The sequence below is a fragment of the Mustela lutreola genome, chromosome 5, assembly GCF_030435805.1.
Source record: "Mustela lutreola isolate mMusLut2 chromosome 5, mMusLut2.pri, whole genome shotgun sequence".
Taxonomy (NCBI): Eukaryota; Metazoa; Chordata; class Mammalia; order Carnivora; family Mustelidae; genus Mustela; species Mustela lutreola.
In genome coordinates, this window is record NC_081294.1 from 105947225 (window position 1) to 106235582 (window position 288358).

A 288358-nucleotide genomic window follows, 5' to 3' on the forward strand; every position below is an offset into this window, starting at 1 on the left:
CTGCCTGCATCTCTGCCTACTTGAGATCTCTCTCGCTGTGTCAAACAAATAAAAAAAATTAATTAAAAAAAAAAGAATTTATTTATTTATTTGAGAGAGAAAGAGAGAGCACCAGCAGAGTGAGGGCCAGAGGAAGAGGGAGGGGCCGAGGGGGAGGGAGGGGCAGAGGGAGAGGGAGAAGTGGGCTCAGGGCTCAAGGGAGCCCGAGGTGGAACTCCAACCCAGGACCCTGGGATCATGACCTGACCCGAAGGCAGATGCTTAACCGACTTCACTAGGCATCCCACAAAACCCAAGATTTTTAAATTGGGTATTTCAATAAAATATCCCTGCTAATATTGCCCAGGGAGTGCCATGCTAAAAGCAGTGACTTCCTTTTCTTAGAAAAGGGAATCTGTGTCACTGAGTGGTTCTTGGGGCTCCTTTGTAGGAAGAAATTCACTTGTAAAGGCTCAGAAAAGAGGACTTTCAATTTTCTCCAGACTGGTGGAACAGGACTAATTCGGAGACATTATAGCAGATGTGCGTGGAAACACACGTGGGCAGAAGCAGGAAGGCCAAGGAATGCTACTGCTGCTCTCATGACTGGCATTAAATTTTTCAACATTTATTTCTCCAAAGCTAATCATCCCAGAGTCAAAAACAAAAGCTGAAGGATTAAGTTCTGTTCCAAGAACAGTTGTGATAATATTAATTATGTTGATAAACAAACTCAGAAACAATCACAATAAATCAGGCTACACTCAGCTCCAGTGTTTGCCAAAAACACCCCAATAACAAGAGAAAAATTACTTTCAAGCTTCTAAAAGAAGTCTAGCCATGAAGACTGAAAGAGAAAAACTAAAAGCTCTAGAAAGGGGCAGGGGAGGCATTTTGCTATTTCCATAACTTTTGTAGTCATTTTAAAATAAAGAAACACTTTAATGACTAATACCTACAAGTGGTTCTCTGGAATTATGTGACTAAGTTATCTGACAAGGATTTGCCTCACACTTAATTAGTCGTTTGTGCCATCATCAAGCAAAGAATGCCAAGACTTTTGCATAACCTGACGTGTTCAGAAGCAAAGACCAGTCAGACAAGTTTCCAGATAGAAGTAAAAATAAATGCAAAAAAACGTAGAGACCAAGATTACATGGAAGAGAGAGAGCTTGTCAACAAAGAAGACATATAATTCTTGGTCCCATGTGCATTAAAAACTCACAGTCCAATTAAAAACCCAAATTAATTAAAAAATTCAACAAATCAATCAAATAAATTAAAAACTTAACATAAACTCTCCAATATCATTTAGCTATCCAAATATACTACTTCATCAGATCATTATGGATTATAAACATGACAATGATAGCTTATATATTTGAGTTTCTTCTGCATCCAGATGTAGAATGGTTATGTCATTAATCTCATACCACTGTGAGGAAAATTGAAAAAGTAATGACAGCCCATCAGTAAGTACATATAATCTAGACCATCGCTTCCTAAACTGGGTTATGGGCATAAATACAGAGAACAAACTGCTGGTTAACAAAGGGGAAGCAGGGGCAGGGGAGTGGGCCAAATAGGTGAAGGGGAGTGGGAGATCTAGGCTTCCAGTTAGGGAATGAAGAAGTTATGCTGATAAAGGTACAGCTTAGGGGATGTAACCAGAGATATTCCAACAGAAGTTAGGTACACTTGTGGTGAACATAGCAAAATATACAGACTTGTTGAAATCACTATGTTGTACACTTAAAGTAGTGTAACATTGTGTGCAGACTATACTTCAGTAATAAAATAAAAGAAGATGAAGATAAAATAAACCAGGCTACAGGTGATGGGTGGGTTAAAAAGAAAATAACAGGCCCCAAATGCTGTCATTTAGGCCAAGTCCATAAACCAGGGCTTAATATCTAATTGAATTGCAGTTTCAGCCTCCCCCAGAAATTTGGTCTTAACGAATCAGTCAGGAATTTACTGTTCACCAAAGAGTGTGCCACCGGGGCCCTCTCCATCCTCCAAGGGTAGGTGAAGTAATCTTCATGATAAGACCCCTGCTTTTCCCACAACGGAAAATTGACTTTGCCTGGAACAATGTTTTCTTGCGTTAATAACTTTCTTGCCTCCACCTTCCTATAAAAACCTTCTCAGAGCCTCCCTCTACTTTTAGATAGGATGCTGCCTGACTCATGAATTTTTTTAAAAAACTATTTATTTAAGAGAGAGAGATTTAACAGGGGTGAGGGGCAGAGGGAGAAGGAGAAGCAGACTCTCTGCTGAGCAGGGAGCCCAACTCAGGGCCCGATCCCAGAACCCCAAGATCATGACCTGAGCCAAAGGCATATGCTTAACTGATTGAGCCACCCACGTGCCCCTGATTCATGTATGAATCTTTTTTTTTAAATTAATGAATCTTTTAATAAAGATTAGATCTTTAGAATTTAGATCTTCAAATTTACTTAGTTGAATTTTGCCTTTAACAGGCCAAAGGCTGTATTCAAGTTGTTTGTCTTTCCGCAAGGGCACTGACTGCATCTCTTGTATAATTATTATAATGCAGACTTCCCCAGGTTAGGGGTGTCAGCAGATAAAGAAGATATATTAATGCCCAATCTACATCAGATTAGTCCATCTCAAGTCCCATTTTGAGATTCCTCCTCCATTGCTTGGAGATTGTATCCCAGTGGTGGTGTCTACGGAGACAGAGCTCTAGCCCTGCTATCTTCTTTTACACCTTTATTCACATATTCATACATTCACATATTCACTCTTTGGTGATTTCAAGGGCTGGCATCAGGGGACATTATCCACATCTCTCTCTCTCTCCCTCTTTTCTTTTCTTTTTTTTTTTTTTTTGAAGATGTTATTTATTTATTTATTGAGAGAGAGTGTGAAAGCAGGGTAAGGGGCAGAGGAAGAGATAGAGAGACTCTCCAGTACACTACCAGCTGAGCAGGAGCCCAGCCACAGCTCTTTGATCACCATCATTTCCAATTTTTTTTTTTTTTACGATTTTATTTATTTGTAAAGAGACAGAGAGAGAGAGAGCAACCGAGTGTGAGAGCAAGTGCATGATCAGTGGGGAGAGACAGAGGGAAAGCAGACGTCCAGATGAGCAGAAAGCCAGATGCAGGGCTCAAACTCAGGACTCTAGGATCATGACCTGAGCTGAAGGCAGATGTTTAACCAACTGAGCCACCCAGGAGCCCCAATCACCATCACTTCCTATAGCAAATGCAATCTCAATCCAAGCTCTCTAATCTTCAGTCAATCAGAGGATCACCTCTAAATCATTTACATATCAAAATTCTAGAGATACCACTGCATTCATCTTTCACCAAGACTTCTTTTTCAGGCCTTGGGCTGGACACTGGGGATATGGCTTAAGTCGAGTTCTACCCATCTCAGTCCTCAGGATTATTGAATTGGGAGAGTGTCTACTTGGGCGATGGTGGGGTTAGGAAGAGAATTCTGATTTCTCAAGATTTTTCAAATAGGAAAGATCAGAAAAGGATTCCGGATATAGACAGCCCTAAACATTCTCAATGTTGCAAGGCTAGAAACTGTAACTGTACTAGATAGATACTCAAGGTAGACCTTTCAGAAATAATATTTAACAATAATTAAGCACTTAATCACAGAACTGTTTCCTGATTTACATGCATCTAATACTGATTCTGTCCCTAATATAGAGCAAAACACTTTACAAACACACTGAAACATTTGCAATCAGATTAACTGTGACTGCACAGAGAGGTTGTTCTCAACTTCACAGTATCTAATTGTGCCTTCGCAGAGAACTTTGTCCAAGATCCCGCTGCTAATAATTGGGGAAGACAGGATCCTGACCCTGCTATTATGGCTCCAGGCCCTGTACTCTTTTTTTTTTTTTTTTTTTTTAATTTTTTATTTTTTTTTATAAACATATATTTTTATCCCCAGGGGTACAGGTCTGTGAATCACCAGGTTTACACACTTCACAGCACTCACCAAATCACATACCCTCCCCAATGTCCATAATCCCACCCCCTTCTCCCAAACCCCCTCCCCCCAGCAACCCTCAGTTTGTTTTGTGAGATTAAGAGTCACTTATGGTTTGTCTCCCTCCCAATCCCATCTTGTTTCATTTATTCTTCTACCCACTTAAGCCTCCATGTTGCATCACCACTTCCTCATATCAGGGAGATCATATGATAGTTGTCTTTCTCTGCTTGACTTATTTCGCTAAGCATGATACGCTCTAGTTCCATCCAGGCCCTGTACTCTTAACCACCATTCTGCATGAGCTGTTGGTGATACTAGTTTCACTCATCCTTCCATTCTAGAACTCTCTGCAATGCAATAACAATAATTATTTTGGAGGAGGAGTCCTCTGTGACATAAGGGAAAAAAATTCTTGACTGAGTAGTCTGTTCTTCTCCCAGCTCTGTTGATTCACCCTGTGTACAAGGACAAGGGTCTTCCCCTCATTACCTCTCTGTTCCCGCATCTAAAAAATGTTGACATGGAAATGAAGGGTCTCAAAACTTCCTTTCATTCCTAAAATTCAAAGTTTTAGGAAAAAAATTTATATACCAAATTATGGAGCATCTATTTTAAAGTAAAGAGTACGTCATAGTTTAAATTATAAGTCTTAGTCTATAATGACATGTTTGAGCTTGAGTATACCTTAAAGAAAACCCCCATAGGATTTGTGTTTGTTCTTCACAGAGGGCTTTAAAACATCGGATTTTGGTAAAATCTCAACTTTAAAATGATCCCATTTTATTCACCCTTTTCAAGAGGATGAGTCCAGCTCTGGCAATGCTTGGAATCATGAAACTCCTCTCCTGAGCCTGAGCAGACAGAGGCGTTTTTCTGCCCTGGCATGTGGACACCTCCCTTGACATTATGATGTGTAGGTAGTGGTGATGGGAAACGGAGAATAACAGAATGCAGACACATAGGAGTAAGACGGGTGGTGGCAGAGGAGAGAGTGGGATCCACCTGACAGAGTGACAACTCCAGCTGCCCAAGCTCATGATCAGTGTTGACTCTGCATAAGGAAATCGAGCTTCACACACATTAGCATGTAAGCGGTTTCCAACTTAGACACAACTTGTACTAACACCCTTCATCTGGCCTTAATGCTACTTCTTCCTTCTTCTCTCTCTTTTTTTAAGATTTTAGTTATTTATTTGACCAAGAGAGAGAGCACAAGGTGCGGGAGCAGTAGGAGGAGGGAGAGGAAGAAGCAGGTCTCCCGCTGAGCAAGGAGCCCAGTGCAGGGCCCAATCCCAGAACCCTGGGACCATGACCTGAACTGAAAGCAGACGCTCAACCAACTGAGCCACCCAGGCATCTCTTTTCCTTCTTCTCTTGCTCCAATTCTCACCTCCATGTGTTTGAATTACTGCCCAGACAATAGCTTAGAGTAGGAAGGATCCCTGCTCAGACAGGAGTGGGGACAGAAAGGCTTGCAAAATGGAGTCTGATTTCTTGAGCCTCTTAAGCTAGGAAAGACCAAGAAAAAGAACCCAAGATGATAACATCTCTAAATAATCTCAGTGATATGAAGCTGGACCCTGACACTGTATTAGATACTCATAGTGTTGATAGCTAACATTTACTGAGAGCTTACTAAATACCGCGCTTATGTGTGTTTATCCCATCAACCCTATGAGATAGAAACTGATATCCCTGTTTTTTAAGAGAACAGTCTAGGCCGAGAAAAGCTACGTAAGAGCTGTGTTACAAAGTCAGGCTGTCTGGTTCCAGAGTCAATGCCCCTAACTACTACCCCATGTTGCCTTGCTGCAGAAACTTTCCTGGAAACCCAGAATGCATCTTACATATAAAGAAACTGAGGGCAGTGATGTTAAGATGCTTGTCTACATCCATGGAGCCTAAAGGAGTTGTCAAGAAAACCCAAGAAGACCCAGGGCTCAGTCGTTTAAGTGGCCAACTCTTGATTTCCGCTCGGGTCATGGTCTCAGGGTCTTGCAATCAGGTTCCTCACTGGGCACAGAGTCTTCTTGAGACTCTCTCCCTCTCCTTCTGCCCCTCGCCCCAGCTCTCTCTTGCTCTCTCTCAAATAAATAAATCTTAGTAGGAAAAAAGAAAGAAAGAAGGGCACTTGGGTGGCTCAGTTGGTTAAGCATCTGCCTTTGGCTCAGGTCATGACCTCAGGGACAGGGATCCAGTCCCACATTGGGCTCCCTGCTCAGTGGGGAGTATGCTTCTTCTCTGTCTGCCTCACCCCCCGCTTGTGCTCTCTCTGAAATAAATAAAATCTGAAAGCAGGAAAGAAAAAGAGAGAAAGAAATAAATAAAGAAAGGAAGAAAGAAAGAAAGAAAGAAGAAAGAAGGAAAGAAAGAAACGTAAAACTCCCAGCTTCTACAACAGTAATTCTTCTATCTTTTGCTGACTCTGACTGGATTGAGCACTGGAGACGGGAAGGGGAAGTGTCCTGAGCTTCATGTAGCAGCTGTTCAATGTCCTTGCTAGTTCATTGCCCAGCTCTGGGAGGTTCTGGCTTTCCTGAGAAGTGGCACCCAAATCATAGTCAGGCTAAATATCTCTATCAGCAGGGCCCAGGTAAAGCCCCACTGTCCTTCCTAAGACAGTTTACCCACTTTCAAAAACAACCAAAAAGCCACTCCTCCTCAAAGATAAAAAACATCTGCTACCCTGAGTGGAACTTGCTCCAACTCTGATGAGCTTTTCTTTTTTCAATGTTTCTCTCTCTCACACACACACACATACAACACACACACACACCCTACAGTATGTAGGCTCTTGAACCAGATTGAGAAAGGCCTAATCCCAGCCCTACCCCTTGGTACTGGGGCGACAAAGGAAATTGACTAAGCCTTTCTGTGCTTCGGCTTCTTCCTCTGATAAATGAAAATCAACTTCACAGGGTAGTTGTAAGGACCTATAGTGAATTAATACTTACCAAGCATTTAATGTTAGCTGTTATCACAGGCAACATTAGTTCTGCCAAATTAACTCACCCTGAGAGATGGCTTATAAACGTTTTGCTAAGAAAACTTTAAAAATGTCCTGAGTCAAATCAGCATCCGTGGGAGTTATATGTCTGAAATAGTCCAAGATAGTCCAGCGTGAACGTTAGTATTCCAAGATCTGGACTTTTCAGTCTTTCTCTCAGTATAACCTGAGGATACAGTTTTCATTCTTCTTGAGCATCCTAGAGGTGAGTATTAAAATGAAACACACATAAAAAATAAAATATGAAAGAAAAGAAAAATACACACATACTAACTTCTTGATAGGAGAAAAATAATTTTCAAAGGTACTATACTTATAGGGAAGTATATTAAAAGAACAAAATAGCCCTCTTTATATATGAGGATCAGTAAAGAGACCAAGTGCACAGTGGAGATGGCTTGGCACATTACTGTTGAAGTAGACCCAAGCTTCTAAGCTTATGAAGTTCATTATCTTATATGCATAACAGGCCCAAACTCTGAAGCTGCAGCCTTTTCTCCTTCTTTTTCCTTAAGCAAGGTTAAATTCTGCCACTAAATATCCCTCATCCCCTATGTTAATTTCTGTGAAGGAGTGATTGCCAAGTATGGGTTTGCGTAACTCCCTATACTGTACCCAGTGCTCAAGAAGTCGGGGGATGAGGGTAAAAGATTTGTTCTCCAGGTCATGTGAATCTCAACAGTTCTGTGTCTTTAAAAAAATTTCTGCATGTTTTGTTTTAATCAGATGAAACATTTATGTACATGTACGCTGTTCTTTGTTTTGTTTTGTTTTTAAAGATTTTTATTTTTATTATTTACTTGAGAGTGAGAAAAAGAGAGAGAGAGAGAGAGCATGAGTGGGGGAAGATTAGAGGGAGAAGCAGACTCCCTGCTGAGCAGAGAGCCCAGATGGGGACTCAGTCCTGGGACTCCAGGATCATGACCTGAGCTGAAAGCAGTCTCTTAGCCAGCTGAGCCACCCAGGTACCCCTGTTCTTTGTTTTGGTTGATATGTTAGCATATGGTAAAATACACCAAACAAAATCATGATAAACCATGATAAACCTGATAAACCTAAATAACTCAGAGGTATTTAGCCTTCTCAATTAATTCACATAGATATATTTCGAATGCTTCATTTTCCTGATTAGATGGCAAAAATAGTTTGAGAAAGTATCAGAATCAATCATCACTTGAAATGTGTAGTGCAGGCCTTCTAAAAATGAAGCTATACCTATTGATGAGTTGAGAACCACATTATGGTTAAATCAGATAACAGATAGGAAGCTGCAGTCTAACTTATTACATTCCATCTTCCTGGATAGTAATTTAAATTTAAATAAATTTTATTTAAATCAATTCCATCCCAAAGTATGTGCATCATTACAATCATTATGAATTGTAGATGGAGCAGATTTAGGTAAATAATACTCAGAGATTAGAAGGATAAATTTAAAAAAAAAAAAAACACCTGTCATCTTGTTCTGATTACTCAAAGAAAACATCACATAAAAATTACCATTTGGAGAAGTCTGTGGTACAAAAAATGACTCTGTGACCTCACAGAAGGGTTATTCTAGGAAGAAAGTTTTCAAACTAATTTTGTCAAATCAACTTACTAGATTTTCTAGACATTATATTGATTCATTTACTTAGTCCTAATAAACTTTTGGTTTTTTAAATAAGGGCAGTAAGAAGAAATCCAAATATAAATTTCCAAGAAGTTAAATCAATTATTAATTAGCACTGTGAAATTTCACCTTGCTTCCTTGTCATCAACCTACATTTAAAATTTACTTTTATTTTATACTATGCTTCAGGTTTTTATTCTAAGGAGCCATATCATCAAAATCAATAATGAATCCACATAAAATAGTTACATGAAGTTCTGACTCACAGAAAAAATTCAGAGAAAAATTATTTGGACATAAAGAAGCCACTTTTTTAAGACAACAAAATTTCTGATTTCTACTCTGCCCCAGTTACAGACTGAATATAGACATTTATAAAATTAAATTAATATAATGGCATTTTTCTTTATCATCAGCACCAGAATCTTTTTTTTTTTAACTTTTTAAAGATTTTATTTATTTATTTCACAGACAGAGATCACAAGTAGGCAGAGAGTGGAGGAAGCAGGCTCCCCAAGGAGCAGAGAGTCCGATGTGGGGCTCGATTCCAGAACCCTGGGATCATGACCTGAGCTGAAGGCAGAGGCTTTAACCCACTAAGCCACAGAGGCGCCCCCAGAATCTTTTTTTGTTGAACTTACTTCCATTCTCTCTTGCCTGCCTCTGACCTTACCATCTCGGATAGCAGAGACAGACAGACAGTATTTGCTTTGTTCTGGGTGTGGTCTTATCTACACTGGGGAGAACAGCAGAGGAAAGCAGGATGCATGTGTATGATCAAAACAGAGGAACGCTAGCAATTTTATGGGTTTTATACTCAGTGGTGCTTCATTTTTATTTCCTGTGATTTATGTCTTAATCCTTAATTGCTCCATTTTGCAATCAGCCACCAGCTGCAGATAACATGGGTCACGGTCACCAGGTTAGTCAGCCTCATATTCCTGACACCGTTCTGCTCATTTGCCAATAGTGTTCAGACAGAAGCCTCTAAAGGGTCCCAATAAGCAGAGAGCTGGGTAAGAAAAGCTGGTTTTAAAGCCGTGGTTCTGACTGTGATCCCTGAGCCAGCCATTCCAGCATCACAGGAGAACTAGACTAGTCAGAAATGCAAATTCAAGGGGCGCCTGGGTGGTTCAGTGGGTTAAAGCCTCTGCCCTTCAGCTTGGGTCATGATCTCAGGGTCCTGGGATCTAGCCCCGCATCGGGCTGTCTTCTCCGCAGGGAGCCTGCTTCCTCTTTTTTCTCTGCCTGCCTCTCTGCCTACTTGTGATCTCTGTCAAATAAATAAATAAAATCTTTAAAAAAAAATGCAAATTCAAGAGTGCCACCCCAGACCTAGCAAATCAGAAACTCTGCAAGTGGGGTCCAGCGACCTAAGTTTTTAACAAGCCCTGCAGGTGATTTTTTTTTTTTTTTTTTTTAGATTTTATTTATTTGATGGAGAGAGAAAGATCACAAATAGGCGAAGAGGCAGGCAGAAAGGATAGGGGGATGCAGGCTCCTTGCTGAGCCTAGCACCCGATGTGGGGCCCGATTCCAGGACCTTGAGACTAGGACCTGAGCTGAAGGCAGAGGCTTAATCCATTGAGCCACCCAGACACCCCAGGTGATTGTGATACACACTGAAATTTTTTTTTCCCTCCAAGATTTTTTTAATTTATTTATTTGACAGACAGAGATCACAAGTAGGCAGAGAGGCAGGCAGAGAGAGAGAGAAAGGGAAGCAGGCTCCCTGTGGAGCAGAGAGCCCGATGCGGGGCTCTATCCCAGGACGCTGAGATCATGACCTGAGCCAAAGGCAGCGGCTTAACCCACTGAGCCACCCAGGCGCCCCTACACACTGAAATTTGAAAGTCACTAAATTAGACTGATTCTCTAATGTCCTGATGCTTTTTATTTTTTTTTATTTTTATTTTTTAAAGATTTATTTATTTATTTATTTATTTGACAAGTAGGCAGAGAGGCAGGCAAAGAAAGAGAGAGGAGGAAGCAGGCTCCCTGCTGAGCAGAAAGCCTGATGCGGGGTTCGATCCCAGGATACTGGGATCATGACCTGAGCTGAAGGCAGAGGCTTAACCCACTGAGCCACCCATTTGCCCCCTGATGCTTTTTAAATGGATGATGTGTTGTTTTTATCATAAAGTTCCAAAGGACCCAAGGTATTGTTCACAAGACATTATCTTGCATAGCTATGAAAAATTAGGGGAAGGTATTCGGGCAATTGTGGGTATTTTTAAAGAGCATAATATTTTAAAATACAACCAACTTTGTATTTATAAGCATAGAGTCTGGGTAGAGAAAAGATGTGAATCCCTTTTCTAAGACCTACAACCTACTGAGGCAAAGACTCTCTGGGAAAGTTTCCAAACACTTGGCTTACCATCATCACAGTGAGGTACACTCATTCATTCATTCACTCATTCTTTCTTTCATTCATTCAATGGAAAAGCTGAGCTCATTTGTGCCTGGTAAAAATCCTTGCCCTCACAGAGTTTATATCATTGCTTAGCCAGGTCAGGAAGAGTTAGGGCTGACCCCCCAGGGCAGCTTAAATTGAGCAGCTGCATGTTTAGTGACCACAGGACAACCACGCCCTCCCTACTTCCATCCTTTTCCCGACGCTTTTCCTTTCTCAGGATCTCCCAAATTCCAGTATGGAATTTGGCATAACCAATATTTACTACTGCATTTAGAGAATCAACAAATTTACCTCATATTTAACTATTATGAATGAATTCAAGAATTAATGAATAAGGGGTGTCTGGGTGGCTTAGTAGGTTAAGCCTCTGCCTTCAACTCCGGTCATGATCTCAGGGTCTTGGCATCCAGCCCCGTATTGCATTGGGCTCAGCTCAGCAGGGAGCCTGCTTACCCCTCTTCCCTCTGCCTGCCTCTCTGTCTACTTGTGATCTCCCTCTGTCAAATAAATGAATAAATAAATAAATAAATAGGAATTAATGAATGAAACAAAGCAAAACAAATAATGAATACTTTTCCTCTTTCTTTATCAGACTTCTTTAATTTTTAAAATCTTGTTGCTTGTCTGGGTATAGTCTGTTGTTGTTTAAGGGTTTTTGATTGTTGTTTTATTTATTTTTTTTAAATGAGCATAGTGTTATTTTTATGAGAGTATTTTTTGTAATATAAATTCATAGCCCTACTTTTTCTAAAAATAAATTTAGGCCATAGAGTAGCTTCCAATAAGATATAAATATGTAACACAATTATTGGGATTGTAATATAATACCAAAACCACAAAAATAAGGAGGAAGTATATACTCTAGCCCCAAAGACTAGCAGGGAATTGTGTATGACTATTAATTCTGTTTCTGCCAACCAGAAAAGGAAGAATAGTAATACAATGTATTGCTCTTAGAATGGCAATGAGGAAACCAGTTTTTCAGAGAGATTTTCCCCCTAGTACTAAACCCTACGATAAAATAAACCCATCATGTGATACCTTATGTAAGGAGATGTTGTAGGATATGGTAGTCAATAATTTCAATAGTTTTACAGAAAATCTGGTCCTTTTACTCTCTAAAAGATAAACTTAGGGGGCGTCTGGGTGGCTTGGTCAGTTCAGAGTCTGATTCTTGGTCTTAGCTCAGATCAGGATCTCAGGGTTGTGAGCTCAAGCCCTGCATGGGGCTCTACGCTCAGTGTGGAGTCTGCTTGTCTCTCTACCTCTGTTCCTCCCCCAGCTCGCTCGCTCTCTCTGGAATTAATAAATAAAAACTTAAAAAAAAAAAAAGATAAACTCAGTAATGGGGGTTGCAGAGAGGACTAAGTTAATGTTGCATTAGTACATAGCTTTACAATAATCTAATGTGACATAAGGATGGACCTTAAGTCACCAAAAAGTGACACAAATAATCTTTGTGTCACCTTTCTCTGCTTAGGTTTTGAAAAGAATGAAATAATTATAATTTAAGGTTGTTCTCCACCTAAATTGTAGTGTTAAGATTTTATGCTGCTGACCGGTAGAGGATATTATAAATCTTGTATGTCAAGCAAGCCAATGGCAAGGGGGCTCTTCTATTAAGCACGTCAAAAACCCCGCCCTGAACTTTCTGCTCTGCGGGAAGGCCCACTGTAGAATACCTGAGGCAGAGTCAGCATTTTTCTCCAAGGGACACCCCTGCCTCCATTCTAGGACCTGGGTGAGGTTCCTGAAGAAACATCCAAGTATGAAGGACTGCGTGGGACTCATCTTCCCAACAATTGTGCGTGGTTGGGTAGAGCCTGACGTACATAAGCTTGACCTGGAAATTTTTCAGAGCAGGTATCATCAGTTTTGCCACTCAGCCATAAAAAAAAGTCCAGTAATGTTCCTGTGGAACATTTGATTCCTAACAGCATAATTTCCTGATGTGCCTGCCAGAGTGAATTAGCAGCAAAACAGACAGCCAGGCACCTGCAGAACTTGACCTGCTCCATGGAGCTCTTTGAATTCTGGTGAATGACCACAGAAGGCAGCAACTGAAACTTGAGCCATTTGCTCTGGCAGAAGTTAGATCGTGGAAACAATTATATATGGTGATCCCCTCCCCCAAGCCCATAATACATGCTATTAAAACTACATCAAAATCATCAGAGGCATAGCTGTATGCTTTGCTACGGCAAAAAAAAAAAAAAAAAAAAAAAAACCATGTTCTAGTCATCAAAAAGTGGCCTCCTAGAGATTGTTGTTTGATTTCAAAACCTTTTCTTGGCTCCCTTAAATTCTGAAAGGGCATTAAAAGAAAACTATTTAAAGTCTCATAGTTCGGGATCTATATTAAGCCCAGTGAAGACCAACAGTAAGGACTGCCTGGTGAGCGAACAGGGTTGAATTGGTTTGTAGGGCAAATGCTTTTTTTTTTTCTGTCAGGGGGAAGGGCTACCCTTAAACTTGATTTCTGGCTAGTGGTGGGAATGGTGACCCCTGCAAAGTCTCCAGGCTCTAGACTATGTTCAGACTGCTTCTGCCAAGGTACATTTGTCCCTGAGCCATAAGAGACTCTGTTATGCTTGCCGCATAGAACAGGAGCACAATGGAGGTCACAGTCCTGCTGCCAAGGTAGGTCCCATGGTGGGTTCAGACACACCCCAGCACAAAAGTGCCTTTCTGCAAATACTGACAGACTCGTATAACTGCCAACCTGCTCAAAAGTGGTGCATCCTGGTATTTACCCCATGTTCATTATGAGACATGGCCTCATAAGCCACAGAATGAAAAACTGAGTAGATCTGAGAATGTTGGAACAGTCATTTTCTTGGGCAAAACACAGAAGGAATATCTGCCCTCCCTCCTTGAGCTATAGGCCAGAAGGTGATAAATCTCTGTAATCCATCTCTGACATATTCTCCCGTAGATGCTGTTCATGAAAAGTTGTGGTCAATTGTGTTAAGTATTTGCTTGATTTGGGTTCATCTCTTTGGTTGATTTATTTACATTAATGTTTGAAGAGGTATAAAATTCAAAAGGTACAAATGTAATAAAAATATTTCCTTCTTAGATGTTCTTATATATCCTCCCCAAATATCCCATTTGGATCTCCAGAAGTAGCCATGGTTTCCAGTTTTCTTACCTATCCTTCTTAATATTTTCTATGCATTCATTTTTTTCAAAAACAATAAGAGCAGCAACAACACATATATACAACACAAAAATAGTAGAGCATACACTTTTCCCTGCTTCTTGATTCTTTTTACTCAACAGTATACCTCGACCATCACTTTGTATTAGTATAAAAAAATCTGCTGCAGGGACACCTGGGTGGTTCAGTGGGTTAAAGCCTCTGCCTTCACCTCATGATTCCAGGGTCCTGGGATGGAGCCTTAGGGGGCTCCCCGCTCGGCAGGAAGCCTGCTTCTCTTCCTCTCTCTGCCTACTTGTGATCTCTGACTGTCAAATAAATAAATAAATCCTTAAAAAAAAAAATCTGCTGCATTCATGTTAAAAGTTTTAAAGTTACATACTGGGGCCCCTGGCTGGCTGAATGGGTAGAGTGATTGACTCTCGATCTCAGGATTGTGTTTGAGCCCCACGGTGGATATAGAAATTACTTAAATAAAATCTTTTAAAATAAATAAATAAATATGGGGCTCCTGGTTAAGCAGGCTCAGGTCATGATCCTTGAGTCCCAGGATCAAGTCCCGCATCAGGCTCCCTGCTCAGCAGAGAGTCTGCTTCTCCCTCTGACCCTCCCCACCTCATACGTGTGTGCTCTCTCTCTCTCTCAAATAAATAAATAAAATCTTAAGAAAAGGTAATAAATAGGGCGCGTGGGTGGCTCAGTGGGTTAAGCCACTGCCTTCGGCTCAGGTCATGATCTCAGGGTCCTGGGATCGAGTCCCACATCGGGCTCTCTGCTCAGCAAGGAGCCTGCTTCCTCCTCTCTCTCTCTGCCTGCCTCTCTGCCTACTTGTGATCTCTCTCTGTCAAATAAATAAATAAAATCTTTTAAAAAGAAAAAGAAAAAAAAAAGAAAAGGTAATAAATAAATAAATAAATAATTAAATAAATAGAAGTTCCATAGCATTTCATCTCATGGTTAGACACTAACATTTAGGTTGTTTCCTTTGCTATTAGAAAGCAAGCTGAGGTTAGTATCCTTATGCTTTTTTCTTGCCTACGTATGTGAATATTTCCACAAGATCAGTTTCTAGAAGTGGAAATCACTAGCGAAAGAACAGGCCTGTGTTTAATGTTAATGACGGTTGCCAGATTATCTCCCAGGGGGCGGAGTCATCAGTATGCCACCACTGCTGTATCTGAGTGTCTGCTTCTCCACACTGTGACCAATCAAATATGTTAGCAAACTGTTGTCCCTGCTAAACTGATAGGTGAAAAAAATTTTTTTATCTTTACAGTTCAAATGAAAATTTTATTCCTCCTTTCCTATTTTTATTTCTTTTCTTATACTGCAATAGCTACTACCATCAGAACAATATAAAATAATCATGATGACCTTTGTGGGAAGGAGGCTGGTGTTTCCTATGAAGCATGACTAGCTCTTGGGTTGTACCCTAACAGGCTGATATATGAATGCAAAGGGCTGTCCCCCAGGCCTCAGTTCAGGGACACCTTTAAAGGACCATCCCAGTTCCATGGCACCTCACAAACTAGGCTGAGGCCATGGGTTGCAAGTGCTTCATCAGTCAGCTTCTCCCTGTGTCCCAGGTCTGCCTCCCCCATTCCTTACAGTATATCTCCTCAGAGTACTCCTTAATAAATATTTTGCATGTGATTCTGTCTCAGAGTCTGTTTCCAAGGATCCCCAACTCTGACACAAAGAAATCTATGAACCTCTTTGTGATAGGTATTTTCCCCTTGTCCTTAGAGATCTCCACACTTTCCCACCTGGCTTTTTATCCTGGAAGGCTCACTTGGATGGAATACATTATGGGATTTCTTGTCCTCTGACTTTCTGTTGGATTTAGCCAATGGAATGCCACAGAAGATTTGAGGGAGGGAGAAGACTAAGGTTGGATATTTATTCCCTGACCCAAGTTGGATGGGTCATTTCATTGACAGAAGGTCAATGCTGCTGTTAAATTGGCCTGTTCTACATGACTCTGTCCTTTCATGTTCTGGCACCATCTGCCTCCTTTTATCCCCTCAAACCTACAGATGGTGAAAACTATTGCCACTACCACTTGTCCTCTATACCAGCCATACCTTTTGTTATTTTTTTTTTTTCAGTCACACCTCTTAAACTAATCTTCCTTGTAAATAAATGCCCCATAAATTATCCAGATTTGATTCTGCCATCTATTTCCTTTTGGGACCAAGATTAATATACACCCATCGGGTGTAAGGAGCAAGCTGAATTCCCCCAGGGCTTCCTCCCTATAGTGGCAACATTTTAACATAGGACAAAGGAAAAAGAGGCAAGGACATAACAGTAATAGTAGCTAATATTTACTGAGTGCCTGTCATGTGCCAGTAATGTCAAACAAACAACCAACCCAGCCTTAAAGACTTTGTCTGAAAGATGGGAAAGACTTGAAAGACTTTGTTTGAAAGACTAAGTTTGAAAGATGGGAAGTAGGGGAGGAAGGGACTCTAGAAACAAAAGAGAATTTACAGACAGTAAGTTTCTAAGTTTCTTCAGGGTAAGGCAAAATGTTTTCTGTTATAGAGGGGGTAAATAGACGAGAAGGAATCTGTAGTGGCCAAGTGGGAAGGATGAAGTGCCTGATCTGGGAGTAGATTAGAGAATGTTTTACCATGAGATTCACCTATTTTTGGGAGAGGCTGTTCAGGCCAAGGATGAGTCAAAGTCCAGGGGCCTGGGGGAAGGAGACAATCCTAATCAAAGTTTGTTTAACAAGCATTTTGTTCTGACTGATTAGTGGGGAGAAAATAGTTCAGCTAATTATTTATGAGACAAAGAATGGGAATTTGGAGGGTTCGTGTCTGGACTTTATCATAAGTAAACAAGGAGCAGTCATGAGTCTTAGGTTAAGTCCTATGGGGTAAGGATGGTTCTCTGCAGTAAACCATTTTCCAGAACACAGTAAGTGGGGGGATTTCTTTAACCATTGCTGTTTTCATAGGGTCATAGGGCTCAGGTAAAATTCAACAGCATCAGCACTAGTCTAAGAGTTTCACATGTATTATCCTATTTAATCCTCTCAACATCTCTGCTTGCAAAGTATATAGAGTGGTTAAGAGGATACCAGTAAGACAAACTTGGGCAAGGGCAACCCTTTCAGGTCCCCTCCCTCTTTGGGGACTAAATCATCGCTCAGTACTATCATCGCTCAGTAGACTTTGCTTTGCTGCCCACCAAAAGAAAGAAAGAAAGAAAGAAAGAAAGAAAGAAAGAAAGAAAGAAAGAAAGAAAGAAAGAAAGAAAGAAAGAAAGAAAGGGAGAGAGAGAAAGAAGAAAAGGAAAAAAGACAACCTCAGGCAAGTTACTTTTCTTCAGTTTCTTTGTAAACGCAATAGTTCTGGGGGCACCTGGGTGGCTCAGATGGTTCAGCATTGGTCTTTGGATCTGGTCATGATCTCGGGGTCCTGAGACTGAGCCCCATGTCAGGCTCCATGCTCAGCAGGGAATCTGCTTGTCTGTCCTCCTTAGCATCTCCCCCAGCTTGTGCTCTCTCCCTTTCTCAAATAAATAAAATCTTTGGAAAAATAAGATAAAACTGGACTCCACAATTTATTCAGTAAGTGAAGATTCAAATCCACCCAGAATTCTCTCTCTATTGCACTCCCCAAGTTGGGGAGTGGGGGAGGGGGAGACCAAGTAGAAGAAATGTTAAACAAAGCCAACATGGATTTCCCAGAGTTATGCCTGCAAATCAGGAAAATAAGGAAGGAACTGAATCACTTTTTCATTCTTCACTAACTTGAGGGATTTTTGCGGCGGAAGCAGAAAGAACATTCTTGCCTCCTAGAATTATCCTCTTGCTGCCAGTAGAGTATGTGGTTACCCTGGGCTGGTACTGGGGCAGCAGCCAAGAGCCCCTACCTCAGTCTCAATCTATTAAAATCCCCAGAGATTGCCCATTCCATTCTGTGCAGTCTTTTATTTCTAGATGAAACAAGACTGTAAAATTCTGCAAAATTGTTGTGATTTATTTTCTGCTAGATCAACTAGCAAGAGCTTTCTAAATACATTATTATTGTGGCCATTGTTACTGCTATTATGATCATATTACAAGTACTTTGGAAATTTTGCTTCTTCTCTCTTGCTCTACCTTACTTTTGAGGGGGAATAAGATAGTAGAAATATGCAATCTCCTTCACTCTCTCCCTGAATCTGGTCAAGTTCTGCCAAATCTAGAGCCTAAAAACTGCTACTTTTTGGATATTGATAACAATTGGGAATTATTGCTTATTTTTTACACGTGATCAATGGCCTACCTATTTCATCTGACATCTGAAGCTGAACGTTTTCAAACCCTAAATCTCTACATGATTAAATTATTTTCAGTAATAATCATGTCATCAAACTGATAATAATAATGGCCAGAAAAATAGTGAATTTTTATTTTATTAAACTTTGGGTATACAAAACATGCCAGTAAGATTTAAAAAAACAACAACAACAAAGATTGCATTAAAATGAAAAAATGTAATGGATTAAGTCTATGAATTACATTAATTTAATTTGTAAGGTTAAAAAATTATACCTGTCTATTGTATATGTTATTGAATAATAATGTTAGAGTTTAATTGCAATTAAATAAAAATGCCAACTAAAATAAAGATATTATTCAACTTAACTGAGATGTTTTATGTATGAACTAAAACTTATTAGCATTCTGCTCAAGAGTTCCAGTCTGCTCCAAGTCATGCATTTCCACGTTTGCTATAAACCATTTATGAGATCTAGTCTTTATAAAATCAGGACTGGCCTGTATCTGATTTCTGTCCACAAGACTAAAACTGTTTCATTACTAGAAAATGTATAATTACCAAAGAAAAATATTTCACCTTGCAGTTTGAACTCTGTCTTGCTGTTTTAAATTTTAAACCCAAATAATGACTGCAAGTGGTCACGTAGAATAGTGGAATTGAAGTCATCTTCTCTTTCTTTGTCTTTACACTGACTACGCCAACATTCATTTCAAATCTGTTTAGATGCAAGAATATTAATACCGGGACGCCTGGGTGGCTCAGTTGGTTAAGCAGCTGCCTTCGGCTCAGGTCATGATCCCGGCGTCCTGGGATCGAGTCCCGCATCGGGCTCCTTGCTCGGCGGGGAGCCTGCTTCTCCCTCTGCCTCTGCCTGCCATTCTGTCTGCCTGTGCTCGCTCTCTCCCCCTCTCTCCCTCTGATAAATAAATAAAATCTTAAAAAAAAAAAAAAAGAATATTAATACCTCCCAGGGGCTTCTGACACAAGCTATTTTTCCCTCATCTCCAACCCTCCCAACCTAGCCCAATGATTCCAAACCATTAGGAATGCCAGGGACCAGTGTAACTGGAAATTCTCTAACTAAAATGTTTATTTTAAAATAGGTGGTAAAGGGGTGCCTGGGTGGCTCAGTCAGTTAAGCGTCTGCCTTTTGGCTCAGGTCATGGTCCCAGAGTCCTGGGACCAAGCCCCAGGTTGGGCTCCTAGCTCAGTGAAGAGCCCTGCTTTCTCCCTCTCCCTCCTCAAGTAAATAAATAAAATCTTTAAAAAAAAAAAAAAGTGGCAGCAAAAAGGGGCGCCTGCGTGGCTCAGTCAGTTAAGTGTCTGCCTTCTGCTCAGGTCATGACCTCAGGGTCCTGGGATGGAGCCTGTTCTTGCTTGGGCGGGTGGGGGGGGGGGAGGAGGTACTGTCTGCCTGTGCCTGTCCCTCACCTCACCTTCTCCCTCTGCCCCTCCCCTCATTTGTGCTCTCTGTCTCTCTCAAATAAGCAAAAATCTTTTATTTATTTATTCATTTTTAAGAGGGAGAAGTTGAAGGCAGATGCTTAAGCCACTGAGCCACCTAAATAAAATTTTTTTAAAAAATAAATTAAAAATAAACATAAATTAATTAATTAAAAAATAAAAATAAAAATAGGTAATAAAAAGTGCTAATTTGAAGCTTAACTACATATTATTCATCTATATCCAGCAATTGTTTATAACTAAACAAAATTTTGGGGGAGAAGTGTTTTATCACTGACATTGTTTAGAATTGCCAGTGCATTGAAGGTTTTTATTGTAGTTTTTTTATCCTTTCCAACAATGCACCCTGTTACTGCCTGCACCCAGGGCAGACCACCCTGCTGCTTCACCATTATATTAGCACAATACTGAGACCGAGAAACTGAAGAAACCCCATGAAAAAAAGCTGTTTTTTTTTCTTCGTTCCTTTCCCTGCTTCTATTCTTGCTGGGACTTGCACCCCTTTCTTAACACATGCCTTAATTTATGTCCTCCTTATAAAGGTCAAGGAGTTAATGATTTCTTTGGAGACTTCCAACACAACAGATAACATCGGTGGAGTGCCTAGGTGAGATCATCATAAACCTTTTCTTTTTTTTTTTTTTTAAATTTTTTATTTTTTATAAACATATATTTTTTATATACATATATTTTTATCCCCAGGTCTGTGAATCACCAGGTTTACACACTTCACAGCACTCACCAAATCACATACCCTCCCCAATGTCCATAATCCCACCCCCTTCTCCCCAACCCCCTCCCCCCGGCAACCCTCAGTTTGTTTTGTGAGATTAAGAGTCACTTATGGTTTGTCTCCCTCCCAATCCCATCTTGTTTCATTTATTCTTCTACCCACTTAAGCCTCCATGTTGCATCACCACTTCCTCATATCAGGGAGATCATATGATAGTTGTCTTTCTCTGCTTGACTTATTTCGCTAAGCATGATACGCTCTAGTTCCATCCACGTTGTTGCAAATGGCAAGATTTCATTTCTTTTGATGGCTGCATAGTATTCCATTGTGTATATATACCACATCTTCTTGATCCATTCATCTGTTGATGGACATCTAGGTTCTTTCCATAGTTTGGCTATTGTGGACATTGCTGCTATAAACATTCGGGTGCATGTGTCCCTTTGGATCACTACATTTGTATCTTTAGGGTAAATACCCAATAGTGCAATTGCTGGGTCATAGGGCAGTTCTATTTTCAACATTTTGAGGAACCTCCATGCTGTTTTCCAGAGTGGCTGCACCAGCTTGCATTCCCACCAACAGTGTAGGAGGGTTCCCCTTTCTCCGCATCCTCGCCAGCATCTGTCATTTCCTGACTTGTTGATTTTAGCCATTCTGACTGGTGTGAGGTGATATCTCATTGTGGTTTTGATTTGTATTTCCCTGATGCCGAGTGATATGGAGCACTTTTTCATGTGTCTGTTCGCCATCTGGATGTCTTCTTTGCAGAAATGTCTGTTCATGTCTTCTGCCCATTTCTTGATTGGATTATTTGTTCTTTGGGTGTTGAGTTTGCTAAGTTCTTTATAGATTCTGGACACTAGTCCTTTATCTGATATGTCGTTTGCAAATATCTTCTCCCATTCTGTCAGTTGTCTTTTGATTTTGTTAACTGTTTCCTTTGCTGTGCAAAAGCTTTTGATCTTGATGAAATCCCAGTAGTTCATTTTTTCCCTTGCTTCCCTTGCCTTTTGCGTTGTTCCTAGGAAGATGTTGCTGCGGCAGAGGTCGAAGAGGTTGCTGCCCGTGTTCTCCTCAAGGATTTTGATGGATTCCTTTCGTACATTGAGGTCCTTCATCCATTTTGAGTCTATTTTTGTGTGTGGTGTAAGGAAATGGTCCAATTTCATTTTTCTGCATGTGGCTGTCCAATTTTCCCAGCACCATTTATTGAAAAGGCTGTCTTTTTTCCATTGGACATTCTTTCCTGCTTTGTCGAAGATTAGTTGACCATAGAGTTGAGGGTCTATTTCTGGGCTCTCTATTCTGTTCCATTGATCTATGTGTCTGTTTTTGTGCCAGTACCATGCTGTCTTGATGATGACAGCTTTGTAATAGAGCTTGAAGTCCGGAATTGTGATGCCACCAACGTTGGCTTTCTTTTTCAATATCCCTTTGGCTATTCGAGGTCTTTTCTGGTTCCATATAAATTTTAGAATTATTTGTTCCATTTCTTTGAAAAAGATGGATGGTACTTTGATAGGAATTGCATTAAATGTGTAGATTGCTTTAGGTAGCATAGACATTTTCACAATATTTATTCTTCCAATCCAGGAGCATGGAACATTTTTCCATTTCTTTGTGTCTTCCTCAATTTCTTTCATGAGTACTTTATAGTTTTCTGAGTATAGATTCTGTGTCTCTTTGGTTAGGTTTATTCCTAGGTATCTTATGGTTTTGGATGCAATTGTAAATGGGATTGACTCCTTAATATCTCTTTCTTCTGTCTTGCTGTTGGTGTAGAGAAATGCAACTGATTTCTGTGCATTGATTTTATATCCTGACACTTTACTGAATTCCTGTATAAGTTCTAGCAGTTTTGGAGTGGAGTCTTTTGGGTTTTCCACATATAGTATCATATCATCTGCGAAGAGTGATAATTTGACTTCTTTGCCGATTTGGATGCCTTTAATTTCCTTTTGTTGTCTGATTGCTGAGGCTAGGACCTCTAGTACGATGTTGAATAGCAGTGGTGATAATGGACATCCCTGCCGTGTTCCTGACCTTAGCGGAAAAGCTTTCAGTTTTTCTCCATTGAGAATGATATTTGCGGTGGTTTTTTCATAGATGGCTTTGATGATATTGAGGTATGTGCCCTCTATCCCTACACTTTGAAGAGTTTTGATCAGGAAGGGATGTTGTACTTTGTCAAATGCTTTTTCAGCATCTATTGAGAGTATCATATGGTTCTTGTTCTTACTTTTATTGATGTGTTGTATCACATTGACTGATTTGCGGATGTTGAACCAACCTTGCAGCCCTGGAATAAATCCCACTTGGTCGTGGTGAATAATCTTTTTAATGTACTGTTGAATCCGATTGGCTAGTATTTTGTTGAGTATTTTCGCATCTGTGTTCATCAAGGATATCGGTCTATAGCTCTCTTTTTTGGTGGGATCCTTGTCTGGTTTTGGGATCAAGGTGATGCTGGCCTCATAAAATGAGTTTGGAAGTTTTCCTTCCATTTCTATTTTTTGGAACAGTTTCAGGAGAATAGGAATTAGTTCTTCTTTAAATGTTTGGTAGAATTCCCCCGGGAAGCCGTCTGGCCCTGGGCTTTTGTTTGTTTGGAGATTTTTAATGACTGTTTCAATCTCCTTACTGGTTATGGGTCTGTTCAGGCTTTCTATTTCTTCATGGTTCAGTTGTGGTAGTTTATATGTTTCTAGGAATGCATCCATTTCTTCCAGATTGTCAAATTTATTGCCGTAGAGTTGCTCATAGTATGTTCTTATAATAGTTTGTATTTCCTTGGTGTTAGTTGTGATCTCTCCTCTTTCATTCATGATTTTATTTATTTGGGTCCTTTCTCTTTTCTTTTTGATAAGTCGGGCCAGGGGTTTATCAATTTTATTAATTCTTTCAAAGAACCAGCTCCTAGTTTCGTTGATTTGTTCTATTGTTTTTTTGGTTTCTATTTCATTGATTTCTGCTCTGATCTTTATGATTTCTCTTCTCCTGCTGGGCTTAGGGTTTCTTTCTTGTTCTTTCTCCAGCTCCTTTAGGTGTAGGGTTAGGTTGTGTACCTGAGACCTTTCTTGTTTCTTGAGAAAGGCTTGTACCGCTATATATTTTCCTCTCAGGACTGCCTTTGTTGTGTCCCACAGATTTTGAACCGTTGTATTTTCATTATCATTTGTTTCCATGATTTTTTTCAATTCTTCTTTAATTTCCCGGTTGACCCATTCATTCTTTAGAAGGATACTGTTTAGTCTCCATGTATTTGGGTTCTTTTCAAACTTCCTTTTGTGGTTGAGTTCTAGCTTTAGAGCATTGTGGTCTGAAAATATGCAGGGAATGATCCCAATCTTTTGATACCGGTTGAGTCCTGATTTAGGACCGAGGATGTGATCTATTCTGGAGAATGTTCCATGTGCACTAGAGAAGAATGTGTATTCTGTTGCTTTGGGATGAAATATTCTGAATATATCTGTGATGTCCATCTGGTCCAGTGTGTCATTTAAGGCCTTTATTTCCTTGCTGATCTTTTGCTTGGATGACCTGTCCATTTCAGTGAGGGGAGTGTTAAAGTCCCCTACTATTATTGTATTGTTGTTGATGTGTTTCTTTGATTTTGTTATTAATTGGTTTATATAGTTGGCTGCTCCCACGTTGGGGGCATAGATATTTAAAATTGTTAAATCTTCTTGTTGGACAGACCCTTTGAGTATGATATAGTGTCCTTCCTCATCTCTTATTACAGTCTTTGGCTTAAAATCTAATTGATCTGATATAAGGATTGCCACTCCTGCTTTCTTCTGATGTCCATTAGCATGGTAAATTCTTTTCCACCCCCTCACTTTAAATCTGGAGGTGTCTTCGGGCTTAAAATGTGTTTCTTGGAGGCAACATATAGATGGGTTTTGTTTTTTTATCCATTCTGATACCCTGTGTCTTTTGACAGGGGCATTTAGCCCATTCACATTCAGGGTAACTATTGAGAGATATGAATTTAGTGCCATTGTATTGCCTGTAAGGTGACTGTTACTGTATATGGTCTCTGTTCCTTTCTGATCTACCACTTGTAGGCTCTCTCTTTGCTTGGAGGACCCCTTTCAATATTTCCTGTAGAGCTGGTTTGGTATTTGCAAATTCTTTCAGTTGTTGTTTGTCCTGGAAGCTTTTAATCTCTCCTTCTATTTTCAATGATAGCCTAGCTGGATATAGTATTCTTGGCTGCATGTTTTTCTCGTTTAGTGCTCTGAAAATATCATGCCAGCTCTTTCTGGCCTGCCAGGTCTCTGTGGATAAGTCAGCTGCCAATCTAATATTTTTACCATTGTATGTTACAGACTTCTTTTCCCGGGCTGCTTTCAGGATTTTCTCTTTGTCATTGAGACTTGTAAATTTTACTATTAGGTGACGGGGTGTGGGCCTATTCTTATTGATTTTGAGGGGCATTCTCTGAACCTCCTGAATTTTGATGCTCGTTCCCTTTGCCATATTGGGGAAATTCTCCCCAATAATTCTCTCCAGTATACCTTCTGCTCCCCTCTCACTTTCTTCTTCTTCTGGAATCCCAATTATTCTAATGTTGTTTCGTCTTATGGTGTCACTTGTCTCTCGAATTCTCCCCTCGTGGTCCAGTAGCTGTTTGTCCCTCTTTTGATCAGCTTCTTTATTCTCTGTCATTTGGTCTTCTATATCACTAATTCTTTCTTCTGCCTCATTTATCCTAGCAGTGAGAGCCTCCATTTTTGATTGCACCTCATTAATAGCTTTTTTGATTTCAACTTGGTTAGATTTTAGTTCTTTTATTTCTCCAGAAAGGGCTTTTATATCTCTCGAGAGGGTTTCTCTAATATCTTCCATGCCTTTTTCGAGCCCGGCTAGAACCTTGAGAATTGTCATTCTGAACTCTAGATCTGACATATTACCGATGTCTGTATTGATTAGGTCCCTAGCCTTCGGTACTGCCTCTTGTTCTTTTTTTTGTGGTGAATTTTTACGTCTTGTCATTTTGTCCAGATAAGAGTAAATGAAGGGGCAAGTAAAATACTAAAAGGGTGGCAACAACCCCAGGAAAATATGCTTTAGCCAAATTAGAAGAGATCCAAAATCGTGAGTGGGGAGAAAGGGGATAAAAAGAGGTTCAAAAAGGAAGAAAGAAAAAAGAAAAAAAAAAAAAAGAAAAGAAAAGAAAAGAATTTTTTTTAAAAAAGAAAACACCTAAGAAAAATGTAAAAAAATATATATATATATTAGATAAACTAGTAAAAAATCGTTAAAAAAGAAAAAGGTAACAGTTAAAAAAAAAAAAAAATTTTACCCGAAGGCGAGAAAAAAAAAAAAAAATGAAAAAGAAAAAATTAAATTAACTGCAAGACTAAAAAAAATCACAGGAAAAAAGCCATGAGTTCCGTGCTTGGCTTTCTCCTCCTCTGGAATTCTGCTGCTCTCCTTGGTATTGAAACCGCACTCCTTGGTAGGTGAACTTGGTCTCGGCTGGATTTCTTGTTGATCTTCTGGGGGAGGGGCCTGTTGTAGTGATTCTCAAGTGTCTTTGCCCCAGGCGGAATTACACCGCCCTTACCCGGGGCCGGGGTGAGTAATCCGCTCGGGTTTGCTTTCAGGAGCTTTTGTTCCCTGAGCGCTTTCCGTAGAGTTCCAGAGGACGGGAATACAAATGGCGGCCTCCTGGTCTCCAGCCCGGAGGAGCCGAGAGCCCAGGGCCCCACTCCTCAGTGCGCCCTCAGAGAACAGCGCCCAGTTACTCCCGTCTGCCTGACCTCCGGCCGCGCTCCGAGCTCACCGAGCCTGCGACCGGTTCAAGGTAACACCGAGCTGCGAGCTTACTGTCGGCTCTGTCTCTGTAGCCGGCTTTCCCGTTCCAATACCCGCAAGCTCTGCGACACTCAGACACCCCCGATCCTTCTGTGACCCTGCGGGACCTGAGGCCACGCTGACCCCGCGTGGGCTTCGCCCCGGTTTAGCCTCTGGAACGATGTCCCTCAGCGGAACAGACTTTTAAAAGTCCTGATTTTGTGCGCGGTTGCTCCGCCGCTTGCCGGGAGCCGGCCCCTCCCCCCGGGGTCTATCTTCCCGTCGCTTTGGATTCACTTCTCCGCCGGTCCTACCTTTCAGAAAGTGGTTGTTTTTCTGTTTCCAGAATTGCTGTTCTTCTTCTCTTCGATCTGCCGATGGATTTTCAGGTGTTTGCAATCTTTAGATAAGCTATCTAGCTGATCTCCGGCTAGCTGAAGCAGTCTCAGCTTGCTACTTCTCCGCCATCTTCAAAACAGCCCCATCATAAACCTTTTCTAAGACCACGGACTCCAAACACCTTGACACCAAGACCCCTGGTTCCATGGCATAACTGATTTATAGAGGACACCTGAGGACTTATCCCTGCTCAACCAGGTCCTAGATGCCTGAGAGGACTAATACATGCCAAACCATCTTCCTCAATAAAATCTCCAGACCCCCAAGCAAAGCCAACACTCACACTCCTTTTCCTTTCCGAGTCTCCCAGTTACTGTGTTTCAGGATTTCTTGTCCTTCAGTGCCCAAAGTTCTTGGTCATGCTATTTCAAAGAATGAGGAGGTAGACTAGACAAAGAATGATGGGCAGCAAAGCAAGGTTTACCAAGAGTACAAAGCTCCCGAAGTGTGAGGGACCCAAGAGGATTGCTACCAGAACTCCTAAATCTAGGGGGTTTGTGGGCTTGTTGGAGGGCTGTTTTAATCTTATGAACTTTCCCTGTGCCTGTCACTCCATCAGGTTCTTATCATCTACCTATCACATGGGAAGGGGTGGAGGGTATATAATCATTTTAGGGGTGGAGTCCTTTTCGGGCAAGGGCCCTTGTCCCTACCTATCTTCCAACTATCCTTCATCAATACCATAAGCAGATCTTTGAAACTTTTCACTCTTGCATACTTAGAAATTTTCACTATAGTGATACTTGTTTCCAGCTAAGCCATTCTTTTCAAGTGAATAAAACAGTTTGTGGTGTCAAATTAAAAAAAAAAAAAAAAAAAAAAAAAAAAAAACCTTAGGTAAGGAAAGACTTTATTCAAAAAAAATTAATGCAGGGTGGGAAGGATGGAAGGGGCCATTGCATTAGGGAGAACTTTCTGACAGTATGCAAGTGTCTCAAAGGTTAGAGAGGATTTTTCTTTTCTAGGGAAGAGTAAACAAGAATGGGATGAAAGGGTGAGCTGGTATGATTGGATAGTAAATCACAGAATGTCTTATGCTGAGGTCAGCCTATTTTCAGCTGGGTCCTTTTTTATTTTTTTAAACTTTATTTATTTATCTGAGAGAGAGAGGAGAGAAAGAAAGAGAGAGCATGAGTAGGGGGGCAGGACAGAGGGAGAAGCAGACTCCCCATTGAGCAGAACCCCGAGATCATGACCTGCAATCATGACCTGAGCTAAAGGCAGACCAACTCAGACACCCAGGTGCCCCTTCAGCTGACTCCTTAAAGCAGGGTTTTGCTGGCTCAGACTGAGCATGGGTGAAAGTTTAGAAGCCTGGGGGAAAGGGAAACACAACCTAAATTTAATTAACAAGAACTTTCTAATTTCATGGGATAAGCAGTTTAGTCATTTATGAGACAATAAGGAAATTCAGTGGGTCTGTGGGGGCCTTGTTAGGGGCATCAGTGAGTAAGTTATGTATGGAAGCTTGGTTCTTTGCAATAAGCAAATTTGTACAACACCAAAGGTACAGGGATTTCTTAACTTTAATCTGTTTTCCAGAATCACTAGTGTTAAAGAACAAAAATTCAACTAGAGTAAATCTGAAGATCTCATTTGCTTTTATTAATCCGTTCAATAATTGGGCAGCATTCCACCCAGGAAGGAGGGGGGAGCTCCTAGGAGTTGTCTAAAAATGAAAAGTGTTTATAGGAAGGAGGCAGGGCAAGGAACTGATTAGGAATTGTTTCAGGCAGAGCCACTTTCCCTTGGAGGGGGAAGGTGGAAGAGCAGGGGGTTTTACCCGGCAGATTGCCTCATCTTCCTTTGGGGGATGGGGAGGACACATGTGACAGATTACCTCACTGGTACTGACTAGAAAATTCCTGACTGACCGGTTAAGACTACATTTCTGCGGGTGGTTGAAACTTCAATTAGATTAGGTATTAAGCCCATGTGATGACTTCGAGTAGCATAAGAGACTCCATCTTGTGCCTGTGGTTTTCTTTTTAACACTGGGTTTAGGTCACTAAACATTGTCAGTCCCCTGTCTTGTTCAGGACAATCATATCATTTGCAACCAAACCACTTAAGGGGATCATAAATCTTACTGGGTGAAGTAGTGCCTAAGAAATCATCTCTTGTTGATGTGGTTCCTGCAAAATCAGTCGAACCACCTATTAAGAGGTGGTCAGTCATCTTAAAAGAAGGATGCCTAATATGAAAAATAAACATTAATATAAAAATTGTATTATGGGGTACCTGCGTGGCTCAGTCGGTTAAGCGTCTGCCTTCAGCTCAAGTCATGATCCCAAGGTGCTAGGATTAAGCCCCACATCAGGCTCTCTGCTCAGTGGGGAGCCTGCTTCTCCCTCTCCTTCTGCCTGTTGCTCTGCTTACTTGTGCTCTCTCTTCTCTTATCTCTCTGTCAAGTAAATAAATGAATGAATGAATGAATAAATAAATAAATAAATAGAATCTTTTAAAAAATTGCATTACAGACTGTTTGGTAGATGAAAATCTTTCAGTTATATAGCAGTGTTCACTGAAGCTAAGAAGTAGATGATTTGAGCAGTGCTGTCCCCAGTAGGGGTTACTTTTCATTTTAGGGCATGCATGACTGGAGCATTTTTTTTTTAAAGATTTTTATTTATTTATTTGACAGACAGCGATCATAAGTAGGCAGGTAGAGAGAGAGGAGGAGGAAGCAGGCTCCCCACCAAGCAGGAAGCCTGATGCAGGGCTCGATCCCAGTGCCCTGGGATCATGACCTGAGCCAAAGGCAGAGGCTTTAACCTACTGAGCCACACAGGTGACCCTGACTAGAGCATTTTTGCCAGGCTTCCCAGTAGCCCAGAGAGTGGCTTGTCCAAAGAGGAAACCAGCCCGTGCACAGATCACTGTGATAAGTTCTTCTAGGTACACATGAAACAGCAGGGCTTTAATTCTCAATGCTTCTTCAGATCTTAAAGAAAAAGGCCAGCTTTAAGAGTTCTAATAAGGACCTGAACAATCAGATCTTTCTTTTTAGTTCATTACCATTATTTTTTTTAGAGATTTATTTATTTATTTGAGAGAAAGAGAGAGAGAGCACGTACCCACCACCACTCACATGCGAGTGGGGGGAGGGGTAGAGGGAGCTGATCTGAAGAGGCCTCTCTGCCTACTGCAAAGCCCAACGTGGGGCTCAATCCAAGAACCATGAGATCATGACCTAAGCGGACACCAAGGTGAGACACTTAACTGAGCCACCAAGTTGCCCCACCCTTTTTTTTTTAGTTTATTCTTAATTTATTTTTATTTTTTAAGTAAGCTCTAGGCCCAACGTGGGCCTTGAACTCATAGTCCCAAGATCCAGACTCACATACTCTACTGACTGAGGCAGCCAGGAGCCCCCTGAGTAGTCAGATTTTAATTCTCAACACTAAGTCAAGAAAGGAGGGAGAAAAATTGGAAACATTAGTGTGGAGCATTGTGGCCAGGCACTGAAGAAAAATGGAAGAATTAAAACTTTGGTAAAACTTGGCAATGAATGAAAGATGATCTAGTTCAATTTATACGTAGATAACATGTTTTAGACGTATTTTTTTCATAGCCATCACTTACCTCCAGTAAATAAAAAGGTTCATTATATCATAGGACTAGAATCTGATAACACACAAGAATGATATGTTTTCTAATGAAACAAAATTTCTTTCAACAGTTTCCACCCCCCCACACTTTGATCAAAGATAATCTCAAAGACGGATTATTTTTTATTATACAACAGGGCTGATCTCAGTAGATTTGGCTTGATTATGTACATAGGTATACCAAGAATGGTAATTTACCAAAATAGACCTTTTTTTTTTTTTTAATAGACCTTTTAAAGTTTGTTTTGCTGGAAGTTTTCATAAAGAATCTCAGATTGAACTTTTAAATATCTCACAAGACTGGGAGGCCAAGCCAAGAACTCAACCCTAGATTTTACCTGTATTACCTTTAGATTTGGATGAATCATTCTCTTTTCAAGATCCCCAAAATATCATCCGTTTCCTGGGCCTGCTAAGATGTGACCTTCTTACTCTCATGTAAGGCTAGAAACTCTTTAAGCCTGGTACCAGGCTGGGTTTTCCCAAGAGACCTTTGTAGGCATTAGTTCATAAAATTAATCTTAGCTCCTTTAAGTACTGGGTCATTTCTGATTCTGTAACTATCATTCTCAAAATATGACATTCCAGTCAAAGCCTTGGATATATAGCCAATATTTCCAATTATGTACTGTTAACAAAGGGGAAAGATTCTTACTTAACCTACGCAAATAATTATGTTGCCATGAAAATAAGAACACTCATCAGAATCTCCAAATTCTGGAGGGCTCAAGCAAGGGGGAAAAAGACACAAATGTTTCATTTGTTTACAAAAGCATTATTTATGAATTTGTTATAAGTTACAGATAGTGAAAAAGAAAAGGGTTCCTGGGCGCCTGGGTGGCTCAGTGGGTTAAGCCGCTGCCTTCGGCTCAGGTCATGATCTCAGGGTCCTGGGATCGAGTCCCGCATCGGGCTCTCTGCTCAGCAGGGAGCCTGCTTCCCTCTCTCTCTCTGCCTGCCTCTCCATCTACTTGTGATTTCTCTCTGTCAAATAAATAAATAAATAAATAAATAAATAAAAATATTAAAAAAAAAAAAAAAAAAAAAAAAAAAAAAGAAAAGGGTTCCTTATATCCAAAAACCAGAGTAGCATCCACCATATTACAAACAAAACCCATCATCCTTCCTCAGTTCAGTCAGTCCTATATAATTAATTCTATTCTGCTCAGTCTTGGGTAAGCAATCTCTTGAACCCTTCAGCTTCTCCACTGAAGTTCTAGAAATCCTGACTCAATCCAGTGGTATTTCTATGGGAAACAAAGGCAGAAGGAAATGTGGAAAAAATTAAACATCCTCATAACCTGCAGCCCATTGATAAGGATTTGAGCCAGGCAGGGTATAATGCTCCTCCAGGAAACTCCCAGTTGTCTTACTGTTAATGCCTTGCTAGAGAGAAAAACCAGCTTAGTTTGACAATAGCAAGACCTCTAGCTTCCTGAGAGTCTTCTTCAGCATATGAAAATCCTTTGGGACACCTCCCTTTTTCCTTACCTCCGAGCCCCCACCTTACTCCCAACTATATAATCAGCCATTCCTCAAACCCCCAGTATAGCAGCTCTTTCAGGGGTCCTGTCCTATGCTTTAATAAAACCACCTTTTTGCACCAAAGATGTCTCGAGATTCTTTCTTGGCCATTGGCTCTTGACCCCAACAACACACCACTCCAAAAACCATACCGGTATATTCTCAAAGTTATTTAAGTGATGCCATTGGACCAAAACCCCCCACTCCCCACCCCCGCCTGGGCCATAGTGTACCTAGAATCATCTTTTCCATGGATCTCTGTGAGTGTCCTTTTTTGATGGAAGATGAGAAAGTACTCCTTTAAATTTTCTCTCATTTTTAATCTTTTTTTTTTTTTGAAGATTTTATTTATTTATTTGAGACAAAGAGAGAGTTGAGAGCATAAGGGGAAGAGGGGGAGACGGAGAAGGAGAAGCAGATGCCCTGCTCAGCAGGGAGCCTGACATGGGGTTGGATCCCAGTACCCTGGGATCATGACTTAAGCTGAAGGCAGATGCTTAACCCACTGAGCCATCCAGGTGCCCCTCATTTTTCACCTTTAATTTGACACCTTTTTCTATGTTGCCAATAAAAGATTCCTGGCAAGAGTTTTTGGAAAAACCTCAGTTTCCCTCCTAGCTTTTTCTCCTGTGTATCTCCTTTACTACTGAGAAGCTTCACTTCTGACATTTCTGACACAACCAACAAATATGCATTGTGGGGTTTTCCCCATGCCAAACAATTCTCTGGGACACTCAGCTGAGCATCCTATAATTAAACTCAATTCTAACACTACCAACCTGAGGTTAAGGGCTCAGTCCCAAAGACTACTCTGACCCCACTTCAAGCGTCAATCCAAAGTAATAGGCCCCCAGGCTACCCTCAACTTCCATCCAATTTGGCTACAAATAGGGGGTTCCCATGATTCCTTTCTCAGGTTCCATTGCTAGAATGGCTCACAGAACCCAGAGAAACACTTCTGTTTACCAGTTTATTTTTTTATATTTTTTTAAGATTTTATTTGACATAGAGAGAGAGAGAGAGAGATCACAAGTAGGCAGAGCATCAGGCAGAGGGAGAGGGAGAAGCAGGCTCCCTGCTGAGCAGGGAGCCCTAAGGAGGGGGTTGATTCCAGGACTGTGGGTTCATGCCCTATGCCAAGGACAGATGCTTAACCGACTGAGCCCCCCAGGTGCCTCTGCTTACCAGTTTAGTAAAGGTTATAATAAAAAGCTATGGATAGCTGTTATCCAGAAACAGAGGGGGATGTCTGAGAAGGTCCCAAGTGCCAGAGTTTCTGTCCCCATGGAGTTTGGGGGCATCATGCTTCTGGTGGATATACTCACCTGCTTGGAAGCTCTCTGAACCCTGTACTATCAGGTTTTATGAAGGCTTCTTCATGTAAGCATGTTCAATTATCAGCTCCATTTTCAGCCCCCCTTCCTGGAGTGGAGGATGAGGGGTGGGGCTTAAAATTCCAAGGTTCTGATCAGGGCTTGGTCTTTCTGGAGACCAGTCCCCATCCAGGAGCCCACCCAGAGTCACCTCAATAGAACAAAAGATGCTCCTAGTGCTCTTATCACTTAGGAGTTTATAATAGTTTTCAAGCTCTCTGTCACAGACAGGGAGAAAGACAAATATTAGAACAAGACAGGCTCATAGCACTCTTACCAATTAGGAAACTACAGGAGTTTTTTAAAGCCTTGGGCCAGGAACCAGGGGTAGACAACAATACACATATTTTCTATAATCTCACACCAAGCAACTTCAGTGTAGTTTCTAAGTGGGAAAGGAGGAATTGACAAGATAAAAGCATGTAAAGTATTAAAACATACCCTTTCTGCTAAGAATTGAGTCCTTGTTATTATGAAATGGGCTTGTGATTATTAGGTGTATTACAGATTTAAGCTCAATTCTCTACCAAAACAAATTGGGAAATGAAAACCCATTATTCCTTCAAAAATGTTTAAAACTAAACAATTTTGAACTCCTCAGATTCCATTTTGTGCTATTACCTTAATACCTCAAACTAGACTTTTCTGACCATTTTAAGAAATACAAGGCAAGGAAGGAGAAAGAAAAAAAGAAACTCATGTAAATAAATGAACATAGTTTTCAGGAAGCTGAGAGCTATAGTCTATCATTCAGGGCTCTTGGTTCAGTATTTATGTTAAATCTAACCACAAAGACAGGCCTATATGAAACCTAAACAAATTGAGCTTAAATCAGTGGGAAATTAAGTGATAAAATCTTGCAACTTTATTCAGAGTTAAAACAAAGGGAGAGAGAATTTCCTGGCATTATGATACAAACACTTGATTCAGCATTTTTAAAACTAATCCCCACATCCTTATTATTTCTATCAACTATAAAGTGTGCTTTTTAAAAAAAGAATGTTATTTTTATTCAGGAAATTTTCCTAAGAAATCTGGGCGCTCAAAAAATATTAGTGCCTATTACATCATGTGTGGTTCCCCCTGTCAATATCAGAATAGAGGCTGGCTACAGACAGAGGTCCCTGGTACCACGCCCCCAAAAGTAAAGATTTATCTCAGTTATCAGTGTGTTGAAGGACTTTGTTTTAATAAAGCTGAAATTATATCTTACAATAGGATTTTTAAAAATGGTTAGTTACACGAGAGATAACATGCTCAGTTTGGTATGCTGCATTTTCAAAACAATAATAAGGAAGAAAAATGTATCTAGAGCAGTGTTTATCAAAGTGAATACCGGCCCCTGGAGAGCACTGGTAAAGGTAAGATGAAGGGAAATGTGGTTAGAGAATATTCTCCTGTTTCCTCCATATAAAGGTGGCGAGGGGCTGGATTCCTCCCTCCACCAAAGATCTCAGCTCCTGTAAGGTAGTTCTCCCCACACAGCCCTCTCTGTTTCTCCAGTTCTAGCCATCAATCCTTCCCCTTGCCCTCTTGTTCTTGGGATGGCTCTGCTACCAGCGTCTGGGTGCTATGCCTTGTGGATTCCCTACACCCTGCCCACTTTGCTCCTACTCTACTCATTAACTTTTCCTTGAATTATCAGTTTGAATGTTAAGTCTTTTTCATGGTAGAACCCCAACTAACAGAACAACAGTCTCTATTGCTGAGTATTATCCAGAGTTTGGACAATGGTTCTGAGCCAGTTTGAATCTTTCACTGGTGGGACATTGAGTTGAGTTGAACATAGGATGGGGCATAAGAGGTAATGTAAAAATAATGGTGAGGTCTAACACACACCTAGCACAAAACTTGGCATGTTTTTGCCGGACTATGGAAAAATTTAGCCTCTTGAGTTTATGAGTGAGCACAATCAGAGAAATAAATTGTGCTGCTCAAACAGCAGCTCAAGGCTAAAGGGTGACCAGCAGAGTGACAGAGTTAGTGTGGATACTTTCACAGACAAGGCTATACCACAGCAGTGATGGTTATAGTCCATGCTGGCTTGCTTAGTGTTCATTCAGTGTTTTAACTGCTTCAAACATACCACTAAAGGTTATAATATTTATGAAATAGTGCCTTAAACTCAAAAACATCAAGAATCTCTAGGCTTAGTGTTTAAACCTTGAATAATACCTATTGCTTAAAGTCTTAGAAATTAGGTTAAAATGCAAATTCATTTGGAAGAAGGAATACTAATCAATTAAATGCATAAGGCAGTAGTTCTCAAATTTAAGAGTACATAAGAACTGCCTCAGAAGTACATGAAAAACATGCAACGCTGGCCCCTAGTCCAAAAGAATTTTTCATTCAGATGTGACCTAGGAATTGCATGTTAAATAAGCTCTCCAGATAGTCCTGACAGAGACCACATGTATTAAGCATTCATTGCTGTAAAACCCAAATCTAGCAATTTAAAACCATACCCATTGGGATGACTGGTTGGCTCAGATCCTCAAGCATCTGCCTCTTAATTTTGGCTCAGATAATGATCTCAGGGTCATCAGATCAAGCTCTGATGTTTTAATAAAGCTGAAATTATATCTTATAAAGGTGCCTGCTTAAGATTCTCTCTCCCTCTTTTGTGAAAAACTGCATACATACATACATACATACACCCCCTGATTATCTCTCAGTTTCTAAAGGTCAGGAATTCTGGAGTGACTTAGGTGGATGCAAGCGCCTCAGAGTCTCAAGAGGCCGTAGTTGAGCTGTTAGATAACTGCTAACAGCTCAACTAGGCTGGACAATAGGTTTTCTAAGTTCACTCTTAAGGTTGTTGGCCTAGGCTTTAGTTCCCTGCCACATGAGTCTCTCCACAGGGCTGCACACAATGTGATGACACACTCCCCCTCAAGAGTGAGTGGCCAGAAATAGATAGATAGGGAGGGGGAGAGAGTGTTCAAGATGGAACCGCCAGTCTTTAAGAATCTAATCTTGGAAGTGGCATACTATTACTTTTACCATATTCTATGGGTCACACAGACCAATCCTCATACAATGTGGGATACAACTAGACAAGGGTGTGATACCAGGAAGTGTGGGTCCTTGGGAGCCATCTTGGATGCTGGCTACCACAGTATATTTTCAGTAATCCTGGCAAAAATGATTAATATCAACTCATATTGTTACAGGATTTTTTTCTCCATCAGTGCCCATGGTTCTTGGTCACGCCACTTTGGAAAATGAAGAGGTAGATCAGACAGAGTGGCAGGCAGCAAAGCAAGGTTTATTGAGCGACAGCAAAGGGATAGTACAAAGCTCCTGAGGAGGGAGAGGACCTGGAATTTCTAATTCTAGGGCTTTTTATGGGCTGTTGGAGGGCTGTTTTAATCTGATTAACCCTCTCTGTGCCTGTCATCTAATTGGGTTTTTGTTACCTATCACCAGTGAAAGGGTAGAGGGGCCCCTTCAAGGGGGGTGTAAAATCCTTTTAAAGATGGTTTCCTCTTAGGACAGTGGGTGGTAGGCTTGTTCCTGTCTGCCTGCCTTCCAATTATCCTTCCTCAATACTAAGAGCTGCTTCTTCTGCAGATTAGGGTAGGGAGAACAGATGACCCGGTAAGGAAATAGAAAAGAGAACATGACCAGCCCAGCACCAGGCCGACCCCTATTGACCCACACTCCACTCCAGACTGGCTAGGCTGAGCACCATGCTTAATGCTTATGCCCAGAATCTTGTCTCCTGTTGGCCTGGGTCCCTTCTGTGTCTCTCATTCTTGCCTAATGTACTCTAGCCTGGCCTGACACAATTTGTCTTGATGTAGAATATCCATCACTTTCCTCAGCCTCTCTTCTGATGCAAAACTGAATGTAATCAGTCTCTACTATTGAATATATTCCTTTATATGAAAGACTTAATTATTTACATGCTATCCATAAATTTTAAAATATTCTGTCCTATGCTTTTTATTATTTTATTCTTTCATTTATTCCTTTGTTCCCTCAATGATTCCAACTGAGATTACTTGCCTTCCCCATGACTGGCACATTTCTCCTGCTTGAAACCTCCCACAGCTCCACACATGCTACTCCTTTCCATCCAGAGTAGAATCAATTTCCTCTGTGTTCAAATCTGTCTGGCCTGTGGCTTGCTCTGACCAACAAAACGTGACCTGCTCCCAGTCCTGGGCTTTACAAAATCTGGCAAACTTCAGCTTTTGTTCTCTTGAGGGTCCCAAGCCACTGTATAAAAAAGTACAACCTCTCTGTTGGAGAACAAGAGGCAGCTGAGGCACCAGACATGTGACTCAGACTCCTTGGATTCTCAAACCCCAGTTAAGCTCTCCAGCCAACATCACACGGAGCAGAGACCAATAGTCCCTACCCAGCCTTTCCCACACTGCAGAATCAGAACAAAGACATGATTTTTGTGGTTGCAAGCCAGTGAACTTAAGGACAATTTTCAGTGCAGCAAGAGATAACATATATTAACAAACATGAAACTCTGAAATAAACAAATATGAAACTTCTAAAGTAACGGGGAAATTACACCAGGGGCAGAGAGCCAATTTCTAGACCTAACACCTATTTTCATGACTGAATGATGCTGTATTTGATCAAAAGGATGCTAGTTTCAGGAAAGCAGAAGACTCAGAGACGAGTTTATAGAGAATTCAGGAGAATGTAATCAGTGAAAAAGTAAAAACATGCAAGTATAGAGCAATCATTCCAGAAACTAGAGCCACACAGTGGCTTTCAACACTACATCTATTTTAGAATCACCTGGGGCATTTTGAAAATACAGATTCCTGGGTCCCACCCTCTAAGATCTTAATATAAATAATCTGGGGTGAGGTCAAGATAGTGTTTTGAGGAGTGCCTAGGCGGCTCAGTTGTTAAGAGTCTGCCTTTGGCTCAGGTCATGATCCCGGGGTCCTAGGATCAAGCAGGGCTTTAGGCATCAGGCTCCCTGCTCAGCAGGAGGCCTGCCAGCTTCTCCCTCTCTTACTCCTCCTGCTTGTGTTCCCTCTCTCACTGCCTCTCTCTGTCAAATAAATAAGTAAAATCTTAAAAAAAAGAAAAAAAAAAGAATAGTGTTTTGAGATACTGCTAAGGATTAGAGTCACAGATTGTGAAGCTTAAAAATAAGCCGTAGCTGAAAGGTCCAAGGGCAGGAAATGAAGGTTTTGGGAGATTGGCTTATATTGTAAGTTTGAGAGGAAAGAGCTGGTGAAAAGAATAGTGCTGTAAATTTGAAGAGAAAGGAAATCATCAAAAAACAGCAAAGTCAAGGGGGGAAAGTACCAAACACATAGGATGTACTAGTTGGGTGGGTCCCTACAGAATTAACAAATGTTGCCTGAAGTCTCAAGAATGAAACTATCACCATGCATTTAAAATAACATGAAAGAATAGAAACTAAACTGGCACTTGGGAGTCCATGAGGGGTGGAGGTTTAGAGGGCACTTTCACTTGCTTGATTTTATTTTTCCACAATGATTAGACCAAAAAAAAAAAAAAATTAAAAAGCATCCGAAAGGATTTTTAATTAGGTAACTCTTAACACTCATTATATACCTACTTAAAGTTTTAGGATGAATTAAAATGTGTAAATCCAATACTGTTGGGCTTACAGTGAATTGATATTATAATGAAATATGAACTTAGGGTCGTATTCATACTCTATTCATACCCTTTGGCCTAATTCCACTTTCAGATTATACCTCAAGGAAATGACCAGAAAGAAAAAAAAGTAGTTTGTACAAAGATGGTCATAGAAACAATATTTATAATACTGGGAAGTTAGAGAAATCTCAAAAATTCAATAATAGCATTAAGGCTAAATAAACTGAAGTATATCACCAAGCTGGAAAACTATACAACACTAAGTGGGTACACAAAAATATTAACTGAAGTTGAATAAAAAGACAACAACAAAATCCCTATGAAGGGATGGCAACTGTGCAAATCAGAGATATGGGAATTAATAAAGATCAGAGAGCAGGTAATATAAAGGGATGTAAATAGTTATCACTTAATATTCTTTCTCCATAAATTTAACACCTGGAATTTTAATCAGTGGGGAGGGAGGCAGAATCTAGGATTTGCCTATAGGAGAATTAACTACAACCATGATTATTCTTTAGCTTTCTGTGATTGACTACACCAGTACATTTCTCCACCACGGCAATGCAGATTTAGCACCCACAGAAATAAGGGGCACATACGCACTGGGGGAGCAGTTCTGTTTTTTTTTGTTTGTTTTTTTTTTTAAAGATTATTTATTTATTTATTTGACAAACAGAGATCAAAAGTAGGCAGAGAGGCAGGCAGAGAGACAGGGAGGGACCCTGGGATCATGACCTGAGCTGAAGGCAGAGGCTTAACCCACTGAGCCACACAGGCACACCTAGGGGAGCAGTTTTTGTTTTCTTTTTTAAAGATTTTATTTATTTATTTGACAGAGAGAAACCACAAGTAGATGGAGAGGCAGGCAGAGAGAGAGAGAGGGAAGCAGGCTCCCTGCTGAGCAAGAGAGCCCGATGTGGGACTCGATCCCAGGACCCTGAGATCATGACCTGAGCCAAAGGCAGCGGCTTAATCCATTGAGCCACCCAGGCGCCTAGGGGAGCAGTTTTAATCAGTGACATCAAGCCAGTGTTTTGAAAAATGGGTGCAGCAAAGGATATTTTGGGAAAAAATGGCAAGTGCAGATTTATAGAAGACTTTCTTTTCCTTTCCTTTTCATGCCAATCAAACGGTGGCATATTCTTCCATGGCTACTTTTGTTATAACCAAAGAAAAGACCAACTGGAATGCAATGTTTAATTCCTTTCAAAATATGAACTATCATAAGTATACCAAGAAGTACCAAGTGTATTATAACAAACACCTATGCACTCAATGCCCAGATTTAGCCAATGTGAATATTTGGAAATCCTCTTTGTATCCCTCCCCAATCCTATTCATCTTCTTCTCTCCTCCAAGGAAAACTATCTGGATCTTGGTATGTGTCCTGCCCTCGCATTAAAAAGAAAAAATATATATATATATTTTTTTTTTTAACACATAAGTATATATCTGTAAATAATATAGAATGTCACTTTGCTTATTTAAAAAAATTGAAATGGTGAGGCTAAGTTGGTTGGGTATCTGCCTTTGGCTCAGGTGGTGTTCCTGGGATCCTGTTGGTCCCTGAATCCAGCTCTCTGCTTAGCAGGGAGACTGCTTCTTCCTCTCCCCTGTTTGGCCTATCTCTCTCTCAAATAAATAAGTAGCATTAAAAAAGATATATTGAAATGGCCTCATAACATATATACCCAACTACAAGTTCTTCTTTTTTCCTTTAACATTGTTTTTGAAATATATCCATGTTAATATGTGTAGCTGTGATTAATTGTAATGACTGAATGGTATTTTTTAAATTATTAATTTTATTAGGAACTATTTTTGAAATACAGAAAAAATGGGTGCCTTCATGGCTCAGTCAGTTAAGCGTCTGCCTTCAGCTCAGGTCATAATCCTGGGGTCCTGGGATCTAGCCCCCATGGGGCTCTCTGCTCAGAGCAGCAGGGAGTTTGCTTCTTTCTCTCCCTCTGGCCCTTCCCCCTGCTTAGGCTCATGCGCTCTCTCTCTCTCTCAAATAAATAAATACAGAAAAAATAATGTAATAAGCATTTATGTATTCAACACCAAATTTCACCATATATTAGCATTGTGCCATAATCCCACACGAATTCAGATCTTTTCCAAAGCCACAGAATTTTCAGGCACAGTTGTAGCTTCCTGGGCAAGTGGGGAAGAATCAAAACCTCATTTACTGGTTAAGCTTAGAACCTACTCAGGAATTTCAAATTGTTTCAAACAAAATAATGAAGCTTTAGCCTAAAAATCTGCCTCAGAGATTCTGGCAATCTGTTTATGCCTTATTCCTAATTTCTGAAAATTATTCATAACCCACTCAAACTGATGCCAATTGCTAGAGTGTGAGCACTCCATCGTACTCATATTTGTGTCCTCGATGTGTCATGAATCAATGAATAAATAGTACCAAGCTTTTTTAAAAGCACAGATGGTGTTTGCAGCAGCCATGAGAATATGCCTCTCAGATCTCCAAGCATAATACTCACGGGCCATGCTGCCGTGTTATGAATCCACCACACTTCCCACAGGCTGCTCCTAGCCAATGACTGAGTGAGGCAGGGAGACAGGAAACTCCTCTGATAGGGGACGGGGCTTGAGGACTCCCCACTGGCCTAGTGAAAACTTTCTTAGACTACCCCGTGCTCTAAGATGTTTTCTGTTGAAACTTCCTTTTTCCTCTCTCTCCATCACTATTTACCCCTTCTCCCCCTAGCTCTGGTTTCCTCTCCATTTTCCCTCACAGTTATTCACCCCACCCCCAAAATCTTTAGCTTATCTACTCTCATCTTGGAATCTGCTTGGAAGATCCTAAGGAGCACAGTGATTAAGTGTATGGGTTCCAAGGATTCTCTAGATAGGTCATTAAGAATGAAAAGAGAGATAATTGTGTCCAAAGATTTAGGATATAAATGTTTAGGATTAGAACTTAGCTCAAGGATATAAGTGATGACGACTTAAATGTTACATGAGGCTAGGAGAAGAAATATGTTCCCCGGGAAGGCCCAAAGGATTCATCATTCACTGAGGGTGTTAGAAATGATCTGAAGCGTGGGGCCCCAGCATCACTATGAAATGTAGTGCAACTCTCCTCTGTAGACCAGAGTCAAGGGCAAGAGAATCGGTTGTAGAATTTGGCTCACCGATAGCAGTGAGGATGAGAGGGCCCTGGTGGTAGCATTTCACCATCAGAAGCTAGAGGGCCACAGTGTCCACAGTTATGGGAGTTAATAGAACACCATGTCTTGAGGGCAAAAATTGCTGAGCAGCCAAAATACACTGCTTAATATACATAATCCACACAGAGCAAGAGTGGATAAGGGGGAGGTTGAAGGAAGTTACCCCAAAAGTCTCTTGCCCAGTTTCTGAACCTGAAATATTTTTCAGTTTTCAAATCTGGCACTCATTGATGAGGTAATTGGATCTGAGGGAGAAGGGCCCTGTAATACATAATGATTTCCCCAGTGCTTCCCCAATGGGATCTAGACCATGTACTTGGGTGTCTGCTCACTGGGGAAAGGAAAACATTCAGACATTTCAAGTACTGTTGGAGATCAGGGTCCAAGTTGGCACGGATATCATTGACCCAAAACTTATCACAGGCTCTGTGATACAGTGAGGATATACATACAAGAGCCAGGTGACCAAAAGAGTCTTAGCAAAAGTCTGGGTCCGCTTGGTCTGGGAACTCATCTGGTACTCATTTTCCTAGTCCTCCAATATGTAATTGGGATTGGCATATGTGGTGATTGAAGTAAACCACACATTGGACCTGCTGGTAAGAGCTATCAATGTGTGGAAGGCCAAGCAGGAACCCCCAGAATTGCCCCCCTCCCTGAAGATAGTAAATAAAAAATGGTGTAACCCTTGAGAGAGATGGCAGAAATTAGTGCCACTCTTAAAGTTGCAGGCCTGGTGGGTCCCTAGCATATCTCTGCTTAATTTGCTGGTCTGGTCCTTGCAGAAAACAGATGGATCCTGGAGACTATTGCTAGCTCAACCAAGAAATAGCCCTGATCACAGCTGCCCAGCCAGATGTAGTTTGTAAGGACAGATAATATGGTCTCTTGTATGTAGTATGCAGCCACTGGCTTGGTGAATGTATATTCTTCTATCTTGGTCAGGAAAGATCAGAAACACTTTGCTGCAGGGCTGTGTTAACTTTCCCACCATCTGTCATAATGTAGCCTAAAGACATCTGGACCATCTGGACATATTACAGAACTTCCTACTGATTCATTACATTGACGACATCATGATGATCTAGCAGATAAATAAGTAAGAGGGTACTAGTATGCTGGAGAATTGATAAGACACATGTACTCCAAAGGGAAGGAGAGAGACTCTACAAAAATTCAGGTACTTGCCAGCTTAGTAAAGTTCTGCACATCCCATAATCAGGTGAATGCCAGGGCATTCCCTTCAAAGTAAAGGGCAAATTGCTGTATCATGTATCCACTATTACAATGAATGAAGTACAATGACTATTAGGCTTTCTTTTTTTTCTTCTAGATTTTATTTATTCGAGTGAGAGAGAGAGCACGAGATGGGGGAGGGTCAGAGGGAGAAGTAGACTACCCGCTGAGCAGGGAGCCTGATGTGGGGCTTGATTCTGGGACTCTGGGATCATGACTTGAACTGAAGGCAGACACTTAACCAACTGAGCCTGCCAGGCGCCCCAACTGTTAAGCCTTCTTGGGCTTTGGAGACAACAGTCCTAGCTGTAGAGCAAGTAGAACTCCTCTTTAGAACAAATGATCTCAGCACACTCCATGGTATTTGAGATGTTAATGGTAGAAAAGGAGATGGTATGAAGTTTATGACACGTCCCAGGGGAAGAATCACAACTCTGGATCCTGGGATTACGGAGCAAGGTTAGACTGTCTGCAGCAAAGAGTTATGCAACTTTTGTAAAACAGCTCCTAACATGCTAAGATGCTCTGAGAAAGCTGGAATGTTTGACTTTGGGACAGCAAGCAGCCACAAGTCTGGAACTGTCCATCGTGTGTTGTGAATAAGTCGTAAAGTAAGATAGGCCCAGGAGCAATTGATCATAAGATGGAAATGGTACATGTGAGACTGAGCATGAGCAAGAAGAGGTGATACTGCAAGGGCCATGAAGAGTGGGTCTAGAACCTCATGGCATCTACTGTGTCCTATCATGGCATCCACTATGTAGGAATGTCCCTTCTGAGCTCATACTAGTGACCGTAGGGACCTCCTGCTCAATCAGCCGAAGAAGGCGGAACCGCCCCCTCTCCCCAACAGCTTGGTTTATGGATGGGTTGATTTGGTATTAGGTGAAAATCAAAAGTGGATGCTGCCTGCATTATATAATTTATTTAGCGTGGCTGTGAAAAATAGTGATGAGACAATTTGGGTTTTGTTTGTTTGTTTTAAGAGAGGGCAAGAGGGTGGGGCAAGAGGGGCAGAGAGAGGGAGAGAGAATCTTAAGCAGGTCCCACACCCAGCATGGAGCCCAACATGGGGCTGTCCATCACACGACTCAGATTGTGACCTGAGCGGAAATCAAGAGTCAGATGCTTAACCGACTGTCCTACCTAAGTGCCCTGTGATGAGACAATTTGTGAAAGATAAATCTTCCCTATGTGCACAGCTTCAGGAGATGCATCTGGTCAACCACTTCATATGAAAGGGAAAGTGGCCTAAAGTCAAAACACATATGAGCTCTCACCAATGGGGAATGGTCTGGGTCCTGGAAGGAGAAAAATTCAAATGTTACAGAAGAGGAAGTCTGGAAAAAAGACCCGTAGACAGACATATGAGAGTGGGAACAAGGTGTGAAGATTATTATACTGTATTTTAATACCCATCAGAAAGTGTCGACGTGGTCTGGGAACCAAATGACCAAGCAGACAAAGTAACTTGACTAGTTGACATTCTCTGGCATGATAGGCAAACAGATGACATGACCACAATGAAAGAGATGGAGGCTTTGCAAGGGTCAAAAAACATGACTTCCACTTATGAAGGCCAATCTAGTGACTGCCCGCTTTGAGTGATCAACATACCAACAACAGACACCAACACTGAGCCACTCAGTATGGCACTCTTCCTTAAGGAGGCTAACTGGTCACTTGGCAGCAAATAGACTACTTGGGACCATTTTCATCCCGGAAGAGGCAGCGGTTTTTCTCAAAGGAATAGAAACTTAATCTGGGTATGGGTTTGCCTTTCCTGTCAGCATGATCAAGCCATTTAACAGAATGCTTGATTTACAGACACGAAACAATGTAGTATCTAATCAGAGAACTCATTTTACAGATCCACTAATCATGTCACATACTGTGACATCCAGAGGCTGCTGGCTAAATAGAGTGTTCATGGCATGATGAAGGCACAGCTGCAGCACCAGCCCAGAAGCAACGCCCTGCAAGGATGGGGATACCATTCTCCAAAACATGTATAAACACTTAATTTCAGAACTTCATGTAGCACTATGTCCCCAAAGGGAAGAATACACGGGTGCAGGAACCAAGGAGTGAAAGCAGAAGTGGCCTCAGCATAATTTTGAGTGACCAGCTGAATTCTGTTAAGGTGAGAGGTCCTGATCTTAAAGTGGGTATGTTCTTGTCATGAGATAGTAAAGATCTCATTGACCCAGAAGCTACAGCTACCACTTCGACACTTTGGGCTCTTTGTGGTCAGAAAGTAGCAGGCAAGAAGAGAAATCACCACCTTGTCAGGGGTAGTTAACACTGATCAGTGAGAAGAAGCAGGCCTGTGTTACATGATGGGAGCAGGGAGGAATGTGCATTGAACTCCGTTGGCCCCCTAGATGCCTCTTGGTATGCTCTTGCCTAATTGTGACAAATGTAATGATGTAGTAATGGAGGCTATACATGGGTAAGGTCACCAGGAGTTCAGACTCCTCAGGAATGAGAGTTTAGAAAACACCACCATGTGAGCCACTAAAGTTGCAGAGTGAGGGACTTTAGAACAGAGAATGGAGGAGAGAGACGATGAGTACCAGTTTGGGCCATGATACCGACCATAGCAGTGGAGGCTACAGTTTGCCTCTTCTAAATTTGCCCTCAGGAAGAGGGGCTGACCAGAGCAGAGCTGCTCCCCAAATATGTTATGAAGTGGATCCATGGAGCACAGAAGGTAAACTGTACCAGATGTAGAGATGTGGCAATCACATCATCCTTTAAGAAAAGACTTGCTCTGGGGTGCCTGGGTGGCTCAGTAGGTTAAAGTCTCTGCCTTCGGCTCAGGTCGTGGTCCCGGGGTCCTGGGATCGAGGACTCTCTGCTTTGCAGGGAGCCTGCTTCCTCCTCTCTCTCTCTCTCTCTGCCTGCCTCTCTGCCTAATTGTGATCTCTGTCTGTCAAACAAATAAAATCTTAAAAAAAAAAAAATTAACAAGAAAAGACTTGCTCTGGCATGCCTGGGTGGTATACAGTCGGTTAAGCATCTAACTCTTGGTTTTGGTTCAGGTTGTGATCTTGGGGTCATGAGGGGAGTCCCACATCGGGCTCTGTGCTCAGTAGGGAGTCTGCTTGAGATTCTCTCTCCCACTCCCTCTATCCCTTCCACTCTTGCTCTTGCTCCAAAATAAACAAATAAATCTTAAAAAAAAAAAAAAAAAAAAAAGAGGGGCGTCTGGGTGGCTCAGTGGGTTAAATCCTCTGCCTTCAGCTCAGGTCATGATCCTAGGGTCCTGGGATCAAGCCCCACATCGGGCTCCCTTCTCAGCAGGAAGCCTGCTTCCTCCTTGCTCTCTGTCTGCCTCTCTGCCTACTTGTGATCTCTGCCTGTCAAATGAATAAATAAAATCTTTAAAAAAAAAAAAATTCACTCCACATCTGCAAGGCATGTGGTTGGCTGAGTGTCCAGCTGTTTGTGTCTTCAGAGTCAGCTTCAGGTTATCATTGGATGCTTTTCTCAAGGTGGTCCCAAGTCAATGACTGGGCAAGGCCTCGTCATTTTTACTCAATGGGGGAACTTCTTTAAGGAGTAATCTTTGTTCTGGAGCTCCCTGTTGGGGTAGTCTGCGCAATTCTGCTTCTGCCCCCTTTCTTTTACAAGTGTTAACTCTCATAAACTTTTGCATTTTGAACTTCTTTTTAGTTCTCCTTCTGGGAGACTCTAATTGGGACAGATGCATCCATTAGGCCCCTGAACTCCATTCATTCATTCATTCATTCATTCATTCCCTGTTCTCAGTCCTGGAATGTGTGACTAAGTAATCAGAACTGCTGTTTTCTCACATGTAAAATTAAAGACTTATCCCTTTCCTAAGTACTTTATATGATTGTTGTGAGGATAACATAAAAATGTGCAGGAAAATCCTATGTACTTTGAAAGCTGCTATGTAAATGATTACAGTTTTTATTAAAAAGCCTAAAGAGTTCAAGCACTTCCCAGATTACCTCGCAATCCTCAATAGTTTAAAAAAAAAAATTCACACAGAAAATTATTTTCAAGCCTTTTCAAAGCTGGTAAGGTGTATGTGGCTTTCTGTGGTGTTACTTATTCCTAGGGAATGATTTTTACACTCAGAGGTCTAGCTTGGCAATCAAATACACAGCTAGATAAAGAATTGTAGAGTACTACAGAAAACTGCCATGGGAATTTTGGTTTGTTTCTTTTCATTTCTAGGATAACAATTACTAAGATAGAGGAAATGAGATACACTGAACAACCCCTTTGACAAAACACAGAGGTCAGAGTCTTTGGAAAAAAATATTTAAAACCTGTGTGGCCATGAAACAGTTTTTTCTAGCACTATTGTGAGAAGATATAATTTAGTATCTGTGGATAGATATTGCAGTTTTAATTTATACGTAAATAAAAATATTTCCTATAAGCATTCTTTTAGGGCTCATTATTGGTATTCAAAGTAATCTATAATGTATTACAAGAAGGAGCTAGTGATCATGTCATCACTTTTTATGAAAAACTTTTAGTGGTACCTTTTTAGCAGAAAAGACAGGTAAGTTTTCTTAATATGCTATCTTTTGCTTAGCTGGTGATTCAGATTTCAAAAGTTTTATCTCTGATTTGCATTTGAGAGTTGGGACATGTTCAGTTACAGGCTTTGCAAATTTGTGGTTCTACATAAAGAATTGTAAAAGAACATTTTAAAAACCTGTCCTTTTCCCTTTTTGCTCATCCTGCCCAAAGTAATGTATTTTTTTTTCTGGTCCAAGCAGATCTATAGGTCCACAAGGTCCACCTGAGCGACAGGACTAAAAATTTAGATTGTTTATTCGGATGCCAGTGTATTGAAGTGTAGCTAACAATGCATCTTTAATCCAAATGGTTTTGCATAATTTGAGAAACACTTATAAAAGTAAAAGAATAATTCCCATTGTACTTTACTGTGGATGCAGAATACCTGTGCTATGAATCGGGAGCTAACAGTAAAGAGAATGGCTATAATATAAACTAGATTATAAGATCCACCTAGCAATTTTTAAAATGTGTTTCATTTTTTTAATGAAGAATATATGTCAATAGCAAAATTCTTCATATTTACATGATTTTTTTTCTATGTGCATTCTGATAGTCTCTAGATAATTGAATCCAACTTCAAAAGGACTTAAGCCAATGACCTCAAAACGAGGTTCCCAGAACAGTACACAATGACGAAATCTGAAGCAATAAAGCGCCGATGAACTGAAATGTAAACACTCATCCTATTAGGACATGACTGAATTTTCACTTACTTAATTTGGTTTTGGAGTTCTATTGGCTGTCTTCAGACCCCTCCCTTTCACACCTTAAATTGTTTCTCAAGGGTGTTAGAGGAGAATTCAACAGTCTGGGGCATCCCAATAAAGTTTAGCACATAGTTCATGTGATGCTACAGAGCACTTTCTGAATAGAGGGGTTACATATACCGACTCCCCCCGGGGCTCAGAAGCCACTTGTCCCGCAAGACACACGTACCACGCTCACCGTCTGCCCAACCTGCCGTCTGTGGAGAGCCTGCTCCAGCTGCTGGGGAAGGAGGCTGCGCAGAAGGCAGGAGTCGCGCGCGCGGCCGCTCGCGGGCGGGGGCGGGGGACGGTGAGGGGCGGTGCCGGCGCGCGCGGGCGGGGGGTGCGCGCCGCCGCCGCCGCGTCACCAGCGTGCGGCACGTGCCCGTGTTTACGTCCCTCGTGGAGCAGCCTACGTCAGCAGCCAAATGGCAACATTGTGGCGATACTGAGGCTTAGAGTTTAGGAGACGCGTCTCTCCGTCAGGCCGGCTCCGGGCGGTAGGGAAGAGGAGGAGAAGGAGGAGGGGCGGGGAGATCTGCCTGGGCGTGCGGCGGAGACGTACACGTCGCCGGCTCCTACAGCCTACCGGCCTGCCCGGCCCCGCGGGACCCGCTCCTCACCTTCAGAGAGCCGCAGACGCAGCACCGCGGCCTCGCGCTGGGGGCGGCCGGGACGGGCGCGAGGCGCTGCCGCAGCACCGGGCTTGTAAACAGATCCAGCCGCACGTGACCATGTGAACTACCTGCTCCGGGGACGCGTATTGTCTTTCCTGCGAGCCGCGCCACAAAGGAGCGCGGCGGGTTCAAGTGAGGAGGGCCCGGCGAGCAAGCGGGGAGAGCCGGCTGGCGCGCTAAGATGGCCGAAGGCGCCCAGCGAGGGTGAGCGGGGGGCGCGGTGCAGCCAGCCGGTGAGTCTTCGAGCGGGCAGGGCCAGCGGCGCCTCCCCCGCGGCCTGGCACCGGAGCCACCATGTCGTTCGCGCTGGAGGAGACGCTCGAGTCGGACTGGGTGGCCGTGAGGCCCCATGTGTTCGACGAGCGCGAGAAGCACAAGTTCGTCTTCATTGTGGCCTGGAACGAGATTGAGGGCAAGTTTGCCATAACCTGCCACAACCGGACGGCCCAGAGGCAGAGGAGCGGCTCCCGGGAGCAGGCGGGGGCACGAGGAGGCGCTGAGCCGGGAGCACCCGCGTCCGACGGGACCCGCGCGCCAGGCAGCCCAGCGGGCAAGGGCCGGCCCGAGGCCACGGCCTCTGCGACTCTGGGTAGAAGCCCGGGGTCCCGGAGGAGCGCGGCCTGGGCGGAGGGCGGCTCTCCGCGGAGCGCGCGCAGCCTTCGTGGGGACCCGCTTCTGCGGTGTCCCGCCGGCAAAGGGGCGGAGAGCCCCCTCAGGAGCCCAGTGCGGGCCAAGACCAGCCCGGTCCGAAGGGGATCTGAAGGCAAAGATGTGGCGGGGGCCGCTGCAGCAGCGACCCCGCCGGCGCCCAGGGAGGTCCCGTTGTCCTCCGTGCGAGTAGTGAGTGCTTGCGGGGCGGTCTCCGAGGAGATAGAGGTGCTGGAAATGGTGAGGGAGGACGAGGTGGCCCCGGCGGCCCTGGCGCTGTCGGACGCGGAGCAGCCGCCTTCCACCGTCGAGCTGGAGTCCCCGGCCGAGGAGTGTAGCTGGGCCGGGCTCTTCTCCTTCCAGGATCTCCGTGCTGTGCACCAGCAGCTGTGTTCTGTGAACTCGCAGCTGGAGCCGTGCCTGCCCGTATTCCCCGAGGAGCCCTCGGGCATGTGGACCGTGTTGTTCGGGGGCGCCCCAGAGATGACCGAGCAGGAGATCGACACTCTGTGTTACCAGCTCCAGGTCTACCTGGGCCATGGCCTGGACACCTGCGGCTGGAAGATCCTCTCCCAGGTACTTTTCACTGAGACCGATGATCCCGAGGAGTATTACGAAAGCCTTAGCGAGCTGCGGCAGAAGGGCTATGAAGAAGTGCTTCAGCGGGCCAGGAAGCGCATCCAGGAGGTAAGAACCTACTCTGGGCGGCACTCATTGGTTTTAGCTACTCACTGCCGGAGGCTGGAGCCTCTGTCTGGGCTGTGACCATGACCATATGGGAGACTTTTTCTTCTGGACAGGAGAAGAGGAAGAAGATGGGTTCCTCACCGATCAACTCCTTAATTCCTCTCAGTGGTGGGAAAACCGTGACTTTTCTTAATTGGCCCTCTGAAGGAACTTTGTCTTTAGACTTCTTCATAACATTTATCAAATAGGCTGTATATAGTAAGTGGTGTGTTTTCTACTCAGTGCTGCAGGTAATAAAGCCACTAAGAAAAGAGGCGACCCATAAATATACACTGAGCATTCCTATCTCTTTTGCCTCTCTTTCCACCAATAACTGCTCAGATATTAATCTTACTTTTCTGTCATTCAAAATAGTTTGTCTTAGGGAATACAGTTGTCTTTTTTTTAAGTCTCCGTTTGTAGTTTGGCAACTTAGGCAAATTTTAAATTCATTTTCCTTCAAATGAGTGGCCTATCCAAATGAAAAAGCACCATGAGAATGTATTTTTAAGGGCCAATGTGTAGTCTCGTTTCTTTATAGCTGGCTGATGTTTAACTCCTGTTTTAGGGAGAAAAAAGGTCTTGAGCAGGAATGTTTATTATGCTTTCGTACTTGTAAAAGTAGTACAAAGCTTTTTCAAACCATCTTACACTTAAAATTACAGGAAATAATGTACAAGGACTGCATGGGTATATATGAGGAGGTCTATGATTTGTAGGATATACATAATTTGCGGTCATGCCTACCGTAGAGTTTCTGCTCGAAGAACAGTAGGAAAAAAAGTATTTTAAAATGTACTTTAGTTTCTGGGTCACCTGGCTGGCTCAGTCAATAAACCATGCAGCTCTTGATCTTGGGGTTGTGAATTTGAGTCCTCTGTTGAGTGTGGAAATTACTTAAAAATGAATATTAAAAAAAAAAAGATACATTTTAGTTTCCCTAATGGGCACTAACAGATACTTCCTGAAAGCTATTATCTTTAGTATTAGTACCATTGAGGTTAGAGGTGGCATCGGGAAATGCCCCTTTTTATGATGCTTATATTCCTGACATTGTGTTGTCATCTGTTAACCTTGCCTGTGTTTATAAAAGACTCGAATCCTGCTATTAAGGCTAGGAAGCTGGTACCTCATGGTTTATCCATGGAATCCTATGTATTTTTCATTGCTAGCGTTTTTCTTGCTTAACTCACAGTGCTTTCATACAACTTCCTGAATCCAGATTTTCGCTCCTTCCTATTAGTTTACTTTGTCCTAAGCATCACCCACCTGTAATGCAATCCCTAGAATTCTGGGGATGCTTTTATTCCCTTCTTCTTCTTTTTTTTTAAATAAGATTTTTTATTTATTTGAGAGAGAAAGTGAGCTTGTGCGTGCATGAGTGGGAGGGAGGGAGAGGGAGAAACAGACTCCCCACTGAGCAGGGAGCCCCACTCTTGCCAACTTGATCTCAGAATTTGGGATCATGACCTGAGCAGAAGGCAGACAGGCAACTACTGAGCCACCCAGGTGCCCCTGTTTTCCCTCTTTATCATCTACATCTGGAATCTGTGTTCTACCATAATTCTTTGTGGAATGAAGTGGTAAATTTTAAATGGTCACATATATTCTCTTTAAAGTTTTGTTAATATTGATTTGATTAATATTGTATTTCTTTTAAACTATGTGGACAATATCAATATTTCTTTCTCATAATTTTTTGTTGAACTTGATTGTTTTTTAACTTTTTTATTTATTAGCAAGAGAGCGTGCGCATGAGCTGGTGGGTGGCAGGCCCCTGTGGGCAGAGACAGAAGTAGACTGCTGAGCAGGGAGCTTGAAGAGGCTCAATCCTAGAACCCTTAGCCAAAGTCAGATGCTTAACTGACTGAGCCACCCAGGCAACTCCTAAACATCATTATATCTCTAAATGATGTAGACTTGTTTAGTTTTAATTTTACTGATTTTTGAAAGAGTAATTTTGTCTGGTTTCATTCAAATAGGGTCAAAAATGAGAGCTGCCAAAAAATAGATACAGTTTTCTGGAACTTTTCCATGGGGGTGGAGGGTTACATTTTTTAAAAATATCTTTTCCTAATGTTATGTTGACCATGGTGTTGCGTTCTCTTTAACAAACAGAATTTGATGTTTTATAGAGTATTTTGTGTTCTGGAAAACAAGTCAAAAGAAGTTTATTATGAATTCATTTGACATTAAATATATAAATTTTTGGTGCTTCGATTAGAAGATTTGAACAGTATTTGAAAAGTAATTATCAAGACAAGAAATGGATGCAGTTTAGTGCTCACTCTGGTATCTACTGGAAGTTTATATTGAAAGAAATGAAGCTCAATATGGAGAAAGGGTGGTGGGTTTAATTAGCGACTTCTGTTATGGGCATGATAATGGGAGTGTAAGAGCATGGCAGCCATGTTTTTTTGTTTTTTCTTAGCTGCTTAAAATGTTTTACTATTTTAATAGTTTGCAGTAACTTTTTTAGGTAGAATATTTATAGAAATGCGTAATTTTTGTGCTATTGATTTTATTAAATTTAGTATAATGGTTTTTTTGTTCCCAAGTCTGCAGTTGACTTGTGGAAGTGGTTATAAAGGTGTTCAAGCCAGGTATATCTGGTAAATCAAACACATTCTTAGGTATATATTACTTAGAAGATTTAAACTTTTGGTTGTGTTTTTCCTTCTTTATTTTCTCTGGATCTATTTTCTGCTTTTTTTTTTCCCTCCAGTATCCCTTTTCCTATCTATTATAAAGGCTTTAGCCTAAAGACCACACCTGTTTTTGTTCAAAATGGTCCATAAATTGTGTAAAGGAGGTGATTTTTTGTTTTGTTTTAGTAGAACAGACTGTACAACTAGATTGTAAACTTCTCAAGGTCACTGGCCTTGGACAGTATCTTGGAATTCTCGCTGCCATCCCTAGTTCAGGGCCACACATCTTGAGCATTCTTAATATTTGTGGAGCAAGGACACCAGAGGTGTTTTTGTTGTTGTTGTTACTTTTTAGTATTACAAGAATTCAGAGGATTTAGAAGAAATTTTAAAATGTGGGTAAATAAAATTTTATTATAAATTGTTAAATGTAAATTCCACATAAGGGACCATGCTATTTAGAAACTGAGAGTTAGGGGTGCCTGGGTGGCTCAGTGGGTTAAAGCCTCTGCCTTCGGCTCAGGTCATGATTCCAGGGTTCTGGGATCAAGCCCGCATTGGGCTCTCTGCTCAGCAGGGAGCCTGCTTCCTTCCTCCCTCTCTCTCTCTCTCTGCCTGCCTCTCTGCCTACTTGTGATCTCTGTCAAATAAATAAATAAAAATCTTAAAAAAAAAAAAAAAGAAAGAAACAGAGTTAAACTTTATAAAACTGTAAATAACTTTCTAAATAAGGGGTCTTTATCTGGGGCTGGTGAATTCCTTATAAATTGAGGGGAACTACAGATGGACTTTAATGGGGTGCCATAAAGTAGCATACTAAGTTTTATATGCATAGACATTTGCTTTTCTGCAGAGAGGCTTTTATCAAATTCTTTAAGGTGTTCTTCAGAAAGAGCTTTAAAACCATAGTTGTAAGTCATTTGCTTTGTAAGCTTTGGGCGTACCTCTATTGGAGTTTAAGTTTTAGAATATACTTACAATTTAATATGGGGTTATAAGAAGTACTTCTATATGTTTTGTGAAATACTGGAGAATAAAATACTAAGTTTTCTACTACACATTTTAATGATTCACAGATTTGGTCAGTTGGCTAGGAATTATAGCTTGTGAGAAGCTATAATTTATGTGATACTAATAATAAATTTTTATTTAGTTTTAAAGGTTTGTTTATTTATTTTGAGAGGAGGAGGAGGGAGGGGCAGAAGGAGAGAATCTTGCATGCAGACTTCCTGCTGAGCAAGGAGCCTGACATGGGACTGGATCCTATAATCCATGAGATCCTTACCTGAGCTGAAAACAGGAGTCAGATGCTTAACTGACTGAGCCACCCAGGTGCCCCACTAATGAAAAATTTTTAGATAACATAGGAATTGTAAGGTTCTGTGTTACTTAGGGCCTTAATCTTAAATGAAGTTAGTAATTTATTAAATGGTAGGTTTGTTTTAGACTTTTACAAGGGTTTGCTGTAAGGAGTGCTATTTGTATAGCACCCTATTTGAATGAATCAGGTGCCACCAAGGCCGCTGGGGATGGTTTTGAGCAGTAGTCTTAGTTGTTGGTTAGAGCTGGGGATCATATTATAGTGTATATGCATGGGTGACCTGTACCGTGGCTTACTTACCTCTGATGACCTCGATTTTGTAAATAGTGGTTTCCGTATAAGGACAACTATTGTTGAAATAGTTGTGGTCCTTTAGATAGTGAACCTTAACTATGATGGTAGGTTTGGTTAAGATCTAAAATAGTCTTCTCTTTGGAGAAGAGATTATGTTTATACAGTTGCTCAGCTAACTTCTTCCCAGTTGATTTTAACTTATTGCTAGTAAAGCAAACAACAAAAAAGCACTGAGAGCAGTATGTGTTTTTGTTAGTAACCATGTAAGGGATGCTGCAGAGAGAGCCTACCTAATGTTTGGAGTCAGAAAGACCTGACTTCCAAATAGAAGTCAACACTTACGTGACCTACTTAGTTAACCTTCTTAAAACAGGGAAATGGGGAAGATACGTAAAAGATATCTAAGATTTAAGTAAGATATTATGAAAAAGTGCTTAACAAAGTGGCACGTATAAAGGAGGCTTCCAGGAAGTGTTCTCTTCTTTCCTGTAATGAGGATTCTTCAGAGTTTTTTCACCTCAGCATTTCTTTAAGGGAATGTAACTAATATTTATTGGCACTACTTAGGTATTGGTGTTTCATGTTTACTATCTCCTTTCATCCTTCCCACTCTCTTTTCAAGTAAATCGTGTTTTATACCTGTTTTACTGAAGCAGAAGTTGAAACTTAAAGATGTTGGATTTGGCCAACCTTAAATAGCCAAGTTGTGACCAAACTGAGATTCAAGTGTAGATTTTTTGAATCCAAACATGTGCATTTTCTGCCATGCCTTGTTTCTTTGAAGACAATAGAAAGGATGTCAGTCTCTACTCCTGAGAATGGGAGAGTGGCTATATTTAAAACTTCTAGTCAGTTCAATAATGGCTTTTAAATTGAGATAACTCATTTTTTTAATTTCAAATGAACTATGATAGGCATGCTGTGGGGCAGAATCTCCTGTTGTGTTACAGAAGAAGGGTTGCCTAGGGGTGCAAGGATGGGTTTATGGTAGACAAGAGTGCCCAATTGTTGTTTTCCTTTGTAACTTAAAATGACTCAGATGTAAATAACTAACGTAAGGGACAGGAGCTCTAGAAAGAATGCTTACCATCTCTCCAGCCAATTACGACTTTTGTAATTTTTCTGAAAAACTAGGATTAGTTATAAAACTCTGGAGCCACACTGATATCCCAACTATATGTATTAGAGAAATCAGTCTTTTTAGAGCCTGAGGATGCTAGCCTTTCGCTGGGACAGTGTGCCTTTATCCATGATTAGGTATAAATAGTAGAAGTAGACGCAGGAAGGATTGAATGTAGTTGTAGCCGAGAGAGCTGTATGGCTGTATTTTCCCATAAAAATAGGGCACACACAGTTACGGAATAATGAAGCTAAGTGAATTTTGGAGGATTCTTGAAAGTTAAGAAAGACTTAAAAGGTAGAGGCCATGAAAACAATGATTTAGATACTAACTTTTTCTTCATTTCTGTGCCCAAATAAACTTGGTCATTTTTCACAACACTGAAAAGAGAGAAGTATAGAAAAAAGATGAATATATCCTTTTAGGTTAGTGCATCTGTAATGCAGAGGCATGGAGGCTGGTGGCAGGAGAGCAGCAGCCTTCATGATAACTGATTGATGTGATGCTTTCTCTGCTTGCTGTTTAACGTTACATGATGCCCCATCCACCAGGTATTTCACAGTCTTGAAATCAGGCATGTTTCCTCCCTGCTAAAACCAGGCCAGCTTGGACAAACACTCGACCACTGTAAGTTCAGGAGTGTGGGGGTGGGGCTGGGTGGGAGGTAGTGCAGGGAAGAAGGGGAGAAGGTGAGTGGGCGGTTTGGTTTGTTAAACATAACAATTGTTATGTTTGAGTTAGCAATCTTCACTCCCCAAATCTTCACATGTAACTTTAATCAGTCTCTCACTGTTCTCCATTGCTGCTTTATTTGACCTTTCATTGACTGTGGAATATTGCTGGAAGTGAGAATTGAAAGCAAAAGTTGGCCTTCCATTGATGGTTAAATGCCTGTGTGCTTACTTTTTTGTAATGGGAAGTTTCCTATGGCTCTTTTCACTCTTTAGTAGGCCAGATCTGTTCCCCTTTAATCTGCCCAGTTCCCTCAGTTGTTGATGGGAAAAAATTTAAGTTGCAAGGCTGAGAGAATGTAATGAAGACTAATAGTTCTTGGTGCTATTTGTTTTTTGATAGGGGTGAAGTTCCTTTGGACTTTCAAGCTTTTTGTAGTGGATTGTTAATACTAAGTAGCCTTAACAGAGAGTAAGTTATTAAAGCTCCAGAAAGGCAGAGAAGGATTCATTCAGCAGAAAGCTGGAAGATTTCATGAGTTTTCTTCAATGTGGAAAAATCCCCTTTTATGCTTTTCCTTGGATTTTTTTTTTTTTTTTTTTTTTGGTCTTTATTTTTTTAAAGATTATATTTATTTTGAAAGAGAGAGCACGTAAGGGAGGGGTAAGGGAAGAGGAAGAGAATCCCAAGCAGACTCCCTGCTGAGCACCAAGCTGGCTTTGGGGCCCCATCCCTTGACCCCAGACCAGAACCAAAATCAAGTCTGACACCCAACTGACTGAGCCACCCAGGTGCCCCTATGCTTGTCCCTGAATTTAAATTTTATATGGTTATAATTGCACATGATAGATACTTTTTGTACTCTAGTAAAGGTTTTGTGGTATGGGCTATGAAATAAAAATAGGCCTGATGGGCTAGAGGAGAATGGTTTTAAGGATAAGTATATGAAATTAACTTAATGATGTGTGGTTTTATTTTTAACGTTAGCATTTGAGGGTGATGGCTAGGGGCTTATTTGCTTTAACAAATAGTAGTACATTCAGGTAACATAAGCATAGGGAGACTAGAGTGATAAACAAAAATGGTGTTTTTCTTTACAAGAGGTTTTAAATAAAGTTGGTTATCAAATTGGCCTGCTGCTAGGAATTAGTTGAGGCAGGGGTTTTGTTCGTTTGTTGAGGCATGGTATTTTTAAGAAGCTCTAACTACACTATGGTAAGTGCATAGGGGAAAGAAAACTTACTGAATACGACTCAATAAAATCTGTTTTTGTGCTAATTCTGATACTAGTAGCTTGACCTTAAAGACTGTCACTTAAGGTCCTTGGTCTCTGTGTCCCAGGTAAGACCAAGGTTAGAAGTTAAGGATCCCCAGGGTGGTTAACAGGTATAGTATGGCAAGTGTTGGAACTTGAGCCACTTGTTTTATGTGTTTGTATCCAGATTTAGGGTCTTCTTGCTATAAACTGACTATTCAGACTGTTCAAGTCACAGCACTTCTAATTTTGCTAGAGTTTTTTTTAAGGCTTTAAGAAAGCCCTAAATTCATTTTTGACTGCACAGGGCATTAGAAGAGGGCAGAAGTGTTTTTTCCTGTTCTTATATTTGTTTTCTTGGCCTCACTTTGTTCATTACTTGTTCTCAAGGTGTTCCCCATTTCCCCCAAAGTTTCTTTACATTTCCCTGTGGTTTCTAGTATTAAAACTGCTTTTCCATTTGAAAACTTGAAGTTACATTTACAAAGCAAATATTTAGCTACTAAAATTATTTCTCTCTCTTTTTTTAAGGTTTTATTTATTTGACAGCACCAGTAGGCAGAACAACAGAAAGAGAGAGAGTATAGGCAAGCAGAGAGAGAGGGAGAAGCAGGCTCTCTGCTGAGTTGGGAGCAAAGCGTGGGGCTCGATCCCAGGACCTTGGGATCATGACCCGAGCCAAAGTCAGATGCCCAACTGACTGAGCCACCCAGGAACCCCTAAAATTATTTCTTTAAAACTTCTTCATCTTCACCTTCCTGTCTAGGTGAGTCTATCTCCTCTTCACTGACACCAGTGGGGCCATGTTGAGAGGGACATGTGTGTAGTGAAATACGTGAGGCTTTAAATTTTCAGTCATCGAAATAACCTTTATTGAATGCTTCCTGTGGCTCAAGCACTATGCTGAGGTCTAAATTACCTCAGTTAGCATGTAGATAGGAGTTAAGAGGTAGTGTTTTGACTTTTGAGTCTTGGCTCCTCTACCTGATAGCTTTGTGAACATGGGCCTACCTAATTGTCTTATTTCCTTAGCTGCTGCTTCTGTAAAGTGAGAGAACGCTGCTGCCTTTAAAAATAGGTTTTATGTTAGTACTTAGAACAGTGCTGTGTACCCAGCAAACACTTGGTAAATGTGAACTCTTAATGTTAATCTGCATCTCAAACTAAGAGGTAGGGATTTTACAGTAGAGGATATAGGTTCAAAGAGATCAGATAAATTTGTGAAGATAAAATATCGGGTGTGTAAGCAAACCGATTCAAACCCAAGTCCAATTCTACCCTGCTTTCTTAATTGTTGGACCACAGACAGGGAGAGAAGCTAACTGATAAATATTGGCAAACTGAAATACTTGGTCAGTTTCTCATAACCAGACAAAAACATTAACAGTGTCTGGCTGCTGATTGTTTTTGGAAAACCTTGATTATGTCCGTAATACTGTAATAATGTTGTCTGTAATTAGAGAACATGGTAATCCTAAAGGAGGCTAATTTAAATTTGTGCATATATGATACATGAGGTTCTAATGTGAGACAGAATGCATGTCTGTCTGTCTGGTGTTTTTTTTTTTTTTCTTTTGATAGAGAATAAAAGGTGGAGCAGCAGTCAGGGAGAAACAGGCTCCCTCATGCAGGGCTTGATCCCATATCAGGGCCTAAACTGAAGGCAGACACTTAACCAACTGAGCCAACTGCACCCCTCTTTTTTTTTTTAAAGATTTTATTTATTTGAGAGAGAGTATGTGAGAGAAAGAGAAAGAATAGGGGGGAGAGGCAGTGGGACAGGGAGAAAAGCAGAATGCCCGCTGAGCAGAGAGCCTGACATGGGGCTTGATCCAGGAACCTGAGATCATGACCTGAGCCTAAGGCAGATGCTTAACCAGTTGAGCCACCCCGGTGTCCCAATGCATGTCATTCTTAAAAGAATCATTTATAGGGGTACCTGGGTGGCTCAGTGGGTTAAGCATCCGACTCTTGATTTTGTCTTGGGTCAGATCTCAAGGTGAGATCCAGCCTCATCTTGGACTCCACACTGGATGTGGAGCCTGCTTAAGATTCTCTCCGTCCCTGTCCCCTGCACCTTCCCACACCCCTCCTCGTACTTGTTCTTTCTCTTAAAAAAATTCATTTATAGGGATGCCTGGGTGGCTCAGTTGGTTGGACTACTGCCTTCAGCTCAGGTCATGATCCCGGAGTCCCGGGATCAAGTCTCACATCGGGCTCCCAGCTCCACGGGGAGTCTGCTTCTCTCTCTGACCTTCTCCTCACTCATGCTCTCTCTCACTGTCTCTCTCTCAAATAAATAAATAAAATCTTAAAAAAAAATCATTTATAAAAATCATTTTTCTAAACCACAGGAAGAATAACTGATAGCTTAAATATTCTCTTGTAAAATCTATATAAGCTAAGTGTTTAGAACATTATGATAATTTTCCCTAAGTTTTCACATGTGTATTTTATTTTCTTCCCCCCCCTTTTTTTTTTTTTAAAGATTTTATTCATTTATTTGACAGAGCACCAGCAGACAGAGGGAGGGGAGAAGCAGGCTCCCCGCTAAGCAGAGAGCCAGACGTGGGGCTCAATCCCAGGTTCCTGGGATCATGACCTGAGCCAAAGCAGACGCTTAACCAGCTGAGCCACCCAGGCACCCCCAAAATATTTTCCAGTGCTCTTTTGCTCCACTCCATGGGAGAGCTATAGAATTTGGTATAGTCTAAACTGAGACCTGAAATCTTACCTCCTTCCTTCACTGTTTACTCCCATTTAAATAATTCATCCATGACACCGAATAGTGACTATTACACTCCCTTTCCCCTTATTAGTACTAAATAGTATCTCATTGGCTAGATTTTTCTGGTTAGACAGGGGAGGAGGGCAGTTAAGTGTGTAACCTTCTCTTTATTTTTTGTTGGAAATCCTGCCCCCTTTTTTTTCTTCTATATTAGATTATGTGAATTTAGGTATTGGAGTTCCTAAATGCAAATGAAAAAGTTAGGACAAGTTGGTTTAATGAAATGAAGGATTAAGGGGGAAAGGAGATGAGAGGTGCCTGGTTGGCTCGGTCATGGAGCATGTAACTCCTGATCTTGGGGTTATGAGTTTGAGCCCCACATTGGGTGTAGAGATTACTTAAAAATAATGAAATTTTATTTTATTTTATTTTTTAAAAGATTTTATTTATTTATTTATTTGACAGAGAGAGACCACAGTAGGCAAAGGCAGGCGGCGGGGGGCAGGCTCCCTGCTGAGCAGAGAGCCCAATGTGGGGCTCCATCCCAGGACCCTGAGATCATGACCTGAGCCGAAGGCAGAGGCTTTAACCCACTGAGCCACCCAGGCGCCCCTAAAAATAATGAAATTTTTTAAAAAGAAAGAAAGGGAGTGAGAATGAACTTAAACAATATTTAAACTTGAAAAATTAGTGGAAATGGATAACCGTTTTTTTTTTATTAACATATAATGTATTATTAGCCCCAGGCGTACATGTCTGTGAATTGCCAGGTTTACACACCTCACAGCACTCACCATAGCACATACCTTCCCTAATGTCCATAACCCCACCACCCTCTCCCTAGCCCCTCTCCCCAGCAACCCTCAGTTTGTTTTGTGAGATTAAGAGTCTTTATGGTTTGTCTCCTTCCCGATCCCATCTTGTTTCATTTATTCTTTTCCTACCCCCAAACCCTCTACGTTGCATCTCCCCTTCCTTATATCAGGGAGATCATATAATAGTTGTCTTTCTCTGATTGACTTATTTCGCTAAGTATAATACCCTCTAGTTCCATCCACATCGTCACAAATGGCAAGATTTCATTTCTTTTGATGGCTGCATAGTATTCCATTATATATATATACCACATCTTCTTTTGGATAACCTTATTTAAGTAAAAGTAAATTATGTGCCAGCCCACAATGAAGACTGTGTAGGTGCTTGCTTTTGTAAATCATGTGTTAAAAAGTCTCTGGCTCCTTGGAGGACCATGGAGTTGGCTTTTGAGAACGTTTTCTTTTACAGATTGAGCTTTGGAAAGAATTCCAAAATTAAGTAACAATTTCATTCTCTTTTCATCTTGTCTGACTGCATGACTCCTCACTTAATTTTTTTCAGTTTACCCTCTTCCCATGAAATATTTCATCGTACTTTGTCTTCCTACACTCAACAGATTGGCATGTTTCCTGTAAGGGAAAAATAGACTGGTTGTGAATAGGGACATAAAGGACAGTGGTTAGGAGCCTGAGTTAGGCTGTTGAGGATTTATACTTTCTTCCTTTCGTCTCTACCTAACTTTAGGCAAGTTACTGGCGTAATAGTTATGCCTATATCATACAGGAAGAGTAACAGAGATGTGTGTAGAGAGTCTAGCAGAATACCTGGTACTAGAAGCCCTCAGTAAATACCAGCTATTATGATATTCTTGAGTTTTTCCTGAAGCAAATGGATACTGATTGCTGGATTCCTCCTAGATCCAAATTCGTTTCTACTACAAACCAGGTTGGTTTTAAGGGAGGCTGATGCCATACAGGTAAAAGATTTCCAAACTAAAAACAATGTCAAAACAGTAATAAAAGTGTGTTTGTTAAGCCTCTTAATGGTCTGCAGTAAAAACTCCTAATCCAGGTGCCTGGGTGGCTCAGTGGGTTAAAGCCTCTGCCTTGGGCTCAGGTCATGATCTCAGGGTCCTGGGATCGAGCCCCGCATCGGGCTCTCTGCTTGGTGGGGAGCCTGCTTCCCCCTCTCTCTCTGTCTGCCTCTCTGCCTACTTGTGATCTCTGTCTGTCAAATAAATAAATAAAATCTTTAAAAAAAAAAAAGAAAAAAGAAACTCCTAATCCATGGTTCCCAAGCGCACTTGTTGCTGTTTCATGTGAGTAGTATTATTTTGGCTGACTTCACAGGACAGGATGGTTCTTTTTAAAGACAGCTTTTTCTGTAACTCTTCCATTTTTTTCTGTAGCTCTTCTTCCCTTATGTTTGTAAGCATCCCAGACAACCCTGATCACAGTACATTTGTGGCTATTCCTGCTGAAGTAATTATTTAAGAAAATTCTAAGGATTAACCTCTGAAAGTCCTTACAGCCTTTCAGGCTCCTCATTAGTCACTTATTCAGCATATTTTTGTGCCAGGTGCTACTGCTAGGCATACTATAGAAAACGAAACAGCCCCTTTCCTTAAGGTTCACTAAAAATTCTGCTTATTCTAATTGAACTGTCTTTATTTTATGTTATGTTATGTTAGTGTTATGTTATAGATTTTATTTATTTGACAGAGCACAAGCAGGGGGAAGGGCAGAAAGAGAGAGAGAAGCAAACTCCCCCACTGAGCAAGGAGCCTGATGAAAGTCCTGGGATCACAACCTGAGCTGAAGGTGATGCTTAACCACATGAGCCACCCAGGTGCCCTGAATTGTCTCTATTTTTTAAGGGCAGGCATTTCTGATGAGTATGTTAATAGCTTGTTCTTGTAAAATATTGTCATATTTTTCATTACACTTGTACAAATTTACCTCTGTTTTGGGTAGTCATTTTATAGTGGGTTGTGTGGTTAGAAGTCCAACCACCACTTAAAATAATGTCTTCATGGGAAAAAAGGGGTCTTTAAGGTACAATAGGTTTATTAATAAAGAACTACCTAGTTGACTTTTCTCTCCACCTTTACTTATTTAGGATATTTTCAAAGGATCCAGAATTATTTCTTACAAGGATGATCTCAGTATTTTTGTATATTGATTTTTTTTTTCCTTAAGTAGGCCCTGTACCCTGTACAGCATGGAGCCCAACATGGGGCTTGAACTCATGAACCTGAGATGAACACCTGAGCTGAGATCAAGAGTTAGGTGCTCAACCACCTGATCCACCCAGGTGCCCCCCGATTTTTAAAAATACTTTTTTTTTTTTAAAGATTTTATTTATTTATTTGTCAGAGAGAGCGAGCGAGAGGGAGCACAGGCAGACAGAGTGGAAGGCAGAGTCAGAGGGAGAAGCAGGCTCCGCGCGGAGCAAGGAGCCCGATGTGGGACTTGATCCCAGGACACTGGGATCATGACCTGAGCCAAAGGCAGCTGCTTAACCAACTGAGCCACCCAGGCGTCCCAAAAATACTTATTTTTTTAAAGGATTTTATTCGTCCATTTGAGACACAGGAAGAGCGTATGATCAAGGGGGAGGGTCAGAGTGAAAGGGAAAAGCAGGCTCCCTGCTTGATCCCAGGACCCAAGATCATGCCCTGAGCCAAAGGCAGTTGTTTAACTGAGGCACCCAGGCACCCCTGCAAATGTTTTTTTTTCCTGGAGATACTCCTAAACCTCTTTTCTAGCTTAATGACTTGAAAAGTACAGCAGGGTGGATACACTGCAATACTGTTAGAATCAAGTAGCCATTTTGATAAGCGCAGTGGAATAAATTGGTAAAGGGAGGATTACAGCAAATCACTGTTGAGTCACAGATCAGAGTTTTTGTAGATAACAGAGTTTGAGTATTCATGAATCATTGATTTTTGTCAGCTTCTCCTGTACTGTGTGAATAATTTGTTTTTAAAACTTACTTTGATGTCTTTGCATGTTTGGGTGTGTGTGCCTAGGTCCTAAGCTATTAAGTGGCGTTTTACTCTCCTTCTGCCCTGTGGTCATCTCTCATCCTAGAGTTCTAAGTTTAGCATTTCCAACTTTCACTTGCATCTGGATGCTCTGCGGATTTCTCTTCATTGCATTTATCCAGAGTGTATCCTCCCACCTGCCATCCCTGACTTGGTGTGTGAATCTCTGTGAAGCAGTGCCTTTAATCTGAGTCTTTGCTATTTCCCTGAAAATGCCTTATATGTACACATTGATTTGTAAATGAATACTGATTCAGAAATATTAAATATTGATTTTAGAACTAAAGAACTAAACATATACAGGGAACTAACTGTACTCTTCCATTGCTTACCATTGTCCTATAGACAGAGCCCAAATTCCTGGCATTCAGAGCCATCCACATTTTGGTTAGCCTGCCAGTCTTAACTCTTCTCTACATTAACCTTTCATTATTCTAGCCAAGGTCTTTTACCCATTATTTGCTGAATTCACAATACCATGTTCCACTATACAGTAGACCGCCCTCTAATGTCTTCCTTTTTTTGTCTAACTACCCTTCTTTCCAGGGCCAGATTAAGTCATTTCTGACCACTGTCAGAGTAATTTCTCTCAGAAATCCATAGATCAGAGAGGCCTTACGTTATGTATGACTCATATCATCTATAACTGCTGCCCTGTGTTTTTCTGTTTTTGAACAGCTCCTGCCCTTTGAAATGCATTATAGTTCCTAGGAGACAAAGACAGATTTTCTGGTTTCTGTTCTAATGCTTCATATTCCCCCATGCCTGTGTATACTGTTGGTGCTCAGTAGATAGATGTTCTTCAATCTTCAAAAAAATTGGCTTCTTTACATGACATGTATGCATGTAGCTAACATTTGACTAAAGGTACGTGTTTCCTCAGGAGTAAAATGAAATAAAATGTACCACTTCTCTGTGGAGTAAAGAATCTAGAAATCAATGTTTAAAATTTCAGAATGAGTTATTACTGTCAGTAGCCCTTATACTTTGTATAAGGGTAAATGCTAAATGCTAATGTGTTCTAGCATTTAGCTAAAACTGGGTTTTAGCATTAACTATTATTAATGGATAATTAGTGATTAACTTACAAAATAATATAGAAACAATTCAGTTTTATTATAACAAGAATAGAATTGAGCAGTGTGCTTTTTTTTTTTTTTTTTTTTTAAGGGCTTATTTATTTACTTGCCAGAGAAAGAGAGCACAACACAAGTAAGTAGAGCAGCAGGCAGAGGTAGAGGGAGAAATGGGCATCCCAGTGAGCAAGCTGAATGTGAGACTCAATCCCAGGACCCTGGGATCACCACCCGAGCCGAAGGCAGATATTTAACCAACTGAGTCACCCAGGTGCTCCGAGCAGTGTGCTTTGTGAATCTGGAAGATATGTTTGGCTTTAGTCCTTACTTTCAGTTGGAGAAACAGATTGCAGACCTCCCTGGTGCTAGTCCTGAGTCACTCCTTTTTCACAAGCAGGTAATTATTTGAATGTCTTAATAATTTAATAGTGAAGATATTTGTAGATTTTGTTAAATTGTTTCTTTAACATCTTTCTAAGTAAATAAATATAAGACACTCTGTCTTGTGTTTGACAGATTAGAGTAGGGAAGAAAGTTATGAAACTGTACACAGGAGAGTTTAGCCTCTAAATTTTATATATGCGGCTTTAAAAATTATTCCATGATCTCCAAGGATAATAGCATTTTTATAATCCTGAAGTTAGGATTGAGCCTGAACTAACTTGAACTAACTCTGATTGGGAAATTATAGGGTGGAACTCCATAATGAAGCACATAAGGTATCTTCTACATTTCTCCTTCACTGGAATGATCATTGGCATAGAAACCAAGTGGAATAGGTTTGGGGAGAGAAGTGTGGTGCAGGGTTGTCGTTTCGAGGTTTTCTCTGCTGCAACCAATAATAGGGAGTATTTAAAAAAAAATTTTTTTTTTAACTGTTGTCGCTGACTCCTCTAAGATAGAAAGTCTGGGGGCACCTGGGTGGATCAGTGGGTTAAAAGTCTCTGCCTTCGGCTCCCGTCATGATCTCAGGGTCCTGGGATCAAGCCCCGCATCGGGTTTTCTGCTTGGCAGGAGCCTGCTTCCACATCTCTCTCTCTGTCTGCCTCTCTGCCTACTTGTTATCTCTGTCAAATAAATAAATAAAATATTTAAAAAAGAAAAAAAAAGATAGAAAGTCTGTCAGTCCTTGCCCTAGAAAAATTTTGCAAAAAGCAGAGTTTTGTGTCAGATAAGTGAGACCTCAGAGGTTAATAGCCTATTTCTTAATCGCGATTGGATCAAGGGAGGAAAAAAAAAAGTCCATTAGGGAAGCTAGAAAGAAGGGAAAGAGAAGGGTTCTTAATAGGCTAATATGTTTAATTGATTCTTTATGCAGTTGTGCTTCCATTTCTTTTAAGTGAATCAGTAGAGCAAAATAACTTTCTAAAATTGCACAAGATGTGTCAGGCCTTGAAGCAGAAATAATTCAACTGAACTTGCTATTTCTAGGCCCCTGTTCCCTGCCTCATCCTTTTTTCTTCTGCTGTGAGCATCTCTGTATTGTGTTGGCTGCACTTGAGCCTTTCCATCCTTTGTTAGGAGTATTATAATTCTCATTCAGATCCATCTACATTCTGTCTCAGTTTGTGTCCATCAGCAACTCTTTTCAAGTTTAGTAAACCTGCATTTTCCATATTTTAAACATGCCAAACGTCCTTAATCTTAAATAATCCAGCTCTTTCCAATTTCTTTGTACTCTTTCTGTGTGTATATTATTCAGAGCACCTTGCACATTTTGCAGTTGATAACCTGCAGATGTCTGCAGCTCAGGTTATTTATTCCCTGGGTTTCATCAGTTTTGGTTAGCAAGATAGAAACTTGGATGTTGTTCATAATAGGTTATTGATTATATATATATTTTCAAAGATTTTATTTATTTATTTGACAGAGGTCACAAGTAGGCAGAGAGGCAGGCAGAGAGAGAGAGGGGGGAAGCACGCTGTCCGCTGAGCAGAGAGCCAAATGTGGGGCTCATTCTCAGGACCCTGGGATCATGACCTGAGCCGAAGGCAGAGGGTTTAACCCAATGAGCCACCCAGGTGCCCCTGTGATTATATTCTTTTATTAGTTAAATTCTTTTAGCATAGATTATAGGAAATGGTTTAGACTAAAAAGTCTAATGCTTATAGTAAATTGCATCTTTTGAAGGTTTAAAATGAATTTGCTTTAAGATTATTTTCATATATACAGATTAAATTAGATTGCCAGTTGAAGTTATAATTGGTTTTAAGGTAATCTAATGTTGGAAAAACATGAAACTTTATAGCAAAGAGGATATATTAATAAATTAGCAGTGTTAGGTGAGATGTCTTGGGCTTCTCTGCAAGAGTATTAAGTTTAGTTGCCTGCACAATACCTTTGTAACATACTGTTCTGTTTGAGGATAAAAAGCATGTGGGAAATAATATAGAAGTATATTAACGTGAACAGAATGACCTATTTTCTGTCTTGTCAATTGCACATATCTGTGTAGAGTGGTATTGTGATTTATTTAATAAGTATATCATGACCTGATATTTTTGTGTTGGCAGAAAGTAGTATCTGTTTGGTGTATTACATTTACTTTAGTGTCTCTGTAAGAAGAGCTCAAAGAAGCCTAGCGTCTGAGGATTGTCTTACTGTTGAATGGTGGCATTTGATCACTGGTAAATGACTCCAGGAACTTTGTTATTGAGAGATGTTCTGCACTTTTGTTTTCTTATTCTTTTAGTAGTTTCACATTCCTAAAGCTTGATAGAAAATCATTATCTTGAAAATTTTTCCTTTTTTTTTTTTTTTAAGAGACAGGAAGAACATGCGCATGCATGTGCAAGCTGCAGCATAGGGACAGAGGGAGAGGAAGAGAGACAGAGAATCTTAAGCAAGCTCCAAGGCCAACGTGGAGCCCAGCTTAGGGCTCAGTCTTGTGACCTTGAGATCATGACTTGAGGCAAAATCAAAAGTCAGATGTTTAACAAACTGAGCCACCTAGGCGCCCTGAAAAATCTCCCATTTTCAAGTGGAATAAAAGATAAAGGGCTTTAAATATACATTTTCTGGCAAGGAGAGAATCACTGCCTTTAAAATTATAAAGGTAGTTTATAATTCATTTTAAAAACTCATTTTAATTCACTGTTTTGTTGCTATTATACATTCACTTTTTTCCCCTAGTTATCTTATCTATCCTTCCTTACAATGGTTATTACTAATATGCCTGCAGCTTTGAGGTGGTAAGCTGTGATGGAGGTGAGCACCTTTGCCACCAGTTAGAACTGAATTCTTGGACTTCAGTGCTGTAATTAGAAATTGATCAGCTCCTGCCACTTTCATAATTCTACTTAAAGTAGATATAGCTTAAAATAGATGGCTCAACATAGGGTTTAGCTACTTCTGAATAATAGGTAGGTAGGCACAAGAAGAGAAGCATGTATCATTATCATACTTCCTTTTTTTTTTTTTTTTTAGAGATTTTATTTATTTATTTGACACAGAATGAGAGAGAGCAAGTACAGGCAGGGGAGAAGCAGGCTCCCTGCTGAGCAAGGAGCCCGATGCAGGACTCATCCCAGAACCCTGGGATCATGACCTGAGCTGAAGGCAACCACTTAACTGACTGAGCCAACGAGGCAACCCATTTTCATATTTCTCATGCCTCATCCTTTGAAAAGTTACATGTACACATATATTTTGGATATTTTGCCAGAGGGGATAATTTAATTTTCCTTTTTGATGTATAAGCCAGAATACCTTAGAGGTGGAAATAGAGAAGAAATGAATATAAAACCTTCCTTTAAAAAAAACAAGTATATGGGGCACTTGGGTGGCTCATTTGATTAAGCGTCTGCCTTCCACTCAGGTCATGATCACAGGGTCCTGGGATCAAGTCCCACATGGGGCTCCCAGCTCAGTGGGGAATCTGCTTCTCCCTCTCCTTCTACTTCTACCCCCTGCTCATGCGCTCGCTCGCTCTCTTACTCACTCTCTGTCTCAAATAAATAAAAATCTTTAAAAACAAAGTGTATGTATTTATTTGATAGATCATGATTGAAAAAAAAAGTGTAAGTTGGGGTGCTTGGGTGGCTCGGTGGGCTAAGTCTCTACCTTCGGCTCAGGTCATGATCTCAGGGTCTTGGAATCAAGCCCCATATCAGGCTCTCTGCTCAGCAGGGAGTCAGCTTCCCCTCTCTGTCTGCCTGCTTGTAATCTCTCTCTTCTCTCTCTCTGTTTCTGTCAGATAAATAAGTAAAATCTTAAAAAGAAAAAAATGTAAGTGGAATATACATCTGCTCCTTACTTACATCTGTTTCCTGATCTACGGTTGTCATTCTCCAAGGCAACCACTCCTGAGTTTCTTGTGTGTCTTTCAGGTTCAGTACATATAAAAGAAACATAGGACATAGATATTCTCTACTTTTTTTAACAACTCAAATGGTAGCATATACATACTCTGTTGTATATCTTGGGTTTTTTCCTTTTTTTAATTTCCATTGTTTAAATTTAAATTCTATTTAGTTAACACATATGGTAAAATGGGCTTCAGGTGTATAATTTAGTGACCCATCACTTAACCCTCAGTGCTATCACAAGTGCCCTTCCTAATACCCGTCACCCATTCAGCCCATGCCCCACCCATTTCCCTCCATCAACCCCCTTTGTTCTCTGTAGTCAAGAGTTGCTATAATTAGTGGTCTCTCTCACTTTTTCTCCCTTTTTGTTCATCTGTTTTGTTTCCTAAATTCCTTATGTGAGTAAAAAAGTTACATAGTATTTGTCTTTCTCTGACAAACTTACTTTGCTTAGCATAATATACTCCAGCTCCATCCACATTGCTGCAAATGGCAAGATTTCATTCTTTTTTATGGCTGAGTAATATTCGATTGTGTGTGCACCACATCTTCATTATCCACTCATCTGTCGATGGACATCTGGACTGTTTTCCTTAATTTGGCTATTGTTGATAATGCTGCTCTCTGAACATCAGGGTGCATGTACTCTTTCAAATTAGTATTTTTGTATCCTTTGGTCAAATACCTAGTAGTACAATTGCTGAATCATAGGGTAGTTCTATTTTTAACTTTTTGAGGAACCTCCATACTTCCAGAGTGTCTGCACCAGTTTGCATTCCCACCAACAGTATAAAAGAGGGTTCCCCTATGTCCATATCCTTGCCAACCTCTGTTTCCCATGTTGTTATTTTAGCCATTCTGACAGATGGGAGTGAGGTGATATCTCATCATGGTTTTGATCTGTATTTTCCTGATGATAAATGATGTTGAGTGTCTTTTTATGTGTCTGTTAGCCATCTGTCTTAGGAAAAATGTCTGTTCATGTCTTTGCATTTCTTAACTGGATTATTATTAATAATATTATTATTATATATTTTTTAGTGAGTTTGGTAAGTTCTTTATAGATTTTGGATACTAACCCTTTATCAGATATGTCATTTGCCAGTATCTTTTCCCATTCTATAGATCATCTAATTCTGTTGATTGTTTCCTTTGCTGTGCAAAAACTTTTTATCTTGATGAAGTCCCAATAATTCCTTTTTGCTTTTGTTTCCCTTGCCTCCAGAGACATGTCTAGTGGTTTGTTTTTGTTTATTTGTTTTTTCTTGTAACAGGCTGTATTTCTTTTAATGGCTAAATAAACTACACTGAATGGATTTGTTTTGGTACATAGCTCCCCCCTCCCCCGCCTTGATCTTACACTGTTCCTGGTAAAGTAGCAGATCTTTTCCCATATATGCAAGTATATCTGTAGGTAAATTTCTGTAAGAGGAATTTCCGGGTAACAAGAATATGCATTTTAATACAGTTGTTTTCTGGAGAGATATACCAGTTTACTGGCTCTCAAACTCAAGGAGATTGCCTTTTTGTTTCTATATCCTTTTCACCCCAAGACTATTTTCTTTTTTGTTTTTAATTTAAAATTTTATTTATTTGACAGAGCACAAGCAGGGGGAGGGGCAAAGGGAGAGGGAGAGGCTGCTCAGCAGGGAGCCCATTTGGGGCTCCATTCCAGGACCCTGGGACATGAGGAGAGCTGAAGGCAGAGGCATAACTGACTACCCAGGCACCCCCACAAGACTGTATTTTCAAAACCTTTTTGGTCTTACCTGTGAAAAGTTTCAGTTTAATTTATTTTTATGAGTGAATCTTCATTTGTTCAGGAGTCATTTCTTTGAACCCCTTACTTTCTTCCCCTATATTTTTACTGTATTTGTGGAAATTGTCTGTGTTGAAAGTATTTTTCCCTTTATAATTTACTTCTTGATATTATTTTGTCTGCCTTTGTAGCCAGTTTAAAACTTTGTGCACAAGTTATTAGTCTGTTTTGATAGTTTTGGATTTTGAGTCATGCTTTTAAAAGTACCCCATGATGAGATTATTTAGAGTAAAACAAACAAAACCCCCCTCACATCATCTACTTTTATGGTATTATTATTCCCATTTTAAGTTTCTTGATGCCCCTGGGACTTATTTTGGTGTAGGGATCCAACCTGTTTTATTTCCTGATTAAATGACAGTTATGACATAATTTGTTGAGTGATTGATACTTACTCTGCAGTAAATGTCTGTGTATCTAAACTCTTTAGTAATACTACATTGTAGTTGATGCTTTTATCAGATACTTATAATACATAGTAAAGCCTTTGCCCCTCTCCACAATTACTCTTTATAAATTATTTTATTGATACTTTGTCCTCTTATTTTCCCATGTGAACTTTAAAATCGTCCTTTTCTTATGCCATAAATATATAAAGAAGCTATTACCATGTGAAATTTATAGATTAATTTAGTAAGAATTGATATTTTAATTATTAGTCTTCGTTTATTTACATCATCTTTTGGTACCTTTTTTTTTTTTTTTTTTTTTTTAAAGATTTCATCTATTTATTTGACAGAGCACAAGCAGGGGGGAATGGCAGAGGGAGAGGGAGAAGCAGGCTAAGGCAGGACTCAATCCCAGACCCTTGGGATTATGACTTGAGCTGAAGGCAGAGGTTTAACCGACTGAGCTATGCCCTCTTTTGGTACTTTTAAACATTTTATTTATAAATAAACATTTTAAACATTTATTTATTTATGTTAATAGTACAAAGTATTTTGTTGTTTTTGTTTCTATTGTAAATGGAATCCTTGCTAGTTGTTTTTACTATAACAGGGCTGTTGGTTTCTGCATATAAATTATAACTAAGCTTATTGAATTCTTTTTCTATTGCAGTTGTTCAGTTTATTCTAAATTGGATTCTTAAATGGCCATTTTTATAATTAATAGGCAGATACCTGTCAACAGAACCAGAATATCTTTTTTTTTTTTTAAGATTTTATTTATTTTTGACAGAGAGAGAAAGGAAGCACAAGCAGGGTAAGCAGCAGAGGGAGAGGGAGAAGCAGACTCTCTGCTGAACAGGGAGCCGGATGTGGGGCTTGATCCCAGGACTCCGGTATCATGACCTGAGCCAAAGGCATGTGTTTAACTGACTGAGGCACCCAGGCACCCCAGAACCAGAATATCTTTATCATCATTTTATTGTGTCTTTGTAAGAATAAAAAAGCCAAATTATTATTTTTTTAAAAGTAAAGCATTTCATCAGAATGAAAAGAGTTAATTGGATGATTTCAAACCAGTGGTCATTGCCTTTATTTTAATTTACTTATATTTTAAAGATTTATTTATTTGAGAGCGTGCCCATATGCATAATCCGGTGTGAGTCAGGGGAGGGCAGAGAAAGAAATCTTCAAGGATACTCCCTTCTGAGTGGGGGAGCTGAGCAAAGCTCAATCTCACGACCCTTGAGATCATGACCTAAGCCAAAACCAAGTCAGGTGCTTAACCAACTGAGCCACCCAGGCTCCTCAGTGGTCATTGCCTTTCAACATCCACTTTCATGGAATGGCTTACATACTGGATATATCATCTCTGCTGGTGCTGGAGATAAGATCAGGCTGATTTTTGTTATTCTGTACCCGTCTTAATAAAGATCATCCTGTGATTGACTTCAGTCATAACTTTGTGGTTTTTTTCCCCTTAGAATGGTTAAAAACGCGCCCCCCCACTGGCCTCCATCTACTAAAAGTGCTTTAATGGAAAACTGAACCATGAGAAATGAAGGGGTTGGCTCAGTTTTAGTTTAAACATGGGCATACTTTAGAGATACTGTGGGTTCGGTTTCAGACTACCACAATAAAGCAGATGTCACAATAAAAGAAGTTAAATGAAATGAATATTTTGGTTTTCAAGTGCATATAAATGTTGTTTCCACTATGCTGTAGTCTGTTGAGTGTGTAATAGTGTTTTATCTAAAAACCAAAAACAGAAAACAATGTACATACCTTAATTTACAAATAACTTCAGGGGCACTGGGCGGTGCAGTCAGTGCCTTACTGTTGGTTTCAGCTCAGGTCATGATCTCAGAGTTGTGACATCAACCCCCATGTCAGGCTCTGCACTCAGTGTGGAGTCTACTTAAGATTCTCTCTTGTTCTCCCTCTGCTTCCCCTCCCCCAATAAATAAATAAATCTTTAAAAAAAAATACCTTACTGCTGAAAAATGGTAATCTTCTGAGCTTTCTGTGAGTTGTAATCTTCTTGGAGATGAAGGGTCTTGCCTCAATGCTGACGGCTACAGACTGATCAAGGTAATGGTTGTTGAAGGTTGAGGTGGCTGTGGTAATTTTTTAAAATGAGACAACAGTGAAGTTTGCTGCATTGATTGACTCTTCCTTTTATGAACAATATCTCTATAGCATGTGATGCTGATTGACAGCATTTTACCCACAATAGAACTTCTAGCATAATTGGGAGTCTGTCCTTTCAGACATTGCCCTACTTTATCAACTAAGTTTATGTGATATTATGAATCTTCTGTTGTCATTTCAGCAGTCATCACAGCATCTTCACCAAGAGTATATTTTGTCTCAAGAAACCACTTTATTTGCTCCACCACATCCGCAGTTCCTTCCTCCATTAAAGTCTTGAACCCTTCAAAATCATTCATGAAGGTTGGACTCAACTGCTTTGAAATTCCTGCTCCTGTTGATACTTTGACCTTTTCCATGAATCCTGAGTATTTTTAATGGTGTCTAGAATGGTGAATCCTTTCCAGAGGTTTTCAGTTAACTTTGTCCAGATCTATCAGAGGAATCACTATGGCAGATAAAACCTTACGAAATGTATTTCCTAAAGAATAAGACTTGAGAGTCAAAATTACTCCTTGATCCATGGGTTGCAGAATAGTTATAGTGTTAGCAGGCCTGAAAACCACCCTCACTGTTCATCTCTGTGAGAGCTCTTGGGTGATTAGGCGTATTGTCAGTGTACAGTAAGATTTTGAAGGGAATTTTTTTTTCTGAGCAGTAGATACTTTAAGCAGTGAGGTTAAAATATTCAGTAAACCATATTGTGAATAGATGTGCGGTCATCCAGGCATTTGGCATTTGTAGAACATAGACAGAGTAGACTTAGCATAATTCTTAAGGGTCCTAGGATTTGGGGATTTGGGGATTTGGGGAATGGTAAATGAGCATTGGCTTCAGTTTAGAGTCACCAACTGCATTAGCCCCTAACAAGGGAGTTAGTCTCTATCCTTTGAAGCTTTGAAGCCTGGCCCTGAATTCTGTCTAGCTGTGAAAGTTGTAGACGCATCTTCTTCCACTGTAATGATGTAAGACTGTTTCATTTGCATTGAAAATTTGGTATTTAATATAGCCACCTTCATGAATTGCTTGAGCTGGATCTTTCTTGGGTAACTGACTATAGTTTCTATATTAGCACTTTCTGCTTCACCTTGCACTTTTACCTTATGGAGACATCTTCTCCCCTTAAATCTCTTGAACCACTCTCTGCTAGCTTCAGACTTGTCTTCTGAAGCTTCTTCACCTCTTTGAGCCTTCATAGAATTGAAAAGAGTTAGGTCTTTCTCTAGATTTAGGCTGTGGCTTAAGGGAATATTGTAACTGGTTTGAAATATTCAGGCCACTAGAAGCTTTGTTTATCAACAATAAGGCTCTGTCACTTTATCATTTGTGTGTTCATTAGAGTAGCACTTTTAATTACCTTTATGAAGTCTTCCTTTGCATTTACAACTTGCCTACCTGATGCAAGAAGCCACTCTCAGCTTTTGATATGACTTCACCAAGCTTAATCATTTCTAGTGTTTGATTTAAAGTTCACTTTAACCTAAACACTTTGAGGCCATTGTAAGGTTATCAGTTAGGCTAATCTTCATGTTAATGTATTTCAGGGAGTAGGAAGGCTACAGAAGAGGCAGAGAGATGGGGGATTGGATAGTTGAGCCCTCAGAACATACAACATTGATCAGTTGAGCTCATTGTGTTATATGGGCAAGGTCCATGGTCCCCAAAATTATTAGAATAGCAACATCTGAGAGTACTGATCACAGATCACCTAACAAAGATACTAATGAAAAAGCTTGAAATACTGTGAAAACTACCAAAATGTGACACAGATAAGACGGAGCAAATGCTGTTGTAAGAATGGCACTGATAGACTTGCTTGACACAGACAGGATTGCCACGAACCTTCAGTTTGTTAAAAAGAGTATCTGAAGTGCAGTAAAGTGAATCACAATAAAACGAGGTGTGCCTGTAGTGCTAATTGATCTAACAATAAATGTAGTGAGAGAGTGAGAGGGAAATATTGTTTCTGATTAAAGAAAAGTCACCTGCCATAATTTCTATAACTTTAGAGAGACTTTTGCCTCACTTCATTGTTAATAAGGGTATATTAAGGTGTTCCTAAAATAGAGTGTCTCAAACTTTGGCGTGTGTGCTTTTTACATGGCAATCTTACTAAAATTCAGATTCTGATTTTGTGCTTCTGGAGTGGGCCTTCAGGTTCCATATTTATAACAGGTTCCGAACATGATGCTGGTGTTGCTGGTCACAGACCATGTTTTGAGTAACCAGACACTAAATGACCATCTATTTGATTTGGTTATTTAGTTGAGTTGAACATAGCCAACTAAATTAAAGATGGCAGGTTGGCCACATACGTAGTCTTTTTTCCTTCTCCATAGGTATTTTCACTGCTTATGAGAATGTGCTGCATTTACAAACTCAGTGTGATGCCCTGTTCCCGAGTGTGTACCCTCCAGACTTCAGGGAACATGATAACTTTGCTACCCCTCATCCCACCCAGATTCCTTATCCAGGATGCTTCTATTCATGTGATTTCTCAAGTCTGGCTTACCCTCCTTCACCTATGCAGCACTTCTCATCCTTCAAAACCCAGTTCAAATCCTGGCTTTAGAACACCTTTTCCAACTGCATTAGCCTACTCTGATCCACCTTTTCGGTAACATTTTACTTCTTTTATAATTAGTGTTTTATTTTTATGTCTGTTAGTTTGCTTCCCTAGTTAGATTTTAGAATTCTTAAGGATAAGAACATTGGACATTTTGTATCCCCTACATGACTCCTGTTGGGTATCTAAAAAGCAATTTGATGGTGTCTTCGAGTCAGTTAATCTTTGCCACTAAAAACCTGTCTCTGTTCCTTTGTTTTTTGTCTCAGTTAATGCCAGAACCCTAGTAGTCATCCTTAATTATCTCTGTCTTAAAATCTGGTCTTTCACTAAGTACCACTGATTTTTATCTCCAGAACATTTCTTGAATCTTTGTTCTGTCCCCCAGTATAAACTTCCACCAAGTTTCATAGACACACCTGGGAGCCTGTGAACTGATCTCTCTGCATGCACTCTGATACCCTTCCAAGCTTTTCTCACCACTGTAGTATATAATTCAGTCAGCAGGGTCTCTTAGTAAGTCTCTACAATTGTCTTTCTGCCTGCTGCTCCTCATGCTTGTACCCTGTCAAATAAATAAATAAATTTTAAAAAACTAAACAAAAACCACTTGTTAACAAAGCCGAAAGACATTAATCTGATCACCCTATAAAATAATAAGGGCTTAGCAGAGACAATAATTGATATTAATTGGTTATTATGTTTTAATCTTTTTTTGTTTTACTTTAAAAATAGGGATACAGGGATGCCTGGGTGGGCTCAGATAAGGTTAAGCATCTGCCTTTGGCTCAGGGTCCTGGGATTGAGTCCTGCATGGGGCTTCTTGCTCAGCTGGCAGCCGCCTTCTCCCTCTGACTGCTTGCTCAGTGGGGAGCCTGCTTCTCCCTCTGCTTGCCACTCTTCCTGATTTCTAACAAATAAACCAAATCTTTAAAAAGAAAATAAGCGCATGTACTGTGAAATTCAATGTTGTCTTTAAGTCGGTTTGTATTATATAAAAATTAATTGACTTTGTTTTAGTTATTCATTCATTCATTCATTCATTCAGTAGATTTCATATCTAGTGAGAAGCCTGGGGTGGGGCTTGAACTCAAGGCCCTGAGATCAAGACCTGAACTGAGGTCAAGAGTCATATGCTTAACTGACTGAGCCACTCAGACACCCCGGTAGTTTTGGTTTTATATGAATTTTAGGTTTACAGAAAAACTGAGCGGAAAATACATAGAGTTCCCATTTATTCCCCTCCTGCCCACAGTCTCCCCTAATATTAAAGAGCATACTTTATATAAGTGATCATTCTTTGGGTTGTGCGATTCTCTGATGAAAGGAGAATGTCTGTATCCATCATTACAGTATCATACATAGCAGTTAACACTGCTCTAAAAATCTCGTGGTTCCCTTATTCACTGGAGTGTGCCACATCTCTCTAGCCTCTGGCAACTAGTGATTTTTTTTTTCTGGCCTTTCTCTGTATTTTGTTTTTTCCAGAATGTTATGGAATTGGTATCCTAAAATATGTAACCTTTTCAGATTGGCTGCTTTTCACTTTTGAATATACATCTAAGGTTCCCCCCTCCCCCGCCATTTTTTGGTGGATTGACAGCTCTTTCTTTTTTTTAGTGCTGAATGAATATTCCATTGTGTGAATATACACAGTTTGTTTATTCATTTACTTATTGGAGGACACCTCTGTTGCTTCTAAGTCTTGGCATTTATGAATAAAGCTCCTATAACCTTTATGTGCAAGTTTTGTTTGGATTAGATTTTCACCTCATTTAGATAAATATCAAGGAACATGATTGCTGGATTTTATGGTGAGAATATTTAGTTTTGTAAGAAAGAGACACCATGCTAACACTAATCAAAAGAAAGTTGGAGTAGCTTATATTAATTTGAGATAAAGCAGACTTTTGACCAAGGGAAATTATTAAGGGTAAAGAGAATAATTATATAATAGAAGGGTTAATTCTCTAAGAAGACCTAATAATTATTGATGTGCATGTGCCCAACAACAGATCATAAGAATACATTGCCACCAACAATAAATGGGAATTCTGGTTGTGCCATATCCTTGCCAGCATTTGGTATTGTCAGGTGTGTAATCGCATCTCATTGTTTCAATCTGCAGTCCCCAGATGATGGTGTGATGTTGATCATCTCCTCATATGCTTACTTGGTATCTGTATAGCTTATTTGGTGAGGTCTCTTCAGATCTTTTGCCCACTTTTAAATTGGGTTGTTTCCTTAATGTTGAGTTTTGGGAGTTTTTTGTATATTTTGCATAACAGTCCTTTGTCAGAAATGTATTTTCCAAGTGTTTTCTCTGTAATTTCTCTTTTTTCTTTTTTTTTTTTTTAAGATTTTATTTTTTTGAGAAAGAGAGCTTAAGCAAGGGGGAGGGGCAGAGGGAGAAGCAGACTCCCCACAGAGCAGAGAGCCCAATGCCAGGCACTGTCCCAGGACCCTGGGATCATGACCTGAGCCAAAGGCAGACACTTAACTGACTGAGCCACCCAGGTGTTCCTTGAGTGTCTTCCGGTAAGTATTATAACAAAGTCCAGCTTACCAATGTTTTTCTTCATGGATTGTGTTTGGGGTTGTGTCTAAAACATCTATCAAACACATGGTCACTAATTTCTCTTAGTTATTTTCTGGGAGTTTTATAGTTTTGTATTTTTACATGTGGGTCCATGATCAGTTTTGAGTTAATCTTTTTGTAAGGTCTGGATTTCCCTCTCTCCATCCCTCCTTTCCTTCCTTCATATGGATGCCCATTTATTGAAAAGAGTATTCAGGGGCGCCTGGATGGCTCAGTTGTGATAGGCTCAGGTCATGATCCCTGCATCCTGGGATTGAGCCCCACATCAGACTTCCTGCTCAGTCAGGGGCCTGCTTCTCCCTCTCCGACTCCCCCTGCTTCTGTGCCCTCTCTCACTGTCTCTCTCTCTCTCTCTGTCAAGTAAATAAAATTAAATCTCGGAAAAAAAAAAAAAAAAGACTATTCGTTGAATTGCCTTTGCTCCTTTGTCAAAAGATCACTGGGCTGTATTTGTGTGGGTTTGTTTTGGACTCTATTCTGTTGATCTGTTCTTTTATCAGTAACCCCTCTGTCTTGACTACTGTAGCTTTCTAGTGACTAATGAAGTTGGATAGTGTCAGTACTCTGACTTTGTTTTTCAATATTGTGTTGGCCATTCTGAGACTTTTACCTTTCCATGTAAACTTTAGAAGTGGTTTGTTGATGGCCTCAAAATAACTTGCTGATACTTTGATTGGCATTGTGTTGAGTCTATAGATCAAGATGGAAAGAACTGACATCTTGACAGTAGTTAAGTCTTCCAATCCATTTATATGGAATATTTCTCCATTTGTTTAGATCTTTGCTGTCTTTCATCAGAGTTGTGTAGTTTTCTTCATTTAGATCTTGTGCATTGATTTATGCCAAAGTATTTCAGTTTTTGTGTACTAACATAAGTTATTTTTAGAAGGCTTCTTTTTTTCTCTTTTCTTTTCTTTTGTCTGTTCCTTTGGATTTTTTTACAGAGTGATATCATGTGTGTAAAGACAGTTCTGTTTCTTCCCAGTCTGTATACCTTTTATTTCTTGTTGCATTAGCTAGGACTTCCAGCATGATGTTTAATAGGAATGGTGAGAGGGGACCTCCTTGCCGTATTTAGCATCTAGTTTATCACAATTAGATATGTTAGCAATGGGTTTTTTGTTCTTTATCAAGTTATTCCTAGTATAATGGTAATTCTTTCTCATGAATGGTATTGGGTTTTGTCAGATGTTTTTCCTGCATTTATTAATATCATATGGTTATTCTTTAGACTGGGATGTGATAGATTATGTCGATTTTTTTTTAAACATTGAATCAGTCTTGCATATCTTGAATAAGTCACATTTGGTGTTAATACAGTAGTTATTTTTATACAGTTTTGGATGTACTTCCTAATATTTTGTTGAGGATTTTTGCATCCACATTCATGAGAGATGTTGGTCTGTAGTTTTTCTGTAATGTCATTATTTCTGGTATTAGGCACATGCTGACCTCTTTAGAGTAAGGAAGTATTCCCTCTGTTTTGTTTTCTTGAGAGATTGTAGAAAATCGGAGAGATTTCTTCCGTAAATTGCTGGTAGACTTCACCAGTGAGCCCATCTGGGCTTTGTGTTTTCTATTTTGCAAGGTTATTAATTATGAATTCAATTTCTTGAATAAAGGCCTTTTCAGATAATCTGTTCTTGTGTTTTATTAGAGTGTGTCTTTTGAGGAATTCATCCATTTCACCTAGTTTTTTGAATTTGTGGGCATAGAGTTGTTCTTAATATTCTTCTTAATGTCTGTGGGATCAGTAATGATGTCCCTTTTCATTTCTGATACTAGTAATTTGTGTCTTCTCTTTTTCTTTGTTAACCTTGATAGACGTTTATTAATTTTATTGATGTTTTCAAAGAACCAGAGTTTTTGTTTCATTGATTTTTTTAATTCTCTTTTTCAGTTTCATTGATTTATACTCTAAATTCTCTTTTTTTTCCTGTAGTCTTTGAATTTAATTTGCTCTTTTCTAAGGTAAAGGTTTAGATTACTGATTTTACACTTTTGTAATATATGCATTCAGTGCTCCAGATTCTCCTCTAAGCACTTTTACTGTGACCCAAAAAATTTTTGCCAAGTTGTGTTTTCACTTAGTTGAAAATACTTAAATTTTTTTCTTTTTTCTTTGACCCATGCAGTACTTAAAATTGTGTTGTTTAATCTCCCAAGGATTTGGGGGTTTCCAGCAATATTTCCGTTACTGAATTTTAGTTTAATTTCATTGTAGTCTAAGATCATACTTTGGGTGATTTCTGTTCTTTTAAATTTATTATGATGTGTTTTGGGTCCAGAACATGATCTGTCTTGGTGAATGTTCCATGTTGGCTCAAAAAGACTATGTATTTTGCTGCAATTGGATGAAATAGTCGATAGGTGTCAAATATGTCCAGTTGATGGTGCTGTTGAGTTCAACTGTCCTTACTGATTTTCTGCCTGTTGGATCTGTCCATTACTGATAAGGGATCTTGATGTCTCCAACTGTCCTAGTGGACTAATACTTTTCTCCTTGTAGTTGTATCTTTTTTTAAACTTGGGTATTTTAGTGTTATGCTTTTGGGCATATACACATTAAGGATTATCATGTCTTGGAGAATTAACTATTTTTATAATTTTCTCTAATAATTGTCCTTGTTTTGAAATCTGCTTTATTTGAAAGTAGTATAGCTACTATAGCTTTCTTTCCATTAGTGTTACATGGTATGTTTTTACCACTTTAACCTATCTGTGTCTGTATTTAAAGTGAGTTTCTTTGAGACAATGTATAGTTGGATCTTGGTTTTACATTCACCCTGACAGTCTCTCTTAATAGGTGTGTTTCAGCCATTGATGTTTAAAGTGATGATTGAAACAGTTGGAGTAACATCTACCATATCTGTTACTGTATTCTGTTTATTGTCCATTTTTTGTCTTTTTTTGTTTTCCACTCTTTTGGACTTCTGGTATTAACTTCTGGTATTATATTCTGTTAGTTTTTTTTTTTTTTTTTTCTCAGTATATCCTCAATTAGCATGTCTGTGATACTTTTTAAAGCTTTCTTTAGTGGTTACATTGAAGTTTGCAATAATAACGTTTGCAATACTAACCAAGCTTTCTTTCAAATATTGTTGTACTTTACATATAGTACAAGTACCTTATAACAAGGTATTTCCAGTTCTTTAGTCCTGTCCCTTTTGACCTGTTAATTATTTTATTAATCTGCAAGGTGTAATCACTGGATATATTGTGGCACCTATTTTGAGGAAACTATTATGTTAGATCTGTTAAGAATAGTAATAGGGAGGTGTGCCTGGTTGGCTCAATGGGTTAAGCCTCTGCCTTCAGCTCAGGTCATGATCTCAGGGTCTTGGGATCAAGCTCTCTGCTCAGCGGGGAGCCTGCTTCCCCAGTCTCTCTCTGCCTACTTGTGATCTCTGTCTGTCAAATCAATCAATCAATTAATCTTTTTTTTTAAAAGAATAATAGGGAAAGATGTTATTTAACTTTTATTAATTTCTTGTCTAATATTCTTCCTTTCTTTATCTAGATCCAAGTTTCGGACCTATATAAATTTCCTCCTTTCTGACAAATAATCTTTTAGTATTTCTTGCAAGACAGGTTTCCTCAGTTTATATTTGCTTGAGGATCTCTTATTTCTCATTCAGTTTTGAAGGTAATTTCACTGAATACAGAATTCTAAGTATATGGATTTTTAACTTTTTTTAAGGTTTACTTTTTCTTTCTTTCTTTCTTTTCTTTAACTAATCTCTACACAGTGTGGGACTTGAACTCACAACTCCAAGATCAAGAGTGGTATGCTCTTCTGATTCAGCCAGCCAGCCAGCCAACTCTTAATTATTTCGCTCTACTTCTCTTGTTTGCATAGTTTCTGAAGAGAATTCTGATAGAATTTTTCCTTACTCTTTTATAAGTAATTGTCCCTTGCTTCTTGGATATTTTGTTCTTTGAAATTTTTTTGTTTTTGTTTTTGCACTTCAGTTTTGGAAGTTTCTACTGACATTTCTTCAAGCTCATTTGTTAGTTTGTTTTGTTGTTGTTGTTGCGTCCAGTCTAAAAATAAGCCCATTGATGGCATTTTTGCATTTTAGCGATTTTGATTTATAGCATTTCCTTTTGATTCCTAGTATTTCCAACCCTCTGTTTATGTTATATACATAAGTTCTTGGATGTTGCCTGCTTTTTCCATTAGATTCCTTAGCATATATTTTTTAAAGATTTATTTATTTTATTTACTTCAGAGTGAGAGAGCACAAGAAGGGAGAGGGTCTGAGGGAGAAGCAGACTCCCTGCTGAGCAGGGAGCCCAGTGCGGGACTCCATCCCGGGACTCCCAAGATCATGACCAGAGCCGAAGGCAGCCACTTAACCAATGGAGCCACCCAGGCACCCTCCTTAGCATATTTTTAAAAAGATTTGTTTGTGTATTTGAGAGAGAGTGTGTGACAGAGAGGGCACACGCAGGAGTGGGAAAAGGGCAGAGGGTGAGAACCTTCAAGCTGACTCCCCCATTGAGCAAGGAGCTTTATACTGCGACCCATGAGACCGCGACCTGAGCCAAAACCCAAGTTGGCTGCTCAACCTACTGAAGCACCAAGGCACTCCATGATTACTTAGCATTTTAATCATAGTTTAAATTCCTAGTCTGATAATTCCGTATCCTTGCTATACCTGAGTATGGTTCTCATGCTTGCTCTGTCTCTTCAGACTACGCTTTTAATATGCCCTGTAATTTTTTTTTTTTTTTTTTTTTTTTTTTTTTTTTTTTTTTTGCAAGCTGGACATGATGGTACTAGGCAAAAGGAGCTGAGATAAATATGCCTTTAGAGTGAGATTTTGTTTATCCACCTAGAAAAGGCTCAACTGTGTTATTCTAGGCAGTTGCTGTAGGTGTCAGAGGCTAAGATTTACTCTGGTGTCTTCGGTTTTGTCTCCTGTGGTGTTTTGGGTTTCCCTAGTTACTACTTAAAATCTTTTAAAAAATGAAGTTTTTTTCAGTTTCATAAGAGCTCTACTGATGCAACAGTAAGGAATTAGGGGAATAGGAAGTGCTAATCATAGATGATTGCTTTTTAATCTTTTAACCTCTTACTGTGTCTGTGCCCCGGACTATTGTAGACACTATATTTTTTGTTCTAGAATGTCCTTTAGGGGTGCCTGGGTGGTTCTCTCGGTTAATCATCTCACTTTGGCTCAGGTTATCTTGGAGCCCTGGGATCAAGGCACCCCCACATCCCCCCCACCCACTGCCCTCATTCAGTGGGGATTTGGCTTGTCCCTTTAGTACCCACGCCCACCTCCCCTATGCTCACTCATTTGCTCGCTTTCAAATAAATAAGTAAAATCTTTAAAATGCTATTTATTATTTGAGATTTTGTTTATTCTTCATGAGCAAATTGTGTCCATTAGCATTTAAAATAATTGCTTTAAAATCTGTGCTAAATTGAGAGGCACCTGGGTGGTTTAGCCAGTTGAGCGTCTGCCTTCAGCTCAGGTTATGATTTCAGGGTTCTGGGATTGAGCCCTGCATTGGGCTCCCTGCTCAGAGGACAGCCTGATTCTCTCTCTCCCTTTGTTCCTACCCCTGCTGTGTGCACACTCTCTCTTTCTCAAATAAATAAAATCTTGAAAAAATTAAAATCTGTGCTACATCAAAAGTATTTCATCTTAAAGTTGCCTACATTTGATTCCCTTTTGAGCATTGTTTTGCTTTCCTATTTCTTTACAGGTCTGTGAAATTTGGATTATATTCTGGACACTATAAGTGGTACCTAACAGAGCCTGTCTGTGTTATGTTCCTCCAGAGATTGTTGATTTTTTTTTTTAAGATTTTTTTTTTTTTTCTTTTTGACAGCACAAGTAGGTGGAGCAGCAGGCAGAGGGAGAGAGGGAGAAGCAATCTCCCTGCTGAGCAGGGAACCTGATGTGGGGCTCTATCTCAGGACCCTGGGATCATGCCCTGAGCCAAAGGCAGACGCTTAACCAACTGAGCCTCCTAGGTGCCCCTTGAGGAGAGTAGAATGTATATACCAGTCTGAGATTTCCTCCTTTGGCTTTCTCCTTTTCTGCACTTCTCCCCTTTTCTATATGCTGTGGTTGTCTTAACTCTGTCCTCTGATTCTTCAAACATCAAGACTGTAGTTCTCTGTTTAGCCAAACTTCTCTCCTCTGGCAGCCACTGGGGCCTCCCTGCAGGCCAAGTGCTGTAAATAAAAAGTTACTTAGGGTCTTCCTGTCTTCTGAGTATTTTAGTTACTTGTGGTCACTTTACAGTGTCTTCGGGTAGTAGTGTTGTAATATTTTGCCCAGGATTTATAGTTCCATCAGTGGGAGAAATGATCTAAGAAGAACTGTTCAGCTGATACTGGATAGTGGAAGTTCTCCATGGTAGCAGTGGAAGTTGGAATTACAGTAGCCTTAAAATAACTAGTATTTATATAGTACTTCCTTGTCATAAAAAGAGCTTAAGGTAGATTATCTGATCCATCATGATTGTTAATAATATAGTAGGCAAAAGACCAATGCGTATGTGCTACTACATTTAGTGCTAAGAATCTGGGCAGGAAGTGAATTTGGATTCTAAATTGAATATAAGATGTGTATTCGGATATGGTAACTAAAGCAAAAAGTTGGGGAGGAAGGTAGTAGTGAAAATTTTAGATATGGAATGAAAAGCAGAATTTTGTGCCTTTGAGATGAGACTATCAGCACGTAAATGGGCACCAAGAATAAATACATAAACTGTCTTGTCTACATGTTTCTTTAAATTTTAGTGTAAGCTTCCTTGGATCCTTGGAAAAGGATTGCCTACTCTCTCTACCTTTTTTTTTTTTTTTTTAAGATTTTATTTATTTATTTGACAGACAGAGATAACAAGTAGGCACAGAGGCAGGCAGAGAAAGAAGGGAGGAAGCAGGCTTCCTGCTGAGTAGAGAGCCCATGTGGGATTCAATCCCAGGACCTTGAGATCATGCCCTGAGCCAAAGGCAGAGGCTTTAACCCACTGAGCCACCAAGGTGCCCCTAAATTTTAGTGTAAGCTTCCTTGGATCCTTGGAAAAAGATTGCCTACTCTCTCTTTTTATAAATTAGGTCACACAGTGTCAACATCTGCTTGTTTCACTGTATTTTTTTATACTTCACTTTTTTAAAGCTTTAAAAAATAATTTTCATATCATCACAGTTTGTAATTTTTAAAAACTTAGTTTCTGTTTATTTACTATACTGTAAGCTTCATGAAGAGAGATACCATGTTTTTGTATGCCCAGCTCTTGGCCCAGTGCCTGACACATGTTAGATGTCCATATTTGATGAGGAATGAATGAAAACAAGTACACGCATGTATGCACATGTGTGTGCACACACACACACAGAGTACCAAGGAGTACAAGTAAGAGTTACAAAAATCTGTTATAGTCAGTGTAAAACTCTTTAGTACAGTTGAGGTTTTTATTAACCTAGATATGAGGGATGTCATAGGCATGAGTTGAAAGTTAATGTAGGACAGTTCCAAACTGGGAGGAGGAGTGGAGTGGCAAGAAGATTTGGGAAAATTAGTAGAATAATACTGGTAAGAGTTGATAACTACTTTGTATATTAGCAGTGAAAAAATTTTTTTATAAATACAGAAAAGGCTGTAGAATATGTGGAAATAGATTTTTAAAGACTTAAGTCTAGGCGGGTAGATAGTATGGAGACCCAGAAAATACACAGAACAGGATATTTGAACAGAGTATCATATCTGATGAGAGCAGTTTGAAAAGGATGATTCAGGCAGTCTAGAGTAGTAAGATGTCTCCACATGGAGACGAGTGATGAAAAACATTCAGTGCTTTTCATTTCTTCTGTGTTTCAGTATTCCAACATCCCAAAATAAAGGAGGGAGTTAAAAAGAAGTATTTATAGGCTATTATAATCAGATTCTTTATAATAAAACCTTCTCGTTCCACAGCTCTTGGATAAGCACAAGAATACAGAAAGCATGGTGGAGCTTCTGGACTTGTATCAGATGGAGGATGAAGCCTATAGCAGCCTTGCAGAAGCCACAACTGAATTATATCAGTATTTACTACAGCCATTCCGAGACATGAGAGAGCTTGCCATGCTACGGAGACAACAGATCAAGGTATCTTTTTTTTTTATTAGACCTACATGATTCCCTGCCTGTTTCATAGTTCTCAGACTGGCTGGCCATAGAGGAGCTTTTTAAAAATGCAGATAGCTGATCCTTTGTCCCCAAAGATTCTATTTTGGTCGATTCAAATTATATAGAACCTGCGCCCCTCATTTTAGAGTATCTCAATGGTGATTCTGTTGAGTAACCAGGAATGAGAAGAGCCTAGAAAGTGAAGTTGTGGATGTATTGAGAAATCCCCATCTTCCCCCTTTATCCTGTACTTTTCTTCTCTGTTCCTCCCATACAATGTTTTGGGGACTGTGTGGCCTTATATTTCTTTACCAGAAGTTTTGGGAACATTTCTTCTGGGAAGGCCTTATTTTAAAGTTACAATAAAGGGATGCCTAGGTGGCTCAGTCAGTTAAACATCTGACTTTGGCTCAGGCCATGATCCCCGGGTCCTGGGATTGAGCCCCACATTGGGCTCCCTACCCAGCAGAAAGCCTCTTCTCTCTCTTCTTCTGCTTGACACTCCCCCTTCTTGTGTTCTCTGTGTCAAATAAATAAATAAAATCTTAAAGAAAAAAAAAGTTATAAGAATTTAATGTCAGAGTTTCCAAAAATGTTTTTATAAGTTTTATTTATTTTAAAGTGGGCAAAGGAAGAGGGAGACAGAATCTTAAGCATACCCTGTGCTAAGGGTGGAGCCTGACGCAAGGCTCCATCCCAGGACTCTGAGATCATGAGCCAAAACCAAGACTGGGCTGCTAAACCTACTTAGCTAGGAGGGCAACCCATTAGATACTTAAGAGGCACCTGGATGGCTCAATTGTTAAGCGTCTTTCTTCAGACCAGGTCAGTCCTGGGATCAAGCCCCACATCGGGCTCCCTACACTTGCGAGGCGTGCTTTTCCTTCTCCCACTATCCCTGCTTGTGTTCCCTCTCTTGGTGTCTCTGTCAAATAATGCTTGTGTTCCCTCTCTTGGTGTCTCTCTCTGTCAAATAAATAAAATCTTTTTAAAAAAATAATCTATGATCTGGAGGTGTCTTCGGGCTTAAAATGAGTTTCTTGTAGGCAACATATAGATGGGTTTTGTTTTTTTATCCATTCTGATACCCTGTGTCTTTTGACAGGGGCATTTAGCCCATTAACATTCAGGGTAACTATTGAGAGATATGAATTTAGTGCCATTGTATTGCCTGTAGGGTGACTGTTACTGTATATGGTCTCTGTTCCTTTCTGATCTACCACTTGTAGGCTCTCTCTTTACTTAGAGGACCCCTTTCAATATTTCCTGCAGAGCTGATTTGGTGTTTGCAAATTCTTTCAGTTTTTGTTTGTCCTGGAAGCTTTTAATCTCTCCTTCTATTTTCAATGATAGCCTAGCTGGATATAGTATTCTTGGCTGCATGTTTTTCTTGTTTAGTGCTCTGAAAATATCATGCCAGCTCTTTCTGGCCTGCCAGGTCTCTGTGGATAAGTCAGCTGCCAATCTAATATTTTTACCATTGTATGTTACAGACTTGTTTTCCTGGGCTGCTTTCAGGATTTTCTGTTTTTCACTGAGACTTGTAAATTTTACTATTAGGTGACGGGGTGTGGGCCTATTCTTATTGATTTTGAGGGGTGTTCTCTGAACCTCCTGAATTTTGATGCTCGTTCCCTTTGCCATATTGGGGAAATTCTCCCCAATAATTCTCTCCAGCATACCTTCTGCTCCCCTCTCTCTTTCTTCTTCTTCTGGAATCCCAATTATTCTAATGTTGTTTCGTCTTATGGTGTCACTTATCTCTTGAATTCTCCCCTCGTGAGGGGGTGGAAAAGAATTTACCATGCTAATGGACATCAGAAGAAAGCAGGAGTGGCAATCCTTATATCAGATCAATTAGATTTTAAGCCAAAGACTATAATAAGAGATGAGGAAGGACACTATATCATACTCAAAGGGTCTGTCCAACAAGAAGATTTAACATTTTTAAATATCTATGCCCCCAACGTGGGAGCAGCCAACTATATAAACCAATTAATAACAAAATCAAAGAAACACATCAACAATAATACAATAATAGTAGGGGACTTTAACACTCCCCTCACTGAAATGGACAGATCATCCAAGTAAAAGATCAGCAAGGAAATAAAGGCCTTAAACGACACACTGGACCAGATGGACATTACAGATATATTCAGAACATTTCATCCCAAAGCAACAGAATACACATTCTTCTCTAGTGCACATGGAACATTCTCCAGAATAGATCACATCCTGGGTCCTAAATCAGGACTCAACCGGTATCAAAAGATTGGGATCATTCCCTGCATATTTTCAGACCACAATGCTCTAAAGCTAGAACTCAACCACAAAAGGAAGTTTGAAAAGAACCCAAATACATGGAGACTAAACAGCATCCTTCTAAAGAATGAATGGGTCAACCGGGAAATTAAAGAAGAATTGAAAAAAATCATGGAAACAAATGACAATGAAAATACAACGGTTCAAAATATGTGGGACACAACAAAGGCAGTCCTGAGAGAAAATATATAGCGGTACAAGCCTTTCTCAAGAAACAAGAAAGGTCTCAGGTACAACCTAACCCTACACCTAAAGGAGCTGGAGAAAGAACAAGAAAGAAACCCTAAGCCCAGCAGGAGAAGAGAAATCATAAAGATCAGAGCAGAAATCAATGAAATAGAAACCAAAAAAACAATAGAACAAATCAACGAAACTAGGAGCTGGTTCTTTGAAAGAATTAATAAAATTGATAAACCCCAGCCCGACTTATCAAAAAGAAAAGAGAAAGGACCCAAATAAATAAAATCATGAATGAAAGAGGAGAGATCACAACTAACACCAAAGAAATACAAACTATTATAAGAACATACTATGAGCAACTCTACGCCAACAAATTTGACAATCTGGAAGAAATGGATGCATTCCTAGAAACATATAAACTACCACAACTGAACCAGGAAGAAATAGAAAGCCTGAACAGACCCATAACCAGTAAGGAGATTGAAACAGTCATTAAAAATTTCCAAACAAACAAAAGTCCAGGGCCAGACGGCTTCCCGGGGGAATTCTACCAAACATTTAAAGAAGAACTAATTTTCCTATTCTCCTGAAACTGTTCCAAAAAATAGAAATGGAAGGAAAACTTCCAAACTCATTTTATGAGGCCAGCATCACCTTGATCCCAAAACCAGACAAGGATCCCATCAAAAAAGAGAGCTATAGACCAATATCCTTGATGAACACAGATGCAAAAATACTCAACAAAATACTAGCCAATAGGATTCAACAGTACATTAAAAGGATTATTCACCACGACCAAGTGGGATTTATTCCGGGGCTGCAAGGTTGGTTCAACATCCGCAAATCAGTCAATGTGATACAACACATCAATAAAAGAAAGAATAAGAACCATATGATATTCTCAATAGATGCTGAAAAAGCATTTGACAAAGTACAGCATCCCTTCCTGATCAAAACTCTTCACAGTGTAGGGATAGAGGGCACATACCTCAATATCATCCAAGCCATCTATGAAAAACCCACCGCAAATATCATTCTCAATGGAGAAAAACTGAAAGCTTTTCCGCTAAGGTCAGGAACACGGCAGGGATGTCCATTATCACCACTGCTATTCAACATAGTACTAGAGGTCCTAGCCTCAGCAATTAGACAACAAAAGGAAATTAAAGGCATCCAAATCGGCAAAGAAGTCAAATTATCACTCTTCACAGATGATATGATACTACTATATGTGGAAAACCCAAAAGACTCCACTCCAAAACTGCTAGAACTTGTACAGGAATTCAGTAAAGTGTCAGGATATAAAATCAATGCACAGAAATCAGTTGCATTTCTCTACACCAACAGCAAGACAGAAGAAAGAGAAATTAAGGAGTCAATCCCATTTACAATTGCACCCAAAACCATAAGATACCTAGGAATAAACCTAACCAAAGAGGCACAGAATCTATACTCAGAAAACTATAAAGTACTCATGAAAGAAATTGAGGAAGACACAAAGAAATGGAAAAATGTTCCATGCTCCTGGATTGGAAGAATAAATATTGTGAAAATGTCTATGCTACCTAAAGCAATCTACACATTTAATGCAATTCCTATCAAAGTACCATCCATCTTTTTCAAAGAAATGGAACAAATAATGCTAAAATTTATATGGAACCAGAATAGACCTCGAATAGCCAAAGGGATATTGAAAAAGAAAGCCAACGTTGGTGGCATCACAATTCCGGACTTCAAGCTCTATTACAAAGCTGTCATCATCAAGACAGCATGGTACTGGCACAGAAACAGACACATAGATCAATGGAACAGAATAGAGAGCCCAGAAATAGACCCTCAACTCTACAGTCAACTAATCTTCGACAAAGCAGGAAAGAATGTCCAATGGAAAAAAGACAGCCTCTTCAATAAATGGTGCTGGGAAAACTGGACAGCCACATGCAGAAAAATGAAATTGGACCATTTCCTTATACCACACACAAAAATAGACTCAAAATGGATGAAGGACCTCAATGTGCGAAAGGAATCCATCAAAATCCTTGAGGAGAACACAGGCAGCAACCTCTTCGACCTCAGCAGCAGCAACATCTTCCTAGGAACAACACCAATGGCAAGGGAAGTAAGGGCAAAACTGAACTATTGGGATTTCATCAAGATCAAAAACTTTTGCACAGCAAAGGAAACAGTTAACAAAATCAAAAGACAACTGACAGAATGAGAGAAGATATTTGCAAATGACATTTCAGATAAAGGACTAGTGTCCAGAATCTATAAAGAACTTAGCAAACTCAACACCCAAAGAACAAATAATCCAATCAAGAAATGGGCAGAGGACATGAACAGACATTTCTGCAAAGAAGACATCCAGATGGCCAACAGACACATGAAAAAATGCTCCATATCACTCGGCATCAGGGAAATACAAATCAAAACCACAATGAGATATCACCTCACACCAGTCTAAAATAAACAAGTCAGGAAATGACAGATACTGGCGAGGATGTGGAGAAAGGGGAACCCTCCTACACTGTTGGTGGGAATTGGAAGCTGGTGCAGCCACTCTGGAAAACAGCATGGAGGTTCCTCAAAATGTTGAAAATAGAACTGCCCTATGACCCAGCAATTGCACCCTTGGGTATTTACCCTAAACATACAAACATAGTGATCCAAAGGGACACATGCACCCGAATGTTTATAGCAGCAATGTCCACAATAGCCAGACTATGGAAAGAACCTAGATGTCCATCAACAGATGAATGGATCAAGAAGATGTGGTATATATACACAATGGAATACTATGCAGCCATCAAAAGAAATGAAATCTTGCCATTTGCGACAACATGGATGGAACTAGAGCGTATCATGCTTAGCGAAATAAGTCAAGCAGAGAAAGATAACTATCATATGATCTCCCTGATATGAGGAAGTGGTGATGCAACATGGGGGCTTAAGTGGGTAGGAGAAGAATAAATGAAACAAGATGGGATTGGGAGGGAGGCAAAGTATAAGTGACTCTTAATTTCACAAAACAAACTGATGGTTGCTGGGGGGAGGAGGTGGGATTATGGACATTGGGGAGGGTGTCTGCTTTGGTGAGTGCTGTGAAGTGTGTAAACCTGGTGATTCACAGACCTGTACCCCTGGGGATAAAAATATATGTTTATAAAAAATAAAAAAAATAATCTATGAGATTTAGTTTTCATGTGTAAAGTGTGCTTTACATTTTTGAGGCAGGTGTTCTGATGTTTTTCTTTGCATGGTGTTCTTTTAGCTTCTCTTTTTTTTAATCTATGTTTTTGTTGAAATTACAGAGATACAGCCTTAGCTCTGTAAAATTTTATCCTGAACCTTTGGCAAGATACCAAGGGATGAAGCTTAAGCTGTATTTATAGAGAAATTTATAGTTATTAGAGAAGAAAGTTCTAAAATCAGTCATCCAAACTTTCACCCTAAGAAGCTAGAAAAAGAGAGCAAGTTAAACCCAAAAAACTAAGAGTGGGGTCCGTGAAAAAAAGAAATGATAGATTGAAGAAAAGAGCACTGAAACCAAAACCTGGTTGTCTGGGGCGGGGGGGCGGAGAACTCTATATTTCATAAACCTAGCTGAATTTTTTTTTTTTAAAGCCCCACATTGTTTTGACTGAAAGTACAGATATAATTACAGATTCTATAAATGTTAAAGTTAATAAAGAAATATGAACAGATTGGTACCAATACATGGTCTGATTTTGATGAAATGGATACATTTCTTAGAAAAAATGAAAGTTATCAAAATAATTTCAAGGAGAAATAGAAGAATATAGGGAGCACTGTATTAACAGAGTTGAGTTCATAATTCAGAACATTCCTATAAAGAAATCGACAAGTCCAGAACACATTGGAGAATTTATGAAACATGTAAAGTAGAAATAATGCAAAATCTGCACAAACTCAGAAAACAAGGGAGGGAATAGTTCCCAACTAATTTTTTAGGCCAGCATTATCCTGATACTAAAATCAAATGATGTTACAGAAAAAAGAGAACTAGAGATAGATGACCCTCATGAATATAGATGCAGTAATTCTTAACATGATCTTAAAAAATAGAGTCTAACAAGGACATCTGGGTACTCAGTCATTGAGCATGTGCCTTCAGTTTAGGTCATGATCCCAGGGTCCTGAGGATCGAGCCCTGCGTAGGGCTCCCTGCTTAGCAGGGAGTTTGCTTCTCCTTGCTCTGCTCCTCCCTACCTCACTCTCTCTGAAATAAATAAATCTTTTAAAAAATAAGATCTAGTAATCTATAAAAATAGTACAGTATATATGAATAGGGTTTATCTCAAATGCAAGGTTGTTTTAACATTCAGAAATAAACCAATATAATTTACCATATTAGACTAAAGGGAAAAAACCAGTATATTTCTATGGGTGCAGAAAAGCAATTAACAAAATTCAGTATCCATTCATGGTAAAAACCCAGCACACTAGGAAGAAAAGGGATTTCCTTGACCTGATAGGGTGTGTATGAAAAGCCTACCTAACATCATATATGATGGTGAATGACTAAATTCTTATACCTGTGATTGGGAACAAGGCAAGATTGTTTACTCTCACCACTTTAATTCAGTATTTTTCTGGAGTTCATAGCCAGAAAAAGTAAAAGGCATATAAATTAGAAGAACAAAATAAAGCTATCTGTACTTACAGATAATGTAATCATGTATATAAAATGTACTAAGGGTTTTTTTTTTTTTTAAGATTCCATTTATGGGGTGCTTGTGTGGCTCAGTCAGTTAAACGTCTACTTTTGGCTCAGGTCATAATCCTATGGTCCCAGAATCAAGCCACACATCAAGCTCCCTGCTCAGCTGAGAGCCTGCTTCTCCCTCTCCCTCTACCCCTGCCCACCACCCCACCTCATGCTTGTGCTCCCTTTCTTGCTCTATCTCAAATAAATAAATAAAATCTTCAAAAAAAAAAATTCCATTTCTCTGTTTGACAGGGAAAGAGAGAGAGAACACAAGCATGGGGAGCCACCCAGCTGTCCCTCTCCTAAGGGACCTTTAGCCAAAAAACCTGTTGAAATAATACGTAAATTTAGTTACAAGGTTAATGTGAAAAATTCAATTGCATTTTCTAATCTTTTAGAAATGAAAATTACAGAGGTGCCTGGGTGGCTCAGTGGGTTAAAGCCTCTACCTTCTGCTCAGGTCAGGATCCCAGGGTCCTGGGATCGAGCCCCGCATTGGGCTCTCTGATCGGCAGGGAGCCTGCTTCATCCTCTCTCTCTGCCTGCCTCTCTGCTTACTTGTGATCTTTGTCAAATAAATAAAAGTCTTTAGAAAAGAAAATTACAGAAACTTTAAAATACCATTATAAGCATCTCTGGACATGAACTCTTCAGGAAATGTATTTTACAAAATATATGAAAGTTCTGTCTTCTGAAAATTGCAAAGCTTTGCTGAGGGACTCTAAGTGTACCGTAAGAAATGGGAAGATCATGTTAATAGTATGGAAGACTCAGTAATGTTTAGATGTCAGTTTTCAGTTGATCTAGATTCAAATTAAAATTCTAGTAAGTTTCTCCCCCCAGAAACTGACAAACGAATTACAAATTTTTATGGAAAGGCAGAGTATGGCTTTAACAATTTTGAAAAAGATAAAATTGGAGGGCTTATTACCTGACTTGAAAACTTCTGGAAAACTAGTCAAATCCAGAAACAGATACATGGTTATATAGTAAGTTTTTCACGAAGGTGACAGAGCAGTTAAGTGGGGGAAGGAATAATCTTTCCACGAAATGGTACCAGAACAACTGCATACCCACATTAAAAAAAATTGATCTGAGTTTTTATACCATATGGAAAAATTATCTTCAAATCCATTTTAGACCTAAACAGACTCTCATGTTCTCAAATGTGTTTAAGAGGGCTGCCTGGGTGGCTCAGTAAGTGTCAACTCTTTATTTTGACTCAGGTCATAATCTCAAGGTCATGAGGTCAAGCCCTGTTTTGGCTCAGTGCTAGATGTAGAGCCTGTTTAAGATTGTTACCTCTCTTCCTCTCCCTGCCACCACTCCCCTACTTCTCTCTTTAAAAAAAAAAAAAATTTTAATGTAAGAAATTGTAGAAAGTTTTGACAATTTTGGGAAAGAAAAGGTAAAGACTTTTTAGGATGCAGAAAAGTTAAGCCATAAACTTTATTTTTTTTTGTAAATTTTTTAGAAGATTTTATTTATTTATTTGATAGAGAGAGAGAGCACAAACAGGGGGAGCAGCAGGCAGAGGGGGAGAGAGAGAAGCAGGCTCCTGGCTGAGCATGACCTGAGCCGAAGGCATCCGCCTAACCAACTGAGCTACCCAGACGTTCCCATGAACCATAAACTTAAAAAAATTTGTTGATAAATTGGACTTCACCAAAATTAAACACTTACTTTTGAAAGATCGTTAAGAAAAAGAAGGCAAGCTCACAGAATGGGAGAAAATACTTGTAATACATCTGAAAAAGAAATTATAAAGATCAATGACAACCAAAAAATTTTTAAATTGGCTAAATTCTTAAAAGACCTTAAAGAAATGGCTAATGAGCACATACAGAGAAACTTAAAATTGTCATCTTGGAAATTCAGATTAAAACCATAATAAGACACACACCCATTAGAGTGAGTATCATTTAAAATTCTGGAACTAGGATGCCTGGGTGGCTCAGTTGCTAAGGCATCTGCCTTTGGCTCAGGGTGTGATCCTGTGGTCCTGGGATCCCGCCCCACATCAGGTTCTCTGCTTAGTGAGGAATCTGCTTCTCCCCAACCCCCATCTAGTCTCTCTGTTCGTCAAATGAATAAATAAAATCTTAAAAAATAAAGCTGTGGCATTCCCAAGGGCTGTTGAGGTTATAGAGTAACTATAATTCTCAAATATTCTAGCATATTTTGTAGTGGTGTAACCCATTTTGGTAAACAGTTTGGCTGTTACTTGAGGAGTTAGATATAGACATACTTCAGTACTCAGCTATTCAAATCCTAGTTATAAAAGAGAAATGAGGGGCGCCTGGGTGGCTCAGTGGATTAAGCCGCTGCCTTCGGCTCAGGTCATGATCTCAGTGTCCTGGGATCGAGTCCCGCATCGGGCTATCTGCTCAGCAGGGAGCCTGCTTCCCCCTCTGTCTCTGCCTGCCTCTCTGCCTACTTGTGATCTCTCTCTGTCAAATAAAATAAAATCTTTAAAATAAAAAACAAAAAGAAATAAAAACATCTGCTCGTACGACAGGTACAGGAATACTCATGCCACTTTTCTTCACAGTGGCGCCTAACTGGAATAGCCCAAATAACTATCAGCGGGTGAATGGATAGGCAAAATGGGGTATTTCCATGTTACAGAATAGTCAGCTATGCAAAGGAATTTACCTTTGATAGTCACAACAACATGGATAAATCTGAAATCTTGCTAAGTCAAAGAAACTCAAGTACAAAAGCATATATTCATGTGTGAAGGGATGGATGGCATGAGGAATCTTTTTGGAGGTGATAGAAATGTTTTATGTCTTGATTGTAGTGATTGTTGCTTGGGTGTATACAGCTATTAAAACTCATCAAAAATTGACTTTAAATGGATTAATTTTTATGTAAATTAAACTTTTATTAATAGTTTACAAAAAGTATGCTGAACAAAAGGCAACAGACACAGTGTAAACTATTTGAATCCATTAATGTGAAATTTTGGAGTTGATGGTTTTGATCTATATTGACAAAGCTTAGCACTCCTTGCCTCGGGTTGGCCAATGGAGATTGAGAGGGAACAGGTGTAACAGAATCCTTTGGGTGATGGATACACTCTAAATTTTGGTTGTAGTGGTTTTTACATAGATATGTAAACTTGTCAGAATTCATCAAAATTTACACTTATGTCAGGAATATTCTGCTGTATGTAAATTATAACTTAAGGTAATTTTTAAAAATGTATTATGTAAAAGTTGATGTAGAGGCACACAAACTGGAGTGATCAACACTGCCTAAGGATAGATGGAAAAATAGGGAAATCAGTTATCTTATATTGAAAGAATCAATACCAATTCAATAGAAAGTGGGTACATATGTCTGCACTGGAGATTGGAATAGACAGTACCCCAGATACAGATAAAATCCGGAATGGTACTGTGAATAGGCATGTGCTTGTGCTTTTCGTCAAAATATTGAATAAATTATAAAATCTTCGCTCCTACCTGGCACCATTGTTGATGCCAGTATAGCATGGCCGGGATTAAAACACATATCAGTTTGACTGCAAAGCTTGCTGTTTTAATTAAACCACATGGTGTAAACTGTTGGTATGTCTCTCATTTAAGGATTTGTAGGAAATGAGAGGAAAGGGGGTCCAGGACTAGAACACTGTCGCATCCTGTGGAGTTTGACCTGTATTCTGGATTCTTTAGAAAGAACTTAATTTCCAGTGCTTTTAAACTAGATACTAAAACATGATAGAAAAAAAAAAATAAGTTAACTTGGTACCCTGAATGTATATTTATATTTGTATTATAAAATATTTATAAGATACATATTTAATATACCTTGATATTTTCTTAAATATTTATATATTAGCATTTTATTATAATAGAGTTACTATATATTTTATATTAAATATACTTTAGTCTTAATTATATTTATATAAATGGTAATTAAAAACTTTTTAAATTTGGTATTCTTAAAAGCATCCCTTATTACTTATGGAAAGCCTTTGATCTTTCGACCATACAGCTTTACTCATTGTTCAGATCCAGCTTTGTCTCAAGGCAGAAAGTAATATTGCTCTGTCTCCTAGTTTTAATGCCTCATACAGGTATCTGATTTTTAAAATTTTATTTATGTATTTGAGGGAGCATGAGCAGAGAGAGGGGGAGAGGGAGAAGCAGACTCCCTCTTGAACAGGAAGTCTGATGTGGGGCTTGACCCTAGAATCACCACCTGAGCCACAGACACTTAGCCAACTGAGCCAGCCAGGCATCCCTGTAAATGGTAATTAATAAAGATTTTTCACTAATCCTCTGTCTCATCTATAAGCATTAAGCAATTCCTCCCTACCCAGAATTTTTGGCCTAAAGGTTGTTCTAAGACCCACACCCCTTGACAGAGTTACCAGACTCTGTCTAATATATTGGCACTCAAAAATGTAACCCCCAGGGGCACCTGGGTGGCTCAGTGGTTTAAGCCTCTGCCTTCAGCTTGGGCCATGATCTCGGTGTCCTAGGATCGAGTGCCATGTCGGGTTCTCTGGTCGGCGGGAAACCTGGTTCCCTCTCTCTCTGCCTGCCTCTTCTGCCTACTTGTGATCTCTCTCTCTGTCAAATAAATAAACAAAATCTTAAAAAAAAAAAAAAAAAGTAACCCCCAGACTGGTAGCCTCAGTATCATCTGGGACCTTGTTACCAATACAGATTCCTGGTCCATACCTCAGATATCTACTGAAACTAGGGGGAGGGGCTCTGCAGTCTTCATTGAAACAACCTTCCCAGGTGATTATGATACTTAAGTTTAAGAACCCCAAGTTCAGAAGAACTTGAAACCACTCATGGATGGAACACACTGAACTCCAAAGTTATAGTCTCTCTGGGACTCAGTTTTGGCATCCACAGAGTGAGATTCAAACTAGATGATTCTATCTAGATTATTATTATTTTTTAAACAAGAAGTTTATTTAAACAAGATGCTTGACTTGAAGGGAAAAGTATCTAGGATTCATTTCTTTTAGAGTAATTTATCTCTACTTAAAGACAGATTGCTGTACATGTAACACTACATACAAAAAAGTTATAAAATTGTCCTTGGTTTTACAATGATAAATGAAAAACATTAAAATTCTCCAATTGAACAAGGTATGCAAGGATTCTTATGTTGTTCGTTTTTTTGTTAAACAGTGAGAGCAAAATAACTTATTGGAATATAAAGGTTAAGAGCTGACTGAGAATGCCACTAATGGAGAGAGGGGGTATTTTCACAGAAGTAGTATTTTCCCCCATCCCATCTCCATTTGTTGTCGATCAAAACATACCACTGGCCATTTAGTTAAAAAAAATGCAATATGCTTGTGCACATACACAGTTACTTTATGTACAATAAAGGAATGGGGAAGGGGAAAATGAAAGAATAGAGAAAACTATACTGTAGTAGTCGGGATGTGGTGGAACCAAATTGCGGCTTTCTAGTTGAGAGTGTCTGCTTGGTCTGGAGGAACAGAGTTCTGGAGTAAAGTAGCAGGTTCCCTTTTTAGTAGATGACACCTGTCTGCTGCTGGAACACATCAATTGTATCTTCATTCTCCATTTCCGCCTGTGTAGGTGTGTCTGTTTCATTAATTGGCTGCCCATCAAATTGGAATCTGATCTGCCTCATTGACAAACCCTGTCGTTCACAGTAGGCTTTCATTAGTTTACTAAGTGATGTGTGCCTCTTAATCTTAAACTGCACCACAGAACCATCCCACCCCGCCACTTTCAAATTAATATGATCGTTGTTCTCAGTCTTGACTCCTTCCTTGGGCTTTTTGTCGGCCATGGCAAGCACTAGAGTATCCTCAGCTGCCACTTCACAAAAGAGGTGCTAGGTCCACACCGAATGAGCATACCTCTATCTAGATTTTTTTTTAAGATGTTATTTATTTATTTGACAGAAATCACAAGTAGGCAGAGAGGCAGGCAGAGATAGAGGAAGGGAAGCAGGCTCCCTTCTGAGCAGAGAGCCTGATGTGGGGCTCTATCCCAGGATCCTGGAATCATGACCCAAGCCAAAGGCAGAGGCTTTAACCCACTGAGCCAGCCAGGTGCCCCCTCTGTCTAGATTTTTTAATCTAGCATATTAACGAGTCAGGGTTAGTTACTGAGTTGGCCCACTGATTTGTCTTTGCGTAGCTAAAAGCACTTCAAACACATTGGCTGACTTTTTATACTTGCTGAAAGAAATGAGCAAGGATCTAGAAGGCAGCCTCAGCTCTTTTCTCCCCTTCGTAGCCAGGCACCTCGTTTTGCCAATTATCATCCCACTGCATCTTAAATGTGCTCTTCCACCCTTCCTGTTCCCCAGGACCAAGCAAATCTGTAAGTATCATTGTGTGAGATAGAAAGATACACACTCCCCAGCCCCTGTTCCAGTGGACAAATTAGAAGGGGGTTTTCATCTGGGCAGATGCAGCAGTATACATAGCTTGGCAAAAGATGGGCTGGTTTTCAGTCTCCACTCTGCCCACTTTGTGGGGCACTTAGTGCAGGGTGGTTTTTACACTGTTGGATCACTATATACTATCACATATCAACTGTGAACTGTATAGTGCCATCACTTACCTCTTACCTGAGCTATTTTTTCTTTGGTTTCCTTGCCTTTTAGATTTCTCTCTCCGCTTTTTTTTTTTTTTTTTTTTTTTTAAGATTTATTTATTTTTAGAGTGAGAACATGCAGGAGAGTGGTGGGACCGGCAAAAGGAGAGAATTTCAAGCAGACTCCCTGCTGAGTATGGAGCCTGACACTGGGCTTGATTTCATGACCCTGAAGTCATGACCAGAGCTGAAATCAAGAGTCAGATGCCCAACCCACTGAGCCACCAGGGTGCCCCAGATTTCTCTCATCTTTAAAAAAAAATTATCAGATCATACTTCTTGAGAATATTGATTTACTTTGAATCCAGAAAAATGCATGACTAAATACTTCCAAATATGATCATGTTATTTTGTTAATCTTAGTCACCTTTAGGTGACTCCTGGGCCCAGAAAATTTGTATTAAAGGTACTACAACGTCAGTATATATACAGATTTATCTTGGCATCTTTTTCACATGAGAATTGGAGGTTTGGTTTTGTTTTATTTTTCTCTTCTTCACCCGCTAACCCAGCAGTAGACAGGAGTAACACTTAAGGTTTCTTATATAAAACCCAGTATCCAAGGAAGTGATGTACTTCATAATAAGTAATTGATGCCAAGAAATTTGTATTTATAAATTAGTCTCACTATAGCCACCTAAACTGACACATACTTTTTTCCGTTTCAAAAGCAGGCACTGTTTTCCATCTAGCCCAGAAATTGAAAACAGAGATGTCATTGTTTTTAAGCTCATGATCCAGCTGACCAGTGCTGTACATTTTTCAGACTTGCCGAGATAGGAAAAGAACTTAGTATCCTGACTTAATGTCTTAGGTACAGTAAACCATAATAACATTTTTAAAAAAGGTAGCTGCAGTGTTAACTACTGAGTTTTAGAAACCATTTAAACAGCACTTAGAAAACATGCATAACATGTTTGTGTTGCGTATATTTGAATATACCTGTACAGTGAAGGTAAAGATAGTCCAACAAAGGACAAGTTATCTTCAAATAATTACCAGCAGATTTTTAAAAGTTTTCTCTTTTGAATAACCCATAGTGTAAGTTTCTTACTTCTGTATAGTGTTTAGGCTTCCAAGTGAAAAGGATTTGGTTAATGATCTGAGTTAAGATTTTTTCATTTTGAACATTGCTTGTTCTATTTATTAGATTTCTGTTCCATAGTTGTGTCTATAGGAGTTTGATCGGAAAAGTAAACCAGCTGAAATAGATGGGGAGAATTTAATACAAAGAATTGTTAACTTGGCATAAAGTTGTTAACCAGATGGTTAAGAAGGCAACTAAGATATCAGAGCTAACACTTGTAAAAACAGCCACCACCCCTGGGATTGGTGGCACACAGGCAAGAGATGGCAGTTATTAATGTTTTAGTGTGGAGGGTGGACTCTGTGTGGAGCTGAATTCTGGGGAAGGCAGCATAGGTAATCAGGGCTGGTATGTCTCAGCTGGAAGGAGAGACTCAGATTACTGAGAATAGAGCAGCCCAGTGTTGGTTCCTCTTGCCGAGAGGGTGGGCAGAAAGTGAGGCTAGTTCTGCTAAGGCTGACAAACTGCGAACTGGATTCTGTGAACTGCTTCAGGAAGGAACTGCAGATGCTGGGATGAAGTGAGTCTGCTGATGCTCATAGGAACAGCAAACAAGAAAGTCCAGTGATACACATAGGAAGAAGCAAATCTCTTCTCCCTCCCCCAGACCTTTCTATTGGCAAAGGCTAGACGTGGTTCACAAGCTCCAACTCTAGCATCACAAGGCATAAGGTGAACTTGGAAACTGATGGACAAGAATTTACATATATCTTTAAAATTTCAAAGTTGGGAGAAAAAAAACCCTAGTAACCTAGCTTATGGTTTTAGGTACAATATACCAAGTCCTTGAAAGGGTATAAAGTTTAATCATGTCATTGAAAAGACGTTCTCTCATAACGTGCTGAGTAAGAGTTTAAAATTTGGCTGCAGTGTTAAATTTTCTAAATCTTTGGTCCACATTTGTGAATATTAATCTTATACTTTTTGAGTGTTTAAAAATCAGAGGTAATCACAACAAAGCACAAACTATGATGGTTTTGTTAGATACAAACGAGTCTTCTGAGTCCTTCTATCTGAGCTGACGTCTAAATATGCCACTTACTGCTAAGAGTCCCACAATGGCTTCCTGGTGCCTCTCAAACTAAGTATAATTTCAGCCTGATGTTTTAAGTCCTCCTAATAGTGACCACAACCTCCTTTTCTAGTCTTATCTCACATTGCCTTTATCTGTTTTACCTAAACTCCAGCCATGCTGGACTATTCTGTCTTCTAAGACACTGAACGTAACTGCAAAAGGCTCAGGTTAATTCTTGCCTCCAGCAGACCTTTTGGGTGGTTCTCTTTCCCCATATACCATGTATCTGTCAAAATCATACCCCTCCTTTAGATCCCTCTGCAGTTTTCAACCTCAGTAAAGTAAATCCTGATCTGAACAGCTAAATGAGTTCTCTTCTTGCCAAACGTTTCATTTACCTTAAGGGTCTTAAAATACCTTTATTCTTTTTACACAGAGACACCCTTCACCATTATTAATACCTGGATAGAATTCTACTTGTTCTCTCTCTATATTTTTCCCCTGAAAGTTTTATTTATTTGAGGGGGAGAGAGAGAGGCTCACACATGGTGGAGAGGGGTTGACAGGGACCACCTGAGGGAAAAGAGACTCCCCACTGAGCAGAGAACCCAACACAAGCTCATACCAGATCCCTGAGATCATGACCTGAGCCAAAGGCAGACACTAAACTGGTGGGGCCACCAGTTTAAATTCCTTAAGAATTTAGTTACTCATCATTCCCATTAGAAATTTTCTTCCCAGACTCAGTACTGCAACCTCTATGGCTGGTGCTTACCCGAGTATCCTAGGCATTCTCTATCTTGATAGATTTTTATACTCTATTGTAATTCTTTATTTTAGTGTCTGTGTCTTCCACTAGACTGAGTATCTTTCTGTGCCTGCTGCCTAGTACAATAGTGATGGTGAGAAAATACTATAATACATCATCATTTTGAGTGAATAATTGAATGTTAAATGATTGTGTCAAAGCTCTCACACTTAATAGTAGCACAGCCAGTTCTCCTAATTTGAAGACATTTCTGCAGCACTTTTATCTTTGCTTACCCCACCCTCCAATTAGATCATAAATTTCTTAGGCGGAGAATGTGTGTCTTACGTTACATCCCCTGAAGTACCCAGTACAATGGGATCTTTATTCAAGTTACATAATTGAATGATTCCAGATATTAGCCATGGTAAAGTCTAAAAGGGAGAAAAAAGCAACCATATCCAGTAGCATCATGTAAATTTAACTCCTGCAGTATGTGACTGGAGATACAGTAATTGTCTTCTGAGAATTAAGAAATTCCAGTCTTGGTTAGTACAGAATCTGGTATCAAGCATCTAAGCTTCTCCTACTGATTTAATTGTCCTTATTTGGCACTATTTTTATGGTCCCAGAAATGGAGCTCAACATAATTCTGTTTTCCAGCTATTAAGGAAGACATTTAGGTTTTGATCATATCTCCATTTCCCCTCCCTCCCACACACACTGGAAAAAAAAGTAAGTCTCATAATTTTGCCTCTTGCTGTTCCTCCTATATGGAAACAGGAGTTCATTGTTTGCTTGACTAGAAACAGGAAGCCTCTGGGGTAATGTGTCCTCATCTTGTCTGGTTGGTATGGTTTGTGAAATGAAGAGATAAAGCATTTTTTTGGTTCATGATTATAAAAGCAGTAGGTATGTATACACACACACACACTCTAAAGAAGATTTGGAAAGTACAGATTTCAAACAGGAAGAAAAATGATCACCCACAATCTAACAAAAGATGACCTCAGTAATATATTCTATATATTTTCTCCTTTTTTCTGGACATTATATAGTTGAAATTATGTCTAGGATTTGATGTGTCTTTACTTAATCTTATAAAAGTGATTGTCCTTTGTTACTAGAAACTTCATAAGCATTATTTTTGTACAGAATTATATAAGTATTATCATTCTCTATTACTAGATATTTGTGACAAGTTTTTTTTCTTCTATTTTGAGTAGCATTGTAGTGAACATCTTTGGTTATTATTCTTTGAAGGTATTTTCTTAAGGTAAGAAGATATGTATAGGGACATCTGGGTGGCTCAGTTGGTTAAGCAGCTGCCTTCGGCTCAGGTCATGATCCCAGCGTCCTGGGATCAAGTCCCACATCGGGTTCCTTGCTTGGCGGGGAGCCTGCTTCTCTCTCTGCTTCTGCCTACATTTCTGTCTGCCTGTGCTCACGCTCTCTCTCTCCCTCTCTCTCTCTCTTTCTAACAAATAAAATCTTTAAAAAATAACAATGCCTTTAAAGAGTATGGTATCATACTCTTTATCATACCACAATAACTCTGGTTACTTTTTAAAAAAATATTTACTTAATGAGTTTTTCTAAATGGTTTCTTATCCTACTATGTAAAAACAGCTATTTTGTGTCTTCTTTCCTCCATTCTCCTATACTACATTTTCTTATCTGGATGCTTTTCTTCACAGGGGAAAATGGAGATTATCAAAAAGAAATTCCCCTCATCCTACCAAATCCAAAACTTGACTTTCTTTATGCCCACGGAAGAACTTTCCCTACATTTGCCAAGAGCAGATTCCCTACACCAGTACTCCAGTTCCTTCCCATGTTCTTCTTAAGGACCTTTCTACTATAATTTGCCCTATTTTCCCCTGGCATCTTTCTGTTTTCCTTTTGCTAGATACTTCTTACCACTCACTTCTCAGACTGTTCTATGATCTCCCATTGAAATAAAATATAAAATTTAAAACCCATTAAGGTTTGTCCTCTCCTACCACCACCCTTTTTTCTCTATTCAGATCCCTCAAAAGAATATTTATTTATACACATGTCTACATCTCTCACCTCTCATTAAAAACAGGTGCAGAGTGAATTTTTAATTACTCATTTAGGAAATATTTTAGATTGCATATTTCATGCCAGGCAGTATGCTAGTGAGAAGCAAATAAATAAATAAATAAATAAGCCACACACTCAAAAAATGCCTGTGTCCTCATAGAACTTTAAAGGGAGCAAACAGTTAATAGTTAAAATTCACAAAATCTTATAAGCGCTATGCAGGAAAGTGGTATGTGTTGCACTAAAGAGATTGTAACAGGAAGTCTGGGAAGACTTCCATGAACTCGTAATTGAACTGAGATCTGAAGATGTCATGGGTGTTAATAGGCAAAGAAAATTTGCTTATACTCTAGAACTAAGTTGTTGCTAAGTTCGGTGATCTTATTGCTGTTATATCTGTTGGTACTGGTTGTCATCCTGCTTGACCCCTAAGCAGTGTTGGACAGGTTCAATTTCTCCTCCTTTGACTCTTGCTCCTTATGTGATTCCACACTTGACTGGTGTACCCACTTCCTCTGGCTTTATTTCTGTGGGCTGTTGACCCAGCTTTACAGTCAGTATTCCTTAGGGTTCAATCATGACCCTTTTTCTCATGACTTCCTTAGATAACCTCATTCACTCTGATGGCTGTAAATGTCATCTGTATGGCAAGCCACCTAAATTTATATCTCTAGCCATGGCTTTTGCAGAATCAAACTTAATGAAACCAACTACTCCTTCATTGTTTAATTCTTGAGGAAATGGCAGTTCTATATACAGATATTTCTTTAAGATTGTATTTATTTTTTTAATTAATCTCTACACCCAGTGTAGGACTCCATCTTCCAGCCCGAGATGAGGTCTCATGCTCCACCAACTGAGCCAGTTAGGCACCCCCCAATTTTTTTCTAGTCATTGTTTTTCTTTCTTTTTTAAAGATTTTTATTTGGGAGAGAGAAAGAGAGCGTGCACACACAAGCAGGTGGAGTGGTAGAGGGAGAAGCAGAGCCCCCGTGGGGCTCTGTCCCAGATCATGACCTGAACCAAAGTCAGAAGCTTAGTTTAATTGAGCTACCCAGATGCCCTTCTAGTCATTCTTGATCCCTTCTTGTGCCTTGCTATTGTCCGTTCATAACACTGCTTATTAGAAATTGCTCATTGTGTGCTGGCTTCTGAACCAGGTGCGCTTGCACCTGGTATATTTCCTCCTCTATCTGGAAACCTCTTCATTTGCTTAAGGAGCAGTATACTGTTTTTTGTATATTTTTGTATATTTGTATATTTTTGTATATTTTCAAGATCAAAACCAAATGTTATCTTCCTCTAGGTTATATTTCCTGGTGATTAAAATTTTATTTTGGGTTCAGACTGTTCTTTTAATTTGTTAATTGCACCATTTAGAGAATATGGCCTGTATTATTTCTACCTCTTAAAATTTTTTTTACAACTTTTTTGGTGGCTCATGATAGTTGATTAGTTTTTTAGAAATATGCCAGGGTGGATTAATACCTTTCTCTATGTTTTTTTTTTTTTTTTTTTATCATCCTAATAAGATGTTCTCATTTAATTTTTTAAGCAGTCTTTTCACACTATATGATAAAGCAGGATGGAGTGCACAGAGGATCCATTCCTAGTCTTCCTGGATTTCACCTTTCTTCCATGTTAAACATAGCTGTGTAGTGTTTTTATATGTTTTTATATTAATACTGTCACGTCTGTGAATTTTACTTTAGCATTCATCTAGTACCTCCCTGTCCATCATTCGATTTTTAGCTCTGCTTTGTTCTTTTGTTTTATTTGTAACTCTTGCAAGTAATCATTAATTTTGTCTGTTACTTTTGCCCAGAGATCTTTAGTGCATAGATGGGCTGATTTTTATAAATTATCAGCCTTAAAAATCTGAGTTTTCAATTATTTATGTCAGTTATAAAATAAGTATTTAGTGATACAAATAATTTTTAACCTGAAAATATAATTATCATAAAGTAGGAAATATATTTCTTGTTATCTCAGCACCCCAAAATAACATCTTTATATTTTGCTGTATGTACTTTATTTATATATGAAGGAGGGGAAGGGTGAAAAAGAAGATAGAGAAAGGAATGGGGAACAAATTTCTGTGTCAGAGGTCTTTAACACTATTATTAATTTATTTTTTTTTTAATAAGTTAATGGCTTATACTCTAGGGCAAGAGAAAACAAGTATTGTTTGTTTTAGCCTGAGACACAATGCCTGCCTGATTGTGAACATTCAGTAAATGTTTAAGGAATGAAGAAAGAAAAAGAAAGGGGCTCCTGGGTGGCTCAGCCCTTAAGCATCTGCCTTGGGCTCAGGTCGTAGTCCCAGGGTCCTGGGATTGAGCCCTGCATTGGGCTCCCTGTTCAGCGGGAATCCTGCTTCTCCCTCTTCCACTCCCCCTGCTTGTGTTCCCTGTCTCATTGTTTCTGTCAAATAAAATCTTTCAAAAAGAGAGGAAGAAGAAAAGAAAGAAATGGCCCTCTTAATTTTCCTTTTTTCTGTCTAAAGATTTCCATGGAGAATGATTATCTGGGTCCCCGAAGAATTGAAAGTCTACAAAAAGAAGATGCTGATTGGCAGCGAAAAGCTCACATGGCTGTGCTGTCTATTCAAGATCTTACTGTCAAGTATTTTGAAATCACAGCGAAAGCACAAAAAGGTGAGTTTCCTAGTAAAGTTATTCTTGTTAGATATTTTTGAAAATGACTGAAATATTTCATGTTTGCAGGAGTTCTATAGAAAAATGTATTAAGACTACTCATAGTCCTAGTAGATAAAAAAGATCACTATTAGTAAATTATGGTAGATCCTTTCAGTCTTTTCTGGGCATGTGTTTACACATACTCCACCTTTAAAAATTAGTAATTGGGTATTAGTGTAGCATAAGTCAATTCTGACACTAACCTGTTACCCCACAGCTTATGCGATGAAACTGCCCACATTTAAGACACTACTTGGAACCTTAGAGGGTCCCTGGGCCTTCTGCACTTCTCACCAACTGATGACAAACTTGGGGGTTTGCACGGCCTTTTTAGGTTTGATCATTTGCTACAATGACTCACAGAACTCAGGAAAGTACATGCTTAGAATTACAGTTTATAAATTGTAAAAATCAAGACAAGCCAAATGAAGAGAGTCATAGGGCAAGGTCTTTGAAGGTCCATTTCTTTCAACTTCCTTCCATGGGTGGCCATGAAAATCCTTCAATAGCAGTTTAATCTTTGAATTGTTATTTATACCTGAAGTTAGTTTCTGTACTCTTCCAAATAGTCAAAACCTAGTAAAATTCTTTTATGTACTTGGATTTCTTTCTGGACTCTCTTTTCCAATGATAAGCCTTTTCTTATGCTCTGATTAATGATAATAGCTTCATAATAAAATTTATTACCTACATTTATCAATTAACCCTCATTATTATTCAGAAATCTTTTGGGTGTATAGTCAGTTACTTTTCTCTAAGATAATACTATCATCCTTTTTGAAAAATCATTTCTTCCCAAACTAATGTAATTCTTATCAGAACTGCAATATTGTAGACTTTGACAAGAGGATTTTCATATTCATGGGAAGAGTAAATGCTTTATTTTCTTTTTTTATTTTTAAAGATTTTATTTATTTTGAGAGAGAAAGAAAGCACAAGCAGGGGAAGTGCAGAGGGAGAAGGAGAAGCAAACTCCCTGCTGAGCTGAGGACCCGTTGCAGGGGTCCCAGGACCCCGTGATTGTGACCTGAGCTGAAGGCAGACACTCAAATAACTAAGCCACCCGAGCGCCCCACTGCAGTGGTTTTTAACTAAAGGTGATTGCGCCATGCAAAAGGACATTTAACAGTCTCTGGATTAAAGTCTCTGGTCAGTCTCTGACATTTTGGTTGTCACAACTACTAAGAGTGTTACTAGCATTTAGTAGAGCCATGGATTATGTGAAACATCTTATGTTACATAGGACAGCCCAGTCTATGACAAAGAATTTTCTGGCTCAGAAGGTCTAAAGTGCTGAGTTTGAGAAGCTTTAGTCTTCTTAAAAAAAAAAAAAAAAGTATGGTTAATCATATCAGTTAATGCTGAAAAATCATTTGACAAAATACAGCATGCTGTGTGTGACGAAAACACTCAGCAAACCAGGAATAGAAAAGAACTTCTTTAAGTCTGATAAAGCACACCTGCAAAAACCCTATAGCCAACATTGCATTTAATGTGGAAGACTGAATGCTTCCCCCCAAAATAGGTACAAAGTCTAGGATGTTAGTCTTGACCCCTCTTTCTTATTCAGTGTAATATAACAAATCTTAGTTATAATAAGGCAAGAAAAAGAAATCAGCTTCCAGTTGGAAAGGAAGAAATAAAGTGGTTTCTATTTTAGATAATACTGTTCATGTTGAAAATTGTATGGAATATGTATTTATTTATTTATTTATTTATTAAAAGGTTTTGTTTATTTATTTGATGGAGAGAAACACAGTGAGAGGAAGAATACAAGCAGGGGGAGTGGGAGAGGGAGAAGCAGGCTTCCCGCTGAGCAGAGAGCCCGATGCTCAGGGCTCGATCTCAGGACCCTGGGATCGTGACCTGAGCCAAAGGCAGACGCTTAACCACTGAGCCACCCAGGCGCCCCTAGAATCTATTTTTAAAAACTTCAGACTACCAAGTGACTTTCTCAGGGTAACAGAAAATATGGTCAGCACCCAGAAATGCATCCTATTTATATAGGCAATGAATAGTTGGAAATAGAAATGTTTTTAAAAATTCCATTTATAAAAGTCTGACAAAACATGTACAGGATTCATAGTGCTTGCAATTAGATAACATGAGGAAGAAATCACAGATCTAAGTAAATGGATAGACATGTTGTGTTCATGTATTGGAACATCCAACATAGTAATGATGTCTGTTCTCTCCAAAGCAATCTATAGACTCAACACGGTACCTGCCAAAAAGCAGGACTTTTTCCTATAAACATAAACAGGCTGATTCCAATTTACATGGAAAAGCAAAGTAACTAAAATACCTAAAACAGTTTAGAAAAATAGAAAACCAGAGACATGTTACCTGACTTTATAAATTATAGAGTCACTGTGACATGGTATAATGGAAGGGATAGACTGTGAATCATTGGGATAGAATAGAGAATAATAAACTCACAACACATGGCCATTTACTCTGCATTTTAGCGCCAGAAAAGATGTTCAAGGCCATCAGTCATTAGTATACAAATTAAAATCACAATGAGGTAGCGACACATGCCTGTTAGAATGGCTAAAATAAAAAAAAAATACTAACAATATCAAGGGTAGACAAGGATGTAGAATAACTAAAGAACCCTTCCTCTATTGCTGGCTGTAATGTAAAATTGTACAGTCTCTGGAAAATGAATGCAATATTTAAAATATTTATTTATTTGAGGTAGATAGAGTGAAAGAGAGCACATGCAGAGGGAGAGAGAAAAGCAGACTCCCTGATGTGGGGCTTAATACCAGGACTGTGGGATCATGACCCAAGCCCAAGGTAGATGCTTAACTAACTGAGCCAATTGCGGTGCAATTTCTTGGTAAGTTAAAGATGTGCTTACTGTATGAACTAAGAATCGCATTTGTGGGTATTCACCTTAGAGCATAATGACAATTTAAAAAATAAATGATAACTACAGTACATTAAAATGTTAGTAATAGGGGCACCTGGGTGGCTCAGTAGGTTAAAGCCTCTGCCTTCAGCTCAGGTAATGATCCCAGGGTCCTGGGATCCAGCCCCGTGTCGGGCTCTCTGCTCGGCAGGGAGCCTGCTTCCCTTCCCCTCTCTCTGCCTGCCTCTCTGCCTACTTGTGATCTCTGTCTGTCAAGCAGTAAATAAAATCTTTAAAAAAAAATGTTAATAATAGTTCATTTTAAGGTTTAAAGATTTCTTACTGTACACCAAATTTATGAAATAATTTTCAGTAAATTTGGTTTAGAGTCTGCTTTCTGTGTTTTTAGGTACATTATTGTTTAAAAGAGAAAGTTTGCATTATGGTTAAAAATATATAACCATTATAGGGGCACCTGGGTTGTTCAGTTGGTTAAGCTTCTGACTCTTAATTTCGGCTCAGATCAGGATCTCAGACTCCTGGGATCCAGCCCCATGTTGGGCTCCTTGCTCAGTGGGGAGTCTGATTAAAATTCTCTCCCTCTCCAAAGAATCTGTACTCAGAGAACTATGGAATACTCATGAAAGAAATTGAGGAAGGCATAAAAAAATGGAAAAACGTTCCATGCTCATGGATTGGAAGAACAAATATTATGAAAATGTCTATGCTACTTAGAGCAGTCTACACATTTAATGCAATCCCTTTCAAAATACTATCAACTTTTTTCAAAGAAATGGAACAAATAGTCCTAAAATGTTTATGGAACTAGAAAAGACCCCAAGTAACCAGAGGAGTGTTGAAAAAAAAAAACCAAAACTGGCAGCATCACAATTCCAGACTTCAAGCTCTATTACAAAGCTGTCATCAAGACAGTATGGTACTGGCACAAAAACAGACACATAGATAATGGAACAGAATAGAGAACCCAGAAATGGACCTCAACTCTATGGCCAGTGAATCTTTGACAAAGCAGGAAAGAATGTCCAGTGGAAAAAAGACAATCTCTTCAACAGATGGCATTGGGAAGATTGGACAGCCACATGCAGAAGAATGAAATTGGACAATTTCCTTACACCAAACACAAAAATAGACTCAGAATGGATGAAAGACCTCAATGTGAGACAGGAATCCATCAAAATCCTAGAGGAGAACACAGGCAGCAATCTCTTTGACCTCAGCCGCAGCAACTTCTTCCTAGATGCATCGCAAAAGGCAAGGGAAGCAAGGGCAAAAATGAACTGATGGACTTCATCAAGATAAAAAGCTTTTGCACAGCAAAGGAAACAGTCAACAAAACCAAAAGGCAACAGACAGAATGGGAGAAGATATTTGCAAATGACATATCAGATAAAGGGCTAGTATCCAGAATCTATAAAGAACTTACCAAACTCAACATTGGAAGAACGAAGACTCCAATCAAGAGAAGATATTTGCAAATGACATATCAGATAAAGGGCTAGTATCCAGAATCTATAAAGAACTTACCAAACTCAACATTGGAAGAACAAAGACTCCAATCAAGATCACGACCTGGGCAGAAGACATGAACAGACATTTCTGCAAAGAAGACATCCAAACGGCCAAGAGACACATGAAAAAGTGTTCAACATCACTTGACATCAGAGAAATACAAATAAAAACCACAGTGAGATACCACCCCACATCAGTCAGAATGGCTAAAATTAACAAGTCAGGAAATGACAGGTGTTGGCAAGAATGCAGAGAAGCGGGGTGGGGGGGTACTCCTGGGTGGCTCAGTGGGTTGAGCCTCTACCTTCGGCTCAGGTCATGCTCTTACAGTCCCGGGATTGAGCCCCGTATTGGGGGCTCTCTGCTCGGCAGGGGACCTGCTTCCCCCCAACCCCTCTGCCTGCCTCTCTGCCTATTTGTGTGATCTCTCTCTCTTTGTCAAAATAAATAAATAACATCTTTAAAAAAAAAAAATGCAGAGAAAGGGGAACCCTCCTACACTGTTGGTGGGAATACAGCCTGGTGTAGCCACTCTAGAAAACAGTATGGAGTTCCCTCAGAAAACTGAAAACAGCTACCCTACGACCCAGCAATTGCACTACTGGGTATTTACCCTAACAGTACAAATGCAGTGATCTGAAAGGGCATGTGCACCCCAATCTTTAAAGCAACAGTGTCCACAATAGCCAAACTATGGAAAGAGCCTAGATGTCCATCAACAGATGAATGGATAAAGAAGAGGTAGTATGTATGTGTGTGTGTGTGTGTGTATATATATGTATGTATGTAGTGGAATATTATGCAGCCATCAAAAATTGAAATCTTGGCATTTGCAATGACCTGGATGAAACTAAAGGATATTACGCTAAGTGAAATAGGTCAGTCAGAGAAGGTAATTACCATATCATCTCACTGATATGAGGAATTTGAGAAACAAGACAGAGGATCATAGGGGGAGGGAGGGAAAAATGAAACAAGATGAAACCAGAGAGGGAGACAAACCAGAAGAGACTCTTAATCTCAGGAAACAAACTGAGGGTTCTTGGAGTGGAGGGGGTGGGAGGGATGGGGTGGCTGGGTGATTGGGGAGGGTATGTGCTAAATGGTGAGTGCTGTGAATTGTGTAAGACTGATGAATCACAGACCTATATCCCTGAAACAAATAATAAATTATATGTTAATTTTTTTAAAGTGAAAAAAAGTAAAATTCCCTCTCTCTCTGCCCCTTCCCTTCTCTCTTTCTCAAATAAATAAAATTTAAAATATGTAAGCATTATAGAAAATATGTAAGAATTATAGAAAATTTAGAATATTAGTAATTTGTAATTCTTCTGCCTGTGCAACCGCTTTGTGGTTCTTTCCTGTTTTTTTCCTATATATGACTTATTACAGAATTGCAGTGATTCCATATGTATTTTTTATATATGATTTTTATTTCTGGCTCTATACAATTTTGATGATTGCTCTTATTTTATACTTCTCCAATTTTAAGCAAAACATTTCTGTCTATGACAGCCATCATTATAGGGTTCCAAATTCTTCATTAGAGTCACCGTAAACTTCTTTATGTCTCAATTCTGTTGACTTTATCCTGGCAGGAAGCTTTTGGACCCAAACAGAGATATATTTGCTTGGCCATTTAATTTTCCTTTATTTTCCTTTTCTGAGTGTGTTTCCTTCTTCCCATGTCAGGGAAACAGAATGAACTCTCTGTGGCTTTATGCTGCTGATAGTAATAGCTGTCCTTTATATTTCCAATCAGAAGGTAACTTTCTAATTTCTCATTTTAGAGGAAGAGTAAAACATGCCCTTTTATTTTACTTTTTTTCATTTGCAGAGGCAGATGTCCACCTAATTTCATGTATTATTGTTAGCTTTTATTCTGAAGATTGATTTATTTATTTTAGAGGGAGATTGAGAGAGAGGGGGAGGGAGGGAGGGAGTGTGTGAGTAGGAAGGGCAAGGGGAAAAGGAAAGAGAATATTCAGCAAACCTTGAGCACAGCACAGAGCTGGAGGTGGGGCCCAATGTCAAGATCCTGGGATTATGACCTGAGCTGAAATCAAGAGTCAGACGCTTAATTGTGCCACCCAGTTGCCCCTATTATTGCTTAGCTTTTTTTTTTTTTTTTTTAAGATTTTATTTATTTATTTGGCAGAGAAAGACACAGAAAGGGAACGGAAGCAGGGGGAGTGGGAGGGAGAGAAGCAGACTCCCCACTGAGTAGGGAGCCCAACGTGGGGCTCGATCCTAGGACCGTGGGATAATGACCCGAGCTGAAGGCAAGGGGCTTAACAACTGAGCCACCCAGGCGCCCCTAATCCTTAGCTTTTAAAACTATCTTAAATGGGCTCATTTCTGACAGGTATACATGTTATCATGTTAAACTTTTTAAAAATAAACATAACTTATTTTGTGAACACCAGAACTGCATTGCCTTCAGAGCTTTTTTTTACACATACAGATTATCATACACTATTATTAGAGAGTTGTTTCTCTGAAAATGTGAAAGGTCCACTTAGCAAAAATCTTTATGACTGCCAGCAGAGGGAGAGAAGAATCTGTTTTAGAGATATCCCAATAGTGTTCTAGGAGTATTCCAAGCATTTTACATTCACAAACAGTTTTTCTCTGTTACTCTTAGTATTTCTGAACTTTCGGGGAAAATAATTTCAAGTGAAGAGAATAACAGTGAGATATAAGAATATGTTCTAGGCAAGGTATTAGATGACAAAGTATCTCGATTAGCTCCTGTGGTAACAACATGAGACTGAATTAGGACAGGAAGCTGCTCCTGACACTAAAATGGAGAATAAGAGAGTGATGGTGTCATGTGAAGTGAAAGAAATGTTTGAATAACTGTCATTATCTCATGTACTTTTCACAAAAACTTTTGGACTAGATACTATATTTCCTTTTTTCATAAGCAGGGGAATTGAGCCCCAGAACAATGAAGTTTCTTGCCAAAAGTTACATGTCAATTACAAGTGAATTTGGGAATTTATTATTTCATTCCAAATCCTCTGATTTTTGTTTTCCTACATTATACTACTATATTGATCTTATGGTTGCAAAAATAGTATAATACAGTTTTAAAAGATAGGTAGAAATTAAAAATGGCAAAATCATTTGTATTCAGCCAATGAGGAGATTTTGTTAGAAAGCCTAAAATTGAGATTCAGAGCAAGACTATGCATTGGAAAAATCCCTTTGATGTCAGCACTTGAAGGCTACAGAAAATCTGAAACCAAAAGAACCGATTTAACTATATTGAGAGGAGAATGAGAATCTAAGCACAGTTCCTCATCTGTTATAATAGGAACTCAACAGGTAGTTTTTAAAGACTAAATTGAGAAGCAGTCAATTTTTAGGGAAAAATACTGGTTTATAAAACCTATTTCTATATGGAAGTAACCACCAGAAATAATTACAAATTGTTTATATCCGGTCATTGAGATTAAGGGGTTAGGGAGAGCTGAGCCTCAGAAACTTTAAAAGACTGCCTATACAGTTTTAATTTTTATGTATGTAAACGTATTATTGTAAAAAAAAATTAAGATTTCATAAAACTCAGAGACAGAGATTTAATGAGATATACTTCCTTGCAAAAGATGGTTAGGACTTAGTAGCAGTACAGAATTACCACTTACATATAAAAGATACTACTAGTGAATGTGTAGTAACTTCAAGAGCCAGACTAGTTCAGTGCTAAACAGACTGCTACCTCTTTTGTAATAAATGTGTCTCTGACCTGTTAAAGTGGTTAGGCATAGGGTGGTTGGTTTAATTGTATAGGACCCAGGATAAGCCACGACTGTACAATCAGTGATAAATCTTTAACTGGAGAAAATACTATCTCTTTGATTCTCAAAAAGTATCTCTTGAGATAGGGCTCTGTTGTGGCAAATAAAAAGTTACTTTTTTCTTTTCCTTTTTGGGGGCTGTGGGAGAGGAAGTTGGGTGTTGGTTGTACTGCTCCAACTCTAACCTCAGAATAAGCTCCATGCTAACATCTAGGATTTATTTTTTCCTTCATCAGATCATTATAGTATTTTTGGAGGAACTCAGAATAAGATTAACATGTGAATTTAAATAATTTCAAATAATCTTGAATAGTTAAGATTCTCATTTTAGTTAATGTACCCAATAAGAAATATAAACCTTTATAAAGTATGTATAAAACCTTTGAGGGATGCCTGGGTGGCTCATTTGATTAAGCATCTGCCTTCAGCTCCAGTCATGATCCCAGAGTCCTTGGATGGAGCCCTGCATCAGGCAGGGGAGCATGTTCTCCCTCTGTGTGCCATTCCTCTGTCTTGTTTTCACATGTATGCGTGCGCGCGCTCTCTCTCTCTCTCACTTTCTCTCTGACAAATGAACGAATAAAATCTAAAAAAGTAAAAAAAAAAAAAAAACCTTTGAAATTTAATAACACTAAACATGTGTAAGAACATTTTTAAAGTTTTTAGAATCTGGGGTGTCTGAGTGACTCAGTCTGTTAAGCATCCTTCTTTGCCTCAGGTCATGATCCCCAGATCCTAGGATTAAGCCCCACGTTGGGTTCTGCTTGTTGGGAAGTCTGCTCCCTCTCCCTCTGCTTGCTGCTCCACCTGCTTGTGCTCTGCCAAATAAATAACATCTTCAAAAACTAAATAAATAAAAAGGAAAGTTTTAAAATCTGACAACTCAGTTCCTTATCTTCACAAGTTATTTCTGAGGATGATTATTTAGCATTCTTTTGTTTTTTAAGATTTTATTTATTTATTTGGCAGATCACAAGTAGGCAGAGAGGCAGGCAGAGAGAGAGGAGGAAGCAGGCTCCCTACTGAGCAGAGAGCCTGATGCAGGGCTCCATCCCAGGACCCTGAGATCATGACCTGAGCTGAAGGCAGAGGCTTAACCCACTGAGCCACCCAAGCACCCCAATTATTTAGTATTCTTATTGAAGATAATAGACTCTAAGATATGTTGTTATATTTTAGAACTGCTAACAGGTAACTTAAGGGAGTAGGATTTATATGTTTATGTGTACGGTCAGTGAGATCTAAAACTTTGAAATTTTTAATATCAAGTTGTCTTGTTTCTTAATGTCTCTAAAAATTATTATTAATAGCTGTGTACGATCGAATGCGAGCAGATCAGAAGAAATTTGGTAAAGCATCATGGGCAGCAGCTGCAGAACGTATGGAAAAACTCCAATACGCGGTTTCTAAGGAGACTCTGCAGATGATGAGAGCAAAGGAGATCTGTTTGGAGCAGAGGAAACATGCACTAAAAGAAGAGGTAAAAAAAAAAAATACATATAAAATTTAAAAAGATTTGTGATTTGTTTTTTATCTTTGTACAAGAGTAGCGTTTTTCTGACACTGCAGGCAGTTGTTAATTTTGCATTGTCTCCATGAGATGATAACAGGAGTTATCCTCCTAATAGAGGAGTTAGACATATGAGGTACTCTAACAGCATCACAGTGTGGTTGTAGGCTGCAGTACACTATTAAAACAAAAAGGAGGTTGACATTAGAATTTTCTTGTTGTTTTTAAATTTTTTTGTACTGTAAGGTTCAGTGCTTTATTAAGAAAATTTCAGCACCCAGAGAAATATAGAAAAATTTTAAGGCAGTAGAATTTTGTTAGAATTGGTTATATTATATTCAAACCCTTTCCTTTTGGAGCTTCCCATTTTATTCCTGCTGGAACAAAAAACAGGAAAGGTCTACAGCAGAGGTCCAGTTTTCTTGACTACACCTATTAAAACCTCTTCATGAATACCCCTGCAGAAAGGAATAGTTTTAGAAGTCCTTGAGAAGATTGCTCATATTTAAAATGTATCTAAAATGATTTTTTAAAAATTAACCGCTTTTGGGTGTCTGGATAGCTCAGTGAGTTGATCATCAGGCTCTTGATTTTGACTGGTGGTCTCGTGGTCATGGGATCGAGCCCCACATTGAGTTCAGCATAAAGTCTGCATGGGATCCTCCCTCTCCCTCCCCGCACTGTCTCTCTCTCTCTCTCTCAAATAAATAAAATCTTAAAAAAAAAAAAAAAACCTAATTACTTTTTTTCATGGTCATCCTGTTCACCAGTGGTTTTAGTATTCTTACTCATACTGTCCAGTGCAACATGGAATATACCATTGATGCCCAGCTCTTGATGAAAATATTAAAACCATTAGATGTATACTAGTTTTCATTACCTCCAGGCCATTATTTTTAAATGCTATTAAACATGTTATGTTTTATTATTAAGTTGGGCCAGAACAGATTGCTTTTTACGAGAGAGTACTCAAATATCTACATTGGTCTTTTGCTGATCATTTTCTAAGTATGGGAAGCAACAAATCTCCATCTTGTTCAAGGGTCAAGTGTAGTTTTAAAAGTGACTAAAGATTAAAGCTGGTGTTAAGGATGAACCTAGGAGGGTGTTCTAGATTGTATATAGTGTGTAGTAAGACTTTATGGTTTAGGCATGACTATTCAGTTTTGTACCAAGAATTAAAACATATTTTAGGGTGCCTGGGTGGCTCAGTTGGTTGGGCATCTGCCTTTGGCTTGGGTCATATTCCCAGAGTCCTGGGATCGAGTCCTGGGATCGAGTCCTGCATCGGGCTCCCTGCCTGGCAGGAAGCCTGCTTCTTATCTCCCCTTGCTCCTGTTCTCTCTATCAAAAAAAAAATTTTTTTTTTTCAGAGATAAAAAATATTTTAATCATTATATAAATTTTGAATTATTTCCCATTATTTTCATTTGAGATAATTGATAATTTATTATAAGGTAATTTATTGCCTTATTTTATTAAGGAAGTTTTGAAACAATATGAAGTCATTTTCTTTGGCTGATACAGTATGCGTGAAGTATTTCTAAAACCAAACCACTTCATTTCCTCTTACTAGATCTTCTTAAATCTTCCTTTCTGTTAAAGCCACAGTTCTTCAAGATACTCCAGGCTCAAAACTTCAACTCTTCCCTTTCATTTGTATCTTTTTGCCTTTTAGAATTCTCCCCAACTGAAATGTCCCTACTCAGTTATTTATGAAACAAACATTTATTAAGTGGAGTGTTTTTTATTTTGGGGGTTTTTTTGGCCAACAATTTTAATGGGTGATGGGGATAAAGATATGATTAATACCCGTTGTCTCCCCATCTTCCCCCCAACACTTTTTAAAGCCTAAATAAGCTGTAGCTATAATGTTTAGAGTTCTTTGTGGTGGGGCAAGACATGTACAGTGTGGAAATAAGCTGTGAGATAAGCAGGTATCATTATATATAAAGGGGACCAATGCAGGAGCACTCAGCTGTGACCAGAGCATCCTAGGTGAAGAGAACAGTATGTTCCAGGAGCCCTAGCGGGCAGGGAGGAAGAGTCAGCCTTGTTACCTAGACCAGGAGTCATGAGAGATAAGTTGAAAAATTAAGCAAAATTTGGGGCTGTCCTTCTACCTCCTACCAAGGAGTTTGAATTTCACCCTAAAAGCAGTATGGAGTCACTATAATGTTTTCATCAAGGAGCAGCACAACCACATTTATTTTTATGAAATAATGACTCTGACCAGTTCATAGAGAATTGACTGGAGAGTCATTCTTAAATCTAGTCAGTTTCCTCACATACTTTTCTAATTGTTTCATTGCTGATAGTAGAAAGCAAAGCATTTCTCAAAAATGACTGTAAATACCAGGAATGTAGACCCTTCACTCAGTAACAAAAAAGGTTTAAATTGAAGGCAGTAGGGAGTTGGGGAAAGTTTAATCTGTATTTATGTTTTAGAAATCTGAAATTGTTCCTTTAAAACCTACTCAGGTTTGCACAGCATTCCTGGGTAGTTAAGAACTGATTAAAGGCAAGTTGGTGATGGTCAGATCCAGACTGCACACGCCCGGGCTCCTGAGGGTACATGCATGGGTTGTGCCTTTGTACTCCAGTCATCTTGAAACAGCTGGTTAGAGGAGGCAAGAAGTGTGGCTTTTTATTGGACAAAGGAGAATGAACTGTTGAGGCATCTGACTTTGTGTTATTTTTAAAAAAGCAATTATACCTCAGAAAGATTGGAATAAAATAATTTGATTGATTAGATTTATTGTACACTTCCTTTTTATCCATGGTTTTGCTTTCCACAGTCAACCATAGTCCTGAAGTAAATGATCCTCCTTCTGATATATTACCAGAAGATCAGTAGTAGCCAATGCTGCATCACAATGCCTCCATTTGCCTCACAGTTGAATGGTGAAGAGTGAGCACAGTACAAGAAGATATTTTGAGAGAGAGACCACATTCACATAACTTTTATTACAATATACTGCTGTAATTGTTTTATTTTATTGCTGTTAATCTCATACTGTGATCATTTACTTCATGGTAGGTGTGTATGTATAGGAGAAACAGTATATATAGGTTTCAGTACTATCTGTGGTGTTAGGCATCCACTGGGGGTCTTGGAATGTAGCCCATATTATACTTTGTAGACCAGAGTGGTTTTTTAAAACCGCATTAAGACATGACTTGTGTACACCTGAAACTAATGTAACATTGCCAACTATACTTAAGTTAAAAAAAAAGTTTACTATACAATTTTAAAAATTCACTAAACTCTGCTTCAATTAAAATATACCGTTCACTCATTTAAAGTATATAGGTTCAGTGCTGTTCAGTATACTAACAGAATTACGCGTGTCACCACAAGCAACCTTAGAACATTTTCATCACCCTGGAAATAAACCTGACCCCATTAACAGTGATTCCCCATCTCCTCTCTAAACTTTCTTACCTGACCATTAATCTTTTATAAATCTGCTATATTTCATATAAATGGAAATATTTCATATAAACGGAATCATAAAATATATGTTGTTGTTGTTGTTTTTTTAACATTTATACTCAGCACAGTGCTTTCACAGTTCATCCCTGCTATAGCATGCATGAGTGTTTAGGTTAGGTTTTTGTAGAATGATACTGTATTCTATGATTAATACCACATTTTGTGCATCCTCCGTCAGTTGATGAACATTTGGGCTCTTTCTACTTTGGGAGGTATAATGAACAATGCTCCTGTAAACATTCATGCCCAGGGTTTTCATTTATCTTGGTATATATGTAAGAGCCAAACTGCTGTTTAACTTTTTGAGGAACTACCAGACTGTTTTCCTGAGCAGCTGTACATTTACATTCCCACAAGCCGTGTACAGCAGTTAAAATTTCTCCACATCGTTCATCTCATCATTAATACTTAAAATTTGTCTCTTTTAAATTATGGCACGCTGGTGAGTTTGAAGTGGTTATCTCATTGGGGTTTTTGATTTGCATTTCCTTCATGGTATTAAGTATCTTTCCTTTTGCTTACTGGCCTCTTCTTTGGAGAAATGTATACTCAGATCTTATACCCATTTTAAAATTGGGTTGGTTTTTTTTATTATTATTATTGCTAAGTTGAAAGAGTTCTTTATAAATACTAGGTAGAACTCTTGTGTGGGATACATGCTTTGAAAGTATTAGCTGCCATTCTGTGGATTGATCATATTGGTTTTTAGAACACTGGCTATATTTGAGAGTAGTGTACTGCAGTCTGTAGGGGAAAACAAATTGCCTCCTCTTCTTCATGTGAAGATTTTTTTAGTCCTTATTGACATTTTAAAAGTGCATATGCTTATCAACTCTTGTTTAAAAAACAGTATGAGGTAACTTACAATTATGGCTATAATTAGTCTTAGAAAGAAGCCTTTTGTTAATGATTTAAATTGTGATTTTTACCCTTAGGTTTCATTTGCTACTAGTGTTAAAGGTAAAATTGTAACTTGTCATGTCCTAGAACTTTTTCACACTATATACGGCATCTCTTGGCAAGGATTTCAGTCCCACTTGTGTTCCCACTTATGTTCCTGATTAGCTTTCTCCCTTATATGACTAGGTATGTGAATTTCAAGTTCCAGAAGTTTTAGAACTTAAAATCCTAGCATTCTTGTTAGGTTTTTGTTTTTAATTCCTAGCATTTTATTGCCTGTGGAATAGAGTAGCATTTTCGTCTTCCTCACATGTACTAGCTTTGTTGTTCTAGCCAGCTGACACTGAGTTACAGGGTACCTAAAAGAACGGCTTGAGGGTAAGAATTCTGATTATTTGCTAATGTAAGAACATTGTTCTTACTGGAGTTGGTCTAGGGTGGTAGAAGAAGGGCTGGGCTAAAATGGGCCCCAAGAGTATGGGATGAGAATCTGTGGGGTCATTTTACCTGGGACCACCCCATTACCTTAATAGTCTGCTTCTTAATGTTGTGGACTGTGTTTGAATTCAAGGGTTTGGTAAACCTGTCAGTCATTCTTACCAGGTTAATGCTTGAGTGTATATAATGTACGTATTGTGTTTTATGTATATCTGTGATGTACTGTACCAGTTTTATTAGCATTAATTTAAGGTGACCACATTACTCATGAGAAACAGCACATATGCATTATTAAGCCCATCCCAAAAAATGATTTCCCAGTGAAGGTTTTATAATACAGTACTACTCTATGATTTAAATTATGGGAAAATTTTGTTCTTTAAAAAAATGTCAGTATGTTATGTCTTGAGGTGTTTTTTTTTTTTTTTTAAATAGAAAACTTCTTTCTGATGTGATAATATAAAATACTTTAAATTTTTAAATATTTAGTAATATTTGCCATGAGTGTAGTGATGAACTTGAAACACAACTTTCAGATGAACTCTGACAAATTTCACCTACCTAAGCAAAATTCTCTTTGTCCTTTAAATTTCTTAACTTCTGTGGGGCACTTGGGTAGCACAGTCGGTTAAATGTCTGACTCTTGGTTTCAGCTCAGGTCATGGTTTCAGGGTCGTGAGATTGAGCCCTCCATGGGGCTCCATACTCAGTGCAGAGTCTGCCTGCTTAAGATTCTTTCTCCCTTTCCTTCTGCCCCTCCCAAACTACACACACACACACGAACACATGCACTCTCTTTCTCAAGTAAATAAAGCTTTAAAAAAAAATTATTTAAATTTCTTTAAGAGTATGTACCATTCCTTTTAATATGTTTTCTTCTTAAATGTTCCTGGGTCTTTTACCCTTTTTAGGTCACAGACTCCTGCCCCATTAAGAATTTGAAAGGTAGGAGCCCTGTACTAAGATAAATATGCATGTACACACAGCTCTGCACACAAATTTTGTAGGTTCCTACATCATTTATACCTGAACCACTGATCCCAGATTGCCACTGATGTTGAAATTTTCCCATCAAACTCCTGAAAATATCAGTGTCTTTTTGACTTAATATCTTAGAAAGAACCCAGGGTAAGCTTAACTAGTTATAGCTCCTTCACTCCATTCTTTGAATAGTATACTCCCTCCCCTCCAATCCATGTTCAAAAATAATAGCACAGTCTGGTTCTGCAAGTACAGTTGGACTTTCAGATCTGTATTATTTACAGATTATGTTATATATTTTAAAACATTGAACAAGATGGGGCACTTGGGTGGCTCAGTGGGTTAAGGCCTCTGCCTTCAGCTCCGGTCTTGATCTCAGGGTCCTGGGATCAAGCCCCACATTGGGCTCTCTGCTCAGCAGGGAACCTGCTTCCCCCTCTTTCTCTTTGCCTGCTGCTCTGCCTGCTTGTGATCTCTCTCTCCCTCTGTCAAATTAAAAAAAAAAAAAAAATCTTAAAACATGGAGCAAGATGAGAATATGTAAAATCACACATGGTTAGAGTAGCATATATGTTAGAAGTGTTATTAAAATAAGGATTATTAATGGAGTAAGAGGATTTTGTTTGTGGTTATTAATTGAAATAGGAGATACCAAATTAAGATGCTAGAATGAAACAAATTAGAAAATATAATCACGTCTCATTTAATGTTTGCTCTTATCTTCTGATTAACCATGTTCTCTGGTTAACTGGGAATTAACCAGGTAACTCTTTGGATGACAGTCCTTCTTGAAAGTTCTAAAAATATATCCGTGTCCTTTCTTGTCTTGGCAGAGAATTTACCCATCTTTTTTTTTTTTTTTTTTTTTTTTTTTTTAAGTATTCTTCATACCTAGCGTGTAGCCCTATGTCGGGCTTGAACTCACCACCCGTGAACTGAGATCAAGAGTCAGACATTTAACCAGTCGATTTGCCCAGGCACTCCCCACGTTTTTAAAAAACTTTCATTCCTTGAGGTCATCTTTATGAACATACATAAATAGCTAGAATATTGAGCTAAATATATAACAATCTTGATACTTCCTTACAATCCATACTTTTGTCTTCTTTTTTTTTTTTATTTTTGATTTTTGCATTTATTTGCCTGAGAAAGAGAGAGAGCACAAACAGTGTGGGAGGCAGGCAGAGGCAAGAGGAGAAGGAGGCTTGCCACTGAGCAAGGAGTCTGATGCCGAACTCCATCTCAGGACCCTGGAATCATGATCTGAGCCAAAGGCAGACACTTAACTGACTGAGCCACCTAGGTGTCCCTTCTTGTCTTTCTCCTGAAAGCATATAGTTAAAGTATGATTAAGGTTATATTACCCCATGTCAGTTTTACATAAGTCATCAAGTATATATAGAACATTTATAGTATACCCTAGGGGACATAAGCTTAGGCTCTAGATGGTGCTATTCAATAGAAGTTCCTATGACAATGGAAATGTTTTATATTTGCACTTTCTTGTAGTATACCTACTAACCAGGTATCTGTTGAGCTCTTAATGTGATTTATGTGACAGGAGGAACAGAATCTTAATTTAATCTGTAAAAAATAGCCATCTGCATCTTATGGCTACTATATTAGAACGAATAATGTAGATCATGATTCTGCAAACATTAACTTATATAACCTTGGGTAAATTAGATAACCTCTATATAAAATATGATTAGTGTATACCTTTTAGGAAAGTTATGTTTCCACTGGCTAATGTATATAAAGCATTTAGCATAATGCCTGGCGTGCAGAGTAAGAGTGCAATAAATACTAGACATTATTAGGCAAGTATCAAGGAAGGGAATACAAAGATGGGAAAATTTAATTCCCATGCATAAGACAGTTGCATCTCAGATGGACCAAAAAGTTTCAACATAAGGAGCTTTGATGTGGTAGACACGGTCTGAACAGAGGGCAGCTGGGGTGCTTGTCCAGGCAGACAGGCTGCTCTTTTATTTTTAGTTTATTAATAAAGGGTTCTACTAGAGGGTGTTATGGTAAGTGAATTAAGTCAATCAGAGACAATTATCCTATGATCTCACTGATACGAGGAATTTGAGAAACAAGACAGAGGATTATAGGGGAGGGGGGAAAAATGAAACAAAACAAAATCAGAGGGGTGCCTGGGTGGCTCAGTGGGTTAAGTCTCTGCCTTGGGCTCAGGTCATGGTCCCAGGGTCCTGGAATCGAGCCCCGCATCGGGCTCTCTGCTTAGCCGGGAGCCTGCCTCCCCTTCTCTCTCTGCCTACTTGTGATCTCTGTCTGTCAAATAAATAAATAAAATATTTTTTTAAGAAAATGAAACCAGAGAGGGAGACAAACCATAAGAGACTATTAATCTCATGAAACAAACTGAAGGTTGCTGGAGGGGAGAGGGGGTGGGAGGGATGGGGTAACTGGGTGATGGACATTGGGGAGGGTATGTGCTGTGGTGAGTGCTGTGAACTGTGTAAGATTGATGAATCACAGACCTATATCCCTGAAACAAATAATAAATTATATATTAATAAAATGTTTAAAGTCTGTTCCATATCTGCATGCTAGAAATTTCAGAGTCTCCTAAGTACAAAAAGCTGGGATCCACTCTAAAAGTTTTAATTTATATTACTTATCAAATTCTGTTTTAGCCATCCAAATATATTTTGATATTGGTTACAAAAAAGTAAACAGAAAGTTTTAAATGTTTTAGGCCTATATTTAGTGCTTTATGTATTACCTCATTTAACTTTCAAGCATAACCCTTTATACTCCGAGCCTGTAAGCCACTGTCTGAAACCCCTGAGGCCAAATCTATCTATCTATCTATTTAAAATATTTTTATATATTTGAGAGAGACATAGTGATAGAGCATGAGTGGGGCACCTGTTAGGGAGAAGTAGGCTTTCTGAATGTTGGCAGGACCCTGGGAACATGACCTGAGCCAAAGGCAGATGTTTAACCAACAGAACCATGCAGATGCCCCCAGATCTGTTTAGAATTCTAGCTTTTTCAGATTTTTTAGACAGTTAAGTTAGGATATATAACTTTCAGACAAGTGTTAATATTCCAATTATGAAACATTCTTCTATTAAATGGAATAAATAGGGATTCACATCAGGTCAGATCGTATCTTCCTACAAATGGATTGTGAGATTAGGTTTTGACATTAAAGAAATTATGGCTAGTTTCAGTTTTTTAAGATCTGAAATGTGGAATTCCAGATAATTCCTTCTGTTTATATGTATTCTCCATATTTGTGTAGCTGTTATTGGTGCAAACTGTATACTCAGGTTCATCTGATACCATTTCTTATGAACTGTCTTTGCCACATAATAAAAGAACTAGGCTTGGTTAAGAGCTTGCTGAACTTGTCTTTAATGTTATTTCTATTGTGCTATGTATGGTTTTCATGACAACTCTTTGACCCTTCACTTCATTTATTGCTAACTGCCATACTCTGTAACTCAGACAGCACCAGGTGCCCAGTGAATATTTCTTGAATGAATGACTCTGCCCACAGATACGCTGAAACCTTTATTTTCATAGCCCCTCACATGTCATAAAGTTTTTCTAGCACAGCAAGGTGAAAGGCAGCACAGGGGCATTAGTTTGTATAAATTGCTTTATGTCTGGTTTCATGATTTTCTGTAGTCAAAATAGGTACACAAGAAAACCATTTTTGTTAATGTGCCTGGTGGGAATGATCAGTGGGCTCAGTTGTACATGATGTACTTATGTGGATGTATGGATATTCATTGGTACTTAAGTTTTCTTGCCAGATTTACTGTAAAACATTGTGCTTTCCTTTTCCATACTTATTAGAATGCTACTCCCTACTTTTGTCTAGTGGAAAGGCCTTTCTTGTAGGAATTGGGTCAGGCTCCAATGTTGCTAGTATTACTTGGGTCACAGTGGGAAGGCAGTTTGTTTTGGGGTCTTGATATCTTGATATCAGAAGTTTTGTTTATTCAGGGGGCGCCTGGGTAACTGAGTCAGTTGAGCATCTAACTTTTTTTTTTGGCTTGGGTTGTGATCTTTGGTTTTTGGGACCAAGCCGATTGTCAGTCTCACACTCAATGGGGAGTCAGCCTGGGATTCTCTCTCTCTCTCTTCCCCTCAGCTCCTCCCCTGGTGCATGTGCTCTTGCCCTCTTGCATGCACAGGTGCACTCTCTCAAATCATAAATAGATCTTTTTCTTAAAAAAGTTTGTTTTGTTAGAAGGTAAACGTTGAGCTAAGTAAAATTTCAAGGTAACAAAGTTTTCATTGGCATTCAATTGTCTCCTTTGAGTGCTTAACCTACTTTCTAGGCTTCCTTCTTGCCAGGGAAACAGTGTCCTCAGGTATAAAAAAAGGTACCCTAACTGTGGCACCTACTTGCTCCATTGTCCAAAAATAGTACTCCTTTCACTCTGGATTCCTATTCCCTTAGTTCTGTGGCCGTCACCTGAAGTAGGTTCCAGGAGAAAACTCAGTCTGGAAATTACAGATAATATAGGGACGAGATTTGGTGCAGCATAGCCTTCCCACATCTCTGCATGTCTTTCACTGAGGATTTTGCATCACTGTTAAAGTTTAAATAAACCTCAGAGGATAGTTTTGCTTTTCCAGGTTTCCCTGATTTGTATCTTATCCCTTTCTCTTTATCTTATCCTGTAAAAGTTCTCTCTCCTGAAGTCCTTACAAGCCTTTTACTTGCCCTGATGCCCACTGCTGCCCTTTTGTTTGTTTTCTCAGAGGTTGGGATTCATCAGATCCTTTGATGAGGTTTTGTCCTTTTTGAAACTCACCATGGCAGATCCATAGAACTCAGTAAACCAGAAAGTTGGGGGTGAGGTCACTTCTGGTAAGGAAACAACCGGTCCTTTCTTGGTTTGGTATTTGATATTGGCCGACAGTGTAAAGGTATGTCAGCAGGGGGCTCCCAACTTTTTTCCTTACCCAAAGTAGTAGACAAGAGAGTCAGACTTAAGAGTGTGCAAGGGGAAGCCTTATTACAGTGTTACAGACACGGCACATACATGGTTCTTTCCAGCTAGAGAGAGCTAAAGATAGTAAAGATGGTACTAACAGCCCAGGTTTCTGTCCAAACATTGTCACTGGAACTGATCTTACGAGGAGGTTTTTATCTTAACTAATTATACTGAGGTTTTATCTTAACTAATTATAGTTCCTTAGGGAATAAAGCTTCTAACATTACATATTTCACTTGTTTGTATGCTGTGCTCACAGAAAGTTTGGTGCTGATAACAGAGGATTATGGATTCTGGAATTATAGTCTCCACAGCTGGGTAAGAGACCCAAGACATTATGCAAAGGGATGTTTATAATTTAAAGTGAGACTGGGAGTCTGAGGAAAGAAATCACATGTAGATTCCTATTTTATGACTTAGGACAAAAATAGCAGGATTTCATTTTGTCAGCTTTCTCTATAAGCCACTATAATGAAACCCTTTTGTGGTTCTATATTTATTGTTCGTCAATCATAAAATACTTCCTAATGCAATAAGATCTCTGGCTTATAAATTCATTAAATATTTATAATATTTTTATAACATTTATTAAATAACATTGTATTTAATTAACCAGATTATTTTTAAATGTATACCATCGGACATTTAGATCATAGCCCAACTGTTGCTTTGCAGGGATTTTTTTTTAATTAATTTTTTTTTTTTAATAAACATATAATGTATTTTTATCCCCAGGGGTACAGGTCTGTGAATCGCCAGGTTCACACATTTCACAACACTCCTCATAGCACATACCCTCCCCAATGTCCATATCCCCACCACCCTCTCCCGTCCCCCTTTCCCCCAGCAACCCTCAGTCTGTTTTTTGAGATTGAGTCTTTTATGGTTTGTCTCCTTCCCAGTCCCACCTTCTTTCATTTTTTCTTTTCCTACCCCCCAGCCCCCCCCATTGCATCTCCACTTCTTCATATCAGGGAGATCATATGATAGTTGTCTTTCTCTGATTGACTTATTTCGCTAAGCACGATACCCTCTAGTTCCATCCACATCGTCACAAATGGCAAGATTTCATTTCTTTTGATGGCTGCATAGTATTCCATTGTGTGTATATACCACATCTTCTTTATCTGTTCATCTGTTGATGGACATCTAGGTTCTTCCCATGCTTTGCAGGGATTTTTTAAAAGATTTTATTTGAGAGAGAAAGCACATATGCATGCTCACGACTTTGGGGGAGAGAGAGAAACAGATTCTCTGCTGAGTGGAAAGCCTGACTTGGGGCTTACTCTTAGGACCCCAAGCCACCCAGGCACCCTATGTTGCTTTGCATTTTAAAAGGAACTTTAAATTACGTGCTTAAAAAAATACTCTGTTCTTCGGTAAGACTGTGTTGGGTATCTAGAATGTAAAGGAAAGACTGGACTCTTTTTTTTTTTTTTTTTGAAAGATTTTATTGATTTATTTGCGAGAGAGAGCACGACTGGGGAGGAGAGGATTAAAGCAGGCTCCCTGCTAAGCAAGGAGCCCAATGCAGGGCTTGATCCCAGGACTGAAGGTAGCGGCTTAACCAACTGAACCACACAGGTACCCCAAGAAAGGCTGGACTCTTGTTTAAAATGTACTCCATGTGCTAACATGTTTCACCAACCTCACCAAACTGAAAGGAATATTTTGCAGCAATAAGAACATCTTTGCTGGGGCGCCTGGGTGGCTCAGTGGGTTGAGCCGCCGCCTTCGGCTCAGGTCATGATCTCAGGGTCCTGGGATCGAGTCCCGCTTTGGGCTCTCTGCTCAGCAGGGAGCCTGCTTCCTCCTCTCTCTCTGCCTGCTTCTCTGCCTACTTGTGATCGCTCTCTGTCAAATAAATAAATAAAATCTTTAAAAAAAAAAAAAAAACAAAAAGAACATCTTTGCTGCCACAGCTGTCCTAAGAGTACCAGCCAAGTATCTCCTCAGTATTCTGGAAGCCGCAGATGACCCCTCACATGAGGTCACAAAACATTTCTCTCATTTTTCTCTGTTCCTCCTCTACCCCTTTGGTGGTTACTTACTGGGGTTCCAGTTGAGGCCAGGGCCTCCTCACCAATGCTGCTAGTTCACCCAAGGCACACTGGTACATGTGCCAGCGGTATCCTGGAGTTTCTAAGCATGAACCTTTCAACTGCCAAAGTGGTAGAACTATATTCTTAGAAGAAATGTTCTGGGAGGAATGCTTTACTCTCTCACATGCTTGTACTTTCACAGAATCCCAAAAAGCCATTCTGTCAGCTCCTTCTTACTGCCACCTTTCTCCATAGAGCCAAGAAGGAATCCATGGAAATAATGGGGTTAGGGACTAGCATCTGAAGCATACTTTGCTGAGAGTAATTTCCTTCTGATGCCTGGCAAAGTCTCTTCCTCCCTGTCTTTTCAGGACCAAAACCCAATCAACCAACCAAGCAAACCTCATGTAAGACCAACCACCACTTCATAAGACATGCTTAGAAATCTGAGTTGGATATGGGATCCTGAGTGCATTTACTTAAAGATATTAATAGTTACCATTATTAGTAGATTGCAGGGATTTCTAGAAAATCAGTTCTGTCATATTGTTTTCCTCACACCCACTTACCTTGCTCCCCACTCACCAGATTCCAGAGCCTAGCCAGGTTGTGGCCATGGAGCAAAACATAGTTCCACTTTTATCCTGTGGTTGTAACTATGCCAGTGTGGCTTAATCTTTTCCATTCATACATAATCTCATTCATATTTGGAAAAGAAAACTGAATATCCTAGCACATCCACTTTTGAAAGGAAAGGACACTTTTAATATTTATATCATAATAATTAGAATAATAGATTCTAAACATGAGCTGTAATACGAATTAATTTACTATACTTGCCTAGTTATTTCCAAAACTGTATTATGTTTTATTAACTATCTTTCTATCTTTTAAAAAATCTTAGTTCTTGCCTTCAAGTTTTTTTCTTGGAACAGTTGATTCATGGATTTATGCCATATTACTAATATTCATTTCTAATCATAGCTTGATTTTTTTTTTCTTGTCCCCACCAGCTAGAAATATTTTTATTTTATTTTCACACAGATGCAGAGTTTGCAGGGTGGTACAGAAGCCATAGCACGATTGGATCAGTTAGAAGCTGATTATTATGATCTGCAACTTCAGTTGTATGAAGTACAGTTTGAAATCCTGAAGTGTGAAGAGTTATTATTGACAGCCCAACTAGAAAGCATCAAAAGACTTATATCGGGTATGGTATGCATTCAACCACATAAATCCAAAAAAAATGGAATACATAGAGGAAAAAAAAATATATATATATACACACACACACACACACACACACATACACACACACACACACATACACACGTATATATGTCAGCTATGGTCCTTGAGACTGTTGAGACTAAAAAAATCCTAACATAAAACCTTTTAGAGGAACTTCTAAACTCAAGTCATTAACTATACTTAGCAATGTCATTATGTTATTACTATGCAAAATGCTCACTTTTGTTAGGTTGTTTTAGCCAGAAAAGTTTTGAGTTCTGGGGATGATACCTAACATTTATTGAGCGTCTAACTGCATGTCAGACACTGTTAAGCACTTCCTGCACACTGCACACACACACACACACACCCTAGAAGGTATTATTTTCCAATAATCACTATTCTACAAAGAAGTTGAAGAGGTTATGACTTCAAGCCCTGTGCTGGGTATAGAGTTTACTAAAAGAAAAAAAAGATATACTAGGATCAAACTGAGTCTTAATGAACAACAACAACAACAACAAAAAAGGATTGCCTGAGGTTACAGAGCCAATAAGTGCATTAGAACATTGTTCTCTCTGGCTCCATAGCCTATGCTCTTAGCCACTACCCCTTGTTGCTGTTTTGTTATAGAAAAGAGAGATGAAGTAGTTTACTATGACACTTACGAAAGCATGGAGGCCATGCTGGAGAAGGAAGAGATGGCAGCGTCTATGCACTTACAGAGAGAAGAGCTACAGAAACTTCAGCAGAAAGCACGCCAGCTGGAAGCAAGACGTGGTCGGGTGTCAGCCAAGAAAGCCTACCTCAGAAATAAAAAGGTATATAATAGGTATTTATTGAATAGACAGCCTTAATTGTAAATCTTGCTTTTAGGCATTACTTAATCCTTGACCCATATCTGATAATTCTAACCAGGTTTGTCACTAATAGTTGCATGTTTTAAAACTAAGAGTTACCTCTTCGCAACACTCAGGCCATTATATTAACATTTTTGGTTTTCCGAGAGCAGCCCTGTTAATCACATTAGAACAGCCAGTGATGATGTCCTGTTTACCTATGGCACCCTGAACATGACTCTGCTGAATGGCATGACTGTAGGAGCCCATGTAATGCAATTCCTGGCTCATTATTAAGGAGGCCAGTGCTGTTCTTTAGTGAAATCTTGGTTCTGACCTCAGTCTTGAAGGAATTATATATATTAATCTAAATCTGAGGTAGGGGAGGTTACCCCCCAAGAACCTGCAGCCTCATCTCTGCTGCAACCCATCCCCTCACATGGAGTCAGGGGCTATCAGTGGTCTTGTCCCTACCATCCTTATCCCCATTCCTCCAAGCCTGTCACCTGGAGTGGTAGGTCTGCAGGGGGAAGAAGTAATGACAAAAGATGGCTTGAAAGAGAGGAAACTAGAAACACTATATCCTAAAAAAAAAAGATAATGAGATCAACTGTATGATACAAAAGATAAAAACCCACCTCTCCATGTAACATTGTTGTAATCCTTTTCTCTGTGTCAGCATGCCCACAGTCACAGGGTGCTTGGTTTATCTAATATCCTCAATAGAATTCCATACCCAAGGGTAGTTCTGACTGTATGTAAATCATGTCCTGCCTCTCCTCTTGAAAAAACAAAGACTGGGTGTCTGGCTAGGTCATGAGGACTTGAAGTCTATACTTTGTGATTGTGCTTTTTAAGAAGAAGAATAGAAACAACATTATTCTTTATGCTTTTTTATCTTCAATGATACGCCTAGTCAAATGAGAATAATCTTTTGCCTAAGTCAAGAAAGCTCTAGAAATCAAAAGCATTCTCATAGTTGGTGACAAACCCGGAGCTGAGCTGAGAGGAGGTTGTCCATCTCCACTTACTTTGACTGTTCATATATTTCACTGCGCAATGTTAGTATTTCTTATAAGGTGCTATTTCAGATCCTGCTGGAGTTACTGGGTAGTGTGTATACAACATCCCACCTTTCTGAATCTGAAAAATAAAGGACTTGGGACCTATATTCTCATTTTGTAATCAAGGGAACTAAGGCTCCTGGTAGTTAAATAAATCACCCAGAGAAAAGCAGCTAGTTATGGTACAAAGGTAGGATTCTGTCTTAGGTCTGTGTGATTTCAAAACCTGAGTCGTTGTATCACTGTAGCATGTTACTTACATAATACTACCTTTGTTATTCCTCTGGAGACTGCCCTGAAGAATTTAATTTCAGGATCTGTACTTGTTAGGTAGTAGAGTCAACCCAGTGTTAGTGAAAAAGACAGTACAGTTGCTTTACAATGTAGTTTACTGGCTTAAAAGGCCATTCATTGTATCACTTTATCAGTTAGAAGAGTGATCTTTTGGTATAGTTTTGAGAGTGTTGGAAACCAATGGCCATCTTTTTACCTGGAGGTCTTCTCTAGGAATACTGAGGGAAAATGAAGACATAGCATGGTATCATTAAATGTTGCCAGTTGGTAGTGCATTATTTTGTAAAGAGGCATGTGTTTCCTAGTTTACACTTATGTTTTATTTTCATGTGATTAGAATAAGCATTCCTATATTTTCTTTGTCATTCTGACTTTTTATCTTTAAGGTCTTTTCACTCAGTCTCTGACCATAAGGTACAGACTTCATAATACTATTTAAACACTCCAGGCAAAATCATGTTCTTTAACCCATAAGAGTTTAGAATACAGACTTTCAGCCACAAGTTGTATGTACTTTCAGCCAAGAGTCTGTAAACTCAGACCAGTTTGAAGAGTATAATAAGACTTAGAATCTTTAGAGAAGTTAGTAGTTTTTTCAGTTCCTACTGATTTGGTTTCTGCTGCTTCAGTACTCCAGATGAGAAAAGACATGGCCTACTTGGTGCTTTGCCATGTAGGTGCATGTTAAGATTAAAAATTAAACCCAATAAAATAAACTCTGGTGTGGTGTTCCAAGTCTTCCAGGTTTCACTTATATTAAAACATATTTTATGTATTTATAGGAAATTTGTATTGCAAAACACAATGAAAAGTTCCAACAGCGCCTTCGGAATGAAGATGAATATAGAACCCATCACACAGTACAACTAGTAAGTTTGAACTTGTGGAGACTTAGAAGAAAACTTTGATATTTACATATCTCAAAGTGAATAAGATTTATAGAGAATAAGAAAATGTGAGTAACTAGATGTTAGCATTAATTACATATATCTGTATATAGAAATGTATGTAGTTTAATATGTATGCATATACATACATATATTATTACTTAGAACAGTTTTAGACAAATTAAGTACATGAAGTAGACAGTTCCCAAATATTTCCATACATGCAGAGCTTCTCCTTCCAGCCAAAGAGTGTAGTACCTTTGTTACATTCAGTGAATCAACACTGATACATCGTTATCACCCAAAGTACATAGTGTAAGTTCATTCTTGGTACTGTGTGTTCTGTTGGTTTTGACAAATATATAGTGGCATGAATCCACCATTGTAATGTCATATAGAACATTTTCACCACCCTGAGAATGTCCTATGTTCTATGTATTCATCCCCACCTCTCTTACATTCCTGGCAACCATTGATCTTTTTACTCTCTCCACAGTTTTGCCGTTTCTAGAATATCTAATTGGACTCATACAATATGTAGCCTTTTCAGATTGACATAACTTAGTAATATGCATTTAAGATTCCTCCATTTATTTTCTTTCTTTCTCTCCATGCATTTTCATGGCTTGATAATTTATTTCTTTTTAAAAAGTGCTGGATGTACCACAGTTTATTTTCTGATTTACCTAACGAGACATGTTGGTTGCGCCCAAGTTTTGGCACTTATGAATAAAGTTGCTGTAAACATTCATACAGGTTTTTGTGTGCACATAAGTTTTCATATCTTGGGTAAATACCAAGGCGCACGATTGCTGGATCATAAGGTAAGAACTGACTTAATTTTGTATGATACTGTGAATTGTTTACCAGAGTGGCTGTAGCATTTTGCATTGCTACAAGCAATGAATAAGAGTTTCTATTGCTCCACATTCCTAACAGCGTTGGTATTTTAGCCATTCTAATTAAGAATGTGGTGGTATCTGATGAGTGTTTAGTTTGCATTTCCCTGGTGGTGTATGATAATGAGCATCCTTTCATAATGCTTTCCTGTCATCTTTATACCTTCTTTGCTGAGGTTATGTACAGGTCTTTTGCTGGTTTTTTAATTGGGTTTTTTGTTTTCTTTTTATAGAGTTTTAAGAATTCTTTATTCTGGAGAACAGTCCTTTATTAGATAGGGTTTTTGCAAATATCTTCAAATTTGCGGCTTGTCTTTTCATTCTCTTGTCAGCATCTCTTGCAGAACAGAATATTTTTAATTTCAATGTTACTGAAGTCCAGCTCACCACTTCTTTCTTTCATGAGTTGTACTTTTGGTGCTGTTTCTAAAAAGTTCTCTTCAAACTCAAGGTCATCTATATTTTCTCCTGTGTTATATTTTGGGAGCTTTATAGTTTATTTTACATTTAAGTTGATGATCTGTGTTGAGTTAATGTATGTGAAGGGTTTAGGGTCTGTAGCTAAACTTCTTTTTATTTTTTTTTTTAAAGATTTTTAATATAATTTTTTATTTTTTATAAACATATATTTTTATCCCCAGGGGTACAGGTCTGTGAATCACCAGGTTTACACACTTCACAGCACTCACCAAAACACATACCCTCCCCAATGTCCATAATACCACCCCCTTCTCCCAAACCCCCTCCCCCCAACAACCCTCAGTTTGTTTTGTGAGATTAAGAGTCACTTATGGTTTGTCTCCCTCCCAATCCCATCTTCTTTCATTTATTCTTCTCGTACCCACTTAAGCCCCCATGTTGCATCACCACTTCCTCATATCAGGGAGATCATATGATAGTTGTCTTTCTCCGCTTGACTTATTTCGCTAAGCATGATACGCTCTAGTTCCATCCATGTTGTCGCAAATGGCAAGATTTCATTTCTTTTGATGGCTGCATAGTATTCCATTGTGTATATATACCACATCTTCTTGATCCATTCATCTGTTGATGGACATCTAGGTTCTTTCCATAGTTTGGCTATTGTGGACATTGCTGCTATAAACATTCGAGTACACGTGCCCCTTTGGATCACTACGTTTGTATCTTTAGGGTAAATGCCCAATAGTGCAATTGCTGGGTCATAGGGCAGTTCTATTTCAACATTTTGAGGAACCTCCATGCTGTTTTCCAGAGAGGTTGCACCAGCTTGCATTCCCACCAACAGTGTAGGAGGGTTCCCCTTTCTCCGCATCCTCGCCAGCATCTGTCATTTCCTGACTTGTTGATTTTAGCCATTCTGACTGGTGTGAGGTGATATCGCATTGTGGTTTTGATTTGTATTTCCCTGATGCCGAGTGATATGGAGCACTTTTTCATGTGTCTGTTGGCCATCTGGATGTCTTCTTTGCAGAAATGTCTGTTCATGTCCTCTGCCCATTTCTTGATTGGATTATTTGTTCTTTGGGTGTTGAGTTTGCTAAGTTCTTTATAGATTCTGGACACTAGTCCTTTATCTGATATGTCGTTTGCAAATATCTTCTCCCATTCTGTCAGTTGTCTTTTGATTTTGTGAACTGTTTCCTTTGCTGTGCAAAAGCTTTTGATCTTGATGAAATCCCAATAGTTCATTTTTGCCCTTGCTTCCCTTGCCTTTGGCGTTGTTCCTAGGAAGCAGTTGCTGCGGCTGAGGTCAAAGAGGTTGCTGCCTGTGTTCTCCTCAAGGATTTTGATGGATTCCTTTCGCACATTGAGGTCCTTCATCCATTTTGAGTCTATTTTTGTGTGTGGTGTAAGGAAATGGTCCAATTTCATTTTTCTGCATGTGGCTGTCCAATTTTCCCAGCACCATTTATTGAAGAGGCTGTCTTTTTTCCATTGGACATTCTTTCCTGCTTTGTCGAAGATTAGTTGACCATAGAGTTGAGAGTCTATTTCTGGGCTCTCTATTCTGTTCCATTGATCTATGGGTCTGTTTTTGTGCCAGTACCATGCTGTCTTGATGATGACAGCTTTGTAATAGAGCTTGAAGTCCGGGATTGTGATGCCACCAACGTTGGCTTTCTTTTTCAATATCCCTTTAGCTATTCGAGGTCTTTTCTGGTTCCATATAAATTTTAGCATTATTTGTTCCATTTCTTTGAAAAAGATGGATGGTACTTTGATAGGAATTGCATTAAATGTGTAGATTGCTTTAGGTAGCATAGACATTTTCACAATATTTATTCTTCCAATCCAGGAGCATGGAACATTTTTCCATTTCTTTGTGTCTTCCTCAATTTCTTTCATGAGTACTTTATAGTTTTCTGAGTATAGATTCTGTGTCTCTTTGGTTAGGTTTATTCCTAGGTATCTTATGGTTTTGGGTGCAATTGTAAATGGGATTGACTCCTTAATTTCCCTTTCTTCTGTCTTGCTGTTGGTGTAGAGAAATGCAACTGATTTCTGTGCATTGATTTTATATCCTGACACTTTACTGAATTCCTGTATAAGTTCTAGCAGTTTTGGAGTGGAGTCTTTTGGGTTTTCCACATAGAGTATCATATCATCTGCGAAGAGTGATAATTTGACTTCTTCTTTGCCGATTTGGATGCCTTTAATTTCCTTTTGTTGTCTGATTGCTGAGGCTAGGACCTCTAGTACTATGTTGAATAGCAGTGGTGATAATGGACATCCCTGCCGTGTTCCTGACCTTAGTGGAAAAGCTTTCAGTTTTTCTCCATTGAGAATGATATTTGCGGTGGGTTTTTCATAGATGGCTTTGATGATATTGAGGTATGTGCCCTCTATCCCTACACTTTGAAGAGTTTTGATCAGGAAGGGATGCTGTACTTTGTCAAATGCTTTTTCAGCATCTATTGAGAGTATCATATGGTTCTTGTTCTTACTTTTATTGATGTGTTGTATCACATTGACTGATTTGCGGATGTTGAACCAACCTTGCAGCCCTGGAATAAATCCCACTTGGTCGTGGTGAATAATCTTTTTAATGTACTGTTGAATCCTATTGGCTAGTATTTTGTTGAGTATTTTCGCATCTGTGTTCATCAAGGATATCGGTCTATAGCTCTCTTTTTTGGTGGGATCCTTGTCTGGTTTGGGGATCAAGGTGATGCTGGCCTCATAAAATGAGTTTGGAAGTTTTCCTTCCATTTCTATTTTTTGGAACAGTTTTAGGAGAATAGGAATTAGTTCTTCTTTAAATGTTTGGTAGAATTCCCCCGGGAAGCCGTCTGGCCCTGGGCTTTTGTTTGTTTGGAGATTTTTAATGACTGTTTCAATCTCCTTACTGGTTATGGGTCTGTTCAGGCTTTCTATTTCTTCCTGGTTCAGTTGTGGTAGTTTATATGTTTCTAGGAATGCATCCATTTCTTCCAGATTGTCAAATTTATTGCCGTAGAGTTGCTCATAGTATGTTCTTATAATAGTTTGTATTTCTTTGGTGTTAGTTGTGATCTCTCCTCTTTCATTCATGATTTTATTTATTTGGGTCCTTTCTCTTTTCTTTTTGATAAGTCGGGCCAGGGGTTTATCAATTTTATTAATTCTTTCAAAGAACCAGCTCCTACTTTCGTTGATTTGTTCTATTGTTTTTTTGGTTTCTATTTCATTGATTTCTGCTCTGATCTTTATGATTTCTCTTCTCCTGCTAGGCTTAGGGTTTCTTTCTTGTTCTTTCTCCAGCTCCTTTAGGTGTAGGGTTAGATTGTGTACCTGAGACCTTTCTTGTTTCTTGAGAAAGGCTTGTACCGCTATATATTTTCCTCTCAGGACTGCCTTTGTTGTGTCCCACAGATTTTGAACCGTTGTATTTTCATTATCATTTGTTTCCATGATTTTTTTCAATTCTTCTTTAATTTCCCGGTTGACTCATTCATTCTTTAGAAGGATACTGTTTAGTCTCCATGTATGTTGGTTCTTTTCAAACTTCCTTTTGTGGTTGAGTTCTAGCTTTAGAGCATTGTGGTCTGAAAATATGCAGGGAATGATCCCAATCTTTTGATACCGGTTGAGTCCTGATTTAGGACCCAGGATGTGATCTATTCTGGAGAATGTTCCATGTGCACTAGAGAAGAATGTGTATTCTGTTGCTTTGGGATGAAATGTTCTGAATATATCTGTAATGTCCATCTGGTCCAGTGTGTCGTTTAAGGCCTTTATTTCCTTGCTGATCTTTTGCTTGGATGATCTGTCCACTTCAGTGAGGGGAGTGTTAAAGTCCCCTACTATTATTGTATTATTGTTGATGTGTTTCTTTGATTTTGTTATTAATTGGTTTATATAGTTGGCTGCTCCCACGTTGGGGGCATAGATATTTAAAAATGTTAAATCTTCTTGTTGGACAGACCCTTTGAGTATGATATAGTGTCCTTCCTCATCTCTTATTATAGTCTTTGGCTTAAAATCTAATTGATCTGATATAAGGATTGCCACTCCTGCTTTCTTCTGATGTCCATTAGCATGGTAAATTCTTTTCCACCCCCTCACTTTAAATCTGGAGGTGTCTTCGGGTTTAAAATGAGTTTCTTGGAGGCAACATATAGATGGGTTTTGTTTTTTTATCCATTCTGATACCCTATGTCTTTTGACAGGGGCATTTAGCCCATTAACATTCAGGGTAACTATTGAGAGATATGAATTTAGTGCCATTGTTTTGCCTGTAAGGTGACTGTTACTGTATATGGTCTCTGTTCCTTTCTGATCTACCACTTGTAGGTTCTCTCTTTGCTTAGAGGACCCCTTTCAAGATTTCCTGTAGAGCTGGTTTGGTGTTTGCAAATTCTTTCAGTTGTTGTTTGTCCTGAAAGCTTTTAATCTCTCCTTCTATTTTCAATGATAGCCTAGCTGGATATAGTAAGGGCGGTGCAATTCCGCCTAGGGCAAAGACACTTGAGAATCACTACAACAGGCCCCTTCCCCAGAAGATCAACAAGAAATCCAGCCGAGACCAAGTTCACCTACCAAGGAGTGCGGTTTCAATACCAAGGAGAGCAGCAGAATTCTAGAGGAGGAGAAAGCAAAGCACGGAACTCATGGCTTTTTCCCTGTGATTTTTTTTAGTCTTGCAGTTAATTTAATTTTTTTCTTTTTCATTTTTTTTTTTTCTCACCTTCGAGTAAACTTTTTTTTTAACTGTTACCTTTTTCTTTTTTAACGATTTTTTACTAGTTTATCTAATACATATATTTTTTCTTTTTTATATTTTTCTTAGGTGTTTTCTTTTTTTTTTTTTAATTCTTTTCTTTTTTTTTTCTTTCTTTTTTCTTTTTCTTTTTTTTTTTTTCTTTCTTCCTTTTTGAACCTCTTTTTATCCCCTTTCTCCCCACTCACGATTTGGGATCTCTTCTAATTTGGTTAAAGCATATTTTCCTGGGGTTGTTGCCACCCTTTTAGTATTTTACTTGCCCCCTCATATACTCTTCTCTGGACAAAATGACAAGACGGAAAAATTCAACACAAAAAAAAGAACAAGAGGCAGTACCGAAGGCTAGGGACCTAATCAATACAGACATTGGTAATATGTCAGATCTAGACTTCAGAATGACAATTCTCAAGGTTCTAGCCGGGCTCGAAAAAGGCATGGAAGATATTAGAGAAACCCTCTCGAGAGATATAAAAGCCCTTTCTGGAGAAATAAAAGTACTAAAATCTAACCAAGTTGAAATCAAAAAAGCTATTAATGAGGTACAATCAAAAATGGAGGCTCTCACTGCTAGGATAAATGAGGCAGAAGAAAGAATTAGTGATATAGAAGACCAAATGACAGAGAATAAAGAAGCTGAGCAAAAGAGGGACAAACAGATACTGGACCACGAGGGGAGAATTCGAGAGATAAGTGACACCATAAGACGAAACAACATTAGAATAATTGGGATTCCAGAAGAAGAAGAAAGAGAGAGGGGAGCAGAAGGTATACTAGAGAGAATTATTGGGGAGAATTTCCCCAATATGGCAAAGGGAACGAGCATCAAAATTCAGGAGGTTCAGAGAACACCCCTCAAAATCAATAAGAATAGGCCCACACCCCATCACCTAATAGTAAAATTTACAAGTCTCAGTGACAAAGAGAAAATCCTGAAAGCAGCCCGGGAAAAGAAGTCTGTAACATACAATGGTAAAAATATTAGATTGGCAGCTGACTTATCCACAGAGACCTGGCAGGCCAGAAAGAGCTGGCATGATATTTTCAGAGCACTAAATGAGAAAAACATGCAGCCCAGAATGCTAAACTTCTTTTTAAATGCGAATGTCTAGTTGTTCCAACACCATTTCTTTAAGGAAAAAAAAAAAAAAAAACCTGTCATTTCTCCTTTGGATTGTCTTGGCTCTTTTGTTAAAGATCAGTTCTATTATTTTTATCTAGGTCTTTTGCCTCTCCAAAGCTAGTCAGTAACCACAAAGTATGCAAATGAGATTTTGACTAGGATTACATCATGTTTATAGGTTATATTTTGGAGTAATGGAGCACCTTTGGAGCACCTTGATACTGTGTTTTCCTATCTATAAACAGGGAATTAGCTCTCCATTTACTTCGATCCTTTTTATTTAATCTATTAATTTTATAGTTGGCCTCATATAGAGCTTATACATATTTTATTAGATTTGTTCCTAATTCTTTCTTTTCTGGGGTGGTAATGTAAATAGTTTTTAATATTAAACTTGATATGTTCATTGCTGGTACATTAGAAAACATTTGACTTTCATATGTCAACCTTGCAGCCAAGCTATAATCCGTTCATTAGTTCCAGTTTTCTTTTTCTGTTGGTTCTTTCAGGTTTTCTACAGGAACACTCTTGTCATCTGCAAATGAAGACAGGTTTTTTTCTTATATCCCAATCTATACACATTTTACTTATTCCTCTTTTTCCATTAGTTACAACTTCCAGTATGATGCGAACTGAGAAGGAATGGTGAGAGGGGACATTCTGTCTTTTCCTGATCTTAACAAGAAAGCTTCTAGTTTCTTAGCCATTAACTACCATGCTTAGCTATAGGATTTCAGTATATGTTCCTTATGAAGTTGAGGAACTTTTTATTATTTACTGAGCTCATTAGGTCACTTTTTAAAAATTGCATTAGAAATCTACTCCCAGCATTGCTATACCTCATGTCTGCATTGTATTATCCTCTCAATCTTTTCAGACATACGTGTCCTAGATTACTCAACCACTGATTCTAAATTTCATTAAATAGTAGAAATGCTGACAGGACCATGTCACTATATATGCTCATGTAATTTTTGTCACCCTAAAGGCCAGATGGCTTAAATTTGTCTGCATTAATCTCTTAAGCTCATTTTGGCATATGTTAAAGTTGCCCTTTACTCTTGATTTTAAACATGTAAAAGTAGCCAAACTAAACTGTAAGATTCATCATTCTCCATGAAGCTAGAAATAGCAAAATTAATTCTTGCATTTTTATTTTGCATTGTGCTTTTCATAAATCAGAAGCTGCCTTGTAAAGGGTAGATAATGGGCCAGCGGAACAGGCAAATAAAATTCCTCTTATCAGGAGTGCATGGATGGCACAGTCCTTCAGCATCTCCATCCGGCTCCCTGCTCAACGGGGATCCTGCTTCTCCCTCTCCAACTCCCCCTGCTTGTGTTCCCTCTCTCGCTCTCTCTCTCTCTCTCTGTCAAATAAATGAATAAAATCGTTAAAAAAAAAAAAAAAAAGAATTCCTTCTATCAGCATCTGCACCTGTGCTCTCAGATTGCTGTTGAGATTCTTGCTTAGACATTGTTACTTATTTTATGAAGATTTTGGCTTTGGTGAAATGCCACTACTTTGGTAGATGTAGTAACTAATTTTTTTTAAGATTTTTGTTTATTTGACAGCACAGTCAAGGGAAGCAGCAGGCAGAGGAAATGGGAGAAGCAGGTTCACCATAGAGCAGGAAGCCCAGTACTCCTAGCAGACACTGTTAACAGAGCCACTCAAGTGCCCCTAATTATTTTTTTAGAATGAGTATTAAATCCTTTCTTCAAGAGTTTCTTAAGGCAAAGCAGAGTAAAAATGAGAAAACGGATACTTGAGGGGATCTCAAAATAGATGTCATCTGCCTTATAATTTCTGCCTAATATGAGCTTTGGGCGGAATGCTAAGTGTGGGAGAATGAGCCCACTAGCCATCTCCTTATCTTTAACATGCATAACTGTAGTAAATGGCAAGTTGGCTTACATGAAAATAAATCATTGTTTTACAAAGTTGGTTTTAAGCCACCTTTATTTAAACCACTTGGGTGGTTTAAAATGCACATTCCTAGATGTTAACGGTAGTGTCTCAAAAATTTCTTCTGGAAATCCTTGCAAATTAAATATTTAAGACTAAGGAAGTTTATTTTATTTTATTCATTTATTTGAGGGAGAGAGAGTGAGAGAGAACATAAGAAGGGAGAAAGTCAGAGAAGCAGACTCCCCATGGAGCTGGAAGCCTGATGAGGGACTCCATCCCTGGACTCGGAATCGTGACCTGAGCTGAAGGCAGTCACTTAACCAACTGAACCACCCAGGCGCCCCAGAAGTTTATTTTAATATTTGATAGTAAACTCTCTGAAACAGAATAAAGAAAGTGTAAAGCTACTTACTCTTTTTTAAAGCTGAGAGACAGATTGAGTAAGAGAAGGAAATGGTGGTGGGGAAACAAGTCAGTTTTCCCATTAAAAAGTGCATTCTTGTTTTATTAACCACAGTCTCTTAATTGACGGGTTTCACTTCAAGAAAGTACATGCAGAATAATTTAAGCTGTAGTTTATGAAAACTGATCAGAAGTTTTAAGATTATTTTGGTTACAATGTTTTTTAAAAAACCATTTCTTGGCAATTTTGGGTTTTTTTTAAAGATTTTATTTATTTATTTGACAGAGATCACAAGTAAGCAGAGAGGCAGGCGGCGGGGGGGGGGGTGGGAGGCAGGCGGAGGGGGGGGCGGCAGGCTCCCCACTGAGTAGAGAACGCAACGTGGGACTCGATCCTAGGACCCTGAGATCATGACCTGAGCCGAAGGCAGAGGCTTAGCCACCCAGGCGCCCTGGCAGGTTTTTTTTTTTTAAATTGAGATGTAACATTGTGTAAATTTAAGATGTAGCATATTGAGTTGATAACATTCCTTTTGCAGTATGATTGCCATTGCTGAAATCTCTGTGGCATCACATAATTACAGTCCCTTGTTGTGTTGAACAGTTAAGGTGTAGTCACTTAGGTAATTTGGTGTTCATAATAGGCTTCTTTTTTCTAACAGAGGATATTTTAAAATTGAAGTGTAGTTACATTAGTTTGGGGTATACAACATACTGATAGGACAGTTCCATATATCATGCTGTCCTTTTCACAAGTATAGTACCCCCGTCACCACACAGCACTGTCACAGTACCACTGACTATATTCCCTGTGCTGTACCTTTTATCCCCATGAGTTAGTCATTCTGTAACTGGAAGCCGGTACCTTCCATTGCCCTCCACGCCCTTTTCCCACCTGCCCACCTCCCTCCCCTCTGGAAACCACAAGTTTGTTCTTTGTTGCTGATGGCTGTTTCTGCCTTTTTTGTTTGCTCATTCATTTTGGTTTTTTAAAATGCCACATATAAGTGAAGTCATACAGTATTTGTCTGACTTACTTCATTTAGCATAATAACCCCTAGGTCCATCCATGTTGTTGCAAATGGCAAAATAATCATTCTTTTTATGGCTGAGTTATATTCAGTTGTACACATCCATCTTCATCTACTCATCTTTCAGTGGACACTTTGGTCACTTACATATTTTGGCTATTGTGAATAATGCTGTAACAAACATGGGGGTGCATATATCTTTTTTAATTACTGTTATCATAGTCTTTGAATAAATACCCATAAGTGGAATTACTGTATCATAGGAGATATATATATATATATATATATTTTAATTTTTTATTCATTATATGAGAGAGACAGAGAGAGCACAAGCAGGCGGAGAAGCAGGCAGGGGGAGAGGGAGAAGCAGGCTTCCTGCTGAATAGGGAGCCCAACATGGGGCTCGATCCCAGGACCTGGACATCATGACCTGAGCTGAAGGCTGATGCTTAACCATCTGAGTCACCCAGGTGCCTCAGGATATTTATATTTTTAGTTTCTTTGAGGACCCTTCATACTGTTGTCTACAGTGGCTGCACTACTTTACCCTCCCACCAACAGTGCACAAGGTTTCCTTTTGTCCATATCCTCACCATCCTCACCAACACTTGTTATTTCTTTTTTTTTTTTAAGATTTTATTTATTTATTTGTCAGAGACAGAGGGAGAGAGAACGAGCGAGCACAGGCAGACAGAGGCAGGCAGAGGCAGGCAGAGGCAGAGGGAGAAGCCGGCTCCCTGCCAAGCAAGGAGCCCGATGTGGGACTTGATCCCAGGACCCTGGGATTATGGCCTGAGCTGAAGGCAGCCCCTTAACCAACTGAGCCACCCAGGCGTCCAACAATTGTTATTTCTTGTCTTTTTTGTTCTAGCCGTTCTGACAGGTGTAAGGTGATATGTCTTTGTAGTTTTGATTTGCATTTCCCCAATGAATAGTGATATTGAGTGTTTTTTCATGAGTCTTTTGGCCATTTGCATATCTTTGGAAAAAATCCCATTTTTAGCAGTAAGTATTATTACTTAAAAACATGATGATGATGATGATGATGATGATTTTCTTTGGTATTGAGTTGTAGAAGTTCTTTATATGTTTTGGATTTTAACTCCTTACCGGACATATCATTTGCAGGTATCTTCCATTCAGTAGGTTGCCTTTTCATTCTATTGATGGTTTCCTTCACTGTGCCAAAGTTTTTTATATTGGTATAGTCCCAGTATTTGATTTTTGCTTTTGTTTCCTTTGCCTGAGGAGACCTATCTAAAAAAAACATTACTAAGACTGTTGTCCAAGAGCTGCCTGTGCTCTCTTCTGGGAGTTTTCCTCTTTTTTACCACCTCTACCTCAGGGTCCATTTCTCCCTTGGTACTTGACAACTAAACCTCTGGGTCTATTTAACATGCCTGTTCTTTGTCACCACCACTTACACATCCCTGCTGCTTTTCTAGGGCTTAATATAGGGCCTGGCTGACAGGTAATTGACAAGTGTCTGATGGAAGAATAGAATTTCTTTATCTTCAGTTGCTTTCCCCCTAACATATTACTCTCTTAGATGGTATTTTAACATGCTATCCTTCTTTATTTTCTGATCTTAAAAAGTTTCCTTGTCTTAATATTTTCTAATTTTGTCTTATCTATAAGCAAGGTGAGTTTCTTCCTGAATAATTGAGTATCTTGATATGTGTATAAATTCTGATTTTTTTTTTAAGATTTTATTCATTTATTTGACAGAGATCACAAGTAGTCAGAGAGGCAGGCGGGGGGTGTGGGGGGAGTAGGCTCCCTGGTGAGCAGAGAGCTCGATGCGAGGCTCGATCCCAGCACCCTGGGATCACGACCTAAGCTGAAGGCAGAGGCCTTAACCGACTGAGCCATTCAGGCGCCCCACGATTTTGATTTTAAAAAAGCATATTCTAAACTCCTTTTTTTTTTTTACTGCTTCTTTAAAAATTCTTATTATAAGCAATTTTAAAATTAGTGGCTTGCAAAGATGCTTCTCAACCATTCTTACATTTTTAAAAACCTTACTGTGTTTATAAAAAGACATGTGATTTTATGAAAGATTAAAGCAATACAGAAAAAAATTATGAAGAAAAACCACTAAAATCGATGATCACAACTCCTCTTCCTGAGTTTATTTCATCTTAGAGTTAGGTTTCGTTGAGGTGCCATTTCAGGAAGGTTTCATGGTTACCATATATTCTGTGTTCTGGCATGTTTTGGGGGTGCTTGTTTCCTAAGAGACAATTTGTCTAGGTCATACTGTCATATTTTCTCTCTATTAAAATTGTATAGAGACTGTTACACTTTCTTGTAGCTTTGAATGTTGCAGTGTGAGGCCTGAGGTCTCCCTTCCTTCCACCCATCCTCCATGAGACTTGATTTTTCTGTTCAGATACTCATAAGTATTATGAGTTCTTGTTGGTTGTGGAAGTCTAGTAACTACCAGGTGATGATTGTAGGTGATGATTTCTGAAACCCTTTCACTTTCAGCCTGAAGATTGAAGTCACCCTTTGGATTTCAGTGTAATCATCCAAGACAAATGAAGCAGTAACTGTCAGTAGAAATGGTTCAGGAAAACGCTGGTGGTGGGAAAGAAAAGACGTAATAGAGTAAGGGAATAATTGAAGATTGACTTTGAAAAGGACAAATGGAAGTAAGACAAGTTAGTGACACACTGGAGACCACTGTCCTCTTCACATGGAATGAACTGATCTTATAGGAGGTATCTCCAAGTTTTTAAAACAAAGCAGGAAATAAAGTCATAGCCTATTTGCAAAGCTTAAAATGCCTTTTCATTTAATACTAGTTCTGTGAAAATCAGATTTAAATAGATAACCTTTAGGTGATTCAGCAACATAAGGAATTTTTTTTTTAAATTTCAGTATCGTAAACAACAGTATTCTGTTTATTTGAGGTGTACAGTGTGATCGTTTAACAATTCTTTACATTACTCAGTACATATCATGATAAGTTTATTGTTGATTCCCATCACTTCTTTTACCCATTCCTCCCTCCCACATCCACTCTGGCCACAATCTGTTTGTTCTCTATAGTTATGAATTTGTTCTTGGTTTGTCTCTCTCTCTTTTTTCCTTTGCTCATCTGTTTCTTAATTTCCACAAGTGAGTGAAATCATATGGTATTTGTCTTTCTCTGGCTTACTTAACTTAGCATTATACTCCCTAGGTCCATCCATGTTGTTGCACATGGCAAGTTTTCATTATTTTTATGGCTGAGCAATATTCTGTTTTATATATGCCAAAGCTTCTTTATTCATTTCTCCATGGATGGGCACTTGGGCTGCTTCCATAATTTGGCTGTGGTAAATAATGCTGCAGTAAACATAGGGGGTGCATATATATTTCCCAATTAGTGTTTCCATAATCTTTAGGTAAACACCTAGTAGTGAAATTACTGGATCATAAGGTAATTCTGTTTTTAATTTTTTGAGGAGTCTCCATATACCATACAAACTGTTTTCCACAGTTACTACCAGTTAGCATTAATATAGGGAAACTTCTAAATTTCTCTGCAGGTAACTCCCAGCTTCAAGGTGTGATATTAAACCAAATGATTCATGTATAATTCAAGAAATACTTTTTTTCCTAACTGCTGGTTATATTGGTATCTAAGTTATTGGCCAGGTGGTTGCTGATCTTATTTATTTTTATTTTTAAGGTAACTATTTGATTTTGCAGAATAGAGCAGCTACAAATATTTTATATTTAAATTGTCTAAGCCAGAGACTCAAAATGGAACATTTTTTGGTCTAGAGAAGATTTGATTTTACTTTTCAGAGTAAACATCTTTAATTGTGGGTAAATGCAAAAAAAAAAAAATGGTATTGTTTTGTCAGCATATCACTGTGAATTTTAAAACTATGATTTCTGTTAAAAATTGATAGTTTCATTCCATGAAACACTTTATTTAATGAATCATTCTTTGAGTTACCCATTTTACTTTTTTACTCATTGAGAGGTATCTCCCCCCCCCCCCCGTTAATAATAAAAATGAACAGGACATGTCATAATGAAATTACTATTAATTTTTTATCAGAAGAGAGAAAAATTACATGATGAAGAAGAAAGAAAAAGTGCTTGGGTTAGCCAGGAGAGACAGAGAACACTGGATAGACTTCGAACTTTTAAACAGGTAATAAAAGTATGATCAATTGATTGTTTTTCATTTTTTTTAAACAGCTATATATATATACTCCTATTGGAAGATAATGAGGAAAAAAAACTTAATTTTTCCTTTATAATTTAGAAAATGTAATTTTGGGGGGATGGGTTAATGGGGTGATGGACAATAAGGAGGACACTTGTTGTTATGAGCACTGAATATTATATGCAACTGATGAACCACAATTCTACCCTAAAAATGATAATACACTATTTGTTAACAAACTTGAATTTGAACAAAACCAAAAAAAGACAGTTACTTTAGGGGTTCCTGGGTGAGTAGGTTGGTTAAGTGTCTGACTCTTGATTTTCTCTCAGGTCATGATTTCAGGATTGAAAGATCAAGCTCCACGTCCATCTCTGCGCTTGGCAGGGTGTACTCCAGATTCTCCACCCCCTCTCTTCTCTCAAATAAACAATAACAAATAAAATATTTTTTAAAAATTAATGTGTGATTACAGGACTACCTTTCTCCCATTCATTAGTGTAGGTATTAAAGATTTATCATTTGAGAGGGAGAATGAGTGGGGGCAGGGGCAGAACGAGAAGGAGAGAGAGTCTTCAGCAGTGAGCGTGGAGCCTGACACAGGGCTCGATTTCACAACCCTGAGATTATGACCTGAACTGAAACCAAGAGTTGGTCATGTAAGTGACTGTGCCACCCAAGCACCCCATACCTTTCTTCCATTTGTGTACAGCAACAGCAACTTCGTGGTATTGGCCTATCATTTCAGTAGTATGAAAGGATCATCACAGCCTTTGGCAAACCTGGATTTTTGTTGTTGTTTTATAAAATTAATTAGTTCACAACTGACTATCCATTTTAGGCATCAACTTGTTATTAATAGCACATACAGTAACCTATGGTAACAATCTATGGAAATGACTCTGGCAGAATTAGAGAGTGGATCAGCTTACATGAGAAGTGGTTTGGCAGTTCTCTTGCCAGGCTAATCCAGGATGCTGGATGCTAGTACACAGCAGCCAAACATTTCCTTGGAGCTGTATTGAAGCTGAATGGTTCTAGTTATGTAAGTGTTCAGGAGTCTAACTTCCTATCTGTGCTGACAAGGATAAACCTTGTGTTAAGTAAATGTTGTTCACCAAATCCATTAATGCTAGGTTTTACTACAGTAAAAGATAGAATAAGAGTTCTGTATGTTAGTACTTAAAATTGTATTCCCTCTTCTTCCATCATAAAAATGTACATACTGTTTTGAGAGTTTTTTGAATACCAGGAAATGTTTTAAAAAATGAAAAATTAACGTTTTGAACTGTAAGCTTGTGAAAATACATGTAAGAAGCTAATAGTTTCATAGCTTTCTATATACCAATATCATTTATGTTTCGTATTTTTATCTTGCTATTTTGCCATTTAAATTACTAATTTCAGTCATTAAAAATCTTCAAATCCTCTAATAATTCTGAACAGTTGGCTTCTTAAGTGGGTAACAGGGGATAGGGCCTTGATAAAGGAGTTGGTAAGCAAATAGGGCTCAGTGATAATTGTTGAAAGGTATTATGCTTTGGTATTCTAGTCTTCTGTTTAACTGTTTAAAAGCACTTTCCCTGAAAAATCACAAAAGCTCCAAAATAACATTTTGCATCAGGAGATAATAGCCATTTGTTCATAAATTGTTTTACTGTAATTTGACCAGTCATAACTTCTGATTTTTTAGAGGTACCCTGGCCAAGTCATACTTAAATCAACCAGATTGCGACTGGCTCATGCCAGAAGAAGAAGCACAGCCAGTCCTGTGCCCTGTGAAGACCAGTGTGACCCTCTGCCAGGAGCGCTCCAGCCAGAAGAGAAAAGTGAAAAGGTGGAGGAAGGAAGAGGGAAGCTTGGGTCATCACAGAAAACAGAAGCCCAAAGCCTCTTACAACTTGAAGATACTTCATTAGCACAACTTGAAGCCACTTCATTACCTCTCAGTGGTGTTACCTCTGAACTGCCGTCCACTGTATCTCTTCCAGTTTTGAATAATATTGACCTCGAACCAGGTTCTATTACCACAGCTCCACTCCCCCCACCTCTTCCCCCAACACCACCTCCCCCACCCCCGCCTCCCCCTCCCCCTCCACCACCCCCTTTGCCTGTTGCTAAGGACAGCTCCCTAGAGATACTGGAGAAAGGTCTGCCTATAACAGAGGGGAATGAGAAGAGGATCCCAAAGTCTGCGAGTGCACCCTCAGCACATCTCTTTGACAGCAGCCAGCTGGTCAGTGCCAGGAAGAAGCTGAAAAAGACTGCTGAAGGTTTACAGAGGAGAAGAGGTAAGTTAAACAGACATGTTTATATTCATGTGTTGAGTAAGTTAAGACATAATCAAAGGACATTATATTTCATAGCACCCTACAGAGCTTAAAACATTTTCTTTTTGGACATTATTCGATAGTAAAGAGGTTTGCAGAGTCACAGCTTGGCACAAATTCTCCCAGTCCGCATCAGCAAATGTGTACAGACACAGAAATGTGCACCTTCTTGAGCTCTTAGGGATGTTCTAAAAATATTTTGAAGTGATATTTGGTCTATCTGGTAATACATAGTAAGTGACTCCTTCTGTGTTAAAAAGAAAATCTGATTTTAAACCTAGGAAATAACAAGGTATTCACACCAGAAAATGTAAGCTAGCTGGGCAGGACTGTCACACTAGGATGACATTGGCAGGACCATGTAACATTTGGTCACAAATTTATTGAGGGCCTTGGTATACTCTTTGTATAAAAAAGCAAGGAAGGATGGGGAGTAGCATACATAATTTACTGCATGCCATATATGCCTTAATAAAACTGTTATAATCCTGGTCCATGGCTTTCATTGGGAGAACATTATATAAAATAATTTGTATATTAAATTTTAATCTGAGAGATCATACATTAAATATTTTTACCATAACTGGAGTAGAATTTTATATGTAAAACAGCTAAGTGGAAAAAACAGAAGTCACTGTAGTCCGGGCACCTGGTTGGCTCAGTCAGTAAAGCATGCAACTCTTGATCCTCTTGAGTTCGAACCCCACATGGGGGATAGAGTTTATTTAATAATAATAATTTAAAAATCTCTTGAAAAAAATTTAAAAATCACCATAGTGAATCAAAACTTAGTTCTTTTTTTTTTTTTAAGATTTTATTTTATTTTTTTGACAGACAGAGATCACAAGTAGGCAGAGAGGCAGGCAGAGAGAGAGAGAGAGGAGGAAGCAGGCTCCCTGCTGAGCAGAGAGCCCGATGTGGGACTCAATCCCAGGACCCTGAGATCATGACCTGAGCCGAAGGCAGTGGCTTAACCCACTGAGCCACCCAGGTGCCCAAAACTTAGTTCTTTAAAATTATATTTGTAACTCAGATGTTGTCTGAATTTAGATTGAGCTGTTGCATTATGGAAATCCTTTGGGAGTCTCACCCATTGTATTCCCAAAGACCACCATCCAGCTCCCAATCTGCTTGCTTCTCTTACATGGGAAATAATAGAGATAATAACTTGGAATTGGAATCTGGATGTTGTGGCTTTGTTTGTTTAAACAAGCACAATTGAGATCCCATCTGTTTCTGGGAAACCTTCAGTCCACATTTCGTGGTCTGTGTTGTTTTCAGTGTCCTTGGCTAGCACAGTCCTAAAGTCTAGAGGTTTCTAATTGCACTGTAATTATGATCCTAACTGTAATTATTCTCTTTCATTTGTTAAGTGAGCTCACCCATGGATGAGGTGCTAGCTTCCTTGAAGCGTGGTAGTTTTCATCTGAAAAAGGTTGAACAGCGAACTCTGCCTCCTTTTCCTGATGAAGATGATAGTAATAATATCTTGGCACAAATCAGGAAAGGGGTAAAATTGAAGAAGGTACAGAAGGAAGTGCTGAGAGAATCCTTCACACTTCTGCCTGACACAGACCCTCTAACACGGAGCATCCATGAAGCTCTTAGAAGAATCAAAGAAGCGTCCCCTGAGTCAGAGGATGAAGAGGAAGCTTTGCCTTGCACAGATTGGGAAAATTAACAGGTAAATGGTCTTATATTCTTTTTGTAGCATTCAGTGATACAGCTTTTATATTAAATGGTGAAGTCTGTTCTATTTTATTCATGAGGTTTATTATTATACAGCTCAGTTATAGCATGGACCATAGATTTATGAACTTCAGGTTTTGTGTAGTTTCTGGGAACCTAAAATAAAATGCTTTTCAAAGATACTGTTACATAAATGCTGTGTTTATATCCTGCTTGTTAAAAATTTCTACAGTAGGGGTGCCTGGGTGGCTTACTCGGTTAAATGGCTGCCTTTGGCCCAGTTCATGATCCCAGGACATTTTTGGTGGGGATGAGGTGGGAGGGTCCTATGCTCAGTGGGAAGCCTGCTTCTCCCTCTGTTCTTTACCCTGCTTGTGCTGTCTTGTTCATTCACACACTCTCTCAAATAAATAAATAAAATCTTTAAAAATATAAAGAAATTAAAATTTCTACAGTATAGCTATAGCCCAAATAAAGAGGACAGTCTTATTCCAGTAAAGTGACAGTCTTACTTCTTGTTTTAAAAACAGAGAAGGCAGGTGGGACGCCTGGGTGGCTCAGTTGGTTCGGCGGCTGCCTTTGGCTCAGGTCATGATCCCAGCGTCCTGGGATCGAGTCCCACATCAGGCTCCTTGTTCAGCAGGGAGCCTGCTTCTCCCTCTGCCTCTGCCTGCCACTCTGTCTGCCTGTGCTCGCTCGCTCGCGCTCTCTCTCTCTCTGACAAATAAATAAAATCTTTAAAAAAAAAAAAAAAAGAGAGAGAGAGAGAGAAGGCAGGATACCTGGATGGCTCAGTCGGTTATGCATCTGCCTTCGCCTCAGGTCATGATCCCAGCGTCCTGCGATTGAGCCCTGCATCAGGCTCCCCGCTCAGCAGAGCGCCTGCTTCTCCCTGTGCCTGCCGCTCTCCAGCCTGTGCTTTCTCTCTTTCTCTGACAAATAAATAAAAAACGTCTTTAAAATGAATGAATGAATACATACATACATACATATATACATAAAAGGCCTTTTCTGACTAAAGTATTTCAGGTACAAATTATGTATATTGAATTTTGATGTCTTCTTAGCTGCCTACAAAGGAATTTTCTAAGATCAGTTTAGAAAAATTATTGCACTGTCTGATTATTTAGCTTTCTAAGCTTATAAAATGAAGATTTATCATTTTAAGACCTATCCTAGTTACTGCATGATGCAGATAAAATTGCAGCTAATACAGTAAATACCTAATAAGTGTATGCGTGTCTTATTGAGTACCCCTGTGGTACTGGTAACACATTTGGGGTTCTCTTAAAGTAATAGAGTTTTGACTTGAACACATTTTAGTAAGCTAATTATATAGTTCTGTGGCACAAATTATGCTGAATATAGAGTCAGTAAAGATAGAATCTAACAGTAGTCCTAACTGAAATATAACTTCTGCAAACTGTAATGCAAATATGCACATATATTCTTTTAAGTATCTTATGCTCTCTTGACTGACTGTGTTTCTGTGGGCTTTACAACATTCACCATGGGGCAGGGGGGGGGATTCATAGTCCTGGAAAGGAAGTAGGTGAAGGAATAATAAACTTAACTTGTTATCGAAGTGATTCTGAAATATGCCTGATCATAAGAACTACCTGGGAGCTTATTAAAAATGCACATTCTTGGCTTTCACTCCCATGGACTCATACTGAATAGATCTGATGTACATGCAGGCATACATCTGGATTTTGAAGACTTAATACAAAAAAAAAGGTAAATTATGTCATTAGTTTTTTAATATTACTAACATATTGAAAGATACTGTTTGGGATATGTCGAATAAAATACTACCAAAAGCAATTTTACCTGCACCTTCTGGGCATGGCTCCATCAGGAAAATGTAGATGTTCTTCTGCTATGCTCCCATCCCTACCTCTCCCCATCAGTGTCTGCACTGATCAGTAGGCTTAACAAAAAAAGGTCGTGAAAAATCGCATTCCCCTCGATAAGTGGTTTATATTACCTTTTTTAGTGTGCTCCAGTCAGCATTCAATAGTAGCACCACTATCCTGCCTTGGGTATTGGGCTGTTAGTATCCCTCTATCCTCTATTTATAGAGGCCCTAAGTATCTACACTGTGCTTTGTAGAAGTCACACATCTACTCACTGTGTGACTATGTCTAGGAATTCAGGGTGTCTAACTGGGTATTATTTGTAGGTTTTCTACCACTTCACAGTGCTACCTATCCCCTTGTCTCTTGCTTGGAGCTTCTCAGTGAGCTGCTCCTATGCCTAAAACTACCATTATAGGCACTGATTAGTTAACTGCACAGTTGGGCCTTTAAAAAATGAGTGTTTTCGGGGTGCCTGGGTGGCTCAGTAGGTTAAAGCCTCTGCCTTCGGCTCAGGTCATGATCCCGGGTTCTGGGATCGAGCCCCGCATCGGGTTCTCTGCTCTGCAGGGAGCCTGCTTCCCTTCCCCTCTCCCTCTCCCTCTCTCTCTCTCTCTCTCTCTCTGCCTGCCTCTCTGCCTATTTGTGATCTCAGTCAAATTTAAAAAAAAAAATTTTGGGGTGGGGGGGAAGTGTTTTCGTCTTTGGATTACAGCTGCTGCCCACAGTAGCCCAGGTGGGGTACATGGCCCATCAGCAGTTGCTCATACCAGCCCATCATCTCCATTTGTTTTCACCCTTCCCACCAGATCCTGCCCAGCATGTAGATATGGCAACAGCATTTCATATGTTCAAGTGCTTGGGTGGTTATTTTTAGCTTTTGGCTACTAATTTACCCTTAGAGTCAATGTTAAGAATATATCCACAATGAATACCATTTTGAAAATTGCCCCCAATTTTTTTTTTTGGCTGATTGATTATTACTTATGGCTGGTTTATATATTATAATGTTGAGAGAAACAGTGAAATACTCTCAGAAAACACATGAGCTCAGATATCTGCAAAATTACTTAGGATAAAACTGTGTATCCTATACCAGAAGCAAACCATATTCTAGTTGCAATCCCCACCAATTTGAGCAGGCAATGATAAAGGAGCTATTTTCACTGCCTTGTATGGGGTCTTGGCAAATTGTTTATAAAGACTAAACTTTTAGGGGCGCCTGGGTGGCTCAGTGGGTTAAAGCCCCTGCCTTCGGCTCAGGTCATGATCTCAGGGTCCTGGGATCGAGTCCCGCGTCGGGCTCTCTGCTCAGCAGGGAGCCTGCTTCCTCCTCTCTCTGCCTGCCTCTCTGCCTACTTGTGATCTGTCTCTGTCAAAGAAATAAATAAAAAAAAATTTAAAAAAAAAAAAAAAAAAAAAAAGACTAAACTTTTAGATGCTCATCTACAGATGGCTAAAAGTCTGTAATTCGTATTTCCTGTTAAAAATCAGTTTCTTGAATTTTTTAAATCACTAATTAGCTTTTCGGGAAAAAATTTCTCAAAGCGTCTTGAAATAAAAAGTGAATATCTCCTGTTCTGCCTTGTACAGCTTGCTTTAAAACTCTTCTCAGTAGGGCACCCCGGTGGCTCAGTTAGTGAAGCCTCTGCCTTTGGCCCAGGTCATGATCTCAGGTTGGGGGTCTGTGGATTGAGCCCTGCGTCAGGCTCCCAGGGCTTGGTGGGGAGCCTGCTTCTCCCTTTCCCTCTGCTCCTTTACCCTGCTTGTGCATACTCTCCCTCTCTCAAATAAATAAAATCTTTCAAAAAAATAATAAAATTCATCTCAGCAATAGCTGTAGGTAATAGTGTCCTTGAAGGAAATTTCTATATAAGGAAATACAATTATATAGGCTTTATATTGAGTTTCTAATTAGTTTTCTGCAGGTTCCTCCTTTAAGAAGTAACTATAACACGGGGCGCCTGGGTGGCTCAGTGGGTTAGGCCGCTGCCTTCAGCTCAGGTCATGATCTCAGGGTCCTGGGATCGAGTCCCGCATCGGGCTCTCTGCTCAGCGGGGAGCCTGCTTCCTCCTCTCTCTCCCTGTCAAATAAATAAATAAATCTTTAAAAAAAAAAAAAAAAAACACTGTCTGATAGGACTACAATACAATCCACAGATACAATGTAAATAGTTCTCATAGTCACATTGAAAAGGTAAAAGGAAACATGAAATTGACTTCAGTAATGCTTTATTTTATACAACGGATCCAAAAATAGTATATTTCAACATGCTATCAATATAAAAAATTAATGCTGTAGTTTACTTTTTTTAACGAGTCTTCAAAATCCAGTTTGTATTTTACACTTTATACTAGTAGCACACCTCAATTTGGATGCTAAGTATTCAGTGGTTAAAGTTGAAATGTCCTACAAAACAGTAAAATAGTATTTAATGGAGACATATTTTATACAGCTTCAGATTTTAATTTAAATCAAATTAAAAATTCATTTTCTCATAGTACCACATTTCAAATGCTCCAAAGCCACATGTAGCTATAGTGTTAGATAATGCAGAACTCTAATAAAATAAGCTAGGACTTGATTTATGTGCGTGTTCCTTTTTATCTAACAAGGAACTTTTTCATGTAAGTGCTCCTGTGCTGTGTGTAAGCCATAGATCTCAAGCACAACTATGCTGAAACTTAGCTAAAACATCTCTTTGAAGATCGGTACTAAACCTGTCCTCCAAATGCCATTATAACAAAAACTCACTTTCTAGTGAATTTTTGAAGTTTCGTTTAATGCTAAATATACTGGCAGTTTATGAGGCTGATATTTTAGACTGTATTTGGTCCTTTTTATTGTATAGTTCTGACAAAGTGTTAGAGTAAAAGGAATAAAAGTGAATCTAACAACCTTTAAAGTGTTCAAAGTTGTATTCTAATTATTTTGTTTTTATTTTATTGCTTTTACAAATGCATTTTTTTTAAAAACATGTTTCTTATATACTACCTTTACAAATGTAAGAAAAATCGTGTCAGGTACGGCAAAAGTTGTGCAGGAACACATACGTGTTTACAACAACATGTTACATTTAACATGGCATATTTTTAAAAGACCACACTGGGGGCGCCTGGGTGGTTCAGTGGGTTAAAGCCTCTGCCTTCGGCTCAGGTCATGATCCCAGAGCTCTGGGATCGAGCCCCGCATTGGGCTCTCTGCTCAGCAGGGAACCTGCTTCCCTTCCCCTCTCTCTGTCTGCTTATGATCTCTTTCTGTCAAATAAATAAATAAAATCTTTAAAAATAAAAAAAATAATAAAAGGCCACACTGTCTTTAATAAGTCAATATTTTTTAATACACTATTTTTTTTTATTTGTGAACAGGTGACTCAACAGAAAGAAAAAAACACCTACAGTTAAAGATCAAAGATTTGTTTTTGGAAAACAAAAGTTTAATGTGTGATTTCCCCAACTGGATTCCACAAGATGCAAAGTGTGTTGGCTCAGTGGTATGAAAAAAATGGAAGCACAATTGGCAAGTTACCACTTTTGCAGTCAGTCCAGTATTTGGTGGGTAACATGAGTTTTAGATGTGCAGTGCTCCCGATGCAATGAAGAAAAGGCCTTCCAGAGATGCCTGGTTTTTTAAGCACCTTCCCCTCCTGTCCACCCATGTTCATCCTTGTAGTGGCCAGTCAAGCTAGGGGTCGCTCCGAGTTGGAAAAACACTGGGTTGACAGAGATCTACTGTGAGCTGTGTCGGGACTGCTTTGAAATCCATCTTTAAGTGCACTGAATAGTCCTCTGCTTGAAAACACAGAGCTTCTTCTATATCAGCTTGTATAAATAGTGTGACACTCTGAAAAAGAAGTTTATCATGATAGCTATAGGACAGGAATTGGAAAGAATCAGATGGAAATGCACTGAAAATTTCCACATTACTCATCTCCAAAGGAGTTTTCATAAAGATGTTCAACATCTGAAAAGATACATAACCATGGAGATACACTTAATGTGTTTACCACAACATGATACATTAAACATGCATATTTTTAAAAGACCACATACTCACTTTGTAAGGTTTTGAAGTAAAAATTTCCATGCTTTTAAATAGCTCTTCATAATTGTGAATTTATAATAGTTTGAATTTCATGTGCAGCTTTGTTTATGAAAAGCAATACTTTGTAACTTGATAATTCAGATTATTTTTAGTCCTTTTGTTTGAACGATTGCTTGATTAGTGTAATTCAACGTGACTTTCCTATTGAGAATCAGAAATGAGGATTCAGTAATAGGGATGCAGATCTCGTCTGTTTAACATGCACCATTTAAGTTTTTCTTTTTATGCTCCACAGTGAAGTGCACTCTACAGATATGCAGAAAGTAGACAGGCAGAAAAGCCTCCTTGGCTGGCATTTCACTATCTTCACATGTTTCGAGTGGAACTTGGGGAGAGGACCTTTGTTATTGTCAGTAGACCTTTTAAAACCTATGTATGTAGTTCTAGGTGCTGATTTTGCTATAAGGAGTCCTGAAGGACGCATTTATATGAATGGAGCCATTATGAATTCTCAGCAGGAGTGTTGTGGGCTTGAATGAAGGTAGATATGTTGGACCCAGTCTACAGTATTCTGTAAAGTGTAATTCTGCATCAGACAGATTTTGGCCTTTATATGAAGGGAGTTAAGTAAGGACTGATGTACCAAAAAGAACCTTTATTTCTTCTGAGACATTTCTCTGTCCTAGACCCAGAAAGCAGTCCCGGAGTAAAAGCCCTCCAATGTATATGAATTGGTTTTTCAGAAGAGAGAAAAAAATGCTTACACCTTTGTCACTTTAAGATGTATTTCCTTTAAAATAATTATGGAGAAAAATTTCTGTTTATTGACGAGAGTAGGAACTTTTGCACAGTTTTTTTTCACAATACATTAGTTTTATTCTTATGTTATTCCTATATCTTGGAAGATTAAAATATATATCTAATGTAGAGACTCAATCTTTATCCCACAGTGGGAGAGGTGGATGAGGAATTTTCCTCATTTCCTTCAGTAAAACATTGAAGAGTGCTTTTCAACCAAAAGAATGATTGGTTTGATTAATATAATTTGGTGAAAAAAAATGTTTAAGCAAATTTACAAACCTTAAAAAAATCATGTATCAATTTTAAGCCTTTGGATGCATATGAATAAGTTTTTTCATTCATTGATATTTAGAAAAATACAGAACTTAACATTTTAAATTAACAGCAAAAGCACTAGAACTTTTATCTGTTAGGAATTTGCTCCCCAGTTACAGCTGGGATTCCATCAGAAGACAGGCTCACTTACAAATGGATACTGTAATTTGTCTTCCAGAACCATGTTCTGCTAAGTCTCCAGTACTCTGGAGTGGGTACAGACCCTTGTGAATCCTTTAGGGGTGCATCTGAAACTCTGTGTACATCCCACTGTGGCACTTCATGAAGATTATCTCTGTTGAAAATGATGAGTAGGTTAAAGCAAAGCCTCGTTAACAACCAGCTCTGCTTATTCTCTGCTAAATAAACTTTCTCTACTACACCTATTTTCCATCCTTAAGATTCAAATTCCTGCCTCCACAGAATTACAAGTTACTGCAGATCATCCACCTTGGGAGTTCTCACAATGTTTAAATTTCAGATAACTACAGTCCAGTTGTCCAAGATGAGATTACCAGTTGAATCCTCAAGTTAATTTTTTTTTCCCTCATGTTAATTTTAAAGCAGTTTTGGAACCCAACGGTTTTGTAAGCATAATTCCCACCACCACCACCACCCCGCCCTTAAAAAAAGCAGTGTCTTTGCCCTTAATATTAAATTTTAATATATTTAATTAGGATAGTATTTATAGATGACCACATGTTTTAAGTTCCAAACTTGCCCACATACTATTTCTATGGTTTAAAATATTTGAGAGTTTTATCTCAATGTATCCTTTCTGTCAAAAGAATCCACAAACAGCTGCTTGCTTGTGCCGAATCCCTTTAGAAGTCCGTTTACCAATCTAGTCCTCGACAGTAATATATTTTAAATAGGAAAACAAATAGGTAACTTGAGGATATTTTAAGGTTAAGGTTACTGCTCACTTGAATGCCATTTTTAAATTGTTCTCCCACTTAGTCACAGTGCTGTGTCTATAACCAGTGTGGTACTTTGAGGGAAGTTATTCCTAATCTCAGACCTGGGTGGTACTGTGATGTAGCTTTCTGACGAAACACCTGGCTAAAGAAGATTTTTTAAAGATGAGCAGTTACCTTCCTTACTTGATGTATGTCTATAGATTTTGAGTTTATGAGCGGCCTAAGAACAATCATTCACTAGTTGTCCTAGTTGTTCATTTTAACAAATTTAGATGCAATTGTAAATGATGTTGATCAGGTGTAGTAGTTAACACAGTGGGAATATGGGATTTTCCTCATTGTGTGAAACCACAGGGAATTTTCAGCACTTTGATTTACTCTGTAAAAATGGGGCAAAAATCCTTGTTTCTACAAAGCTGAACTGTACAGCATTTTTTGGTAACATATGGCATGACCACTTTGCCATAAAATGTGTTAAATTCTGAGGCATACTTCGGCCATAGAAGGCACTAAGAATTAAAACTCCTATCAGTGGAACAAAAATGAACGGGCAGCATCCTCTGTTTGGAATGGGACCAGTGTACAGTTAACAAAAGTTAATTTTATACATTCCTTAAGATTTCATTTTTTAATTGCATTCATTGAATTTGTGTATAAATTTAAGATAATGCCTACGTCAGTTTAGTCTTAGCCTAAGGAAAGTTTTTTCTTCCACTAAATATAAGGTCTTGGGGTGGTCGGTGTTTTTGTTTTCTGTTGTTTTTTTTTTAATAACCTTTATAATTTAATTATTATGCACATAATAATACCAGATACCAATCTGTCAAGTTCTATAGTAAGAGGTTCCTTAAAGGCCTTATCAGGGAGCTCAGATTGCATAACATTATTTCCAGGCTATTTGTAAGAAAGCATTTTAAACAGCTGTAAAAACATTTAAAAACTGTGGCAGATGCATTGTTAACTTGCAGCCGTTTGATAATAAGAGCAGAAACCTTAACAAGTTTTACCTAATTCTTGCACTGAATTTAAATGATAATATAAAGTTAAATGTGCATTTTAAGCAGATTTTATTTCACATTTCTAGCTTAGCATATGAGAAAAGCTATGCTTAGTGTTAGAGGACTGACAGGCAAGATATATTCCAGATGGAAGAGGTAAGAGAATGGAAGCACCTTACTGTTGAAGCATGTTGCGTTTAGTTAGTGCTGCTGAACAATTCAGTAGTTACTTCTGAACTTTGCTGCAAAGTGCTCTTTAGTTAAAGCACATAGAGAGGGATCTCTGCCTAATTGCTTTGTAAATTGAAGCAATGGTGTTTTTTATTCTATAAATAGTCTAATTTTAAAGTTTTTCCTACAAAATGAGTTTATATTGCTGCCTAAGCTATCATGTATGTAAACAGAGGGTTTTTTTTTTTAAGAGTGAGAAGAAATCGGTGTCCTGTGTGTGCGTGTGCACGCGCACATGTGGTGTGTTTGCCCATTGGGTTATTTGGAAGATATGTTCATTCTAAAATGTTCTGTTTTGCCCACAAGCATAAATGTACAGCTTGGTATTTGAGGGGTTTAATTGATTGAATTCAAATTTATAAGTGTTTCTCCCCTTCCCCACTTTTATTATGCCACTGTAAGGTGCATGTACAGAAAATACGTCGGAGGTTGACATATAATAAATACTTCATCAAGGCTATTTCACATTGAAACTCAAAGCAGTCATTTGTTTTGAGAGTTAAGGAAAAGTTTTTTGTTAGTTTTTTTAAAAATCATTTATAACTAAGGGTGGCTCAATTTGGGGGAATTAAGGGTGGAGAGGAAAGAAAGACAGTGGGAAGTGATTTTTAGATGTATACACAAAGATATGGGTGTTGGTTATAGAGGTGAATTTTAACAAGGGAAGTTTTGGGTTTTTTGGGTTTTTTTTTTTAAACTTGCATGTTCTATGGTTAACTATCCAAGAGTGTAACAAGTTATTCTAGCTTTTCCCAGTACTAATTATATTGGTTTTAAGAAGTCTTCATGATCACAAGATGGCATTTTCTCTTCAATTATGAACCCAGAGGGATAGACAATACCACCCAGACAGTGACTTCAACTTCTTTGACTTGGACAGAATCCCCACTGTCTCATTGAGTTTCTCGTACTGAATGTCTTGCCAAGTGTGAAACCACAATATATAGTTTGTGAAAAATTGAAGGCTACAGATAATTTTGCATGATTAAAGCCCATTAGGGCTACTGAAACTGACATGTTTTTTAGCCTTTCTGGTTAAATGAAAACTACAATGGCAAACCAATTCACCATTTACTAGCTTTGTGCAATATTATAATGGTAGAAGCAAAACACTAGCACATTGTGCTTGGCTTTTAAAGATGGCTTTACCACTGTACATTAAACGGAAGTGTGCACAGTGTATTGTAAATGCCAACTCCTGCAAATTTACAATACTTAAATATGCTCCATTAATATTCTAAAGTATTAAAAGTACAAAGAAAAAACTAAGCAGGCATTTATAGCAATACTCTGAAATCTCCAATAATTGTTTTGACTGTTGCCTTTTGCTCTTTAGTGCAACTTTTCTGCGTTGTAATTATTGTATTGCTTTGTATTTTCATGTTTTTTACACTCATGACTTCAGAAGTAAGTACTTGTACCGCAAGTACTGCAATCACCTTCTCTTCTTGTACATGCAATGTAACAACATGCAGTTTTGGTGCTTAACAATATTCCTTTTTTTCTTTAATAAAAGATATTTATTGAGTTAAACTTCATTTTGTTTGTTTAAAATAGCACTCGTGGTAGATATTGTCACTTCATTTCAAAGAGAAGGAGCACAGCAAGTTGTGAATTTGCTCTAACATGATGAACAGGCTTCAGAGACTCTTCTACCCCTGTACTTCGGCCTCTTCCTGACTGCTATTTATAATGAAGTAGTTTAACGGTTGCCGAATTTATGCTAATAAAAGCCTTATACATGTTGTCTGTGTAGCTATCCACATAGTTTGGCAGTGTTGACTTTCAAAATTTGGAAGGTCTTTAAATGCCTTTCATTTTAGCAAGCCATCTGTGACTATTTAAATTTGAGATTATTGGCTCTACACTTAAGCATGGGACTAGCTTAACCGGAACGCAGCGATACCCTTATCCAGTGCTGACTTGATACAGCTCCCAACATGCAAGAGGCATACATTTAAGGGCAGATCCCAGGTGCTGCTCAGTCCCCAAGTAAGAGCACCACCAGTTCCATCTCTCCTTGTGCAGTTCAAGTCACTTTTGCTCCCTGAGAGAACAGAATTTTTGTTTCTGACTTTTTATTACTGGGGCTATCTAGTTCTTACGTAAGAATGTTCACAGCCTGGTATTAAATGATTTCTTCCTTCCTTCCTTCCCTCCCTTCCTCCTTCCTTCCCCAAGCCATAATTTATAAAATGATGGGCTGAACACAGTGGGATTTGATTCTTTGCCAGTTCCAGGATTCTGTATTAAGAAGTGAGACAGTTCTCCCAAGGGAGAAGTTAATTCCATGTATTCCTTCTGCAAATAAATCTGAAACTAGCCAGAGGCTTTGATTACTGAATAGTTTTTCTACGAGAATATAGAGAATGGATTTAATAAGAGGAGATCTAGCCAAACTGGCACAGTATCTTCTCTGAATTAAACTTATGTCCATTAATACATCTCTCAACACAGTACTTGAGAAGAATCCTAGTACCTGGTGCATCCCTTATGAAGTCGGGTGTGGTTGGCTTAGGATAGCCTCCCTGGATAATCTCTCTGTTGGATTAGCCATCTTTACTAAGTCAGGTAAAAAACAAAAATATCTTCTGGATATCTAGGCCTGATAGAATTCCTCAGTCCTTCCATTTGTCATTCATGCTGGCCTTGCTAAATTCCATAAACTGGGTCAAAACCTCATCCAGGATGGATTCAACCTGAATTCTTTGCTACAGGGAGCTGTTTGGGAGACGTTTAGAATTCTTTGATGCAGAAATACAAACATTCCAGGGCACCTGAGTGGCTCAGTGGGTTAAAGCCTCTGCCTTTGGCTCAGGTCATGATCCTGGGGTCCTGGGATTGAGCCCCGCATCGGGCTCTCCGCTCGGCGAGGAGCCTGTTTCCTCCTCTCTCTCTGCTTGCCTCTCTGACTACTTGTGATCTCTGTCAAATAAATAAATAATTAAAAAAAATTTTTTTAAATACCAACATTCCAGCACATTCTGACAGCTATTGATAGTGAAGTTTGATCTTCTTTCCGAAACACACTGTCCCTCTGCCAAGTTACTACATTTGTACCCTTTCTCTAGAGACCCTACAACTTAGTTGCTCATCAGAAACTTTGTTCCTTACTGTTAGCATTTTCTCCAGATCTCTCTCCACTAATAATCATACCCATTCACAAGATCCTCTTGCTAACCAGTTGTGTGCTCTCTAAATTCCATCCACTGAGTGTTAATTTGGAAAGCATATGGGCAAACACGACCCTCCCTGTGTGTCAACATCCTTAGAACACTGCAAATAGGGGAATAAGAAAGTTACGATATAAGAGGATTTATAGAATCTGATGGAACCTTCACGATTCTACAAATGTTACTAATCATTTGAGGCACAGAAAAAAATAAAGGGTTTGGGTAGTAAATTGTCCACGGCATCTACTATGTTTGCAGCTTTGGCTTAACCCCTCCATCATTCCCCACAGCAACTTCAACTTCACTCTTAACCCTGTAAGGTCCAAGTGCTCAGCTTTAATATTAGACTGTCTTGAAAAGAGCTCGTTCTAGGCTATAACTAGACCCTAGTCTCCTGTATTGAGATGTGGTAGAGAAACTCAGTAAAAAATGTCAAGAAGTTTAAAAACAAAGTATCCAAGACAACAAGATGTAAATTCAAATAAAGTCAGTTACAGACTGTAGTTATGGTTAGTCACAGGGCTCACAGGCAGTGTCGATGGAGGAAATTTGTTCCCTACTACGCAGTTTTTGCAAGAGGAGTCATAGGAACATCTATACCCACACAATATGCCTACAGTTACCTGTTTCACTTCCAGTGATGTCTCCAAGCTGCACAAGTTGGGGGAGAAGCAGAGGGAGAAAGAATCCTCAAGCCGACTTCCCACTGAGCACAGCGCTCAACGCAGGGCTTGATCCCAGGACCCCGAGATCATGACCTGAGCTGAAATCAAGAGACAGACATTCAACTGAGTGAGCCATCCAGGCACCCCATCAACAACTTATTTCTTTTTAGATGCTTCTAGAGCAACAACATTCCCAGTAACGGGCCAATTCCCCCTGATCTGGAGGCCCTTTATGTAAGAGTAATACTAAATAATGCTTTAACAAAAAATAAGTAAATATATAAATAAATGCTTTAATCAAGTCATTGCAAGTCTATGAATATGGATTTTGAAGAAAAGCCTTAGCAGCAATTAAGTCCACTGGCCAATTTCTGTTGGAACAGTTTACTACCAGAAACAGTTATCCCCAAGGGCGCTTGAATACCTTCCATCAATAGACATTTTGTGTATGTAATCAATGATGAAAGACTAGCAAACTAAGAAACCTTATGTTTTTGTAACCCTTTTTTAATGGAAAGGATGGAGTCTGGCAGGAATCAATCATATAGTTACTCCTAAAACTTCTTAGGAAAGACTCAGAATAATAAAACTTATCTCTACATTTTTTTTAATTTTGTGTATGTGGTACACTTAAGCCAGAAGAATAAATAAGCACCATTAAGTGACTTAGGAGAAGACTAAGATGACAAGAAGAAACTTACTGTAGCAAACGTGGGCATATTATTAAATAACCTGTAGCGAACGTGGACATATTGTTAAATAATCTTATACAAAATTACATTTTAAAAAAGCCATACTATGTTTCCATGGTGGAAGTAGTCCAGTTGGCGACAACATCTAAACATGTTGTAGGCCAGAATCATGTTTTTCATGCTTAAAGACCAAAACCTGTGGGATTTTGGAGTAAAATTGCAAGTGTCTAGTAGTTCAGATCTGCTTAAAATTATTAGGTCTTCCATGTAGGCTAATTTGTGACCTACCTCTTTTCAGAAATAGGGTGGCCTACCTGGCAAGTATACAGGTCAATTGCACAGTTTTTGAAACTGTTAACTCTATTGCCTCTTCTGTTAGAACTTCCAAGGTTCATCATAAAGTACAACCAGAAGTTTACTGGGTCCCAGCACTTGCTGAAAAGTTTTCTAACGTCAACTATAAGTTTTTGTGATGTTCTCTAAGCTCTGGTAGGACATTATGTTGAATCATCAGAAGGCAACACCTAGACACAGTACCTCACCAACTCCAGCAATGCCTTCGCTACATTAGCTACAAGCTATGATGACTTCATACTTAGGCTTTCCTGGATGTAGAAATAAATACCTATTTCTAAAAATTTCTGGACTTTCTCCATAACTCTCTTCCTGGTTAGTCTCACTCTTCCATGGATTCTAAATGATGTGTTACGATGATTCCCAGATGGGTTTGTTTTTTTTTTTTTTTTTTTCCTGGCCTGTTCCTCTTTTCAGAACTCTAGATCTGTATGTATTCAACTGCCTGATGGTCTCTTCATTTGGATGCCCCATGCATATCTCAAACATAACATGTCCAAAATGGTGCCCTGGACCCAGCCCATCAAAACCCAGATTTGCTCATCTTCCACAATCATCCTGTTCTGCAATTAGGAACCTCCAGATTCTCCTTGCTGCCTTTCTCCCCCCTCACCATCCACATCGAGTTCGTCGACAAGTCCTATGAAGCCTAGCTTCACTTTGTATCTGGATCCTTCCTTTGCTTTCTCTGTCCCTTACTACCCTTATCTCTTTAGTAGACAATCTTCAGCTCTCACCTAGATTACTGCACTGGCCTCCTAACTGATCCTTCCATGACATACTTGTCTCTTTTCAACTTACTCCCCACCCACAAAGTGATGAGATCACATCTCTCTCCTGTACAGAACCTTCCAGTTGCTTTCCATTGCACTTAGAATGAAATCTCAAGTCCTCTTACGGTCTGCCTACAAAGTTGGATGTGGTTTGACCCTTCCTACCAGCCCATGGCTTACTGAGCTCTAGCCACATGTATAATCTTTTAGGACCTATGTGAACTGTCCTCTTCCTAGAATTGTTCTCCCTCTCTTTTTTAGTATGACCAACTTATCTGTGTCCTCAAAGTTCTTAATGTTGAAGTCCTAACCCTCAGAATGTGGAGATAGGGTCTTTACAGCAATAGTCAAGTTAAAGTAAGGTCATTAGAGTGGGCCCTAATCCACTATGACTAGTATCTTTATAAGTGGGATAATTTAGACACAAATGTGCATAGAGGGAAGATAATGTGGAGAGACATACAGTAAAGATGGTCATCGGCAAGGTGATGAGAGAGGCTTGGACAGATGCTTCAATGTCCTCAGAAGGAACCAATCCCGCTGATGCCTTGATTTTGGACTTCTAGCATCCAGAGACTATGAGACAATAAATTTCTTTTGGTGAAGCCCCCTTGTCAGTAGTACTTTGTTACAGCAGTTCTAGGAAACGAATACATCGTCCTTCAGGTTTGCACTGGGGTGTTATCTCCTCATGAGGACTTCTCCCCCTTTCTTGAGTAGCTCCCACCTTATCCTCTATCAGAGTCGTGCTGATCAGATAATTCAGCACTTCCCCCTGTATCTGCAAGCACTCTTGCGGTTAGAAGAGCTCCGTAACCAGTTCTGACCAATGAAATGGAAGAAGCAGTAACAAGCATCACTTTCAGACTGACGCAGTGAAAAGTTCATAAAAATTCCTCCAATAGTTCTCTCTCCTAGTGGCAAACGAAGAAGTCTCATACACTACAAGGCCATGGAGCCACCTCTTGAGACTGTGAAGACAAGGATTCCCTCTGTCACCACTTCCTTTCACCACTGTATCAGAGGTACTAACACTGCAGTTAGGCAGGAGAAAGAAAAGGTGAAGGATGGAAAGAACGATAAAATGACATTGTTTGGCAGGTATGATGGTTATGTATGTAGAAAATCCAAAAATACCTATTGAACGAAGAGAGCTTTAGTAAGAATTGCTTGATAATATCCAGTATTTTAGTATCAACAGAATTTCTCTATACTAGTATCAAACAGGTAAAAATTAAATTTATAAAAGCTATCATTGTTTAAGAACGGAGAAGTCAAGGAAAAGCATGCAGTAGAAAACTGGGCGTGAGCCTTGAGTAGGCGGTTAGTTCATAGAAGAGATTCAAATGGCTGATCCTGCACACAAAAGATGGTCTACCTCAATAGCAATAAGAACACTACACCAAAGTAAGATACCAATGCACGCTCAAGAATGGTTAGCCATTTGAAAAACTGACCGTTTCCCATGTTCTCAAGAATTTAGAAAAGAACTTCCAGACAGTACTAGGGGTAGTATACCAGTTGTACAACTCTCTTGGAAGCTTGCCAGGCATCATTTACAAAAGTTGGATCTGTGCTCACCCTGTGACACGTGGCTAGAATATGCACTGTTCAGTCAGGAGACCTACACACGGATACTTAGAGCAACATTCTCTGTCATAGCCAACAACCAGAATAACCCAAATGTCCCTCTATAGATGAATGGACAGACTGTGGTATATTCCTCAAATGTGGTACTGGCACACAGGAAAGTGCTGGAGAACAGAAAAACTAATACAGCTATGCAAATCAGTTTGCATGAATCTCACGGACAAAGTTGAGCCACAAAAGACAAAAAGAATAATACATGATTCCAGTCATATTAAGTTTTAAAATGGGCAAAACTAAACTATAGTGTTCAGGGTATTTAGGTAATAAAACTAAAAAAAAAAAAAAAAAAAAAAAAAAAACCCCAAGTGATGATTGCCATAAAAATGATGTTAATGGTCATGTTTGTGTTCTCTGAGGCTCTGAAGCTTCTATTTCCTGACAAGGGTGTGGTTAGGTGGGGCTTATATTTATGTATTTTTCTGAGTTAAATTTCACAATAAAGTTTTTTTGTTTTTTTTTTTTTAATGCTAAAATAGGGGATGCCTGGGTGGCTCAGTGGGTTAAGCCTCTGCCTTATGCTCAGGTCATGATCTCAGGGTCCTGGGATCAAGCCCAACGTGGGGCTCTCTATTCAGCAGGGAGTCCACTTGTCCCTCTCCAAGTCCCTTTGCCTCTGCCTCCCACTTGTATTTTCTCTCTCTCAAATAGATAAATAAAATCTTTAAAAAATAAAACCGCTAATGTAGAGTTCTTTTATTAGAATTCTAGAAATTGCTTTTAGAATTCAGTTGCCAAAAACTTTTCTCTGCAAAATAATTTGCATGCTTGCTCTACAAAACAATGAGAACCATATAATCTAACATTTCACTTTTTTTCATTAGTTGCCAGGAAATCAGAGCAAATTTAGTGCTCCAGTGGAAAAAACAACTCATCTCAAACTTCTGGTCTACACCATTCTCTGCTCCTTTTAATTTGCTTTGTGTGTCTGTATGTCTTTGTGTCTGTGTATGTGTGAAACTCTCCTTGGTGTTTTAATATTGTGAGTTTCTTCTTGAGGAATTTGATGGGAAGAGTTTTAAAATGTTCATTAAATAAAAAGATGTTGCAGCATAGCATGGCATAGTGTTTAACAGCAAGGACTTGAGACATCTGATAGAGCTGTGTGGATTTGGACAAATTACTTCTCTGTGCTTCAATTTGTTCATCTGTAAAATGGAGACAATGTCTACTTCTACGGTTGTTACATGGATGAAATAGAAGAGTGCCTGGCACATATGTAAATGTGAGCTATTATTATTCTCCCGAAAGATGATGCCAAAATTTCTCAGAAAGAACCACAAAGATTAGAGTAATTTAGAAGCAAGAACATCAGAGATTAGAATAGATTGCTCCTGGACAACCTGAAAGGCAGTGATGATCATATGTATTTCCTTCATTAATAATTAGAACATAATTTCATTCACACATCAAAATGAAGATGCAATAGGTAACATTTATATTAACAATGAAAAAATACCTTACCTTCATGTTTACTTTTTTGTAGAAAGAATTGGGCACAAGTGAAAAACAGGATTTCTATTTTCTGACGTTCTGCAGAAATGCAATCCTAAAGAGTCAAAATATCCAAAAATATGAAGAATCCAACAAAGAACTTTCAGTTAAATATGATGGATTGAAACGTGCTTTTATTGCTACTCCCTCCTAAATCCCCAACATGGAGGTAAAGGAATAAAGAGCAAAAGAGGAGAAAGTTATGGACAAGAAATGTCAGTGTCTGCAAGATGCACAGGAAGTAATGATTTAACAGTGGAGGGAGCTGGCCTGCGAGTCTGCGGCGAGTACTGACAAGTGTGCCAAGTGCTGAGGGGCCTGGCCTCTGGAGGCACTGTGTTCCCTGCGAGGAGGGGATGAGGTATAAGGGTGCAAAGGAGAGGGGTGAGAAGTCTCCCAACAGAAACAACAGATCCCCCAACTCCCTGGCCCACCCTTTCCCACTCCAAGACACAAGACATTCATTCTCTGGGATAAACAAGCCAGAGAAGATACGGACTCTAAGAGCAGGTACAAGAGGAGGCCAAGGGGAATGGTGAACACTGTAGGGTTAAGTTACAATCTGTCTTCACAGCCCCAAGACCACGGGCTGTTTTTTCCTGCCTGATTCAGAGATGGGCCTGGGCTGGCATCTACACCTCTCAGAGGACTCTGAAAGATCCCTCTCTGGAGAAACTAAATGGCTGTAGAGAAAAGACCATGCCATGTTGGTATCACATGTGGGGAAGAGTGGAGAGTTACCAAATGACAAAGCTGGCCTCCCAGCCCAATCAATGCATCCCAAAGCCACCAGCCAGCCAGCCTCTTTCCATTCATCGTCCTCAGAGCCCCCAGGGTTTCACTATAAGATGTGAACAGGCTGCTTAGAATCACAATGAAGTCTCTACACAATGAAGACCAAAAAACCAAAAAAACTAAAGAAGATAATTCTTGGAAAACAGACAAGAGATTAGGAGGAAATTTTACTTCTAATGGGAAAAAAGAAAGTGAAGTACTGCATCTATAAAACAAGAATGTATCACAATAAAAATATTGAGAGCAGCAAATGACACTTAGAAACAAAAAGCATGACAGCTGACATTACCAATCCAATGCAAGGTTTACAGGGTAGAGGCTAGGAACACTTTGAGTCAAAGAAAAGGCTAAGGAGACGAGCAATAGAAAATATAATTAGAGGATTAATTCGGCTAATCTAATATCTCATTGATGCTGGGAGAAGAAAAGTAGAGAGGAGCAAATTATTTAAAAAACAATTCAAGAAACTTACTCCTTCGTTTACTACAATTTGAGCTGGGTTTTCTTTCATGTGCAAGAGAAGGATTCTCAGACGGTCCCCTGAGGAGTGTGTCAGCCCAGATGAGGACTCCGAAATACTCCTGGCATGGGTGACATGGAGGGTACTGGTGAGCACAGAGAGAGCAATTCTGGTGAAGCCCGTGGGGCTGAAGCTGGAGTGGAGAAGTCTGAAGGGCAAACGGAAAGTTAGGAAGTGGAGCTAATTCGTGAGTACACAATTTTTTCAGTTTCTCAGTGGAAAAGAAGAAATCAATAGCTCTGAGGATTAAAGGTGAACATCTTTAAAGGTAAGAGACCCTGGGGGTGCCTGGGAGGCTCAGTCAGTTGGGCCTCTGACTCTTGGTTTTGATTCAGGTCATGATCTCAGGGTTGTGAGTTTGAGCCCCGGTGTGAAGCATGCTTGAGACTCTCTCTCTCCCTCTACCCCTCCCCCTGTCAGAAAGAGAGAGTAAAAGAAAAAAAGAAAGGCGGGGCGTGCCTGGGTGGCTCAGTGGGTTAAAGCCTCTGCCTTCGGCTCAGGTCATGATCCCAAGGTCCCGGGATCGAGTTCCATGTCGGGCTCTCTGCTCAGCAGGGAGCCTGCCCCTTTCTCTCTCTCTGCCTGCTTCTCTGCCTACTTGTGATCTGTCTATGAAATAAACAAATAAAAATCTATAAAAAAAAAAGAAAAAGAGAAAGGTACAGATATACTAGAGCATGCTGGTACGCTAATTTAAAAAACAGTGAATAAATAGGGCTCCCCAGTGGCTCAGTTGGTTAAGTATCTCTCGATCACAGCTCAAGTTGTGATCTCAGGGTCCTGAGTTAAAGTCCTGTGTTGGGCCTTATGCTGGGTGTGGAGATGACTTTAGGAAGAAAAAAAAAAAAAAAAAAAAAGAGGTTAAAAACTAGTAAATAAAAAATAAAAGTGACTTGAACAAGCAGTCCTACCCCTGCCCTTAGGTAAGCAAAAGACTACCTTTCTAACTAATAAGTAAAGAGAAAATGGAGGAGAAAGTAAATTATCCAGTTCAGGTGCCCCAAATACCTTTGACCTCAATGATGGGAATGATTTCAAATCAAAGGATTAGAGGAAGTGAGGCAGAGAATATTCCTTCAAGGACTCACCTCAATTCTGCACAGTTACTTAATGCATGCAAAAAACGCAATAGATCTATTCTGGTCATTACTGAGTTTTCTAGAAAATGCTTCCATTCTCCCACAGTGTTTTCAGTGATTTCTTGCATCACTCTTACATTGATGTGCATAGGACACATTTAAGGTAAGGTCAGTTACTTTCATTATCCACCTGCTCAACAAGTCATTTTGTCATCTAGCAGGATTTACTCGTGCTGATGATAGGCCCGTGTGGACGTGCAGGTGTCTGCAACGTGAGTTTGCGAAGATCAAGTCTCTGCCGGGGCAGTGCTCAGGGGTGGGAGGTGTTGGACCCCGGCGTGGCTCATCCACGCTGCCCACCACATCTGAGACACACCAGGTTTTTGCTGCAGTCACAACACAGCATGACTACCCAGCAAGACAGGGTGGCCCGGCAAATAATACCGTTGGGCAGGGCAGGCCTCACGGCCGTCGACAACCCTGGGAAGTGTACAGTGTAGTCATCTGGAGGCCCCTCAGGGAGGCTGGGAATGCCGATGCAGCAGCTCCCACTTAAGGGCATTCTCTCTAGCGACCTGAAGTCTTCTTCCTGCAGTTTCTATCCTAGCCATTCTGCCACTTCTATTCTGGGGAATCTGTGTGAAGAACAAAACATGTCACCAGCACAGCAAGCGACCCAAAGGGCAAGGGCACTGCCAGGATCGCACCGGGACTCTCAGCCACCCATTCCCCACTGCTGTCCAGGCACTGGCGCGTAGGATACAAGAGGAGAAGGCTGGGGATGCTCAGGCCTGGGCCTGCCAAACTGGAGTATCCAACTAGAGCCGTGCCGGACTGCTCGTGGAGCTTCCAGAAAGGTCTAATCGACTCCCTCCCACCCAGACTGCTTCAGTGAAGAATCTGATTCAACTTCAAGGATCTTTAGAGGAAAAAGTGAAACAAGATGAAACCAGAGAGGGACAAGCCTTAAAAGTCTCTTAATCTTAGGAAACAAACTGAGGGCTGCTGGAGGGGAGGGTGTGGGGGGATGGGGTGACTAGGCGAAGCACACTGGGGAGGGCATGTGTTGTAGTGAGCACTGGGTGTTATATAAGGCTGACGAATCACAGACCTGTACCCCTGAAACAAATAATATTTTATATGTTAACTAAAAAGAATCTAAAAATTAATTAAAATCAATTTAATTACCTTCCAAAAAAAAAAAAAATCTGCTGTTGTGATGAATGTTCTCTCTGTATAAAATATCGGCTATTTCAATAGCCATCAAGGGAAAATATATGAAGAGTAAAAGGGCAATAATGACCAAGACTCATTTCCTAGTCACAGACAATGTTCCTACCCAAGTAACAATTTTATTTTACTTTTATAAATGCAAATAAGAATGGAAATTTAACACGGTCATTTCCACCATGGAACAGGCTTTTGTCATTGCTGCCAAGTTCTGCAATAATCATAAATGCCTCTCATTCATTCCCAAGCGGAGGTCTGAGCCTCACATTTCCTCACATTAGGTCAGAACCAACATTCTGCCGCCTTTCTTTCAGCCACAATCCAACCATTTTACAGCTTTCATTTTTTAAAACAGTGCAGCAAGCTACGTGCTTGGGTTTAGGACCTCGCTTTTGACTGCCAGAGATCTCAAGCTGCACTTTCTCAGCGAGTCATGAGCCGGCATAATACAAAGCCAAGAGAACTTGGAAGACAGTGACTGTTAGCCCTGCTCTAGCTGTGTTAGCTTGTAGCCGTCACTTACCTTCTCTGGACCAAATTTCCTCCTCCAGGAAGTCAGTCGGGACAATCTCTGAGGTTCTTCATGCATCTCACATCCTGTGATTCTATTAGTAGAGCAACTAAAATAGGTTGCTCCCAGTGGCCTATAAAGGAAGAATGTGGCCTAGAGCTTTCTAGTTTCAAAAAAAGTAGAATGGAATCTCCCCACATGGACACACACCACTTTAGGCAGAGGGAGGGAAAGCTGGTCTTAAGATGCCTGACATGCTAAAAAGTACTGCTTTTAGCAGTATAGGAGACTGCTGGCCACCAGGCCCTTGCCTTTGTCTACTGAGCTAGCTTCTCTCAGGAATCCACAAAAAGCTGGAGAAACAGAGCTGAGCAAGTCTCAGCCAGCCTAGGACCCTGCTCAGTCCCCAAGGCAGTCCTTTTTATGGGGCTTACCTGAAACCAGAAGATAAAAATTTTCCCTACAAATTCATATCTGCTGCCCAGAAATTAAAGGATTTTCCAGAATGTTTTAAGATTTGTTTTAGCCCTTTTTTTGTATCATAGCTGCACAAAACGTATCTGTTGCCCATTATGTATTTTCTTCAAGCCTCAAGAGCTTACAAAGGATTTTCCCTCGCACCTGTGAGAAATGATTTACACAGAAGTTCCGTCCATTTAAAGTGTACAAGTGGATGAATGTTGGCATTTGCATGTACCCATGAAACTAATATCACAGTCAAAACATAACATATCCTTCACCACCAAAAGAGCCCCTGTACCCTTCCACAATCCGCCGACAACAACTGAAATGCTTTTTGTCACTGCAATAGTTTGCATTCTCTAGAATTTTACGTAAATGAAATCATACACCACTACCCTTATGTCTGGCTTCTTTCATTCAGCATAATGAGGTTCATTCATGTCGCACATATCAGTAGCTTGTTCCTCTTTATTGCTAAGTAGTCATTGACTGTATGGATATACTATATCTGGTTCATTTGTTCATCTGTTAATAGGCATTTAGGTTATTTCCAGTTTGGGGCTATTGTGAGTAAATATTCATGTGCAAGTTCAGCAAAGGAAGTTATCAACAACATGAAAAGGGAACCTACTGAATGAGAGAAGGTATTTGCAAATTACATATCTGATGAAGGATTAATAACCCCCCAAATATCAAGAACTTATACAACTCAGCGCCAAAAAAAACCCCCAAATAATTCAATTAAAAAAGGGCAAAGGACCCGAAAAGACATTTTTCTAGAGAAGATCTATAGATGCCTAACAGGCACATGAAAAAAACACTCAACATCAGTGATTATCAGGGAGATCCAAATGAAAAGCACAAGAAGGTACCACTTCACACTTGTCAGAATGGATAAAATAAAAAAACAAGAAACAGTAAGTGGTGGCAAGGACGAGGAGAAAAAGAGCCCCTGGGCGCTCCTGGTGAGAATGTAAGTTGGTGTAGCCACGATGGAAAATAGTACAGAGGCTCCTCAAGAAATTAAAAATAGAAATACCATGTGATCCAGCAAGTCCATTATGAAGTATTCATGCAAAGAACACAACACGAATTTGAAAAGCTATATAGACCCTATGATTATTTCAACATTATTTACAGACCAAGATATGGAAGGGACCCAAGTGCCCACTGATAGATGAACGGATAAAGAGGATATGGCATGTATGTACACACACACACACACACACACACACACACACTAGAACATTATGCAACCATAACAAAAGATGAGCTCTTGCCATTTACAACAACGTGGATGGAACTAGAAGGTATTATGCTAAGTGAAATAAGTCAGAGAAAGATAAATACCCTATGATTTCACTTAAATGTGCATTCTAAAAAACAAATGAGGGGCACCTGCAATGAGCACTCAGTTAAGCCTCTGCCTTCAGCTCAAGTCATGATCTCAGGGTTTTTGGATCGAGCCCTGCATCGGGCTCTCTGCTCAGCGGGGAGACTCCTCCCCAGCCCCGCCCCGCCCCACCCCACTCTCTGCCTGCCTGCTTGTGATCTCTCTCTCTCTCTGTCAAATAAATAAATAAAATCTTAAAAACAATAACAACAACAACAAATGAACAAAAAGCAGAAGCAAATCCATGGTTGCCAGAGAGGAGGGGTTGGGGGATGGGCAAAATAGACGAGGAGAAGTGGGGGATACAGACTTCCAGTTACGGACTGAGTCATAGGGATAAATGGCACAGCACAGGGAATATGACAGGCGGTAGATAACTTGTGGTGAGCAAAGCATTAATGTATAAACTTGTAGAATCACTGTGTTGTACACCTGAAACTAAGGTAACTGTGTTAAGTGTACTTCAATAAAAAAAAGTGAATAATATTAGCATAAACAGGATTCATGTGTAAGTCTGGGTATGGGTATGTTTTTATTTCTCTTGGGTCAATAGCTAGATGAATGGCTGGAACATAATATAGGTGTATGTTTAAAGAAAGTTCACAACATCTTGAGACAAAATTGGGATTGTCAGGTACACCTTGGTCCTCAGATGAGAGTTTCTTTAGAGACATTAATTCTTTTTTAAAAATTTTATTGAAATTTTAGTTAACATACAGTGCAGTGTTGGTTTCTGGAATGGAATTCAGTGATTCATCACATACAACACCCAGCAAATGCTAGAGGCACTGATTCTTAACCTAGTCTTTCTTCTTCTTTTTTCTTTTTTTTTTTTAAAGACTTTATTTGAGAGAGAGACTGAACACAAGTGCGGGTAGAGGCAAAGGGAGAGGGAGAAGCAGGTTCCCGGCTAAGCCAAAACCCTGACACAGGACTAGATCTCAGGACTCTGAGATCATGACCTGAGCTGAAGGCAGATGGTTAACGACTGAGCCATCCACGCGCCCCAACCCAGTCTTTCTCTTAATGTATTGGATATTCTAGAGGTGGAGGAATAGTTTGGAGCAAGTTATAGATCATTTCCCTCATTTGCAGAGGAGGAACTTGGGCCCCGGGGAGATAAAGAGTCTAGCCAGAAACAGAGCTGTGAGGCATGGTATCGGTTTTGGCAGGTCACGAGTGTCGAGAACAGCGCATGGCAAACACCAAGTGCACAGGGCTCTTCACAGAAGGAAATGTCAAGAAAAGCTGCACAGCTCTCGGGGCTGGCTCACACAGTTATACTTACTGACTCAATTAGAAGTGATCTAGTCATCATTTACACTGGATGACATATTTTCTCTACCTAAAATCTAGTGGGGGGCAAATAGTGTTTAGCATAAGCTTCTGACAAAACCCCTGAGGTGGGGCGCCTGGGTGGCTTGGTCGGTTAAGTGTCTGGCTTCGGCTCAGGTCATGATCCTGGAGTCTGGCGATTGAGCCTCCAGTGGGCTCCCTGCTCAGGGGAGAGAGAGTTTGCTTCTCCCTCTGCCTCAACCTGCCGCACCCCCAATAGTTCTATCTTTCTTTTGTTCACTCTCAGATAAATAAAATCTTTAAAAAAAAAAAAAAGAGAGAGAGAGAGACCCAGCGAGAGAGGGAACACAAGCAGGGCGAGTGGGAGAGGGAGAAGCAGCCTTCCTGCCGAGCAGGGAGCCTGATGTGAGGCTCGAACCCAGGACCCTGGGATTATGGCCTGAGCCAAAGGCAGACACTTAATGAAGGAGCCACCCAGGGACCCCTCAGATAAATAAAATCTTAAAACAAAACAAACCTCGAAATTCCCTGGGACTTAACAGACACATGCAGATACTTCTCCTGGGACTAACACTGGCCACTCTAAGGGCCAGTCTCTTTGGAGAAAGCAGCACTGTGCGCACGATCTCCCACCTTTGCCAAATGCAAAACTACTAACAATGAACTTTGCTTGAATTCATTCATGAATCTAGTGTGGAAATACATGTTTCCTTTCCCTTAATTAATTTTAATAATTAATTATTTATTTTTTATAAACATATATTTTTATCCCCAGAGATACAGGTCTGTGAATCGCCAGGTTTACACACTTCACAGCACTCACCATAGCACATACCCTCCCCAATGTCCATCACCCCACCCCCCTTCTCCCGACCCCCCTCCCCCCAGCAACCCTCAGTTTGTTTTGTGAGATTAAGAGTCACTTATGGTTTGTCTCCCTCCCAATCCCATCTTGTTTCACTGATTCTTCTCCTACCCACTTAAGCCCCCATGTTGCATCACCACTTCCTCATATCAGGGAGATCATATGATAGTTGTCTTTCTCCACTTGACCTTTTTCATTCTTTTTTGCAATAAAAGTAGAATAAAATCATGAATTGACCACATCTCTTTCTTAATCTAAAACATAAGCTCAACAAAATTCTAATTTAAAAAAACCAATTCATGTTTGCTTCTTATTGTCAATACTGTTATGTGTGATTCTTAGAATTATTTTTATAAAATCATCTCTAGCAGTAACAGCTCATATTCTTCTGGGTGGGACACTACTAAATGCAGGACATTTTAAGCGTTGCTGTCAGGTAGGTCAGAAATTGCATATTTAAAGGAAAAATGTCACTAGGAAGAACTTGACCATAACCCATCAATAAATAAAATTATTCCTATTCCTCTCAGAAAAGACAACTTGAGAATTTGGTGTACAGAGAGAATATATTGGTCAAGTGTTTCTTGGTGTGACTGTTTTTCACAAAGTGAAAAGAATTGGAATGAAATTTCAAAATTCTTTGAACCAAATAATGAGGAAGAAACAAAAGATTATGGCCAATGTTATCTTTACCACATTTACAATTTTGTCAGTTTTCTCAAAGGAAGCCTAGGCTCTTCAGAGAAAACAAAAGCCCCACCATTATTGTTGTTGGTTTTACAGCTTGAAGATTAAGGGGAATTTCCGAAGCAGTTCTGGGGTTTTCCTACCTGCTCCACGCGGCAGGCACGTTCTTAAGGAAGCCACACGCGTTCTGGCCTTGAAGTTATACTGCCAGCTCCCAGCCTGCAACAAAAAATGGTCTCAGTCCTGAGACAGGAGGGACCTGAAATCTTCATTTGTGAAATCTGAGGACCCCAGCAAAGCCGAAGTGGAAGGGAGTTCTTTACAGGAGAGTGTGTATGGGGAAGGCTAAGAAGGTTCTCTAGGTGGAGGAGTGGAGGTGTGTCGTCGTCATTATCACTAACGAGCCCCTCTTTACTTGACCCAATTCCAACAAATCCTGGGACTCCTTCCAGAGACAGGAATGGAAGTATCAAGTACTTTCATTCCTGCCAAGCACTTTCAGCTTCCAGAACCCCAGGATCTGTTTGTTGTTGTTGTTGTTGTTTTGTTTTGTTTTTCAGAGTCTGATTTTCTAAAACCTCTCCCTGGGGTTCCTGAGTCCACCTTGGCACAGTGGGGGATTGTCCATGATTACACACAATCCTCCTGCTCGTATCTCCCCCATTATGTGTGAAGTAGGCATCTCAGAAACTAGAGATGTGACCATTGCATGGACTCGAGCTTTTTTCCCCCAATCCCAAAAGTTATAGCAGTCTTGAGACCGGATAATAAGCCAGGCGACAGAAAGGAATGAATGAATCATGGTCTTCAGCAACAGCCCTGTGGCTCCAACCTTGTTACAGACTCTTAAGTGAGTAGTCAACTCTATTTTTTCCATGGTATTTCTGTCTCTCATGTTGAGGTTGGCCTTCCAAAATACGCCTCTTAGAGAAAAACAGGAGCTAAGCTCATTGGACTTCAAACTGGATTCTATCTCTTTTTTTCTTTTACTTCTTTTCTTTTTTTTAAAAGATCTTATTTGTTTATTTGACAGACAGAGATCACAAGTAAGCAGAGAGGCAGGCAGAGAGAGAGAGAGAGGAGGAAGTAGGTCGCCGCTGAGCAGAGAGCCTGATGCGAGGCTCGATCCCAGGACCCTGAGACCATGACCCGAGCCGAAAGCAGAGGCTTTAACCCACTGAGCCACCCAGGTGCCCCTGGATTCTATCTTTTATTAGTTACATGGCATTGGGCGACCACCGGTTTCCTGAAGTCTCTGGGAGCTTATCCACTTTTTTCTAGGGCTGTTGTAAGAACCAACAGTGGGCTTCATACATACTCTCTGGTTAATAAAAGTTCCTGTGATCCTCCCCTGTAGCTATTGCTCTTTCAAGTAGAATGAAATCAACTGGGAAATCAACTAAAACTAGAATTATAGGGGCACCTGGGTGGCTCAGTCATTAAGTGTCTGCCTTCGGCTCAGGTCATGATCCCAGGGTCCTGGGATCGAGGCCCGCCTCAGGCTCCCTGCTTGGTGGGGAGCCTGCTTCCCCCTCTCTCACTCCCCCTGCGTGTGTTCCCTTTCTTGCTGTGTTCTCTCTTTGTCAAATAAATAAATAAAATCTTAAAAAAAAAAAACAAAAACGAATTAGAATTATAGGTTTGAGACATTTTGGTTTGATGAACAAATCATCAGACATGTGGAGAGTTTGGATGTCTATCTATCTATCTATCTATCTATCTATCCAGAATCAATCAATCTATCTATCTATCTGGAATCCAAGCTAGTATTTAGCAGGCATGGGCTGAAGACCAAGGCCACAAGAAGTCCTGCAATGAAAGCTTTGTTTAAGGGACAGTTTCATCCAACTTTCAAATCAAGTGGCCCAGGGCCATCTAAATCGGGAGAATTAAAGCAATGGTGACTGGTAACTCCTTTCTAACCTGGTGAAAGTGGATCTGTGATTAGTTCTGTAGCTGGGTGAGGAAAGGAAGATCACATGGTATGTGCTTCACTCTCTGAAGGAGGCCGCATCCGGCCCAGGAGGCAATCGCTGGCAGAGCTCTTGGGGGATATTTTTGTTCTGAATAAAACGCCATTAGGTAGTGCACTCTCCCTTGGAGGGAAGCCTTGTGTCTTTCTGGCTGGTGATGGTAAAAGTAGGTCTTGGCATCTAAAGACGCGATAGTCCCAAACATGGGGCTAGTGAAATCATGTCCCAAGTCATGAACCAAGCACAGTATAGGGGAACACATTATTTATTTTTGTTGAATTCTTTCCCATGATACTTCAACAGTCAGAGCAAGAAGCTTGGTGTCAGCTGTCACAAGAGATTTGGATAAGGCTAATTTTATACTAATGACTTAAAAGATTATTGGCCACATTTCTTTTTTTTTTTTTTTTAAGATTTTATTTATTTATTTGACAGAGAGAAATCACAAGTAGATGGAGAGGCAGGCAGAGAGAAAGAGAGGGAAGCAGGCTCCCTGCTGAGCAGAGAGCCCGATGCGGGACTCGATCCCAGGACCCTGAGATCATGACCTGAGCCGAAGGCAGCGGCTTAACCCACTGAGCCACCCAGGCGCCCCTATTGGCCACATTTCTAACCAACATGACCATGATAGGCAAGCAGAGCTAAGAGATGAAAAAGAGGAAACTTGCTAATGTCACTTCCCTGGGGTTACCTGGTCACCTTAAATGCCCTATATCATCAAGCCATCAAATGTTTCATTTTTGCTGCTGTTGTTGATATATGGGTTGACTACAGAGGTGTGGAGTGGGGGAGGCTTCTCTGAATTATTCATCAGAGTAAGCTTTGTAACTAAAATGATGACAGCACTTACTTCCACAACCAATGGCCAGCCTTAGAGATGCAGGTTAAAAAAAAATGTAAAATGATGACATATCCTTTATTTTTTTAGTTAGCTATTCTGTTTCTTGCCAATCTCACAAAAAAGCTGAGGTAATATATTATAAAAGTATGGGTGCTATCAGACTAGTACAAGACCAAACTACTGATCAAAAATTAGGAATAGGAGGGGCACCTGAATGGCTCAGTCCTTAAGTGTCTGCCTTCGACTTATGTCATGATTCCAGATCCTGGGACTGAACCCCACTTCAGGCTCCCTGTTTGGCAGGGAGTCTGTTTCTCCCTCTCCCTCTGCTCCTGCTCTCTCTCTGTTTCAAATAAATACATGAAATGTTCTAAAAAAATCAGGAGAGGAAAAAATCAACAAGGACCAAAAGGAAGGAAAACATCTAGAATTCTAAGAACTCTTAGCTGAGAAACATGATAGCGATTAAACCTAAAATCTGCTCCTGAGCTTCCTAGCTGCCAGAATGATAAGAGAATGATGGATTTATGTAGTTGTTATTGCCCAGAAATAAGCAGCATAGATCTGAAGAAACAAATTTATTTAGTCTTAATCTCTCAAAACAATTTGTGATGGAGATCTTTTCTTGAAAGAGTAAGTGGGTTATATAGCCAAAACCAAAACTGAAACCAAACAAATCCAACCACCACTACCAACCCCCCCCCGCCCCAAGACCCCAAGTGCACATTGACAGAACATGTATCCATGTTCTCTGTGCACATGAACTTCCATCTACCTTGCAGGAACACTATGGAGCTAAGGTTCAAGTATATCACTACAAATTGGGCCCTGGTAGTCAGAATCCCAGAATCCCTATGCAACCAGAGCATGGCCTCAAGTTTGGAGATGAGGCAGATAATGTCCTGGTCAATAAGTAGAAAACATGTCACAAAGAACTTAGTTTACAACCATGAACTATCTTAGGGCCGGATCCTATTCAGTATAAAATTAAATAACAGCTGCCAGTTTGATTATCTGGTGTCACCTGTTAATTCTTCTCTAGGTCACTTGGACCATTTTTCACAGGCTCTTCCCTAACTCCATTTTTTCTGCACACTCCTTTAAATGTCAGGGCTTTCTAGGGCTCTGGGCCTGTTCTCTTGATCCTCTACTTGAGTTCCCCTGCCTATGACTTCACCAATAGCCTGTTTTCTGGTAACTTCCAGGTTTATTTCTCCAGCCTACGTGCTGGGGAAGTACCCCAAACTCATTATGTCCAAAACACAAGTTATCCTTCTTTACATCAAATCTGCAAACCTAGCAGTCCTCCAATGTCTACTGGTAGTGGGTCTACATTCCCAGGCCACAAGTTGGATGGGCAAAGAAATTTGTTTTTCTCAGTTTTGTTCTAAAACATATTCTGCCTGGCAGCTGCAGCATTGTTCTTGTCATTTCCAGATAAAATCAGCCAATGAAGGTTTCCCTTCTACCACTTCCTCCCTAAGGTTACGAGCAAGTTCCATAGTGTCCAAGTTCTGAGGGGTGTGGGAAGAGTGCTGGGTCCTGGTTGTTGATCCACTTCTACTGACACGGGCACGTGCTCAGAGATCTCTCTGCGCCAGCATGCCCCGTGGTGTCCATCTGGTCATCAGTCCCAGATCTCACAGAGTCTCTCTCAATTCACTGGCTTGTCGGCTGCTTCTGCACCTGCTGAGAGGGTGGGTCAGGGCAGCTTTTCAGGTGTTTCCCCATGTATGCCCTGCGGAACACCCAAAAAATTGTTGGGGACCCTCGTGGCTGACACACCCCATCACTATTTCTCAACAGCGACTCCATCCTCCTGGCCCAGGGGAATTCTTCTGTGGGCCAAACCTGGAAACTGAGACATAGGTCTTCAGTCCTCCATCCTCTCTAGAGGGTAACTTGGTTGTCCCCCAGCTCTGAACTAAGGCCGGTGTGTTGGAGGAAGGGAGCAGCCCTCGGGACCCATTCTTAGTGATACTTGCCACCCTCTCCTTATCTTGTTTCCCTTCCATTCCTCTTCCTTGTCACATGAGAGGGGGCTTTTCCCTTTTAATGTCATTTGTGTAGAGACATTCAAAAGTGGAAAACTGACTCTCCTTACACTGCAGTACCAACCCAAACCTGAGGGTCAGGGAACAGGCGGCTTTTGCTGTTCTGTTGGGGATGGGAGGAGGGGAGAGGAAGCAGTAAATGGTCCAACAGAGCAGAAATCTAGAATTTCAAAATACCTTGCCATCATATATCTCTGGCGTCGCATAGTCAGTTCAGCCTTTTTTGGCATCTCCAGTTTTTATTTGTCTCCTACCTGGATAGCTACAATTTAAAAAAAAGTCATCTTGAGTTCTAAATCTGGTCTTGCAGAACCTTTCTTTCATCCATTTCCCCAGACTAATTGACATACAATTACATATAACATGGTGTATGTTCAAGGTGTGCAATGTGCTGATTTGATACATGCATTTATTGTGAACCGATAACCACAATGAGGCTTGTTAACACCTCTGTCGTCTCACATGGTCTTTTATTTATTCTTGATACTGTGGTCGGAGTAATTGACTTGTTTTCAAGTGTAAATCAAGTCATGATACTTCCCTCCTCCAGGGTTTCAGCGCCCACCGCCTTGAGGGAAAGTCAGAACTGACTTGAGGGAAAGTCGGAACTGCCGGGACCGAGACAAGGTTGCAGTCTGGAATCCGCCCATCTGGTCTGCTCCCGACCGCTAGCTAAGCCACAGACGGGTCCACCAGCGTGTTAGACTGAATCCGAGCGTTTGGCTCTTTGTGACGTGCCCTTTCCCCTAGGCTTTCCACCCATGCATCTGAATCTTCATCTAAGTGGACATTTATCTTTCACGTCTTAGCTCAAATGCCACCTCCTTAATGACACTGGCGTACTCCCAACTCTCTTCACTAGAAGCTGTGATTCCGTTCATTGTCACTGTCTACTGTTCCTACTGATTAATGTGTCTGCTTCCTTCACTAGACTAGGAGCATCTTAAGGGTAGGGACTGTGTATCATCACCTTTCCATCTCGGTGCCTAGCTCAGTCCCTTGTGGCACTGGAGGTGCTCACAAAATGTTTGAATCAACAGTCAGCGGGCAGGGGTGCTACCAGATATCAAATCACCACTAAGAGGACAAAGGCTACTGGCCTAAGAGGGAGGCACTGGCTTAAAATATCAGTTTAAGTATTTTCCTATTTGTCCTTTCAAGTCCTGTCCCCTTCCTGCCCACTTGGAGGGCCACAAAGCACAGCACGGGGCATTTTAAACTGTGCTGTACACCCCTGCTGGGCCTCTAGGCAGACGCTGATGGGGACACTGTACATCTGGTGGCCCAAGTCAGTCAGCAGAGGTTACAATTTGCATTGGGCACCCTCTCTTTTCTGACAGGAAGCACAGGTGATCATTCCACACATTTATTGAGTGATTGCTACATTCAAAGCACGTTGCTAGGTGTTGCTTATAGTGTTATTAAAAAGAGTTTTATCGAGACCAGTTAAAACTTTTAATTTTTTTGAGTTTTAGTTTTCATGGATATTCATCCAGACTTCATTTTCATCGGGGACATAAAGGGCCCTGTGGGGGGCATTTGGTAACTGGGTACTAATCGATCTTGAATATCTCTAATACTGTGCTTAAGTAGCCTCAAGGTCAGAAAGAGGGTGGCATGAAAAAGGAAAGAAACAATACAGAAGTGCTTAAACTAAGTGTGATACATCCAGAGAATGGAACCCCCTGAAGGGGTTAAAAACTGCACATACAGACTGGGACAGAGCTTCCCAAGAAATTACGTAAAAAAAATAAAAATAAAAATAAAAATAAACACTATAGAACAAGGCACACTGATGATAGCATTTATGTTACTCCCTCCTCCCAAAACAATTAGATATTTCTATAAGCACTTAATATAAATGCATATAAACATGTCAAAAGGACGTAAATTCTAAAGACGGGACTGAAAGACCCAGGGGAACTTTTCTATCTGTACTATTAAAGAATGTTTGCAAAAAGAAAGCACCTAGGAATGAGTAGCATAATCAAAGTGTTTTTTCTTTTTCTAAAAAAGGAGGGTGGGGAGATAAATATTCGAAGATGTTATACCATGGTGAAATGGAAAAGGAACGATTTTTCTAAGTGGTAGGTTGTTAAGTATTGGGAACGGATAAACTTTTGTACCTGTCTTCTTAAACAGGGTCTGCAGTTCACCGTTGGAGCACGATGGAGTGGGAAGGACACAGGATTAGCAGGCGCAAGGCCTGTCTTCTTGGAGGCCTTCGACTCGGTCTATCACTTAATGTTGCCGAATCTCAGATTCTATAAAATCTACAACATGGGGATAACAATAACACTTAGGTCATGGCCCCGCTGTAAAAATTTGTTGTGAACTGTTGAGGTGGCCATGAGCCATAGCCCATGAAGTTCTGTGTTTTCTATTTTTATATATAACACAGGATTTCAATGCACAGAGTATACTCTAAAATAAAGGCTCCGCTAAATGAGATCAAACTTAATCACTAAATAGAAAACTATTAACAAAAGTGTCTTTTTTTTTTTTTTTTAAAGATTTTATTTATTTATTTGACAGACAGAGATCACAAGTAGGCAGAGAGTCAGGCAGAGAGAGAGAGGAGGAAGCAGACTCCCTGCCGAGCAGAGAGCCCGATGCGGGGCTCGATCCCAGGATCCTGGGATCACGACCCGAGCCGAAGGCAGAGGCTTTAACCCACTGAGCCACCCAGGCGCCCAACAAAAGTGTCTTTTTAAAAGAGATTATTTGACAATTCACAAGTCATCTGCAAATTTTATGGGTTATTTGGAGCCCAATCTGAAAACCAGTAGCTCTTTTCTTCCTGGCATGTCTAACATGCTCTAATGTGTCGCCTAAGTTATTAGTGCAAGTTGTGTCTACTCAAGGAATTCAAGCTTATTTTAACTTAAATGAGAAATAAAAATCAAATATCATGCAGCAACAGTCTAAAACCAAATAAAATGAGTATTTTGGTTGTTGTCATTGTTCAAGATCATTTCTACAAGAGATAATGTGTATACAGTTATTTATGAATCAATACGAAAAAAAGAGAAAGATCATTTGAGATCACATTAATATTAACTCTCTAAACTTCCCACAGTGCTGGCAACACAAAATCACCTGGTCCTAGTAATGGGTTAAGTATCCAAATAGTACATTAAAAAAGATACTGGAAATATATTTAAACCCCTAGACCTTGACTTTGAGGAGAGGCAGGTGAACCACAGAGAAATAAGCCAAGTTCTGCTAGGGAAGTGTCAGCCTCCTTTTATCTGTGGCCCTACAACCTTCTAGAAATGACAGCCACATGGAAAACCAACACATTAACAGAAAGGATGGCATGTGACATTTAATTTCATCAATAAGTCAATAAAAAAAGTGAAGTTATTTTCAGAAACAACAAACACTTGAGACTGGGTTTATGGAAGACAGAACTTAGCGTGTGTAGAAGACCCAATTTCCGTATTTCGTCTCAGTCACAAAGGACTGGGAAAGTCTTAATTCACACTAACAAACGGAATTCTTTAACAACTCACCTTGAAATGCCAAGAGACTCTTCAGTTTACCAGAGATGGCCTTGTTGTGGCAGCTGTACAAAAACACTTCACCTGGAACTCAGGTTTGCTGGATTTCAATGTTTTAAAATGTTTTAAGTGGCATATTTGAGTTTGCAGTTTTTAATTTTACCAGTTAAAATTTATTTAAAAAATTAAATATTAACAAAGAGTCTCAACACGATTTGAGTATCAGTGTCTTAAGACATGAGTTCATTTGTGGATTGTGTTGTGTGGAATCTGGCTTTTTGAAACTCTCTTCTAGGTTTCCATGAGTCCCGACTCTTTGGCTATCCCCTCATCCAGTCTGTCTCTTTCACATGCTTTGGTGCTGCAACTGCCCCAAACACCATTTTCATCTTGTGTTGTCATTCTCATGCCCTCCATTACCATTACATATTGTCAGCATAATTCCCAAATATCGATCGCCAGCTCCCATTTTTCTCCTACCCGATCACCTCTCCATCTGGCTAGTCCAGAGGCACCTTACACTCAAAACAAAATGAACTCCTCCCTTCCTTCATCTTGCTTTGTCTTGCCTCCTCACCTCCCATCTTGGGGTTCACTCTCAGTAAAGGAGATTGTTCACCTGGCTGGCCAACTCAAGAGATCTGGGCATCAACCTGAATTCTTTTCCTTGTCATCTACAGCAGCCAAGAAGTCCTACTGATTCTACCTCCTAGATATCCTCTGAATCCACTCCATTTTCTCCATTTCCAGTGTCACTGCCATAGGCAGTCTTTAAAGAGAGACAAGCATGATTTGCATTAACAAAGAGACTTACAAAACATACCTTTTATTATTTCTGTACAAAAGCTTCTTCACTATCTCTGCATTCCCTTCAGAATAAAACCCGAATCTTCCACATGATTTACCAAGACTTTATTGACCAACATTTTCCCACTTCTCTATTGCCATCTTTGCTATACTCTTTCCTAACATCCCATGTTTCACCGCACTCACCCATCTAATTTTCTAAACATCTCAAATCTTTGAGATTTGAGATTTCTAAACATCTCAAATCTTTCATCTTTAATCTCTCTGGACCTTTGCACCTGACACGCTCTTGGCAATTCTCTGAAATTTCAGCCCTCTTCAACTAGCATGCTCTTCCCTCTTCTGGGAAAGACTTCACAACTCCTCTTCCTTCTGGCCTCCCTCATTCTGGTGCCCTCTTCTGTGACACCACTTAAGTACCGTGAAATAACTATCTGCACCCTACACTAGATTATAAGCTTCTGTCTCTGCTCTATATTCCAAAATGGCATCTGGGACATAGCCTGCACTCAGTAAGTATTTAGGTAAGAGAGTAAAAGGCCCAAGTTTGGTGATCTTGGATCACTTACAGGTCTGTTAACAAACAATGGACCCACAACTGGATTCCTAGCGAGATGGCATTCTACTCTGTGAGTCTTTAAAATTAACCCAATTGAAACCCAAACCTTCCTCAAAAAGTTAAAACATGAAATTACCATATGATCCAGCAATTCCAACTCATGGGTATATACCCAAATAAATAAAAGCAGGGACTCATACAAATACCTGTATATGAAGCATCACTGAAGAATTATTCACAACTGCCAAAAGGGAGGACCCAAGAGTCTGTCAACAGAGGAGCTGATAAATAAAATGTGGTACATCCATACGATGGACTATCATTCAGCACTGGAAAGGAATGATACATGCTGCAATACAGATACACCTTGAAAACATTACGCTAAGTGAAATAAGCCAGACACAAAAAGACAAATACTGTATGATTCCTTCTACATGAGGGGTATCGCTTATCTAAGGATCAGACCATGAGATACTTCTGCAGCTGATCTAATGTGATGTGTGGAGAGGCCTTTACTTCAATGGAACCACAATGGACCACAAAGTCACTCAACACTGACTGCCAAATCCACATTCTGCTTAGCTATGGTTTAGTCTTGGAGGATGAATTTTATAGGTTTACAGCTCATTTCACTAGGGAACTTAAGAGATGAGTGGTCTTCCCAAGGCCTTCAAAAAGAATTTCCTACTTAAATTTTATGGACTGGGAACTTTACATAAGAAATGCACTGTCCTTGGATTATCTGAAGTTTGTAAGTAAAAAAAACAAACCCAAAACTGGGACTAAAATACATTGCATAAATATGACCTGCAAACAAAGTACGATTTGCAACTGAATGATAACAAGCATTGTAAACATCAACGGAGGCTGAAGGAAGAAGTTCAGGAAGAACAAATCTAAAATATATAGTTAAGAAGTACCCTAACAGAGATAATTCTAGAAGCAAGGCAGTCAAGCTGGAGGGAAAAACTGTACCAGATACATGAGCAAAGATCTCCACCTTTGGACTGGTGAACCGGGTGACCAGACTGATCACTGTGGCAAACGGGGCAGGTGCAAGCATTTGAGCCTCTTCCCTTCCTCTCCCTCATCCCCCTTCCAAAGGAACACCCCTGCAAGGGCCCCTATACATAAAAATGAAACATCCGTTAGTACAGTGCCTGTCACATAGCACAGATTCCACAAACACTCCTTTCTCTTCCATATCGTACTGAAGTTGTTGAGAAAGTATTTCCTCCAAGTGCGTCTGCTCTCTGGCCATGTTTCATGATACCGACATTCCATCTAAGATGTGACAATCAAGTCCTACACGTGAGTCATATAGCTAGGACTTCCAGAGATGCATACATAGTAACTCAGTTATAAAACACAGATAACAAGACAAAACCGTGAATGTTGCTAGAAAAAATACCCACAAAGGAGGTTTCCTGTGGCACAGAAATGGGCTTAATTCTGTATTTATTAGGCACTCATTATCATCTTAGTTTGGTGTTATTAGGAGAGAGCAGAGTAGTATTTCTATCCCTGGGTAGCTCTGATGTGAACGTAACTGGCAAAAGTAGGTCAGGATTCCATACAACTTTGAGTTCTGAATGTCGGGTGTCTTATATTAGGTTGTAAATCCTGACAAGACAAATGACAGGATTGCCTGAAAGCCTTTAAAATTTGTTAAGGCAATCCCAACTTGCCTAGTGAAAAGCAGCAGGTATTTCTGGCTAGCCTGACGTGTCTTTGATAAAAACGAAGGTGAGTGTGTACCCACTCTTTGCTGGCCCCACTTTCACAAAATATCTCCTCCTCCTCCAGATTTGCTCTCGCCATCACTGGCATGTGTCCTTTCATGCAAAGGACAGAAGGGACCTTATGGAGATGAGAGAATTGACTCGTTGCCTTTTCCCTATCCTAGTTCAGATGCAATTTCTCTTCTTGGGTCGCCTGTTTTGGATAAAAATAAAGGTTTCTTTTCTACCTAGTGTACTAAGCAGAAATCACCAGGCAGTGTAGTGTTGAGTTTTTGAGCTTTTTTTCTTGGTTAAAATTGTTAGCTATTTTATTAACCAAAAACGGTTTCTTTAATTCATTAATGATGCTTATGTTTCTGTGACAATATATATCACTTTCCCATTAAAAAAAAAAAAAAAACAAAACTGTTGAGGCAACCCCTGGGTGGCTCAGTGGGTTAAAGCCTCTGCCTTCAGCTCAGGTCATGATCCCCAGGGTCCTGGGATTGAGCCCCGCATTGGGCTCTTTGCCTCGGCGGGGAACCTGCTTCCCCCCAACTCTCTGCCTGCCTCTCTGCCTACTTGTGATCTTGGTCTGTCAAATAAGTAAATAAAATCTTAAAAAAAAAAAAAAGAAAAAAACTGTCCTCAAACTTTAAGGTCCAATTTTATATTGGAAATAACGCACTTTCACAATTTAAAGTTAAGGTGAACGATCCATTGGTCTCCTTTCCAACAATGCTCCTTTTCCAGTAATTTAAACTTTTTTTTTTTTTTTAAGATTTTATTTATTTATTTGAGAGAGAGACAGTGAGAGAGAACATGAGCGAGGAGAAGGTCAGAGGGAGAAGCAGACTCCCCATGGAGCTGGGAGCCTGATGTGGGACTCGATCCCGGGACTCCAGGATCATGACCTGAGCCGAAGGCAGTCGTCCAACCAACTGAGCCACCCAGGCGCCCCTTTTCCAGTAATTTAAAAAATATTCTCTCACATGCAAATCATCTTCTCAATAATTATAGCACTGTACCCTACTTGAGAAAATTTGTTTTCAACGTGTCATTCTTAACTACTTCTTACCTGAAAGTTAAGATTTTATATAAACTAATTTACCTCATGAATGATCAAGGAACAATGCCAAATATACAGAAGACAGAAATTCAATGAAGACTCTTTCATGACTTCAAGTATAGCCTATCAGGAATGGTAAAATCACGGGACACCAAATTAACAACAGGATTTCTTTAAAATCCCAACAGAACACTGCCACCCAACCCATCTTCCCTGCAGCCTGCCTCATGTTCCAGAACGGATAGAGGATCAGGTCTACAGGGAGAGAGCCGCTGAGCTGCACAGTGTGCAGCGAAATAAAACCATGGTAGGCTACAGGACACACGTGACAGAAGACAGTCCATTTGAACGGGGCAAAAAAAAGAGTTTTCAAAGGTGGTGGTTTAATTTTGAGCGTCCCTTTTATTTCCACTTAAAAAAAAAAAAACCACAACCCCCCCACCCAAAAAACCCTGCAAGCTTTTTTTCTGCTCTCCAGCAGTTCAATGACAGCAGAACGTTACATTCTGACGGTGCCGAAGCTTCTTCTAGAGGGACAAGGAAGGATGCTACTTCATGCACACTTTTTAATCTGCAGAAAGAAAGGGAGGAAAAAGAGAGAGACAGGAGAGAGAAAAAAGGCAGAGAGAAGGAGAGAGGAGAAACAAAAACTAATTTTCCAGGCAGGGAAATACTTATAAAACCTTTTATGTCAAAGTCAGGATTTCACAACATAACACACTAATGCGAAATCCAGTAGCACCTGTAAGAGGTAAGCAAATGCCGCCATCACGTAGTAAATGCTTTTTCAGAAGTTATCTGTAAAAGACTGAAGGAAAAAAAGATAAAGTACATTCTCCAGAGAACACCAAATGTATTTCAAAATAAAAACTGTATTTTTGATTTTCCTTTTTTCAGTCATTTTTTTTGTACAAGAATTCATCATTATCAGAGAATAACTGATACACAATGGGATCGATCTCTGCTCTCCTTGTCTGTGTCCCTTCAAGTCCACATGTTCAGGTGACAGTCCCCAGCATCATTTTCTGATAAATATATTACCACAGTTGGATCTAAATATAGATACATTATATAATACTTGTCTCTGGGAAAATCAGATTTTAATAGGCAAACTTTTATTTATATAATACAGAAATGGAGAAAACTGCAGTAGACACACAACCTAATTATGACTTGTAATGATGATTTCTAGATACTCTCCTACTGTAAATGAGTATTTAAAATAGTCTTAAGATTTTATTTATATGTGCACTTGTGTCCACCTTATCCCATATACTGTACACGTCTAATGACACTCTGGGAATTTAAAGGTGCAGCCCTCAAATTGTGAAATCACAAAAAAGAGAAAAAAATTAGGCCCTATTGGACGAGGGAAAAACTCACAAAATTTCCAATTTTAAACTTCTTATCAGTAGGAAAATATTAAAAATAATTTTCTGTATATACATATGGGTATATGTATATAATGAATTACACACATGTCTCACCTATCAATACAATTCAAGGGGAGACATTTTGGTGAGTTATTTTCCCATTAAATGACGACTATGTCAAAATTTAAAAATATCTTATTACATCATTAAAATAATTCACTTACCATTTCAACAGCTTGCACTGTTTTTTTTTTTTTTTAAATTTTTAACTCTCATAACTAAATTCCCTGATCCCTAGTGTTAAATCCCCTATTTAAATTAAAATCTGGTGCTCTTTGTTACTCAGAAACTGATGGATAAAATCACATCTACTTCAAAATTCCATCAACGCAAATAAATTTTATTACCTGATTTATCAGAGAAATATCTCAGCTCTGAGCTTGTGTACCTAAATTTACCCTCCCTATAATAAATAGGTGAGGAAAATATCCTAAAATAGATGGAGATAACTTACATGATGTCATAGCACATAGAATACACGATGATTAAGTGTCTGATAGAAACTTTTCAGAGACACCTGAAAACTCACTTTAGAAACTTACTTTAGAAAGAAACCATTTATTTTTCACTCTAGTATAAATTAATATGTATGTATTTACATACATACACATACATATATAAAACAAAATTGTCTAGTGTTGAGTTGCTATTTGTGAGTGAAAAAATGGTTACAAATTGATTCATTAGCTTGATTTTGTACTTAACAATTCCATCGTTTTGGGGTACAAACAAAGTCAGTGCATTTGCAGACTCTACCATAGAGTCAAAGACTCAAGCATACACTTTAAAAAAGAACCCTCCCTCAACATCACAGGCATTGTACAGCGAGGATATATGGACTCTGATGCAATCCTTAACTCCGTAAGCAGACTAGACAGCACTTGGCTTGCTTTTAAAATAGCTTCTTAAAAGAAATATAGAAAGAAATGCATGTTTGCTAAAAGTCTTTTAAAATTACATCAAAACAACATTAAAACTTGTTCATTGAGAAGAGCCTACTGAATTGAATTCCTGTTTGAAACGCCTAGTTAACAGTTCAGAATATTGCCTTGTGAGGTTTGACTAGAGATGTGGCTGATGTGAAGACCTGGACACAGTACACGGCTCCAATCCCAATAGTCCTCTGATCGGCTATTTGATGGAAATGGATCCCCTTTAAAATTGCTATACACCTTAAAATGATCTATAATAAACAGTTCCCCAATAACCATTATTAGTTGTAAATTGAAATGCATTGATCATTCAGAAAAGATTTCTTGCAAAATATATAAATAAATGTAACTGCATATTCTGTAAATATACTTAACATTGCTAGGCCAGACCGTCGAGGACGGGCTGCTGTATTTCAGTACTGTGTGTCAAATTTATTAGAAATTTAAAAAGAAAAATTTCTGAGGGACTCAGCTGCCTTCGTTAGTTGGCTTTAAAATGTGTAATAAAATGGGAGACAGTTTCTTCTCATAAATACATGGAATCAATATGGAAAAGTAAACTATACAGCAGACAAGATTCAAGAACACCAGAGTGTACCAGAGTGGTCACCGAGTGAAATATCTTCCAGTATAAAAAAAGGGAAGAACTCTATACACCCAGTTCTAGTGAGTATGTTTCAGTTAAAGATGCAGCTCTCTCTCACTCCTGGCAAGAATTAATTGGTAATGGCGCTGCTTCTCAGCAGTGCAAAAATATCCTGAGAAATTATTCAGATTACAACAGAAGACAGGGCTTTCATCACTAAGTTTCTGCACAAAACACAGCTTTAGATATCATAAATAAATTAATTTAAAAAGCAGATAGCCTTCACTGTGTTGAACACAAAAAAGGGGATGTGACCCAGACATTGTTAATTCTCCCATTGGCTAATATCAGAAAAAAAAGATTGCATTAAGTGTCTATTTATAACTTTCTAGTTAACTATGGCCAATAATATACATGGAGGTAATTTGTAGTTCAAGTTTTTCATCTCTTTTTCCCCAACTAGCTACGAGCTGAATTCTAAAATTTACACTGAAATATACAATTCCAATTTTCAAAAGATCATCCTCCTGGAGGAGGAGTGATATTCAGATTTTATGTGCGATCTTGTTGCAGAGCCCAAACAGTCCTATGAAGAGAGACAGTGTATTTTTTAATCAATTGGCACTGAAATGTAACTTTCCTTAGCTGCATTCTAGTAGTTTGGCCAAGTTATCTCGCAATTCTGTTAGTTCAAATATTTTTCCATCAAGAATTTCTAAGAGTGTCTTCAGGTTATTGCGAAAAGCTTCTTGTTCATTTTGACTTTTCTCCAGACGTTGTTCTAAGTCAGACAGCTGTCCCTCCAGGTCTTTGTTCCGAATCTCTACTTCCTTTAGAAACAAAAATGTGATACATATGCACATGTCAGTTCACAACTTAGAAAACAATACAACTTCTGTTATTACTAATTTCATGGTAGCTGATGCAATTTGACGTGCGGGAAGATGAGCTTCTGTATCTCAAGTTAACACAATGTACGGAGATTTTTAGAATTCTGCCCTCAGAAATCCACGTGGTTTTATTGACAGGCTCATTCCAGAATCCATCTATCCAACCCAACAGATACTTCCCGACTGCTTAGTTCGTGCCAGGCAACACTCTGGGCACTTCAGATACCGAAGAGGATTAAAGATCCATTTTGTAGGGACGCCTGGGTTGTTCAGTCGGTTAAGCGTCTGCCTTCAATCCGGGTCATGATCCCAGGATCCTGGGATCAAATCCTGCATCAGCTCCTTGCTCAAGCAGGGGAGCCTGCTTCTCCCTGAGAACCATTTTGTGGATTAGCTACGTTCCATTTCAAAATTTCAATTGTGCCCACCTCTTTTTCCCCTAATGCATAACAGACTGGTAGCACTCTTAGCTGAAAGCAGGTAGAGAAAAAGAGAATACGTTTTCTTCCTTAATGGGAATTCTGGAGAAAGACTTGTGAGACAACAACTCTCTAACATGGAAGTATTGGGATCCTATGAATGTGTTAATTGTCTTTGTTTTGCCTCACTATCCAACTGAGTGCTTATGTCAGAGGAAGAAGCTCAATGGCTAAAAACTATAGTCAAGATCTATGATAAGCGTACATGTGAGAGAATTATAAAGCTGACAGTTCCAACATACTGCAAATCATAGAAAAAAATGACAAAAGGCAAGTATGAGTTTATGACAAAAATATTAATTAAAAAAACAGAATCAAGTCTAGCATACTTCAAACTTAGAAGGTATTGCTCTAGAAGTGTTACTAAACATGACAAATATAGTAGGAGATTCTAAAAAATAAAATGATATAATGACCCAGAGATTTAATTTTGGTTAAAACTTTAAATTGAGAAAAAGAGCAGAAAACCAACTATGACACTTTACACAAGGTATTAAGATAAGCAGTTAGTTGTAAGTTATACCCTTTCTGGAAAAGGATATCCTTTCTGGAAACCTCACTCACATACGTCAATTATATGGGACAATGACCACATTCTGGTGTTAATAATACAATATGAATCAGCCTCAGAAAATATTTTTTTTTAAAGATTTTTTTTAAAAAGATTTTATTTATTTATTTGTCAGAGAGAGCACACAAGCAGGCAGAGTAGCAGCCAGAGGCAGAGAGAGAAGCAGGCTCCCTGCTGGACAAGGAGCCCAATGCAGAACTCGATCTCAGGACCCCGGGATCATGACTTGAGCCGAAGGCAGCGGCCAAACCAACTGAGCCACCCAGGTGTCCCTCAGAAAATATTACGTTTCAAATGTTAATACATGGTTTAAATGTAAACCTTATAAAAATTCTATCAAATTTAAAGGATGGTGGATCACTTTTTTAAAAAAATTTTTTGAATGAGAAAAAACCTTGAATTTCAGCAGCACAGACCAAACCGGCAAACACTGGAATGCATGGGGACAAAGACTGTATATTACTGTTCAAACAGAAAAGAGCTACTGTTGTTATGGGCACTTTTTTCCAAAATTTATTTTTTACAACATCTGTAAAAACTAAACTTTTGAGGAAAATAATGGGGAAATTGGCTTGAATATATCTAAGAAAGTAACCCACTTCTAGGAGTCTGAACATAAATGTTCACTTGCCCTGACAGAAATAACTAAGAGTAAGGCTTCTTACTCTTAGAATGCCAGGAGGAGCCACCAGAACCTGGGAAAATACTAGAACACAGCAGCTCTAATGAGTAATAAATGAAGATTCTAAGAAATCCCAATCTAATATGAAAGCATTGAGGGCTGGAGGTTTCCCAGGTATGTTTCTAATCTCTTCCCTGTGAATAACCCACAAAGGGAAGATAAGTAAACGGTGAGCAGGATTTGAAACCAATAAAATACTTATAAATGCAGAAGCCACATGCATGGAGTCTCCAAACTAGGAGGGAGAAAACAGAGCCCGGATCAAATGTAAAAATTCCACTCATGACTGCACAGCAGGCTCTCTTGCCTGCTTCAACAATAAGCTTAAGAGTAGAATGTTTCCAACTATAAAAATAGACCAAATGTCATTCAATAGAAAACACCCACTTCACCAGGCACCGCCCAGTATGCCCTCTGAAGCCTTCCTTACAGTGAAAGGCTTCCTTGTTCTCCTTGCCAATCAATGAAACATGCAAACATTTTCAATGGAAGCATGCAAAACACCACATTTCCTCAGCTATTAAAATGGCATTGTTCTATCTAGACAGAGTGTCATACTCTCAGCCATTTCTCTGATTGGAGGAATTTTAGGAGTCAGATAACAAAAGGGATCCAATACAGTGCTGACAGTGCTGGTCTATTCTGAGGCAGAGAATGTAATCCTAGAGCAAGAGTGGCCAACCCCGTCAGTGCACACAGGCCAACACCAGGCAACCAGTGTCCCGGACGGTGGGAAATTCCCACTAGTCTGCCTTATGTTCCTGTTTTCCAAGCCTCTCTTTCTCCCTCTTAACATATTCTTCTGCTTCCAACCATTTCTGTGCTACTAGCTGCTGCTTCTTCACTGACATGTAAGCACATGCTGGGGGAATCCAGAGACCTGGTTCAGTCCTGATAAAGCAATGGAGGCCAGAGCTAACTTGCTTCCAAGTGCTTTAAAAGGCACTAACTGTAAGTATAAAATCTTAGTGGGTAGAAGGTCACATTCTGTATTGTTATATATGGCACCTCAACACTAGCATGATTAGAACAAATTTACACAATTATCACCATCATCATTGGGACCACATCAGGCTCATTTTCCGCCAGCTTAAGTTCTGCATTTTTATTTTTTTAAAGATTTTATTTATTTATTTGACAGTGAGACAGAAATCACAAGTGTGCAGAGAGGCAGGCAGAGAGAGAGAGAGAGAGAGAGAAGCAGGCTCCCTGCTGAGCAGAGAGCCCGATGCAGGACTCGATCCCAAGACCCTGAGATCATGACCTGAGCTAAAGGCAGAGACTTAACTCACTGAGCCACCCAGGCACCCCATAAATCCTGCATTTTTAATCTAAAAAAAAGTTACAGAAAAATTCTTTGACAGCTGATTCCCACGTTAAGCTGTTACAAGCAAGATATATTGCCCTATTAGGTCATCAACCTTCATATGTAACACAACATATAAACCATCAAAAGAAGAATCAGTAATTCAAGAGAAAAGTGGGCAAGAGATACATACATGAGTTTTGAAGAAGAGACAGTCAATGATTATTTACTAAGCATCTTCTATGTACTAGCAATAGATAGAGCAGAAAATAAACAAAGGCAGTTCTTGTTTTATGCAGCACACATTCTAGAACAAGGAGACTGGCAACAAGAAAGCAAGCGTTTCTGGGACACCAAGATAACGGTGACTCTGTGTGCTGACTTCTCTCAGCCATCCTCCCAAACTATAAAAACCAATAATAAGAATAACACCACACAGACTCCATGACTTCAAAGTAACTTGAAGAAACAGAACAAATCAAACTTCAATTTCCAGCAAAGACATTTCCCAAGCTCTCTCTCTAACCCTTTGCAAAGGGCAAGGCGGGGTCATGGAGCAAGCAGAACAGAGGGAAGAGAAAAACAGAAGGCTTAAGACTGAACTCTAATAACCCTAAAGCCTGTAAGTGTTGAAATCCTGAATAATCAAATAAACAAAGTTTTGGTAGACCAGAGCGGAATTACAAGGAAGGGACTGACTTGTGCACACGAGACAGGAGGCAATCTTGGAGAGGAGAAATGGGCACAAAGAAAGAGAAAGAAGCCTGCTGGCACACAACAGTAAAGGAGAAGAAGCAACACAGGGAAACTTAAAGTCTTCTAAGACAAGAGAAAATTAAAGCAGGGAAGGACACAGAGCCTCTCCCCCATTATCTTCCAAAAAGAGGGTGGTTTTGAACTGAGAATCTGTAAGCCACTCAAAACTGCCACTCAATCCACAAAATACAAAGGTGTGAGCTATCTTCATCTACGTAAATTATCCTAAGATGAAAACAGAAAATGAAAATCTCGACACTTCAGTGAATGAAAATAAAAGCACTGCCTCTCCCGCCGAATAAAAAAACAAACCCAACTATGAAGCGCAAGAAAACAGAAGCCTCCATTCTGAATTAAATACTGTCAAATAGGGTGCCTGGCTAGCTCAGTCAGAAGAGAGTATGACTCTTGATCTCAGGGTCATGAGTTCAAGCCCCAAGTATACATGGTACTAAAAAAATAAGTAAATGAACTTTAAATAAATATTTTCAAACAGGCATTCAAAATAGAGCCTGACTCAGATACCAAACACTAAAAACAGAAATGAGCCAAAAAACTAAAAAAACAGGAATGATTAAACCCGGAGAGAAATGAAGAAAAAGGCAAAATTATATCAGAAATAGAGCCTGAATCATAAAACTTAGTTTAATTTATTTCATTTAAATTAAATGAAATAAATTTAAATTACATTATGCTTTACTCAGTTATTATTTTTAAATATTCAAGGGAATGCAAGTGAGATAACGTAGTGGAAATGGTCAAAGAGAAAGTGTTTGAAATAGAAGAGAAGAAAAGACCATCTAACTACATATCACTGGAGCTCCTTAAGAACACACCCCAATAGGACAAAGCTAATATTTAAAACCTTTACATAAGAAAACTTCCTGGAAATAAAGGAAGACCCAAATCTACGCATTAAAAGGGCCCACCAAGTACCTAAAAACACTGACCCCCCAAAAAATCAATTCTGAGAAATATCTTAGTAGAACTCTTAGACATTAAAAATAAAGGAAGGGGCGCCTGGGTGGCTCAGTGGATTAAATAAGCCTCTGCCTGCGGCTCGGGTAGTGGTCTTGGGGTCCTGGGATGGAGCCCCGCATCGGTCTCTCTGCTTGGCAGGAAGCCTGCTTCCCTCTCCCTCTCTGCCTGCCTCTCTGCCTGCTTGTGATTTTTGTCAAGTAGATAAATAAACTCTTAAAAAAATAAAAATAAAAAAGGAAAAGTGGCACCTGGGTGGCTCAGTCAGCTAAGCGTCTGCATTCAGCTCAGGTCATGATCCCAGGGTCTTGGGATTCAGTCCCTCATTGGGCTCCCTGCTCAGTGGGGAGTCTGCTTTTCCCTCTGCCTGCTGCTCCCCCTGCCTATGTTCCCTCTCTCTCTCTGTCAAATAAATAAATAAAAATCTAAATAAATATATATCTATATGTATATATATATATAAAGGAAAAGTCCTCACAGCACACACACAGGAGCCCTAAACTTCCAAGGCAAGAGAAGTAGACTGGAATAGATCTCTTAAAAGCAACATAAGGGACTTCAGGGTAGCTCCAGTGGTTAAGTGTCTGACTCATGATTTCAGGTTGTGATCTTGGGGTCCTGGGTGCCTAGCCCTGTGCTGGGCTCCATGATTAGCAGAGAATCTGCTTCTCTCCCTATCCCTTTCTCTCTGCCCCTTCCCCTGCTCATGCTCTCTAAAATAAATCTTAAAAAAAAAAAAAAAAAAAAAAAAAAGCAACATAAAAACAAGGGAAATGTAGTAGCATTTCCAAGAAACTCAATGAAAGAAAATTGTGAACCAAGTACTTTATATCTACTTGTCACCCAAGTCTTTTATTTATTTTAAAATTACTTTTTTTTTTAAAATTTCATCTGCTTATTTGAGAGAGAGTGAGCACACAAGAGGAGCAGCATGCAGAGGGAGAAGCAAGCCCCCCACCCCATGGACAAGGAGACCAATGTAGGACCTGATCCAAGGACTCTGGGATGACCACCTGAGCCGAAGGCAGATGCTTAACTGACTGAGCCACCCAGGTGCCCTAGTACTAAGTCTTCTAAAAAGCAACTTAGGGACGCCTGGGTAGCTCAGTTGGTTAAGCAGCTGCCTTCGGCTCAGGTCATGATCCCAGTGTCCTGGGATCAAGTCCCACATCAGGCTCCTTGCTCGGCAGGGAGCCTCCTTCTCCCTTTGCCTCTGCCTGCCACTCTGTCTGCCTATACTCACTCTCTCTCCCTCTCTCTCTCTGACAAATAAATAAATAAAATCTTAAAAAAAAAAAAAAGGCAACTTAAACTCATGAGCTCTTCTGGAACCATCTACTAGAGGAAAAGCTTCATCCATATTACCGTAGAAACTTCAGAGAAAGGATTGGTGGTACTAGATATACCATATGTAATATATATCAAAGACTAAAACAAAGGTGGACAATGGTTAAAAAATAATATAAAAATGTTAGTTTTTAAAAAAAAGATTTTATTTATTTATTTATTTATTTATTTATTTATGAGAGAGAGAGAGAGAGAAAATAAGAGTGAGAGCTAGAGTAGAGGGAGGAGCAGAGTGGGAAAGAGTCTCAAGCCGACTCTGCGGGCTGAGAGCAGAGCCCAATGCAGAGCTGGGTCCCATGACCTTGCGATCATGACGTGAGCCAAACCTAAGAGTAAGATGCTTAACTGAGCCAAACCAGAGCTCCCCCCAACCCCAAACGCTACTTATTCTGACAAGGTAGAAATAATACAACTAAAAAGCAGGAGAAAAAAAAGGAAAAGAGAAAAGGAGAATAAGCTTCTAATTATTTAATAGGTTATAGTTCAAAGTCAGCTATCATTAAAAACTAACAGACAAGGATGCCAGGGTGGTGCAGTTGGTTAAGCTCCCGACTTTTGATTTCCACTAGGTCTTGATCTCAGGGTCATGAGATCGAGCCCCACATTGGGTTCCGGGCTCGGCTTGCAGTCTGCTTGGGTTTTTCTCTCCCTCTCTCTCTGTCCCTCCCGCTCATGCTCTAAAATAAGTAAGTATTTTAAAAATAAATAAATAAAAACTAATAAACCAGATAGTGAAAGTTTAAATATGTATACAGGTAAGTAGGAGTATTTTTTTTTTAAAGAATTTATTTATTTATTTATTTATTTGACAGACAGAGATCACAAGTAGGCAGAGAGGCAGGCAGGGGGCAGGGGGTGGTGGTGGTGGTGGTGAAAGCAGGCTCCCTGCTGAGCAGAGAGCCCAGTTCGGGGCTTGATCCCAGGAACCTGGGATCATGACCTGAGCTGAAGGCAGAGGCTTTAACCCACTGAGCCACCGAGGCACCCCAGTAGGTGTATTTTTAAAAAGTCTAAAGGTAAACACTAAACAAAATTAAGACCTTAAATATCAAAAGATATAAAAAAGGACAAAGAACATATATAGAGAAAGAAAAAAATCAAATTAACATAACACATAGAATTATTACATAAAACAATGACAAGGTAAAACAAAGCATAAAAAATTGTATTGATAAATAAAAAATATTTCAGTTTGGCTCACAAAGCAGTCTCTAAGTATTACTACATGACACACAAGAAGCATTCAAAAACTGATTTTACATGAGGTCAAAAAAAGGTTGTATTAAGTTACATTAAGTATATATATTAAAAAAAATATGTGATCACAATGCAGTAAGAGTAGGAATTGAAAACAAAATCATAAAATAGAAAGGTCCTTCCACTGTGCACTTCATTTAGGAAGGGCAAAAATAACAGGATGGGCAAAAGATAATGAGAGGTTTTGATACTGGTAGAAAAGGTGGCAAAGGAAGGCACTTTAAGGCTAAAAGCTGCAATGCACAATAAAGATATAACCATTATATTTAAGTACCAACCTCCTTATAAAGTAGGAATTACAGGAGCTGTAAAGAGGCATAGATAAAATCACACTGATGAAAGACTCACTGTGCCACTCTCAATCCAGGAGAGAGCGAGTGGAACACAGGACGGGTAACAATACAAAAAACAAAAATTATAAATTCAATAAGGAACATCACCAAAGAAACACCATACATGAGATGACACAAAAAAGCACAGTCAATTATGTAAAGCAGAAATTATACAAACCCTTGTGTTACAAGATAGTAAAACTAGAACTTAAGAAATAAATCAAAAAAAAAAAAAAGGTCCTTCTGCCAGGAAATTAAAGCACCTTCTGTTACTTTTTATTATTTTTTTACTTATTTGAGAGAGACAGAGAGAACAAGCAGAAAGGAGGGACAGAGGGTGAGGGGGAAGCAGGCTCCCCACTGAACAGAGAGCTCAACGTGGGGCTCCATCATAGAACCCTGAGCCACCTGAGCCACCCGGGCACCCCTTAAGTGCCTTCTTTTATTTATTTTTTAACTTTTTAAAAAGATTTTAATTATTTATTTGACAGAGACAGAGATCACAAGTAGGCAGAGAAGCAGACAGAGAGAGGGGGGAAAGCAGGCTCCCTGCTGAGCAGAGAGCCCGAAGCGGGGCTCGGTCTCAGGACCTTGAGATCATGACCCAAGCCAAAGGCAGAGGCTTCAACCCACTGAACCACCCAGACACCCCAAGTGCCTTCTTTTAAACGTATCATGGGTATAAGGGAAATAAGATGAAAATTATAGAATTTCAGGAAATAATGATAATAAACATACTAAATATCAGAATCTATGAAACATACCTAAAGCAATCATCAGAGGACAATCTATAGCTTTAAACACATATACATAAAAGTAAAAGAATGAAAATAAAGGAATTAAATTCTCTTCTTAAAATGCTTGAGAAAGAATAAGTACACCAAAACAAAGTATGAAGCAGGAATAATAAAAATCAAAGGAGAAATTCATGGGGCTCCTGGGTGGCTCAGTGGGTTAAGCCTCTGCCTTCGGTTCAGGTCATGATCCCAGGGTCCTGGGATCGAGCCCCGGATCAGGCTCTCTGCTCAGTGCGGAGCCTGCTCCTCCTCTTTGTCTCTGCCTGCCTCTCTGCCTACTTGTGATCTCTGTCTCTCAAATAAATAAATAAAATCTTAAAAAAAAAAAAAAGGAGAAATTCGTAAGGTAGAGGACAGAAAAAAACAGTGGCACTGATTAGACAAGAAGGACAATGGACAACTATATAAAATAAGATAAGAGAGTGCTCGCTGACTCTGTGAAACCTAGATGGAAGCTTGCATAGCCCAGTGTCTGCAGAAGAAATAGAGAATAATCCAGGAACTACTCCATAAAAATGCACCAGGCCCTGATGGTGTCAGTGTTCAAAGACCCAGGTAGTTTCAATACGCCATCCGCTATTGCAGAGCACAGAAAATGAAGATAACACATCAAGTACGACTGAAGTATTACTGTGTGTAAAGTATAAGCTTGATGCCTCAATCTTATAAAAACAGCTCTCCCCAGAAGAAGAAAATTACAGACCAATACCACAAAATGAGAATTGTGTAAAAATGATAAATACTAAAGACCAAAAATCTAATACCACATTAAGAAAATAAGATACCATAGCTAAGTGGTATTTATTCCAGTTATGCAAAGGTGGTTAGGTATTAGAAAATCCACGAATAAAATAAACCATATTAAATAGACCTAGAGAGAAAATTATGATTAACTCCAGAGATACTTAAAAAAAACAAAAACAAAAAAACCATTAACAAGATTCAACACTCATCCCTGATAAAAACACTCTCCTAACATGATAAAATGTATTTTAGTATTACAGCCAGCATTTTACTTAATGGAAAAATACTAGAGGTATTTTCACTAAGATGAGGGACAAGATAAGCCCATCATCTCCACTCTTATTTAACACTGTAGTGGTGTTTTTCACAGGTGTAATTGGACAAGAAAAATCAAGAGGCTTAATAATTGGGTGAATAAAAGTAAAATTACCTCTGTGGGCAGTTATGTGTTATAATACCTAAAAAATCTTGAGAATCAATGGAATAAATGACAAAACTAGCTCAAATAATAAAATAATTTAGTCAGGTAGCTGAATGTAAAAATAGCATACAGAATTCAACAGCTTTCAAATATACAAACAATAATCAATTAAAAGATATAATAGTAGAGAAAATCCCATCTGAAATAGAAAAAAAGGAAGATATAATATTAATAAATAAGAAACATGCAAAATAGCATGTTGAACACCTTGAAACACTCCTGAGAAACAAAAAAGTGGATGTGAACAAATGGGAAGACATCCCTTATTCTTGAATAAGACAGAAATGTCAGTAGATATTGCTTCCTTGAAGTCATATTATAAATTTTAAGCAATCCCAATACAATTTTTTTATGGAGCTTTATTTTCAGTTGACACAAAGATTGGTACCAAACACTGAATTTCATATGATAAAACAAATATGTAAGAATACTGAAAAAAAAAAAAAAAAGAAAAGAAAAAAGAAAAAGGAACTTTGGGAGGAGTTCCTGGTCCTACCAGAAACTGAAGCCTTTACTGTTGGTGCAGTGTGGTACAGAGGCTAGGTGACTAGCGGGCTGGAATAGAAAGCCTCGAGTAGATCAAAATGTGTATAGAAATCAAGTATCTCCAATCTCTGGAAAAATTAATGAAGTTTTAAATAAATGGTAATGAGGTAACTGGACAGACATTTGGAAAGCTACATCCACATCTCATACCACACACAAAAGAATAAACCCAAAACACTCAGAGATCCATGTAAAAAATGAAACCCTGTAAGGACTAGTGGGAAATACACATGAATTCCTGTATCATCTGAGTTTGGAAAAGAGCTATCTAACTATGTGATCTGCAAGCCAGAACCAAGAAAAGAAAAGAGTAATAAATCTGACTATTACATAAAACACCATCTTAGGCAAAGCCAAAAAAAAAAAAAAAATTGGGAGAAATTTTTAACATGTAATCAGATATAAAAAGAACTCCTGCAATATGTAAAGAACTCCAGAAAGAGAACCAAAAATCCTCTAGGTAAAGGGCAAAAGACATGAACACCCATCCACCCATGTACAAAGAGATATTGAAATGACCGCTAAGCTTATGAAAGATGTCCATGTCACTCATGAGATATGCAGATTAAAACTATCATTTCTTATCTATTGACAACACATTTTGTTGGCGAGACAATGGGCAAAGAGGCACTCACAGTAGTGGTTTAAGTAGGCACCAGCACAATCTATTACGGAGGGGAATTTGACATTGTTTAACCAAACTACGTATGTATGTGTTTATTTCCTTACTTAGAAATCTTCCTTCTGAGAATCTATCCTTCCTGGCTAGCTCAGTCTGAAGAGTATGAGACTTTGCATCTTGGTATAGTGAGCTCAAGCCCCACAGTGGGTGCAGAGATTACTAAAAAATAACAAAACAAAACAAAACAAAACAAAAGAACTTAAAAAAAAATCTATCCTGAAGATATACCTCCAACAATAACAAAATACCTGTACACAATATTACTTATGGTAGTAGTGTTGCAGAACACTGGAGACAACATAAATACCCCCATAAAGGAATAGCTGAATAAACTACCACACACACAAGTGAGGGACTTTACAGCTATAACAAGCATGGACAAGATCTAGATGGACTGAAACAGTGACTCCCAGAATGTATTTTCAGTTAAAGAAGCAAAGTGCACATGAGCAATGGAGAGCATGTTACCACTAAAAAAAAGGGGAGGAGAAGGTAAACAAAGAGACCTATCTGTTCATTTGTGTGAAAAGAAATGCAGGATTAACTAGGAACTAATGAGACTGGTTACCTACAGGTGGCAGGTGGAAATGGGGTGGGAAGGACCGCGCAGATGCTAGGGTAGTAGGGACTAGAGGTGAGGTCTCTAAAAACAACTTTCTGAATAGTCTGACTTTTGGAACCATGCTAATGTTTCATATACTCAGGAAATGCATATATAAATAAAATGTAGAAGAACAGATAAGAAAATATGAAAATAGAATACAATATGATACAAATGAACGTAAGTATGTTTCTTTTTTTTTTTTTTAGGCTTTATTTATTTATTTGACAGACAGAGCACACAAGCAAGGGGAGCAGCAGGCAGAGGGACTAGGAGAGGCTTTAACCCACTCAGCCACCCAGGCGCCCCCACAAAATCTTTAAGAAAAAAAAAAAAAAAGGAAGAAGAAATTTCTCTCTGGAGAAATAGCTAATTCCAAGGCTGAGGACTGAAAAAAATATAAGATGAGCCTGGAATATGTAGTTGTCCTAAAACATGAAGACATTCTTTAAAGAATGACAGAGTCACATAAAAAGGAAAAAGAAGCTGGACTGAAGGGGTTCCCACTGGCCAAATCTGGGACAACTCAAACATCAAAATAAATACATATGACATGACAACTAAACGCAACACATGAGCCTAGAATAAATCTTGGACCAGAAAAAGAAGTTTTAAACTTTGTTATAAAGGAGATTATTAAGACAATTATGGGAATATGAATAAGGTCTGTAGACATATAGTTTCTTGATTTTGATGGTTATATAAAACAATGCCTTGGGGCACCTGGGTGACTCAGTCATTAAGCGTCTGCCTTCAGCTCAGGTCATGATCTCAGAATACTGGGATGGAGCCCTGCCTTGGGCTCCCCGCTCAGCAGGAAACCTGCTTCTTCCTCTCCCACTCCCCCTGCTTATATTCCTTCTCTCGCTGTCTCTCTCTGTCAAATAAATAAGTAAAATCTTAAATGTGTATATATATATATAAAATATATGTTTATATATAAATTATATGTTAAGTAAAATCTTAAAAATCTTAAATATATATATATATCTTAGTTTCTCTGGGACAATGTGTATGTAACTGGGAAAACGTTTGCCAGAACCGTCAGGAACGTGTTGGCAGCGTGGCCGCCTGAAGTGGTGGGGCAGCTGGACAGAAAGAACAGACACTGTGGAGTCCAAACCAACGTGGGTCTCACTCCTTTCTTTCTTTCTTTTTTTTTTAAGATTTTATTTATTTATTTGACAGACAGAGATCACAAGCAGACAGAGAGGCTGGCAGAGAGATAGGAGGAAGCAAGCTTCTGGCTGAGCAGAGAGCCCGATGTGGGACTCAATTCCAGCACCCTGGGATCAAGACCTGAGCCGAAGGCAGAGGCTTTAACCCACTGAGCCATCCAGGCGCCCCGGTCTCACTCCTTTCTAGTCCAGCACCTTGTCAACTTGCAAACACTCCCGAACTGCGGCCTTCTCTTTGAAAATGGGGATACAACACCTGCTAGTGTGAGAGTACGAGCAAAGGCACATGAGTGCTCGGCAAACGCCTAAATCGCGGCAAAGACTCCGAAAATGGCAGCCTGAACCAAAGGAACGAAAGACAAAGCTCCACTGAATTCCCCCCTCTTCTTCAAGCCCTGAGTACATGCTTTATCTTTATCTCAACACCGGGCTTTTTCAACCTTGGCACTATTGACAGTTTGGTCCCGATAATTGGATGTTTAGCAGCATTCTTGACTTCAACCGACTACAGGTCAATAGTACTGCCGGAGTTGTGAAAATCAAAATTGTCTCGGCACATTGCTACATGTCGCCTGGCACAAAACTGCCCCACTCGAGAACCAGTAATTTACACAGATCATTAAAATGTGGGAACAACAATTAATAGGGCTAGCCAAAACAAATCAGATGGCTGCAAGTCAGTGATAGGAGAGGGAGAGGGAGAGGGAAAAGTTTCAGGCCATATGAAAAACCTACAGCTTTTCTCCACTGTCCCAGAATTCTGACTACCTATATAAATGGAGATTGGACAAGTGAACCTATATAAGCCTCAGTTTCCTCCGGTGACTGTTACAAGAAGAAAATGCACAACAGAAGTAAAGTGCTTAGCAGAGTGTCTGGCAAATAGGAAGCCCTCAATGAATGCAAGACTCTCTCATTACAATTGAGGTACTCTCCTAATCCTGGGCTTTCAGGTCCCACTTACCACTCTGATCCAAAATTCCTCACTCTGTACATACATTTATTTCTACTCCAAACTCTAAAGTGGTCCTAATCTTCTTTTATAGAGGCAGCTGACCCCTGGGGTGTAAAAAAAAAGGGGGGGCCAGAGGTGCCAGAGACTTTGATAATGAATTCTAAAAATCTTCCCTAATCACTGATACAGGATATATGTATGTAAATTAGAGTCAGGAAACATTATTTATGCAAAAAAGGTGAGTAAAATTCAGAAGCATAAAGAAAGAAAGATGTCGCTAGCTTAATTTCCATTAGGGCACAACTACTATTGTAATTCATACTCATTAGTGCAGTGTAAAAAAAAAATAAGTAGAACTCTTTGATTGAATGAAATCCACATGAGAAATTCTCTTTAAATTCAGAGTGTTTTTTATGTTGAAAAGTGGAAATTCCTAGGACAATGTACTAAAGGCAATTAATAAATGACCATCTCTGATGATCTTATGCTACCTAGGTGAGGTTATCACAATTTTTGGAGAATCAAAGATCAGCCATGAATCAGATAGTCCTGGAAAAATGACTGACAACCTCCAAAATGAAGTTTCAGGAAAAAAGTCAATACTATGTCAAAGAATGACTGAAGATTCTCTCTATGTAGAGATTAATCAAAATATTATTATAGCTCACCTGTAGTTTCTGAGTCAAAGAGTCCCTCTGTTCTTGTAGTTCTCTGGCATTATCAATTTCTTGTTTTAGTCTTTCTATTTCCTAGAAAAAGTAGAGCAATGTTTTTAGCAACAATATTTAAACTAAATCAAGCACAGAGAAAGTCTTATTTCCCTCCTGAAACTATTGTCTTAGTCCTTAGAAGAGAATAATTTAAAAAACATTCCTTTATGCTGATTTTTAGAAGAGTGAATTCATCTTTATGGGTATGTTGTCTAATACGTGATAATCTGAAGCAACAAGTCTGCTTGGTGGCTTCAGTACAGCACTGCTTAGAAACAACCATCAGAACATTTTAAAGCTGCTTCAAGCCTTGTGGGTATAATTCTTTCCTGTGCTATTAAATCCTATGACTGGAAACCAGAGAAAGCAACAGCTTGTAAAATTCATTTAACCTCTCACAGTTTTCTGTTGATGTTACTAATGCAACTCTCTCACAGAAGGCAAGTATCTCAGTCTGACTGCCTCACCGTAGTTCCTCACAGCAGAAACAAGGATGGAGAAAATAGGAACAAGCTTCGTTGTCAATAGAAAAAAATTTCATCTCCTCCCCCAAAACACCCCACAACCTTACTTTATTCCATAAAGCACTTGTAAATCTGACAGAGTCTCCAGGAGTTTGTGCACCTATGGTAGCTGGGTTACAGATAAATGAGAAGGAACAAATACCTCTTCCTTCACTTTCAGCGTCTCTTCTAGTTCCTGTATTGTCTGGTTTAATTCTGTCTTGTGGGTGTGCACTGCATTGGCTTGGCTACTAACACATTCAAGCTCGGTCACCTAAGATGAAATGAAAACACAGGTTAAGCTGTAGGACTATCTCAAGAGATTTCTTGCAGAAAATATAATAAGCCCCGGACAGGTAAATGATAACTTTTAAACAACATATGAAAATCAATTTTGAGAAATATTAAGATACTTAAGGTAGAATGAATAGATTCTTTAAGGATATGAATTTAGGACAATGAAAAAAAAGACTGGGGAATAATTATTTACATGGCTTGGTCATGGAAAAAGTTAGGAAAGCTTAATTGATTAATGACAGTTGAGAACCCCTATAATGAAAGGCTTCTTTAAGAATTTCTTATGACAACATATTCCAAATCAGATAGAGCCATCTGCCTTCCATCTGCAGCTTTCAAATTAAACATGGCTTCTGAAAACTGGCCTTGCCGAAGTGAGAAATTTTTCAAATACATTTCCAAAATGTAAGAGAATCTGGAAGAAAAGATACACTTAAAATACAACTTAAATCAGTCGATACTAGAATGACTTCATATCAATAGTGTCTCTGTAGCAAAAGATAACATTCTTTAGTCAGTAAGAATGTACTAAGGGCCCAAAGAGCTACATAACTTTTAATGAGCACGTGGTATTTTCTGGGAGAAGAGAGAAGGGCAGTGTCCCTCAGAGTTAAACCATCCAACAAAATTGTTGGATCCAATAATCAAAATAGACAGAAGTCAACATAAAAACATGCATGCACACTCCATCACAGCTCTTTACACACATCAGCATCTCATACATTTTGGCTGACTAGAAGAATGCAGTAAATTCTAGACTATTAACGAAACACAAATCCTTCTTCTTCACATTTTCCATTATCTACTTATCCTCCATAAATATTACTCTACATTTCTAAACACTTTCTTCCTTTCTATTCATGTACTAATAGCCTTGTGCAGACCCTGATCATCCAGGCCTAGACCACAGCAATGGTCACAAGAGGACATAATTATTATCTTTGTCTATTTTTACCTCCTATAAACTAACATTCATTATCATTGTGTAACTCCTCCATTCAAAGTCTTTTAAAGTCTCATTTTTTACAATATCAAATCTAAACCCTCAGGTCTTGCATGCATCAGTCCTTAACTACTTAACCATCCTCATCACCCAAGACACCACATATGTGGTTTTTCCAACTAAAAATAGGCAAGTCTCCTCATCCTAAGAATAAACCACTCTCACACCCATCTTGCTGACTTAACTAGAATATCCACTCTTACCACTGAAGCTGTTCAGACATTAGCAAACCTTCAGCTCTCAGCTCAGCATGTACTTTCACCAGAAAGTCATTCCTATTTACTTAATTCCTCTAGGCTCTCCTGTCCTGTGGTCCACAAAATGAAATGTATTCTAAATCTTGGAAATTATTTCTTTATTGTTCAATATATAGCAGTTTTTAAATTTTTTTGTTTTTTGTTTTTTTGTCCAATTAGATAGATAATGAATTCATTATGGGGAGCTTCCAGTTCTGATTATGATGGAGTACTTTTTACTGGAAAAATTTTCCCACAGTTAACAATTGCAAATCATGACCAAAACATAAAATTCAACTGTTTGAATGCCCTGTTAAGTGACAAAGTAGAGCAAGAGACAGAAAGAAAGCAATCACATTGGGTACCCCAAAGATACAGATGTAGTGGAAAGATGGGCCATCTGTACCCCAACAGTCAAAGCAGCAATGACCACGGTCACCAAACTGTGGAAAGAGCCAAGATGACCTTCAACAGATGAATGGATAAAGAAGATATGGTCCATATATACAATGGAGTATTATGACTTCATCAGAAAGGATGAATACCCAACTTTTATATCAACATGGACAGGACTGGAAGAGATTATGCTGAGTGAAATAAGTCAAGCCGAGAGAGTCAATTATCATATGGTTCACTTACTTGTGGAGCATGAGGAATAACAAGGAAGACATAGGCAGATGGAGAGGAGAAATGAGTTGGGGGAAATTGGAGGTGGAGATGAACCATGAGAGATTGTGGACTCTGAGAAACAAACTGAGGGTTTTGGAGGGGAGGGTGGTGGGGGGTTGGGTGAGCCTGGTGGTGAGTATTAAGGAGGGTACGTATTACATGGAGCACTGGGTGTGGTGCATAAACAATGAATCTTGGAACACTAAAAAAAACTTAAATTTAATTAATAAAATACACATTTACACATCCTTTTGCTTGAAGGACCTCTGCAGTCTAGCTGAACTACTTGACTAGAACTTAAGTAGAAACCTGTGGTCTTATTTCCCTGAGGAGCCTGAGGGTCTGGGGATTCCTTAGCACAGCTGAAACAGCTAGAAATTGGAGGAACTGTATGAAGAAAGCCCCCAAATAAACATACAGACTCCCTTCAAGTCTTTGGCTAACCCTTGAACTACATACACACAGGTAAGATCCAAGGAGTCCAGCATGGGACTGTTGGAAGGAGCTGGAAGGCTGCAGGAGCTGAGTTGTGGTAGGGTTCACCACAGAGAGAAGGGTTTGACGTTTCAGTCCTATCAAATTAGAGGACATGGGTTATTAGCTCAAGCTTTCCAGTGAAACACCAGAAGGGTTATGCCTTAGAAATAAAGATTTCCCAGGACTAGGAAATTTACCATAGGGTTAAAGGGCAAAATTAAAATAAATGGACTCTAATGAAGTCTAAGTCCATACCTCCACAATTTCAGGGAAATCTGTAAGTTTAACTGCTTGGCTCAAACAAAAATCAACAACATTCAGAGTAAGATAAAAGAATCTTACTGTATGTCATCTAATTTCAAATGTCTAACATACAACTAAAATGACTAGACATGTGAAGAACTAGGAAAACACAACCTATGCTAAATACAGAAAGCTGCCCCTTACACCACTCTGGCTGAAACTGCAAAGGAATTTAGGCTCCAAGGAAATGACACCTGATGGAAATTCTAATCTACAAGAGGGAAAGAAGAGCACTGAAAATTATAAATATGAATAAACAGAAAGATTTCATTTCTTAGATCTTTAAAATCCAATTCACAATTTTTTTTTTTTTTTTTAAATTTTTTATTTATTTATCAGAGAGAGAGAGGGGGAGAGAGCAAGCACAGGCAGACAGAATGGCAGGCAGAGGCAGAGGGAGAAGCAGGCTCCCTGCTGAGCAAGGAGCCCGATGTGGGACTCGATCCCAGGACGCTGGGATCATGACCTGAGCCGAAGGCAGCTGCTTAGCCAACTGAGCCACCCAGGCGTCCCCCAATTCACAATTTAACCCAAAATTTCCTTAAGGACAGAGATTATACAGTAAGGGGATATGACAGTTCTTTAGTGACTATTTATTGGCTCATGAGTTAACTGTCATGGATTAATTTATTTTATTGTGGTAAAAACCACAGAATAAAATTTATCATCTTAGCCATTTTTAAATGCACAATTCAGTAGTGTTAAGTATATTCACACTGTTATGAAAAAGATCTCCAGAAATTTATCATCTTGCAAAATGGAAATTCTATACATATTAAACAACAACTTCCTTCTTCTTCCTCGTAAGTTAACCTTTATACATACAATAGGATGACATTTACTCAGATTTCTTACTCTCCCTCCCTGTCTCTATTTCATATTACTTTCCCTGTCACCCTGATCCTACTCCAGTCCTCAAATTGTACTCTGGTAGTAAACCCATTTCCTATGGTCTATGAAATTCACTTCTTTGGTATGCTTCCTAAAAAAAGAAACTAGTGGCATCTAAGTCCTACTGGGTAAATGCAAATGCTCTGAATACAAAAAAATTCTTCTCAAGTAACTGTTTGGGCTTCTAATGTTATTTATACTGGGATTTCTGATCTTCTTTTCCTGTTTGAAATTACAAATACAAGTGTCCCCCACTTCCTGAGAGTTTGCATTAGGCCACTTCACATTCATAAAAGACCTGTATTAGTATGGTAACAGCTTTTATGGGCAAAACTAAAAATGGTCCTCAGATTTGTCGGTTAGCAAAAACAGATACTAACATAGGTCTTTCATAAAGACAAAGTGAACTTCTGGAAAGCAGGAGATACTCTTCACTTCATACTACTTTGGCTTAAGAAAGGTTTCACAGATGACATGATTCTTTATATGGAAAACCCAAAAGACTCCACCCCCAAACTACTAGAACTCATACAACAATTCAGCAACGTGGCAGGATACAAAGTCAATGTACAGAAATCAGTGGCTTTCTTATACACTAATAATGAAAATACAGAAAGGGAAATTAGAGAATCAATTCCATTTACTATAGCACCAAGAACCATAAGGTACCTGGGAATAAACCCAACCAAAGAGGTAAAGGATCTGTACCCGAGGAATTACAGAACACTCATGAAAGAAACTGAAGAAGACACAAAAAGATGGAAGACCATTCCATGCTCTTGGATTGGAAGAATAAACATTGTTAAAATGACTATACTGCCTAGAGCAATCTATACTTTTAATGTTATTCCGATAAAAATTCCACCGGTATTCTTCAAAGAGCTGGAGCAAATAATCTTAAAATTTGTATGGAATCAGAAGAGACCCCGAATCGCTAAGAAAATGTTGAAAAACAAAAATAAAGCTGGGGGCATCATGTTACCTGATTTCAAGCTTTATTACAAAGCTGTGATCACCAAGACAGCATGGTATTGGCATAAAAACAGACACATAGACCAGTGGAACAGAGTAGAGAGCCCAGATATGGACCCTCAACTCTATGGTCAATTAATCTTCGACAAAACAGGAAAAAATATACAGTGGAAAAAAGACAGTCTCTTCAATAAATGGTACTAGGAAAACTGGACAGCTATATGTAGAAGAATGAAACTCGACCATTCTCTTACACTGTACACAAAGATAAACTCAAAATGGATAAAAGACTTCAACGTGAGACAGGAATCCATCAGAATCCTAGAGGAGTACATAGGCAGTAATCTCTTCGATATCAGCTACAACAACTTCTTTCAAGCTATGTCTCCAAAGGCAAAGGAAACAAAAGCGAAAATAAACTTTTGGGACTTCATCAAAATCAAAAGCTTCTGCACAGCAAAGGAAACAGTCAAAAAAACAAAGAGGCAACCCATGGAATGAGAGAAGATATTTGCAAATGACAGTACAGACAAAAGGTTGATATCCAGGATCTATAATGAACTCCTCAAACTCAACACACACGAAACAGGCAAACATATCAAAAAATGGGCAGAAGATATGAACAGACACTTCTCCAATCAAGACATACAAATGGCTATCAGACACATGAAAAAATGTTCATCATCATTAGCTCTCAGGGAGATTCAAATTAAAACCACATTGAGATATCACCTTACACCAGTTAGAATGGCCAAAATTAACAAAACAGGAAACAACATGTGTTGGAGAGGATGTGGAGAAAGGGGAACCCTCTTACACTGTTGGTGGGAATGCAAGTTGGTGCAGCCTCTTTGGAGAACAGTGTGGAGATTCTTCAAGAAATTAAAAATAGAGCTTCCCTATGACCCTGCAATTGCACTCCTGGGTATTTACCCCAATGATACAGATGTCATGACAAGAAGGGCCATCTGTACCCCAATGTTTATAGCAGCAACGGCCATGGTCACCAAACTATGGAAAGAACCAAGATGCCCTTCAACGGACAAATGGATAAGGAAGATGTGGTCCATATACACTATGGAGTATTATGCCTCCATCAGAAAGGACGAATACCCAACTTTTGTAGCAACATGGACGGGACTGGAAGAGATTATGCTGAGTGAAATAAGTCAAGCAGAGAGAGTCAATTATCATGTGGTTTCATTTATTTGTGGAGCATAACAAATAACATGGAGGACATGGGGAGATAGAGAGGAGAAGAGAGTTGGGGGAAATTGGAAGGGGAGGTGAACCACGAGAGACTGTGGACTCTGAAAAACAATCTGAGGGTTTTGAAGGGGCGGGGGGTGAGAGGTCGGGGTACCAGGTGGTGCGTATTATAGAGGGCACAGATTGCATGGAGCACTGGGTTTGGTACCAAAATGATGAATACTGTTATGCTGAAAATAAAGAATAAATTAAAAAAAAAAAAAAAAGAAAGGTTTCACAGGATTGCTTTGCTTTCGGATAGTGGGGGAAACTTTGTGTAACCAACCTTTATAAAGAACTTCTTACCTGTACTTTTTAAGTTGCTCCTTCCTCAAAAAAACAATAAAATTAAATAATAAAAGTATCTATCATTAACTCGGTGCAACTGCACATCAATTCATTTTCTCTATTCATTTTCACAGGAATTCTAGAGACTATATATTATTATTCCTATTTTATACATAAATTATTGAGCAGAAAGGGGTAACTTACCAAAGGTCAGAGAGCTAGTAAGTGGCAGAATAGAAAAGTATTTTTCTTTTTAAAATATTTTATTTATTTGACAGAGAGAGAGAGAGAGAGATCACAAGTAGGCAGAGAGGCAAGCAGATAGAGAGGGAGAAGCAGGCTCCCTGCTGAGCAGAGAGCCCAACGCGGGACTCGATCCCAGGACCCTGAGATCATGACCTGAGCTGAAGGCAGATGCTTAACCCACTGAGCCACACTGGCGCCCCAGAAAAGTATTTTTCTTAACTAAATAAATCTACATTTGCTACCATCTATATGTATGTTCTGACAAGAAATGACTATGTCCAGATGTCCTTGCAAGGAACCTACATGTATGTCTCTGCTGGTCAGGAAGACCTGTTAGCCATCAGTCCCCAGGGCCAGCTGCAGCTCTGAGCTTACCCGCTTGTGCAGACGTTCTGCTTCCTCCTGATAGGCAGCAAGCTGCTGTTTCCATTGTTTCACATTGGCAGTGGACTCCAACAGGGCCGCAGTGAGTTTGGCATTATTTCCTTTGAGGGTAGCCAGTTCAGCCTCCCAGTGTTTGCTGATTGCTGAACTAAAAGAGAAGAAAATTCTATTACACTGAATATTGTCACTTTGGAGGTGCAGCAGTACTCCATTCTATTAGTTTTATCGTTTTACAGCCTATGAATGTCTCAAAGATAATCTGAAAAGAATAAAAACAAATATTTCATTGAAATCCTGCAAGTGAGGAAACAGAAAAGTATCACAGTAATAGGCTTAATGCAGACTAGTTCCCACCTTCATTAGGACAGATACTATATCTACAGAACAGTTTCTACCCATTCTCTTTTGAGGAATAAACATTATATCCTGAAAAATATCTACAGGCAAACCTAACAATGTACTGTGTTATTTTTTAAAGGCAGGTATTAAATTTTTTATTTTTAATAAAAATATGGCTGACATATAATATGATATTTCTAGAGTATAACAGTGATAATCATATACAATTTACAATTTTGGGATCTAGTTTTCTAACAGACCAAAACACACACAGGATCCAGTGTATTGCTCTGGATCCACCCGTCTGATTATATTCTGATTTTTGTTTGTGTGTGTGTATGTGTGTGTTTAATATTTTATTTATTTATTTGACAGAGAGACCACAGGCAGGCAGAGACAGAGAGGGGGAAGCAGGCTCCTGGCTGAGCAGGGAGCCCAATTCGGGGCTCAATCCCTGGAACCTTGTGATCATGACCTGAGCCGAAAGCAGATGCTTAACAACTGAGCCACCCAGGTGTCCCCATACCATATCTTCTTTATCCATTCATCTATTGATGGACCTTGTGCTGCTTCCCTATCTTGGCTATTGTAAATAATGCTGCAATAAACCTAAGGGTGCATGTATCTTTTAGAAAGTATTTTCATTTTCTTTAGATAAATACCCAGAAGTGAAATTAATGGATCGTATAATATTTCTATTTTTAATTTCTGAGAAACCTTTAAACTGTTTTTGGCTGCACCAAATGCAGGAAACCCTGAAGTACAATTTCATTCCTTTGTGAAACACGTAAGAATGCTGCAAAGTCAATAAGGTTTGAGACATGTAATGTAGTATTTCTTCTGTAACTGTTACTGATTTATTTCACATTACTCATAATTTTTAAATGCCCAATACACGAAAAACTTGTCACAATACATTTATTTCAGGTATTATGATAGGCTACACCTAGAAATTGGTCCTAATGACTTAATTTCTGATAGAATTCCATGTCACATATAAAACAAACAAAAAACCCTAACTCAAAAATGGATGAAGGACCTCAATGTGAGAAAGGAATCCATCAAAATCCTTGAGGAGAACACAGGCAACAACCTTTTCGACCTCAGCTGCAGCAACATCTTCCTAGGAACAACGCCAAAGGCAAGGGAAGCAAGGGCAAAAATGAACTATTGGGATTTAATCAAGATCAAAAACTTTTGCACAGCAAAGGAAACAGTTAACAAAACCAAAAGACAACTGACAGAATGGGAGAAGATATTTGCAAGCAACATATCAGAAAAAGGGCTAGTGTCCAAAATCTATAAAGAACTTAGCAAACTCAACACCCAAAGAACAAATAATCCAATCAAGAAATGGGCAGAAGACATGAACAGACATTTCTGCAAAGAAGACATCCAGATGGCCAATAGACACATGAAAAAGTGCTCCATATCACTCGGCATCAGGGAAATACAAATCAAAACCACAATGAGATATCACCTCACACCAGTCAGAATGACTAAAATTAACCAGTCAGGAAATGACAGATGCTGGCGAGGATGCGGAAAAAAGGGGAACCCTCCTACACTGTTGGTGGGAATGCAAGCTGGTGCAGCCACTCTGGAAAACAGCATGAACGTTCCTCAAAATGTTGAAAATAGAACTACCTACCCTATGACCCAGCAATTGCACTACTGGGTATTTACCCTAAAGATACAAATGTAGTGATCCGAAGGGGCACGTGCACCCAAATGTTTATAGCAGCAATGTCCACAATAGCCAAACTATGGAAAGAACCTAGATATCCATCAACAGATGAATGGATCAAGAAGATGTGGTATATATACACAATGGAATACTATGCAACCATCAAAAGAAATGAAATCTTGCCATTTGCGACAACGTGGATGGAGCTAGAGGGTATCATGCTTAGCGAAATAAGTCAAGCGGAGAAAGACAACTATCATATGATCTCTCTGATATGAGGAAGTGGTGATGCAACATGGGGCCTTAAGTGGGTAGGAGAAAAAATGAAAAAATGAAACAAGATGGGATTGGGAGGGAGACAAACCATAAGTGACTCTTAATCTCACAAAACAAACTGAGGGTTGCTGCGGGGAGGGGGTTTGGGAAAGGGGGGTGGGGTTATGGACACTGGGGAGGGTATGTGCTATGGTGAATGCTGTGAAGTGTGTAAACCTGGTGATTTACAGACCTGTACCCCTGGGGATAAAAATATATTATATGTTTATAAAAAAATTAAAAAAAAAACCCTAAAAGCAAAAAACTATTTCCTCATTTACTGTTCTACTTAATAAGTTATCCAAAGTTAATTGCCTGAACCAGGACAATTTTTCTATTACAAAGACAATCCTATTAACTGGAAAGATTCCTCTCTTGATAATTCCTTTGTTAACTGTCCCCCAAAGAAAGAATTGCCTCATCTGAAAGAAAAAGATGTATTTATTTGAGAGAGAGAGACAAAAAGAGAGAGAGAACACACACTCAGGGGGTGGGCAGGGGACAGGAGAGAGAGAATCTCAATCAGACTCCCGATTGAACACGGAGCCTGGAATGGGGCTCAAGACTGCAGGACTTTGAGATCATGACCTGAACCAAAAACAAGAGTAAGATGCCTAACTACTGAGCCACCCAGACACCCCTCTTCTTATTATTTAACAGTTTCCTTCTTCTAGTGAAATTCTATAAACCTCATCCCGTTAACTAACTAGTGATGATGATAGCTTTCTGTAATCTGCATTTTTGGTTTTTGGTAGGTTATTTGTATCACAGAGTAAATCTTTGATGGACTGATTTTTCTTTTTCTTTTTCTTCTTTTTTAAGAGAGGGAGCTAGGAAAAGAGGGAGGGGGAAAGAGAGGGAGAGATGGGAGTGGGGAGGGATAAAGGGAGAGAGAGAATCTTAAGCAGGCTCCATGTCCGGCATGGGAATTGATTTCATAAGCCTGAGCTCCATGACCTGAGTAGAAATCAAGAGTTGGATGCTTAACTGAATGAGCCGCCCAGTCACCCTGGACTGATATTTTTTAAAGCAATTTAATTATGTAGTATATAAAAGAAAGCATGTTCTTATCAGTAAGATCTCTAAATCTCATCACTAATAAGAAGATGTATCAGCAACTTGAACCCTCTGATATAATGCATAGAGAAAGACACAAGATAATTTCTGTGGTATTCTTGCCAAAAAGGCATAACCTCATTCTAATCATGAGATAACATTATAAACCCAAACTGAGGATATTCTACAAAATAACTATTTGCGGGGTGCCTGGCTAGCACAGTGGGTTAAAGCCTCTGCCTTTGGCTCAGGTCATGATGGCAGGGTCCTGGGATCACACCCTGAATCAGGCTCTCTGCTCAGCAGAGAGCCTGCACTCTCTCTCTGCCTGCCTCTCTGCCTACTTCTAATCTCTGTCTGTCAAATAAATAAATAAAATCTTAAACAAAACAAAACAAAACTGGTTGGTACTCTTCCAGTGTCAAGAGAAGACAAGAGTGAGAAACAGAATGGTGGAGAATAAGAAGACATAATTAAATGCAAGTGGATAGATTCCTAATAGGAAGTGGATAGATTCCTAATAGGAAAAGGGCAATGATGAAAACAAGTCTCGAAACCGGAGTTAGTACTACTGTATTGATATTAATTTGATAATTATTATGACTTTAAGAAATGCTAACACTAAAGGAAGCTGGGTGAGGGTTTCTTTACATAGTTTTTTAACTCTTCTATAAGTCTAAAATTAGTTACAAATAAAAAGTTTTAAAATTTTTCTAAAGTTTACTAAGTGAGAAAATTTCATCTAAACATGAAAGGACAAAAATCAAACAATAAGCTAAGCCATTAATTTATAACCCACTTCTATCCTTGAAAAGAAAATTCCTTTCTATTCTGTCTTTTGTGGAATAATTTTCCAAATTCGGTTTTTCTGAGCAAAGCATGCACCTGTTCTGACTTAATTACATATTTTTTAAAACCACCTACCACTTTTTTTTTCCCTATAGAGGAGTTTTATTTAAGGAGACCCTTCAATCTGACAACTAAAATCTTATTGAACTAATTTAAACACTTGATATATGCAAATATCAAACTCCTGGGGGCATCTTTTGTTACATTTGATCTTTTGTCCTCAGTTTCAGAAATCCCTCTAGAGTCATAAAGGGGAAATGGAGATCTCGCTATTCAAAAGAAGCTCCTTTCAACTACAACTGAGTTTATGTTAATGAGGTCATTTTTAGAACCCTTCTAAAGATGTGGGGGCTGCTTTCCAGGAAAACCAACTTTGACTAATGAGTTGAAACTTTCAGTCCCACATCCTGGTCTACAGGGAGGGGAGAGGGGCTAGAAGTCAGTCACCAAGGGCCATTGAGTTTATCAATCATATCTGAGCAATGAAGCCTCCATAAAACCCCAAAAGAATGGGTTTCTGAGAGCTTTCAAGGATGTTGGTGACCCAAAAACATCCATATGCTAGACCCCAAACTCCACAGAAAAAGCTCCTGCTTTCATGATCTTGTCTTATGCATCATTTCACCCGGCTCTTCATTCATATCCTTTACAATAAACTGATCATCTAGTAAGTAAAACCAGTTTCCTCAGTTCTGTGAGCCACTCTAGCAACTTAATCCAACAACTTGTGGGAACCTCTAATTTATAGCCAATATATATCAGAAACAACCTGGACTTGAGATTGACGTCTGAAGAGGAAGCAGTATTGTGGGTCTGTGCCCTTACCTTGTGAAGTCTAACACTACCTCCAGGTAGTTGAAGAATTGAGTTAAGTTTTGGGGACACCCAAACAACATCCATGGAAAACTGTTGTAATTGTTTGGTGGTATCAATCTGCCTAATCTTCTTGGATTGAGACACATGGGTTACATCTCCTGTTCTAGTCAAGCTGGCTTGCCTGAGAGGGTTTCTTCCTCCCAATCAGACTTTCACTATGAATTTATGCTCTAAATTTTCTATATTCAGCATCAAACTTCAAGAATACATTCTTCTCTTTCACAGATTCAGGTCTTCTCCAACAAGTATTTTCTAGCTATACCACCTATCCTTGAACTTTGAGCACAGCTCAGTGTTTGCCAATCTATGCAGGTTTAGCTAACACATGACAACCTAAATGGGGGGGAGGGGGGAAGGTATTCATTAAAGTAAAATGCATTCTTTATGAAGTAATTACAAAACCAACCTAAGGTTAAATTAATTAACATAATGAATAGTAAATGTTTTAACTATTAAATTTTAATTAAGTTTTTAATATAAGTTTAAATGTAAGTATTTTGAATCTTACATTTGGGACAGGATTTCCACTGGCCTTGATTAGTACAGTCTATGGATTCTACTCTTTAGATTTCCATTCTAAATCAATCTATCAAGCATACAAAATAACAAGAGATTTCATATATAAAACACAGATCTGGAACTTGGAGAATCCACAAAGGACCTGTTCAGGAAAAGGTTAGTATTCCTAAACAGAATGTCTTGTTTTGGTGTAATTTAGAAATCAGTTCATTTGGCCAATTGAAATTAGCCAAACTGGGGACACCGGGGTGGCTTAGTCAGTTAAGCACCCGCCTTTGGCTTAGGTCATGTTCCTGGGATGCTAGGGCTGAACCCCAAGTGAGGCATCCTGCTCAGTGGGGAGTCTGTTTCTCCCTCTCCCTCTGCCCCCCACTCCAGCACTCTCTAATAAATAAATCTTAAAGTTAGCAGAACTGGAACACAAAGAGAAAAAAAAGAAAAAAGAAACACAGTATCTAAGACATGCGGGGGGGCAGGGGGGGTAGGGGAGGAGAGTGGATACCAAACTGTCTAACAAATGTCTAATTGGCATCCTAGAAAGAGAAAAGAAAAAAAAGATAACAGAAGAAATAATTGAAGGTGCAATGCATGAGAATTAAAAAATAAATAAATAAAGGTCATTTAATGACAAATCCAAAAGGCCCCAAAACATATTACATATAAAGGAACAAAATGACAGTTACAGTAGTTTCTCATCAAACTATGCAGTCCAGAAGGCAACAATGTGATAGTGCCAAAAGAAAATAATTCTCAACCCAGAATTTTACACACAGTGATAAGACGTTTCTAAATGAAGGCAAAATAATGAGTTTTTCAGACAAAGAGAAGCTGGGGAATTCATTACCATTAGATATTACAGGAAATATATGAAAGGAAGTTCTTGTATTATGTCAGACAGAAAGTGGGATCTTCACAAAGAAATGAAAATATCTGGAAATGATTGAATTGAAGATTTAAAAAAATCTAAAGGCAATTCAAAGGAAAAAGAATAGCCTTTTAAACAAATGATGCTAAATGAACTAGATAAACACACACACACAGAATCTTGAGTTATGTCTCATAATCCCATATAAAATTTAGCTGAAAACTTAAAACTGTTATAAAATATAAAACTCCTAGAAGAAACCACAGGAGACAATCTTTTCACCATGGTTTAGGGAAAGGTTTCTTAGATAAAACACCAAAAGTAGGATCCATGAAAAAATAAAAGGATTTCATAACAATTAGAAACTTCTCTTTGAAAGACACCATTAAAAAAACAATGAAGAGATTCTAGAATGCAAGGAAGGTTCAACATATAAAAATCAATGTAGGGGCACCTACATGGGTCAGCTGATTAAGTGCCTGCCTTCAGCTCAGGTCATGATCCCAGGGTCCTGGGATTGAGTTCTATATGGGGCAGGGGATGGGGGTGTCCCTGCTCAGCAACTTGTCTGCTTTTCCCTCTGCCCCTCTCCTTGCTCATGCTTGCACTCACTCTCTTTCTCTCTCTGAAATATATAAATAAATACAAATCTTTTAAAAAATCAGTGTAATAGGGGTGTCTGGGTGGCTCAGTCATTAAGTGTCTGCCTTCGGCTCAGGTCATGATCACAGGATCTTGGGATTGAGCCCTGGATCAGGCTCCCTATTCAGCAGGAAGCTGCTTCTTCCTCTCTACTCTCCCTGCCTGTGTTCCCTCTCTTGCTGTCTGTCTGTCAAATAAATAAGTCTTTAAAAATAAATCAGTGAAATGCACCACATTAACAGAAAAGAAAAAAACGCACGATCATCTCAAATGATGTAGGAAACACATTTGACAAAACTCAATACACTTTTTATTAAAAAAAAAAAAACACTCAATAAATGAGGAATAGAAGGAAACTACCTCAATGTAATAAAGGCCATATATGAAAAGTACACAGCTAATGTCAGACTCAAATATCAAAGACTGAAATCTTTTCCTCGAAGATCAGAAACAAGACAAGGATGCTCACTGTCACCACTCCAAATTCAAATTGGTACTAAAAGTCCTAGCCAGCACCAGTAGGCATAAAAATGAATAGAAGATGTCTAAATTAAAAAGGAAGAAGTAAAAATATCTGTTTGTAGGTGACATGATTTATATGTTGAGTACCCTAAAGATTTCACAAAAAGGCTATTAGAACTACCAAATGAGTTGCCCAAAGTTGCAGGACACAAAAAACACACATAGGCATCTGAATAGGCAAAGAAGTCAAACTCTCTCTACAGATGACATGAAATTCTATGTGGAAAAACCACTCCACTCCAAAATTGCTAGAAATCAAACAGGAATTGAGCAAAGTGGAAGGATATAAAATCAATGCACAGAAATCAGTTACATTTCTATACACAAACAATGAGATAAAAGAAAGAGAAACTAAAGCGTTGATCTCATTTACAATTGTACCCCAAACCATAAGATACCTAGGGATAAACCTAACCAAAGAGGCAAAGAATCTGTACTCCGAAAACTATATAGATCACTCAGTGAAAGAAACTGAGGAAGACACAAAGAAATGGGAACGTTCCATGCTCATAGATTGGAAGAACAAATGTTAAAGTGTCCATGCTACCTAGAGCAATCCACACATTCAATACCATCTCTATCAAAATACCATCAACTGTTTTTAAAAAAATGGAACAAATACTCCTAAAATTTGTATGGAACCAGAAAAGACCCCAAATAGCCAGAGGAGTGTTGAAAAAGAAAACCAAAACTGGTAGCATCACAATTCTGGACTTAAAGCTCTATTACAAAGTAGCTATCATCAAGATAGAATGGTACTGTCATAAAAACAGACATATAGATCAATGGAACAGAACAGAAAAACCAGAAATGGACCCTCAACTCTATGGTCAACTAATCTTCAACAAAGGAGGAAATAGGTTCAATGGAAAAAAGATAGTCTCTTCAACAAATGATGTAGGGAGGACTGGACAGTCACATGCAGAAAAATGAAACTGGACCATTTCCTTATACCATACACAAAAATAGACTGAAAATGGGTGAAAGACCTCAATGTGAGACAGGAATCCATCCAAATCCTAGAGGAGAATACAAATAGCAACCTCTTCGACCTAGACACATCACCAATCGCAAGGGAAGCAAGGGCAAAAATGAACTAGTGGGACTTCATCAAGATAAAAAGCTTTTGCACAGCAAAGAAAACAGTTGACAAAACCAAAAGATAACTGACAGAATGGGAGAAGATATTTGCAAACGACCTATCAGATAAAGGGCTAGGATTCCAAATCTATAAAGTACTTACCAAACTCAACACCCAAAGAACAAGGAATCCAATCAAGAAATGGGCAGAAGACATGAACAGAGATTTCTGCAAAGAAGACATCCAGATGGCCAACAGGCAAATGAAAAAGTGTTCAATGTTACTTGGCATCAGGGAAATACAAATCAAAACCTCAATGAGAGGTTTTAACAAGTCAGGAAACAACAGATGTTGGTGAGAATGTGTAGAAAGGGGAACCCTCCTACACTGCTGGTGGGAATGCAAGCTGGTGCAGTCGCTCTGGAAAACAGTATGGAGGTTGCTCAAAAAGTTGAAAACAGAGCTACCCTATGACCCAGCAATTGCACTACTGGGTGTTTATCCCCAAAATTCAAATGTAGTGATCCAAAGGGGCACAGGCACCCCAATGTTTAGAGCAGCAATGTCCACAATAGCCAAATGATGGCAAAAGCCCACATGTCCACCAGCAGATGAATGGATAAAGAAGAGGTAGTATATATACACAATGGAATATTATGCAGCCATCAAAAAATGAAATCAAACCATCTGCAATGACATGGAAGGAACTAGAGGGTATTATGCTAAGTGAAATAAGTCAATCAGAGAAAGACAATTATCCTATTATCTTACCGAAACGAGGAAGTTGAGAAACAAAACAGAGGATCATAGGGGAAGAGAGGGGAAAAAAATGAAATAAGATGAAACCAGAGAGGGAGACAAACTAGAAGAGACTCTTAATCTCAGGAAACAAAGTGAGGGTTGCTGGATGGGAGAGGGGTGAGAGGGATAGGGTGGCCAGGTGATGGACATTGTGGAAGGAATAAGCTCTGAGTGCTGTGACTCATGTAAGAATGATGAGTTACAGACATGTAACCCTGAAATAAATAATATATGTTAGTAAAAAAGAAAAGTGAATTCTACCATATTTATAAATCATACTTCAATTTAAAAAATTACCACATTACCAAAAGGAAAAAAAACGGCTTTCTAAACACTCTTGTATACACTTTCTGTGACTGTAGGATTATAAACTTCAAGAGCTGGAAAGGTCTTCTTAAACTGGTAGAGTAGTCTCTAAGTTGCTCCATTCATGCCTGTATTTGTTGGCATGGGAAGAGACTGGGTGGGCAGGAAACACATAATAAGAGAGTCAAAATTAAAAAGGAAGGAGGTTAGTGGGCATTGGTAGACGGTGATAAGAAGTAGACAGGAGAAGCAGGATTGTAGAGGCAGGGATTCACAAAGGAAAGGAATGGGCCATAGACAAGGCGTAATTAAAAATTTGTTTTGGGGGCTCCTGGGTGGCTCAGGAGCCTTCGGCTCAGGTCATGATCTCAGGGTCCTGGGATCAAGACCCGCATCAGGCTCCCAGCTCAGTTGGAAGCCTGCTTCTCCCCCTGCTTGGGTTCCCTTGCTCTGTCAAATAAATAAATAAAAACCTTTTTAAAAAATTGGTTTTGTGGGCGTCTGGGTGGCTTAGTTGGTTAGGCCTCTGCCTTCGGCTCAGGTCATGATTCAGGGTCCTGGGATCAAGTCCCGCATCGGGCTTTCTGCTCAGCAGGGAGCCTGCTTCCCTCTCTCTCTCTCTGCCTGCCTCTCTGCCTACTTGTGATCTCTGTCAAATAGATTTTAAAAAATCTTTTAAAAGAATTGGTTTTGTGCAGGAAGACATTGAAACAATGCCTCTGCAACAGGATAGAAAAAGGTGAAGGTATCATGTCTCAGTATACTATAAACTTGTCTACTTCATTTCCCTAAACATGTCTTGAGTTTCTAGTACGTCAGTAATGAGATCTAGCCACAGAGAAGCTGTCGAAAGGACTCCCATTAACCTTTTTCTTCTTTACTCTACATAGCCCCAAAGTCCTACTGACTGCATTTAAACAAAAAGGTAAATGCTGAAGAAAATGGTCATGCCAAATACATTTCTGCATATTGCACAAAAGGACAATAAACCATAACAATTTGAGGCTTAATAATCCAATCTTGAAGTAGGTATTACAGGAGAGAACAGTTCGATGCTGTTTTTGTGTTCCTGTATTTTCTTAAACTTTATTCCAAAGTAAATAAATACGGTTTTAAGGCTGTATAACAGTATCAACCAAAATTTTAACTTTGTTGGTAAATCTGAATCTTTTAGAACATTCTTGCTTCTGCTACTTTATGAACTTCTCCTTTAATAACCTAGAACATAGTATGAAATACAAGTTAGGAAATAAAATGTGTTTGATTTTTGTCAATCTGCCCTGTTTTCTCTTTATAGCTTTTTTGGTATATTCCCCTCACCATCTAGTATATTAGAATACCCTACACAATTTCAGCTTACAATGAATTCCAAAGGTATCCTGAAGGGAGTTTTACTTGCGAGCTATCTTGGTTATCTCAGATATGGTCAGCCCTCATATATAATTTTACATACTTTGCATACTTTTGCAATTTTGAAAAAACAGTGTTCTCTTCTTACAATTTGAAGATAGTCCATTCCTTCCCCATTAGACTGATCTTTAGTAATAATGAATACCATGGGATTAATGCTGATACCAATGCTTTAATTTAGCATCTTATAGTTTAGGAATACTTGTTTAAAAAAATGTTAGGGTTCTAACTTTGGCTGCTAATTTGGTCCTTTTTTACAGGTACAGTTTTGGTAGTTTCATATTACGTAAATTGTTCACAAAGAAACCACTATTTTGTTTAGCTAGAAACACGAGTGAGTCAGAAGAGATATTGAAATACCACTATGATCTCATGTCTGTTTGCTGGAATAAGAGGAAAATAATTCTTTATTCTTGTGACTGGTCAAGTTTCCCTTCAGAAAGGACCAGCCGGTTTCCTGTTGGCTTCAGACCTCCAAGTCAGATGAGGGAGTTCCAAACGCTCCCAAGACATCATGTCAAGGTTCTTTTAACTGGAATTTTACAGGTTTCCTTTAACTAATATCAAAGTCCTACAAAAAAGTAGTAAACTTCATTAAATTAGTTATATACAGTCTAGAAGTAAAAGTACTAACGATAGACAATCTAAAAAATTAGAGTCTAATACATGGAATTGCTCATGTTTATTTAACTTATTTAACTTAAACTTTAAGTTAAATTGTTTAACTTATGAAGTGAATCGTCTATGTAAATGGTCAGTTACAGAATTTAAAAAGCTGTCTCCCCGCCATACCTCCGGGGCCCAGATCCACCATCAGTCTCTAGAATGGCAGCCCCATGCATGCAAGTTATGTAGAACTGTAAAAAAAATATATCCTGATAAGCTTTTAAAAGGGGATTTAAAAATAGGCTGCAACAGGTTTACTTCTGGACATGATTTTTAGTATTGGTTGTGAGGTCAGTCCCTCACTATGAAAGTAAGAGAGGGACTCAAGCACTCCCAACATCACCCTGTCTAAGGACAGCCTGATGGTTTGTCTCCTTACTCTTCCTGGACACCTGTGAGCGCAGAAACCATCAACAGGGACTTCAACTTACACTTGCGCCACTTTCTGAATTAGATGCTCCTTTGTCAGCCTATTGGCCCCAAGCTAATTCCACTTAGAAACTAATGCTTTCAAAAAAAAAGAAAGAAAGAAAGACAAGAAACTAATGCTTTCTTCAACAATTCAGGGTCTAAATTTGCATTTCTTAATATAATGTAAGTTACCCCATTAAAGGAAGGAAACATCCCTTAAAAGAAAATGGGGTAACTCTGCATTGTTTATAAACATTATTTGTTGTGAAAAAGACTTCAACATTCTGCCAGGCAAATAAACTAATAATTATATATAATGTAATAATAATTATATATATATATATAAAAATACCAAAGGATTATTCCATGAGATATAGCCAAAAACCTCAACGTGCCTAAGCGATTAACAAGGTTTCCCTCAAAACTTACTGTGATTTTTGACAACTCACTAGTTTCCTTATCCTTGGGGTCCTCTTATTGGATGTTCCCACTGTTCTGATCTTATAGTTCTATCAGCACTTGCTTCAAAATGCACCTTTTCTGACCCTTGCTGTCAATGTATGCCTTGATAACCCCCAAATTTTACTTTCCAGCTCAGATTCCTTCCTGACTTACAATCCATCGTCTTCGCACATAACCTGGCATGCCAGGTTAACACGCAATACAGAAACCGATGGCTACGGATGAAGAGACGAAGATGTTTGCTGATTAAGTTTTAAAAACAGTCCCTGTAAAGAACTGGAAATCTTACTCTGGAAAGCATGGTATTTAGAACTGAAAAGGAGCCTATATATTAAAGCTTCTAATAAACACTGGCTTAGAAAAAAATTTCAGACACAAGAGTGACAGAGTTTTTAAAGAAACACTTTATCTCCAATGTTATAATAGCCCCAAAGGAGAACACTGGGTTGAAAAATGTGGACATGTAGTCAAAAAGTGAATCAGAAGAGTTGGACTCTGAATGTGATGAAAGCATAGGAATACCCTAAGACACTTATTCTAGATATACTAACTATAAAAGTGTTATAGATATATTGATAGCTGTGCTTAAATAAGTCTGAAAGAGCTGTTATAGTCAGTTTAATTTACAATTTTTTTTTAAGATTTTATTTATTTATTTGACAGACAGATCACAAGTAGGCAGAGAGGCAGGCAGAGAGAGAGGAGGAAGCAGGCTCCCCACTAAGAAGAGAGCCTGATGCGGGGCTCGATCCCAGGACCCTGAGATCATGACCTGAGCCGAAGGCAGAGGCTTTAACCCACTGAGCCACCCAGGCGCCCCTACAATGTTTTTTGCTGGTAGTATATAAAATAATGGTATGTCTTATCATCAAAGGCATCTGAAATCAGATAAAATTTTACTTAGCTCTGGTAAAAAAAAAAAAAAAAAAACCAGTGACTTTTCTGAGGAAGTTATTAAATTAATCTTTAAAATTACTTTAAAATGTATAACCATGCCTTTATCAGTCTTTAAATAGAAATTGCTTTGAATAGAAATAAAGAATTTCATTAAATGCATATATTAAACAAAAACCAACTGTGAAAGAGAGGTTAAAATATAGGCTCAGGTACATCTACAACTAATAGAATGTGACACATCAATTCTATCTCAATTAAAAACAAAAAAGCACAAGCTAGGTAGTTTGTTGACTTGGTTGAAATGGTGGCTCCAACCACTTGTTAGGACCTTACATACATTATCCAAACTCTTTTGGCCTCAGTTTCCTCATCTTTAAAATTATGTTTAATTCCAACTCTCCTCATCAGGTGATTCTGAGGAATACACAGCCTGTATAAAAGCATCTTTAAAGAGGGCACCTGGGTAGCTCAGTCATTAAGTGTCTGCTTTTGGGTCAGGTCATGATCCCAGGGTCCCAGGATCGAGCCCTACATTCGGCTCGCTGCTCAGTGGGGAGCCCGCTTCTCCCTCTGCTGCTCCCCCTGCTTGTGTTCCCTCTCTCGTTATCTCTATCATAAATAAAATCTTAAGAAAAAAAAAGTACCCTTAAAGAAAGCATGTAACAATCACTCAAGTATTTCTGTATACGTACAGGCAATAAGGAATCCTGAAAGATTCTTCAGTGAGCTATAAAAAAGCTACAAGATTTAATGTTAAATATTTTAAGGAAGATGTTTTTGACTAGTGATGTAAATAAACAGGTGTAATTTAAATCAAAACCACATCAGGCACATACTCAATGACTTTTGTCATCATCCTTAGGTACTACAGATGTATTATTTATAATAAGTTTAAACCTTTGATGTAGAGCTCAGAATAAATTTATCGAGTTAATGGAGGAGGGAGAAAACACACAGAAATGATTCTCATGAAGTGGTAAGGTTGATTTCTGATTATGTGAGGAGAGAAGGGAAGATGAAATCTGAATCTGAACTACATTAGCTTTACCTCATAAAACATTCTGTACGTCAGCACAAATTTCCCATTTGATTTTAGAGCGCACACGAAGTCTAGCCCTATCCCATTTTTTATTCACTAAAATGGTGGCATTTATAAACCCACTAAAACGAGGCCCTTAGAAATCCCCTGGTTCCCATAACTGTACCCCCAGCAAAACAGCGGCATATCCACACGCTACAGTTGCACTCGTCAGAAACGCCAGAAACACCGTGACATCTTTGTTGCCCACCTGCGGTTCCTGCCATGTGCCTTAAGGGAGCTGTGACCAAGGGGTGAAGACACATGGTGAGGGGCCACAAGTGGTCCCAATATTATGGTCGCTTTTCACCTTTGCTGCAAGTTCCTACCCACAATATTCTAAAACCTCTGAAGGGATTGGATTCCCTTTAAAGATTTAAAGCTGCCCATTCTCTTTAAGGCAGGAGATGTGGACACCAACTCCTTCCTCAAAGAGATTTGTAAAAGGCTTGAAGTACTTTACAGGCATTTTAAATATTTTAATGTAAATAACTCTTTCTTTGCATGTGTGAATTGAGGATTGGGTGCTGGATATAAGAGAGAAAGAACTATGTAGTGGGCCTACTGCTAGTTTTCACGTGAGAAAAGAAATGACTCAAGGTGACACTGAATTTTGCACGTACAACTTTGATATAAGTTAATATTTGCATTGGTTTACCTTTTATAAAAACTATCAGTCACTAAAAACTTTCTTTGGAAATTTATTCAGAGCACGGTGTTAGATTATCCTCCTGGGGAGATGTCTTCAGGGAAACAGCCTTACATACTAAGTAAAGAATTACGATTCTCTCATCTCTTATGCATATATATCTACCTTTTGCAAAGGGTACAATCAATGATTTTTAAGCCTGTCCTTTTATTTACAAGGTAATAGCATTATAATCATTATACTTTATTCAAGACAGAAAAGAATATTTTTATCTGTCCATCCATAATTTGATTTCTAAGATGTCTGTTTCCTCGCAAAGTGGGTCATTTGTGGAAAATCCATCCAAAAAACTGTTTAGCATAATATTTAGTATTGTTGGGGAAAATATTATAAATAAAATAATAGAAATAACTTCCAGTATTGACAGAATGAATAAGATGTTATTCACAGAGATCCTGCCAAAGATAAAACTGGGTAGAAATATGTAAATAATTTTACAAGGAAATCTCTCTTTTCCAATTCCCTGTCATAAAAATATTTCATTCTTTAAAAAACCAGATGTGATCAACAATTTAATTGACCACTCAATATCTGATACTCAAAATCAGAGACCTTTTGGATTTCAGTTTGATTGTTTTTAAAAGAGAAGGCCAGCATCAGAAGAAATAACTACAAATTACTTAAATGTCTGAGTAATAGCATGAGTAAAATTTTACTTGCAACCATTATTGTGTTAGATGAGGCCAGTCATCATTCCCCAACTTTATCTAGTTAATGCATACATGAGCTATGTAAATAATTTGTAAAAGGGCCTGATCAAAATGAATCATAAAGTTCATTATGCAAATGAACTTTAAGGAGAGTTAGATAGTGATAGGTATGTGAGTATGTAAGAACATAGCTCAGAATTAAGAAGAGCTAATCCACTACTGACTGGCTGTTCTCAATGGTTTTCCCACTGAAGCCTGCTTGATTAGTTTGCATGGAAGCGAAAATGTATTATAACTCTGAGGACTAATGTTACTGGCCACGGTGATAAAGATTGGCTGTACTTCAGCTCCAGATTATGTCAGCAAGAGTCACCACTTGAGCTATAAGAAGATGATACAACTGAAATCTCTGTCAGCAGGATATTTGCTTTGTGCTGTTTTTCTAGTAACAGTCACGGACTTGAGCATATCCATTCTGTAAACTCAGTTCCCCTTGATCTAATATCCTCTTTCATAATCTGTGACTTTGAAAGTTTTCTCTGTGTGAAGCCATCACATATGATTCAAGATCACTGACTTGGTTTTCATTTATGCCAAGCTTAAGCAACTGAATTAAATAACCCAGACCATTAAATCCAAATGCTCTAACACATGGGGACTTTCTGTTTTCCATGTAACAGCAATAGAGCTAGGACTTGAATTAAGATTCTGTCTTAAGATTTTCCAACTGAACTATACAGTCTTTTTTCACATGCGCCTTCCTCTGCTGTATTACCTTATAAATAATCTGTAATTGCCTATATATGGTCATATATAAAGGTGTTGAGAATGCTATGCAGAGATCACAAAAACTAAGTGACTAATTTTCAACAGCTTAGAATATGAATTAATAAAAATCAGTGATAATCAGATTATACTAATCAGAAAAGAGAATGTCAAAGTTGTTTTCATATCCTTGAATAGTCTGGTAAAGTATGGAATTAAACACATTTCATAAGTTAATCAGAGAAATATAATTATCATATGACCTCTCTTATATGAGGAATTCGAGGGGCAGGGCCGGGGGGGTTGTGGCGGGGTATGGAGGGAAAAAAATGAAACAAGATGGTACAGGGGAGGGAGATAAACCATAAGGAACTCAATCTCAGGAAACAAACTGAGGGCTTCTGGGGTGGGAGGGATAGGGTGGTTGGGTTATGGACATCGGGGAGGGTATGTATTATGGTGAGCACTGTGAAATGTGTGAGCCTGATGATTCAAAGACCTGTACCCCAGAAACAAATAATGCATTATATGTTAATTAAAAAATAAAAAGATTTCAGTTGTTGCTGCAAAGACCTTCAACATCATAGCACAGTGTGCAAAACATATTTTGAAATAAAGAATAGTTATAAATAAGGATGGAATAAAGCAGCATCTCTATATTTCTTTTTGAGGGTATGATTATAATAGATATCCGTGTCAGAAAATACTCAAAATAAAATACTTTATATTATGGAGATGGAAGATATCATGTTTTGCTTATATTTCCATGAAAAGTAAGTAATTTTATTACATATATAAATGTGAATATCTGTGGATATTACACCCTTCTCTTAATACCTAAGCTGTTGTCTACAAATGAACGCACATTCTACTAAAACTAGGCTCTTAGTACTAAAATACGCTTCCAAGGTTTACTGGATTGATTAACAGCTTTTAGAAAACTACCTCGAACAACCACATATGCCAAGCTTGAGAGAAGTTTTTATCATATACATTATGTTGCCATATTTGTGAACCCCTTATGTAACCACCTCAATTTATGAGCTTGTAATGACTGGTGATTTTTTTCTCACAACCTAAGTGTCTATCAGTGGATGAATGGACAAAGACATAGTATATATACAAATATTATTCAGCCATGGGAAAGAAGGAAATTCTGCCTGCAATAACACGTATGAATACGGAACGTGTTTTGATAAGTGAATTAAGTCAGACAGAGAAAGACAAATAATCTATGATACCATTTGTAAGTAAAATCTTAAAAAAAGCATAGGAACAGACTAGAACTGTGGTTATCAGAGGCTGGGAGAAAGGGATTGAGATGTTGGTCAATGAGTATAAACTTCCAGTCAATTAGATAAGTTCTGTGGATCTCGTGTTTAACATAGTAATTATAGTTAATAATACTGTATTCTACACTTGGAAGTTGCTTAAGAGAGTACATCTTAAATATTCTCACCATGAAAAAGAAATGGTAATAATGGGACATGACACAGGTTAAGTTAGCTAATGCTATCATGGTGATCACGCTGTAATATATGTGTAGCAAGTCAACACACTGCATACCTTAAACTTATACAATGTTGTACTAAATTATGTCTCAAATCCAGAAAAAAAAGTACTCTGGAGATACTCTGTGATTACTGATCTGGAAAGTTAGTTTCTATGTGGAGTTTTTTCAAAAATTCTATTACAGTGACAAGACTTGTGGGAACTATACAAGCAACCTAAAAATGGTGATCTTCTGAGAGTATCATTAACTCTTTCAGGTGCATTTTTGGAAAAGTGATCAAATAAATTTAAGAAGGAAGAAAAACTTTAGATTCTATATACTAATAAAACCATTTAGCACTATACTTATATTTGATCTTAACAGTGCTAAATGATATTCTGGATTTACAACACAGTCACAAGCACTTCTTCTTTAAAATGTTTGGCGACTGAGAACCATAAAACAAAGTTTATAAAATTAATATATTTTGCCTCTTGTGTACTATTTGGAGAAGAAAGATAAAATAATAAAAGAAGTATTAATCTATTTTCTATCAACACAGTAAGACTTGCATTTCTAATTTATTTAGTCATGTAATGCTAGCATTTTAATCATTATTGGATAACTAAAGAGGCTATCAGTTTGTATAATTTCTGAAGAATTCAAGCAAAGGGGTGCCTGGGTGGCTCAGTGGGTTAAAGCCTCTGCCTTTGGCCCAGGTCATGATCCCGGGGTCCTGGGATCGAGTCCCGCATCCGGCTCTCTGCTCAACTAGGAGCCTGCTTCCCCCTCTCTCTCTGCCTGCCTCTGCCTACTTGTGATCTCTGTCTGTCAAATAAATAAATAAAATCTTTAAAAAAAAAAAAAAAGATCAAGGAGAACACTTTAAAAAAAAAGAATTCAAGCAAAAAGTGATAAATCAACAGTATTTACTGCCTTTTATGGGTCTAGTATGTTGAGAAGTATAGATGTATATGACATTTTTCTTATCCTCAAAGGAATTTCTACCTTAACTATAGAAAAAAAAAAATCTAATATATAAGCAACCATTAATCAGTCACCAGATCCAATAAATGTTCACTGCACATCTATGCGTCAAGCACCCTATCAGACAACATCAAGAATGAATAAGCATAGCTATTGTTCACAAAAGGCTTACAAGTTAGTGGACTACAATCACCTTGATTTCTTTCTATCCTTTGCTCTTAAAGGTACAAAGTAAACAATATTCTCATTTCTTCCAGCCCTGTCTTTCTCTACCATTTCTTTCCACTATCATTACCATGACCTCAGAGGAGACCACTAAACACACCTCTCAGTGATTGAAGCCCAAAGCAGATGGCCCTCCCTCTGCCTGGGTGCTCCTTCCTCTCTTTCCTAGGCCACCTTCTCTTCCTTGGAAGGGTAAGTGATGTGTCTCCTCCAGGAGGCCCCTTCTTCTGATCCAAACATACCACCACCTGCCTTTTCCCTCTCCCTTTAATCTTTTCTTTCATGATATTTTTCATACCAGTAATTACGCAGTTATTTATGTAATTATTTTTCTTACTCCCCTACTGAAGTTTAAATTCCATGAAAACTGAGACTTTTTTCTTGTTTAATGATTTATCTACAGTGCCTGACAGTCAAATGACAAAATAGAGTAAAGCACACTGAGATCTGCTATCAGAGAGTATTTTAGTAGCCGTGGAGAGAGATGGGACTCTTCGTGGCTTCAGATCACCCACCGATCACGACCATACTGGCTACACATTCCTCCTCACAGAGTTCTTCAAGGACAATCTTACCACTTTGTCCTGACACACAGATAGGCTCAATAAATTTTAGATTTTGAACAAGTGAGTATTAACATGAACCTATATGTGGATAACTGCCAGAAACAGCTGGTATTTCTTAGTTTGACCACTGACTGCTTCTCCGTGTGGCCTATGGTGATCTTACGTACTTAACTTTCAGTGAAATGATTTCTAATCCAGGTGATAATACATGTATATATACACACATATAGAAATACCCCCCCAAAATAATTGTGCCTTCCAGGGGCAGCCTCTGGATGTGGTTTTAGAACTCACAGGTTTATAGAACTACTTTTAACCTCTTTATCTTCAAGTAAAAGAATCTATTTCGAAACTATTCGGGGCCTATGACCATATTTTGCAGATTCCTTCTGAAGCTGTTTACAAGTTCAACTAGCTGCTCTGAAGAAATGGCTTTTGTGGTGGGGCGCTCTCTAGATAAGTTGTCAGATCATTATACGCAGGTCTGAGAACTTTCAGGACAAGGGTTTAAAATGTTTGTTCATTCCATGAATGTTCTGGAAATATAAAGCTTAGCTTTAAGCAGAATTAATACTGCTTGGCAGCTACTTGGTAAATACCTAAATTGTATTCTTAACTGTCTCACTCGATCAACAGACTAATGAGAAAAGGAAGCATCTAATGTATGTATACACAGTAAACCTACAATACAAATTACTGTACACCGGGCAAATTACAAATCACTCAAATCTAAGATTATCTAAATACTTTCCCTTGCTTGAAGGCTCTATAAGCAAGAATACTATGACAACACACAGCAAGCACACACACTGAATCCTGTCAAGAGAGCTGTCAATATAAGTAACTATACTATCAACATGACCATGGTGACTTGACCTCAATACATAGTATGCTTGCCAATAAATCAAATGCCTACAGACCTACCACTTATCAGTGAATTTCAACCACATAATCAAAAATTCATAAGGTATTTTGTGCCAAATAATAAATGAATTTTGTCAATTACCATCTTTTTCAAGTTTGGTCTCCATATGGAGACTAAAAATTTCTTCAAGATAGATTAGGGAAAGACTGGGACAGAAAAGCCAATGGTTAGAGTCAAATTCTAATTCTTGTGTCTATAGATCTTGGAAAAATTCTCTAACCTCCTTATATCTCAAGTTTGTTCTCTGAAAAATGGCAAAATTATATCTATTCATCTTCTCATGAGACAACTATAAAAAATAGACAAAAAATTCACAAAATGGTAGGGCGCCTGGGTGGCTCAGTTGGCTAAGCAACTGTCTTCAGCTCAGGTCAGGATCCTGGAGTCCCAGGATCAAGTCCCACATTGGGCTCCCAGCTCCATGGGGAGTCTGCTTCTCCCTCTGACCTTCTCACCTCCCATGCTCTCTCTCACTGTCTCTCTCTCAAATAAATAAATAAAATCTTTTTAAAAAAATTCAAGATGGTAAAGACAAAAGTTTAAAAATATAAATGCACCTAGGCCCTTTAATGAATAAATTTCCATGCATACAAAACCAACTAATCTTTTTTTTTTTTTAAGATTTTATTTATTTGACAGAGATCACAAGTAGGCAGAGAAGCAGGCAGAGAGAAAGAGGAAGGGAAGCAGGCTCCCTGCTGAGCAGAGAGCCAGATGCGGGGCTCGATCCCAGGACCCTGGGATCATGACCTAAGTGGAAGGCAGCGGCTTAACGCACTGAGCCACCCAGGTGCCCCAAACCAACTAATCTTTAGAAGAACTAAGAATTGTCCGAAGTGTGTAGCATTCAGAGTTCTGAACTGAAATAAATGGACTATTACAAGATGATCTCTTTGGAAAGAAAAATGGGTAAAGAACAAAGATGGTTTTCCTCTCAAGTGTTATCGCTGACCTCCAGTGAAGGTGAAGTAGTAGGTTTCAAAGTGAGTGATTACAAACAAGTTTCTTTCAGTTTACTGTTTATGATTTAATGCTACTAAAATCCATTTCCAAGATTTAGTTATCATTACAGATTTCAATCTCTTAAGTCTTGTTATTAGACAGCATTATAGTTAAAACATGTATTTCACTGCGATATTCCATTCTAGGACTTTAGGAGGCTATGGCTATCTCCCGTGCTGATGCTCTAATTTTAAATGAATCTACTACTATAAAATATTAAATGATGGATCGATCACATAATTTGAATCTGTAGTGCCATCTGGAAGGAAGTTAAATAATTTTAATTATGTGTGCACATGTCACAAAAGCATACTGCTTTTTCCTTGTGTTCTACATAAAGACAGGGATGGTTAATTTGACTTACATAATAGATTCTTTTATGTAGCATAGTAATGTTATCAATGTTTTTTAATGATTATAACCTTGGTATGAAAGCTCATACCCAACCGTAGATCACAAGAGGACATCTTATTTCCTTGACTAATGGCAATATCATTTAGACAATCAAGAGAAAGGCCTTAGAAATCTTTACTTGCTCTCCTCTTTCACTTCACTGATGAGGAAACCAACTTACAGAGGGGAAGTAATATACCTAAAATGAATACTACTGGTGGCATGGCCAGGAGAACCCAAGTTCACCCCTTTATTTGTGAAATGGATATTATGGTAAGAAAGTGTTTTGCTTCTAGAGACCAATGCAATGATCACAAAGCCATTATATTATTTAGATTCCTTCCCTAGAAATTATACTCTCTAGAATTAAATCGGGCTCAGGATGCATTCATTCTCTAACCTGTTTCCATAATAAAATGGGCACTGGTACAAGATAGCCCTTCTAAATTATAAAGATCGGAAAAGTAATACTGTTAAGGTAATGACTAATACTGTTAAATTTCTTCAAATTTCTGAAGCACATGTTCACCAACTTTAATATGTCCTTTCTATGACAGATTGTTTAGAAGAGTACACATATCAGATGCTATCACATTTTCAGACAGCTTTAGAGAAAAAAAAAACACACTTCCTCTAAAATGTTTTATCAAAAAATAACTTGGGGCAACAGAAACCAGATTCAGAATGCTCTTTAAAGGAGCTTTTTTTTTTTTTTTTTTAAGATTTATTTATTTAAGAGAGAAAGAGAGAAAGAGAGGTAGAGAGAGAGAATGTGAGCTAGGGGAGAGGGAGAAGGAAAGAGATCTGAAGCATATACCCCGCTGAGCGTGGAGCCTGATGCGGGGCTCGATCTCAAGACCCTGAAATCATGACCTGAGCTGAAATCACGAGTCAGTCACTTAACCAACTGAGCCACCTATGTGTCCCCGAAGATACTATTTTTATAAATACTTATCCATGATATTTTATCAATAATTTCATTATTGCCCTCAAACTAGCATGCTGTTCACATAGGGTTTTTCTCATTATTCTGAGGTTAGAATTTCCAAAAATTATTCTTGCTGCAGTAATCAAACATGTGAGCACGAAATGAGATAAAGAATAATACACTATACACAATGGATCAGTATTATGCTATGAACCAGTTTATACCTTTCGTGTTGATATGAATGCATGCACAAAACTCTTAAGTGAGGACAAATTATGAAACTATTAAAAGAGGGAGCAATTACAGGGACAAATTGAGTTAGCCAAAGAAAAGCCCCTTGATAGTTCCCACCTGTACTGAAGTTATATAATAAACACCATGAATGAACTCTGTGGTACATATAACATTAGGGGGCAGACCAGTAAAGAGAAATATGCAAGGCTCATCTAAAGCTATTCCATTTTGAAAAAGAGAGCCATATAAAAATACAGCATTGTGATGTCAAATGCTTTCTTGATCCCTACATACTTAACCTAGAACTATATATCATATCCATTCTCCTTTTTATAGCATATAGAATGAGTTACCACATTATTTAAGTAATATGGTAATTTAGAAAATATTTTCTAAATCAGGCTCTCTACTTAGCAGGGAGCCTGCTTGCTTCTCCCTCTCCCTCTGCCTGCTGCGCTGCCTACTTGTGATCCCTGCCTCTCTTTATCTGTGTCAAAGGAATAAATAAAATCTTTAAAAAACAAACAAATACAGATTATAAGCCTGAATCCCTAAACTTACTTCATCTTTTTATACTATGATAGTGAGAACAAAGCAAAAGCAGACATTTGATAGCAATAAGGCCTCACTCTGGGAGCCATTATCTGATAATGAGTGTGCCCTAAGTTCTGCTTGCCAGTTGAACCCTGCCCTGGAAGGAGCCCTCCACCCTTCCCCTATGATAGATAGGTGACAAAAACCTGATTGAATGACAGGCACAGGGAGGGTTAATCAGATTGAAACCGCCCACCAACAAGCCCATAAAAACTCCTAGACTTAGAAACTCTGGTGGCAACGCCTTCAGGTCCCCTCCCTCTTTGGGTCCTTTATACTATCACTTTGCTATCACTCAATAAATCTTGATTTGCTGCCGCCCTCCCCCTAAATTGGGTTGATTTATGTCAAACAGAAAATACTATGTAATTACTTTCTTATGTTCATATGTTATGAAAATAAAATTGTACAAATGAAATCAAATTCTGCAGGCTATCAAGAATTTTCCAGGGCGCCTGGGTAGCTCAGTCAATTAAGCAGCTGCCTTTGGCACATGTCCAGACCCCAGGGTTCTAGGGTCTGGGCTTCCTGCTCAGTGGGGAGTCTGCTTCTTCCTCTCCCTCTGCCTGCCGCTTTGCCTACTTGTGCTCTCTCTCCCTCTATGTCAAACAAATATATAAAATCACAAAAAAAAAAAAAAAAAGAATTTTCTATGCACGAATTTTACCTCATTTTCCTTTATGCAAATTTTCTTTCAGACCCTAATGCTGTCATATGGAGCAAGTGCTTATCAAACTTCTATTACCACAATAATCCTGTTTCTAATCAAAGTATTAGTAAGATTTCACCTCTAACTAGTAACACAAGAGTTTTACTCAGCTTTTACCAAGATCTAAATTCTGGGCATCTCTATATGCTTGAAACTTGTTTCAAGATCTTCACTTTTTTTCTTTAATTTGTATCTATTTCATTGTAGTTTTCATTTTCACTATAATTTAATGAATTGGGTTACCATTTTTCTAAGAGGTGTGAATAATTAAATCTCGATTAAATAAAAGGGGAAACAAGACACTTACTTTAGCTTTTTCTTTAATTGTAATTATATAAAAGGTCCTTATTAAAAAAATCAGTGCAAAAAAAAATCAGTGCAATGTTTCATGCATTTAAATTATTTATACAAAGATGTTCATTGATAAATCAGTTACAACTTCATTATCTTACTTCCAATTCAATATACCTAATATCCATTCATAGCTATAACGAAGCACTTGTAAATTTAAAAATAAGCAAAATCTCATGATTATAGAAACTACTAACAAACAGTCAAAAGTTATTAATTCTACACTTTTCTTAGGAACATTTAAATTTTGCCTCACAACATCCCTGTGAGGTGGGAGGTGTTCCCATACATGACAACAAATGGACCAAGATATGAGTATCAGATTACATGTAGGAAAACGGGTACATTATGTCTTAAAGGAAATGTCATGTATAAACAGCACGAAATGATTTGGTTATTTCCCAGTATTTTTTATCAGAAATAATAGCTATTTTGATTCTCAAGAAATAGGAATTTTTCTTCATGAAGGGCTTTTAAGTCTTCTGAAATTAAGTGGAACAAAGTCCAGGCATACGTTGGAGATACTGACGGTTCGGTTCAAGACCACAAAGTGGATATCACAATCAAGTGAGGCAAGTTAGTTTTTTGGTGCCCCAGGGTATATAAAAGTTATGTTCACACTATACTGTAGTGTGCTCAGTGAGCAACAGCATTATGTCTAAAAAAATGAACGTATTTCAATTTAAAAATACTCTATTGCTAAAAAATGTTAACCATCATTGGAGCTTTCAGCTTCTGTAATCCTTTTTCCTGGTTGAGGGTCTTGCCTCGATGTTGATGACTGCTGACTGATCAGACTGCTGAAGGCTGGAGTGGTGGTGGCAAGTTCTTAAAATGAGGTAACAATGAAGTTTGCTGCAGTGACTGACTCTTGCTTTCGCCAACAAATTCTGTCACGTGTGATGCCATTTGATAGCATTTTCCTCACAGAACTTCTTTTAAAATTGGGAGTCAGTCCTCTCAAACCCTGCTGCTGTTTTACCATCTAAGTTTATGTGATAGTCTAAATCATTTTTTGTCACTTTAATAATCTCCATAGCATCTTCTCCAGAAGTAGATTCCATCTCAAGAAACCACTTTCTTTCTTTCTTTTTTTTAAATTTATTTATTTGACAAACAGAGATCACAAGTAGGCAGAGAGGCAGGCTGTGAGAGAGGGGGAGGCAGGCTCCCCGCTGAGCAGAGAGCCCGATGCAGGGCTCAATCCCAGGATGCTGGGATTATGACCTGAGTCGAAGGCAGAGGCTTTAATTCACTGAGCCACCCAGGTGCCCCAAGAAATCACTTTCTTTGCTCGTCCATAAGAATCAACTCCTCATCCATTAAAATCTGATGAGATTGCAGCAATTCAAATATAATAATAATGAAAAGTTTGAAATATTGTGAGAATTACCAAAATATGACAGAGACATGAAGTGAGCAAATGCTCTTGGAAAAATGGTGCCAATAGACTTGTTCAATTAGGGCTGTCACAGACCTTCAATATGTAAGAAACACATTATCCAGTAAGTGCACTAAAGTGAAGCACAACAAAAGAAGGAAACAAGGTATGGCTGTGCAACAGCATTCTGCTGAAGGAACAAACATTTCTTTCTTCTGCTACATGGAGATACCTTAAAACACTATCTAGGATTAAAAAGGAATTCTAACAGTGAATTATCTTCTTTAAAAGTTCTACTTCTTTGGACTCTTCAAAGGTGAACTGTGAAGACTGGGTAATTTACAATTGTCATGTTTCTTCCATGTTAGTTACTCTCTCTCAGTCACGCAGTGTTTGCATCCTTTCTTTTAGAACAAATTGCTGATCCTCTTCTTCCACAGGCAACGGTGACTCTGCTAAGTTCCAAAACTTAAAGATGGCCACAGAAATCATCAGACGGCCAAGGAAAACAGGCTCTTTTCGCAGAAGAAGAAAAAATCCAATTTGGGAAAACTGATCTTTTCTGATTTTACAAAAAAACGATTCAGCAAGTATCAGAACTTATAGAAATAAGGCAGCTTTTCCACAAAAAGAAAAAAATGTTCAAAGCAGAGTTTTTTTGTTTGTTTTGTTTTGGTTAGAAGTAGGGAAAAGGGAAAGGAGTCTATTTAGGTATGTAATTTTTCTTCCTTAGCATTTCTGCCCAAGATATATCTCTCTCTCCAAAAAACCCAGAATGTGATAAATTATGTCTAATATTAGTTGACAGCTTGGCACCTGGGAGGTCCCGTGGGTGGCAAGACTATTAAGACAAAAACTTACTTCGGAAACGAATGACAGAAAGACGATAGAACTTCCAGTACCATGCTGAATAGAAGGGACAAGAGTGGACATTCTTGTCTTTTTCTTTCTCTTAGCAGGGAAGCTTTAAGTCTTTTACATTAGTTGGGGTTTTTTCATAGATGTTCTTTATATTCTTAGTTTTTTGATGGTTTTCCCCATTGGTACTCTAATTGGTTAGTGATTTGCTCCCCTCATTTGGTTTTAGAAATCTGTGCTTTGACAAATACAGAAATATGTTTTCGATTTTTTAAAAATTTTATTTATTTATTTGACAAAGATCACAAGTAGGCAGAGAGGCAGGCAGAGAGAGAGAGGAGGAAGCAGTCTCCCCACTGAGCAGAGAGCCCGATGCGGGGCTCGAGCCCAGGACCCTGGGATTATGACCTGAGCCAAAGGCAGAGGCTTTAACCCACTGAGCCACCAAGGCGCCCCCAGAAATATGTTTTCTTTATTTTTACTTCTTCAAAGGCAACTGTCTATTTTAAAGGATAAAAGAACTGACTGAGAGGAAGAATTCTTTTATAAAACTGTCGCTATTTTTTTGAAAGATATTTTTATTTATTTGACAGAGAGAGAGAGCGCACAAGCAAGGAGAGGGGCAGGCAGAGGGAGAAGGAGAGGCAGGCTCCCCACAGAGCAGGGAGCCTGATGTGGGGGCTCCATCCCAGGAGCCTGGGATCATGATCCCAGCTGGAGGCAGTCGCTTAACCAACTGAGCCACCCAGGCTCCCTGTCACTATTTTTTTTTTAAAAGCACATCTCTAGGCCTTAGTTTTCCTATCTAAAATTATGAAACCTGGGACACCTGGATGGCTCAGTCAGTCAAGTTTCTGCCTTCTGCTCAGGTCATGATCCCAAGGGTCCTGGAACTGAGCCCCACATTGGGCTCCCTGCTCAGCAGGAGAATTTGTTTCTCCCTCTCCCTTCCCCTGCTCATGCTCTCTTGCTCACTCTCCCTCTAAAGAAAGAAAGAAAGAAAGAAAGAAAGAAAGAAAGAAAGAAAGAAAGAAAGAAAGAAAACAATGCATATAACAGCATCAAAAATAAAATACTTAAGAATAGATTTAACTAAAGAAGCATAAAACTTACATTCTGAAAAGTAAATAACACTATTTAAAGAAATTGAAGAGCTCAATAAATGTGAAAATATCCCACGTTCACTGATTGGTAGACTTATCATTGATAAGATGGCCACCAAAATTGTTCCACAGATACAATGCAATCCCTACCAGACAATGGGCTTCTTTGCAGAAATTCACAGGCTGATCCTAAAATTTATGTAGAAATTCTAGGGACTCAATATAGTTGCAACAATCTTGAAAAGGAAGAATGAAGGTGGAGGACCCAAATTTCCATTTGAAAACATACTACACAAAGCTACAATCATGAAGACGTTGTGGTAGCAGCACAGAATAAGAGATCAGGGTGTTAGACTTGAGATTTCTGAAATAAACCCTCACATGTGCATAGTCAACTGATTTTTGAAAGTGGTGTCAAGACAATTCAGTAAGAAAAGAATGGTCTGTCCAACAAAATGTGCTGGGACAACTGGAAATCCACAGGTTAAAGAATTAAGTTGGGACTCTATCTCACAATGCATGTAGAAATTAACTCAAAATGGATGAGACCTAAAGGTAAGAGTTCAGATACTCAGAAGAAACACATATGTAAATCTTTGCGATTTTGAATTAAGCAATGATTTCTTAGATATGACACCAAGACCATAAGAAACAAAGGGGAAAAGATAGATAAATTAGACTTAATTAAAATTTAAAACGTTTATATTGCAAAGGACACTACCAAAAGGTGAAAAGACAATCTACAGAATTGGAAAGAACATTTACAAATCATTATCTGATAAGGAGTTTATATATTCAGAATACATAAAGAATTCCAACCCAACAATAAAGAGACAAACAACCCAATTAAAAATGGATAAAGGATCTGAGTAGCCATCCAAACTTTTTTTGGCAAGACAAAATTTTCCACCACCCAAAAGACATATACAAGTGGCCAAAAAGCATATGAAAAGATGCTCGACAACATTTGCCATCAGGGAAATATGTGTAAATTGAAACCACAAGCCCAAACACCTACTAAGATGGCCATAATAAAAAAGATAATAAAAAGTTCTGATCATGTGAAGAGACAGGAACCCTTACACACTGCTAGTGGGAAAGTACAATAGTGCAGCTGCTCTCGCAAACACAGTATGGCACTCCTCTAAAGGTTAAACATCAAATTACCATATGATCCAGCAATTCTGCTCCTAGGATAGACATGGAGAACTGAAAACATGAATCACACAGAAACCTGTACCCGAATATTCACAGCAGCATTATTCATAACAATGGTGGAAATTTCAAAAAGTGGAAACAACACAAATGTCTATCAACTAGTGAGTGGAATAGCAAAATGCAGGATATAGCCACACAATGGAATATCATCCAGCAATAGATGGAAATGAAGTACTGATACATTCTGTAGTGTGGATGAATCCTGAAAAGTCATGCTAAGTGAAAGAACTGTCATTAAAGGCCACGTATTATATGACGCCATTTATAAAAAGTGTCCAGAACAGGCAAATCTAGAGACAGAAAGCTAAGTGATTGCCTCAGACTGGGGTAAAGGGGAGTATGTGAAAGGAAAAAAGAAATTGTTAACAGGTACATGGTTTGGGGGGAGGTGAGGAAAATGTTTTAAAATGGATTGTGGTGTTGGTTGCACAACTTTATAAATATACCCCAATGCCCATGAACTGTACACTTTAAATAGGTGAGTTAATTAACATGTGAAACACATCTCAATAAAGCAGTTATTAAAATTATTAATGGGAATATCAACAGCTAAGTGGATGCTGTGGGAATTAAAAAGGTAAACTAATTATTCTTCATATTGATAGCTTTGTTGACCCTGTCCAGTATATATTTTTGTTGCTAACGATCAAGATGAACCAACTTATTTACCTCTTTCTGTCATCTCAGTAATGGTATCTCATTTATTTGCTCAACAAATTTATTTATTATCTATTATATTTCTTTTTTTTTTTTTTTTTTTTTTTTTTAAATATTTTATTTATTTATTTGACAGAGAGATCACAAGGAGGCAGAGAGGCAGGCAGAGAGAGAAAGAGGAGGAAGCAGGCTCCTGGCTGAGCAGAGAGCCCGATGTGGGGCTCGATCCCAGGACCCTGAGACCATGACCTGAGCTGAAGGCAGAGGCTTTAACCCACTGAGCCACCCAGGTGCCCCTATTTATTATCTATTATATTTCTAAATGGCTTGAAATCATATTGGATACCAAGAAATCCAAGTCAATAAGACTTACTCCATAAGCTAAGAAGAATCTGGTAAGGGAGTTTAGTTAGTAGTGGTAAATATATGTTGAACAATGACAAAAATCTGGATGAAAATATCCTGAAGTATGATACAGAAAACAAAACCTCTTGGAGTTTAGTAGAAGGAGCATTGCCTCAGCCAGGAGGAACCCTAAAGAAAAATGCCTTTGGAGATCTCTCTGTTCTAATCTAACCATTAACAAATACTGATGCTGAATACCTCACATCTTCCCTGTACTTGCTTATACTTCTGTAAAATGAAATGGACGGACTATGTAATACAAAGAAAGTTTCTTCTACCTCCAAAGTTCTACGATCAATGTTTAAACGTCAATTTAGGCCAGAGTCATAAAAATGAACTATTTTCTCCACACTGGATATATGACCAAGCTAAACTCAGTGGAAAATGGCAAACTGATGGAAGATAAATGAAAATAAAATGTATATTTATTCAAAGATCTTTTTTTTTTTATTTGAAAGAGAGACAGTGAGAGAGGGAACGCAAGCAGGGAGAATGGGAGAAGGAGAAGTGGGACTCGGTCCCAGGACCCTAGTATTGTGACCTGAGCCCAAGACAGACACCTAATGACTGAGCTACCCAGGCACCCCAAAATGTACATTTATTTCAATTGGTTAGTCACATGTATATTTTTTATCCCTACAAGGAAGGTGTAATCCCTGGAGCATGACTGCTTTCAATACATTTCAGTGTATTAATTGTCAGCATATTTCCACGAAATGTGTTATCTCATGAAGCAAGAGTTGGCCCAATCTTTACTTCTGTCAAATGTACGTAGTACAGGGCGCCTGGGTGGCTCAGTGGGTTACGCCGCTGCCTTCGGCTCAGGTCATGATCTCAGGGTCCTGGGATCGAGTCCCGCATCGGGCTCTCTGCTCAGCAGGGAGCCTGCTTCCTCCTCTCTCTCTCTGCCTGCCTCTCTGCCTACTTGTGGTCTCTGTCAAATAAATAAATAAAATCTTAAAAAAAAAAATGTACGTAGTACAATTCTCAATTTTAAAAAATCAATAGTCTTTAAATTCACTTCTTTGAGTCAAATAATAAGTACTTGTGTTGACCTTAAAAGAGACGCAATTTTTAAAAACATATTTTGGTTATAATTGGTTTTAAAAACAATATAAGTATTGTCTAACTTCACAGAAAATATATCATTGAATCACTCTGCATTGCTTTTTAAATAAGAAAAAATATCAAAAGGATAAAAAATTATTCTATTACAATGAAAATGTACATTTTAGCATCTCTAACATTATTCAAGTACTTAAGAACACTATTAACACGGTATCTTCAAAATTTCTTCATACAAACTAGGAAATTTTGAAGAAAATTAGACTAAGTCAGTTAAACGCAAGACTTCAATTTATTAAGAGTGATTGAATTTTGAAGATTTTAACTAGTATTATATTTTAGCTTCAAGGTCTTATGAACCTATAGGCATTACTTTAGCTGACTCGAGCACTGTATCATGGGTATTCAATGCATGTACTCGATTTCTGTGAGGGAAATTGTTTCATTCACTGGTTTACTGACTGCCTATGATGCAAAGCACCAGGAATACAAATAAATAAAACACAACCCTTGCCCCTGGTGACACTGCTAAGTTAATTTTTAACTTCCATACGTAAATCAGGAGTTAATAGGAATTTAACAGAGGAGGACACGTGTGGGAATGAGAGTAAGTGTAGAGGCAAAGGTGCTAGAGGTTAAAGGATAGATAGGGGTTGACCAGTTGGTGGCCCAGTTACAGGCAGAAGTGGATGGGAAGAAATATAGAATGTGGGTACACAGCCAGTGCAAAGAGAAGGGAGAAAATTCCAAAAACAAGGAAGCAAAGAAAGACTTGCAGATGAGAAAGCACAGTTGCTTGATTCTATGTGGAGAACTACAAGCAATTTGGAGCAACTGCTTTAGAAGCACAAGGTGACAGAGCTGGGAAGGCTTCATTTGATGACCATGGAATGGTCTATGTATACCATGCCACAGAAATTGTGTGATTTTTGTATTTGAGAGAAAACACCTGTCAGAGTAATATCCAGGATTCATCTGCCCATATATCCTCCCAAATACCTCCACCAGGAGTTAATAAGGTCATTACAACAATGAACATTACTAGCTAGAATATGTTTAAAATACTTACCTTGGGCTAAACTATATGTAAATCAGAGTTTCCTTTTGAAAGTCTAGATTAGAAACAAGATGGGTCCTTCATTTTTTTTTTTAAAGATTTTTTTTTTTAAACTTATTTGACAGAGAGACAGAGAGAGAGGACAAGTAGCAGAGTGGCAGGCAGAGGGAGAGGGAGAAGTAGGCTCTCCACTGAGCAGGGGGCCTTATTTGGGGTTGAGGCCCAGCATCCCAGGATCATGACCTGAGCCAAAGGCAGATGCTTAACTGACTGAGCCATCCAGGTGCCCCAAAACTTTTTTTTTCTTTAAGATTTTATTTTCGACAGAGAGAGACAGTGAGAGAGGGAACACAAGGAGGGGGAAGAGGGAGAAGCAGGCTTCCTGCCAAGCAGGTAGCCTGATGTGGGGCTGAATTCCAGAACACTGGGATCATGACCTGAGGTGAAGGCAGACACTTAAAAACTAAGCCCCCAAGGCACCCCATCCCAAAACTTTAGCATCTTCAGATGAACCTTGCATACTTTGCTTTACCACAGACCTCACTATTCTTTGCTGACATACATACCACGAATGTACATGGCTTATTTGACCTTTGCCTATGTTCACATCTTGATCTTGTCCCTTACTTCTCTAATAAGAGGAAAGATGGGATCCAAATTCAAAGGAAGAACATTTTCCTTTAAGTCTTAGAACAGATCTATATATCACACACCTCCCTTCCAATAGACTACGCACTTTTAAAAACAGAAAGGAAATGATAAAAAAGAATTTTAAAAGCCCTCTACAGGGAAGAGATCATAATTAATCTAGGATCAATCTGTCCCATTATGAATGACCACATGTCTAACTCCAGCTAGTCATTTTGAAAAGAGAAGCTGACAATCACTGGGGATGGACTGGTAAACATTCTTTCTCATTAATTCCACTGGTAAGGCAGAGAGGGAGAAGGAGAAAGGACTAATCCCTAACAGCAGGAAGTTAGTAATGTCTTTATCTTATATGAATAGCATTTTTCTTCTTGCAAATAACCTTTATTAAGTGGTAACACCTGAAAAAATGCTTCAGCAAATTTATACATTTTCTTCAAAATATTGTATAAGACATTAGAAGGGAATAAAGATAATTTTTTTTAAAAGATCTTATTTATCTGACAGACAGAGATCACAATCAGGCAGAGAGGGAGGGGAAAGCAGACTCCCTACCGAGCAGAGGGGCTCAATCCCAGGACCCTGGGGTTGCGACCTAAGCTGAAGGCAGAGGCTTCAACCCACTGAGCCACCCAGGCACCCCAAAGATTAATTTTTTAAAAAATTCAGGCAGGATAGGAAATGTAAGTATACTTATTTAGAAAAGTAAAGGAAACATTCCCAGTCCCTATATTCTATTTTTTAATTGCATCTTATTTGAAAATACATAAATTGCTTCTTACCTCCCAGAGAAACTGTGTGTATTATGAAATTACTATAGCACTTCTTATAAAATGCTATCTGTTCCAATTATGGTAAAGGAAATTCTGACATCTCTATATTGTTATACTATAATCTCTCATAATCTGTCTTGCCCTTCAAGTTAATTTTTAAAAAACCTAATTTTTGAGGTTCAGTGGTGGGAGAATGATAATACTTAAGTCATTTGTAACTATAACAGTAAGGAGAATTCTTTTTTTTTTTTTAAGATTTTATTTATTTATTTGACAGGCAGAGATCACAAGTAGGCAGAGAGGCAGGCAGAGAGAGAGAGAGGAGGCTCCCCGCTGAGCAGAGAGCCCGATGAGGGGCTCGATCCCAGGACTCTGGGATCATGATCTGAGCCGAAGGCCGAGGCTTTAATCCACTGAGCCACCCAGGCGCCCCAGTAAGGAGAATTCTACAACTTAAATTTTTCATCTGGAATCGTATTAATGATAAAGCACTTCTTGAAAAATCAAGTCCCAATTTTACAGATAAAATTTTTTTTCATACAAAAGTTAGCCACAGAGATTATTTCTATTGTAGTTCCTAACTATGATCTTGTAAATTTTGCCCACTATTGACAAAAATGGGAGACAGAAGGCATAGCTGTGGAAAGTATAGTACCCATAGCTCTGAACATTCACTTTTTTGTTACTTGTATCATCTTTCAAGTATGTACAAATGGTGTTTAATTCAAAATAAAGCACTTCTGAAAAAAGTTTAATATGTAACTGGAACAGTATATAAATTTTCTAATGAAATTTAGTTTTTGAAACTGCATCAAAATCCCTAATCAGTTTTACTTTTTAAATTTTTTTTTTAATTTTTAAAAAAGATTTTATTTATTTGACAGAGACGCAGCAAGAGAGGGAGCACAAGCAGGAGGAGTGGGAGAGGGAGAAGCAGGGTTCCTGATGGGCAGGTAGCCTGATGCTGGGCTTGATCCCAGGAAACTGGGAACTGAAGGCAGAGAAGGCAGATGCTTAATGACTGAGCCACCCAGGCACAAGCCCCTCCTCACCCCACATCAGTTTTAAAGAAGTAACTTTCTGAAGCTCTAAATAGGGAGAAATTACTCTATTAAATAGAACTGAAGTGAACCCACCCAGATTTCATAAATTTAAGTAAAACTGTGGTTATACTGGTTTAAAGCAAAATCAATATACTAAAGAGTAACATTTGTATATATATCCTTTAATGAATCTGTTGGAAACACACAAAGTGGCAGAAAAATCTCTTTAACAGAAGAGAAGGTACATGCAGTACCCCCAAAATGTGTACATACTAGCAGCACCATAAGAATTTACTACCTAAACATTAAAAGAACTTAAATATAATCAGTGCTTAAAAGAGCATATTTTCCATTAATATAATCAATCTGTTATTAAAATTTGTCAGTACAAAAATAGCTTGGCAAACTACTAATGTATATACACTAGGTTCTGGACTCTCAGAAATATGGTAACAGCAGTTAGTTATCAATCTATTACTATATATGTGGGGAGCACAAATTCACAATGAACAAGATAAAAGGCTTTAGTTTTCAGTATTACATTCTAAAAGCACCGGGAAACTGTAAAATTAACTATTTCCAAGAGAATTTTAGATAGCTTTAAACCTTAAAAAAACAAAGCCTAGAATTTATTTTTAAGAACAAGTAATTCCCAGAATTCCATACAGCTGATGCTATGAAGCAAACAGTAACTCCCTAGAATGAGAAAACAAAACCTTCCCCCATTTGTATATACTGGTCTATTAGTAGATAGTTACTGTATTTAGTGCATAGCTAACCTAAGATTAAGGTCTTAAAAGATGCCCTGAACACTTCAGTGGATCAGTATATACCTGTTCAGTCCCCAAATGATTTTTACTATTTCAGTTAAAAAGTAATTTTTTTTAAGAAAATATAGCAACTTAGGTAAAAGGTAATGCCATTTCCCCAAAGAAATTAGTAAACATTTTTATCCTCACTAACTCCCTCTTTTACATACCTCTAAACTTTAAAAAGCATTTAAGTAAGTATACTAAAAACATATTAATTTATTGAAACTTACTCAATTAGAATGTTTTTGCATAGCTATGGTAAGGACATAAAAACAGCACTTGACTAAGGAGTACTGAATAGTCAATACATTCTAAACTTTAGTTCAGCAGTATAATTAAAAATCAAAGAAAAGAGTAAATAATTCAAGGTAATCTTGTAATGCCACTGAGATAGAATATAAAAAGCTGTAGTACCTTAGTTAATAGGTTTTTAAAAGCTCAAAGGTAATTTTAAAAAGCATTTGTGGATGAAATTACATGACTGAGATTTGCTTTCAAAATAACAGAAAAGCGGGAGAGTGGGCAGAGTTGTAGAAATAAAACTGGCCGTTTTTTCCTAACTCTTGAAGCTGGGTATGTGCTCATGGGAGTCTGTCATAGTATTCTCTCATATATATTTGAAAGTCTATTTAAGTTTAAAGAGTAAAAAAAAAACTTGCTTATGTCTATAAAGCTAGTACTTATTTATTTTATTTTAATTTTTTATTTTTTATAAACACTTTTTAAAAAGTACATAAAACTAACAGAGTAAAGAACCAACTATAATGTGATTGAAATCAAGGCCTTCTTTTCGTATGTGAATTAATGAATTCATGAGATTTAGACACACGGTTTGAATTTTAAGAGCAGAAATTTGCTTGCTAAGTGCTATTACTCCAATCAACTCTTAATGAATTTGACTGACTAGGTCATTCTTCTCCATATCCTTCCTTCACACAAACACAACACATAGATATTCTAGTGACTTTGCTCAACCAGAATAGAGAAATGGTGGCAAAATTTATTTTTTTTGTTCATCCTTTTCTGTTGAAATAAGTACTAAGGAAGAAGGCAAAATAGTCTACATAAGTAACCTTTAAAAACACAGACTTTGTCTTCCGTTGCCATTTAAAAAAAAAAGTGTATCAAGTTTAAACACAAGTTTCAGATTTAAATAAAAATTATTTTAATATCCTTGCTGTTTCTCATTCATGAAACACTGATCTTATTTCTATAGAGTTCTCTTAAGATAGGAAGTTATTAATTTCCTGACACTACAATGTACTTCTTGTGCTGGGAATAATTTGACTAAAATGCACTCTTAACTAACTGGCAGTATCTACTGGGGTCAAAAGGTGAGCTGCAGTCTGCCCAGTTTTTACTAACCAACTATGTGAACAGGACAACTCACCTCCTGTGTCTCCTCATGTGTCGAAGGCATACGTTTTCAAACTTGACATTTTTTATACTATAATCCAGCATGCACACACAAATCTATGTATTACTGAATGAAATGAAGCTCCTATCCCTAATGTGAATTTTACTCTGATGTTTCCTATTTTATGTTTCATTTTTCAGAATGAAATTCAGATAAACTAAATTGGTTTCAAACTACCACAGTTTGGAAGATCCTGGATTATACCATCTTTGAGGTCTCTTCTGTTATTTGGGGATTCTAACATGGGCTATAAAACACTAAATCTTCTATCTCAGGTGGAAATCAAAACTAGTTCAGAAAAAGAGTCTTTTGAAATCTCCAAAGCTAAGGGTTTTTTTAAGAGTACAACAAGAAAACTTTGAGATTGTGTAATACCTTTAACATAATTAAAAGCTTAAAATGACCTGTTCAACTTTTTCAGAACTCAAGTATCTATACATTCTAGTAGTCAAAGATGCTGTACCTTCAAATCAAAGTTAAGTAACTCCTTTTAGAATCCTAGGGACAAAGAACATCAATAGAAAATGACTAGTCCATTTAATAACTCCAAATACTAAGGATTAGCAAAACAGCAAACATTCAGAGAATTTTAGGTGTATAAAATAAACCTGAAGTAGTTTTTATAAGTGTTAAGTACAAAAATTCTTATTTCCAAATGTTATAGTATTCAATGCACATGGCTCGTTTAAATGTTAGCTAAAGAAATCACATTTATAATTATGTTCAGTGCATTTACATCTTTTAAATGGGTATGTTAAATTTAACAGGAATAAAATTTTTCCTTCCCTCAACGTACTTTTTAAAAACTACATACTAATCACATTGCTCTTCAACTGTAACTGTATTCAAAAACCTGTATGTTTTACTTATTGATGGGAATATAGTCTTCAGAGGAACTAATAAATTTTTCACGTGTCCAGTTATTTTGGTAGCAACAGAAAAGAGAATACGCTTACCCTGCAATAGTTAAAGCATGATGCCTGTGATAATTCTAAGATAGGTCTACTGTTATATGCAAAATTATTAGCATTTTTAGGAACAAACTTGTAATAGTCCTTCAGTCAAAAAGTTTTTCTAACACATTCCTTAAAAAACCTCCAATTAAGTGCTTCTTCCTCAGGCTGATCATGTGGTTTCCCAATGTTAGTCTCTAGTATGTATAATTTATGCTGCCCCTACTATTCAACAAATTCAATCCAAGTTAGAATTCTCATGAATTAAGAGTCTGGAATATCTCACTTCACAGGTATTCTGAATATGCTAAAAGAATTTGATGTTTTAAAAACTGGTCCTCAAAAGAGATGTTCAACACAGGAAAACTATTAAATTTTAGTTAAAACTACTAGTCAAAAGTTTCCAAAGAAGGATAAAAATTAACTTTAAGACAATGACTGATAGGTATTTGTTTATATTTGCAATGCTGCAGTTCCAAAGACCAGCATTCAAAAAATTATACAGTATGGCAAATAATTACTATAACTGGTTTAGAACACATTTAAGATAAATTATACCTTTTTGAAGTATCAAATTCTTTTACAGTTCAGAAGTACCTGAAGATTCATCCCCAGTTAATTGGTATAAAACACTAAATCTGACATTAACATTAATATAATTTACAACAATACCTTGTTTCCTTCTGTGAAATCCTATGATGAGATCACCTCTAAGAGTACAGTAGAGCTTAATTTTAGAGTAGTAAGCCAATTAAAAAAAATTATAAAACTCAAGAACACAGATGAAAGAGGAAACCAGGTTAACAAACAGGAATTTTGGGGGCTGTGTTAAAAAAGCAAGTAGAAAAGATTTACGATGATATATTGTTTCACTGAAAATTGATTTGTACTTCAACTAACTCAGGAAACTTGCTCTACATAAAGGAAACATTCATTCTAGTCCATCTAGGCATCCATAAACTAAAAATTCTTTAAAAGCCTTTCTGAGGTTAACAGAAATTGCTTAAAAAAAGAAAAAAGACTGACCTGAAATTTTCATTCAAGTTTGTAACTCTGCAAAATTTATCTGAAACCAAGTAAGTTTCCGTATTTACACATTTTACTTAATCATGATGGTTGAATTGAATCTGTACCTATGTGAAAATGGCAATGCATTCTGAGTTGGTTCAGCCCTTGGCTCTGAGTTCTGTGTCACATCAGGTGTTCTTTCATCATCTGTTCCATTGATACTTTCTGGTGTTAAAGGAGACTGAAGATCCCCGCCTGCTGATTCCTTTAAAAAAGGGGGGGGGGGGAGGTAAGGGATAAAAGTGTTACTATACTTTTGTTAAAATATACAAGATAATCTTAAAGTTAAAAGTGACTCCAACATATGCTTACTTACAAACTATATTTCCATTGAAATTTGAGTCAAAGAGGTAAAAAAATAAAATTTAAAGAAGAAATAATTTTTTAAAGCAAAGCAACTCATAAGAAAATGACCTGCAACAATACAATTTAGAAATGCAGTTTCAAAGAACTGAAGAACTTTTGGGTTCATAAAGCAACTAGTTGGTTAGAATAAAACATATTCAAAGAATTACTTAAGAAAAGACAGAACAAAAATGCAAGAAAATGTGATTTTACTTGGGAAGGTAAGAAGGCAAAGGGAAGAATGAAATCTTCAAGAAGTTTTAATTTTTATCTGCCCTACTTTTCAATTCCGGAGTTACCTACAAAAGCAGCCAGAAATCCCTCTGTAACATATACAGAGGTAGTATATTTCAGCTTGAATAATGAAATTATTTTTCTTCACAAAATTTCCTGTCTTATTTCTACTTTTAATTATGTTTTGTCTATCAAGGTGAATTTAATTTGTTCATCTAGAAAATAAGTGGAATTTAAAATGAAGCCCAAGCTGACACTTATTATTTGGATCTGAATTTGGTATTAGTAGAGATTGGAACTGAAGGGTCATTGGATAAACATGTTAACCAGGCGAGGTCCTAGCACTAGATGATTTAAGTGTAGCTTTGTGGACCCCCTATGATTTCTGGGCACTAAAACTTCACAATTGAAATATTAGGCTATGGTAAAGAAGAAAAAGAAAACATCAGTGTCCAATAGGAGAGTGGGTAGGTATGGTCATAATCTGCCAACCTGAAAGAATACAGGATTTTTTTTCAAATAAAAACAAGAGGGGGGCCTAGATAGCTCAGCTGGTGGAGCATGCAACTCTTGATCTCAAGGTTGTGCGTTTGAGCTCCACGCTGGGAGTAGAGCTTACTTTAAAAAAAAAGAAAAAGAAAAAGAAAAATATGTGTAATACAGGAAAATGCTTATAAAAACATGAGCATATAAGGAGTTATCTTAGATTATGATAATTTAAATATTTTTACACAAAAATAATGCACATAGAGCAATGGTGAATAACTTTCTTTCAGAGGTTTCTGGTTTTAAATTGTATGTATTTTATTTCACATTTAAATATTTTAACTAATTATACCATAATGCTATAAATTATACAAGTATTAAAGGTCAAAAAGGCTACTTTCTTGATTCTACCTTATCACTTAATTATTGTTCAATTATTAATGGAACCTATTTTGACCTTTGTCTCTTTAAAAAATTTTTTCCTAAATCCTCTTTGTTTCAAGTAACTGACAGTTAATGCATGAATAAGGTTTACTGTACAACGTGACAACAAAAAATGGGAATGATATCCCAAGTGGCTATTTTGAGGTCAATTATGGACTATATCAATTAGCCAGAAAAAGTTGAAGCAGCAAGAAGAAATAAATCAGGGCTATTTCTCTTCAAGAAAGACCAAACCAACGTAAATAATCAAGGTGGACTGTCCAATCAGTTGAACAGTAAGTTGATTCAGTGGATATAAGAACAGAAACAAATTACCTTGTGTGTGTGTTTTTTTTTAAAGATTTTATTTGTTTTATTTGAGAGACAGAGAAAGAGAGAGCACCACCAGGGCAGAGGGGGCGAGGGAGAGGGAGAACAAGACTCCCCACTGAGCAGGGAACCTGACACGGGTCTGGATCCTAGAACCCTGAGATCATGACCTGAGCCAAAGGCAAATGCTTAACCGACTGAGCCACCCAGGTGCCTCACAAATTACCTTGCTAACCTAAGAGGGCATAACCAGCGTCGGTAACTAAGGATTCACTTGGAGACTTGCTAGAATTGATTGATAAGAGTGTGAGCGACAAAAGTAGATTAGGATTAAGGGGGGGGGAGGTTCTGCATCCCACTGCTTTCTGGGGGAGAAATGGGGGTTTTGGTGCATGGATCTTGGGGAGGCTAATAATGTTGATGCTACTGAAGTGGGAAGACCATTTGAGATGCAGGCTAGGAAGGAAAGAAGGAAGGAGAAGAAGAAAGGTATAGAAGGCACAGAAGTAACAACAATTCCAGTACGGCAACTCAACAAGCATTCCATCAGAAAACTTGAATATTAGCTACATTTAAATAAAGGCATGTTTTATTACCCTATACATTACATCTGAAATGAAAACAAAACACCCAGAGCATGTTTTATTTAAAGCAGGTTAAAAATTAATAAAATTAGTATTTGCTCCTTAGAGAGTTACAACAATATATAAGAGCATAAAAGGAAAATGAAACTCCTTTGACTTCTAACTACCCCACAGGTAGTTAAAAGCATTCTGTGAGACCTTCTAGGAACTTCATGTATGTTATAAGTAACACAGTGAAAGTTGTTTTATTTAATGTATTCCAAACATTGAGTTCTTTTTCAAACTAAATTTTGTGTAATTTCTTAAACATTCAACTTCAGTTATTACTAAAAAAAAAACACCTTATATAAAGTCAACACTTTATATCTTTAATTCAAACATTAAAATTAAAAAATTGGAGATATATTAGACAAATTTTTGAAAGGAAAAAAAGGACAGTTTGTCTTTAGAAAGACATTCTTAAGCTAAAATGGTTAACAGCCATTTTAAGGAAAAAATTATTAAACAATACCCTCTCTGATACATAGGTGTATATGTATATAGGTATACTGAAGCTGATAAGAAAAATGAAAAGTGTGAAACATAAAATATAAATTTAAAAAAGCACATGTAAGATTCAGGAATTGCTTCTTAAGAATTCTCTCTCTACTCATTTATGAAGTGGCAGGAAAGCTAAAAATAAAACAAACCAATAAAAAAAAAACAACAAAAAAGAAATGCCACAAAAGGAAATATTCTGAATCCCATGGAAAAGAAACGAGCCGGGCGCTCCCTCCAGGCCTTCACCTAGCTCCTCTCTGTTATTTGTACTGTAGCAGGAGAGTGGGAGGGAGAGATGTGGCAGCAGAGCCCTTTCCCCATTAGACCACATACCACCAACACCTTCCACTGAATTCCAGTAAAGCCTAAAATTAAAATTCCTGTTACAGTTCCATCCTTTCTGGCTTAAGGAAAACAAGGCTTCTTCTTTTTATCATTTAGTAAGCATTCAAAGAAGACTTATTCTATTTCAGTCTTTTCTATTTAAATGAAGATGAGAACACTCTTTTCTGGGCAGAGGCTCAGACAGGAAGGACCTTATGATTTTGAGTTCCTATGGCTGTGGATATTAAAACAAGTGCCAGGGAAGAGACACAGGGAAGAACAAAAGGATACATAAAGGAAGGTGAGGCTGAGATCAAATGTCTACTATTGCTATAAGCCATTCCCCCCATACCGGGTCACCACTTGTGAAATCTCACTTTCTGACAACCACAGAAATTCTTTGTAACGTGACTCTAGATTAATTCCTGCTCTTCCTTCCCTGTGTGAAGTGTACTGACTTGACTGAGGCACAGTGCTAGTGGATTAACCTCTATTCTGCATATTTTTGTACCAGCTACATGAAATGCTTACCAAGAATCAGCTGTATCTGTCCCAAGCACATTTATGCCAATTGTATTTATAGAATTATATGGCTGAACTAAATATTACACAAACTAATAAAGTCTGAATGCAAAGCTAGCGTGGTTTTTTTGATGAAAACCAGACCACATGCTTTGAAGCAACTAAAAAGTAAATGGTTAGACAATAAAACCTACAACTAAGAAACATAACAGGAAAATCTACTCTCACCCTTAGCTTTCTTCGCAAGTGACTAGGGTTAGCTCTACTTAAAGGAAAAGAGAAACAGGAAATTGTAGACAATTAATTAGTATGATTTATGTAAGAAAGAGAACATGGAATTCCAATCAACAGATTCATATTCAAAGAGAAAGTTTCAGCTTTAAATAAAAATAATGGTGAATACATAAAACATGGTATTATTGAATTTTAATTTATAAACCGATTCTTTAAAGACTTCTTCCCATTAACTGACTTTCTTGATTAACTCATCAACCACTAGTTTTGATTCCAACAGGTAAGAGGTGTTGTACATCCTCCTATCCTCTCAACCTAACCCATACCCTTCCCCCTTGCTTTCCAACCTGGTATCTCTTGGCCCTCTGCCATTCTGGGACTTTGTCAGGTGGCATCTGGCTTTATTCCTCTCCATGGTCAGTCTATAGCAGAAAGCCAATCACCTTAATTATATTCAAATTAGCATTTGGGGGCTTCCTTCCACAACCATTTTGCCAATATCAAATTCCTATCAAATGAACCATCATTCCATATTCTTATGTGCCCAAGCCACCAAGTGCAATGAGAGAAAACACTGTTAAACAGGCTGACTAGCGTCATGAAAGTAATTCTGAGCCCTGCCGAGTAATCTTTAATTTTACTTACTACTCCCACTTGACTCTTCTTTTTTTACTTTACCTAACAGCTGTTCCAAATCTGTGTTCAAACCCTCTCTTTCTTCAGCTGTTTTTTCCTCTCAGTAAATGACCTAAGTCTTTCTTCAGAGAAAAGAGAAATAAACTGGCAAGGACTTCCTCAGGCTTCCTCCTATCTGTATCTGAATGTATTTTTATCCTTCCCTCCTGTCTCAGATAAAGAAGTAGCTCATTTGTTTCCATCCGCCTCCCTCACAATATTACCTTCTTTTGCATAATGCTCCATCAATGACTCCCTTCCTTTTATTCTTCTCTTTCTCTTTCTCCTTTACTCATTCCTTACGTTTAAAACCTTTTGCAAATCACTCCCACACACACATTCTATGAAAAAAATATATTCTTAGCATCACATCCTCCTGAGATTACCATGTTAAACTCTTATTCTCCTCATACAAAAGAAAATATTTGTGACCATATTCTCACTACCAAACATTTCTGTCTCAAGAATAGCCCAAAGTCACCAACTCTACTTCCTTTCATTCTAGGAACTAATTCACATTGCTCTTCTTTACCAACAGTCCACCGGTAACTACCAGTGCACTTCAGTTTGTTAGGTTTGAAGTCCTCTTAAGTCTCATCCTTTGGAAGCACCCCCCGCCCCGACACTGCCACATCACCGCCTCCAATTTATAAAGCTCTTCTCTTGACTTCTGTACTAACATTTTCTGCGGCTTCATTTCCTACCACTTTACCGTGTCTTTCCCTATATCTTCCTTAAATTTAAGTGACAATTTTCAAGTGACAATTTCTGACCCTGTCTTCCCCTCTCTTCCCATTCTATTTTCTTTCTGGATGATATCATTCCCTCCTATAACTTTAACTACTACTCATTTGCTGATAACTCTTGAGACTTACCTCCAATTCATAATTTCCAACTATCTACAGGACATATTCCCCTGCTTCATTAGGATATAAATTCAGTATCTGAAGTGGAAATCCTGTCCTAAAGTTCATATTACAAACCAACAATTAAGTTTCAAAAACAGGGGCGTCTAGTTGGCTCAGTTATTAAGTGTCTGCCTACAGCTCAGGTCATGATCCCAGGGTCCTGGGATGGAGCCCCACATTGGGCTCCCTGCTTGGCGGGAAGCCTGCGTCTCCCTCTGCCCCTGCTTATGTTTCCTCTCTCACTGTGTCTGTGTCAAATAAATAAATAAAATCTTAAAAAAAAAAAAAAAAGAATTCTCAAAAACATCTTGCTCCTCCTTTACCAGCCTCCCTCACTAATCCTTCAACTCCTGTATTTCTTCCAAGTTCAGTCAATTTCACCACTGTTAGGTCTAGACTCCCCTCTCTATTCTCACTGCCAGCATCTAGTAGGCAAATCCAAAAGAGAAATGGATAAACACTCCACTGAGACAACTAACAGGATTAGAGCATCTTAAGTCCACTGTCCTTACTTTGGACAGCAAACAATAATACCCAGAAAATTCTAGTGAATGTTTCCTGAGATTGTAAAAGTTGTTTTGAGGTATCTGGTTTAGTAAAGCCACATTTTTTATGTGATACTAAGAAAGTATCACATTAATTTATAGGCATTCACTAATGCTAATGGTATATTAGTGGGTTAGATATATAACTAATATAGTTCAAGGTAGTAACACCTGGCTAATGAGGACCACCTTTCAAAAAAATCCATTCATATCAAGTGACACCCTTGGTATAGAAAATCTAAAACATTTAAAGATTAAACTTGAAATATCCAAAGAGATCATATAGTTCAAAATTCTGACCTTACAGATTTAAGACCTACTACACCCAGGCAAGTCAACTCATTTGCCTAAGATCAAACAGCTAGTCACAGAGATACTAACAATCAGTTAAAATAAACCAGTGCCTCATTTGAATAAATGCAATTTCTCTTTAATTTGAACATTAAAAAATTATGATATTTATAACAAAGCTAAAGAGGCTGTGTTCCTTTGAATACACACACACGTTTTACTTTTCCTATCAAGTGAATTTTTAAAAATCTTTAGAAAAAAACTAGCCTAAATATAGATTAAGAGAGCTACAATATATCCAGTTTATATGGAGAAAAAATCGATAACTTGTGCTTGACTACAACTATTGGAGTAAATACTTCATTCAACTTAGAAGTCTTAGTCAAATGACTAAAACTTATTTTTTTTTAAACTCCAATGAAGAAAAAATTGCATTATATATATTTGATTATCTAGCCCCTTTTTCTTCAATGTGCATTCTGAGGAAAGCACTTTAGTCAAATATAGTATTTTTTTCCTTTGCACTGATAAGAAACTTCATATTTAAAGCCAATCATCACTCTTGGTTCTGTATCAAGTTGACTATTTAAAAGATTCCCATGGAAACCCAAGAACATAAGCTCTCCAACAGAGAAAAAGTTCTAAGTTAATGTGTATTAATTAAAGAAGAACATGGAACAAAGTAACAACTAATACACGATTCAGCTTATTCCTAGAGATGTTATCTTGATCAAGACAAAATAAAGGCTATCTGACATGACCACACATTTTATCAAGAGTACAATCTTAGCTCAAGAGTTTAAGAATGAGGAAGTGGCTAACTTGGCCCTTAATGCCAGACTCTCTTCATCACATGCCTTTAGGGACGTGAACAGTTTGTCTACAGCACTACTTCTCAAAGTGGGATCCCCAGATCAAGCTTCAGCATCTCCCGGAACCCTGCCAGTAATGCAAATTCTTAAGACCAAACTCAGGCCTACTAAATCAGAAATACCACAAGTGGGACCCAGCCTTTGTATTTTAACAAGTTTCCAGGGTACTCAGACGCAGGTTTTACTCAGTTAAGGCACCTTTATCTTTCTAAGTAATGATGATGTGCCAGACACTATGTCAAGGCTTCACATCATCATCTTCTGCAGCACAACCACAACACCAACAACACTGTTAACACTGACGATTTACTCTACGCTAAGCACTTTATAATCCTCATTTAATTCTCATAATAACACTGTAAAGGAGATACTATTTTTTTTTAATTTATTTTAATTCCAGTATAGTTAACATAGAGTGTTATATTAGTTTCAGGAGACACTGTTCTTATTCTTTTATAAATTTTTTTTTTTTAAAATGGTATCTTGCTTAAAAATAAAACAAAACAAAAAGAACTAGTAAGAGTTAGAGCCCATATTCAAAACCAGGCTCTAAAGCCTATATTAGTGCCACTGTTGTATGACATCGTCATTATCATTCTTACTCCCTCCAACAATCCCATAGCCTAAGTAATGTAATCCCCACAGTACAGATGTATAAAGAGAAGTGGGTTAAGCCATTTTCCCAAGACCAAATAGTGATAAAAAATAATTTATATCTAAGTCTGTTTGAAAACCCATACTCTTAACTGGTCTGTTATCCCTCCTAAATAAAAACAAAAGCTATGACTGACTGAATGCCTACTGGTATCAATTATTCTATTAAACCTCTTGATGTCCTTGCTGAATTCCTTAGCAATACACTATACTTCAGGCAGAGGGTTAATTTAGCAGATTGGGTTAAACCAAGGAGAATCAAGCTCTGCTCTCTAGCAGAGTAGAATCAGAGTGGCCAGCAGTCATACATTTCAAACTGAAACAGAAATATTAATGACATCTGTAAGGGACTGTCACAAAAGGGGAAGGGGTGGAAACAAATGAAAATAAATATATTTTTTAACTATTACTCTTGGCTTCTGTACATTAAATTAGCAATCAGACTTCAATGCTTTGAAAAGATACCTTAGGGTCAGTATATTTTGGCTCTCAGATACTGCTGAACTTAGGATATTTTTTTATTCTTTATATTTAACAGTATTTTCCACATATAAACACCTTGGATATATTCTTTTGATGAAAGTCAAGGCTTAAAGACATCCCTTCCACCAAAGAGGAGCAGGGATCTTACCAGCGACATGTTCACAGTTAATTAAACAAAAACAAGTTATGATCAGAGAAACAGGAACTAAGTACCATGGACAAACGCGATCCATTGTAATTTTACCGGAGTCCTTTCCATATTCTCTATAGCGTGTGCTACAACATCTTCTTAAAACGCTGGACTAATTCACCTGAAGAATGAGCGCTCCAAACATGCACTGGTACTAAATTTTACATATGTTTTTTGAAAAGTATCACTATGCTACCATAGCACTTAGGGAAGATCGCGTCAAGGGAAGTTTCAAAAATGATCATGTTATTCCAGGTCACTGCAAGTGTGGAGGAAGTGTAATGGAGCTTTGGCTTCGATCCAGAGTACATCTTTAGTCTATGAGGAAATATGTACTTTACACATATTTAACAGAGCTCTCCTTTCCTTTAAAAAAAAAACAAAAACAGAAAAAAACCCCAAAACTCCGTATACCAGGTGCAGTTACCAAATAGAGATGGGTGCCACAGGTGAGGAGGAAGGTAAAGAGCAAACAGTGTTCAAAAATGGCTCGTCACTAAATTCCCAGGCAATTCCTGTTCACTTTCTCAAGTAGTGTTATGGAACTCTGCTACTATACTGTCATTCCAGAGAAACATTTGTAATACCTGATTCCTCCTTTTCATATAAGCCTGCAGCACACTTCAAATGCTATAGAAAACCCAGCACAAAGCTGAACCCTGTCCTTAAGACTCAAATTGAAATAAAAATTTTTAGAAAAGCCTATTAAAAAGCAGAATCATACAATGTGTATTAAAACCTTTGTAAAAGCACTGAAATGTAAGTATTTATTGAACTTTACTTGGAGATCTAACTAATTTCCAACCAAAGAAAGATTATGATGGGCAAGTCACAGTTATTAAGTCAATTGTTAAAGAAAAAAGCAGTATATGTATAAAACCTGTAACATTTGAGTCTTGGTGCTAAGTGTAAAGAAAGCCGTTCCAACTGTCAGATTTAAGTACACTTAAAATCAAGTATAACAGACTACTATTTTTTCCCATATATTTGATGTTTTGACATCTTAAAAAAATAAAAACTTCCCGGCTACCCAATTCTTAGAAGGAGGTGAGTGGGAACATGCCTTTGATATGCAAACTAACCAATCTAGACCTGTACCTCCCTCATCTGACCCACTGCACCTCAGGATGCAATATTCTTCTGCCTTTGTCATCCCAGGGCCAGCTACCAGGCAACAAGGGACTACCCTTATGAGTTTAGAGGCTACAGAAATCATTCAACCAGCCAAATTCTAAATTGTCTACCCTGCTCTGCCATTCCTGAGGAAACCTGAATACAGCTCTAGCCTCAGCATTTCCTATACTCCTGCTTTCTGCCTCCTGACCACCATGAACTTCTCTAAGTAGCCCTCAGATGTGTGCTATGTCTGCCTCCTGTTACTAGAACCTGTGAGTACAATAAACTCTTATTTCCCTGAGCCTCTCCTCTGTCTCCTCTTGTGAGTGACCATTATAGAATACAAAATAGGCCAATCTATGCTCTTACATATGATTGTTCTTAAGTTGTAGGCACATCAAATAAGCTAAGTTGTAATTACTGAACAGATTTCCCCCCAGATTCTTGCAGACCTTGGCATATAAGAAAGAAACCTTTCTCCACTAGTACAGATGAACTGAAGGGTGCGTTTCTACGTCCACCTTGGAAACCACTTTAATTTTGCCAATATCTTCCTAAATTTAACCCTGGCACAAAGGATACCATCTGAAATGAACAAGGCTCAAAAACAAGAACAGAAATTAAATACCCACCTGTGAAGGTGTACTGGTAAGTTCCATCTTTTCCTGTGATTTCTCCTTTGCTAGTCGAGCAGCTTCTTTAAATTCCTGAAACTTTTCTGCGAACTGAACGTATAAAGACTATATACATTAACCAAATAAAATAAATATAGGTCTCAATGCCCACTTTTACCTTGGTTTTCTTTCATTTTCTGAATTACTGAATCTTACACAAGCAATCTAGCCCCCAAATCAAATACAAGTACAATATGAAAATGTAGATTAAAGAAAACTAATACCAAACACTTGTTTGTACACTGTCACACTATCTACTACTCGGACTCATTGCATCGAAAAACATCACAATGTAATTAAGTTAGAACTGGGTGTCAGCAAGCTTACCTAAGTCCTTTCTTGGTTGTTCAGATATATTTTATTAAGACCAAGGGGCAGACTATAGGATGTGAGTGGAATCAGGAAGGATTAATATACTTGGCTTATAATGGAGAAAACTGAATCTTTTTGGTATTTACTCATAAACATCTCAGTATTTAGAGCTTGCTTTTAACTTTTACTAGAATATAAACTCCTGTATTATGTAAGGCATTTTATTTTCAACAATACAAATAGCAACATATAATATTATCATTAAATGACATTACTAAAACTTCTTTTCCAAAGATTCCTAAACAGCTAATGTACAGTGGCAGAGAGGAATAACATGATTCTACAAAGGTCTTTAACGTTGGAAAGAACAGCAAAAAACAAAAAGAACAACAACAACAACAAAAACAAAAAACAACTACAGTACATGAAATGCTAATTCTTATGAACTCATAGTAATCTAGAAATGTCAGGGCCACAAAGAGTATCTATTTCGCCTTTGGAAGCAGAAACTAGTCTACCACTATTCTCAGAAGGAGTAAGATAAGGCTACAGAATAACCAAATTAAAAAAATAAAAAATCTCACATAACTTAAAACACCTGCTGGAATTGGTAATAAAAATCTGAAAGTATAGTTCCCTCCTTAAATCCCCATAAGCCAACCCTGATTCATTTCTCTTTTGGGAAAGAAAACTTTAGAAGAAGAGGTCATGATATTCTGGCCTGTGTTGGGGACTTAGAAGAAGGTCAAAATTAAAACTGTCATTACAGCTTTCCTTCTCAAACTTGTCCCCACCACCTAGAACTTGTAAATCAGGGAACTGAATCTATATTAATATGCTTCACTTTCAAAGTGAGGAGATACTCTGTGCAATTAATCTGAACATAAAGCTAAAAAGGTCTCATTCACACTGGTGTAAATGAAATAAAAACAAAACCATTATTAGTCTTCATGTAATTTGAAGTTTCTCTTACACTCATCAAGCATTCCAAAGTAGTTAATGTTTAAAATCCTTTCAAACTTCATAAAGTCTCACACTATTGCTAGTTTTTATTGACTTGGGTTTCCATGGTAACAAAATACAACTTAGTAAGCACTCTAATAATCCAAGCATAATTGCAATTTTCCTCATATATCAGCCTTAGGAGACCAAATATTTCTCTCAATGCTGCTACTCTTCCTTATTTTGAGACACCTTTGTCTAGAGCTGCCTTCAGAACTTTCTCAAAACCCTTATAATGCTTTGATTCATTTGCGGTTTTTAATGATAAAATAAACCAGACTAATTACATGCTTGCTTCAATTATGTAAAAAATTATAAACTCCTTGGGGTTCCCCATTGTCTACAAAGCAGCAATACTGGTCTCTAATGTAGCTTGGAAAACAAATCATGATTTTGTCATCTTTCAACAAAAACATTCTGAAGAGACTGATCATATAAACTCTTGAAGCCAAGTCTAGTGAATAAATAAACTAGATTTCAAGAGCTAATGTCAATTCTCCTTCACAATACCAGGAATCACTACCAGTAAGGCTGGTCAAAAGTATATGTTAACTTTAAAGAGGAAAAATACAATTCTTGAAATAGAAAAACCACTCCCAGAAAAAAGATCAAATGAAATAAAACGGTATAATTGACAGGATTTAATAAACTATTACTTTACCATATTAGCTAGCTGACCAGTATACCTCAAAGATGTGACAATAACTTAATTTGTAGCCCAAATTACTTAGACTCCAAAATCATTTTATTCAAGTTTGAGAAATTAATCCACAATTTAGCTCCTGTGTTGTTAGGAAGTTTAGCGACTGTAAGCTAATCACAGTTTTAACTTTTTCTGGCTATAAACTTTGACAGACAATTCCAAAAGAAAGTTCCAAAAAGCTTCCACCTGAGTAATGGTAAAAGTATTAGAATAAACTTGTAATTTCCTAAGGGGATTATTTACAGAGCGGCAATGCTCAGCTGGATGCCTGTGTCTTGTTATACTGAAAAGACTTTGAATCTCTTACCTTTACTACAGCTCAAGAAAATGTATTTAGAGAATACAATGGGAGTAACAGAAACCAAATCAGGTAACACCTGTTCATTTTAATCATCCTATTAGGGATGGACTTAGAATCATGAAGGCAAAAGTTCAAATATCCTTAAAAGTGGTCTCTAAACTATAATTTATATCAAAAAGATAACAAAAGCATTTGAAAACACCAGGGTTAAGGAATGTCTACAACCAAAACAAATGGAAACAAAGATTACTTTAATTACTAAGTGAACTATATGCTTGAGTCAATAAATACAAGAAAGTAACATGGTTTTTAAAAGAACTCCTGTAAGAATCTGAATGATTCTATAATGAATAGCTTACGGTTTAATGTAAACATGAACTGTGTGTATCTTCCAGAGTCTGATGACCCTGAACTTGAACAACTGCAACCCCAGATCCTGTGTATACCAAATTCTATGTAAAATGTGCCAAATGTAGTGTTATCCTTTTATGAAAGGCTTGAAAGAGAAATTTAAAGCATAAATCTTTGGATCCAGAGAGCACAAAAGTGAGTAATTCTCATCATCTTGATCATCTTCTTATCCTGGGACAGTTTCCTTTTCCTTACATACTTTCTGTGTGACACCCACAAGATTTTAAGACACTGGTGGTATGAACACTGCATGCTACTGCTCATAAGCAGGACAACGGCTTTACTCGCAATATTTATCTGCCTGTTGATGTTCTGTATTTTACCAGCCTCTGGTTACAGTAATTCACTTGGTCATTATGTTCCAAGAATTCTTCATGTGTTTATTAGGTCTCATACTGCACTATATCAGAGAGTTGGAAGTAATTCTCACCCAGACAAAGCACCATTTTCCCTAAACAAAGTAATTTATACATGCCTACGATTATGTCAAAAAGCTGAAATCTTTATCACTATCAGCTTAAATTTCCATAGCTCAGAAGAGTTTGGTGTTCACCTGCTTGCAGACCATCTCCACTAAGGGTGCTAATCCCTGAGTAAGTATTCTTACTGAACTGATAATCCCTAACTTCCCTGTTAAATGTCGCACAGACCATTCACCACATAAATACCTCTCTGTCAATGGTGACCGTGTTTAAGGTGTACAATTAATTTTCCAATTGACAGTGGAATCCAATGATCTCTCACTTCTTGCTTTAAAGTCACTACAGTTGTTCTGAGAATATTAAACAAATTTCTCCTATATTTTCTACTTTCCATTTGCTATTAAATATATAAGACATCCAACTTGAAGATTTCCACCTGATCTTATGAGTTAACTTACTTTTGAAAGATGGTGCTCAGAGGAGAATCCCAGTCCATAAACAGTGTTTGCCCGGCTATCGGCCCACTGGCCAAACTTCTGAGATGTTTTAGTAAATGTCATGTTTGGGGTGATGGTGCTATTAATTATTGCCTGAAAAATAAAACAAGTATGAGTAACTAGCCAAAAACTAGCAAAAATCTAAACACAAGACGATTTAGTTCCATAAAAACTTGGGATTTCCAATGGGTCACAACATTAAATATAGAAAGACAGCTATAGCAATAGTTTTTTTTTTTTTTAAAGATTTTATTTATTTATTTGACAGAGATCACAAGTAGGCAGAGAGGCAGGCAGAGAGAGGAGGAAGCAGGCCCCCCGCTGAGCAGAGAGCCCGATGCAGGGCTCAATCCCAGGACCCTGGGATCATGACCTGAGCCGAAGGCAGAGGCTTTAACCCACTGAGTCACCCAGGTGCCCCAATATAGCAAGTCTTTTTAATAGTCACCCAGGTGCCCCAATATAGCAAGTTTTTTTAATAAATATTTTTAAATTAATTAATTAATTTTGCCAGAGACAGAGAGAGAGTAGGTAGGGAGAGAGAGGGGTAGGAAGGGCCCAAGGGAAAAGCAGACTCTCTGCCAGCCAATTAGGGAACCTGATGCAGAACTCAATCCCAGGACTTTGGGATTATGACCTGAGTTGAAGGCAGATGCTTAAATGACTGAGCCACCCTAGCAACCTAGAAATAGTTTTTAACATTATAAGTGATAGTATAGAAATATGGTAACTAATTGAACTATAAATATGAGGATACTCTACCAAAAATTTCAAAACTTTACAATCAAAATAAGTTTTCCGAGGGGCACCTGGTGGCTCAGTGGGTTAAAGCCTCTGCCTTTGGCTCAGGTCATGATCTCAGGGTCCTGGGATCAAGCCCCACATTGGGCTCTCTGCTCAGTGGGGAGCCTGCTTCCTCCTCTCTCTCTCTGCCTGCCTCTATGCCTACTTGTGATCTGTCAAATAAATAAATAAAAATCTTAAAAAAAAAAAAAAGTTTTCTGATGATGCAAAAAATTTTATGGAGTTTTTAGCGTCGTCCGTTTCTTTCCTTTGAACATACAGGATCAGTATCTATTAATTCTGAGTAATAGTTCCTGGAAGCACGTAAGCTTTAATATAGTTGTTTCTTTAAAAGTAGGGCCCTACCCTTCAAAGAATCTTTCAAAAATGAATACATCAACAGAACAAATTTTCTATTTGTATGCTAATTTTCTAAAATCCATAATCAAAAGTTTTCTTAAAGCTGACTTATTTAAATATATTATGACACAGTAAAGACTTTCAATCATTTAGTATTTTTTCCTATACTCAAGGGAAAAACAAACCCCTAAATATATACTTTACTTCTTTTTTCATAAAGTGATAGAAATTCATGGTATAGAGAATCCACTATCATTTCTGTTGAACACATAGTTTCCTAGAAAACTAGTATTTTAGTGTGTTATTAAATATTAATTTTGGTGATCTCTATAATAAATTCCAACTATTATTGTAACATACTAACTGAAGTATATTCCCTCTGCCAGGACTGCAAAAGTACAGAACCAGTCTTAGTTTAGTTGAATGCCCTCCAAAACCAAGATTACAAAGTGATTCCAGTAATAATATTAAAGTTACCAAATTCCTAAGCAGTCCTTTGGTGAACTACTAAATGTAGAATGAAAATCAAGCATTTTCAGAACAAAGCTAAAGCTACAGACCACGTGAACAGTAAGAATATAAATATTCATGAGCTATGCACATACTGATGAAGTTGCAGTCATGAATGTATGACCCTTGTCCTACTAAAGAAGACAGTCAACGAAAGAGTGGTCCCTTACTTTCTGTCACAAACAGCAGATGTGTTAGCTGCTGTTTTATGAGAGCCCTTACCCTTGATTAAGCATTTTTACCTCTGACAAAATTTATATACTCATACCTCCTTTCTCTTCAGTTCAAAAGCTCCTTTCCCTAGCGTGTCATTTTAGGACTATGTAAAATGTGGCTAACAAGTGCTCTAACTTGCAAGGTGTCATGAAAGACTAAATGGAAAAGAATATATTAACAAATGGTAAGAAATGGAATAACAAAAGGTAAGGAATTTGGTTATGGAATCATTCGGTTAGCTTTTGGTCAGCTTTTTAAACTGAGTACCTATTAAATGCCTAGCACAATTCTAGAAACTTGAAATGTAACAACGAGATGCAACATTTAAAGGTGGATTACACTCTAAGGCAAGAAGAGCTGGTCAATAAATAAATAAGTAGCTTACTAATTTAATTTCCGAGTGGTTAAGTGCTGTGAAGCCCCCAAGAACAGCATGTGATAGAGTCTAAGAGCCTCAAAGGCAAAGACTGGCAGGGACTATATTAGATTTGGTGGTCCTCAAGTGTTCCCTGATGAGGGTGCTTTTGAGCTGGAATTGGAGTGTTTTCAGAGACAGAAAGGCATTTTACATTTGATCCCAATAACTCTCAATATGTGAGGTAGCGAGAGGTTTTTACAGGCATCGAAGAAAATAGATGCCTATAAAACCCAGCTGCTACTGGTCATAGATTTCAGTTTTAGCTATGTCAAGTGAACTTCTTTATGCTTTTAAGAGTTCCATTTTCACCCCCATTTTGAACCTCTCACCTCCACTTGTCCTGGGATTACTTGTATGGAGATTCTTTAATCACTGCAGAAAAACTTTAAAATGATAGATGAAAAAAATTATTCATTAGAATTCTTTGACTAGAATGCTTTGAACTGCCTGAATATGAATCCATTCAGAAGAAAAATCTTAGTTCTTTAAAATAAATTTGTCTCTCAATTCCAGAGTTCCTGTCTTTTCAAGGAAAAGAGGTAAAAATGCTGTGTCATTACAGATCATGGAGGGCGCTTATTCTGGCCCTCGGCCATGCTGATGTCTCCGCAGCTTGATTAGAAAACCTTTAAGCAAATGTTATATGCACAGTAAGGGCACTAAATGAGAACAAATAGACATTTTCTAATCAGGGGCACCTAAGGGCTGTCCAACTCATCATGCAGTACAGAAATAGAAGTGGGGGTAGGGGCAGAAAAACACTGAGCCACAAGTAAACCACTACTGCTTATCAAAAAACAACTACTCCAGCAGGGACTGCAGTAGCTACCAGCATCAGTTTTAAAAAGTATTGAGAGGGGGGTGGGGTTATGGACATTGGGGAGGGTATGTGCTTTGGTGAGTGCTGTGAAGTGTGTAAACCTGTCGATTCACAGACCTGTACCCCTGGGGATAAAAATATATGTTTATAAAAAATAAAAAATTAGGGCGCCTGGGTGGCTCAGTGGGTTAAGCTGCTGCCTTCGGCTCGGGTCATGATCTTGGAGTCCTGGGATCGGGTCCCGCATCGGCCTCTCTGCTCGGCGGGGAGCCTGCTTCCCTCTCTCTCTCTGCCTGCCTCTCCATCTACTTGTGATTTCTCTCTGTCAAATAAATACATAAAATAAAAAAATAAAAAATTAAATAAATAAATAAATAAATGGGGGGAAAAAAAAGTAATGAGAAAGCCTAAGTGCCACAGAGGGTAGATTTTGTTAAAATAAACAAAACAAAAACTCCTCCACAAGAGTTATTTAAGAGTCTAATGATTACAAGCTGCAAAGTATATTCAAAAACGGAAATGCCAGCAACAATAGTTTCTTTTGCTTGAGAATGAAGAACACATGAGAGTTATTTAATCACATGGGACAAGGGAATTCTTCAGTTGAACTTATTCCATTTAAGTCTCCCATCTAATAAAACGATGTCTTTTCTGTGGTTTGGGCCAAGAGGTAAACACAGATTGTAGAGAACTGAAAGTTCTACTCAGGGAAAAGAAATAAATTATTATTCTAGTGCCTGAGATCATAACAATTAAAATCAGATGATTTCATTCAACAGTTACAAAACATGACGGAATTCTTCATTAAAGAAGTTTTTTTTTTTTTTAAAGATTTTATTTATTTATTTGACAGAGAGATCACAAGCAGGCAGAGAGAGAGGAGGAAGCAGGCTCCTTGCTGAGCAGAGAGCCTGATGCGGGGCTCGATCCCAGGACCCCGAGATCATAACCTGAGCCGAAGGCAGCGGCTTACCCACTGAGCCACCCAGGCGCCCCCATTAAAGAAGTTTTATAGGGGCACTTGGGTGCAGTCAGTTAAGGGTCTGCCTTTGACTCAGGTCATGATCCCACGGTCCTGGGATCAAGTCTTGCATCAGGCTCCCTACTCAGTGGGGAGCCTGCTTCTCCATCTGTCTCTGCCCATCCCCCTCATGCTCTTTCTCTCTTCAAATAAATAAATAAATCTTAAAAAAAATTTACAGAAATGAACTATTACTATTTCTCAAGTCTTTAAACCCTCCAAGTAAAAATGAAAGAGAATCAATTTTTTTAAAGATTTATTTATTTGAAAGAGAGAAAGAGATAGAGAAAGTGGGGTGAGCAGCAGAGGTGGAGGAAGAGAATCCGTAAACACACTCGCTGCAAGGCTCAGTCCCGGGGACCCATGAGATCTTGACCTGAGCCAAAATCAAGAGTTGGCTGCTCAACCAACTGAGCTACCCAGGTGCCCTGAGAATCAATTATTCTAATAAATACACATTAGTCACTTAGGTACAAGATAAGGTGCAAATAGCCCTTGGAGTTCTGTCATCTAGTTAAGGAGATAATGAGTAAGCACATGAAAAAATGAAATCAAAGTTGAACATCAAATTATCTTTTGTTCCCCAAAACTACTAGACGATACATAACCAATAACTTAAAAATAGTAATAATAACAAAAAGAGTCAGTTTTTGCATACTGATTACTATGCACCCTTTTAGTACTTTTGCCCAAGTTTATTTAATCCTTAAACAACCCTGTGGTATAATGATGTAGGTATTTTTAATAGTTCCTTTTTATAGACGAGGAAATGGAGGTGTGAAGACATTAAATACCTTGTTCTAGGTCACATGGCTAGTCAGCAATAGAGTAAAAATTCAAACCAGACAGTCTGTGTCTCACAGTCTGAGCTTTCCACCCCCCACCACAGTCCGTGCTCTTAAACCTTACACTGAATTGTTATAATAACTGGGAGGTGAAACGTCTCATGCCTTCAAAAAAGCTTACTGGAGAAGAATGGAGCCCTCCTCTTTCTACGTACATTATATCCAGAATCTGATGTCTGATATTTCTGTGTCTTTCTGTGCTATTCAAAATTCACTGAGGAAAAAATGGTGTTTCCCCCCTTTAAAAGGCATACTAACTACAAGACACAGATCAAAGCATTCTGAAGATATTAACTCATTTAAACCTTACTAACACAACTGAGGTGAGAACAATGAGGCCCAGAGAAATAATTTGCCCCAAATCAAACACTTAGCAGATGGTAGAGGTAAGAAACAAAACCCAGCAGCCTATGTTCTTAAACATGATACCATCTGCCTCTCCTAAAAATAAAAACTTAGGTCTGGTCCATATACTTCTCTTCAGAATAAGGGATGTCAGCTTCAATGGTGGCAGTGACCAGGCTTCAAACCATTTAGAGATTGTGAATTGCCTACTGATCTACAGAAGTGTATCTGAAAAGAATTCTAGTTCCTCATCAGACTGTATGCACCAAAAGAGCAGAAAGTGTGTCCATTCTGTTTGCTATTAAATTTATAGCACCTCACATAATGCCTGACATGTAATAGATATGCAATTAATATTTATCAAAAAAACTAACTTAAAATGTGTAGAATATTTTGGTATGTAAATCAGAATAAGGTGGTCAATCCAAGTAACTTAGTAGACAAAAAAAAGTTTCTACCTTAAGAATGATCAACTTTGGTTTTTAAAAGTCTTTAAAACTCAAAAGGAAATACTGTGTTTTAATAAAGACAAAAATCCTCTAAATGAAACAGAAAATGCTCTACTGCAAAGAACAGCAAGATTATTTAAAGCAAGTGTAACTTACCTTTGAGCCATCTAAACTGATTATCCTGTACACATTTCTTGTGCTGTCATAGAAATAAGACACAGTAACTGCGTGCTTGCTGGTGGGTACCCAGTTCTTCTTTGTGTTTGGGTCAATCTGGAAGACATGAGCTCGAGTGCTGAAGATGGGTTGTTCCCTATAGAGCAAAAAATAAAATGACAGATTGAGAGCAGACAATTTTATTCCACTGGACAACAGAACACAAAAACTGTGAGGATGACTCCACTTAAGTCAAAACTCCCACAATGCCACAAAATAAGAGAAACACTGTTTCAAATCTGGAATATTCTAAATTCTCAATCATAAGCTTCCTTAAAACAATTACAATCCAACCTCATTATTTGTAGACTCTGTATTTGCAAATCTTCCTACTCACTAAAATGTATTTATAACTCCAAAATCAGTATTCGAGGTACCTTCTTAGTCTTTTGCAATTGAAAGATATGAACCACCTGACATGTCTGTTTCCATCGAGGTTGATTAAGGAAACACTTGGCTTTCTTGTTTCAGCGCTCATACTGTAAACAAGGATCATTTTGTGATTTATTTAGCACCATGTATTTCACATTACTGTGCATTTCGTTGGTGCTTTCTCTGTTTAAAACAACCCCCAAGCATTGTGCTGTGTCTGTTCTTATGTGTGAGAAGGCTGTGATTTGTCGTATTGAGAGAATATATTATATGAGCTTTGCTCAGGCATGAATTATAGAGCTGTTGGCCAGGAGTTCAATGGTAATGAATCAATAATACATATTAAATAAGGTGTCTTAAAACACAAACACACATAAAACAAGGCTATGTATTGACTGATGAAAATATGACCAGAGGCCTGTAGGAACCTAACCCTGTATGTCATCTGGGAGCAATCATTCAATATTTGACAACTGAGTGTGGTGCCTTCAGAGGATAAAACTACTGCAAATATGAGAATGGACTATATCCTGCTAAAATACAAGAATTTTATATTAGACCCTCACTAGGTTAAAAATTTTTACCCATCGGAAACATTATTCTGGTAATAAGTAAATAACTTACTGAGAAATTTATAATCAATATAATCTCTACTTTATTTAAAACTATATGGAAGATGAGGTAGCTCACAACCACAGTATCTTTTTTTTTTTTTTTTTTAAAGATTTTATTTATTTACTTACTTGACAGAGAGAGAGAGAGATCACAAACAGGCAGGCAGAGAGAGAGAGAGGGTGAAGCAGGCTCACCACCAAGCACAGAGCCCAATGCGGGGCTCGATCCCAGAACCCTGAGATCACGACCTGAGCCAAAGGCAGAGGCTTAACCCACTGAGCCACCCAAGTGCCCCCACAGTATCTTTTATTGAGATTAAGTAGGACCTTAAAGATACACTGTAGATTTTAAAAATCTAGAAAGCTATTAAAAAAATATGTTCAAAATATCATTCGTTTATTTTACACTCTGGAAAACAAGCATGCAATGATCTGTATGCAACAGAAGCATTATAATGCAAGTTGTCCAAGTTCTGAGTACAAGTTCTTCTGGAAAAGCCTTTATCAGACTTCTTGTTTTAAGCCCCCAAAAAGCTCATTTCTTTCAATTACACAACATCTTCCTTTCCTAAAGCTGTTTAGGGTATTAAAAAGAATTTTAACCAGTATTTAATGTTTAAAATGTTAAACATAAAGCAAGGGGAATATGGAAAAGAGAGAAACTGGAAAACAGGCAAGGCAAATCTGGGTCCTTGGCAACATGACTCTTCAGGTTAATAATCAGCTGGGTGTGACATATGCCTATGATTTGCTTCAGCCCTTGGAGACCAGGTCTGAAGAGAGGTACCTTTCCTGTAAGTAACCTGCCTCTTCCCAGCTTTATTTCGGGAAATCTCCATAACAGCTTTTCTTATTAAATGAATCTCTTTTGAAGGAACTCATATATTTAATGCCATTCCCTAAAAACTGAAGCAGAAAGCCATCATTTCTAGCTTAACTCATATTATATATAGATTCATCCAATGAATAATTATTAACAATCTGGCAAGGTGCTAATTGGGAATAGGTCTCAGAATAGTACTTAGACTAGGTTACAAATACATTTTTACTGAGTAGAAAGATCTGCAAATACAGAATCTACAAATGAGGATGGACTATAATTTTTTTAAAGAAGCTTATGAGTGAGTACCCAGAATAGTACTTAGAATAGGTCTTAGTCATTTACAGTTTCCCCATCTTCAATCCTTCAATTTTTCCAAAGCTGATGCTACACTTGGTTATTTTCAAAAGAAGCCCTGCAAAACTAGAGTTTTTTCTTCTTAACCTTTTTTTTTTTTTTTAAGATTTTATTTATTTATTTGACAGAGATCACAAGTAGGCATAGAGGCACAGAGGCAGGCAGAGAGAGAGAGGAGGAAGCAGGCTCCCTGCCAAGCAGAGAGCCCGATGCGGGACTCGATCCCAGGACCCTGAGATCATGAGCTGAGCCGAAGGCAGCGGCTTAACCCACTGAGCCACCCAGGCGCCCCTCTTCTTAACCTTTTAATTAAAGTTCTAGGTGTAAGTGTAGTTGGTCAGCTTGAGTGTACCTAGTTCCAATTTACAGGAAAACCCAATCACACAAAACTGTATTTATTAAGGCATGGAAGGAAGGGATATTGGAACTCTAGTCTTTACTAATAACTTCTCCCTGTTTGACAGGGGATACATTTCTAAATAGTGCAAGATATTGCAATATATATATATATCTTATAAAAAACTAAAATAGTTAAGGAGCACCTGGGTAGTCAGTTAAGCGTCTGCCTTCAGCTCAGGTCATGATCCCCGGGGACTGAGCCCTATGTTGGGCTCCCTACTCAGTGGAGAGCCTGCTTCTCCCTCTCCCTCTGCACTTCCCCTCCAAGCATGCACATGTGCATGCAGGCACTCTCTATCTCAAATAAATAAATAGAATCTTTTTTAAAAAACTAAAAGAAAAAAGAAAAAATAACTAAAAGAGTTAAGACAATGATACTGCTTTCTACAAGCCTTTTAACAAATCCTTACCAATGGCAATCCAATGTTGTGAGTCTAATACTTTCCATTTTAATTCAATTACATTAATCTGCACACTTAATCCACACCATTTAATTTTCTCTGAATAAAAATCTTTAAAGTAGATATTTTACTAGTGTGCCTTATGAATTTGAATATCGACTACGTACACTGTTTTTCTTCAATTCTGTCCTGAAATGGTGATTTCTTAAAATTATAGTTCAAGATGTCTGTGGTCAAAGCCTATCAAAGCACTGGCGGTATAGTGGTCAGCATAGCTGCCTTCCAAAAGCCTCTCAAAGTCTAGATGAAAAAGATTAGGAGAATAATTTCCCTGTTGACACAAGGAACAGGATTCCTAGAAGTAATAAGGAAGTCACCACATCTATCAAGGCATACTAATAAATGGTTCAGACTTCTACTGAGTGTGTACTATATGCCAAAAACAGAGAGATGGTCCCTGCCCCAGAAAAGTTCAATTTAATGAGGGAGGACAGATATCAAAAAAATAAAACATTTTCCATTGTGATATATTCTCTGAAAATTAGTATCTGAGAGCTACCATGGAGAAACTGACATCTAGGTAAAATTTGAAACAAAGTACAGTATGGTGGGAAGAAGGCACAGTACACTGGTGTGTGTTGTGAGTATGAGTGCCTTTGAAGAATGAGGCTAAAGAGAGAATGAAGTTCTTGAGGGTCCCCTCCAGAAACTACTGAGAGATTGTAAATAGACAACAGCTCTGCATTTTAGAAAGATAAATTTGGCAGAACCGAAGTAGGTGGATGGGAGGGAAAAAAGATGGGACACAGGAAGGCTAGTCAGACCCTTATGAAAGAAACCAAAGTATTAGAAATAAAGAGAAATGGAGGTTAAGGAATGGGATAAAGACATGAGGAGGGATTAAAGGCAAATTTAGAAAACAGAATCAGTAAGCTTAAGTAACACATTGGCTGTAGGGCAGTGTTTCTCAAATGGGGGTGATTTGTTCCCCGTGGAGCATTTCACAACATCTAGAAACATGTTTGGTCATCACAACTGAAGGAGACTGCTATTGGCCTCTAGTGGGTAGAAGACAGGGATTGCTAAACATCTACAATGCACAGAACAGTTTCCTACAAGAAAGAATTATCCAGACTAAAATGTCTATAGTGCCACTAGCCAGGATGGGAAACAGAACGTCAAGTCTGGGATTGGGGGAGGAAGAAATGGGAGAGGATGAGCTCAGTTTTGAATAGTTTTGAATAGCAGATGCCTATAAGGGTTTGTGTATAAAACGGTCAGGACAAGAACTTAAAAACATTAGTTTGGATGCAGTAGAGAAAACCAGGCTGGAGTAAAAATTTGGGGGCAGTCATCAAAAGATCATATCACTAGTCTAAGATACATTCCAACAACACTAAGCATGTGGATAAATTTTATTTTAGAGAAGAGCTGTAGAAGCAGCAAGAGAAAACGTATACCTGAAATCTTCAAGCTCTTATTTCTTAAAAGGATCTATAAAGCATTTGAAACTTATTGTCCCCAGGGTCCAAGTGTTAAAGTTAATACTTTTTCTAATAAACTCGAAAGCATTCATCAGTAAAGGTTAGACACACTACTTCCTTCATAGCAGTTCACACAAACACTAACTGCATCAAATACCATTATTTCCCAAAGTATATTCTATGAAACAGTCTTAGAAATATATGTTCCATGTTTAAATAAGTTCTACAAACACTATCATGTCCCATTCTGAAATACTTATAATGCACCTTAGTATATTAAAGATCTAAAGTCCTGCAGTAAAGAAACCCATTTAAGCTGGCATAACTCAGCAAGGGGCAAAATTACCTGATCCCAGAATTCTTTTCTATGTAACACATTAACATCTCATAGGACTTATATTTATAACCACAATGGTCTGGGTACTCCGCCACTTTTACTGACATTATTAATGGTCACTAGAAAATATATAAAAAATCCAATACAAAAATTGAAGCCTTTTTAGTAATGATACTACAGTATCATTTCTTAAATAGGTGTTTGTTATTGGCATTCAAAGTAACTCTTCTATGAAATTAATCTAAAAATCAATTTTAAAAGCAAATAGATTTTGGCATGAAATGCTTAAACTGGCTTAAAGAAACAAAACTAAACAGATTACACACACTGCACACATACACACTTCAATCCTAGAGATTCTTCTACTTTGTCATTTCTTACATCAGTAATCAGGACAATGAGTGATTCAAATGATCTATTATAAGAAAAGCTTACTGGAATATTTTCCAGTTGGCTCATAAAATAATTCTAAGAAGCTGGTATAAGAATAATTCTGAAGTTTTTCATCTTGGGCTAAAACCCAGTAAAAGTACTATATGCAGTAATCAACTCCAAAACTTAACATGGATGTGAAAAACTGAAGAATGAAAATATAAGATGACCTGAGAAAAATGTAGTAAAATCATAATTTTGTTTTAGAAACAAGGTTCATTCAAACTCATTACAATTGACATCAAGATTTACTATATTTAACTTAGGCATCTCTGTAATAAGGAAGAAACAAGGATCATGAAAACTGAAGCAAAACAGTAAGACTATTTGCCAAAGATATATGTAAGCTCTATATCCGGAAAAAAAGGGAAAACGTTAACATTTATCATTTGGATAGATTCAATTTAGAAAAACCCAATGATAACACTTTAAAAATTATTACTGAAATCTGTATTTTTGCAAACATTATTCAATAAATTTATGTTCCAAGGAAGTATAAAGGTATGCCGTCCAGTATTAACAACCAAGCTCCAAGGAAGAAAAAGAAATTATACATTCCTTAATTTTTTTGGTTTTTTTAAGGCTCCACACAGCCTGGAGCCCAGTGCAGGGCTTGAATTCACGACCCTGAGATCCAGACCCCAGCTGAGATCAAGAGTCACACCCTCAACCTATTGAATCACCTAGACGCCCCCTCCCTAGACTCCTTTTAATGTTTAGCTAACAAATATTCTTTTTATATATATAGATACAATTGAATATTGTAGCAAAGGGATATAAAGAGGACTATAGTTTCAAATAATTCCCTGACTTTCTAATTTAAAATTAAAAAAAAAAAAAAAAAAGGAGCCTGGTAGAAATTTAAGAAAGAAGGTAAATAACACTTCTCATTGAGAGTTTGACACTGTTATAAGCATTGTTGGGTGACGATTCACCAACTATCCTTCAGCACTCACTCCTTACATATTCTGGATTTGTTCTGCTGCTCTAACCCTCCTCCACATGACTATGAACTATTTCTCTAGGGTAATCAAAGCAATCCCATTCTTCTTTCCAGAAGTCAGTTTAGGAATGAAGTTCTGAAGCAATTCAGGTCAATGAGATAACCAGGGAATGTTTGCTGGAAGTTTCTGGGTACACACACAAAGAGATTCACACATAAGAAGGAATGTATGCAGTGACACTGGACCTGAAGGAGTCATCTTACTGTGAGGCAGCTAACCTAAGAACAAAGCCGACCTTGTTCGCTAAGAATAGCAGATGGAAAAACAAAGAATCTGCTTCCTTGATTGTGTCACTGAATCAATGAATCAGCCTCCAGGCTTCTTATGGGATAAAACAAGTTTCCTAATTGTTCCAGGCAGTTTTCATTTTAAAAATTACACAAATGATAACTGAACTAAAGGTTTACATAAAAATAAACCCTACAAGGAAATTGCTCCTAATAAAAGGCCACCAAAGGTCCTCCAGAACTCCTGGCTATCTAGCTGTATGCTGGTCATTCATTAACTTCATAACACAACCCCACAGCATACACAATTAGATTGGGAGGGGGTCTCATTTGAAATTCTAATCAATAAAATTCATAAGACTAACTGCACTGAGAAGAACATATGTGAAACAAATGTGGGAAGAACAAATGTGAAAATGGCAAAAGTTCACTATCAATTGATTTCCTACTTTAAGAATTTAATATCGAAAGCTTTTAATCAAGAAATAGCAGTGTAATACTTATTAGAGACAGAGAGGTTACCACCAAGAGAAATAAAAGTTGAAAATTTTAAAGCAGTTGCCTCTAGTGATGGGGCTAGATGAAGGAAAAAAATGAAATAGGGAACTAGTAGTTGTTTAGATAAACCTTTAAGTATACTTAATTTTTAAACCTTGCATAGGTACTAAAAAGACTTTTTTAGGTGGCACTGTTGAGGAAACTACATGCACATGCGCATCAAAATTAACATTGAGAAAAGGGTATTTCAGAGGCCACTTGTGAAGACTGCTAAAGAACCACAGAGTAAGTGACAAATTTTAATAGCTTGGAACTCAACTGACTAAACAGTAAATGATATGAAGGTATTCCTATTATTCATAAAGAGGAATAAAGAGAAAGGAGGAGAGAAGCAAAAATCCAAACATGCCTAACTGCAGGACTTAAGTGCTGAAAGTATGTCCACTTCCTAGTGAAATTACTCTCCTTCATTAGAAGTAAATACACAGAAAGTAAGATAAAAAAAAACATAGTACTGTCAGCTTAGTTTCTGAAATTTGAGAAGCTGGAAAGTACTTTTTTTTTAAAGATTTTATTTGGGGTGGGGGGGATCGAGGGGGAGGGGGAGAAAGAACACAGCAGGGAGAGTGGGGGAGGGAGAAGCAGGCTTCCTGTGGAGCAGGGAGCCCTGCCCAGGCAGGAAGCCTGATGTGGGGCTTGATCCCAGGACACTGGGATCATGACCTGAGCAAAGGCAGATGCTTAACAACTGAGCCACCCAGGCACCCCTGGATAGTACTTTTAAGGCCTAAAGGACATGGGAAAAGATAAGAGAAGGAGTGAATAGACACCAATGATCATTGAACTTGAGATGTAATAGGTGAAGAACTTAGTTTCAGTGCCAGTCGGGGTGGCACAAACCAGAACTCAAGCACCTGAATTTCCTCCAGTACAAATTATAATATAAATTGTAATCTCTCTGGATTATCGGAAATTAGTCAAATTCCACCTCCCCACATACTCACCTAAGAAAAGTCTTATTGACTAAAATAACTGTTTTGATGCTGCTCAAAGATTATAACTGCATACTACCAACTATGTATTTTTATTGCCATGTTATGTATTTAACAGCTGATTGTGTAGATGTGTAGAACGTTATCTTTAAAAAAAAAAAATACTTGATTTGAGGAAAGCAGATTATTCTACTAATGGCTGCCTAACACACAGTTATACTACAAGAACTCCATCTAGTGATAAACCAAAAACATAGCAGGCACATGTTTTTTAAAACTTCAATTGTTGGGGTGCCTGGGTGGCTCAGTCCTTGAGCCTCTGCCTTTGGCTCAGGTCATGATCCCAGAATCCTGGGATCGAACCCTGCATCAAGCTGCCTCCTCAGCAGGAAGGCTGCTTCTCTCTCTCCCATTACCCAGCTTGTATTTCATCTCTCGCTGCCTCTCTCTTGTCAAATTAAAAAAAAAAAAAAAAAACTTCAATTGTTATTATTTAGCAAAACCAAAATGTGAAGTGACATTGTTATAACCTAGATATCAAAATGTGACACTAACCACTACAGAACATCTTTTCTGCAAGAAATTTTTAGAATTATATCTTTTAAATTGTAGGATTTTTAAAATTTGAGTTCCTTAGTCTTTTAACTGTTCAACAGCCATTCAAATGAAAGATTTTTTTAGAAAATTATTGTTTGCATCACAAAAATTTAGTACCAGAAACTTTCACGATATCAAATATTTGATTTAATTGACATATCTGAAGAA

The 288358-nt window shown here is 38.6% G+C and overlaps 3 protein-coding genes and 1 long non-coding RNA gene across 4 annotated transcripts in view; 1 reads left to right on the forward strand and 3 right to left on the reverse strand.

The window, feature by feature from the left end:
• The first annotated feature begins 49640 nt into the window (after window positions 1–49640).
• JMY (junction mediating and regulatory protein, p53 cofactor) lies at window positions 49641–165435 on the forward strand. Its single transcript, XM_059175321.1, has 11 exons — window positions 49641–50708; window positions 87492–87665; window positions 108952–109102; window positions 118645–118814; window positions 132734–132899; window positions 133553–133740; window positions 135899–135985; window positions 150607–150702; window positions 152411–153008; window positions 154421–154731; window positions 159962–165435. Exons 1-10 carry the CDS (start codon window positions 49668–49670, stop codon window positions 154726–154728), a joined length of 2979 nt encoding a protein of 992 aa, XP_059031304.1. The 5' UTR covers window positions 49641–49667; the 3' UTR covers window positions 154729–154731; window positions 159962–165435.
• LOC131832395 (small ubiquitin-related modifier 2-like) lies at window positions 100262–100751 on the reverse strand. Its single transcript, XM_059175322.1, has one exon. It carries the CDS (start codon window positions 100711–100713, stop codon window positions 100426–100428), a length of 288 nt encoding a protein of 95 aa, XP_059031305.1. The 5' UTR covers window positions 100714–100751; the 3' UTR covers window positions 100262–100425.
• A 7107-nt stretch (window positions 165436–172542) lies between the features above and the next one.
• Window positions 172543–182960, reverse strand: LOC131832396 (uncharacterized). The gene is made up of 3 exons (XR_009354036.1): window positions 181682–182960; window positions 173968–174163; window positions 172543–172755 (listed from the first exon to the last, which is right to left on the reverse strand). It is a non-coding gene; the product is annotated as an uncharacterized LOC131832396 (long non-coding RNA).
• An 11957-nt stretch (window positions 182961–194917) lies between these two features.
• Window positions 194918–288358, reverse strand: part of HOMER1 (homer scaffold protein 1) — a 135444-nt gene continuing 42003 nt past the window's right edge. The window contains exons 2-9 of the mRNA XM_059175323.1: window positions 279597–279753; window positions 273635–273766; window positions 269984–270076; window positions 259661–259800; window positions 219817–219973; window positions 212975–213085; window positions 212267–212347; window positions 194918–197846 (exon numbers count right to left, since the gene is read on the reverse strand). Coding sequence (XP_059031306.1) covers window positions 197658–197846; window positions 212267–212347; window positions 212975–213085; window positions 219817–219973; window positions 259661–259800; window positions 269984–270076; window positions 273635–273766; window positions 279597–279753 — 1060 coding nt within the window. The 3' untranslated portion in view covers window positions 194918–197657. The remainder of the gene's footprint in view (window positions 197847–212266; window positions 212348–212974; window positions 213086–219816; window positions 219974–259660; window positions 259801–269983; window positions 270077–273634; window positions 273767–279596; window positions 279754–288358) is intronic.

What these genes read in the sequence shown, in the direction of transcription:
- JMY (XM_059175321.1), top strand. Translation starts at nt 49,668, where the DNA reads ATGTCGTTCGCGCTGGAGGAGACGCTCGAGTCGGACTGGGTGGCCGTG. An exon ending in CACAGCGAAAGCACAAAAAG is followed by an intron (nt 109,103 to 118,644) that starts GTGAGTTTCCTA and finishes TATTATTAATAG; the next exon opens with CTGTGTACGATCGAATGCGA. An exon ending in AACATGCACTAAAAGAAGAG is followed by an intron (nt 118,815 to 132,733) that starts GTAAAAAAAAAA and finishes ATTTTCACACAG; the next exon opens with ATGCAGAGTTTGCAGGGTGG.
- LOC131832395 (XM_059175322.1), bottom strand. Translation starts at nt 100,713, where the DNA reads ATGGCCGACAAAAAGCCCAAGGAAGGAGTCAAGACTGAGAACAACGAT.